The sequence below is a fragment of the Petromyzon marinus genome, chromosome 5, assembly GCF_048934315.1.
Source record: "Petromyzon marinus isolate PM22_M1 ecotype Great Lakes invasive population chromosome 5, UKy_Petmar_22M1.pri1.0, whole genome shotgun sequence".
In the NCBI taxonomy this organism is placed as follows: domain Eukaryota; kingdom Metazoa; phylum Chordata; class Hyperoartia; order Petromyzontiformes; family Petromyzontidae; genus Petromyzon; species Petromyzon marinus.
In genome coordinates this window covers 1661144-1949501 of record NC_133671.1, presented here as the reverse complement: position 1 = coordinate 1949501, position 288358 = coordinate 1661144, and the positions used below count along the sequence as shown (strand labels likewise).

The window sequence follows — 288358 nt, the reverse complement described above, 5'->3', positions numbered from 1 at the left end:
AAGGAGTTCGACTGTGAGATTCAAGGAGAGCTTCGGAAAGCTCCGCTCGAGCCTGCAACACGAACAGCGGTGCTACTTGCTCCTACATTCAATGAAAATGTTGTGCCAACAAGTCGATATATCTATTCTGTTCACGTTTACAGCAATTTCGAGCACTCTGCTTAATTTATAATAGCAAGTGCTTTGATTTTGTTGTGTACGAGAAACAGACGCATCTACTCGTTGTTCTGAAGTCCAATGTAGCAGGCCACAAACACAGCGTTATTGATGAAGAAGACTCATGGTATTGTTGATTTGTTTTCAATTGTGCTTGTGTACCACTGCCAACGCAGCAGAAGCATTAGCACCCGAATGATTCGTTGCACTTTTAAAAGTGTAAATCGATGCATGCTTTTATTATTTTAATTAATAATCATGAATATGTGCAAGCTTTCGAAGGCACCCTGAGCGACGTTAACCATGCCCATTCCGTTTCGGCGTCGGTGGGAGGAGCCTGCGCGTTCTTAAGTCGATGCAGAGGAATTGAGCGGCATAGGACGGCAATCTCATACCTCGTTCCTGTGCTGGTAGAAGAGTCACATCTCAGTGAATGCTGTTGGCTCAAGGAGTTCGACTGTGAGATTCAAGGAGACCTTCGGAAAGCTCCGCTCGAGCCTGCAACACGAACAGCGGTGCTACTTGCTCCTACATTCAATGAAAATGTTGTGCCAACAAGTCGATATATCTATTCTGTTCACGTTTACAGCAATTTCGAGCACTCTGTTTAATTTATACTAGCAAGTGCTTTGATTTTGTTGTGTACGAGAATCAGACGCATCTTCTCGTTGTTCTGAAGTCCAATGTAGCAGGCCACAAACACAGCGTTATTGATGAAGAAGACTCAAGGTATTGTTGATTTGTTTTCAATTGTGCTTGTGTACCACTGCCAACGCAGCAGAAGCATTAGCACCCGAATGATTCGTTGCACTTTTAAAAGTGTAAATCGATGCATGCTTTTATTATTTTAATTAATAATCATGAATATGTGCAAGCTTTCGAAGGTACCCTGAGCGACGTTAACCATGCCCATTCCGTTTCGGCGTCGGTGGGAGGAGCCTGCGCGTTCTTAAGTCGATGCAGAGGAATTGAGCGGCATAGGACGGGCAATCGCATACCTCGTTCATGTGCTGCTAGAAGAGTCACATCTCAGTGAATGGTGTTTGCTCAAGGGGTTCGACTGTGAGATTCAAGGAGACCTTCGGAAAGCTCCGCTCGAGCCTGCAACACGAGCATCGGCGGTTCTTGCTCCTACATTCAATGAAAATGTTGTGCCAACAAGTCGATATATCTATTCTGTTCACGTTTACAGCAATTTCGAGCACTCTGCTTCATTTATAATAGCAAGTGCTTTGATTTTGTTGTGTACGAGAAACAGACGCATCTACTCGTTGTTCTGAAGTCCAATGTAGCGGGCCACAAACACAGCGTTATTGATGAAGAAAACTCAAGGTATTGTTGATTTGTTTTCAATTGTGCTTGTGTACCACTGCCAACGCAGCAGAAGCATTAGCACCCGAATGATTCGTTGCACTTTTAAAAGTGTAAATCGATGCATGCTTTTATTATTTTAATTAATAATCATGAATATGTGCAAGCTTTCGAAGGCACCCTGAGCGACGTTAACCATGCCCATTCCGTTTCGGCGTCGGTGGGAGGAGCCTGCGCGTTCTTAAGTCGATGCAGAGGAATTGAGCGGCATAGGACGGCAATCTCATACCTCGTTCCTGTGCTGGTAGAAGAGTCACATCTCAGTGAATGCTGTTGGCTCAAGGAGTTCGACTGTGAGATTCAAGGAGACCTTCGGAAAGCTCTGCTCGAGCCTGCAACACGAACAGCGGTGCTACTTGCTCCTACATTCAATGAAAATGTTGTGCCAACAAGTCGATATATCTATTCTGTTCACGTTTACAGCAATTTCGAGCACTCTGCTTAATTTATAATAGCAAGTGCTTTGATTTTGTTGTGTACGAGAAACAGACGCATCTTCTCGTTGTTCTGAAGTCCAATGTAGCAGGCCACAAACACAGCGTTATTGATGAAGAAGACTCAAGGTATTGTTGATTTGTTTTCAATTGTGCTTGTGTACCACTGCCAACGCAGCAGAAGCATTAGCACCCGAATGATTCGTTGCACTTTTAAAAGTGTAAATCGATGCATGCTTTTATTATTTTAATTAATAATCATGTATATGTGCAAGCTTTCGAAGGCACCCTGAGCGACGTTAACCATGCCCATTCCGTTTCGGCGTCGGTGGGAGGAGCCTGCGCGTTCTTAAGTCGATGCAGAGGAATTGAGCGGCATAGGACGGCAATCTCATACCTCGTTCCTGTGCTGGTAGAAGAGTCACATCTCAGTGAATGCTGTTGGCTCAAGGAGTTCGACTGTGAGATTCAAGGAGACCTTCGGAAAGCTCCGCTCGAGCCTGCAACACGAACAGCGGTGCTACTTGCTCCTACATTCAATGAAAATGTTGTGCCAACAAGTCGATATATCTATTCTGTTCACGTTTACAGCAATTTCGAGCACTCTGCTTAATTTATAATAGCAAGTGCTTTGATTTTGTTGTGTACGAGAAACAGACGCATCTTCTCGTTGTTCTGAAGTCCAATGTAGCAGGCCACAAACACAGCGTTATTGATGAAGAAGACTCAAGGTATTGTTGATTTGTTTTCAATTGTGCTTGTGTACCACTGCCAACGCAGCAGAAGCATTAGCACCCGAATGATTCGTTGCACTTTTAAAAGTGTAAATCGATGCATGCTTTTATTATTTTAATTAATAATCATGAATATGTGCAAGCTTTCGAAGGTACCCTGAGCGACGTTAACCATGCCCATTCCGTTTCGGCGTCGGTGGGACGAGCCTGCGCGTTCTTAAGTCGATGCAGAGGAATTGAGCGGCATAGGACGGGCATTCGCATACCTCGTTCATGTGCTGCTAGAAGAGTCACATCTCAGTGAATGGTGTTGGCTCAAGGAGTTCGACTGTGAGATTCAAGGAGAGCTTCGGAAAGCTACGCTCGAGCCTGCAACACGAACAGCGGTGCTACTTGCTCCTACATTCAATGAAAATGTTGTGCCAACAAGTCGATATATCTATTCTGTTCACGTTTACAGCAATTTCGAGCACTCTGCTTAATTTATAATAGCAAGTGCTTTGATTTTGTTGTGTACGAGAAACAGACGCATCTACTCGTTGTTCTGAAGTCCAATGTAGCGGGCCACAAACACAGCGTTATTGATGAAGAAGACTCAAGGTATTGTTGATTTGTTTTCAATTGTGCTTGTGTACCACTGCCAACGCAGCAGAAGCATTAGCACCCGAATGATTCGTTGCACTTTTGAAAGTGTGAATCGATGCATGCTTTTATTATTTTAATTAATAATCATGAATATGTGCAAGCTTTCGAAGGCACCCTGAGCGACGTTAACCATGCCCATTCCGTTTCGGCGTCGGTGGGAGGAGCCTGCGCGTTCTTAAGTCGATGCAGAGCAATTGAGTGGCATAGGACGGCAATCTCATACCTCGTTCCTGTGCTGGTAGAAGAGTCACATCTCAGTGAATGCTGTTGGCTCAAGGAGTTCGACTGTGAGATTCAAGGAGACCTTCGGAAAGCTCCGCTCGAGCCTGCAACACGAACAGCGGTGCTACTTGCTCCTACATTCAATGAAAATGTTGTGCCAACAAGTCGATATATCTATTCTGTTCACGTTTACAGCAATTTCGAGCACTCTGCTTAATTTATAATAGCAAGTGCTTTGATTTTGTTGTGTACGAGAAACAGACGCATCTACTCGTTGTTCTGAAGTCCAATGTAGCGGGCCACAAACACAGCGTTATTGATGAAGAAGACTCAAGGTATTGTTGATTTGTTTTCAATTGTGCTTGTGTACCACTGCCAACGCAGCAGAAGCATTAGCACCCGAATGATTCGTTGCACTTTTAAACGTGTAAATCGATGCATGCTTTTATTATTTTAATTAATAATCATGAATATGTGCAAGCTTTCGAAGGCACCCTGAGCGACGTTAACCATGCCCATTCCGTTTCGGCGTCGGTGGGAGGAGCCTGCGCGTTCTTAAGTCGATGCAGAGGAATTGAGCGGCATAGGACGGCAATCTCATACCTCGTTCCTGTGCTGGTAGAAGAGTCACATCTCAGTGAATGCTGTTGGCTCAAGGAGTTCGACTGTGAGATTCAAGGAGACCTTCGGAAAGCTCCGCTCGAGCCTGCAACACGAACAGCGGTGCTACTTGCTCCTACATTCAATGAAAATGTTGTGCCAACAAGTCGATATATCTATTCTGTTCACGTTTACAGCAATTTCGAGCACTCTGCTTAATTTATAATAGCAAGTGCTTTGATTTTGTTGTGTACGAGAAACAGACGCATCTACTCGTTGTTCTGAAGTCCAATGTAGCGGGCCACAAACACAGCGTTATTGATGAAGAAAACTCAAGGTATTGTTGATTTGTTTTCAATTGTGCTTGTGTACCACTGCCAACGCAGCAGAAGCATTAGCACCCGAATGATTCGTTGCACTTTTAAAAGTGTAAATCGATGCATGCTTTTATTATTTTAATTAATAATCATGAATATGTGCAAGCTTTCGAAGGCACCCTGAGCGACGTTAACTATGCCCATTCCGTTTCGGCGTCGGTGGGAGGAGCCTGCGCGTTCTTAAGTCGATGCAGAGGAATTGAGCGGCATAGGACGGCAATCTCATACCTCGTTCCTGTGCTGGTAGAAGAGTCACATCTCAGTGAATGCTGTTGGCTCAAGGAGTTCGACTGTGAGATTCAAGGAGACCTTCGGAAAGCTCCGCTCGAGCCTGCAACACGAACAGCGGTGCTACTTGCTCCTACATTCAATGAAAATGTTGTGCCAACAAGTCGATATATCTATTCTGTTCACGTTTACAGCAATTTCGAGCACTCTGCTTAATTTATAATAGCAAGTGCTTTGATTTTGTTGTGTACGAGAAACAGACGCATCTTCTCGTTGTTCTGAAGTCCAATGTAGCAGGCCACAAACACAGCGTTATTGATGAAGAAGACTCAAGGTATTGTTGATTTGTTTTCAATTGTGCTTGTGTACCACTGCCAACGCAGCAGAAGCATTAGCACCCGAATGATTCGTTGCACTTTTGAAAGTGTGAATCGATGCATGCTTTTATTATTTTAATTAATAATCATGAATATGTGCAAGCTTTCGAAGGCACCCTGAGCGACGTTAACCATGCCCATTCCGTTTCGGCGTCGGTGGGAGGAGCCTGCGCGTTCTTAAGTCGATGCAGAGCAATTGAGTGGCATAGGACGGCAATCTCATACCTCGTTCCTGTGCTGGTAGAAGAGTCACATCTCAGTGAATGCTGTTGGCTCAAGGAGTTCGACTGTGAGATTCAAGGAGACCTTCGGAAAGCTCCGCTCGAGCCTGCAACACGAACAGCGGTGCTACTTGCTCCTACATTCAATGAAAATGTTGTGCCAACAAGTCGATATATCTATTCTGTTCACGTTTACAGCAATTTCGAGCACTCTGCTTAATTTATAATAGCAAGTGCTTTGATTTTGTTGTGTACGAGAAACAGACGCATCTACTCGTTGTTCTGAAGTCCAATGTAGCGGGCCACAAACACAGCGTTATTGATGAAGAAGACTCAAGGTATTGTTGATTTGTTTTCAATTGTGCTTGTGTACCACTGCCAACGCAGCAGAAGCATTAGCACCCGAATGATTCGTTGCACTTTTAAACGTGTAAATCGATGCATGCTTTTATTATTTTAATTAATAATCATGAATATGTGCAAGCTTTCGAAGGCACCCTGAGCGACGTTAACCATGCCCATTCCGTTTCGGCGTCGGTGGGAGGAGCCTGCGCGTTCTTAAGTCGATGCAGAGGAATTGAGCGGCATAGGACGGCAATCTCATACCTCGTTCCTGTGCTGGTAGAAGAGTCACATCTCAGTGAATGCTGTTGGCTCAAGGAGTTCGACTGTGAGATTCAAGGAGACCTTCGGAAAGCTCCGCTCGAGCCTGCAACACGAACAGCGGTGCTACTTGCTCCTACATTCAATGAAAATGTTGTGCCAACAAGTCGATATATCTATTCTGTTCACGTTTACAGCAATTTCGAGCACTCTGCTTAATTTATAATAGCAAGTGCTTTGATTTTGTTGTGTACGAGAAACAGACGCATCTACTCGTTGTTCTGAAGTCCAATGTAGCGGGCCACAAACACAGCGTTATTGATGAAGAAGACTCAAGGTATTGTTGATTTGTTTTCAATTGTGCTTGTGTACCACTGCCAACGCAGCAGAAGCATTAGCACCCGAATGATTCGTTGCACTTTTAAAAGTGTAAATCGATGCATGCTTTTATTATTTTAATTAATAATCATGAATATGTGCAAGCTTTCGAAGGCACCCTGAGCGACGTTAACCATGCCCATTCCGTTTCGGCGTCGGTGGGAGGAGCCTGCGCGTTCTTAAGTCGATGCAGAGGAATTGAGCGGCATAGGACGGCAATCTCATACCTCGTTCCTGTGCTGGTAGAAGAGTCACATCTCAGTGAATGCTGTTGGCTCAAGGAGTTCGACTGTGAGATTCAAGGAGACCTTCGGAAAGCTCCGCTCGAGCCTGCAACACGAACAGCGGTGCTACTTGCTCCTACATTCAATGAAAATGTTGTGCCAACAAGTCGATATATCTATTCTGTTCACGTTTACAGCAATTTCGAGCACTCTGCTTAATTTATAATAGCAAGTGCTTTGATTTTGTTGTGTACGAGAATCAGACGCATCTTCTCGTTGTTCTGAAGTCCAATGTAGCAGGCCACAAACACAGCGTTATTGATGAAGAAGACTCAAGGTATTGTTGATTTGTTTTCAATTGTGCTTGTGTACCACTGCCAACGCAGCAGAAGCATTAGCACCCGAATGATTCGTTGCACTTTTAAAAGTGTGAATCGATGCATGCTTTTATTATTTTAATTAATAATCATGAATATGTGCAAGCTTTCGAAGGCACCCTGAGCGACGTTAACCATGCCCATTCCGTTTCGGCGTCGGTGGGAGGAGCCTGCGCGTTCTTAAGTCGATGCAGAGGAATTGAGCGGCATAGGACGGCAATCTCATACCTCGTTCCTGTGCTGGTAGAAGAGTCACATCTCAGTGAATGCTGTTGGCTCAAGGAGTTCGACTGTGAGATTCAAGGAGACCTTCGGAAAGCTCCGCTCGAGCCTGCAACACGAACAGCGGTGCTACTTGCTCCTACATTCAATGAAAATGTTGTGCCAACAAGTCGATATATCTATTCTGTTCACGTTTACAGCAATTTCGAGCACTCTGCTTAATTTATAATAGCAAGTGCTTTGATTTTGTTGTGTACGAGAATCAGACGCATCTTCTCGTTGTTCTGAAGTCCAATGTAGCAGGCCACAAACACAGCGTTATTGATGAAGAAGACTCAAGGTATTGTTGATTTGTTTTCAATTGTGCTTGTGTACCACTGCCAACGCAGCAGAAGCATTAGCACCCGAATGATTCGTTGCACTTTTAAAAGTGTGAATCGATGCATGCTTTTATTATTTTAATTAATAATCATGAATATGTGCAAGCTTTCGAAGGCACCCTGAGCGACGTTAACCATGCCCATTCCGTTTCGGCGTCGGTGGGAGGAGCCTGCGCGTTCTTAAGTCGATGCAGAGGAATTGAGCGGCATAGGACGGCAATCTCATACCTCGTTCCTGTGCTGGTAGAAGAGTCACATCTCAGTGAATGCTGTTGGCTCAAGGAGTTCGACTGTGAGATTCAAGGAGACCTTCGGAAAGCTCCGCTCGAGCCTGCAACACGAACAGCGGTGCTACTTGCTCCTACATTCAATGAAAATGTTGTGCCAACAAGTCGATATATCTATTCTGTTCACGTTTACAGCAATTTCGAGCACTCTGCTTAATTTATAATAGCAAGTGCTTTGATTTTGTTGTGTACGAGAATCAGACGCATCTACTCGTTGTTCTGAAGTCCAATGTAGCGGGCCACAAACACAGCGTTATTGATGAAGAAGACTCAAGGTATTGTTGATTTGTTTTCAATTGTGCTTGTGTACCACTGCCAACGCAGCAGAAGCATTAGCACCCGAATGATTCGTTGCACTTTTAAAAGTGTGAATCGATGCATGCTTTTATTATTTTAATTAATAATCATGAATATGTGCAAGCTTTCGAAGGCACCCTGAGCGACGTTAACCATGCCCATTCCGTTTCGGCGTCGGTGGGAGGAGCCTGCGCGTTCTTAAGTCGATGCAGAGGAATTGAGCGGCATAGGACGGCAATCTCATACCTCGTTCCTGTGCTGGTAGAAGAGTCACATCTCAGTGAATGCTGTTGGCTCAAGGAGTTCGACTGTGAGATTCAAGGAGACCTTCGGAAAGCTCCGCTCGAGCCTGCAACACGAACAGCGGTGCTACTTGCTCCTACATTCAATGAAAATGTTGTGCCAACAAGTCGATATATCTATTCTGTTCACGTTTACAGCAATTTCGAGCACTCTGCTTAATTTATAATAGCAAGTGCTTTGATTTTGTTGTGTACGAGAATCAGACGCATCTTCTCGTTGTTCTGAAGTCCAATGTAGCAGGCCACAAACACAGCGTTATTGATGAAGAAGACTCAAGGTATTGTTGATTTGTTTTCAATTGTGCTTGTGTACCACTGCCAACGCAGCAGAAGCATTAGCACCCGAATGATTCGTTGCACTTTTAAAAGTGTGAATCGATGCATGCTTTTATTATTTTAATTAATAATCATGAATATGTGCAAGCTTTCGAAGGCACCCTGAGCGACGTTAACCATGCCCATTCCGTTTCGGCGTCGGTGGGAGGAGCCTGCGCGTTCTTAAGTCGATGCAGAGGAATTGAGCGGCATAGGACGGCAATCTCATACCTCGTTCCTGTGGTGGTAGAAGAGTCACATCTCAGTGAATGCTGTTGGCTCAAGGAGTTCGACTGTGAGATTCAAGGAGACCTTCGGAAAGCTCCGCTCGAGCCTGCAACACGAACAGCGGTGCTACTTGCTCCTACATTCAATGAAAATGTTGTGCCAACAAGTCGATATATCTATTCTGTTCACGTTTACAGCAATTTCGAGCACTCTGCTTAATTTATAATAGCAAGTGCTTTGATTTTGTTGTGTACGAGAATCAGACGCATCTTCTCGTTGTTCTGAAGTCCAATGTAGCAGGCCACAAACACAGCGTTATTGATGAAGAAGACTCAAGGTATTGTTGATTTGTTTTCAATTGTGCTTGTGTACCACTGCCAACGCAGCAGAAGCATTAGCACCCGAATGATTCGTTGCACTTTTAAAAGTGTGAATCGATGCATGCTTTTATTATTTTAATTAATAATCATGAATATGTGCAAGCTTTCGAAGGCACCCTGAGCGACGTTAACCATGCCCATTCCGTTTCGGCGTCGGTGGGAGGAGCCTGCGCGTTCTTAAGTCGATGCAGAGGAATTGAGCGGCATAGGACGGCAATCTCATACCTCGTTCCTGTGCTGGTAGAAGAGTCACATCTCAGTGAATGCTGTTGGCTCAAGGAGTTCGACTGTGAGATTCAAGGAGACCTTCGGAAAGCTCCGCTCGAGCCTGCAACACGAACAGCGGTGCTACTTGCTCCTACATTCAATGAAAATGTTGTGCCAACAAGTCGATATATCTATTCTGTTCACGTTTACAGCAATTTCGAGCACTCTGCTTAATTTATAATAGCAAGTGCTTTGATTTTGTTGTGTACGAGAAACAGACGCATCTACTCGTTGTTCTGAAGTCCAATGTAGCGGGCCACAAACACAGCGTTATTGATGAAGAAGACTCAAGGTATTGTTGATTTGTTTTCAATTGTGCTTGTGTACCACTGCCAACGCAGCAGAAGCATTAGCACCCGAATGATTCGTTGCACTTTTAAAAGTGTAAATCGATGCATGCTTTTATTATTTTAATTAATAATCATGAATATGTGCAAGCTTTCGAAGGCACCCTGAGCGACGTTAACCATGCCCATTCCGTTTCGGCGTCGGTGGGAGGAGCCTGCGCGTTCTTAAGTCGATGCAGAGGAATTGAGCGGCATAGGACGGCAATCTCATACCTCGTTCCTGTGCTGGTAGAAGAGTCACATCTCAGTGAATGCTGTTGGCTCAAGGAGTTCGACTGTGAGATTCAAGGAGACCTTCGGAAAGCTCCGCTCGAGCCTGCAACACGAACAGCGGTGCTACTTGCTCCTACATTCAATGAAAATGTTGTGCCAACAAGTCGATATATCTATTCTGTTCACGTTTACAGCAATTTCGAGCACTCTGCTTAATTTATAATAGCAAGTGCTTTGATTTTGTTGTGTACGAGAATCAGACGCATCTTCTCGTTGTTCTGAAGTCCAATGTAGCAGGCCACAAACACAGCGTTATTGATGAAGAAGACTCAAGGTATTGTTGATTTGTTTTCAATTGTGCTTGTGTACCACTGCCAACGCAGCAGAAGCATTAGCACCCGAATGATTCGTTGCACTTTTAAAAGTGTGAATCGATGCATGCTTTTATTATTTTAATTAATAATCATGAATATGTGCAAGCTTTCGAAGGCACCCTGAGCGACGTTAACCATGCCCATTCCGTTTCGGCGTCGGTGGGAGGAGCCTGCGCGTTCTTAAGTCGATGCAGAGGAATTGAGCGGCATAGGACGGCAATCTCATACCTCGTTCCTGTGCTGGTAGAAGAGTCACATCTCAGTGAATGCTGTTGGCTCAAGGAGTTCGACTGTGAGATTCAAGGAGACCTTCGGAAAGCTCCGCTCGAGCCTGCAACACGAACAGCGGTGCTACTTGCTCCTACATTCAATGAAAATGTTGTGCCAACAAGTCGATATATCTATTCTGTTCACGTTTACAGCAATTTCGAGCACTCTGCTTAATTTATAATAGCAAGTGCTTTGATTTTGTTGTGTACGAGAATCAGACGCATCTTCTCGTTGTTCTGAAGTCCAATGTAGCAGGCCACAAACACAGCGTTATTGATGAAGAAGACTCAAGGTATTGTTGATTTGTTTTCAATTGTGCTTGTGTACCACTGCCAACGCAGCAGAAGCATTAGCACCCGAATGATTCGTTGCACTTTTAAAAGTGTGAATCGATGCATGCTTTTATTATTTTAATTAATAATCATGAATATGTGCAAGCTTTCGAAGGCACCCTGAGCGACGTTAACCATGCCCATTCCGTTTCGGCGTCGGTGGGAGGAGCCTGCGCGTTCTTAAGTCGATGCAGAGGAATTGAGCGGCATAGGACGGCAATCTCATACCTCGTTCCTGTGCTGGTAGAAGAGTCACATCTCAGTGAATGCTGTTGGCTCAAGGAGTTCGACTGTGAGATTCAAGGAGACCTTCGGAAAGCTCCGCTCGAGCCTGCAACACGAACAGCGGTGCTACTTGCTCCTACATTCAATGAAAATGTTGTGCCAACAAGTCGATATATCTATTCTGTTCACGTTTACAGCAATTTCGAGCACTCTGCTTAATTTATAATAGCAAGTGCTTTGATTTTGTTGTGTACGAGAATCAGACGCATCTACTCGTTGTTCTGAAGTCCAATGTAGCGGGCCACAAACACAGCGTTATTGATGAAGAAGACTCAAGGTATTGTTGATTTGTTTTCAATTGTGCTTGTGTACCACTGCCAACGCAGCAGAAGCATTAGCACCCGAATGATTCGTTGCACTTTTAAAAGTGTGAATCGATGCATGCTTTTATTATTTTAATTAATAATCATGAATATGTGCAAGCTTTCGAAGGCACCCTGAGCGACGTTAACCATGCCCATTCCGTTTCGGCGTCGGTGGGAGGAGCCTGCGCGTTCTTAAGTCGATGCAGAGGAATTGAGCGGCATAGGACGGCAATCTCATACCTCGTTCCTGTGCTGGTAGAAGAGTCACATCTCAGTGAATGCTGTTGGCTCAAGGAGTTCGACTGTGAGATTCAAGGAGACCTTCGGAAAGCTCCGCTCGAGCCTGCAACACGAACAGCGGTGCTACTTGCTCCTACATTCAATGAAAATGTTGTGCCAACAAGTCGATATATCTATTCTGTTCACGTTTACAGCAATTTCGAGCACTCTGCTTAATTTATAATAGCAAGTGCTTTGATTTTGTTGTGTACGAGAAACAGACGCATCTTCTCGTTGTTCTGAAGTCCAATGTAGCAGGCCACAAACACAGCGTTATTGATGAAGAAGACTCAAGGTATTGTTGATTTGTTTTCAATTGTGCTTGTGTACCACTGCCAACGCAGCAGAAGCATTAGCACCCGAATCATTCGCTGCACTTTTAAAAGTGTAAATCGATGCATGCTTTTATTATTTTAATTAATAATCATGAATATGTGCAAGCTTTCGAAGGCACCCTGAGCGACGTTAACCATGCCCATTCCGTTTCGGCGTCGGTGGGAGGAGCCTGCGCGTTCTTAAGTCGATGCAGAGGAATTGAGCGGCATAGGACGGCAATCTCATACCTCGTTCCTGTGCTTGTAGAAGAGTCACATCTCAGTGAATGGTGTTGGCTCAAGGAGTTCGACTGTGAGATTCAAGGAGACCTTCGGAAAGCTCCGCTCGAGCCTGCAACACGAACAGCGGTGCTACTTGCTCCTACATTCAATGAAAATGTTGTGCCAACAAGTCGATATATCTATTCTGTTCACGTTTACAGCAATTTCGAGCACTCTGCTTCATTTATAATAGCAAGTGCTTTGATTTTGTTGTGTACGAGAAACAGACGCATCTACTCGTTGTTCTGAAGTCCAATGTAGCGGGCCACAAACACAGCGTTATTGATGAAGAAAACTCAAGGTATTGTTGATTTGTTTTCAATTGTGCTTAATTTATAATAGCAAGTGCTTTGATTTTGTTGTGTACGAGAAACAGACGCATCTTCTCGTTGTTCTGAAGTCCAATGTAGCGGGCCACAAACACAGCGTTATTGATGAAGAAGACTCAAGGTATTGTTGATTTGTTTTCAATTGTGCTTGTGTACCACTGCCAACGCAGCAGAAGCATTAGCACCCGAATGATTCGTTGCACTTTTAAAAGTGTAAATAGATGCATGCTTTTATTATTTTAATTAATAATCATGAATATGTGCAAGCTTTCGAAGGTACCCTGAGCGACGTTAACCATGCCCATTCCGTTTCGGTGTCGGTGGGAGGAGCCTGCGCGTTCTTAAGTCGATGCAGAGGAATTGAGCGGCATAGGACGGGCATTCGCATACCTCGTTCATGTGCTGGTAGAAGAGTCACATCTCAGTGAATGGTGTTGGCTCAAGGAGTTCGACTGTGAGATTCAAGGAGACCTTCGGAAAGCTACGCTCGAGCCTGCAACACGAACAGCGGTGCTACTTGCTCCTACATTCAATGAAAATGTTGTGCCAACAAGTCGATATATCTATTCTGTTCACGTTTACAGCAATTTCGAGCACTCTGCTTCATTTATAATAGCAAGTGCTTTGATTTTGTTGTGTACGAGAAACAGACGCATCTACTCGTTGTTCTGAAGTCCAATGTAGCAGGCCACAAACACAGCGTTATTGATGAAGAAGACTCAAGGTATTGTTGATTTGTTTTCAATTGTGCTTGTGTACCACTGCCAACGCAGCAGAAGCATTAGCACCCGAATCATTCGTTGCACTTTTAAAAGTGTAAATCGATGCATGCTTTTATTATTTTAATTAATAATCATGAATATGTGCAAGCTTTCGAAGGCACCCTGAGCGACGTTAACCATGCCCATTCCGTTTCGGCGTCGGTGGGAGGAGCCTGCGCGTTCTTAAGTCGATGCAGAGCAATTGAGCGGCATAGGACGGCAATCTCATACCTCGTTCCTGTGCTGGTAGAAGAGTCACATCTCAGTGAATGCTGTTGGCTCAAGGAGTTCGACTGTGAGATTCAAGGAGACCTTCGGAAAGCTCCGCTCGAGCCTGCAACACGAACAGCGGTGCTACTTGCTCCTACATTCAATGAAAATGTTGTGCCAACAAGTCGATATATCTATTCTGTTCACGTTTACAGCAATTTCGAGCACTCTGCTTCATTTATAATAGCAAGTGCTTTGATTTTGTCGTGTACGAGAAACAGACGCATCTACTCGTTGTTCTGAAGTCCAATGTAGCGGGCCACAAACACAGCGTTATTGATGAAGAAGACTCAAGGTATTGTTGATTTGTTTTCAATTGTGCTTGTGTACCACTGCCAACGCAGCAGAAGCATTAGCACCCGAATCATTCGTTGCACTTTTAAAAGTGTAAATCGATGCATGCTTTTATTATTTTAATTAATAATCATGAATATGTGCAAGCTTTCGAAGGTACCCTGAGCGACGTTAACCATGCCCATTCCGTTTCGGCGTCGGTGGGACGAGCCTGCGCGTTCTTAAGTCGATGCAGAGGAATTGAGCGGCATAGGACGGGCATTCGCATACCTCGTTCATGTGCTGCTAGAAGAGTCACATCTCAGTGAATGGTGTTGGCTCAAGGAGTTCGACTGTGAGATTCAAGGAGAGCTTCGGAAAGCTCCGCTCGAGCCTGCAACACGAACAGCGGTGCTACTTGCTCCTACATTCAATGAAAATGTTGTGCCAACAAGTCGATATATCTATTCTGTTCACGTTTACAGCAATTTCGAGCACTCTGCTTAATTTATAATAGCAAGTGCTTTGATTTTGTTGTGTACGAGAAACAGACGCATCTACTCGTTGTTCTGAAGTCCAATGTAGCAGGCCACAAACACAGCGTTATTGATGAAGAAGACTCATGGTATTGTTGATTTGTTTTCAATTGTGCTTGTGTACCACTGCCAACGCAGCAGAAGCATTAGCACCCGAATGATTCGTTGCACTTTTAAAAGTGTAAATCGATGCATGCTTTTATTATTTTAATTAATAATCATGAATATGTGCAAGCTTTCGAAGGCACCCTGAGCGACGTTAACCATGCCCATTCCGTTTCGGCGTCGGTGGGAGGAGCCTGCGCGTTCTTAAGTCGATGCAGAGGAATTGAGCGGCATAGGACGGCAATCTCATACCTCGTTCCTGTGCTGGTAGAAGAGTCACATCTCAGTGAATGCTGTTGGCTCAAGGAGTTCGACTGTGAGATTCAAGGAGACCTTCGGAAAGCTCCGCTCGAGCCTGCAACACAAACAGCGGTGCTACTTGCTCCTACATTCAATGAAAATGTTGTGCCAACAAGTCGATATATCTATTCTGTTCACGTTTACAGCAATTTCGAGCACTCTGCTTAATTTATAATAGCAAGTGCTTTGATTTTGTTGTGTACGAGAAACAGACGCATCTACTCGTTGTTCTGAAGTCCAATGTAGCGGGCCACAAACACAGCGTTATTGATGAAGAAGACTCAAGGTATTGTTGATTTGTTTTCAATTGTGCTTGTGTACCACTGCCAACGCAGCAGAAGCATTAGCACCCGAATGATTCGTTGCACTTTTAAAAGTGTAAATCGATGCATGCTTTTATTATTTTAATTAATAATCATGAATATGTGCAAGCTTTCGAAGGCACCCTGAGCGACGTTAACCATGCCCATTCCGTTTCGGCGTCGGTGGGAGGAGCCTGCGCGTTCTTAAGTCGATGCAGAGGAATTGAGCGGCATAGGACGGCAATCTCATACCTCGTTCCTGTGCTTGTAGAAGAGTCACATCTCAGTGAATGGTGTTGGCTCAAGGAGTTCGACTGTGAGATTCAAGGAGACCTTCGGAAAGCTCCGCTCGAGCCTGCAACACGAACAGCGGTGCTACTTGCTCCTACATTCAATGAAAATGTTGTGCCAACAAGTCGATATATCTATTCTGTTCACGTTTACAGCAATTTCGAGCACTCTGCTTCATTTAAAATAGCAAGTGCTTTGATTTTGTTGTGTACGAGAAACAGACGCATCTACTCGTTGTTCTGAAGTCCAATGTAGCGGGCCACAAACACAGCGTTATTGATGAAGAAAACTCAAGGTATTGTTGATTTGTTTTCAATTGTGCTTAATTTATAATAGCAAGTGCTTTGATTTTGTTGTGTACGAGAAACAGACGCATCTTCTCGTTGTTCTGAAGTCCAATGTAGCGGGCCACAAACACAGCGTTATTGATGAAGAAGACTCAAGGTATTGTTGATTTGTTTTCAATTGTGCTTGTGTACCACTGCCAACGCAGCAGAAGCATTAGCACCCGAATGATTCGTTGCACTTTTAAAAGTGTAAATAGATGCATGCTTTTATTATTTTAATTAATAATCATGAATATGTGCAAGCTTTCGAAGGTACCCTGAGCGACGTTAACCATGCCCATTCCGTTTCGGTGTCGGTGGGAGGAGCCTGCGCGTTCTTAAGTCGATGCAGAGGAATTGAGCGGCATAGGACGGGCATTCGCATACCTCGTTCATGTGCTGGTAGAAGAGTCACATCTCAGTGAATGGTGTTGGCTCAAGGAGTTCGACTGTGAGATTCAAGGAGACCTTCGGAAAGCTACGCTCGAGCCTGCAACACGAACAGCGGTGCTACTTGCTCCTACATTCAATGAAAATGTTGTGCCAACAAGTCGATATATCTATTCTGTTCACGTTTACAGCAATTTCGAGCACTCTGCTTCATTTATAATAGCAAGTGCTTTGATTTTGTTGTGTACGAGAAACAGACGCATCTACTCGTTGTTCTGAAGTCCAATGTAGCAGGCCACAAACACAGCGTTATTGATGAAGAAGACTCAAGGTATTGTTGATTTGTTTTCAATTGTGCTTGTGTACCACTGCCAACGCAGCAGAAGCATTAGCACCCGAATCATTCGTTGCACTTTTAAAAGTGTAAATCGATGCATGCTTTTATTATTTTTATTAATAATCATGAATATGTGCAAGCTTTCGAAGGCACCCTGAGCGACGTTAACCATGCCCATTCCGTTTCGGCGTCGGTGGGAGGAGCCTGCGCGTTCTTAAGTCGATGCAGAGCAATTGAGCGGCATAGGACGGCAATCTCATACCTCGTTCCTGTGCTGGTAGAAGAGTCACATCTCAGTGAATGCTGTTGGCTCAAGGAGTTCGACTGTGAGATTCAAGGAGACCTTCGGAAAGCTCCGCTCGAGCCTGCAACACGAACAGCGGTGCTACTTGCTCCTACATTCAATGAAAATGTTGTGCCAACAAGTCGATATATCTATTCTGTTCACGTTTACAGCAATTTCGAGCACTCTGCTTCATTTATAATAGCAAGTGCTTTGATTTTGTTGTGTACGAGAAACAGACGCATCTACTCGTTGTTCTGAAGTCCAATGTAGCAGGCCACAAACACAGCGTTATTGATGAAGAAGACTCAAGGTATTGTTGATTTGTTTTCAATTGTGCTTGTGTACCACTGCCAACGCAGCAGAAGCATTAGCACCCGAATCATTCGTTGCACTTTTAAAAGTGTAAATCGATGCATGCTTTTATTATTTTTATTAATAATCATGAATATGTGCAAGCTTTCGAAGGCACCCTGAGCGACGTTAACCATGCCCATTCCGTTTCGGCGTCGGTGGGAGGAGCCTGCGCGTTCTTAAGTCGATGCAGAGCAATTGAGCGGCATAGGACGGCAATCTCATACCTCGTTCCTGTGCTGGTAGAAGAGTCACATCTCAGTGAATGCTGTTGGCTCAAGGAGTTCGACTGTGAGATTCAAGGAGACCTTCGGAAAGCTCCGCTCGAGCCTGCAACACGAACAGCGGTGCTACTTGCTCCTACATTCAATGAAAATGTTGTGCCAACAAGTCGATATATCTATTCTGTTCACGTTTACAGCAATTTCGAGCACTCTGCTTAATTTATAATAGCAAGTGCTTTGATTTTGTTGTGTACGAGAAACAGACGCATCTACTCGTTGTTCTGAAGTCCAATGTAGCGGGCCACAAACACAGCGTTATTGATGAAGAAGACTCAAGGTATTGTTGATTTGTTTTCAATTGTGCTTGTGTACCACTGCCAACGCAGCAGAAGCATTAGCACCCGAATGATTCGTTGCACTTTTAAAAGTGTAAATCGATGCATGCTTTTATTATTTTAATTAATAATCATGAATATGTGCAAGCTTTCGAAGGTACCCTGAGCGACGTTAACCATGCCCATTCCGTTTCGGCGTCGGTGGGAGGAGCCTGCGCGTTCTTAAGTCGATGCAGAGGAATTGAGCGGCATAGGACGGCAATCTCATACCTCGTTCCTGTGCTGGTAGAAGAGTCACATCTCAGTGAATGCTGTTGGCTCAAGGAGTTCGACTGTGAGATTCAAGGAGACCTTCGGAAAGCTCCGCTCGAGCCTGCAACACGAACAGCGGTGCTACTTGCTCCTACATTCAATGAAAATGTTGTGCCAACAAGTCGATATATCTATTCTGTTCACGTTTACAGCAATTTCGAGCACTCTGCTTAATTTATAATAGCAAGTGCTTTGATTTTGTTGTGTACGAGAAACAGACGCATCTACTCGTTGTTCTGAAGTCCAATGTAGCGGGCCACAAACACAGCGTTATTGATGAAGAAGACTCAAGGTATTGTTGATTTGTTTTCAATTGTGCTTGTGTACCACTGCCAACGCAGCAGAAGCATTAGCACCCGAATGATTCGTTGCACTTTTAAAAGTGTAAATCGATGCATGCTTTTATTATTTTAATTAATAATCATGAATATGTGCAAGCTTTCGAAGGCACCCTGAGCGACGTTAACCATGCCCATTCCGTTTTGGCGTCGGTGGGAGGAGCCTGCGCGTTCTTAAGTCGATGCAGAGGAATTGAGCGGCATAGGACGGCAATCTCATACCTCGTTCCTGTGCTGGTAGAAGAGTCACATCTCAGTGAATGCTGTTGGCTCAAGGAGTTCGACTGTGAGATTCAAGGAGAGCTTCGGAAAGCTCCGCTCGAGCCTGCAACACGAACAGCGGTGCTACTTGCTCCTACATTCAATGAAAATGTTGTGCCAACAAGTCGATATATCTATTCTGTTCACGTTTACAGCAATTTCGAGCACTCTGCTTAATTTATAATAGCAAGTGCTTTGATTTTGTTGTGTACGAGAAACAGACGCATCTACTCGTTGTTCTGAAGTCCAATGTAGCGGGCCACAAACACAGCGTTATTGATGAAGAAGACTCAAGGTATTGTTGATTTGTTTTCAATTGTGCTTGTGTACCACTGCCAACGCAGCAGAAGCATTAGCACCCGAATCATTCGTTGCACTTTTAAAAGTGTACATCGATGCATGCTTTTATTATTTTAATTAATAATCATGAATATGTGCAAGCTTTCGAAGGTACCCTGAGCGACGTTAACCATGCCCATTCCGTTTCGGCGTCGGTGGGACGAGCCTGCGCGTTCTTAAGTCGATGCAGAGGAATTGAGCGGCATAGGACGGGCAATCGCATACCTCGTTCATGTGCTGCTAGAAGAGTCACATCTCAGTGAATGCTGTTGGTTCAAGGAGTTCGACTGTGAGATTCAAGGAGAGCTTCGGAAAGCTCCGCTCGAGCCTGCAACACGAGCATCGGCGGTTCTTGCTCCTACATTCAATGAAAATGTTGTGCCAACAAGTCGATATATCTATTCTGTACACGTTTACAGCAATTTCGAGCACTCTGCTTAATTTATAATAGCAAGTGCTTTGATTTTGTTGTGTACGAGAATCAGACGCATCTTCTCGTTGTTCTGAAGTCCAATGTAGCAGGCCACAAACACAGCGTTATTGATGAAGAAGACTCAAGGTATTGTTGATTTGTTTTCAATTGTGCTTGTGTACCACTGCCAACGCAGCAGAAGCATTAGCACCCGAATGATTCGTTGCACTTTTAAAAGTGTAAATCGATGCATGCTTTTATTATTTTAATTAATAATCATGAATATGTGCAAGCTTTCGAAGGCACCCTGAGCGACGTTAACCATGCCCATTCCGTTTCGGCGTCGGTGGGAGGAGCCTGCGCGTTCTTAAGTCGATGCAGAGGAATTGAGCGGCATAGGACGGCAATCTCATACCTCGTTCCTGTGCTGGTAGAAGAGTCACATCTCAGTGAATGCTGTTGGCTCAAGGAGTTCGACTGTGAGATTCAAGGAGAGCTTCGGAAAGCTCCGCTCGAGCCTGCAACACGAACAGCGGTGCTACTTGCTCCTACATTCAATGAAAATGTTGTGCCAACAAGTCGATATATCTATTCTGTTCACGTTTACAGCAATTTCGAGCACTCTGCTTAATTTATAATAGCAAGTGCTTTGATTTTGTTGTGTACGAGAAACAGACGCATCTACTCGTTGTTCTGAAGTCCAATGTAGCGGGCCACAAACACAGCGTTATTGATGAAGAAGACTCAAGGTATTGTTGATTTGTTTTCAATTGTGCTTGTGTACCACTGCCAACGCAGCAGAAGCATTAGCACCCGAATCATTCGTTGCACTTTTAAAAGTGTACATCGATGCATGCTTTTATTATTTTAATTAATAATCATGAATATGTGCAAGCTTTCGAAGGCACCCTGAGCGACGTTAACCATGCCCATTCCGTTTCGGCGTCGGTGGGAGGAGCCTGCGCGTTCTTAAGTCGATGCAGAGGAATTGAGCGGCATAGGACGGCAATCTCATACCTCGTTCCTGTGCTGGTAGAAGAGTCACATCTCAGTGAATGCTGTTGGCTCAAGGAGTTCGACTGTGAGATTCAAGGAGAGCTTCAGAAAGCTCCGCTCGAGCCTGCAACACGAACAGCGGTGCTACTTGCTCCTACATTCAATGAAAATGTTGTGCCAACAAGTCGATATATCTATTCTGTTCACATTTACAGTAATTTCGAGCACTCTGCTTAATTTATAATAGCAAGTGCTTTGATTTTGTTGTGTACGAGAATCAGACGCATCTTCTCGTTGTTCTGAAGTCCAATGTAGCAGGCCACAAACACAGCGTTATTGATGAAGAAGACTCAAGTTATTGTTGATTTGTTTTCAATTGTGCTTGTGTACCACTGCCAACGCAGCAGAAGCATTAGCACCCGAATCATTCGTTGCACTTTTAAAAGTGTAAATCGATGCATGCTTTTATTATTTTAATTATTAATCATGAATATGTGCAAGCTTTCGAAGGTACCCTGAGCGACGTTAACCATGCCCATTCCGTTTCGGCGTCGGTGGGACGAGCCTGCGCGTTCTTAAGTCGATGCAGAGGAATTGAGCGGCATAGGACGGGCATTCGCATACCTCGTTCATGTGCTGCTAGAAGAGTCACATCTCAGTGAATGGTGTTGGCTCAAGGAGTTCGACTGTGAGATTCAAGGAGAGCTTCGGAAAGCTCCGCTCGAGCCTGCAACACGAACAGCGGTGCTACTTGCTCCTACATTCAATGAAAATGTTGTGCCAACAAGTCGATATATCTATTCTGTTCACGTTTACAGCAATTTCGAGCACTCTGCTTCATTTATAATAGCAAGTGCTTTGATTTTGTTGTGTACGAGAAACAGACGCATCTACTCGTTGTTCTGAAGTCCAATGTAGCGGGCCACAAACACAGCGTTATTGATGAAGAAAACTCAAGGTATTGTTGATTTGTTTTCAATTGTGCTTGTGTACCACTGCCAACGCAGCAGAAGCATTAGCACCCGAATCATTCGTTGCACTTTTAAAAGTGTAAATCGATGCATGCTTTTATTATTTTAATTAATAATCATGAATATGTGCAAGCTTTCGAAGGTACCCTGAGCGACGTTAACCATGCCCATTCCGTTTCGGCGTCGGTGGGAGGAGCCTGCGCGTTCTTAAGTCGATGCAGAGGAATTGAGCGGCATAGGACGGCAATCTCATACCTCGTTCCTGTGCTGGTAGAAGAGTCACATCTCAGTGAATGCTGTTGGCTCAAGGAGTTCGACTGTGAGATTCAAGGAGAGCTTCGGAAAGCTCCGCTCGAGCCTGCAACACGAACAGCGGTGCTACTTGCTCCTACATTCAATGAAAATGTTGTGCCAACAAGTCGATATATCTATTCTGTTCACGTTTACAGCAATTTCGAGCACTCTGCTTCATTTATAATAGCAAGTGCTTTGATTTTGTTGTGTACGAGAAACAGACGCATCTACTCGTTGTTCTGAAGTCCAATGTAGCGGGCCACAAACACAGCGTTATTGATGAAGAAAACTCAAGGTATTGTTGATTTGTTTTCAATTGTGCTTGTGTACCACTGCCAACGCAGCAGAAGCATTAGCACCCGAATCATTCGTTGCACTTTTAAAAGTGTAAATCGATGCATGCTTTTATTATTTTAATTAATAATCATGAATATGTGCAAGCTTTCGAAGGTACCCTGAGCGACGTTAACCATGCCCATTCCGTTTCGGCGTCGGTGGGAGGAGCCTGCGCGTTCTTAAGTCGATGCAGAGGAATTGAGCGGCATAGGACGGCAATCTCATACCTCGTTCCTGTGCTGGTAGAAGAGTCACATCTCAGTGAATGCTGTTGGCTCAAGGAGTTCGACTGTGAGATTCAAGGAGACCTTCGGAAAGCTCCGCTCGAGCCTGCAACACGAACAGCGGTGCTACTTGCTCCTACATTCAATGAAAATGTTGTGCCAACAAGTCGATATATCTATTCTGTTCACGTTCACAGAAATTTCGAGCACTCTGCTTAATTTATAATAGCAAGTGCTTTGATTTTGTTGTGTACGAGAAACAGACGCATCTACTCGTTGTTCTGAAGTCCAATGTAGCGGGCCACAAACACAGCGTTATTGATGAAGAAGACTCAAGGTATTGTTGATTTGTTTTCAATTGTGCTTGTGTACCACTGCCAACGCAGCAGAAGCATTAGCACCCGAATCATTCGTTGCACTTTTAAAAGTGTACATCGATGCATGCTTTTATTATTTTAATTAATAATCATGAATATGTGCAAGCTTTCGAAGGCACCCTGAGCGACGTTAACCATGCCCATTCCGTTTCGGCGTCGGTGGGAGGAGCCTGCGCGTTCTTAAGTCGATGCAGAGGAATTGAGCGGCATAGGACGGCAATCTCATACCTCGTTCCTGTGCTGGTAGAAGAGTCACATCTCAGTGAATGCTGTTGGCTCAAGGAGTTCGACTGTGAGATTCAAGGAGAGCTTCAGAAAGCTCCGCTCGAGCCTGCAACACGAACAGCGGTGCTACTTGCTCCTACATTCAATGAAAATGTTGTGCCAACAAGTCGATATATCTATTCTGTTCACATTTACAGTAATTTCGAGCACTCTGCTTAATTTATAATAGCAAGTGCTTTGATTTTGTTGTGTACGAGAATCAGACGCATCTTCTCGTTGTTCTGAAGTCCAATGTAGCAGGCCACAAACACAGCGTTATTGATGAAGAAAACTCAAGTTATTGTTGATTTGTTTTCAATTGTGCTTGTGTACCACTGCCAACGCAGCAGAAGCATTAGCACCCGAATGATTCGTTGCACTTTTAAAAGTGTAAATCGATGCATGCTTTTATTATTTTAATTATTAATCATGAATATGTGCAAGCTTTCGAAGGTACCCTGAGCGACGTTAACCATGCCCATTCCGTTTCGGCGTCGGTGGGACGAGCCTGCGCGTTCTTAAGTCGATGCAGAGGAATTGAGCGGCATAGGACGGGCAATCTCATACCTCGTTCATGTGCTGCTAGAAGAGTCACATCTCAGTGAATGGTGTTGGCTCAAGGAGTTCGACTGTGAGATTCAAGGAGACCTTCGGAAAGCTCCGCTCGAGCCTGCAACACGAACAGCGGTGCTACTTGCTCCTACATTCAATGAAAATGTTGTGCCAACAAGTCGATATATCTATTCTGTTCACGTTCACAGCAATTTCGAGCACTCTGCTTCATTTATAATAGCAAGTGCTTTGATTTTGTTGTGTACGAGAAACAGACGCATCTACTCGTTGTTCTGAAGTCCAATGTAGCGGGCCACAAACACAGCGTTATTGATGAAGAAAACTCAAGGTATTGTTGATTTGTTTTCAATTGTGCTTGTGTACCACTGCCAACGCAGCAGAAGCATTAGCACCCGAATGATTCGTTGCACTTTTAAAAGTGTAAATCGATGCATGCTTTTATTATTTTAATTAATAATCATGAATATGTGCAAGCTTTCGAAGGCACCCTGAGCGACGTTAACCATGCCCATTCCGTTTCGGCGTCGGTGGGAGGAGCCTGCGCGTTCTTAAGTCGATGCAGAGGAATTGAGCGGCATAGGACGGGCAATCGCATACCTCGTTCATGTGCTGCTAGAAGAGTCACATCTCAGTGAATGCTGTTGGCTCAAGGAGTTCGACTGTGAGATTCAAGGAGAGCTTCGGAAAGCTCCGCTCGAGCCTGCAACACGAACAGCGGTGCTACTTGCTCCTACATTCAATGAAAATGTTGTGCCAACAAGTCGATATATCTATTCTGTTCACGTTTACAGCAATTTCGAGCACTCTGCTTAATTTATAATAGCAAGTGCTTTGATTTTGTTGTGTACGAGAAACAGACGCATCTACTCGTTGTTCTGAAGTCCAATGTAGCAGGCCACAAACACAGCGTTATTGATGAAGAAGACTCAAGGTATTGTTGATTTGTTTTCAATTGTGCTTGTGTACCACTGCCAACGCAGCAGAAGCATTAGCACCCGAATGATTCGTTGCACTTTTAAAAGTGTAAATCGATGCATGCTTTTATTATTTTAATTAATAATCATGAATATGTGCAAGCTTTCGAAGGCACCCTGAGCGACGTTAACCATGCCCATTCCGTTTCGGCGTCGGTGGGAGGAGTCTGCGCGTTCTTAAGTCGATGCAGAGGAATTGAGCGGCATAGGACGGCAATCTCATACCTCGTTCCTGTGCTGGTAGAAGAGTCACATCTCAGTGAATGCTGTTGGCTCAAGGAGTTCGACTGTGAGATTCAAGGAGAGCTTCAGAAAGCTCCGCTCGAGCCTGCAACACGAACAGCGGTGCTACTTGCTCCTACATTCAATGAAAATGTTGTGCCAACAAGTCGATATATCTATTCTGTTCACGTTTACAGCAATTTCGAGCACTCTGCTTAATTTATAATAGCAAGTGCTTTGATTTTGTTGTGTACGAGAAACAGACGCATCTACTCGTTGTTCTGTAGCAGGCCACAAACACAGCGTTATTGATGAAGAAGACTCAAGGTATTGTTGATTTGTTTTCAATTGTGCTTGTGTACCACTGCCAACGCAGCAGAAGCATTAGCACCCGAATGATTCGTTGCACTTTTAAAAGTGTAAATCGATGCATGCTTTTATTATTTTTATTAATAATCATGAATATGTGCAAGCTTTCGAAGGCACCCTGAGCGACGTTAACCATGCCCATTCCGTTTCGGCGTCGGTGGGAGGAGCCTGCGCGTTCTTAAGTCGATGCAGAGGAATTGAGCGGCATAGGACGGCAATCTCATACCTCGTTCCTGTGCTGGTAGAAGAGTCACATCTCAGTGAATGCTGTTGGCTCAAGGAGTTCGACTGTGAGATTCAAGGAGAGCTTCAGAAAGCTCCGCTCGAGCCTGCAACACGAACAGCGGTGCTACTTGCTCCTACATTCAATGAAAATGTTGTGCCAACAAGTCGATATATCTATTCTGTTCACATTTACAGTAATTTCGAGCACTCTGCTTAATTTATAATAGCAAGTGCTTTGATTTTGTTGTGTACGAGAATCAGACGCATCTTCTCGTTGTTCTGAAGAGATTCAAGGAGAGCTTCGGAAAGCTCCGCTCGAGCCTGCAACACGAGCATCGGCGGTTCTTGCTCCGACATTCAATGAAAATGTGCCAACAAGTCGATATATCTATTCTGTTCACGTTTACAGCAATTTCGAGCACTCTGCTTAATTTATAATAGCAAGTGCTTTGATTTTGTTGTGTACGAGAATCAGACGCATCTTCTCGTTGTTCTGAAGTCCAATGTAGCAGGCCACAAACACAGCGTTATTGATGAAGAAGACTCAAGGTATTGTTGATTTGTTTTCAATTGTGCTTGTGTACCACTGCCAACGCAGCAGAAGCATTAGCACCCGAATGATTCGTTGCACTTTTAAAAGTGTACATCGATGCATGCTTTTATTATTTTAATTAATAATCATGAATATGTGCAAGCTTTCGAAGGCACCCTGAGCGACGTTAACCATGCCCATTCCGTTTCGGCGTCGGTGGGAGGAGCCTGCGCGTTCTTAAGTCGATGCAGAGGAATTGAGCGGCATAGGACGGCAATCTCATACCTCGTTCCTGTGCTGGTAGAAGAGTCACATCTCAGTGAATGCTGTTGGCTCAAGGAGTTCGACTGTGAGATTCAAGGAGAGCTTCAGAAAGCTCCGCTCGAGCCTGCAACACGAACAGCGGTGCTACTTGCTCCTACATTCAATGAAAATGTTGTGCCAACAAGTCGATATATCTATTCTGTTCACGTTCACAGCAATTTCGAGCACTCTGCTTAATTTATAATAGCAAGTGCTTTGATTTTGTTGTGTACGAGAAACAGACGCATCTACTCGTTGTTCTGAAGTCCAATGTAGCGGGCCACAAACACAGCGTTATTGATGAAGAAGACTCAAGGTATTGTTGATTTGTTTTCAATTGTGCTTGTGTACCACTGCCAACGCAGCAGAAGCATTAGCACCCGAATGATTCGTTGCACTTTTAAAAGTGTAAATCGATGCATGCTTTTATTATTTTAATTAATAATCATGAATATGTGCAAGCTTTCGAAGGCACCCTGAGCGACGTTAACCATGCCCATTCCGTTTCGGCGTCGGTGGGAGGAGCCTGCGCGTTCTTAAGTCGATGCAGAGGAATTGAGCGGCATAGGACGGCAATCTCATACCACGTTCCTGTGCTGGTAGAAGAGTCACATCTCAGTGAATGCTGTTGGCTCAAGGAGTTCGACTGTGAGATTCAAGGAGAGCTTCAGAAAGCTCCGCTCGAGCCTGCAACACGAACAGCGGTGCTACTTGCTCCTACATTCAATGAAAATGTTGTGCCAACAAGTCGATATATCTATTCTGTTCACATTTACAGTAATTTCGAGCACTCTGCTTAATTTATAATAGCAAGTGCTTTGATTTTGTTGTGTACGAGAATCAGACGCATCTTCTCGTTGTTCTGAAGTCCAATGTAGCAGGCCACAAACACAGCGTTATTGATGAAGAAGACTCAAGTTATTGTTGATTTGTTTTCAATTGTGCTTGTGTACCACTGCCAACGCAGCAGAAGCATTAGCACCCGAATCATTCGTTGCACTTTTAAAAGTGTAAATCGATGCATGCTTTTATTATTTTAATTATTAATCATGAATATGTGCAAGCTTTCGAAGGTACCCTGAGCGACGTTAACCATGCCCATTCCGTTTCGGCGTCGGTGGGACGAGCCTGCGCGTTCTTAAGTCGATGCAGAGGAATTGAGCGGCATAGGACGGGCATTCGCATACCTCGTTCATGTGCTGCTAGAAGAGTCACATCTCAGTGAATGGTGTTGGCTCAAGGAGTTCGACTGTGAGATTCAAGGACAGCTTCGGAAAGCTCCGCTCGAGCCTGCAACACGAGCATCGGCGGTTCTTGCTCCTACATTCAATGAAAATGTTGTGCCAACAAGTCGATATATCTATTCTGTTCACGTTTACAGCAATTTCGAGCACTCTGCTTAATTTATAATAGCAAGTGCTTTGATTTTGTTGTGTACGAGAAACAGACGCATCTACTCGTTGTTCTGAAGTCCAATGTAGCAGGCCACAAACACAGCGTTATTGATGAAGAAGACTCAAGGTATTGTTGATTTGTTTTCAATTGTGCTTGTGTACCACTGCCAACGCAGCAGAAGCATTAGCACCCGAATGATTCGTTGCACTTTTAAAAGTGTAAATCGATGCATGCTTTTATTATTTTAATTAATAATCATGAATATGTGCAAGCTTTCGAAGGCACCCTGAGCGACGTTAACCATGCCCATTCCGTTTCGGCGTCGGTGGGAGGAGCCTGCGCGTTCTTAAGTCGATGCAGAGGAATTGAGCGGCATAGGACGGCAATCTCATACCTCGTTCCTGTGCTGGTAGAAGAGTCACATCTCAGTGAATGCTGTTGGCTCAAGGAGTTCGACTGTGAGATTCAAGGAGAGCTTCAGAAAGCTCCGCTCGAGCCTGCAACACGAACAGCGGTGCTACTTGCTCCTACATTCAATGAAAATGTTGTGCCAACAAGTCGATATATCTATTCTGTTCACGTTTACAGCAATTTCGAGCACTCTGCTTAATTTATAATAGCAAGTGCTTTGATTTTGTTGTGTACGAGAAACAGACGCATCTACTCGTTGTTCTAAAGTCCAATGTAGCAGGCCACAAACACAGCGTTATTGATGAAGAAGACTCAAGGTATTGTTGATTTGTTTTCAATTGTGCTTGTGTACCACTGCCAACGCAGCAGAAGCATTAGCACCCGAATGATTCGTTGCACTTTTAAAAGTGTAAATCGATGCATGCTTTTATTATTTTTATTAATAATCATGAATATGTGCAAGCTTTCGAAGGCACCCTGAGCGACGTTAACCATGCCCATTCCGTTTCGGCGTCGGTGGGAGGAGCCTGCGCGTTCTTAAGTCGATGCAGAGGAATTGAGCGGCATAGGACGGCAATCTCATACCTCGTTCCTGTGCTGGTAGAAGAGTCACATCTCAGTGAATGCTGTTGGCTCAAGGAGTTCGACTGTGAGATTCAAGGAGAGCTTCAGAAAGCTCCGCTCGAGCCTGCAACACGAACAGCGGTGCTACTTGCTCCTACATTCAATGAATATGTTGTGCCAACAAGTCGATATATCTATTCTGTTCACATTTACAGTAATTTCGAGCACTCTGCTTAATTTATAATAGCAAGTGCTTTGATTTTGTTGTGTACGAGAATCAGACGCATCTTCTCGTTGTTCTGAAGAGATTCAAGGAGAGCTTCGGAAAGCTCCGCTCGAGCCTGCAACACGAGCATCGGCGGTTCTTGCTCCGACATTCAATGAAAATGTGCCAACAAGTCGATATATCTATTCTGTTCACGTTTACAGCAATTTCGAGCACTCTGCTTAATTTATAATAGCAAGTGCTTTGATTTTGTTGTGTACGAGAATCAGACGCATCTTCTCGTTGTTCTGAAGTCCAATGTAGCAGGCCACAAACACAGCGTTATTGATGAAGAAGACTCAAGGTATTGTTGATTTGTTTTCAATTGTGCTTGTGTACCACTGCCAACGCAGCAGAAGCATTAGCACCCGAATGATTCGTTGCACTTTTAAAAGTGTGAATCGATGCATGCTTTTATTATTTTAATTAATAATCATGAATATGTGCAAGCTTTCGAAGGCACCCTGAGCGACGTTAACCATGCCCATTCCGTTTCGGCGTCGGTGGGAGGAGCCTGCGCGTTCTTAAGTCGATGCAGAGGAATTGAGCGGCATAGGACGGCAATCTCATACCTCGTTCCTGTGCTGGTAGAAGAGTCACATCTCAGTGAATGGTGTTGGCTCAAGGAGTTCGACTGTGAGATTCAAGGAGACCTTCGGAAAGCTCCGCTCGAGCCTGCAACACGAACAGCGGTGCTACTTGCTCCTACATTCAATGAAAATGTTGTGCCAACAAGTCGATATATCTATTCTGTTCACGTTTACAGCAATTTCGAGCACTCTGCTTAATTTATAATAGCAAGTGCTTTGATTTTGTTGTGTACGAGAATCAGACGCATCTTCTCGTTGTTCTGAAGTCCAATGTAGCAGGCCACAAACACAGCGTTATTGATGAAGAAGACTCAAGTTATTGTTGATTTGTTTTCAATTGTGCTTGTGTACCACTGCCAACGCAGCAGAAGCATTAGCACCCGAATCATTCGTTGCACTTTTAAAAGTGTAAATCGATGCATGCTTTTATTATTTTAATTATTAATCATGAATATGTGCAAGCTTTCGAAGGTACCCTGAGCGACGTTAACCATGCCCATTCCGTTTCGGCGTCGGTGGGACGAGCCTGCGCGTTCTTAAGTCGATGCAGAGGAATTGAGCGGCATAGGACGGGCATTCGCATACCTCGTTCATGTGCTGCTAGAAGAGTCACATCTCAGTGAATGGTGTTGGCTCAAGGAGTTCGACTGTGAGATTCAAGGAGAGCTTCGGAAAGCTCCGCTCGAGCCTGCAACACGAACAGCGGTGCTACTTGCTCCTACATTCAATGAAAATGTTGTGCCAACAAGTCGATATATCTATTCTGTTCACGTTTACAGCAATTTCGAGCACTCTGCTTCATTTATAATAGCAAGTGCTTTGATTTTGTTGTGTACGAGAAACAGACGCATCTACTCGTTGTTCTGAAGTCCAATGTAGCGGGCCACAAACACAGCGTTATTGATGAAGAAAACTCAAGGTATTGTTGATTTGTTTTCAATTGTGCTTGTGTACCACTGCCAACGCAGCAGAAGCATTAGCACCCGAATGATTCGTTGCACTTTTAAAAGTGTAAATCGATGCCTGCTTTTATTATTTTAATTAATAATCATGAATATGTGCAAGCTTTCGAAGGTACCCTGAGCGACGTTAACCATGCCCATTCCGTTTCGGCGTCGGTGGGAGGAGCCTGCGCGTTCTTAAGTCGATGCAGAGGAATTGAGCGGCATAGGACGGCAATCTCATACCTCGTTCCTGTGCTGGTAGAAGAGTCACATCTCAGTGAATGCTGTTGGCTCAAGGAGTTCGACTGTGAGATTCAAGGAGACCTTCGGAAAGCTCCGCTCGAGCCTGCAACACGAACAGCGGTGCTACTTGCTCCTACATTCAATGAAAATGTTGTGCCAACAAGTCGATATATCTATTCTGTTCACGTTTACAGCAATTTCGAGCACTCTGCTTAATTTAAAATAGCAAGTGCTTTGATTTTGTTGTGTACGAGAAACAGACGCATCTACTCGTTGTTCTGAAGTCCAATGTAGCGGGCCACAAACACAGCGTTATTGATGAAGAAGACTCAAGGTATTGTTGATTTGTTTTCAATTGTGCTTGTGTACCACTGCCAACGAAGCAGAAGCATTAGCACCCGAATGATTCGTTGCACTTTTAAAAGTGTAAATCGATGCATGCTTTTATTATTTTAATTAATAATCATGAATATGTGCAAGCTTTCGAAGGCACCCTGAGCGACGTTAACCATGCCCATTCCGTTTCGGCGTCGGTGGGAGGAGCCTGCGCGTTCTTAAGTCGATGCAGAGGAATTGAGCGGCATAGGACGGCAATCTCATACCTCGTTCCTGTGCTGGTAGAAGAGTCACATCTCAGTGAATGCTGTTGGCTCAAGGAGTTCGACTGTGAGATTCAAGGAGACCTTCGGAAAGCTCCGCTCGAGCCTGCAACACGAACAGCGGTGCTACTTGCTCCTACATTCAATGAAAATGTTGTGCCAACAAGTCGATATATCTATTCTGTTCACGTTTACAGCAATTTCGAGCACTCTGCTTAATTTATAATAGCAAGTGCTTTGATTTTGTTGTGTACGAGAAACAGACGCATCTACTCGTTGTTCTGAAGTCCAATGTAGCGGGCCACAAACACAGCGTTATTGATGAAGAAGACTCAAGGTATTGTTGATTTGTTTTCAATTGTGCTTGTGTACCACTGCCAACGCAGCAGAAGCATTAGCACCCGAATGATTCGTTGCACTTTTAAAAGTGTAAATCGATGCATGCTTTTATTATTTTAATTAATAATCATGAATATGTGCAAGCTTTCGAAGGCACCCTGAGCGACGTTAACCATGCCCATTCCGTTTCGGCGTCGGTGGGAGGAGCCTGCGCGTTCTTAAGTCGATGCAGAGGAATTGAGCGGCATAGGACGGCAATCTCATACCTCGTTCCTGTGCTGGTAGAAGAGTCACATCTCAGTGAATGCTGTTGGCTCAAGGAGTTCGACTGTGAGATTCAAGGAGAGCTTCGGAAAGCTCCGCTCGAGCCTGCAACACGAACAGCGGTGCTACTTGCTCCTACATTCAATGAAAATGTTGTGCCAACAAGTCGATATATCTATTTTGTTCACGTTTACAGCAATTTCGAGCACTCTGCTTAATTTATAATAGCAAGTGCTTTGATTTTGTTGTGTACGAGAAACAGACGCATCTACTCGTTGTTCTGAAGTCCAATGTAGCGGGCCACAAACACAGCGTTATTGATGAAGAAGACTCAAGGTATTGTTGATTTGTTTTCAATTGTGCTTGTGTACCACTGCCAACGCAGCAGAAGCATTAGCAACCGAATCATTCGTTGCACTTTTAAAAGTGTAAATCGATGCATGCTTTTATTATTTTAATTAATAATCATGAATATGTGCAAGCTTTCGAAGGTACCCTGAGCGACGTTAACCATGCCCATTCCGTTTCGGTGTCGGTGGGAGGAGCCTGCGCGTTCTTAAGTCGATGCAGAGGAATTGAGCGGCATAGGACGGGCAATCGCATACCTCGTTCATGTGCTGCTAGAAGAGTCACATCTCAGTGAATGCTGTTGTCTCAAGGAGTTCGACTGTGAGATTCAAGGAGAGCTTCGGAAAGCTCCGCTCGAGCCTGCAACACGAGCATCGGCGGTTCTTGCTCCTACATTCAATGAAAATGTTGTGCCAACAAGTCGATATATCTATTCTGTTCACGTTTACAACAATTTCGAGCACTCTGCTTAATTTATAATAGCAAGTGCTTTGATTTTGTTGTGTACGAGAATCAGACGCATCTTCTCGTTGTTCTGAAGTCCAATGTAGCAGGCCACAAACACAGCGTTATTGATGAAGAAGACTCAAGGTATTGTTGATTTGTTTTCAATTGTGCTTGTGTACCACTGCCAACGCAGCAGAAGCATTAGCACCCGAATGATTCGTTGCACTTTTAAAAGTGTAAATCGATGCATGCTTTTATTATTTTAATTAATAATCATGAATATGTGCAAGCTTTCGAAGGCACCCTGAGCGACGTTAACCATGCCCATTCCGTTTCGGCGTCGGTGGGAGGAGCCTGCGCGTTCTTAAGTCGATGCAGAGGAATTGAGCGGCATAGGACGGCAATCTCATACCTCGTTCCTGTGCTGGTAGAAGAGTCACATCTCAGTGAATGCTGTTGGCTCAAGGAGTTCGACTGTGAGATTCAAGGAGAGCTTCAGAAAGCTCCGCTCGAGCCTGCAACACGAACAGCGGTGCTACTTGCTCCTACATTCAATGAAAATGTTGTGCCAACAAGTCGATATATCTATTCTGTTCACATTTACAGTAATTTCGAGCACTCTGCTTAATTTATAATAGCAAGTGCTTTGATTTTGTTGTGTACGAGAATCAGACGCATCTTCTCGTTGTTCTGAAGTCCAATGTAGCAGGCCACAAACACAGCGTTATTGATGAAGAAGACTCAAGTTATTGTTGATTTGTTTTCAATTGTGCTTGTGTACCACTGCCAACGCAGCAGAAGCATTAGCACCCGAATCATTCGTTGCACTTTTAAAAGTGTAAATCGATGCATGCTTTTATTATTTTAATTAATAATCATGAATATGTGCAAGCTTTCGAAGGTACCCTGAGCGACGTTAACCATGCCCATTCCGTTTCGGCGTCGGTGGAAGGAGCCTGCGCGTTCTTAAGTCGATGCAGAGGAATTGAGCGGCATAGGACGGCAATCTCATACCTCGTTCCTGTGCTGGTAGAAGAGTCACATCTCAGTGAATGCTGTTGGCTCAAGGAGTTCGACTGTGAGATTCAAGGAGACCTTCGGAAAGCTCCGCTCGAGCCTGCAACACGAACAGCGGTGCTACTTGCTCCTACATTCAATGAAAATGTTGTGCCAACAAGTCGATATATCTATTCTGTTCACGTTTACAGCAATTTCGAGCACTCTGCTTAATTTATAATAGCAAGTGCTTTGATTTTGTTGTGTACGAGAAACAGACGCATCTACTCGTTGTTCTGAAGTCCAATGTAGCGGGCCACAAACACAGCGTTATTGATGAAGAAGACTCAAGGTATTGTTGATTTGTTTTCAATTGTGCTTGTGTACCACTGCCAACGCAGCAGAAGCATTAGCACCCGAATCATTCGTTGCACTTTTAAAAGTGTAAATCGATGCATGCTTTTATTATTTTAATTAATAATCATGAATATGTGCAAGCTTTCGAAGGTACCCTGAGCGACGTTAACCATGCCCATTCCGTTTCGGCGTCGGTGGGACGAGCCTGCGCGTTCTTAAGTCGATGCAGAGGAATTGAGCGGCATAGGACGGGCAATCGCATACCTCGTTCATGTGCTGCTAGAAGAGTCACATCTCAGTGAATGCTGTTGGCTCAAGGAGTTCGACTGTGAGATTCAAGGAGAGCTTCGGAAAGCTCCGCTCGAGCCTGCGACACGAGCATCGGCGGTTCTTGCTCCTACATTCAATGAAAATGTTGTGCCAACAAGTCGATATATCTATTCTGTTCACGTTTACAGCAATTTCGAGCACTCTGCTTAATTTATAATAGCAAGTGCTTTGATTTTGTTGTGTACGAGAAACAGACGCATCTACTCGTTGTTCTGAAGTCCAATGTAGCAGGCCACAAACACAGCGTTATTGATGAAGAAGACTCAAGGTATTGTTGATTTGTTTTCAATTGTGCTTGTGTACCACTGCCAACGCAGCAGAAGCATTAGCACCCGAATGATTCGTTGCACTTTTAAAAGTGTAAATCGATGCATGCTTTTATTATTTTAATTAATAATCATGAATATGTGCAAGCTTTCGAAGGCACCCTGAGCGACGTTAACCATGCCCATTCCGTTTCGGCGTCGGTGGGAGGAGCCTGCGCGTTCTTAAGTCGATGCAGAGGAATTGAGCGGCATAGGACGGCAATCTCATACCTCGTTCCTGTGCTGGTAGAAGAGTCACATCTCAGTGAATGCTGTTGGCTCAAGGAGTTCGACTGTGAGATTCAAGGAGAGCTTCAGAAAGCTCCGCTCGAGCCTGCAACACGAACAGCGGTGCTACTTGCTCCTACATTCAATGAAAATGTTGTGCCAACAAGTCGATATATCTATTCTGTTCACATTTACAGTAATTTCGAGCACTCTGCTTAATTTATAATAGCAAGTGCTTTGATTTTGTTGTGTACGAGAATCAGACGCATCTTCTCGTTGTTCTGAAGTCCAATGTAGCAGGCCACAAACACAGCGTTATTGATGAAGAAGACTCAAGTTATTGTTGATTTGTTTTCAATTGTGCTTGTGTACCACTGCCAACGCAGCAGAAGCATTAGCACCCGAATCATTCGTTGCACTTTTAAAAGTGTAAATCGATGCATGCTTTTATTATTTTAATTATTAATCATGAATATGTGCAAGCTTTCGAAGGTACCCTGAGCGACGTTAACCATGCCCATTCCGTTTCGGCGTCGGTGGGACGAGCCTGCGCGTTCTTAAGTCGATGCAGAGGAATTGAGCGGCATAGGACGGGCATTCGCATACCTCGTTCATGTGCTGCTAGAAGAGTCACATCTCAGTGAATGGTGTTGGCTCAAGGAGTTCGACTGTGAGATTCAAGGAGAGCTTCGGAAAGCTCCGCTCGAGCCTGCAACACGAACAGCGGTGCTACTTGCTCCTACATTCAATGAAAATGTTGTGCCAACAAGTCGATATATCTATTCTGTTCACGTTTACAGCAATTTCGAGCACTCTGCTTCATTTATAATAGCAAGTGCTTTGATTTTGTTGTGTACGAGAAACAGACGCATCTACTCGTTGTTCTGAAGTCCAATGTAGCGGGCCACAAACACAGCGTTATTGATGAAGAAAACTCAAGGTATTGTTGATTTGTTTTCAATTGTGCTTGTGTACCACTGCCAACGCAGCAGAAGCATTAGCACCCGAATGATTCGTTGCACTTTTAAAAGTGTAAATCGATGCATGCTTTTATTATTTTAATTAATAATCATGAATATGTGCAAGCTTTCGAAGGCACCCTGAGCGACGTTAACCATGCCCATTCCGTTTCGGCGTCGGTGGGAGGAGCCTGCGCGTTCTTAAGTCGATGCAGAGGAATTGAGCGGCATAGGACGGCAATCTCATACCTCGTTCCTGTGCTGGTAGAAGAGTCACATCTCAGTGAATGCTGTTGGCTCAAGGAGTTCGACTGTGAGATTCAAGGAGACCTTCGGAAAGCTCCGCTCGAGCCTGCAACACGAACAGCGGTGCTACTTGCTCCTACATTCAATGAAAATGTTGTGCCAACAAGTCGATATATCTATTCTGTTCACGTTTACAGCAATTTCGAGCACTCTGCTTAATTTATAATAGCAAGTGCTTTGATTTTGTTGTGTACGAGAAACAGACGCATCTACTCGTTGTTCTGAAGTCCAATGTAGCGGGCCACAAACACAGCGTTATTGATGAAGAAGACTCAAGGTATTGTTGATTTGTTTTCAATTGTGCTTGTGTACCACTGCCAACGCAGCAGAAGCATTAGCACCCGAATGATTCGTTGCACTTTTAAAAGTGTAAATCGATGCATGCTTTTATTATTTTAATTAATAATCATGAATATGTGCAAGCTTTCGAAGGCACCCTGAGCGACGTTAACCATGCCCATTCCGTTTTGGCGTCGGTGGGAGGAGCCTGCGCGTTCTTAAGTCGATGCAGAGGAATTGAGCGGCATAGGACGGCAATCTCATACCTCGTTCCTGTGCTGGTAGAAGAGTCACATCTCAGTGAATGCTGTTGGCTCAAGGAGTTCGACTGTGAGATTCAAGGAGAGCTTCGGAAAGCTCCGCTCGAGCCTGCAACACGAACAGCGGTGCTACTTGCTCCTACATTCAATGAAAATGTTGTGCCAACAAGTCGATATATCTATTCTGTTCACGTTTACAGCAATTTCGAGCACTCTGCTTAATTTATAATAGCAAGTGCTTTGATTTTGTTGTGTACGAGAAACAGACGCATCTACTCGTTGTTCTGAAGTCCAATGTAGCGGGCCACAAACACAGCGTTATTGATGAAGAAGACTCAAGGTATTGTTGATTTGTTTTCAATTGTGCTTGTGTACCACTGCCAACGCAGCAGAAGCATTAGCACCCGAATCATTCGTTGCACTTTTAAAAGTGTACATCGATGCATGCTTTTATTATTTTAATTAATAATCATGAATATGTGCAAGCTTTCGAAGGTACCCTGAGCGACGTTAACCATGCCCATTCCGTTTCGGCGTCGGTGGGACGAGCCTGCGCGTTCTTAAGTCGATGCAGAGGAATTGAGCGGCATAGGACGGGCAATCGCATACCTCGTTCATGTGCTGCTAGAAGAGTCACATCTCAGTGAATGCTGTTGGCTCAAGGAGTTCGACTGTGAGATTCAAGGAGAGCTTCGGAAAGCTCCGCTCGAGCCTGCAACACGAGCATCGGCGGTTCTTGCTCCTACATTCAATGAAAATGTTGTGCCAACAAGTCGATATATCTATTCTGTTCACGTTTACAGCAATTTCGAGCACTCTGCTTAATTTATAATAGCAAGTGCTTTGATTTTGTTGTGTACGAGAATCAGACGCATCTTCTCGTTGTTCTGAAGTCCAATGTAACAGGCCACAAACACAGCGTTATTGATGAAGAAGACTCAAGGTATTGTTGATTTGTTTTCAATTGTGCTTGTGTACCACTGCCAACGCAGCAGAAGCATTAGCACCCGAATGATTCGTTGCACTTTTAAAAGTGTAAATCGATGCATGCTTTTATTATTTTAATTAATAATCATGAATATGTGCAAGCTTTCGAAGGCACCCTGAGCGACGTTAACCATGCCCATTCCGTTTCGGCGTCGGTGGGAGGAGCCTGCGCGTTCTTAAGTTGATGCAGAGGAATTGAGCGGCATAGGACGGCAATCTCATACCTCGTTCCTGTGCTGGTAGAAGAGTCACATCTCAGTGAATGCTGTTGGCTCAAGGAGTTCGACTGTGAGATTCAAGGAGAGCTTCGGAAAGCTCCGCTCGAGCCTGCAACACGAACAGCGGTGCTACTTGCTCCTACATTCAATGAAAATGTTGTGCCAACAAGTCGATATATCTATTCTGTTCACGTTTACAGCAATTTCGAGCACTCTGCTTCATTTATAATAGCAAGTGCTTTGATTTTGTTGTGTACGAGAAACAGACGCATCTACTCGTTGTTCTGAAGTCCAATGTAGCGGGCCACAAACACAGCGTTATTGATGAAGAAAACTCAAGGTATTGTTGATTTGTTTTCAATTGTGCTTGTGTACCACTGCCAACGCAGCAGAAGCATTAGCACCCGAATGATTCGTTGCACTTTTAAAAGTGTAAATCGATGCATGCTTTTATTATTTTAATTAATAATCATGAATATGTGCAAGCTTTCGAAGGTACCCTGAGCGACGTTAACCATGCCCATTCCGTTTCGGCGTCGGTGGGAGGAGCCTGCGCGTTCTTAAGTCGATGCAGAGGAATTGAGCGGCATAGGACGGCAATCTCATACCTCGTTCCTGTGCTGGTAGAAGAGTCACATCTCAGTGAATGCTGTTGGCTCAAGGAGTTCGACTGTGAGATTCAAGGAGACCTTCGGAAAGCTCCGCTCGAGCCTGCAACACGAACAGCGGTGCTACTTGCTCCTACATTCAATGAAAATGTTGTGCCAACAAGTCGATATATCTATTCTGTTCACGTTTACAGCAATTTCGAGCACTCTGCTTAATTTATAATAGCAAGTGCTTTGATTTTGTTGTGTACGAGAAACAGACGCATCTACTCGTTGTTCTGAAGTCCAATGTAGCGGGCCACAAACACAGCGTTATTGATGAAGAAGACTCAAGGTATTGTTGATTTGTTTTCAATTGTGCTTGTGTACCACTGCCAACGCAGCAGAAGCATTAGCACCCGAATGATTCGTTGCACTTTTAAAAGTGTAAATCGATGCATGCTTTTATTATTTTAATTAATAATCATGAATATGTGCAAGCTTTCGAAGGCACCCTGAGCGACGTTAACCATGCCCATTCCGTTTTGGCGTCGGTGGGAGGAGCCTGCGCGTTCTTAAGTCGATGCAGAGGAATTGAGCGGCATAGGACGGCAATCTCATACCTCGTTCCTGTGCTGGTAGAAGAGTCACATCTCAGAGAATGCTGTTGGCTCAAGGAGTTCGACTGTGAGATTCAAGGAGAGCTTCGGAAAGCTCCGCTCGAGCCTGCAACACGAACAGCGGTGCTACTTGCTCCTACATTCAATGAAAATGTTGTGCCAACAAGTCGATATATCTATTCTGTTCACGTTTACAGCAATTTCGAGCACTCTGCTTAATTTATAATAGCAAGTGCTTTGATTTTGTTGTGTACGAGAAACAGACGCATCTACTCGTTGTTCTGAAGTCCAATGTAGCGGGCCACAAACACAGCGTTATTGATGAAGAAGACTCAAGGTATTGTTGATTTGTTTTCAATTGTGCTTGTGTACCACTGCCAACGCAGCAGAAGCATTAGCACCCGAATCATTCGTTGCACTTTTAAAAGTGTACATCGATGCATGCTTTTATTATTTTAATTAATAATCATGAATATGTGCAAGCTTTCGAAGGTACCCTGAGCGACGTTAACCATGCCCATTCCGTTTCGGCGTCGGTGGGACGAGCCTGCGCGTTCTTAAGTCGATGCAGAGGAATTGAGCGGCATAGGACGGGCAATCGCATACCTCGTTCATGTGCTGCTAGAAGAGTCACATCTCAGTGAATGCTGTTGGCTCAAGGAGTTCGACTGTGAGATTCAAGGAGAGCTTCGGAAAGCTCCGCTCGAGCCTGCAACACGAGCATCGGCGGTTCTTGCTCCTACATTCAATGAAAATGTTGTGCCAACAAGTCGATATATCTATTCTGTTCACGTTTACAGCAATTTCGAGCACTCTGCTTAATTTATAATAGCAAGTGCTTTGATTTTGTTGTGTACGAGAATCAGACGCATCTTCTCGTTCTGAAGTCCAATGTAGCAGGCCACAAACACAGCGTTATTGATGAAGAAGACTCAAGGTATTGTTGATTTGTTTTCAATTGTGCTTGTGTACCACTGCCAACGCAGCAGAAGCATTAGCACCCGAATGATTCGTTGCACTTTTAAAAGTGTAAATCGATGCATGCTTTTATTATTTTAATTAATAATCATGAATATGTGCAAGCTTTCGAAGGCACCCTGAGCGACGTTAACCATGCCCATTCCGTTTCGGCGTCGGTGGGAGGAGCCTGCGCGTTCTTAAGTCGATGCAGAGGAATTGAGCGGCATAGGACGGCAATCTCATACCTCGTTCCTGTGCTGGTAGAAGAGTCACATCTCAGTGAATGCTGTTGGCTCAAGGAGTTCGACTGTGAGATTCAAGGAGAGCTTCGGAAAGCTCCGCTCGAGCCTGCAACACGAACAGCGGTGCTACTTGCTCCTACATTCAATGAAAATGTTGTGCCAACAAGTCGATATATCTATTCTGTTCACGTTTACAGCAATTTCGAGCACTCTGCTTAATTTATAATAGCAAGTGCTTTGATTTTGTTGTGTACGAGAAACAGACGCATCTACTCGTTGTTCTGAAGTCCAATGTAGCGGGCTACAAACACAGCGTTATTGATGAAGAAGACTCAAGGTATTGTTGATTTGTTTTCAATTGTGCTTGTGTACCACTGCCAACGCAGCAGAAGCATTAGCACCCGAATCATTCGTTGCACTTTTAAAAGTGTACATCGATGCATGCTTTTATTATTTTAATTAATAATCATGAATATGTGCAAGCTTTCGAAGGCACCCTGAGCGACGTTAACCATGCCCATTCCGTTTCGGCGTCGGTGGGAGGAGCCTGCGCGTTCTTAAGTCGATGCAGAGGAATTGAGCGGCATAGGACGGCAATCTCATACCTCGTTCCTGTGCTGGTAGAAGAGTCACATCTCAGTGAATGCTGTTGGCTCAAGGAGTTCGACTGTGAGATTCAAGGAGAGCTTCAGAAAGCTCCGCTCGAGCCTGCAACACGAACAGCGGTGCTACTTGCTCCTACATTCAATGAAAATGTTGTGCCAACAAGTCGATATATCTATTCTGTTCACATTTACAGTAATTTCGAGCACTCTGCTTAATTTATAATAGCAAGTGCTTTGATTTTGTTGTGTACGAGAATCAGACGCATCTTCTCGTTGTTCTGAAGTCCAATGTAGCAGGCCACAAACACAGCGTTATTGATGAAGAAGACTCAAGTTATTGTTGATTTGTTTTCAATTGTGCTTGTGTACCACTGCCAACGCAGCAGAAGCATTAGCACCCGAATGATTCGTTGCACTTTTAAAAGTGTAAATCGATGCATGCTTTTATTATTTTAATTATTAATCATGAATATGTGCAAGCTTTCGAAGGTACCCTGAGCGACGTTAACCATGCCCATTCCGTTTCGGCGTCGGTGGGACGAGCCTGCGCGTTCTTAAGTCGATGCAGAGGAATTGAGCGGCATAGGACGGGCATTCGCATACCTCGTTCATGTGCTGCTAGAAGAGTCACATCTCAGTGAATGGTGTTGGCTCAAGGAGTTCGACTGTGAGATTCAAGGAGAGCTTCGGAAAGCTCCGCTCGAGCCTGCAACACGAACAGCGGTGCTACTTGCTCCTACATTCAATGAAAATGTTGTGCCAACAAGTCGATATATCTATTCTGTTCACGTTTACAGCAATTTCGAGCACTCTGCTTCATTTATAATAGCAAGTGCTTTGATTTTGTTGTGTACGAGAAACAGACGCATCTACTCGTTGTTCTGAAGTCCAATGTAGCGGGCCACAAACACAGCGTTATTGATGAAGAAAACTCAAGGTATTGTTGATTTGTTTTCAATTGTGCTTGTGTACCACTGCCAACGCAGCAGAAGCATTAGCACCCGAATCATTCGTTGCACTTTTAAAAGTGTAAATCGATGCATGCTTTTATTATTTTAATTAATAATCATGAATATGTGCAAGCTTTCGAAGGTACACTGAGCGACGTTAACCATGCCCATTCCGTTTCGGCGTCGGTGGGAGGAGCCTGCGCGTTCTTAAGTCGATGCAGAGGAATTGAGCGGCATAGGACGGCAATCTCATACCTCGTTCCTGTGCTGGTAGAAGAGTCACATCTCAGTGAATGCTGTTGGCTCAAGGAGTTCGACTGTGAGATTCAAGGAGACCTTCGGAAAGCTCCGCTCGAGCCTGCAACACGAACAGCGGTGCTACTTGCTCCTACATTCAATGAAAATGTTGTGCCAACAAGTCGATATATCTATTCTGTTCACGTTCACAGAAATTTCGAGCACTCTGCTTAATTTATAATAGCAAGTGCTTTGATTTTGTTGTGTACGAGAAACAGACGCATCTACTCGTTGTTCTGAAGTCCAATGTAGCGGGCCACAAACACAGCGTTATTGATGAAGAAGACTCAAGGTATTGTTGATTTGTTTTCAATTGTGCTTGTGTACCACTGCCAACGCAGCAGAAGCATTAGCACCCGAATCATTCGTTGCACTTTTAAAAGTGTACATCGATGCATGCTTTTATTATTTTAATTAATAATCATGAATATGTGCAAGCTTTCGAAGGCACCCTGAGCGACGTTAACCATGCCCATTCCGTTTCGGCGTCGGTGGGAGGAGCCTGCGCGTTCTTAAGTCGATGCAGAGGAATTGAGCGGCATAGGACGGCAATCTCATACCTCGTTCCTGTGCTGGTAGAAGAGTCACATCTCAGTGAATGCTGTTGGCTCAAGGAGTTCGACTGTGAGATTCAAGGAGAGCTTCAGAAAGCTCCGCTCGAGCCTGCAACACGAACAGCGGTGCTACTTGCTCCTACATTCAATGAAAATGTTGTGCCAACAAGTCGATATATCTATTCTGTTCACGTTTACAGCAATTTCGAGCACTCTGCTTAATTTATAATAGCAAGTGCTTTGATTTTGTTGTGTACGAGAATCAGACGCATCTTCTCGTTGTTCTGAAGTCCAATGTAGCGGGCTACAAACACAGCGTTATTGATGAAGAAAACTCAAGGTATTGTTGATTTGTTTTCAATTGTGCTTGTGTACCACTGCCAACGCAGCAGAAGCATTAGCACCCGAATCATTCGTTGCACTTTTAAAAGTGTACATCGATGCATGCTTTTATTATTTTAATTATTAATCATGAATATGTGCAAGCTTTCGAAGGCACCCTGAGCGACGTTAACCATGCCCATTCCGTTTCGGCGTCGGTGGGACGAGCCTGCGCGTTCTTAAGTCGATGCAGAGGAATTGAGCGGCATAGGACGGCAATCTCATACCTCGTTCATGTGCTGGTAGAAGAGTCACATCTCAGTGAATGCTGTTGGCTCAAGGAGTTCGACTGTGAGATTCAAGGAGAGCTTCAGAAAGCTCCGCTCGAGCCTGCAACACGAACAGCGGTGCTACTTGCTCCTACATTCAATGAAAATGTTGTGCCAACAAGTCGATATATCTATTCTGTTCACGTTCACAGCAATTTCGAGCACTCTGCTTAATTTATAATAGCAAGTGCTTTGATTTTGTTGTGTACGAGAATCAGACGCATCTTCTCGTTGTTCTGAAGTCCAATGTAGCAGGCCACAAACACAGCGTTATTGATGAAGAAGACTCAAGTTATTGTTGATTTGTTTTCAATTGTGCTTGTGTACCACTGCCAACGCAGCAGAAGCATTAGCACCCGAATGATTCGTTGCACTTTTAAAAGTGTAAATCGATGCATGCTTTTATTATTTTAATTAATAATCATGAATATGTGCAAGCTTTCGAAGGTACCCTGAGCGACGTTAACCATGCCCATTCCGTTTCGGCGTCGGTGGGAGGAGCCTGCGCGTTCTTAAGTCGATGCAGAGGAATTGAGCGGCATAGGACGGGCAATCGCATACCTCGTTCATGTGCTGCTAGAAGAGTCACATCTCAGTGAATGCTGTTGGCTCAAGGAGTTCGACTGTGAGATTCAAGGAGAGCTTCGGAAAGCTCCGCTCGAGCCTGCAACACGAACAGCGGTGCTACTTGCTCCTACATTCAATGAAAATGTTGTGCCAACAAGTCGATATATCTATTCTGTTCACGTTTACAGCAATTTCGAGCACTCTGCTTAATTTATAATAGCAAGTGCTTTGATTTTGTTGTGTACGAGAAACAGACGCATCTACTCGTTGTTCTGAAGTCCAATGTAGCGGGCCACAAACACAGCGTTATTGATGAAGAAGACTCAAGGTATTGTTGATTTGTTTTCAATTGTGCTTGTGTACCACTGCCAACGCAGCAGAAGCATTAGCACCCGAATCATTCGTTGCACTTTTAAAAGTGTAAATCGATGCATGCTTTTATTATTTTAATTAATAATCATGAATATGTGCAAGCTTTCGAAGGCACCCTGAGCGACGTTAACCATGCCCATTCCGTTTCGGCGTCGGTGGGAGGAGCCTGCGCGTTCTTAAGTCGATGCAGAGGAATTGAGCGGCATAGGACGGGCAATCGCATACCTCGTTCATGTGCTGCTAGAAGAGTCACATCTCAGTGAATGCTGTTGGCTCAAGGAGTTCGACTGTGAGATTCAAGGAGAGCTTCGGAAAGCTCCGCTCGAGCCTGCAACACGAACAGCGGTGCTACTTGCTCCTACATTCAATGAAAATGTTGTGCCAACAAGTCGATATATCTATTCTGTTCACGTTCACAGAAATTTCGAGCACTCTGCTTAATTTATAATAGCAAGTGCTTTGATTTTGTTGTGTACGAGAAACAGACGCATCTACTCGTTGTTCTGAAGTCCAATGTAGCGGGCCACAAACACAGCGTTATTGATGAAGAAGACTCAAGGTATTGTTGATTTGTTTTCAATTGTGCTTGTGTACCACTGCCAACGCAGCAGAAGCATTAGCACCCGAATCATTCGTTGCACTTTTAAAAGTGTACATCGATGCATGCTTTTATTATTTTAATTAATAATCATGAATATGTGCAAGCTTTCGAAGGCACCCTGAGCGACGTTAACCATGCCCATTCCGTTTCGGCGTCGGTGGGAGGAGCCTGCGCGTTCTTAAGTCGATGCAGAGGAATTGAGCGGCATAGGACGGCAATCTCATACCTCGTTCCTGTGCTGGTAGAAGAGTCACATCTCAGTGAATGCTGTTGGCTCAAGGAGTTCGACTGTGAGATTCAAGGAGAGCTTCAGAAAGCTCCGCTCGAGCCTGCAACACGAACAGCGGTGCTACTTGCTCCTACATTCAATGAAAATGTTGTGCCAACAAGTCGATATATCTATTCTGTTCACATTTACAGTAATTTCGAGCACTCTGCTTAATTTATAATAGCAAGTGCTTTGATTTTGTTGTGTACGAGAATCAGACGCATCTTCTCGTTGTTCTGAAGTCCAATGTAGCAGGCCACAAACACAGCGTTATTGATGAAGAAAACTCAAGTTATTGTTGATTTGTTTTCAATTGTGCTTGTGTACCACTGCCAACGCAGCAGAAGCATTAGCACCCGAATGATTCGTTGTACTTTTAAAAGTGTAAATCGATGCATGCTTTTATTATTTTAATTATTAATCATGAATATGTGCAAGCTTTCGAAGGTACCCTGAGCGACGTTAACCATGCCCATTCCGTTTCGGCGTCGGTGGGACGAGCCTGCGCGTTCTTAAGTCGATGCAGAGGAATTGAGCGGCATAGGACGGGCAATCTCATACCTCGTTCATGTGCTGCTAGAAGAGTCACATCTCAGTGAATGGTGTTGGCTCAAGGAGTTCGACTGTGAGATTCAAGGAGACCTTCGGAAAGCTCCGCTCGAGCCTGCAACACGAACAGCGGTGCTACTTGCTCCTACATTCAATGAAAATGTTGTGCCAACAAGTCGATATATCTATTCTGTTCACGTTCACAGCAATTTCGAGCACTCTGCTTCATTTATAATAGCAAGTGCTTTGATTTTGTTGTGTACGAGAAACAGACGCATCTACTCGTTGTTCTGAAGTCCAATGTAGCGGGCCACAAACACAGCGTTATTGATGAAGAAAACTCAAGGTATTGTTGATTTGTTTTCAATTGTGCTTGTGTACCACTGCCAACGCAGCAGAAGCATTAGCACCCGAATGATTCGTTGCACTTTTAAAAGTGTAAATCGATGCATGCTTTTATTATTTTAATTAATAATCATGAATATGTGCAAGCTTTCGAAGGTACCCTGAGCGACGTTAACAATGCCCATTCCGTTTCGGCGTCGGTGGGAGGAGCCTGCGCGTTCTTAAGTCGATGCAGAGGAATTGAGCGGCATAGGACGGGCAATCGCATACCTCGTTCATGTGCTGCTAGAAGAGTCACATCTCAGTGAATGCTGTTGGCTCAAGGAGTTCGACTGTGAGATTCAAGGAGAGCTTCGGAAAGCTCCGCTCGAGCCTGCAACACGAACAGCGGTGCTACTTGCTCCTACATTCAATGAAAATGTTGTGCCAACAAGTCGATATATCTATTCTGTTCACGTTTACAGCAATTTCGAGCACTCTGCTTAATTTATAATAGCAAGTGCTTTGATTTTGTTGTGTACGAGAAACAGACGCATCTACTCGTTGTTCTGAAGTCCAATGTAGCGGGCCACAAACACAGCGTTATTGATGAAGAAGACTCAAGGTATTGTTGATTTGTTTTCAATTGTGCTTGTGTACCACTGCCAACGCAGCAGAAGCATTAGCACCCGAATCATTCGTTGCACTTTTAAAAGTGTAAATCGATGCATGCTTTTATTATTTTAATTAATAATCATGAATATGTGCAAGCTTTCGAAGGCACCCTGAGCGACGTTAACCATGCCCATTCCGTTTCGGCGTCGGTGGGAGGAGCCTGCGCGTTCTTAAGTCGATGCAGAGGAATTGAGCGGCATAGGACGGGCAATCGCATACCTCGTTCATGTGCTGCTAGAAGAGTCACATCTCAGTGAATGCTGTTGGCTCAAGGAGTTCGACTGTGAGATTCAAGGAGAGCTTCGGAAAGCTCCGCTCGAGCCTGCAACACGAACAGCGGTGCTACTTGCTCCTACATTCAATGAAAATGTTGTGCCAACAAGTCGATATATCTATTCTGTTCACGTTTACAGCAATTTCGAGCACTCTGCTTAATTTATAATAGCAAGTGCTTTGATTTTGTTGTGTACGAGAAACAGACGCATCTACTCGTTGTTCTGAAGTCCAATGTAGCAGGCCACAAACACAGCGTTATTGATGAAGAAGACTCAAGGTATTGTTGATTTGTTTTCAATTGTGCTTGTGTACCACTGCCAACGCAGCAGAAGCATTAGCACCCGAATGATTCGTTGCACTTTTAAAAGTGTAAATCGATGCATGCTTTTATTATTTTAATTAATAATCATGAATATGTGCAAGCTTTCGAAGGCACCTTGAGCGACGTTAACCATGCCCATTCCGTTTCGGCGTCGGTGGGAGGAGCCTGCGCGTTCTTAAGTCGATGCAGAGGAATTGAGCGGCATAGGACGGCAATCTCATACCTCGTTCCTGTGCTGGTAGAAGAGTCACATCTCAGTGAATGCTGTTGGCTCAAGGAGTTCGACTGTGAGATTCAAGGAGAGCTTCAGAAAGCTCCGCTCGAGCCTGCAACACGAACAGCGGTGCTACTTGCTCCTACATTCAATGAAAATGTTGTGCCAACAAGTCGATATATCTATTCTGTTCACGTTTACAGCAATTTCGAGCACTCTGCTTAATTTATAATAGCAAGTGCTTTGATTTTGTTGTGTACGAGAAACAGACGCATCTACTCGTTGTTCTGAAGTCCAATGTAGCAGGCCACAAACACAGCGTTATTGATGAAGAAGACTCAAGGTATTGTTGATTTGTTTTCAATTGTGCTTGTGTACCACTGCCAACGCAGCAGAAGCATTAGCACCCGAATGATTCGTTGCACTTTTAAAAGTGTAAATCGATGCATGCTTTTATTATTTTTATTAATAATCATGAATATGTGCAAGCTTTCGAAGGCACCCTGAGCGACGTTAACCATGCCCATTCCGTTTCGGCGTCGGTGGGAGGAGCCTGCGCGTTCTTAAGTCGATGCAGAGGAATTGAGCGGCATAGGACGGCAATCTCATACCTCGTTCCTGTGCTGGTAGAAGAGTCACATCTCAGTGAATGCTGTTGGCTCAAGGAGTTCGACTGTGAGATTCAAGGAGAGCTTCAGAAAGCTCCGCTCGAGCCTGCAACACGAACAGCGGTGCTACTTGCTCCTACATTCAATGAAAATGTTGTGCCAACAAGTCGATATATCTATTCTGTTCACATTTACAGTAATTTCGAGCACTCTGCTTAATTTATAATAGCAAGTGCTTTGATTTTGTTGTGTACGAGAATCAGACGCATCTTCTCGTTGTTCTGAAGAGATTCAAGGAGAGCTTCGGAAAGCTCCGCTCGAGCCTGCAACACGAGCATCGGCGGTTCTTGCTCCGACATTCAATGAAAATGTGCCAACAAGTCGATATATCTATTCTGTTCACGTTTACAGCAATTTCGAGCACTCTGCTTAATTTATAATAGCAAGTGCTTTGATTTTGTTGTGTACGAGAATCAGACGCATCTTCTCGTTGTTCTGAAGTCCAATGTAGCAGGCCACAAACACAGCGTTATTGATGAAGAAGACTCAAGGTATTGTTGATTTGTTTTCAATTGTGCTTGTGTACCACTGCCAACGCAGCAGAAGCATTAGCACCCGAATGATTCGTTGCACTTTTAAAAGTGTACATCGATGCATGCTTTTATTATTTTAATTAATAATCATGAATATGTGCAAGCTTTCGAAGGCACCCTGAGCGACGTTAACCATGCCCATTCCGTTTCGGCGTCGGTGGGAGGAGCCTGCGCGTTCTTAAGTCGATGCAGAGGAATTGAGCGGCATAGGACGGCAATCTCATACCTCGTTCCTGTGCTGGTAGAAGAGTCACATCTCAGTGAATGCTGTTGGCTCAAGGAGTTCGACTGTGAGATTCAAGGAGAGCTTCAGAAAGCTCCGCTCGAGCCTGCAACACGAACAGCGGTGCTACTTGCTCCTACATTCAATGAAAATGTTGTGCCAACAAGTCGATATATCTATTCTGTTCACGTTCACAGCAATTTCGAGCACTCTGCTTAATTTATAATAGCAAGTGCTTTGATTTTGTTGTGTACGAGAAACAGACGCATCTACTCGTTGTTCTGAAGTCCAATGTAGCGGGCCACAAACACAGCGTTATTGATGAAGAAGACTCAAGGTATTGTTGATTTGTTTTCAATTGTGCTTGTGTACCACTGCCAACGCAGCAGAAGCATTAGCACCCGAATGATTCGTTGCACTTTTAAAAGTGTAAATCGATGCATGCTTTTATTATTTTAATTAATAATCATGAATATGTGCAAGCTTTCGAAGGCACCCTGAGCGACGTTAACCATGCCCATTCCGTTTCGGCGTCGGTGGGAGGAGCCTGCGCGTTCTTAAGTCGATGCAGAGGAATTGAGCGGCATAGGACGGCAATCTCATACCACGTTCCTGTGCTGGTAGAAGAGTCACATCTCAGTGAATGCTGTTGGCTCAAGGAGTTCGACTGTGAGATTCAAGGAGAGCTTCAGAAAGCTCCGCTCGAGCCTGCAACACGAACAGCGGTGCTACTTGCTCCTACATTCAATGAAAATGTTGTGCCAACAAGTCGATATATCTATTCTGTTCACATTTACAGTAATTTCGAGCACTCTGCTTAATTTATAATAGCAAGTGCTTTGATTTTGTTGTGTACGAGAATCAGACGCATCTTCTCGTTGTTCTGAAGTCCAATGTAGCAGGCCACAAACACAGCGTTATTGATGAAGAAGACTCAAGTTATTGTTGATTTGTTTTCAATTGTGCTTGTGTACCACTGCCAACGCAGCAGAAGCATTAGCACCCGAATCATTCGTTGCACTTTTAAAAGTGTAAATCGATGCATGCTTTTATTATTTTAATTATTAATCATGAATATGTGCAAGCTTTCGAAGGTACCCTGAGCGACGTTAACCATGCCCATTCCGTTTCGGCGTCGGTGGGACGAGCCTGCGCGTTCTTAAGTCGATGCAGAGGAATTGAGCGGCATAGGACGGGCATTCGCATACCTCGTTCATGTGCTGCTAGAAGAGTCACATCTCAGTGAATGGTGTTGGCTCAAGGAGTTCGACAGTGAGATTCAAGGACAGCTTCGGAAAGCTCCGCTCGAGCCTGCAACACGAGCATCGGCGGTTCTTGCTCCGACATTCAATGAAAATGTGCCAACAAGTCGATATATCTATTCTGTTCACGTTTACAGCAATTTCGAGCACTCTGCTTAATTTATAATAGCAAGTGCTTTGATTTTGTTGTGTACGAGAATCAGACGCATCTTCTCGTTGTTCTGAAGTCCAATGTAGCAGGCCACAAACACAGCGTTATTGATGAAGAAGACTCAAGGTATTGTTGATTTGTTTTCAATTGTGCTTGTGTACCACTGCCAACGCAGCAGAAGCATTAGCACCCGAATGATTCGTTGCACTTTTAAAAGTGTACATCGATGCATGCTTTTATTATTTTAATTAATAATCATGAATATGTGCAAGCTTTCGAAGGCACCCTGAGCGACGTTAACCATGCCCATTCCGTTTCGGCGTCGGTGGGAGGAGCCTGCGCGTTCTTAAGTCGATGCAGAGGAATTGAGCGGCATAGGACGGCAATCTCATACCTCGTTCCTGTGCTGGTAGAAGAGTCACATCTCAGTGAATGCTGTTGGCTCAAGGAGTTCGACTGTGAGATTCAAGGAGAGCTTCAGAAAGCTCCGCTCGAGCCTGCAACACGAACAGCGGTGCTACTTGCTCCTACATTCAATGAAAATGTTGTGCCAACAAGTCGATATATCTATTCTGTTCACGTTTACAGCAATTTCGAGCACTCTGCTTAATTTATAATAGCAAGTGCTTTGATTTTGTTGTGTACGAGAAACAGACGCATCTACTCGTTGTTCTAAAGTCCAATGTAGCAGGCCACAAACACAGCGTTATTGATGAAGAAGACTCAAGGTATTGTTGATTTGTTTTCAATTGTGCTTGTGTACCACTGCCAACGCAGCAGAAGCATTAGCACCCGAATGATTCGTTGCACTTTTAAAAGTGTAAATCGATGCATGCTTTTATTATTTTAATTAATAATCATGAATATGTGCAAGCTTTCGAAGGCACCCTGAGCGACGTTAACCATGCCCATTCCGTTTCGGCGTCGGTGGGAGGAGCCTGCGCGTTCTTAAGTCGATGCAGAGGAATTGAGCGGCATAGGACGGCAATCTCATACCTCGTTCCTGTGCTGGTAGAAGAGTCACATCTCAGTGAATGCTGTTGGCTCAAGGAGTTCGACTGTGAGATTCAAGGAGAGCTTCAGAAAGCTCCGCTCGAGCCTGCAACACGAACAGCGGTGCTACTTGCTCCTACATTCAATGAAAATGTTGTGCCAACAAGTCGATATATCTATTCTGTTCACATTTACAGTAATTTCGAGCACTCTGCTTAATTTATAATAGCAAGTGCTTTGATTTTGTTGTGTACGAGAATCAGACGCATCTTCTCGTTGTTCTGAAGAGATTCAAGGAGAGCTTCGGAAAGCTCCGCTCGAGCCTGCAACACGAGCATCGGCGGTTCTTGCTCCGACATTCAATGAAAATGTGCCAACAAGTCGATATATCTATTCTGTTCACGTTTACAGCAATTTCGAGCACTCTGCTTCATTTATAATAGCAAGTGCTTTGATTTTGTTGTGTACGAGAATCAGACGCATCTTCTCGTTGTTCTGAAGTCCAATGTAGCAGGCCACAAACACAGCGTTATTGATGAAGAAGACTCAAGGTATTGTTGATTTGTTTTCAATTGTGCTTGTGTACCACTGCCAACGCAGCAGAAGCATTAGCACCCGAATGATTCGTTGCACTTTTAAAAGTGTGAATCGATGCATGCTTTTATTATTTTAATTAATAATCATGAATATGTGCAAGCTTTCGAAGGCACCCTGAGCGACGTTAACCATGCCCATTCCGTTTCGGCGTCGGTGGGAGGAGCCTGCGCGTTCTTAAGTCGATGCAGAGGAATTGAGCGGCATAGGACGGCAATCTCATACCTCGTTCCTGTGCTGGTAGAAGAGTCACATCTCAGTGAATGGTGTTGGCTCAAGGAGTTCGACTGTGAGATTCAAGGAGACCTTCGGAAAGCTCCGCTCGAGCCTGCAACACGAACAGCGGTGCTACTTGCTCCTACATTCAATGAAAATGTTGTGCCAACAAGTCGATATATCTATTCTGTTCACGTTTACAGCAATTTCGAGCACTCTGCTTAATTTATAATAGCAAGTGCTTTGATTTTGTTGTGTACGAGAATCAGACGCATCTTCTCGTTGTTCTGAAGTCCAATGTAGCAGGCCACAAACACAGCGTTATTGATGAAGAAGACTCAAGGTATTGTTGATTTGTTTTCAATTGTGCTTGTGTACCACTGCCAACGCAGCAGAAGCATTAGCACCCGAATGATTCGTTGCACTTTTAAAAGTGTAAATCGATGCATGCTTTTATTATTTTAATTAATAATCATGAATATGTGCAAGCTTTCGAAGGCACCCTGAGCGACGTTAACCATGCCCATTCCGTTTCGGCGTCGGTGGGAGGAGCCTGCGCGTTCTTAAGTCGATGCAGAGGAATTGAGCGGCATAGGACGGCAATCTCATACCTCGTTCCTGTGCTGGTAGAAGAGTCACATCTCAGTGAATGCTGTTGGCTCAAGGAGTTCGACTGTGAGATTCAAGGAGAGCTTCAGAAAGCTCCGCTCGAGCCTGCAACACGAACAGCGGTGCTACTTGCTCCTACATTCAATGAAAATGTTGTGCCAACAAGTCGATATATCTATTCTGTTCACGTTTACAGCAATTTCGAGCACTCTGCTTAATTTATAATAGCAAGTGCTTTGATTTTGTTGTGTACGAGAAACAGACGCATCTACTCGTTGTTCTAAAGTCCAATGTAGCAGGCCACAAACACAGCGTTATTGATGAAGAAGACTCAAGGTATTGTTGATTTGTTTTCAATTGTGCTTGTGTACCACTGCCAACGCAGCAGAAGCATTAGCACCCGAATGATTCGTTGCACTTTTAAAAGTGTAAATCGATGCATGCTTTTATTATTTTTATTAATAATCATGAATATGTGCAAGCTTTCGAAGGCACCCTGAGCGACGTTAACCATGCCCATTCCGTTTCGGCGTCGGTGGGAGGAGCCTGCGCGTTCTTAAGTCGATGCAGAGGAATTGAGCGGCATAGGACGGCAATCTCATACCTCGTTCCTGTGCTGGTAGAAGAGTCACATCTCAGTGAATGCTGTTGGCTCAAGGAGTTCGACTGTGAGATTCAAGGAGAGCTTCAGAAAGCTCCGCTCGAGCCTGCAACACGAACAGCGGTGCTACTTGCTCCTACATTCAATGAAAATGTTGTGCCAACAAGTCGATATATCTATTCTGTTCACATTTACAGTAATTTCGAGCACTCTGCTTAATTTATAATAGCAAGTGCTTTGATTTTGTTGTGTACGAGAATCAGACGCATCTTCTCGTTGTTCTGAAGAGATTCAAGGAGAGCTTCGGAAAGCTCCGCTCGAGCCTGCAACACGAGCATCGGCGGTTCTTGCTCCGACATTCAATGAAAATGTGCCAACAAGTCGATATATCTATTCTGTTCACGTTTACAGCAATTTCGAGCACTCTGCTTAATTTATAATAGCAAGTGCTTTGATTTTGTTGTGTACGAGAATCAGACGCATCTTCTCGTTGTTCTGAAGTCCAATGTAGCAGGCCACAAACACAGCGTTATTGATGAAGAAGACTCAAGGTATTGTTGATTTGTTTTCAATTGTGCTTGTGTACCACTGCCAACGCAGCAGAAGCATTAGCACCCGAATGATTCGTTGCACTTTTAAAAGTGTGAATCGATGCATGCTTTTATTATTTTAATTAATAATCATGAATATGTGCAAGCTTTCGAAGGCACCCTGAGCGACGTTAACCATGCCCATTCCGTTTCGGCGTCGGTGGGAGGAGCCTGCGCGTTCTTAAGTCGATGCAGAGGAATTGAGCGGCATAGGACGGCAATCTCATACCTCGTTCCTGTGCTGGTAGAAGAGTCACATCTCAGTGAATGCTGTTGGCTCAAGGAGTTCGACTGTGAGATTCAAGGAGAGCTTCAGAAAGCTCCGCTCGAGCCTGCAACACGAACAGCGGTGCTACTTGCTCCTACATTCAATGAAAATGTTGTGCCAACAAGTCGATATATCTATTCTGTTCACGTTCACAGCAATTTCGAGCACTCTGCTTAATTTATAATAGCAAGTGCTTTGATTTTGTTGTGTACGAGAAACAGACGCATCTACTCGTGTTCTGAAGTCCAATGTAGCGGGCCACAAACACAGCGTTATTGATGAAGAAGACTCAAGGTATTGTTGATTTGTTTTCAATTGTGCTTGTGTACCACTGCCAACGCAGCAGAAGCATTAGCACCCGAATGATTCGTTGCACTTTTAAAAGTGTAAATCGATGCATGCTTTTATTATTTTTATTAATAATCATGAATATGTGCAAGCTTTCGAAGGCACCCTGAGCGACGTTAACCATGCCCATTCCGTTTCGGCGTCGGTGGGAGGAGCCTGCGCGTTCTTAAGTCGATGCAGAGGAATTGAGCGGCATAGGACGGCAATCTCATACCACGTTCCTGTGCTGGTAGAAGAGTCACATCTCAGTGAATGCTGTTGGCTCAAGGAGTTCGACTGTGAGATTCAAGGAGAGCTTCAGAAAGCTCCGCTCGAGCCTGCAACACGAACAGCGGTGCTACTTGCTCCTACATTCAATGAAAATGTTGTGCCAACAAGTCGATATATCTATTCTGTTCACATTTACAGTAATTTCGAGCACTCTGCTTAATTTATAATAGCAAGTGCTTTGATTTTGTTGTGTACGAGAATCAGACGCATCTTCTCGTTGTTCTGAAGTCCAATGTAGCAGGCCACAAACACAGCGTTATTGATGAAGAAGACTCAAGTTATTGTTGATTTGTTTTCAATTGTGCTTGTGTACCACTGCCAACGCAGCAGAAGCATTAGCACCCGAATCATTCGTTGCACTTTTAAAAGTGTAAATCGATGCATGCTTTTATTATTTTAATTATTAATCATGAATATGTGCAAGCTTTCGAAGGTACCCTGAGCGACGTTAACCATGCCCATTCCGTTTCGGCGTCGGTGGGACGAGCCTGCGCGTTCTTAAGTCGATGCAGAGGAATTGAGCGGCATAGGATGGGCATTCGCATACCTCGTTCATGTGCTGCTAGAAGAGTCACATCTCAGTGAATGGTGTTGGCTCAAGGAGTTCGACTGTGAGATTCAAGGACAGCTTCGGAAAGCTCCGCTCGAGCCTGCAACACGAGCATCGGCGGTTCTTGCTCCGACATTCAATGAAAATGTGCCAACAAGTCGATATATCTATTCTGTTCACGTTTACAGCAATTTCGAGCACTCTGCTTAATTTATAATAGCAAGTGCTTTGATTTTGTTGTGTACGAGAATCAGACGCATCTTCTCGTTGTTCTGAAGTCCAATGTAGCAGGCCACAAACACAGCGTTATTGATGAAGAAGACTCAAGGTATTGTTGATTTGTTTTCAATTGTGCTTGTGTACCACTGCCAACGCAGCAGAAGCATTAGCACCCGAATGATTCGTTGCACTTTTAAAAGTGTACATCGATGCATGCTTTTATTATTTTAATTAATAATCATGAATATGTGCAAGCTTTCGAAGGCACCCTGAGCGACGTTAACCATGCCCATTCCGTTTCGGCGTCGGTGGGAGGAGCCTGCGCGTTCTTAAGTCGATGCAGAGGAATTGAGCGGCATAGGACGGCAATCTCATACCTCGTTCCTGTGCTGGTAGAAGAGTCACATCTCAGTGAATGCTGTTGGCTCAAGGAGTTCGACTGTGAGATTCAAGGAGAGCTTCAGAAAGCTCCGCTCGAGCCTGCAACACGAACAGCGGTGCTACTTGCTCCTACATTCAATGAAAATGTTGTGCCAACAAGTCGATATATCTATTCTGTTCACGTTTACAGCAATTTCGAGCACTCTGCTTAATTTATAATAGCAAGTGCTTTGATTTTGTTGTGTACGAGAAACAGACGCATCTACTCGTTGTTCTAAAGTCCAATGTAGCAGGCCACAAACACAGCGTTATTGATGAAGAAGACTCAAGGTATTGTTGATTTGTTTTCAATTGTGCTTGTGTACCACTGCCAACGCAGCAGAAGCATTAGCACCCGAATGATTCGTTGCACTTTTAAAAGTGTAAATCGATGCATGCTTTTATTATTTTAATTAATAATCATGAATATGTGCAAGCTTTCGAAGGCACCCTGAGCGACGTTAACCATGCCCATTCCGTTTCGGCGTCGGTGGGAGGAGCCTGCGCGTTCTTAAGTCGATGCAGAGGAATTGAGCGGCATAGGACGGCAATCTCATACCTCGTTCCTGTGCTGGTAGAAGAGTCACATCTCAGTGAATGCTGTTGGCTCAAGGAGTTCGACTGTGAGATTCAAGGAGAGCTTCAGAAAGCTCCGCTCGAGCCTGCAACACGAACAGCGGTGCTACTTGCTCCTACATTCAATGAAAATGTTGTGCCAACAAGTCGATATATCTATTCTGTTCACATTTACAGTAATTTCGAGCACTCTGCTTAATTTATAATAGCAAGTGCTTTGATTTTGTTGTGTACGAGAATCAGACGCATCTTCTCGTTGTTCTGAAGAGATTCAAGGAGAGCTTCGGAAAGCTCCGCTCGAGCCTGCAACACGAGCATCGGCGGTTCTTGCTCCGACATTCAATGAAAATGTGCCAACAAGTCGATATATCTATTCTGTTCACGTTTACAGCAATTTCGAGCACTCTGCTTAATTTATAATAGCAAGTGCTTTGATTTTGTTGTGTACGAGAATCAGACGCATCTTCTCGTTGTTCTGAAGTCCAATGTAGCAGGCCACAAACACAGCGTTATTGATGAAGAAGACTCAAGGTATTGTTGATTTGTTTTCAATTGTGCTTGTGTACCACTGCCAACGCAGCAGAAGCATTAGCACCCGAATGATTCGTTGCACTTTTAAAAGTGTGAATCGATGCATGCTTTTATTATTTTAATTAATAATCATGAATATGTGCAAGCTTTCGAAGGCACCCTGAGCGACGTTAACCATGCCCATTCCGTTTCGGCGTCGGTGGGAGGAGCCTGCGCGTTCTTAAGTCGATGCAGAGGAATTGAGCGGCATAGGACGGCAATCTCATACCTCGTTCCTGTGCTGGTAGAAGAGTCACATCTCAGTGAATGGTGTTGGCTCAAGGAGTTCGACTGTGAGATTCAAGGAGACCTTCGGAAAGCTCCGCTCGAGCCTGCAACACGAACAGCGGTGCTACTTGCTCCTACATTCAATGAAAATGTTGTGCCAACAAGTCGATATATCTATTCTGTTCACGTTTACAGCAATTTCGAGCACTCTGCTTAATTTATAATAGCAAGTGCTTTGATTTTGTTGTGTACGAGAATCAGACGCATCTTCTCGTTGTTCTGAAGTCCAATGTAGCAGGCCACAAACACAGCGTTATTGATGAAGAAGACTCAAGGTATTGTTGATTTGTTTTCAATTGTGCTTGTGTACCACTGCCAACGCAGCAGAAGCATTAGCACCCGAATGATTCGTTGCACTTTTAAAAGTGTAAATCGATGCATGCTTTTATTATTTTAATTAATAATCATGAATATGTGCAAGCTTTCGAAGGCACCCTGAGCGACGTTAACCATGCCCATTCCGTTTCGGCGTCGGTGGGAGGAGCCTGCGCGTTCTTAAGTCGATGCAGAGGAATTGAGCGGCATAGGACGGCAATCTCATACCTCGTTCCTGTGCTGGTAGAAGAGTCACATCTCAGTGAATGCTGTTGGCTCAAGGAGTTCGACTGTGAGATTCAAGGAGAGCTTCAGAAAGCTCCGCTCGAGCCTGCAACACGAACAGCGGTGCTACTTGCTCCTACATTCAATGAAAATGTTGTGCCAACAAGTCGATATATCTATTCTGTTCACGTTTACAGCAATTTCGAGCACTCTGCTTAATTTATAATAGCAAGTGCTTTGATTTTGTTGTGTACGAGAAACAGACGCATCTACTCGTTGTTCTAAAGTCCAATGTAGCAGGCCACAAACACAGCGTTATTGATGAAGAAGACTCAAGGTATTGTTGATTTGTTTTCAATTGTGCTTGTGTACCACTGCCAACGCAGCAGAAGCATTAGCACCCGAATGATTCGTTGCACTTTTAAAAGTGTAAATCGATGCATGCTTTTATTATTTTTATTAATAATCATGAATATGTGCAAGCTTTCGAAGGCACCCTGAGCGACGTTAACCATGCCCATTCCGTTTCGGCGTCGGTGGGAGGAGCCTGCGCGTTCTTAAGTCGATGCAGAGGAATTGAGCGGCATAGGACGGCAATCTCATACCTCGTTCCTGTGCTGGTAGAAGAGTCACATCTCAGTGAATGCTGTTGGCTCAAGGAGTTCGACTGTGAGATTCAAGGAGAGCTTCAGAAAGCTCCGCTCGAGCCTGCAACACGAACAGCGGTGCTACTTGCTCCTACATTCAATGAAAATGTTGTGCCAACAAGTCGATATATCTATTCTGTTCACATTTACAGTAATTTCGAGCACTCTGCTTAATTTATAATAGCAAGTGCTTTGATTTTGTTGTGTACGAGAATCAGACGCATCTTCTCGTTGTTCTGAAGAGATTCAAGGAGAGCTTCGGAAAGCTCCGCTCGAGCCTGCAACACGAGCATCGGCGGTTCTTGCTCCGACATTCAATGAAAATGTGCCAACAAGTCGATATATCTATTCTGTTCACGTTTACAGCAATTTCGAGCACTCTGCTTAATTTATAATAGCAAGTGCTTTGATTTTGTTGTGTACGAGAATCAGACGCATCTTCTCGTTGTTCTGAAGTCCAATGTAGCAGGCCACAAACACAGCGTTATTGATGAAGAAGACTCAAGGTATTGTTGATTTGTTTTCAATTGTGCTTGTGTACCACTGCCAACGCAGCAGAAGCATTAGCACCCGAATGATTCGTTGCACTTTTAAAAGTGTGAATCGATGCATGCTTTTATTATTTTAATTAATAATCATGAATATGTGCAAGCTTTCGAAGGCACCCTGAGCGACGTTAACCATGCCCATTCCGTTTCGGCGTCGGTGGGAGGAGCCTGCGCGTTCTTAATTCGATGCAGAGGAATTGAGCGGCATAGGACGGCAATCTCATACCTCGTTCCTGTGCTGGTAGAAGAGTCACATCTCAGTGAATGGTGTTGGCTCAAGGAGTTCGACTGTGAGATTCAAGGAGACCTTCGGAAAGCTCCGCTCGAGCCTGCAACACGAACAGCGGTGCTACTTGCTCCTACATTCAATGAAAATGTTGTGCCAACAAGTCGATATATCTATTCTGTTCACGTTTACAGCAATTTCGAGCACTCTGCTTAATTTATAATAGCAAGTGCTTTGATTTTGTTGTGTACGAGAATCAGACGCATCTTCTCGTTGTTCTGAAGTCCAATGTAGCAGGCCACAAACACAGCGTTATTGATGAAGAAGACTCAAGTTATTGTTGATTTGTTTTCAATTGTGCTTGTGTACCACTGCCAACGCAGCAGAAGCATTAGCACCCGAATCATTCGTTGCACTTTTAAAAGTGTAAATCGATGCATGCTTTTATTATTTTAATTATTAATCATGAATATGTGCAAGCTTTCGAAGGTACCCTGAGCGACGTTAACCATGCCCATTCCGTTTCGGCGTCGGTGGGACGAGCCTGCGCGTTCTTAAGTCGATGCAGAGGAATTGAGCGGCATAGGACGGGCATTCGCATACCTCGTTCATGTGCTGCTAGAAGAGTCACATCTCAGTGAATGGTGTTGGCTCAAGGAGTTCGACTGTGAGATTCAAGGAGAGCTTCGGAAAGCTCCGCTCGAGCCTGCAACACGAACAGCGGTGCTACTTGCTCCTACATTCAATGAAAATGTTGTGCCAACAAGTCGATATATCTATTCTGTTCACGTTTACAGCAATTTCGAGCACTCTGCTTCATTTATAATAGCAAGTGCTTTGATTTTGTTGTGTACGAGAAACAGACGCATCTACTCGTTGTTCTGAAGTCCAATGTAGCGGGCCACAAACACAGCGTTATTGATGAAGAAGACTCAAGGTATTGTTGATTTGTTTTCAATTGTGCTTGTGTACCACTGCCAACGCAGCAGAAGCATTAGCACCCGAATGATTCGTTGCACTTTTAAAAGTGTAAATCGATGCATGCTTTTATTATTTTAATTAATAATCATGAATATGTGCAAGCTTTCGAAGGTACCCTGAGCGACGTTAACCATGCCCATTCCGTGTCGGCGTCGGTGGGAGTAGCCTGCGCGTTCTTAAGTCGATGCAGAGGAATTGAGCGGCATAGGACGGGCAATCGCATACCTCGTTCATGTGCTGCTAGAAGAGTCACATCTCATGTTTGCAATAACCACAACACAAGAAGTCAAAATGCAAACAAAAAAGACAACTCTGATAATGCTATGTACTGTCCTTCAATTTGGTCCACACCCGAGACGGCTTTTCGTAGCCTAGTCTCCACTGGTGTTTGACCAGATGACGCCAAAAGGGTAAAAACCTATTACAGCTTGTTACTGGCAAAGGAGGTCTCATAAAATAAACCGATGTTTAGTTCTTTCACATGTTTGACAAAACATTTATATAAATGCATGTTTTCTCAAGCTGACAATGTCAAATTTTTAAGAAAAATATTTAATGGGTTTGTGATACTAGATACGCGGATGTGAAGATTGTTATTGTTTGATTTAAGTTGGCAATAAAGGATGTTTTGTTTTCTATTTATACGTCTTAAAAGCTAATGCAGCACCTTGTTTCATTCTAAAGATGTAAATTAATTATCAATTGACTTGTTCGGCGAGGTGGCCAGGTGATAGCAGTACAGCAATGAATATATGTACCCAACTTTGAGTGTTACCACCTTATTCTTAGTTTTTTCGGTAAAGTCACGTTGAAGAGAAACAACAAAATAACAAAATATATATAAAACAATAAAAATTCTCACGACGTTTCGACCATAACTCAAACGGTCATCATCAGGTTTTGAGTTATGGTCGAAACGTCGTGAGAATTTTTATTGTTTTATATATATTTTGTTATTTTGTTGTTTCTCTTCAACGTGACTTTACCGAAAAAACTAAGAATATGAATTACTGCAGTCACGAAAGCTTTAAATCAAAAATTTGTTACCACCTTGTATACAACTTTTAGTGTTACCACCTTGTATACAACTTTGAGTGTTACCACCTTGTATACAACTTTGGAGTGTTACCACCTTGTATACAACTTTGAGTGTTACCACCTTGTATACACCTTTGAGTGTTACCACCTTGTATACAACTTTGAGTGTTACCACCTTGTATACAACTTTGAGTGTTACCACCTTGTATACAACTTTGAGTGTTACCACCTTGTATACAACTTTGAGTGTTACCACCTTGTATACAACTTTGAGTGTTACCACCTTTGAGTGTTACCACCTTGTATACAACTTTGAGTGTTACCACCTTGTATACAACTTTGAGTGTTACCACCTTGTATACAACTTTGAGTGTTACCACCTTGTATACAACTTTGAGTGTTACCACCTTGTATACAACTTTGAGTGTTACCACCTTTGAGTGTTACCACCTTGTATACAACTTTGAGTGTTACCACCTTGTATACAACTTTGAGTGTTACCACCTTGTATACAACTTTGAGTGTTACCACCTTGTATACACCTTTGAGTGTTACCACCTTGTATACAACTTTGAGTGTTACCACCTTGTATACAACTTTGAGTGGTACCACCTTGTATACAACTTTGAGTGTTACCACCTTGTATACACCTTTGAGTGTTACCACCTTGTATACACCTTTGAGTGTTACCACCTTGTATACAACTTTGAGTGTTACCACCTTGTATACAACTTTGAGTGTTACCACCTTGTATACAACTTTGAGTGTTACCACCTTGTATACAACTTTGAGTGTTATCACCTTGTATACAACTTTGAGTGTCACCACCTTGTATACAACTTTGAGTGTTACCACCTTGTATACAACTTTGAGTGTTACCACCTTGTATACAACTTTGAGTGTTACCACCTTGTATACAACTTTAAGTGTTACCACCTTGTATACAACTTTGAGTGTTACCACCTTGTATACAACTTTGAGTGTTACCACCTTGTATACAACTTTGAGTGTTCCCACCTTGTATACAACTTTGAGTGTTACCACCTTGTATACAACTTTGAGTGTTACCACCTTGTATACAACTTTGAGTGTTACCACCTTGTATACAACTTTTAGTGTTACCACCTTGTATACAACTTTGAGTGTTATCACCTTGTATACAACTTTGAGTGTTACCACCTTGTATACAACTTTGAGTGTTACCACCTTTTATACACCTTTGAGTGTTACCACCTTGTATACAACTTTGAGTGTTACCACCTTGTATACAACTTTGAGTGTTACCACCTTGTATACAACTTTGAGTGTTACCACCTTGCATACAACTTTGAGTGTTACCACCTTGTATACAACTTTGAGTGTTACCACCTTGTATACAACTTTGAGTGTTACCACCTTGTATACAACTTTGAGTGTTACCACCTTTGAGTGTTACCACCTTGTATACAACTTTGAGTGTTACCACCTTGTATACAACTTTGAGTGTTACCACCTTGTATACAACTTTGAGTGTTACCACCTTGTATACACCTTTGAGTGTTACCACCTTGTAGACAACTTTGAGTGTTACCACCTTGTATACAACTTTGAGTGTTACCACCTTGTATACAACTTTGAGTGTTACCACCTTGTATACAACTTTGAGTGTTACCACCTTGTATACACCTTTGAGTGTTACCACCTTGTATACAACTTTGAGTGTTACCACCTTGTATACAACTTTGAGTGTTACCACCTTGTATACAACTTTGAGTGTTACCACCTTGTATACAACTTTGAGTGTAACCACCTTGTATACAACTTTGAGTGTTACCACCTTGTATACAACTTTGAGTGTTATCACCTTGTATACAACTTTGAGTGTCACCACCTTGTACACAACTTTGAGTGTTACCACCTTGTACACAACTTTGAGTGTTACCACCTTGTACACAACTTTGAGTGTTACCACCTTGTACACAACTTTGAGTGTTACCACCTTGTACACAACTTTGAGTGTTACCACCTTGTACACAACTTTGAGTGCTACCACCTTGTACACAACTTTGAGTGTTACCACCTTGTATACAACTTTGAGTGTTACCACCTTGTATACAACTTTGAGTGTTACCACCTTGTATACAACTTTGAGTGGTACCACCTTGTATACAACTTTGAGTGTTACCACCTTGTATACAACTTTGAGTGTTACCACCTTGTATACAACTTTGAGTGTTACCACCTTGCATACAACTTTGAGTGTTACCACCTTGTATACAACTTTGAGTGTTACCACCTTGTATACACCTTTGAGTGTTACCACCTTGTATACAACTTTGAGTGTTACTACCTTGTATACAACTTTGAGTGTTACCACCTTGTACACAACTTTGAGTGTTACCACCTTGTACACAACTTTGAGTGTTACCACCTTGTATACAACTTTGAGTGTTACCACCTTGTATACAACTTTGAGTGTTACCACCTTGTATACAACTTTGAGTGTTACCACCTTGTATACAACTTTGAGTGTTACCACCTTGTATACAACTTTGAGTGTTACCACCTTGTATACAACTTTGAGTGTTACCACCTTGTATACAACTTTGAGTGTTACCACCTTGTATACAACTTTGAGTGTTACCACCTTGTATACACCTTTGAGTGTTACCACCTTGTATACACCTTTGAGTGTTACCACCTTGTATACAACTTTGAGTGTTACCACCTTGTATACAACTTTGAGTGTTACCACCTTGTATACAACTTTGAGTGTTACCACCTTGTATACAACTTTGAGTGTTACCACCTTGTATACAACTTTGAGTGTTACCACCTTGTATACAACTTTGAGTGTTACCACCTTGTATACAACTTTGAGTGTTACCACCTTGTATACAACTTTGAGTGTTACCACCTTGTATACAACTTTGAGTGTTACCACCTTGTATACAACTTTGAGTGTTACCACCTTGTACCCAACTTTGAGTGTTACCACCTTGTATACAACTTTGAGTGTTACCACCTTGTACCCAACTTTGAGTGTTACCACCTTGTATACAACTTTGAGTGTTACCACCTTGTATACAACTTTGAGTGTTACCACCTTGTATACAACTTTGAGTGTTACCACCTTGTACCCAACTTTGAGTGTTACCACCTTGTATACAACTTTGAGTGTTACCACCTTGTATACAACTTTGAGTGTTACCACCTTGTATACACCTTTGAGTGTTACCACCTTGTATACAACTTTGAGTGTTACCACCTTGTATACACCTTTGAGTGTTACCACCTTGTATACAACTTTGAGTGTTACCACCTTGTATACAACTTTGAGTGTTACCACCTTGTATACACCTTTGAGTGTTACCACCTTGTATACAACTTTGAGTGTTACCACCTTGTATACAACTTTGAGTGTTACCACCTTGTATACAACTTTGAGTGTTACCACCTTTTATACAACTTTGAGTGTTACCACCTTGTATACAACTTTGAGTGTTACCACCTTGTATACAACTTTGAGTGTTACCACCTTGTATACAACTTTGAGTGTTACCACCTTGTACCCAACTTTGAGTGTTACCACCTTGTATACAACTTTGAGTGTTACCACCTTGTACCCAACTTTGAGTGTTACCACCTTGTATACAACTTTGAGTGTTACCACCTTGTATACAACTTTGAGTGTTACCACCTTGTATACAACTTTGAGTGTTACCACCTTGTACCCAACTTTGAGTGTTACCACCTTGTATACAACTTTGAGTGTTACCACCTTGTATACAACTTTGAGTGTTACCACCTTGTATACACCTTTGAGTGTTACCACCTTGTATACAACTTTGAGTGTTACCACCTTGTATACACCTTTGAGTGTTACCACCTTGTATACAACTTTGAGTGTTACCACCTTGTATACAACTTTGAGTGTTACCACCTTGTACCCAACTTTGAGTGTTACCACCTTGTATACAACTTTGAGTGTTACCACCTTGTATACAACTTTGAGTGTTACCACCTTGTATACAACTTTGAGTGTTACCACCTTGTACCCAACTTTGAGTGTTACCACCTTGTATACAACTTTGAGTGTTACCACCTTGTACCCAACTTTGAGTGTTACCACCTTGTATACACCTTTGAGTGTTACCACCTTGTATACAACTTTGAGTGTTACCACTTTGTATACACCTTTGAGTGTTACCACCTTGTATACAACTTTGAGTGTTACCACCTTGTATACAACTTTGAGTGTTACCACCTTGTATACACCTTTGAGTGTTACCACCTTGTATACAACTTTGAGTGTTACCACCTTGTATACACCTTTGAGTGTTACCACCTTGTATACAACTTTGAGTGTTACCACCTTGTATACAACTTTGAGTGTTACCACCTTGTATACAACTTTGAGTGTTACCACCTTGTATACAACTTTGAGTGTTACCACCTTGTATACAACTTTGAGTGTTACCACCTTGTATACAACTTTGAGTGTTACCACCTTGCATACAACTTTGAGTGTTACCACCTTGTATACAACTTTGAGTGTTACCACCTTGTATACACCTTTGAGTGTTACCACCTTGTACACAACTTTGAGTGTTACTACCTTGTATACAACTTTGAGTGTTACCACCTTGTACACAACTTTGAGTGTTACCACCTTGTACACAACTTTGAGTGTTACCACCTTGTATACAACTTTGAGTGTTACCACCTTGTATACAACTTTGAGTGTTACCACCTTGTATACAACTTTGAGTGTTACCACCTTGTATACAACTTTGAGTGTTACCACCTTGTATACAACTTTGAGTGTTACCACCTTGTATACAACTTTGAGTGTTACCACCTTGTATACAACTTTGAGTGTTACCACCTTGTATACAACTTTGAGTGTTACCACCTTGTATACAACTTTGAGTGTTACCACCTTGTATACACCTTTGAGTGTTACCACCTTGTATACAACTTTGAGTGTTACCACCTTGTATACAACTTTGAGTGTTACCACCTTGTATACAACTTTGAGTGTTACCACCTTGTATACAACTTTGAGTGTTACCACCTTGTATACAACTTTGAGTGTTACCACCTTGTATACAACTTTGAGTGTTACCACCTTGTATACAACTTTGAGTGTTACCACCTTGTATACAACTTTGAGTGTTACCACCTTGTACCCAACTTTGAGTGTTACCACCTTGTATACAACTTTGAGTGTTACCACCTTGTATACAACTTTGAGTGTTACCACCTTGTATACAACTTTGAGTGTTACCACCTTGTACCCAACTTTGAGTGTTACCACCTTGTATACAACTTTGAGTGTTACCACCTTGTATACACCTTTGAGTGTTACCACCTTGTATACAACTTTGAGTGTTACCACCTTGTATACAACTTTGAGTGTTACCACCTTGTATACACCTTTGAGTGTTACCACCTTGTATACAACTTTGAGTGTTACCACCTTGTACACAACTTTGAGTGTTACCACCTTGTACACAACTTTGAGTGTTACCACCTTGTACACAACTTTGAGTGTTACCACCTTGTACACAACTATGAGTGTTACCACCTTGTACACAACTTTGAGTGTTACCATCTTGTACACAACTTTGAGTGTTACCACCTTGTACACAACTTTGAGTGTTACCACCTTGTACACAACTTTGAGTGCTACCACCTTGTACACAACTTTGAGTGTTACCACCTTGTATACAACTTTGAGTGTTACCACCTTGTATACAACTTTGAGTGTTACCACCTTGTATACAACTTTGAGTGTTACCACCTTGTATACAACTTTGAGTGTTACCACCTTGTATACAACTTTGAGTGTTACCACCTTGTATACAACTTTGAGTGTTACCACCTTGCATACAACTTTGAGTGTTACCACCTTGTATACAACTTTGAGTGTTACCACCTTGTATACACCTTTGAGTGTTACCACCTTGTATACACCTTTGAGTGTTACCACCTTGTATACAACTTTGAGTGTTACTACCTTGTATACAACTTTGAGTGTTACCACCTTGTACACAACTTTGAGTGTTACCACCTTGTACACAACTTTGAGTGTTACCACCTTGTATACAACTTTGAGTGTTACCACCTTGTATACAACTTTGAGTGTTACCACCTTGTATACAACTTTGAGTGTTACCACCTTGTATACAACTTTGAGTGTTACCACCTTGTATACAACTTTGAGTGTTACCACCTTGTATACAACTTTGAGTGTTACCACCTTGTATACAACTTTGAGTGTTACCACCTTGTATACAACTTTGAGTGTTACCACCTTGTATACAACTTTGAGTGTTACCACCTTGTATACAACTTTGAGTGTTACCACCTTGTATACAACTTTGAGTGTTACCACCTTGTATACAACTTTGAGTGTTACCACCTTGTATACAACTTTGAGTGTTACCACCTTGTATACAACTTTGAGTGTTACCACCTTGTACCCAACTTTGAGTGTTACCACCTTGTATACAACTTTGAGTGTTACCACCTTGTATACAACTTTGAGTGTTACCACCTTGTATACAACTTTGAGTGTTACCACCTTGTATACAACTTTGAGTGTTACCACCTTGTACCCAACTTTGAGTGTTACCACCTTGTATACAACTTTGAGTGTTACCACCTTGTACCCAACTTTGAGTGTTACCACCTTGTATACACCTTTGAGTGTTACCACCTTGTATACAACTTTGAGTGTTACCACCTTGTATACACCTTTGAGTGTTACCACCTTGTATACAACTTTGAGTGTTACCACCTTGTATACAACTTTGAGTGTTACCACCTTGTATACACCTTTGAGTGTTACCACCTTGTATACAACTTTGAGTGTTACCACCTTGTATACACCTTTGAGTGTTACCACCTTGTATACAACTTTGAGTGTTACCACCTTGTATACAACTTTGAGTGTTACCACCTTGTATACAACTTTGAGTGTTACCACCTTGTATACAACTTTGAGTGTTACCACCTTGTATACAACTTTGAGTGTTACCACCTTGTATACAACTTTGAGTGTTACCACCTTGCATACAACTTTGAGTGTTACCACCTTGTATACAACTTTGAGTGTTACCACCTTGTATACACCTTTGAGTGTTACCACCTTGTACACAACTTTGAGTGTTACTACCTTGTATACAACTTTGAGTGTTACCACCTTGTACACAACTTTGAGTGTTACCACCTTGTACACAACTTTGAGTGTTACCACCTTGTATACAACTTTGAGTGTTACCACCTTGTATACAACTTTGAGTGTTACCACCTTGTATACAACTTTGAGTGTTACCACCTTGTATACAACTTTGAGTGTTACCACCTTGTATACAACTTTGAGTGTTACCACCTTGTATACAACTTTGAGTGTTACCACCTTGTATACAACTTTGAGTGTTACCACCTTGTATACAACTTTGAGTGTTACCACCTTGTATACAACTTTGAGTGTTACCACCTTGTATACACCTTTGAGTGTTACCACCTTGTATACAACTTTGAGTGTTACCACCTTGTATACAACTTTGAGTGTTACCACCTTGTATACAACTTTGAGTGTTACCACCTTGTATACAACTTTGAGTGTTACCACCTTGTATACAACTTTGAGTGTTACCACCTTGTATACAACTTTGAGTGTTACCACCTTGTATACAACTTTGAGTGTTACCACCTTGTATACAACTTTGAGTGTTACCACCTTGTACCCAACTTTGAGTGTTACCACCTTGTATACAACTTTGAGTGTTACCACCTTGTATACAACTTTGAGTGTTACCACCTTGTATACAACTTTGAGTGTTACCACCTTGTACCCAACTTTGAGTGTTACCACCTTGTATACAACTTTGAGTGTTACCACCTTGTATACACCTTTGAGTGTTACCACCTTGTATACAACTTTGAGTGTTACCACCTTGTATACAACTTTGAGTGTTACCACCTTGTATACACCTTTGAGTGTTACCACCTTGTATACAACTTTGAGTGTTACCACCTTGTATACACCTTTGAGTGTTACCACCTTGTATACACCTTTGAGTGTTACCACCTTGTAAACAACTTTGAGTGTTACCACCTTGTAAACAACTTTGAGTGTTACCACCTTGTATACACCTTTGAGTGTTACCACCTTGTATACAACTTTGAGTGTTACCACCTTGTATACAACTTTGAGTGTTACCACCTTGTATACAACTTTTAGTGTAACCACCTTGTATACAACTTTGAGTGTTACCACCTTGTATACAACTTTGAGTGTTACCACCTTGTATACAACTTTGAGTGTCACCACCTTGTACACAACTTTGAGTGTTACCACCTTGTACACAACTATGAGTGTTACCACCTTGTACACAACTTTGAGTGTTACCATCTTGTACACAACTTTGAGTGTTACCACCTTGTACACAACTTTGAGTGTTACCACCTTGTACACAACTTTGAGTGCTACCACCTTGTACACAACTTTGAGTGTTACCACCTTGTATACAACTTTGAGTGTTACCACCTTGTATACAACTTTGAGTGTTACCACCTTGTATACAACTTTGAGTGTTACCACCTTGTATACAACTTTGAGTGTTACCACCTTGTATACAACTTTGAGTGTTACCACCTTGTATACAACTTTGAGTGTTACCACCTTGCATACAACTTTGAGTGTTACCACCTTGTATACAACTTTGAGTGTTACCACCTTGTATACACCTTTGAGTGTTACCACCTTGTATACACCTTTGAGTGTTACCACCTTGTATACAACTTTGAGTGTTACTACCTTGTATACAACTTTGAGTGTTACCACCTTGTACACAACTTTGAGTGTTACCACCTTGTACACAACTTTGAGTGTTACCACCTTGTATACAACTTTGAGTGTTACCACCTTGTATACAACTTTGAGTGTTACCACCTTGTATACAACTTTGAGTGTTACCACCTTGTATACAACTTTGAGTGTTACCACCTTGTATACAACTTTGAGTGTTACCACCTTGTATACAACTTTGAGTGTTACCACCTTGTATACAACTTTGAGTGTTACCACCTTGTATACAACTTTGAGTGTTACCACCTTGTATACAACTTTGAGTGTTACCACCTTGTATACAACTTTGAGTGTTACCACCTTGTATACAACTTTGAGTGTTACCACCTTGTATACAACTTTGAGTGTTACCACCTTGTATACAACTTTGAGTGTTACCACCTTGTATACAACTTTGAGTGTTACCACCTTGTATACAACTTTGAGTGTTACCACCTTGTATACAACTTTGAGTGTTACCACCTTGTACCCAACTTTGAGTGTTACCACCTTGTATACAACTTTGAGTGTTACCACCTTGTACCCAACTTTGAGTGTTACCACCTTGTATACAACTTTGAGTGTTACCACCTTGTATACAACTTTGAGTGTTACCACCTTGTATACAACTTTGAGTGTTATCACCTTGTACCCAACTTTGAGTGTTACCACCTTGTATACAACTTTGAGTGTTACCACCTTGTATACAACTTTGAGTGTTACCACCTTGTAAACACCTTTGAGTGTTACCACCTTGTATACAACTTTGAGTGTTACCACCTTGTATACACCTTTGAGTGTTACCTCCTTGTATACAACTTTGAGTGTTACCACCTTGTATACAACTTTGAGTGTTACCACCTCGTATACACCTTTGAGTGTTACCACCTTGTATACAACTTTTAGTGTAACCACCTTGTATACAACTTTGAGTGTTACCACCTTGTATACAACTTTGAGGGTTACCACCTTGTATACAACTTTGAGTGTCACCACCTTGTACACAACTTTGAGTGTTACCACCTTGTACACAACTTTGAGTGTTACCACCTTGTACACAACTTTGAGTGTTACCACCTTGTACACAACTTTGAGTGTTACCACCTTGTACACAACTTTGAGTGTTACCACCTTGTACACAACTTTGAGTGCTACCACCTTGTACACAACTTTGAGTGTTACCACCTTGTATACAACTTTGAGTGTTACCACCTTGTATACAACTTTGAGTGTTACCACCTTGTATACAACTTTGAGTGTTACCACCTTGTATACAACTTTGAGTGTTACCACCTTGTATACAACTTTGAGTGTTACCACCTTGTATACAACTTTGAGTGTTACCACCTTGCATACAACTTTGAGTGTTACCACCTTGTATACAACTTTGAGTGTTACCACCTTGTATACACCTTTGAGTGTTACCACCTTGTATACACCTTTGAGTGTTACCACCTTGTATACAACTTTGAGTGTTACTACCTTGTATACAACTTTGAGTGTTACCACCTTGTACACAACTTTGAGTGTTACCACCTTGTACACAACTTTGAGTGTTACCACCTTGTATACAACTTTGAGTGTTACCACCTCGTATACAACTTTGAGTGTTACCACCTTGTATACAACTTTGGGTGTTACCACCTTGTATACAACTTTGAGTGTTACCACCTTGTATACAACTTTGAGTGTTACCACCTTGTATACAACTTTGAGTGTTACCACCTTGTATACAACTTTGAGTGTTACCACCTTGTATACAACTTTGAGTGTTACCACCTTGTATACAACTTTGAGTGTTACCACCTTGTATACAACTTTGAGTGTTACCACCTTGTATACAACTTTGAGTGTTACCACCTTGTATACAACTTTGAGTGTTACCACCTTGTATACAACTTTGAGTGTTACCACCTTGTATACAACTTTGAGTGTTACCACCTTGTATACAACTTTGAGTGTTACCACCTTGTATACAACTTTGAGTGTTACCACCTTGTATACAACTTTGAGTGTTACCACCTTGTACCCAACTTTGAGTGTTACCACCTTGTATACAACTTTGAGTGTTACCACCTTGTATACAACTTTGAGTGTTACCACCTTGTATACAACTTTGAGTGTTACCACCTTGTATACAACTTTGAGTGTTATCACCTTGTACCCAACTTTGAGTGTTACCACCTTGTATACAACTTTGAGTGTTACCACCTTGTATACAACTTTGAGTGTTACCCCCTTGTATACACCTTTGAGTGTTACCACCTTGTATACAACTTTGAGTGTTACCACCTTGTATACACCTTTGAGTGTTACCTCCTTGTATACAACTTTGAGTGTTACCACCTTGTATACAACTTTGAGTGTTACCACCTCGTATACACCTTTGAGTGTTACCACCTTGTATACAACTTTGAGTGTTACCACCTTGTATACACCTTTGAGTGTTACCACCTTGTATACAACTTTGAGTGTTACCACCTTGTATACAACTTTGAGTGTTACCACCTTGTACCCAACTTTGAGTGTTACCACCTTGTATACAACTTTGAGTGTTACCACCTTGTATACAACTTTGAGTGTTACCACCTTGTATACAACTTTGAGTGTTACCACCTTGTATACAACTTTGAGTGTTACCACCTTGTATACAACTTTGAGTGTTACCACCTTGTATACAACTTTGAGTGTTACCACCTTGTACCCAACTTTGAGTGTTACTACCTTGTATACAACTTTGAGTGTTACCACCTTGTATACAACTTTGAGTGTTACCACCTTGTATACAACTTTGAGTGTTACCACCTTGTATACAACTTTGAGTGTTACCACCTTGTATACAACTTTGAGTGTTACCACCTTGTATACAACTTTGAGTGTTACCACCTTGTATACAACTTTGAGTGTTACCACCTTGTATACACCTTTGAGTGTTACCACCTTGTATACAACTTTGAGTGTTACCACCTTGTATACACCTTTGAGTGTTACCACCTTGTATACACCTTTGAGTGTTACCACCTTGTATACAACTTTGAGTGTTACCACCTTGTATACAACTTTGAGTGTTACCACCTTGTATACAACTTTGAGTGTTACCACCTTGTATACAACTTTGAGTGTTACCACCTTGTATACAACTTTGAGTGTTACCACCTTGTATACAACTTTGAGTGTTACCACCTTGTATACAACTTTGAGTGTTACCACCTTGTATACAACTTTGAGTGTTACCACCTTGTATACAACTGTGAGTGTTACCACCTTGTATACAACTTTGAGTGTTACCACCTTGTATACAACTTTGAGTGTTACCACCTTGCATACAACTTTGAGTGTTACCACCTTGTATACAACTTTGAGTGTTACCACCTTGTATACAACTTTGAGTGTTACCACCTTGTATACACCTTTGAGTGTTACCACCTTGTATACAACTTTGAGTGTTACTACCTTGTATACAACTTTGAGTGTTACCACCTTGTACACAACTTTGAGTGTTACCACCTTGTATACAACTTTGAGTGTTACCACCTTGTATACAACTTTGAGTGTTACCACCTTGTATACAACTTTGAGTGTTACCACCTTGTATACAACTTTGAGTGTTACCACCTTGTATACAACTTTGAGTGTTACCACCTTGTATACAACTTTGAGTGTTACCACCTTGTATACAACTTTGAGTGTTACCACCTTGTATACAACTTTGAGTGTTACCACCTTGTATACAACTTTGAGTGTTACCACCTTGTATACAACTTTGAGTGTTACCACCTTGTATACACCTTTGAGTGTTACCACCTTGTATACAACTTTGAGTGTTACCACCTTGTATACAACTTTGAGTGTTACCACCTTGTATACAACTTTGAGTGTTACCACCTTGTATACAACTTTGAGTGTTACCACCTTGTATACAACTTTGAGTGTTGCCACCTTGTATACAACTTTGAGTGTTACCACCTTGTATACAACTTTGAGTGTTACCACCTTGTATACAACTTTGAGTGTTACCACCTTGTATACAACTTTGAGTGTTACCACCTTGTATACAACTTTGAGTGTTACCACCTTGTATACAACTTTGAGTGTTACCACCTTGTACCCAACTTTGAGTGTTACCACCTTGTATACAACTTTGAGTGTTACCACCTTGTACCCAACTTTGAGTGTTACCACCTTGTATACAACTTTGAGTGTTACCACCTTGTATACAACTTTGAGTGTTACCACCTTGTATACAACTTTGAGTGTTACCACCTTGTACCCAACTTTGAGTGTTACCACCTTGTATACAACTTTGAGTGTTACCACCTTGTATACAACTTTGAGTGTTACCACCTTGTATACACCTTTGAGTGTTACCACCTTGTATACAACTTTGAGTGTTACTACCTTGTATACAACTTTGAGTGTTACCACCTTGTATACAACTTTGAGTGTTACCACCTTGTATACAACTTTGAGTGTTACCACCTTGTATACAACTTTGAGTGTTACCACCTTGTATACAACTTTGAGTGTTACCACCTTGTATACAACTTTGAGTGTTACCACCTTGTATACAACTTTGAGTGTTACCACCTTGTATACAACTTTGAGTGTTACCACCTTGTATACAACTTTGAGTGTTACCACCTTGTATACAACTTTGAGTGTTACCACCTTGCATACAACTTTGAGTGTTACCACCTTGTATACAACTTTGAGTGTTACCACCTTGTATACACCTTTGAGTGTTACCACCTTGTATACAACTTTGAGTGTTACCACCTTGTATACAACTTTGAGTGTTACCACCTTGTATACAACTTTGAGTGTTACCACCTTGTACACAACTTTGAGTGTTACCACCTTGTATACAACTTTGAGTGTTACCACCTTGTATACAACTTTGAGTGTTACCACCTTGTATACAACTTTGAGTGTTACCACCTTGTATACAACTTTGAGTGTTCCCACCTTGTATACAACTTTGAGTGTTACCACCTTGTATACAACTTTGAGTGTTACCACCTTGTATACAACTTTGAGTGTTACCACCTTGTATACAACTTTGAGTGTTACCACCTTGTATACACTTTTGAGTGTTACCACCTTGTATACAACTTTGAGTGTTACCACCTTGTATACAACTTTGAGTGTTACCACCTTGTATACAACTTTGAGTGTTACCACTTTGTATACAACTTTGAGTGTTACCACCTTGTATACAACTTTGAGTGTTACCACCTTGTATACAACTTTGAGTGTTACCACCTTGTATACAACTTTGAGTGTTACCACCTTGTATACAACTTTGAGTGTTACCACCTTGTATACAACTTTGAGTGTTACCACCTTGTACCCAACTTTGAGTGTTACCACCTTGTATACAACTTTGAGTGTTACCACCTTGTACCCAACTTTGAGTGTTACCACCTTGTATACAACTTTGAGTGTTACCACCTTGTATACAACTTTGAGTGTTACCACCTTGTATACAACTTTGAGTGTTACCACCTTGTATACACCTTTGAGTGTTACCACCTTGTATACAACTTTGAGTGTTACCACCTTGTATACAACTTTGAGTGTTACCACCTTGTATACAACTTTGAGTGTTACCACCTTGTATACAACTTTGAGTGTTACCAACTTGTATACAACTTTGAGTGTTACCACCTTGCATACAACTTTGAGTGTTACCACCTTGTATACACCTTTGAGTGTTACCACCTTGTATACAACTTTGAGTGTTACCACCTTGTATACAACTTTGAGTGTTACCACCTTGTATACAACTTTGAGTGTTACCACCTTGTATACAACTTTGAGTGTTACCACCTTGTATACAACTTTGAGTGTTACCACCTTGTATACAACTTTGAGTGTTACCACCTTGTATACAACTTTGAGTGTTACCACCTTGTATACAACTTTGAGTGTTACCACCTTGTATACAACTTTGAGTGTTACCACCTTGCATACAACTTTGAGTGTTACCACCTTGTATACAACTTTGAGTGTTACCACCTTGTATACACCTTTGAGTGTTACCACCTTGTATACAACTTTGAGTGTTACCACCTTGTATACAACTTTGAGTGTTACCACCTTGTATACAACTTTGAGTGTTACCACCTTGTACACAACTTTGAGTGTTACCACCTTGTATACAACTTTGAGTGTTACCACCTTGTATACAACTTTGAGTGTTACCACCTTGTATACAACTTTGAGTGTTACCACCTTGTATACAACTTTGAGTGTTCCCACCTTGTATACAACTTTGAGTGTTACCACCTTGTATACAAGTTTGAGTGTTACCACCTTGTATACAACTTTAAGTGTTACCACCTTGTATACAACTTTGAGTGTTACCACCTTGTATACAACTTTGAGTGTTACCACCTTGTATACACTTTTGAGTGTTACCACCTTGTATACAACTTTGAGTGTTACCACCTTGTATACAACTTTGAGTGTTACCACCTTGTATACAACTTTGAGTGTTACCACCTTGTATACAACTTTGAGTGTTACCACCTTGTATACAACTTTGAGTGTTACCACCTTGTACCCAACTTTGAGTGTTACCACCTTGTATACAACTTTGAGTGTTACCACCTTGTACCCAACTTTGAGTGTTACCACCTTGTATACAACTTTGAGTGTTACCACCTTGTATACAACTTTGAGTGTTACCACCTTGTATACAACTTTGAGTGTTACCACCTTGTATACACCTTTGAGTGTTACCATCTTGTATACAACTTTGAGTGTTACCACCTTGTATACAACTTTGAGTGTTACCACCTTGTATACAACTTTGAGTGTTACCACCTTGTATACAACTTTGAGTGTTACCACCTTGTATACAACTTTGAGTGTTACCACCTTGTATACAACTTTGAGTGTTACCACCTTGCATACAACTTTGAGTGTTACCACCTTGTATACAACTTTGAGTGTTACCACCTTGTATACACCTTTGAGTGTTACCACCTTGTATACAACTTTGAGTGTTACCACCTTGTATACAACTTTGAGTGTTACCACCTTGTATACAACTTTGAGTGTTACCACCTTGTACACAACTTTGAGTGTTACCACCTTGTATACAACTTTGAGTGTTACCACCTTGTATACAACTTTGAGTGTTACCACCTTGTATACAACTTTGAGTGTTACCACCTTGTACCCAACTTTGAGTGTTCCCACCTTGTATACAACTTTGAGTGTTACCACCTTGTATACAACTTTGAGTGTTACCACCTTGTATACAACTTTGAGTGTTACCACCTTGTATACAACTTTGAGTGTTACCACCTTGTATACACTTTTGAGTGTTACCACCTTGTATACAACTTTGAGTGTTACCACCTTGTATACAACTTTGAGTGTTACCACCTTGTATACAACTTTGAGTGTTACCACTTTGTATACAACTTTGAGTGTTACCACCTTGTATACAACTTTGAGTGTTACCACCTTGTATACAACTTTGAGTGTTACCACCTTGTATACAACTTTGAGTGTTACCACCTTGTATACAACTTTGAGTGTTACCACCTTGTATACAACTTTGAGTGTTACCACCTTGTACCCAACTTTGAGTGTTACCACCTTGTATACAACTTTGAGTGTTACCACCTTGTACCCAACTTTGAGTGTTACCACCTTGTATACAACTTTGAGTGTTACCACCTTGTATACAACTTTGAGTGTTACCACCTTGTATACAACTTTGAGTGTTACCACCTTGTATACACCTTTGAGTGTTACCACCTTGTATACAACTTTGAGTGTTACCACCTTGTATACAACTTTGAGTGTTACCACCTTGTATACAACTTTGAGTGTTACCACCTTGTATACAACTTTGAGTGTTACCAACTTGTATACAACTTTGAGTGTTACCACCTTGCATACAACTTTGAGTGTTACCACCTTGTATACACCTTTGAGTGTTACCACCTTGTATACAACTTTGAGTGTTACCACCTTGTATACAACTTTGAGTGTTACCACCTTGTATACAACTTTGAGTGTTACCACCTTGTATACAACTTTGAGTGTTACCACCTTGTATACAACTTTGAGTGTTACCACCTTGTATACAACTTTGAGTGTTACCACCTTGTATACAATTTTGAGTGTTACCACCTTGTATACAACTTTGAGTGTTACCACCTTGTACCCAACTTTGAGTGTTACCACCTTGTATACAACTTTGAGTGTTACCACCTTGTATACAACTTTGAGTGTTACCACCTTGTATACACCTTTGAGTGTTACCACCTTGTATACAACTTTGAGTGTTACCACCTTGTATACAACTTTGAGTGTTACCACCTTGTATACAACTTTGAGTGTTACCACCTTGTATACAACTTTGAGTGTTACCACCTTGTATACAACTTTGAGTGTTACCACCTTGTATACAACTTTGAGTGTTACCACCTTGTATACAACTTTGAGTGTTACCACCTTGTATACAACTTTGAGTGTTACCACCTTGTATACAACTTTGAGTGTTACCACCTTGTATACAACTTTGAGTGTTACCACCTTGCATACAACTTTGAGTGTTACCACCTTGTATACAACTTTGAGTGTTACCACCTTGTATACACCTTTGAGTGTTACCACCTTGTATACAACTTTGAGTGTTACCACCTTGTATACAACTTTGAGTGTTACCACCTTGTATACAACTTTGAGTGTTACCACCTTGTACACAACTTTGAGTGTTACCACCTTGTATACAACTTTGAGTGTTACCACCTTGTATACAACTTTGAGTGTTACCACCTTGTATACAACTTTGAGTGTTACCACCTTGTATACAACTTTGAGTGTTCCCACCTTGTATACAACTTTGAGTGTTACCACCTTGTATACAACTTTGAGTGTTACCACCTTGTATACAACTTTGAGTGTTACCACCTTGTATACAACTTTGAGTGTTACCACCTTGTATACAACTTTGAGTGTTACCACCTTGTATACACTTTTGAGTGTTACCACCTTGTATACAACTTTGAGTGTTACCACCTTGTATACAACTTTGAGTGTTACCACCTTGTATACAACTTTGAGTGTTACCACCTTGTATACAACTTTGAGTGTTACCACCTTGTATACAACTTTGAGTGTTACCACCTTGTACCCAACTTTGAGTGTTACCACCTTGTATACAACTTTGAGTGTTACCACCTTGTACCCAACTTTGAGTGTTACCACCTTGTATACAACTTTGAGTGTTACCACCTTGTATACAACTTTGAGTGTTACCACCTTGTATACAACTTTGAGTGTTACCACCTTGTATACACCTTTGAGTGTTACCACCTTGTATACAACTTTGAGTGTTACCACCTTGTATACAACTTTGAGTGTTACCACCTTGTATACAACTTTGAGTGTTACCACCTTGTATACAACTTTGAGTGTTACCAACTTGTATACAACTTTGAGTGTTACCACCTTGCATACAACTTTGAGTGTTACCACCTTGTATACACCTTTGAGTGTTACCACCTTGTATACAACTTTGAGTGTTACCACCTTGTATACAACTTTGAGTGTTACCACCTTGTATACAACTTTGAGTGTTACCACCTTGTATACAACTTTGAGTGTTACCACCTTGTATACAACTTTGAGTGTTACCACCTTGTATACAACTTTGAGTGTTACCACCTTGTACCCAACTTTGAGTGTTACCACCTTGTATACAACTTTGAGTGTTACCACCTTGTACCCAACTTTGAGTGTTACCACCTTGTACCCAACTTTGAGTGTTACCACCTTGTATACAACTTTGAGTGTTACCACCTTGTATACAACTTTGAGTGTTACCACCTTGTACTCAACTTTGAGTGTTACCACCTTGTATACAACTTTGAGTGTTCCCACCTTGTATACAACTTTGAGTGTTACCACCTTGTATACACCTTTGAGTGTTACCACCTTGTATACAACTTTGAGTGTTACCACCTTGTATACAACTTTGAGTGTTACCACCTTGTATACAACTTTGAGTGTTACCACCTTGTATACAACTTTGAGTGTTACCAACTTGTATACAACTTTGAGTGTTACCACCTTGCATACAACTTTGAGTGTTACCACCTTGTATACACCTTTGAGTGTTACCACCTTGTATACAACTTTGAGTGTTACCACCTTGTATACAACTTTGAGTGTTACCACCTTGTATACAACTTTGAGTGTTACCACCTTGTATACAACTTTGAGTGTTACCACCTTGTATACAACTTTGAGTGTTACCACCTGGTATACAACTTTGAGTGTTACCACCTTGTATACAACTTTGAGTGTTACCACCTTGTATACAACTTTGAGTGTTACCACCTTGTATACAACTTTGAGTGTTACCACCTTGTATACACCTTTGAGTGTTACCACCTTGTATACACCTTTGAGTGTTACCACCTTGTACACAACTTTGAGTGTTACCACCTTGTATACAACTTTGAGTGTTACCACCTTGTATACAACTTTGAGTGTTACCACCTTGTATACAACTTTGAGTGTTACCACCTTGTATACAACTTTGAGTGTTACCACCTTGTATACAACTTTGAGTGTTACCACCTTGTATACAACTTTGAGTGTTACCACCTTGTATACAACTTTGAGTGTTACCACCTTGTATACAACTTTGAGTGTTACCACCTTGTATACAACTTTGAGTGTTACCACCTGGTATACAACTTTGAGTGTTACCACCTTGTATACAACTTTGAGTGTTACCACCTTGTATACAACTTTGAGTGTTACCACCTTGTATACAACTTTGAGTGTTACCACCTTGTATACACCTTTGAGTGTTACCACCTTGTATACACCTTTGAGTGTTACCACCTTGTACACAACTTTGAGTGTTACCACCTTGTATACAACTTTGAGTGTTACCACCTTGTATACAACTTTGAGTGTTACCACCTTGTATACAACTTTGAGTGTTACCACCTTGTATACAACTTTGAGTGTTACCACCTTGTATACAACTTTGAGTGTTACCACCTTGTATACAACTTTGAGTGTTACCACCTTGTATACAACTTTGAGTGTTACCACCTTGTATACAACTTTGAGTGTTACCACCTTGTATACAACTTTGAGTGTTACCACCTTGTATACAACTTTGAGTGTTACCACCTTGTATACATATGTATACGTTGCTTCCTTTTTTGTTGAACCGTAATACATTTTATAGCACTGATGATATGAACTGTACAATTAACTATTGAGTTCTGAGATACGAACAAATCAACTTATGACTGGCCTAGGAACGTAACCCATCTTATGTCGAGGACTGCCTGTATATTCTTGGTTCTTTCGGTAAAGTCACGTAGAAGGGAAACAATAAAATAAAAATATAAAACCAAGCCTATGAATCCCTGCAGTCACGAAAGCTTTAAATCAAAATCCTGCCTGGATGTTTGATAACTGGACATATTTTATACCTCTTGATTGTCCTCAATTGTCAAACATAAATTACGTCAGATTGCAAATAATAACAAATTAATTTGATATCGTCAACAGTGAAACATACACATTACTTTAAACTGGCATTGGTTAAACATTTATACGTTATTTTAATGTTTAACAAATGTGATATTTTTCAATTCTATAAATTTTAGATTTAACATGCAATAATTTATATATTTTAAACAGTTGAGTAACGTTGATAATTGATGAATCAATAAATAAGTGATTTAAGATGTCAATAATTCCGAACATATTAAAAAGATTGATGTATGTTGTTCAAAATCAAACATGTAAAGAATCTAATATAAAAACAAATCCTGCCATAGTGAATATGCATATGTTCAACATTTGGATGTTGCTTTTCACTATGAACTTTAGCGTTCGTCATTGAGATGTTGGACACTATTCGTGTATTTTAATATATTTAAAATAATTAAAAGCGCATTTCATTTACTTCGTGAATATAAAAAAATCCAGACCACGTGGGAGAGAACCCATCCCCTTCGACGCTTCCGTTACCCCAAGAGCACTGCAAGTAATTCTTTCGGTAGTCACGTAGAAGGGAAACAATAAAAAAAAGAATATGAATCCCTGCAGTCACAAAAGCTTTAAATAAAAATTTAATACACTCATGTTTTATACATTAATTTTACAAATCAACATTTTTTTTCAAGCCCATCAGGAAATCTATTCAGCCTTCCAATTATATATATAGTCGTGATTCAGATTACATTGTGATGTAGTGTTCTTTAAACATTTTATTTTCTAAAATTTGTTTTATTATAATTTCGTTATTCAATTATTGAGTGATGTGTTACATGTAAATTAAACGTAATTTTACTGGATGTTTTTAATTGCTTGCAGTTTTTCTAGACATCCCCATCACCATTTAGGTTCTGCAATTGTTTTGGTTGCACTTGGTATATATTCATGCCTCTGACAGAAACACATTTTACAGGTGTGTCAAAATTTTCACTTTATTGAGAAAGTCACAACGTATGAAAAAAAAAAACATCTCATTTATACATTCATTCCAGTTTTAATATTGGTTAATGATTTCACATTGTTAAATGTTTCCCAGAACGTTGGTTATATTGTATTTTTGTCCTCAAGATTTATTAATGATGAAGATGTTTGAACACCATTGTCAATGCAGTGTATAGATAATCCAAATAAATAAATCCTGCCAGCTAAGGTTAAAAGTTTTGGGATCAATAATTACTGTTGGTGAAAGTTAACCGTTGTGGTTTAAAATTAAAATTTTTATAAGGTGTTACTGGTCAGAAGTCTGGGTGATTGTTACGTGCTGAAAATTAAAGGATAGTTTTAAATTAAATGTAACTGTAAATATCATAAATGATATGCAGATAGCAAGCAACATAACATTATTTCCAGTGACAACTCTCCTATAGTATCTATTACATTTGTATATATTCAGTGAATATCGTGCTTAAGGTAAAAATAATTATACAGTGAAGAAAATGAAAGATTCCATTCTATGCATTAAAACAATAGAAACCATTTACATATTTAGTTACAGTCATGCAATGCCAGGGGTTATCGCAAGGGCACATGTGCAGTGTTAATGCAGCAATCATAATTCAACCTCTGACAGATGTGGTTAATCAAATATAAAGCAGATAGAAATAAACACATTAATTTGTGTTTGGTATGCAATTACAATTATGTATGATTTTAGGGGCCATAGAACAGAGCGTAGACATTGTCTTAGTAATCTATACCAATCCTTCACGAATGCCGGTGGAATTTTAGATGATTGGGTAGATACCGATCGAGGCGATTCCACACTGGTTATCCTTGTTTCTAATCATGTAGATGTAGCCTTTCTCTCCCCAGTCTTCCCCCCAGCTGTTAAAAGAAAAAGACATGCACACATGTGCATGCAGATGTTAAACAATACACCAACCCACATGGTCACACACAACAATTGCCATTCGCCACGAAGTGGTAGTGATATTACTACAGCGCTTGTGCCATGCCAGGTGTATTTTGCCGCCATGTGAAGTGTCGAAGGCCCACTGGCAGGACGACACGGAACAGACCCAGATGCCATGGGTTGACTGAGATGACTGGCAGATGCACAAAATGTGCTCCCTACTGTGCCAACTTTTAGCATTTTAGCCACACGTTGCTTTGTTTATTGTCGTGAGCGTCACTCATCTGCCCTCGCTAGTTTCTGGAGGGCGACTGCCTCCAACTCCCCACTGGCGTCCTTCACGAACCTCCAGTGGCCAACCTTGAAACTGTTGGTACTAGTCATTGGCAAGTCCAATGAGCTCCACATCCTTCTATACGACATAAGTCCATCTCTTCTCTAGCCCATGCAGCGCACCTTTAGTTCCATATATCCAGCCAAACAGAATCTACTTGGACATGTGGTGGCTTGACACGCAGGCTACATGACTCAGCCAACGCAGCCTCGCTTGCCAGAGGAAGTCATTGATGGCACTGTATCCAGATCTTTCAAGGATCTGTGAGCTCACAAAATCCAGTCTGGATAAACCTCGGATGGATCGTAGACATACTAGCCTAAATCTTTTAAACTGGTGCAGATATTCCTGGAGAGGGCGTCACATTCCGCAAGCATAGGGAAGAAAGTGCATAACTAGGGACAAGAAGACCCAGAGCTTCATATTGAGTGATAGAGCAGGTAGCTTCCACACAGCATTATGCGGCTGATGAAAAGATATCCCTTCCCTCGAACGTCCCCTCCCCTCGTGCTCTCCCCTTTTATCCTTCTCGTGCCCCCTTTCTTCAATCTACCCTCACTGTTATTCCCCCAGCCAATCCCTGTCCTTCTCCTCTAACGGTTCCCAACCATCGCCTCTGGGTCCCACTCTGTTTCCCGCCTTTTCCCGTTAAAACATTTTCCTCTAATCACTTCAAAACCCTGCCTCCCGACCAATCACTGTGGAGGGCTCTTTCCACCAATAGGAGACCTTGGCCTACTTTTGAATCAACATTTGTCTGCACATTGTCTTGGAGTGCTTGTTAATTTCGGTCATTACAAACACATTGGGATGTGGTCCCTGTTTTGACAAAGGAAAAATTGAATAGATTGTAATTGGAGGTTGTATTTTACACTTGTGGTGTTCCTGAAACAAAAACAAAACTTAGCAAAAAGTTGACATGAACAGTTGAACGATAAATGCCCCATTCGATAGAAACATACATGCAAATGTTTATGGGACCTCCTTTGCCAGTACCAACATATGAGAATAGATTTTTCCCCTTTTTAACATTATTTCATGATAATGTTAAAATATAGGGTTTTCCCCTTTTATCTGGCAACAAAAAAACACCTTTTACAAGGAATCATGTCTGCATTAACAAGAAATACTTGTGGTCAGAAAGCAAACAAAAACACTCTGATATATCTGGTCTAACACCGTTTGAGACGAGGCTCAAAAGAAAGCTGCCTCTGGTGTGCACCAATCAGTTTCAAAGACAATACATCATATTATCAGATGTTTTTGTTTGCATTCTGACCACAAGTATTGTGGTTAATGCAGACATGATTCCTTGTAAAAGGTGTTTTTTTTGTTGCCAGATAAAAGGGGAAAACCCTATATTTTAACATTATCATGAAATAATGTTAAAATATAACTTCCATGGGACGATAACTTTTACAACCTGTTCTTGACGATCCAGAAGTCATTGCCACTCAGGGAGCCGTATCCAACCACCAACATGGCGTGGTTTGGGCTCTTGTCGCAGGATGGTTCGTTAAATAGCCCTGCACAGGACAGATTCAGTGGTGGCATATTGGTGCAAAAATATCATAAACATGTGAAAAGCGGCGAATGGGTCTGTAATTGTTCAATTCAATTTTATCACCCTTGTGAATACACGAATGACTGAAGTGTAATTCAATCACTGAAATAATCAATTTCCTGTAAACATTTCGTAAAGAGGTCTGCTAATTTTGTTCCCAAAAATCGTCCCGCTTCTCTGAAAGTGTCCAGAGTTTTGCTTTAAATCACAAGTGTTTAGTCTCATTAAAACAACTGTTAGGATTGGCCCTGTATATTTCGCTATTGTTCAAAATAACATCTAAAATTAACATGGCAGGGTCAGGCACGAAAATGTTTGGAGGCGCTTCGGAAAATTATAGTAATCACAGTGCGTGCCGATTGCCTCACAGTAGATGTTAAAGCTCACGTGACGTAATTCGCAAGAGTAGTCCATTGTGTGCAGCAGGATCATGGTCCAAATTTGAAAATTACATGGCAATTACTTATTTGTGATTACACATAGGCAGATGGCCCTCTACTGTAAAAATACTGTACTGTCTGTGAAACATGGTGCCTTCCTTCATGAAAGCCTTCTATCAGAATGGTGCAAATAACCAAATTTACTAATCTATTGTAATTAGCATTACAATGATTGCAAACCTGATTTGTAGTGCTTAAATGTGTCCAGGTCAGCATTCATTGCGATTGCAATTGGTCCCACAGATGCCACGGCTTGGCGCAAGACCTCTTCGTTACTGGACGGCTCCACAAATTGGTAGCTACTGCACTTGGTGGCCACATTCGCAGGCTTGAATCGACACTTCCCATCCTGGAGGAGAATAAAGAGTGGTTTCTTGTTATAGCAGTCCATCTGTGGATTTTCCTAACCATTCATATTCAAAATGTCCACTCTTCAAATGTTTCACATCTCAGCTTAAGGCGTAATTAATCAAAACCTAATTAATTTATCCTCGTGAGGATATATAGCAGACTATGTTTCTGGTGTAGTTGTGACACCAGTTTTTAAACGAAAAAAATTAATTGACACGTAGGTTTTCGCAGGAAATATACATCTCTCTGATCGCCGATGTCATCTCATCGCATGACATCAAGTTCCATCAAAATAGTGATGATACAAAATTGTACACTGCAGTGAAGTCAAAGTTAGATACGGAGAGCTTCAGGAATCTCGAAGATGGCACGCAAGTGGTGCACGTGTGGTTTTCACGAAACAAGATGTCGCTTAATCTAGGAAAATCGGAGGTTCTGCTGGTTGGCACTTGCGCTTAGGTGAAAAATTTATGGGAGGATCAGGTGTGGTGGTCGCAGACTCCAGGACACAGTTTTCTATTCATCCAAAGAGCCTCGGTGCCATGCTCAACCAGAATATGTTGTATGATCACCACGTGTAAAATATCGTCAGGTCCTGCAATTTTCATATCAGGGCTCTACAACACATTCGACCACTATTTAGTCGTGACATAGCCAACACGGTGCCGTGTCGCGTAGTATCAATAAGGCTCGATTATTGCAACTCGCTACTCTACAGACGGGACGTAACATTACTAAGCTGCAGTAAGTACAACATTCTTCGGCACGTGTTGTGATGGGTACTGCGAAACCATTCAACAAAGATTGTCACTGCATCGCACGTTTTCAGATGCGTTTCTGGGGCTGTCTGGAATGCTCTTCCTGACGATATTAGGAAGCCACTGGAGTTATGCACTTTAAAATCCAGATTGAAAACTCATTTCTTTAGAACTGCTTTGTGTGTTTAGATTGTTGTCCTCCCCTGCACCTCCAATTAGCGCAGTTTGCTCTGTGCGGCACGAAAGAAGTTCTACATAATATTACGATTCAATACTAAATATTTGGTAATAACAGGTGCTTTATTTGACTAAGATCCTCCACCACCCAACATCCACATTAATGCAATTGTCACGAATAAGCATTCAACGCACCAATTGTGATTGTTTCAGCTCACCGGTAACTTCCCTGGATTGTTACTCTGCCTTCCTCGATCTTGTCCTGATAATGATCGATGCAGTTTCACACAAAGAATCATATCTAATTACTAAATTCAGCTGTGAGAGTTGTTCTTCAACGTGACGTGCAGCTTACACATAGGAACATCATTCCCTACAGCATAACATCTGGTAGGACTCTCCCGAAAAAAATCAGTGAGGCTTTCCTGGGTAAAATAGCAAATATCAAAAAATGTAAACACCCAGAGTTGACTGGTGGACTGACAAGTAAAGCTTACCGCGTGCTCATATGGATACGACAACTCTGAGTCAATGCCGTTATTGTCAATTATGTACTGGAGGGCACGTTCTGATCGTCCACCATTGCAACCGTTGTTGTAGTAGCTCTTGGTGCAGTCCACCAGTTGTTGCTCGCTTAACGATGTGAGATTCCCCGTTGCGGCAAAGTGTTGTCCTTCCAGAGAGCCTGTCTGCAGAGGTCCAAGGGTGGAAGAGGTGAGGAGAGTGACGCACAAAGACACGCACATTATAGGTTCCCAATTGTGCATTACAGAGCTCAAGATTTAGGTGGAATGAAACATTCCACAATCGATTAATCACAGGTGCACAATATGAGGTAAATACGCCTCATTCGCATTGGTGTCCCTCGTTGTAAGTGCGAGGGAAGAAGCTGCAAGATAAGTGTTGTGACCTGCAGTGTGGTGGTTGAAAACAGTGTGAATAAGGTGAAACAGGAGGAATAAATGAGTGAAGTTGGCTAGAACAGTAGTAACCATGGCATAGTATCGATAAGACTCGATTATTGCAACTCACTACTCTATGGGATGTCTGGCAAAAACATTACCAAGCTGCACCGTGTACAAAATTCTCTGGCACGTGTCTTGACGGGTACTGCAAGACCCGACCATGTCCGCCGAGTGCTTGCCGAGCAGCACTGGCTTCTGGTTTTCCAAACAAATACATTATGAGGTCGCGCTCATTACTCACAAAGTGCTTGCCACAGATGAACCACAATAACTTGCTAACCTCATCAAGGTACGTAAACCGTCGTACGAACTCGGGTTATCCAAGATAAATGCATGGTAGTAGCGATAAAAGAGTGATTAGGATACGACCGACCCACTGATGAGCAAGTGACTGGAGGGATTCAGTGAGTGCTGGGTCATCAATTAACAGTTGAACTGTTAGAGGAGAGAATCGTATATGAAACGTACCGCACTAAAGGCCCAACTGGAGCCACAAAGCCCTTGTTCTTTAACGGGCGTCACGTAGCCCTTGAGTCTCCAGTCCACCTGCTCGGGGAGATTGTCCATGCTCCGGAGTGGGAATGGGGCCCCTCTCCTGCGTGTCCCATTTCTCAGATTCCAGAAACGGCCCACAACTTTCTCATGGTATTCATGCAGTTCCTGTACAAAAGACACCAATATAAATAAATACATTGCAAGTAAGTTTTATAAGTCAACAGTCAAAGTGATTTCCTGTTCAAAGTCCTGAGCCAGTGGTGGAAATTACACATTCCCATGGCAGGGGCAAATCTAGCCATATAACAGCCACTGGTGGCTTTCCCACAAGTCGGTAATAATTTTTCCAACCCTAAAGAGGCAATTGGCCGATTCAACCCCAAACCAGGATTTGAATTCGCAACTTTGCGATGGCAACAACTTTGCCTGCTCGATCACTGAGCCCCGTGGCCAGAGGAGCGATAGCAAATGAAAGGTAACTAAATATGGTAACGCTCTGCACTAATTAAGTGTAGGATATTCAGCATTCGTTTGTCAACACCAGGGAAATGTAAGACAATATCTTTGAGCATATAAATTGTTCAATTTACATAAATACAATTGAGGTGCATTTGTGTACTTATGTTGTGTGTCACATGTTCTCCAATGGCTTTCCCTTTGGTTTGTTCTACATTTGACATTTAAATACATATAAATTTAACTCATCAGTCCTGTCAGAGAATGTGTAGCCTTCCAAATCAAGTGAACGTCAGCCAACTATGTCCGCTTCATGGCAATGTTAATGGATGAGGATTATACTGTACAGTCGTGATTATAAAATTATTTAAAATTGTCAATATGTTTATTTCATTATGAGTAATATATTAAGGGAGGTAAACATGCTTGGTGTTAAACACTCGTAAATCTAATTTAACCTGAGTGATTACATTATATGGTATTTTATTATTTTAATACCAGACAATTCAAAAACCGGAAAGACTCTCCCCACATTTTTCGATTTAAAGCTTTCGTGACTGCAATGATTCATCTTCTTTGGTTCTTTCGGTAAAGTCACGTAGAATGAGAATAAAATAATAAATTGGTAAAATAAAATAACACAATAATATTCTCACGACGTTTCGGCCACAACACAAGCGGCCTTCATCAGGTGAAGGGGGCGAGACTGTCTGGTAGGACAGCGCTGGAGTGAGAGAGCCACGTTCAGATCACGGCTTTTAAGCTGTGTGAGAGGAACAAAGAGCCTTGACGAAGGAATTAGCATAAAATTTAGCATTGAAATGGCTGAATGATTAGCTTGTGACTGGTCACAGAAATAGCTATGTTAAAAGTTAAAGCATACACATCCGCAGAGGCACCCATTGTTAAAAGGAATTAGCATAGAATTTAGCATTGAAATAGCTAAGTTAAGGCATACACATCCGCAGAGGCACCCCTTGACAATGGGATTAGCATAGAATTTAGCATTGAAATGGCTGAGTGATTCGCTTGTAACTGCTACAGAAATAGTTACGTTGAAGTCAGAGCATACACATTCACCGAGGCACTTAGTACAAATCAAACAGGAGAATTCAGCATTGAAATAACTAGGTGAATTTAGCATTGAAATAACTGGGTGATTTGCTAGTGACTGGTCACAGAAATGACTACACATCTGAGCTATTCACAGTACTATATAGTGAACCAATAAAAATTAAAATATAAATTACCTTCATGTTATCAATAAACTCTATATTCTCCAATCAGCTAAGCTACCAAGCATAAGTCGTTATATATCACAATGCTATATGGCGAAAAAATGGGTGGATTCTTACCCTCAAATTTCCGTACCACGGATAGCTACGGGCCCCGTTCAGACGGACGAGTTCGTCCATGGTCGGAACAGAGGAGGGGGAGAGAGACAGCTGCGAAGCCCTAGTATACTCCATGTTGTAAACCATACCATTAACCGTGGTGTGAGAGGTATTAAGAGGCAATGCTGGCGAAAGAGCTGCGGTCTGAAGGTCATCGTAAAATTACAATTAATTAAGAACAGAAATGATTTAACACATCTTTCCAGTGGTTACTAAGCCTGAATCCATCTTCTCGGTTGAAATTGTCTCTGTGCTTGTATATGTGGATGTCTTAATTAAAAGGAGACATGATGGTTCAATGAGCCACTCTGTCTACAGGAAAGCTACCCATACAGATGCTTACTTGAAACCGGATTCCCACCACCATCCATCCCAGAAGAACTGCCTCATCAAGACTCTATACCATAGAGCCCAATGCATTTCCGACCAGGAACACATTACCAGTGAACTCAAGCACGTACACCAGGCTCTCAGGGCTAATGGCTACTCCGACTACACAATCCGCAAAGCCATCACTCCAGTCATGAAGAAGGATCCTCTTGTGGAGCCACTCAAAACCATCACCTTACCCTACATTGCAGGGGTCACTAAAAAGATCTCCAAAATCCTGAATAAACACAAGATCCAGGTCCGATTCAACACAGTACACAAAATCCGTGATTTAGTTCCATCTGTAAAAGATGCTCTTCCAGACATACAGTACCCGGGCGTTTACAAACTAAAGTGCCTCTGTGGTAGTAGCTACATTGGAGAAACCAAAAGACATATCTCGGACCGCATCCGCGAACATAAAGCAGACTTGAAACACGGTAAGACGAACTCCTCTGCCGTGGCAGATCACTGTTACAATTCAGTGGGCTCACATGACATTGACTTCTCCAAGACGGAGGTTCTTTGCAAACCAACTGGCTACCATGAGAGATTCGTTCATGAGGCCATTCACATATACAAGCACAGAGACAATTTCAACCGAGAAGATGGATTCAGGCTTAGTAACCACTGGAAAGATGTGTTAAATCATTTCTGTTCTTAATTAATTGTAATTTTACGATGACCTTCAGACCGCAGCTCTTTCGCCAGCATTGCCTCTTAATACCTCTCACACCACGGTTAATGGTATGGTTTACAACATGGAGTATACTAGGGCTTCGCAGCTGTCTCTCTCCCCCTCCTCTGTTCCGACCATGGACGAACTCGTCCGTCTGAACGGGGCCCGTAGCTATCCGTGGTACGGAAATTTGAGGGTAAGAATCCACCCATTTTTTCGCCATATAGCATTGTGATATATAACGACTTATGGTTGGTAGCTTAGCTGATTGGAGAATATAGAGTTTATTGATAACATGAAGGTAATTTATATTTTAGTTTTTATTGGTTCACTATATAGTACTGTGAATAGCTCAGATGTGTAGTCATTTCTGTGACCAGTCACTAGCAAATCACCCAGTTATTTCAATGCTAAATTCGCCTAGTTATTTCAATGCTAAATTCTCCTGTTTGATTTGTACTAAGTGCCTCGGTGAATGTGTATGCTCTGACTTCAACGTAACTATTTCTGTAGCAGTTACAAGCGAATCACTCAGCCATTTCAATGCTAAATTCTATGCTAATCCCATTGTCAAGGGGTGCCTCTGCGGATGTGTATGCCTTAACTTAGCTATTTCAATGCTAAATTCTATGCTAATTCCTTTTAACAATGGGTGCCTCTGCGGATGTGTATGCTTTAACTTTTAACATAGCTATTTCTGTGACCAGTCACAAGCTAATCATTCAGCCATTTCAATGCTAAATTTTATGCTAATTCCTTCGTCAAGGCTCTTTGTTCCTCTCACACAGCTTAAAAGCCGTGATCTGAACGTGGCTCTCTCACTCCAGCGCTGTCCTACCAGACAGTCTCGCCCCCTTCACCTGATGAAGGCCGCTTGTGTTGTGGCCGAAACGTCGTGAGAATATTATTGTGTTATTTTATTTTACCAATTTATTATTTTATTCTCATTCTACGTGACTTTACCGAAAGAACCAAAGAAGACTCTCCCCACATTTATTCGGTCTCCATGAAGTATTACTGTAGCTGGGGAACTCATTAATCTCTATCTGTTGATGTATGGGCCACACAAACCTGCGGCTCTGCCCCACCAGAACAGCTAGTCTCCCCTAGTTACAGATATTTATGTATACTGCCTGCCACGACTATTTCAAGCCCCAGACAGAACAAGGAGATGCCTCACGGTCAGCTCCCTCCACGCCTCCCATCCTCACATCCCTTAAACTCCACCTACTTGCCCAATCAGAAAACACCTAGTTTGATTTGCTTTGTTCTCCACTGCTTTACTGGTTAAGTAACATTCACTCTAAGGACGTCATAACCATCTACTGGGCCGTGTGGCCAGATTCTGCATGCTTAATGCAAAGGTACAATGTCAGTAACACACGTGCCAAAAAGAGGACATCAACATTTCCTCATATGAAGGGAAATAAGACTTCCTGCACATGGTTTCCAATTGACTGAAAATAGATTGAACATATGAGACTCCAGATGGCCAATCTGTATGTCATCATTTCACTCGTCTAATTTTTGCATATATATTCTAATATTGCTGGGAATAGACTTGGTAAGGGTCTGAAGATATTGATGCACAATGATTATCATACTGAAATGTACACCCTCAATTATTATTCCACATTAAATTAAACAAAAAGTTTACGGGCCACATACAAATCTTGCGAACTTATTATGACCTTCCAAAATATATACATCAGATTCAAAGGTAGTACATATTGTAAAAAAAAATTTGTCAATGACACTTTCTTACTTTTTTATTGAAAATAAAAGTTCTAATAAGGTGACAGGGCGGTGGCGCAGTGGTAACAGTGTGCGCCTCGCATCAACGACTCTTACTTGGCTCGGGTGCCTTTATGTCAACAGTTTCTATGCTCTCCCCGTAGTTTGCACGGATTGCCTTCACATTCTCTGGTTTCCACACATAGCCAAAACCCACATAATGTAAATGGTGTTGGCAAAAATCACAACGCTGAAAAATTACCTGCAAATTACTCGATGTGGGATTACACACAGCAGCAACATCGCCCACTGCTGCGAAAAAACTGGGCAGGACCCTCCTGAAAAAAGTCTCGAAATTCACCGAGGCTTTTTTGCGGTAAGCAAACGTAAAATAAATAAAAGAGTGAAAGTGTTGGTCTCGGTTAAGTCAGCATGGGAATCATCCCAGTGAACCACCGATACATCCCACGCATGCCTGCAATTCACATGAGTAATGTCACCGAGGCTATGTATGTACCAGGTCGGAATACTTGTTGATGCCAAGATGGAATGAGACGTTGCCCTCGTCGGCCAGTAGGTTGTGTTGCAGTACGCGCTTCAGGTTCTGCTCAAACACGTCGCGGCGGTGGGCATCCTCCTGTTCACTCCCGTAGTGCTTGCCTAGCAACATAACAATCAGAATAATAGCGATATGTTATTGAAACTATGCCCTCTTATACACAGTGGCAGCTGGTGCTTGTTGTGGCACAAGGTAACTTGGTACCTGGCCGGCAAGCGGGTATTAGTCCGCTGGCAGTAGGGGGCAATGACTGCTGCTGCTGCGTGTGTAATATAAATGAAGTAATTTGAAAAAATAAAGTTTCGTGACTGTAACATCCGGAGTTGCTGAATGCTGAAAAGAGGGATATTGGAGAAGGCCAAGATTACTAGCCTCACAGATATGGGCCAAAACTTAAGACCTATTTGTGTTCACATGCAAATTGCTATGAGTGTTTCCTGTGAAGCATTTGGTGTTGCTTACAGACGTTGCTATATAAATATAAATTGTATTCAGTATGACTGCCCCCCAATTTAACTGAATCCCAACCCTAAATCATAACCCTTCAAGCGATAACCCCTCACCAAAAATCCCAACATAAAAACCCGAACCAAAATCTCTCTACCCTAAACCTAACCCCTTCAACAAACCATAAATAATACTTTCATTTTATAAAGCATCGTTAATGTAAATAGCATCCCACAACGCTGTACATGAGGACCAAATCCCACACACAGCCACTACCAGGTAAATGAAAACCCCACGACCAACCAAAATCCAAAATTAATGAATACATAAATGTCACCAAAACAAAAGGCACAAACAACAAAAGAGTTATCACAAGTGAGAAATAAACCCTAACTTATAAAACTCCCATGATTGACAAGGGGTGAGACCTACATCCAGCAGCAGATTGACAAAGGGCTGTACATTATTCTGAATGAATTTACATGCAAAGCACCACAATAGTAAGAGCGTCAATTTATTTAGACATGTGCCGTGGTGACGTGTTATGAACGTTCGTACCGTACGTGCTCTTCCAGGTGTCCCACTGGAGCTGCTGCACGCTCAGGGCCTGCGTCAGGGTGAGCAGCGTGGCGAACAGCAGCAGTTGCATCGTGGCAGGCATCCCCTTGACAACTTCCAGAATTCAAGATAAACTCGTCACACTGAAATCACAAGCAACACACAGTACCTCGCATTGAACGTTTGCCCCAATGCAATTTTCCAAGTTATGCTGGCGAGGCCCAGGAACGCTCTATCCTTTCTAGGTTTGAAGCTTTCGTGACTGCAATGATTTATACTCTTTGGTTTTATTCGGTAAAGTCACGTAGATAAAATAAAACAAAATAAAAGAAAACAATTAAATCACGACGTTTCGGAGGCAACACAATCTTCCGTCTTCACCGAATAAAACCAAAGGGTACGCTCTATCCTGTTTCCTCAGAACTGGTATTGACCGATTGTATCCCATGCAGTCGTACTGGAATTGTAGCTGTTGTGGATTTACTCTCCAACACACTGCTGTGCTGAACTAGTAACTAATTGTCATGTTTTGTTTACGTGCTAAACCTTATTAATCGGCTGTGTCGGGTGGTGGCGGGTTGAACAACACATTTATATTTACGAGATCTAATCCAAAAACCTCGACTATGGATGATTGTTGCCGACAGGCGGACACGAGAAAATCAACCCAGTGACAACAATTGGCAGCGTGGGGAGGCATGGTGGTAACACTCACTGTGCCTTACAGCAAGGGAGTCCTGGGTTTGATTCCTGATTCGGGTGCCTTTCAGAGTATGTTCTCTCTTTGTTTTGTATGGGTTTCCTCTGGGATCTCTGGTTTGCTCAAATATTTAAAAAAACATAATTCAATGTAATTTCCATTGGCCAAAACTTCCCAATACTTACAAATTATCTGAAAATCACTCAATTTGGGATTACACACAGAAACATCACCTTATGCTGTGTTAAATAATAGTTTTACTGGAAAGAACCAAACGTGGGTTTGGAGGCACATGCCTGTAATCCAGGACTGGTGGACGTAAGGGTTTGTGGATGTCAGTTTTGTTGCTAAACTCCCTTTCCAAGGGCATCGAGGTGCCATACCCTCTGGCTTAGGGCGCCATGGTGGCGAGATGTTAACTACCTCACATGGTATACAGGAGGTCATGGGTTCGATCCCGACCCTGACGCTTGTATATTTGGAGTTTGCGTGTTCTCCCTATGGTTACATGGATTTTTTTTCTGGTTCTTACGGCTTTTCCGTCCACATTTAGAAACACGCGTTTAGAGTATTTGGCTCTAATAAATTTGCACCCACTTTGTTGAGCTATTATTTGTGGCCAAGTCGCTTCTGAAAAAGAGCTACATAGCTCAGTGGGCCTTACCTGGTGAAATAAAAAAAATATTACATGTTACCGTGCCACATTTCATAATACTGACCGTATGGCCATTTAAATACAGTACATTGTTGCGTTTTGAATTATGAACCGTTCGACTTACGAATGCTGTTCGTAAGTCGAGGACTGTTCCATCGGAAGGAAGAGCGTTCCAGATAGCTTGCATAAGCGCACCTGAAAGCGCGCGTTGCAGTGGCCGCCTTTATTTGATGGTTAGCCAAATGCCGCTGCGAGGACGACCAGAGATTGCGTGATCATTTATGCTCCTTGATGAGATCATCAAGATAGTGCGGCTCATTTGTAGCAAGCACTTCGTGTGCAATGAGTGCGACATTATAATATATTCGTTCGGCAATCGGAAGCCGTGACAACTCAGCGAGCACTGGGTGAACACGGTGGGATCTTGCAGGAACGAGGGTGGACGGATGGGGTTGAGGCGACGCACATCAGGTGGCGGTAATTCATCAGGTGACGACGCATTTTCGAAACGACGTAAAAGGGGGAGACGTAAACCCGGATATGACCGCACAACTGTGTGGGAAAGTCAACCGTGGTTGTGCGTTCGACTTAAAACTTCCGTGACTGGAGGAATTCATATTCTTTGGTTCTTTCGGTAAAGTCACGTAGATAGAAAATAAAAGTAATAAATAAATATTTATATAATTTTGAAAATAGCGTATTTTTTATTTTAATTTGATTATTTTCCATCTTACGCGACTTTACCGAAAGCACCAAAGAATACGTGGTTGTCCTACGTAGACGACTGTCCCCTGCCAGCGTGCAACTTCCACCGCTGGCTCGGAGCTCTAGACACTCGGTGAGCAAACAAACGCCGCTCATGGGAGCAGAAAGTGACCGCCACTCGTGCGACTCTTGGCAACTTGGTTTGCGAAGTGAACCTGCACTTAAGACATGTTGTTTTGTGTGCGAGGCTGGGATTCCCCCGTCTCGCGTGAACACGGAATCATCATCAATCAGCGTACGGGTAAATCGACTACATGACGCACACGACTCGCCTCCTTCCCATATCTGTCTCTCCACTTGAAAAAAAAACGATGTTTTTACGCATTCCGTCAGACTTCTCGGAGAGTGAATACATTCAACAGCATTTGTCTAACACAGGGGTCGGCAACCCTTAAGGACTGCTTAGCGACGTTAATAATTAATGGACGTCTCGTATTCACCACGGTGCATCGCCGCTCTTGTGAAACGTTTTTTTTTACACCAAATTAAAACAATGCCTCATTGTTCATTGTTATTCTGATAGCCGACCCCCCCTGGGCCCTAACACAAGCCCCCACACTCTGCACCGCTTTCGACCTTCAGTCAGCCTCGCCATGAAACCATCGCTGGCCAAAGTGCCAGACGGTACGAGATCGGCGTCTTCCAAGTTGCACACAAAACGACACTTTATATATTTAAAAAAAATGACCGCTTTAGTGCCCCAGCAAAAACTCTGAACGTTTGACTTTTAAACAGAACTCGGCAGAACTCACCGGGGAAGGTGGTGGTGGTGGGCGTGGAGGGAGCAGGAGATGTCTCAGAAGATGCTCGCTCGTGCTGCGAATGGAGACCGAATTACCGGGCGCACGAGGAATCTTGGAAATCCCCGCGCGGGCGACGTGGGGCGGGCCACGCGGCGGTGACAGCCCACGTGGGGTGGGCCACGCGGCGGTGACAGCCCACGTGGGACGGGCCACGCGGCGGTCACAGCCCACGTGGGGCGGGCCACGCGGCGGTGACAGCCCACGTGGGACGGGCCACGCGGTGGTGACAGCCCACGTGGGGCGGGCCCAGCGGTGGTGACAGCCCACGTGGGGCGGGCCACGCGGTGGTGACAGCCCACGTGGGACGGGCCACGCGGTGGTGACAGCCCACGTGGGGCGGGCCACGCAGCGGTGACAGCCCACGTGGGGCGGGCCACCCGGCGGTGACAACCCACGTGGGACGGGCCACGCGGCGGTGACAGCCCGCGGCGCGAAGTGCGGCACCAATCTCCACTCGCACCGACAACTCCACGAGTGGCAGCCGTTCAATTCAAATGGCAGAAACAACAAATCCTCCCCCACCCCCTCCCCCCCACAGTGTTGCTGAGCACAGGCCTAAAACGTGAAGCGGCCAGCAACAGACAGCACTGCAATTGTTGTCAGTCACAGTCGAGAGTGTAACGCGGCTGTTTGATTAAGAAAGGTTTTTGTTGTTGCTAGAAGGTCGTTGGTAAAAGAGACGATGGTGGGAGGGAAAAAGCAGGAAGAGAGGTGAGTGAGGGGGCGAGTGTAGCCACCTGCAGTGTGGTGAGTGAGGGGGTGAGTGTACCACCTGCAGTGTGGTGAGTGAGGGGGTGAGTGTACCACCTGCAGTGTGGTGAGGGGGTGAGTGTACCACCTGCAGTGTGGTGAGTGAGGGGGTGAGTGTTGTGACCTGCAGTGTGGTGAGTGAGGGGGTGAGTGTACCACCTGCAGTGTGGTGAGTGAGGGGGTGAGTGTACCACCTGCAGTGTGGTGAGTGAGGGGGTGAGTGTACCACCTGCAGTGTGGTGAGTGAGGGGGTGAGTGTTGTGACCTGCAGTGTGATGAGTGAGGGGGTGAGTGTACCACCTGCAGTGTGGTGAGTGAGGGGGTGAGTGTTATGACCTGCAGTGTGGTGAGTGAGGGGGTGAGTGTACCACCTGCAGTGTGGTGAGTGAGGGGTGAGTGTACCACCTGCAGTGTGGTGAGTGAGGGGGTGAGTGTTGTGACCTGCAGTGTGGTGAGTGAGGGGGTGAGTCTACCACCTGCAGTGTGGTGAGTGAGGGGGTGAGTGTACCACCTGCAGTGTGGTGAGTGAGGGGGTGAGTGTACCACCTGCAGTGTGGTGAGTGAGGGGGTGAGTGTACCACCTGCAGTGTGGTGAGTGAGGGGGTGAGTGTACCACCTGCAGTGTGGTGAGTGAGGGGGTGAGTGTAGCCACCTGCAGTGTGGTGAGTGAGGGGGTGAGTGTACCTCCTGCAGTGTGGTGAGTGAGGGGTGAGTGTACCACATGCAGTGTGGTGAGTGAGGGGGTGAGTGTTGTGACCTGCAGTGTGGTGAGGGGGTGAGTGTACCACCTGCAGTGTGGTGAGTGAGGGGTGAGTGTACCACCTGCAGTGTGGTGAGTGAGGGGGTGAGTGTTGTGACCTGCAGTGTGGTGAGTGAGGGGGTGAGTCTACCACCTGCAGTGTGGTGAGTGAGGGGGTGAGTGTACCACCTGCAGTGTGGTGAGGGGGTGAGTGTACCACCTGCAGTGTGGTGAGTGAGGGGGTGAGTGTTGTGACCTGCAGTGTGGTGAGTGAGGGGGTGAGTCTACCACCTGCAGTGTGGTGAGTGAGGGGGTGAGTCTACCACCTGCAGTGTGGTGAGTGAGGGGTGAGTGTACCACCTGCAGTGTGGTGAGTGAGGGGGTGAGTGTAGCCACCTGCAGTGTGGTGAGTGAGGGGGTGAGTGTTGTGACCTGCAGTGTGGTGAGTGAGGGGGTGAGTGTACCACCTGCAGTGTGGTGAGTGAGGGGGTGAGTGTAGCCACCTGCAGTGTGGTGAGTGAGGGGGTGAGTGTACCACCTGCAGTGTGGTGAGTGAGGGGTGAGTGTACCACCTGCAGTGTGGTGAGTGAGGGGTGAGTGTACCACCTGCAGTGTGGTGAGTGAGGGGGTGAGTGTTGTGACCTGCAGTGTGGTGAGTGAGGGGGTGAGTGTTGTGACCTGCAGTGTGGTGAGTGAGGGGATGAGTGTTGTGACCTACCGTATATTGTGAGTGGGTGGGATAGAGCAGTGTGGATGAGATTAAAATTTGCTAGGCAGGTGGACCGAGCCTCAACATGCGTGGAGTGAGTACCATGGGAACTCTCCCACGGCAGTAGCGACAGCAGAGTGACGGGATTTACTGCCACATTCCGCCAACAGTTAATATATATTCTTAGCCACGTGATCCTCATGGCCGTACCCCGGGGTACCAAATAATATAAGATGGTCGAGGCACTTAAATATTTTATTTCAGGGACACTATTTTTTTTACTCCCAGGGGTGTACTTCACTCTGCGACTGGGGTTACCAATCAATCCGAAATCAGCGCCACACTCTGCGATGTCGAAACGCAGCGAGGACGCTTGCGCCGAAACCCTGAACGCTCGCGGTACGCACCGTAGTGGTGCATCGTGTGCAGCTCGTCGAGACGAGTCGATTGCCGCATCGCCGATCATCAACAGAGACTAAAAATGACTGCATCACGGACATTATGCGAGAGCCCGGGGGACTAAGGTTCACATCAAGGTGTGGTCAGCACAGTGAGGGCACCGCTCCTCGTCCCACGCTCTCTGCTCCCCGTCGGATCCCACAGCAGCTGCCTCACAAGCAGACACGCAGCCACCTCTGACATCTGCCCTCACAGAAACCACCAACTGACCTTAGGTGGTTACCAGGGTTTACAACAATAATGTGTGTTCTGCATCACCGGTGACCGCATGGAAGATCCGGTGAAACCGGTTATGGGTTTTCACACTCAACGTTTTCAAAATTCTTCTTCGCTTGAGAGACGAATTGCCGCGGCGTTCGTGGTGAGTCCACCGACCTTGCGACGCAGAGATCGAAAGTTCGATTCGATCTCTGGGCGCGACAGCTCAATCGATGGGCAAGTCTTGCATCCGCCCCCACCTCTGCCCACCCGGTATCGTGTAAAACGACTATGCCACTGTCGATCGGGCAGGTGGGATAAATAGTGGGTGCCTCCACCTCCATTCCAACACATCTCGGCAGCATTGAAGAGGAGACCGGATGCCCTCTCGAGCTGGGCTGAACAAGAGGCACCGGCGACGAGCAATCGCAGAGCTGCACCGTCACATTGGGCTGTCTTATAGTAATAATAGGGTTTTCCCATTTTTTTCTGGCAACAAAACTGAAACCTTTTTTTACAAGGATTCATGTCTGCATTCACCACAATATCTGCAGTCAAAATGCAAACGAAAAAACATACTTTGATTATATATGCATTGTCCTTGAAATTGATTGTTCCACACCGTCACATTGGGCTGTCTCATCTTCTTTGGTTCTTTCGGTAAAGTCACGTAGAATGAGAATAAAGTAATACAATAAAACAATGAAATTCTCACGACGTTTCGGCCACAACACAAGTGGCCTTCTTCAGGTGAAAGGAACAAACCTGTCGGGACGACAGAGCTACAAAATTGTAGCTCTGTCTACAAAATTGTAGCTCTGTCTGTGTTGTGGCCGAAACGTCGTGAGAATTTCATTGTTTTATTATTTTATTCTCATTCTACGTGACTTTACCGAAAGGACCAAAGAAGATGAATCCTTGCAGTCACGAAAGCTTTAAATCGAAATTGGGCTGTCTGTCAAGGTCGCCCGGAGGGGGTGCTTCAGTGGAATAAACGACGCCGCCGCCTGTCGTGTCAATGGCCAAAGGGCAGAGCTCGGAAACCTGCGGCTCTTGAAGGACTGCTTCGTGACGTTATGCATTGAGGATCACGCCGTCTCGTATTCACCGCTTGCATTGCAGCTCTTGAAATATTTGAGGTTTTTTTTTACCGAATTCGAAAAAAAAACATTGCGATTTTTGTTGCCGACCCCTGGCCAAGGGGTTCAAAGTGGTAGAGCATTGAATGAAGTTAAGTGTAGGACGGTTAGGGGCGGATAAGGTAGAAGGGACGGGATTGTGAGGATAACCTTCAAGGAGGTGAAGGAACACGGGGAGTGAAGATGAAATGTGGAGCGTGGCGTGAGCAGGGTTCTTTTTGAAAAAAAAAACGGCTTCTGAGTGCGCGTGCGAACGGGAGGAAAGTTAACAAATTCCCATAATCAAGGGTCGCCTCGTGTGGATTCCCTTTCAAATGTAACATGCGGTGACTTAGGCCGTTTACACAGTGTACGAGGTCCTCATTTTAGGCTGAGTTGACCGAGGAGAGGGCCAGTATCGGTTCAGATACTCATGTCACGTGGTGTGTACTGCAGTGTGCTCACCATTGTACATTAGCTCTCCACCACACTACACAGTATTGTAGGATCCTCCTAAAAAGTATTGATCTTTTGGATAAACAAATCGGTTTTTTGTGTAAGCGTTATCAATATCGCCATGGTAAAGCTCATCATTGGCAATATGAGCATGTTTTTTTTAATAATTTTAACTTGTAACCAACAATTTTGATTTAAAGCTTTCGTGACTGCAGGGATTCATATTCTTGGTTCTTTCGGTAAAGTCACGTAGAAGGGAAACAATAAAATAATATTTGTAACCAACATTTGAGGCCATTTTATGAATCCAATATTCAGCCCTGTGCCAGTGGTGGAAATTCTTCACTCTTATGTCGGGGACGAGTGTTTCCACAAGTATACTTTATTTCTCCACAACTCGGTATTCATTTGTGTATGCATGTTGAACTTATTTCGCTAATCGGAGGGATTATGGGCTGGGTCAACCCCCAAAAAGGTTTCATCTCATAACCTTCAGATTGCAAGACGCTTGCTCTCCTCGGTGAGCCACAATTTTAAATCCACATATTCCAACATTTTTTGTAGATATAAATGTATCATTTAAATAAAAAAAATAACCAGAAAAACTTTATTTTCCAATAAACATTTTCAAAACATTAACATAAAAACAAACATACATTAGTACAGCCAATGGTTAAATTCAACACTTTGTAATTTCATTGTATAAACAACAATAATAATAGATTCACTTTCTCCCACGCCGTGAAACGTGTACCGTTTTTGCATATTTTCTCAACGGCAGGAAGTCTGCCTTTTCATTTTTTTTTTAAGAGCAGTGTATACTTTTATAGCACCTACACTTCATTCTGTCCCCCTGAACACGGTCGGCTGAGGAGCAATTATTACTTCTTCCAGATCCTTGGCACCCAAGTTCCTCGTGCATGAGCGTAAATTGTGAAATACGCTGAGAACAAGTGCAGATCAGATTAAGATGTAATAAAAAAAACCTTGCCTTGCATTATGACAATTTGTTCTTATGTAATGTGTCACGCCAGCCAACCTTAAAACTTATTTTCATTTCAGTTAATTTGAGGTAAACATAAAAATGTACGACTATAGATGTATACATAATTTCAAATATGTATATTCAAGTTTTGTGTGCTAGAGTGTGTTTTAAAAACATTTATTCTTTCGTGAACCATGATCTTCAATTCAAAGCAGAGCACCAATATCAAACATGCATTAGCACATTGCATATCCATTAATATATCAATACTAGTTGTTGAATGGGTGTTTCTACATTTACCTGTTTATAAGCATAATGCAACATATTGACTCCTGCCTCCCCATCAACCGGGGCTTTTGTAAAGTGTTGTTCACAGCCAATCGCCACACTGAAACGAGCACCAACTCGACTACGTGGCCGGAACGGTGCCGAGCCGAGCAGCCCGCTCAAGCTGGCAGTTCACCGCGCCACTTTGGCGGGATGGGCAGAAACACACTTCGGGCGTTCAGTTTGAAGTGACAAAACATGGGACATTTCATCTCCTGGGTAAAATGGGAAATAGAATCATCGATTCATGGAGGAAACAATGGGACTTATTCTACGTTCTACAAATCCAGTAATGATCTGTAATAATAGCGATGCATTGTCAGACATTACAAAGCGCCAAAGTAAAAATATACAAAGTATACACAGCTCTTTTAAAAAGAATTTAAATTGCAAAAACATGCCTGTAACATACTAGTGATGCGTGCTCGGACATGTCACGGAGCTGCACATAGCATTGCCATGTTAGAGCCGTCACTAATGTCCTTGTAGCCATTATCTCCGCCACGCCATCAAGTAAATATCTCTTGACAAAGGGCCAATGTCTCTTAGAGCTTGTGCATAATTTTCTTTTCAATTTGTTTTCACTTAAGACAAAAGTAGTGTCATAGCCGATTGACATGCTAATGATCTATCGCTCATAATTCACTCGCCCTTGAATATTACACTTAAATATATATAACGAGAGTGTGTGCAGTGCGTGTGTGTATGTGTGTGTGCATGAAACTTTGAACGTTAAAAAAACACTTTTTTAAAAATCCAAGAGTCTTGCAATCCACCACAGTTGTCACGGGATTTCTGTTCAGGCCTGTAGTTTTTCATTGTCATGTGTGGAGAGATGTCGCACTTAATAACCGTGAAGAATGATAACATGATATCCACAGTAGTCAGAGGGGTCTTGGACCTTTTCTGGAGGAAAGAATATATTTGTTAAATTGTATTGCCTTGGCAACCACGCATATCACATTTCAAAAGATATAACTTTATGTTGATGATAACACAACTTAATTACTTCCCTGTGCTGGCCCCGCATGGAGAAAAAAGTTACTTTTTCACAGAAAATCCATCCCATCACGATGTAGCCATTTCGTTTCCACAGCGAGTGAAGAAATTAATATGTTTAATCATACGACACACGTGTGCATGTACAATCTCACAGTGAGCGTATGTACAGGCGAGTAACAGTATCACCATCACAGCATTGCCTCGTGAAAAGGTGTTAAGAGTCACACTCGGTTGGGTGAGCGTTCATTGTTCCCAATATTAAGACTGCGATTTTAAATCTCCGCCGGGGTGCTAAATCACATCCCCCGCGCGTTGATTAAACGAGCACCACCAGGTCGGCACCACCGCTTAGTAAGCCCACGCTGATTTTCCGATACAGAGACAGCTCCTCGCCAGAGAACTATAGAATTCCCATCGTTTTGGCTCAGAATCGCCAAAGGAAATGAGCACTGCTCAATGCGTAGTTGAGCACGGGGAGACGGCGGCGTTTGACGTTGCCCCTTATAAACAAACAATGCACATTCCGTATTTCAGTTTATAACTTGCTGTGAACAAGGATGCAATAAAAACTGCCATGATGTGAATGGAGCTGCAACACAAATGCCCTTCCAATTATAAAGCAAAAACAGTAGCCAACGTTTAAATGCCGGGAGACAAACGGAACTGAAAGTTAACAGAATAATCCGACTGAAATTATATATAACATACGCTCGATAAATGATACTGCGATGAGTTATAGTGAATGCCAGCGAGTCTCATTAAGTGTGCAGGCAAGTCATGGATGCATTCCACTGTGGGTGCACTTTAGTCCGAGTGGCTGCCTAATGAGCGACTTAATTGGATCGATGGAGACACTGTACAGGTAATAGGAGGTAAACTATTTAACCATTTCAATCGTCGGTTGTTTTTGCTCCGATTTTTACATGTAGTTGTTTTTTTCTTTCTTCTAATTTTATGCAATTATTTTTGCTCTGACTTTACAGTATTGGCTTAACTGATGTACTTTGCTTGAATGGTATTGCTCTTGTCACTGGTGACTCAGGTCACTCTTGAAAATAAGGCTCTTCTATCCTGGACTCTTGGCTTCTGACCTGGTTAAACAAAAACAAACTTGAACATGAACTTGAATTGTCTTTTCTTGCTCGGAATGTGGAGTCATTGCCCAAAGTGTATATATGTCTCGGTTCATAAGACAGTGTAAATGGAGGTGATCATTATTTGTTTGCCTGTCCACTTGGAGTATACCAGTTAACATATCAACTCATGCCTGCTTAGAAGGATCACTGACAGGCCTTAAAGTTACATTGGGATCACTCGCAATTCAATTAATTTGTTGCTCAGTTTCAGTGACCATAACTTTGTGTTAAGATTGACCCTGTAGGTGAATGATATTAGTTCGTGAAATTTTGTTTCCAAAAGCAACGGGGCTAAAGATCGGATTCTAGCAACATTGGAGTGATGTATTCCAGTCAAGTGTTATCCCGTCATGCACTCATAATGAGAGTCTTGAGTGATGTGCAATGCTGGCACAAAAATGGCCGTACAAGAATCGAAAACGTTTTTTTTTGGTTTAGACATGTTTGTTTTGTTGTAGTATGTAGTTAGACTGATGGCCTTAATCTAAGTTTTCTTGTGGTTGTTGTTGTTGTTTGACTTGCATCCCACTGGGATTTTTTGCACACAGCATTGGTGTACGGTGTTTTTTTCAGGAATATTTTGCTGTTTTTTTTAATGGATTTTCTGTTTGCACAGTCACATAGTCACTTTAAGATGTTTTCTTGTTCGTGTTTTTGTTTGTTTGTTTGTTGTAGTTGCACCCGATTCAAGAGCCGAATGGCTCACAGGGCTATACCAAAATAAAAAAACTGAGTGAATAGCCATCACGAGCCCTTTACTCCAAAAGACAGTCTCTTAGTTAATAAGGCTTTTGTAAAAGTGATTCAGCAGTTAAAGATTAATTGGTTACCAATGCATTACACGTAGAGCCATGTCACATTTTAACGAACGAGTCGAGTTGTAAAATAACTTCATAAAATGTAGCGAAAGAGATTAAGAGACTGTAAGAGCTGTGCTTAAACACCATTCAATTGTCGTGCTATGCGTGCCAAACCATAACATTTAACGGACACTTCAGATGTGACCACCAGCTAAACGAATTTTGAACTTGTTACTTATAAGGTTCACTTATTGGTGAGGCGTTTCCTTTCTTAATCAAAACAGCCACTCCATAACAAATGTTGGGGCATAAACATTGAAAACATTCATTTTAACCCAGGCTCAACACAAAATATTGACGGGAACTCGCATGTTTCTGTCCCTTTGTTAACACTGTGCGTGGCACCAACATATTTATGAATCAAGGTGCTGTTTCAAAGCTAGTGCTATGTTTTACAAAGTTTTAATTAATATTTGCTATGATTGTAGGATAAAAAACTTGATTCAGCGCAAGCTAGAGTGCATCAATATTAACCTTGCGCAATATGCAGTGGGAGAGCTAATGTTTAATTGTGGAGATGGATGGAAGCCTTTAACTCATTATAGGATCTGAATGCTATTGCAAATCAAATGCGGTTCGGAAAACAATGTCAAGAAGTTAAGGGTAGTGTGGCATGCATCCCGAGCGTGGCAGTGTTCCAAGGCAGCATCTTTCTTGCCATCTACCACAATTGCAAGTCACGTGCAGCAAGTGAAAATAAATAATCTCAGAGGAGGCTCTCAATGTGTCGCGATTGCCTACTGCGTGGGTGTTGTGGATTATGAACGTTCACTGTGTCGTAGGAGACTGCAGCGTTGGTGCCGTGACATATCCGACACTGCTCCGCATGGCCACTACGTGCACAATGCGCCAATCGGGGAAGTTGCTGAAGCAACGGTGTACGATTGAGATGACGGGCTGTTCGTAGCTTATACCCTCTGGGATTCACTGGGTCGTGTATGCAAGCACATGTCTGTTTTGAGTGTCCATCTATATTGTCTGATAAACCACACATACGTTTATATACATTTGTGCACATTTAAACTAAACATATTCATCGGTACGGGTTATAAATGTAAGATTGCATGTATGCACCTGGGTGGGGAGGTGAATGTACATACATATATGATCCGTGTGGTTTAGTTGCTAGAACGTCGGTGTGCGGCACAGACATGGGCATGTTTACCGTGCCCAGGTGTTTTCTCGAATGCGAGTGTCAATGTTCATGCGTTCTTGCGTATATGCATGCCCGTGTGGTGCGTGGGTACTTTAAAACACACGCTTCTCGTTCCAAATCATGGCTCATTGGAATAAGTCTTGATCTGATTGGGTTGAGGTGGGTTGCCGCAAGGTACCTTCCAGTTATGTACACACGTGATGCAAAACCAATGTTACGTGCAGCGTGTTCGTGCACGTCGTGCGTAAATGACGACCGTGGAGATATCGTTGCTTAGCGTGTGCGCGTGACGTGACAGAAAATGTTTAATGTGTGTAGTGTCAGTATTGTCACCTTTTTTTTTTAGTTAGCCCTTAAAGCAAACCGGGCCAAGTTCAAATCCAAATCGCTGATCACTTTTCCCAAAATCTGTCACGGAGACATCCATCACTGGGAGCTGGTTCACTCTGGGGGTCGTGATGAGAAGCTCTGCACGACCGGCACCCCTTCCCTGCACACGCACACCACACATTGATCACCACGACGCAATCGCATGCCGAGTCTCAAATACTCGAAGACTCAAATGAGTCTCAAAGACTCAAATGAGTCTCAAAGACTCAAATGAGTCTCAAAGACTCAAATGAGTCTCAAAGACTCAAATGAGTCTCAAAGACTCAAATGAGTCTCAAAGACTCAAATGAGTCTCAAAGACTCAAATGGGTCTCAAAGACTCAAATGGGTCTCAAAGACTCAAATGGGTCTCAAAGACTCAAATGGGTCTCAAAGACTCAAATGGGTCTCAAAGACTCAAATGGGTCTCAAAGACTCAAATGGGTCTCAAAGACTCAAATGAGTCTCAAAGACTCAAATGAGTCTCAAAGACTCAAATGAGTCTCAAAGACTCAAATGAGTCTCAAAGACTCAAATGAGTCTCAAAGACTCAAATGAGTCTCAAAGACTCAAATGGGTCTCAAAGACTCAAATGGGTCTCAAAGACTCAAATGGGTCTCAAAGACTCAAATGGGTCTCAAAGACTCAAATGGGTCTCAAAGACTCAAATGGGTCTCAAAGACTCAAATGGGTCTCAAAGACTCAAATGGGTCTCAAAGACTCAAATGAGTCTCAAAGACTCAAATGAGTCTCAAAGACTCAAATGAGTCTCAAAGACTCAAATGAGTCTCAAAGACTCAAATGAGTCTCAAAGACTCAAATGAGTCTCAAAGGCTCAAATGAGTCTCAAAGACTCAAATGAGTCTGAGGCATTGGTGCTCTTTTCTCGTTTACAGCCCTGTAACAATGGTGGATATTCCACATTTCTATAGCAGAGGGGGGGGGGGGGGTGGGGGGAGCTCTCTATAAAACAACCACGGTTGACTTCACCACACACTGGTGCCTATATTTTATCGACCGTGGATGTCTTGAGTCAACCATGCCCAACCAGGATTTGAAATCATGCCCTTCAAATTGCGAGCCGCGTGCTCTGCCGCCGAGTCACTTAGGACGGGACTATGGTGAGGATTCACTTTCTTACCAGCTAAGGAGGACAGGCAAGTTCGCTTTGAATATTAACATCAATTATATGATTGAGTGGTGTAAATGCATATTTTATTAATCTATAGTTCATTAGTCAACCATCGTGACAGACCTAAACAGTTTCTGAGCACAGTAGGCCCAAGTGCTCAAAACGTCATGAGGATGGCAACACACAGCACGATTGATATGTAAACCCCTTTGCCAAGGTGCGTCACTTCTCTCAACCAGCTTAAAAGATGCTGCGAATCTTAACAGCGTTCATTGAAGCTCTGTCGTCCCGACAGGTTTGTTCCTTTCACCTGAAGAAGGCCACTTGTGTTGTGGCCGAAACGTCGTGAGAATTTTATTGTGTTATTTTATTATTTTATTCTCATTCTACGTGACTTTACTAAAAGAACCAAAGAATAAAAAGTTGTAAGACATAATAGTTGACACGTTTCTTGGTTACTGGGCAAAGGTTTTTATTTAAAGCTTTCGTGACTGCAGGGATTCATATTCTTGGTTCTTTCGGTAAAGTCACGTAGAAGGGAAACAAAAAAAATAAAAAATTTGTATATTGTTATATATAAAATACATTGTTTTATACTTTTATTTTATTGTTTCCCTTCTACGTGACTTTACCGAAAGAACCAAGAATATGGGCAAAGGTTGTTATAAGAGCTTGGGGAAAACGGACGACGATGGGCAGGAATTCCAAATTGGAGCAGTGCTCGGGAAGAAACAGAAAGAGAAGTGAGGTGTCCTGCAGTGTGGCGAGTGGTTGAACACAGTGTGCATGAGACAAAAACAAGTCGGCATCTTGTGGACCGAGTCCTCAACAGGGGTGGAGGAATCACCAAGCATCAAATCTAGAATCACCAAGTGTAGTTCACGGGAACAGTAACCAGAGCAGTAGCGATACAATTGGTTGTCAAGTGACATATGACACACAAAAGAAGCAGATCTCGTGCGCGAGTGTACAAGTCAACTCACCGTACAACTGTCGAACATGACGTCTGCTGCGGCTGGTGGTCCAGTCGCACCGTGAGCATCTCCAGCTGCCGTGGCTTCTGTCGCGGCGCCCGATTTCAGAATCTCGGACTCATCAGCTCCACGCAGACGAATGCTGCTCAGAGAGCTCTGGCATAAATACGTGAGTGACTGGCGAGCCTGGGCGCTGAGCAACCGGAGGAACTTCAGCTGAACCACACCGAGGGGAGAGCCTTCTGCGTCGACGTACGAAAACTATAAAGGAAAAAAAATAAAAGCAAATACTTCAGAACAACTTCAAACGTAGGAGGCTTTCGCGACAAATATTATCCGTAAGAGGTTTTTTTTGGGGTTAGATAGTGTATATATTGAGGCTGCTTGTAATTACCAGTGAAATGTCACAGTACTCGATTTGTAAATGATGTAGTGGGTTTACTACTTTCCAACACACCGGTGTGCTGAACTAGTAACGAATTGGCACGTTTTGTTTACGTGACAAACGTTGCTAATTGGCTGTGTCGGGTGGTGGCGGATTTATCAACACATTTATATTTACACGATCGAACCCAAAAAACTCCATTATGGACTTCAACTGTGGAAGAGGATAAATAATTGCTATTTAGATGGTAATAGTTGTATTATGCTTGTTAAACCAGTAAAAAATATAACTCTTTTCAGGAACCTGCTGCCAAATCTTCACAGGAGAGGGGCAGCAATTGCTATGTATGTCCCAATGCACTAATCTACAGTATAATAAAAAAAGTGAAATTGGACACCAGCATTATTCGAATGATGTCACCGGATCTTTCACATCCAGTATGCAGCAGACGGCATGTAGTATTTTATGGTTAATACACATCCACAAATGCACTGCCGCTGGGTTGCATCACTGCCATGTACAAATGCGACACTCATCAGGGCTAATCAGGCTCAACTATACTGCCTTGAATCAATACCAAAGACAAAGATCCCTTCGCATAGCCTCAGCAGAGAGTTGGGACAAGTGCTGTTAATGAGCTGATGTTTACACAATGCCCCAGCGACTCATTGAAGACTAAGTCAACATATGGGAGGACCGGAATCGGGTCAAATATTTGCAACTTATTGATCGTGAGCGAGAATCAAACTTGGGTTTTCCGGATTAGTAGCGCAGTGTGCTAACCACTGCACCACTGTTCCTCCAATACATGAACCACACAAACACACACCTCTTTTCCTCCCTTGAAGTTGCTGTACCAGCCTCCTGGTTTCTCCTTTGCCCAGGTCGACATCTTTACCTACAGAGAGAGGACAGAGCCAGAGGACCAAAGTTTAACAGCAGCCGTCCTTGTGTGCGCGCAATATGCGTACACAGTTGTAAAATCTGAGTGAAGCGATCATCGTTTAGCAAATGAGACTCATCGTCTGAAGATAATTCTCACAAGGTGGTACTTGTCCAACATTATTCCAGTGTCGATCAAATGAGCACCATTGTGTGAGAATAAATAGTTGGTTGTTTAGTGATGATTCTATCCATGCCAAAGAATCAGGGTAATCGGGCCTCTGCCTCAGGGGCACAAAGCAAGATTAGCAGCACCCGACATGTTTCAGCATCGACCCTTTGACTTGGAAGCCTGAGTGGGTATAATGCTGGCTCATGAGCAAGTGTGCACATGGACTCTGTACGTTTCCTTGAGCTTCGTGTAGATATCTTTAAAATTAACAACATTTTAAAAGTATGTTTCTGTTCAAAATGAAGCAATAAAGGTTTAAAGGTGATTTTTGTTAACCAGGTGAGAACTCAGGAGACCAGAACAGTCCCATTTGCAAAATGACAAAAAGCAATAACAGAAAAACTAAGTACAAACAATGAAGCAAATATAAATCGGAGCAAAAAACAACCAAATGTAAACCATTGCCACACGTACTTGGGATAACATTCAAAGGAGCATGTCAAGTTTATGTGCCATAGCTCAAATCTCAATGCTAAAAAAACTTTCTCAACTTCATGACCTGCGTCATCCATCTCTTCCATGTGCTCTACCCTTACTCGCCGGGATAAACTAATACAGTAAGTGTGGGCTCATCCCCATCTCTTCCAACTGTTTAGGGGGGATAGAGTGTTTCCCCCCTCCCACACACGGGATTTGGTGATCCAGTTTCCTCACACGCATAAGAAACACTCAGTAATTGGCCGAAAACGCCTGAACATATTAATATGTCAAGGACCTCAGAGCTTGCATGGTGAATGTGGCGCTGGCTCACCACGTGGCTCATGCCTTCCTGCTCCTGCAGGGAGCCACGCTACAAGTATAAATAGTTATTTTGAAGACTGGACTATAATGTTTCTCTCCCCAGCGACTGAGTAATCGGGTCTCGAATTTCAACCGTCGCCACGCCATCTACCATGGCGACAAACCCAGGGACCACAACCCATGTGATGAGTCAGTCTTACCCTCTGCACGTCTCCCAGCCTGAGAACGCTACCATTAAAGGTTGAACGCAGCTTGAATTAACGTGATAAATGGGCACATTGGCACCTTGGAGTCGCTCTCCAATGAAACGTCCAATAGAATTGCGATTTATTGTTATCATTGTCTACCTGAAAGTGTGAATATTTGTCTCAGCTATGGTGTGGTCTAATTTTATGTAGAACATGCTCGTGTGTGTATTATTACCCTTGCCGACTTGACATCTGGTTGAATACATGTCTCCCCTCCAGCCGTGAAATTACAGAACACCTGATAAAAGGTAAAACACAACACAATAAGTGCATCTTACACAGCACATGCCAAAATTACTTATTCTTATACTTTAAACATAAAAGATGTTTGGGGCACACCGGAATGTGACACTAGACTCCACTTACTTAACTCTTTAATTAAAGCTCCCGTGGCACAACGTCTCAATGTTACAGCGTTAGGGTGCATTTGACGTGAACTAGCGGAGTGCACCAAGTAACTGTTGATCTATAGCTGCGCGTCCCGCACAACTATAGTAATGGGTGCGTCGGCATGTAAGCGAAAGGGAGTGCTCTGTTCGTCATTCACAGCATGAAGGCATCGCGATGAAGCTTCTCAGCTTTGCCGTTTTTGCCACAGATGACTGTAAAAAATAGACACTGATTTTGATCCCATTGAGCATCACACAGCTGTTAAGCTCCGAATACATTTGTTGTTTTGGCTCATCTTCCAATGTAATGATTCCTAATCTATGATTTGAACTTTTTCCTTCCGTTTCCTTCAGGAACCATTGCCTGGTGGTATTTCTTCTTGGCCGGACTTCTGGAATCCTCTGACAGAGGAGGATGTTTAAGAATTATAACTTTCTAGATTTGAAGCTTTCGTGACTGCAAGGATTCATACTCTTTGGTTTTATTCAGTAAAGTCACGTAGACGGAAGTACTCTTTGGTTTTATTCGGTAAAGTCACGTAGACGGAAGCTTGTGTTGCCTCCGAAACGTCGTGATTTAATTATTTTCTTTTATTTTGTTTTATTTTATCTACGTGACTTTACCGAATAAAACCAAAGAGTAATTATAACGTTATCAACTCCACGCAACGGTGCAGGATTGATGTCACAGGAAACATATTCTGATATAGATAGTGATGTAATGTGACAGCACAATGGGCGGGTGCTCGAGTTAATCGTCACCATGCACAACCCTTGCAACGAGACGTTCCATCACAAAGGATTTTCCAGGTGATAATATTATGATGAATAAGACGTATAAACATTCATACAATCCCTGCAGGTATTGTGGTTAATGGAGACATGAATCCTCGTAAAAAGGTTTCAGTTTTGTTGCCAGAAAAAAGGGGAAAAACCCTATTATTACATTTTGGTACTGGAAAAGGAGGTCTAATGATGGCGACTAACTACTTTATTAAGCTGCGTGGCTGAGCAGCAAGGGAATTCTGAGTATATGTGCGGAATGATTTGTGCTGCCATCTCACTGTGTGTGTGTACATCGTATCTTGCAACAAATACACTTAACATTTATTTTAGGGAAATTGTTTTTGCTTAACGTGGCACTTTCCAAGAAGGTATCTACTGCATTCAACGAACAACTACTCGACTGAAATAAAGCCAATCAGACATGTTCATTTCCGCAACGATCTGAGTTGAGTCTGCCTGATAATAAAATTGCTTACCTTGAATGAATCGCGTGAGCAGCCTTGGTTAGGGTCAATGTAGTACTCTCCTAAACACAAGCACGCACATAACCACATGAGTAGTCTGATTGTCATGAGTGACACAATAAAGAAGCAGACAGTTCGCCTCCTTTGCACATCTGTCTCTCCAGATCAATAAATATCCATTTTATGATTTGCACATCCCATCCGACACATAGCCTTCTTTGCGTTCGTAATTCACCAGCAACAAAAACTCTGGACCCGTTTCAATATTCAATGTCTTATCGAGTCAGGCTCTCCTCGAACCAATGCTGGTGAACTGCCTGATGGTTATATGCAATTTTAAGTTTACTATGTCTCGTAATGATGAATATAAATTTAAAGTAAGAATATCTAGACAACTATACAATAAGAGTAAAAAAAGTATGTTTATGAAAATATGCTTCACTTGCAGATAGTCTGCGCCTCAACATTACGCTTTCTGTAACTCGTGAGTTGAGTGGATCATTAAAGACCACAGAAGTTGCATCACTGCTTGGACACCACTGTCTGATGGACACGTGGGTGGGGCAGTCTCACCGTTGGGCATGTCAGGGTGGCACATGAGCAGGTCTCGGCACGTTCGTGCGGGGTTTTCCTGCGTTCCGGATGGTTGCTTCATCTGTTCAATTTCAACCTGAAATGAATGAAGACAATGAGGTAGATTGGGTAAATTATAGAAAAGCACACATCCGCACAGAGGGAAACTCCTCTTTCCATGATTAAAGAGGCTTCTGTCAGTGTTGAACTTCTTTCGCACCGTACATAACCAACCCTGTTAATCAGAGATGCGGGGGAAGGACAACAAACTAAACACAAAAAGCAGTTCGAAAGAAGTGAGTTCATAGTTTTGATTTAAAAGTGCAGAGCTCCAGTGGCTTCCTAATATCGGATGGAAGAGCATTCCAGACGGCCGCAGAAATGCATCTGAAGGCATACGGCTCAGAAACACAATCGTAACGGAAGATCGGGAACAAAGAAGCTAAAATGTGTGTAAAGAAGCATGGGAAGAGATGCACACTTGGAGTTATGCTGAGAGAGAGAAAAAGGAACACTTGGAGTAGAGAACACATGCAGGTTACTGATATCATCCAAACTGCTAATAAAAGTGAGTAGGCTTGGGCAGGACCACGTCACGGCCAGAATGGACAATGGCCGACGGTTGCGAATAATAACGGAGTGGCAGCCAAGGTAATGGAACGCGTACCGAGAGACTACGGACACTTAGGAGATGGAGCGATGGAATCAGTTTGTGCATAAGGCACTGGACGGATTGTGGCATCGCAAGGATCGAGAGCGGCGGTGGTGGTGGCGGCGGCTTGACGAGGCGCTCATCCAACAGTGGATTTACCCTGGCTGGTGACGATGGTGATGAAGGAGAGAGCAGTGGGATGAGGTGTACCAGGGAAGGAGGTGTCACTGTTGACCGCACTCAGTGGGTGGGGGTAGTGTGTGGCCTGGCCTGAGGCTGTGGTGCTATGGCTATCCATGGAAATAAGCAGACTTGGTGCCTCCCCCACCCCCTTCCATATGCACACTCTACATAAAACAAACAGTTGTACGCATCCCATCAGCCGCAGTGCCTCCTGGGAGTGCATAATTTCAGCAGCATTTAGTTAAACGCAAGTAAACTCTGCACCCATTGTGACATTCAGTGTCTCGTCGGTAGAGTCAGACTTGCTGGAACCAATGCTGCTGATCTGCTCGATGTTAATAAGCAAGGATGCTTTTTGACACAAAACCACGAAACACAAAATAATAATTATTCACAGAATAAGCAGATGAGGCTTCTCCTTCCCATACCTGTCCCAGCAGATTTGAATGTACGCACATTGTCTGGCTTACAAAAGTCCGTGCGTTGAACGGAGGCGACACAGTCACGTCACGTCGATTTAAAGCAGATTAAGAATGCAAAGTGGTATTAACTGCTCTAAATGTCTTTAAAAAAGAAAATTCCAAACTTTCCCCCAAAACAACCGGCCTACAGTCCTTGTCAGCGCAGGTTTTTGGACGTGCACTTTGGATACGCGGTGAACGCACAATGCGCCCACCTTCAGAGAGTTGAGAGAACCGAATATCTCCTCCATCCCGTCGGTGTAATCCAAGTAGCTCTGGGGGTCCTCGTCTTGCTCCTGGGCAGCTCGCCGCGTCTTCTTGGCAGACTGCATGGGGAGTGGGTGGACCACCTCACCTGGAGGACCCTGCGACAATAACCGCGTGGCCTTCGTGAGTCTTTGGTAGTTCACTTCCATTGTCACATTGCGTCAACGTTCGAGTGACTTTCTGCTCAAATCAGGATTCAGGCATTGGTGCTCATCTCCCGTTTACAGCCCTGCAGAGTCTAAATTCCGCATTCACATAGCAGGGATAAGTGTCCATAGGACAACCACCACAGACTCCCCACCCCCCCCCCCCCCACCAAAGTGGTATTGATTTTATCAACTCCGGAGGGATGATGAGCCGAGTCAACCCCCAACCAAGATTAGAACTTGGAACGTTCCCTTTACGAGCCGCTCCCTCTACCTGCAAGCCACCTGGGCGGATTTTAATTTACACTGGAGTCTGATATCCTCTCTCGAGTTAAATCGAGCCATTCTTCACTCTACTGGCCTCCACGCAGAAGGGTCACCACAATGAAAACCAAAGACAGGATAATGGCCTCGTTTTCCCAATGTGCCAAGTTGGAAAAAGTACGACAATTTCTCAATTGGCAAACCCATAGCTGCCCGTGAAACACGGCAATGAAAATGGCACGGGCACCCAAATATCTCTAGATACTCATTGTTGTTCATTACTGTAGGGACGTGTGTGCACGTCGATGTGTGCTGTGCTTCTATACCGGGGGTCCGGGCATTCCTGTGGGGCCCATGTCTCCTCTTGTCCCGGCGGGGCCCTGCACCCAGACATTCACATCAGTGACACGGTAGAAGCAGTGATGTTATGTCCAATGCAACAGTTCAAACGGTGTGTTAAGTGCACTAGCTATGAGGAGCTTTGTATTTTGATTATTAGCACTGACACACGTGGCTGAACCGCATTGCAATGATGCAAGTAGCAGCCCCTGCAGAGCTAGTGCAGGCAGCACGGAAAAACACTCACCAACGTCCTCTCACCTCACTCTACTCCACCCCACACCCTCAACATTCTCCTCTCACCTCACTCTACTCCCCCTCCACACCCTCAACATTCCCCTCTCACCTCACCTCACTCTCCTCCACACCATCTCCTACCCCTCCCCTCTCGTCTCATTCTAGGAATCACATTGAAGCACATGTATACCACAGTGAGCCGGTGTTTATAAAGTGATAGAGATTGGCGATGGATTCTTAACGCAACTTGATTTAGCACTGATCACGGTGCCAACGATGTATGATTGACAATATTTTTTTTTACCGTTGATCCTTTATTTCCTTTTGGGCCTTGGGGTCCCTGAAAAATAACAAAAACACAAAAAAACAATCAGTGCGTATTTTTCATAGTCATGAGAATATGCATGTAATCACATGGACATGTGCGAATTAGTACCAATGAGCACTTACTCATGGCTGTGAGTGCTGTGGAGTTCACAGGAGAGTATAGTGCTAGCTAGTGGTGAAGGAATGGTAATTACAAAGTACTAGTTCAAAGAAAGGTTCATCTACATTGAGACACAATCACAGCAGTGGATTTAAACCTTGTGTATAAATCATAACACGAAACGACCCTATTGACATTAAAAGGCAGAATGGAATATGTGTAAGTTGGGGCACGCGTTTGATATCTTTCAGAACCATTAAATAAAGATCAAGATGGCATCGTGGCCAAAGCCATTGATGCCACAATCCCTCGCCAAATGCTGTCTGCGCTCCATCAGATCCAGCAGCCGCTGCACAGTACATACAGGAGGGACTTCCAAGATCTGCCCTGAAAGTCTTGACTCCACCACCACCACCACACCTGCTCTTAAGGCTTCCCCTTGGTCGTGGACAGTATTAGATCACACCCCCATATAGCCGTGAAAATGAATACAAGTGAGGGACAACACATGCAGAATATGAAGTGCGAGCCCCTTTCTCGATGACACAGATACTCACAGCGAGGCCAGGAGGCCCAGGGGGGCCCTGCGGGCCACCGGGGCCTTTGATACCCTGCGAAATAAAGAAGCAGCCCACATAATCAGCATCGTCAAGAAGCTTGCATTTCTTTGCCACGCCAAAACCATTACTCCAAACAATTACAAAGGACACATTTGGCTTTAGCTAGAATGCTGCAGTCACATGTGGGGTGAAACACCCAGTTCCTACCTCATTGCACTGGATAAAATTCAACGTAAAGCAGTCAGGGTGATTGATGATACAGCACTCACTAATTCCCTCACACACCGATGATCAGTCGCAATCTCATCACTCCTCTGTTGTGACTACTATGGTCACTGTTCCCGTGAACTCCACACGGTGATTCCTCCACTTATGTTGCATGTATGTATGTAGGTTGAACTTCTTTCGCACCATACGTAGCCAACCGCGATAATCAGAAGGGGAAGGACAACACACTAAACACAAAAAGCAGTTCTAAATAAATGAGTTTTCAATCTAGATGATTCAAAAGTGCATAGCTCCTGTGGCTACCTAATATCAGAAGAGCATTCCAGACGGCAGCAGAAGCGCATCCGAAAGCGTGCAACGGAGTGACTGTTTTTGTTAGATGGCTAGCCAAAATCCGCTGCTGCGAGGATGATCAGAGTTCGCGAATGCTTTATGCTCATTGACAAGTTCATTTGTGGAAAGCACTTTGTGTGTAAGAAGTGCGACCTCATAAAATATTAGTTCGAGCACTGGATGGACATGGTCGGATTTTGTAGTACCCGTCATGACACGTGCAAAAGAATGTTGTACTTGCTGCAGGTTGTTAATGTTTTGCCAGATGTCCCGTAGAGTAGTGAGTTGCAATAATCGAGCCTTGTCGATATACTACGCGACACGGTACCGTGTTGACTATGTCACGACTCAATAGTGGTCGAATGTGTCGTAGAGCCCTGATATGAAAATTGAAGGACCTGACTATATTTAGCACGTGGTGATCAAACGACATATTATGGTCAAGTATAGTGCCTAGGCTCTTTAGATGAGTACAAAACTAAATCCTGGAGTCTGCGACCGCCACACCTCATCCTCCCACCAATGTTTCCCCCAGAAACTAAGTGCCAACCATCAGATCCTCCGATTTTTCTGGATTAAGCAGCATTTTGTTTAATGCATACCACACGTGCACCACTCATGTACAATCTTCAAGATTAACCGAGGCTGTTCACATCTAACTTTGAGTTTACTGCAATGTACACTTGTGTATCATCAGTATATTGATGGAACTTGATGTCATGTGATGAGATGACATTGGTGATGACTGTTCGTTACTTAGCTTGACAAACTGTAATCAACCATGACTCAATCCACCCCAGTGCCAGACCCGATACACTGAACTTTGACCTCAGTCACCTGATGAGTATCTCATGATCGATGGTGTTGAAGGCGGCTGAGAGTTCGAGGCCAACCAACCCTGCGGCACACCGGTCATCCATGATCTTGCAGAGGTCATCAGTGATCTTTAGTCGAGCCGCATCAGTGCTGTGGAACTTCTGGTATGCCGAATGCAATGGGTTGATTCTGCCCATCGCAGTGATGTGGGGAAGTAACTGCTTCTAACAAACGTGCTCCATGACCTTTGAAATCTTTCCCAGGTTTGAGATTGGCCGATAGTTTGCAGGGTCACTATGGCTCAAGTCAACTTCTTCAGGAGGGGTGTTGCCTGTGCCATTTTGTACCGGTCTGGGAAACAGCCCTCACTGAACAAAAGATTTACCAGGTGGACAATCAGCGGAGCAAGTACGTTTGAGCATAATTTGAGAATCGGCGTGTAGATGTAGTGGAGCAGCGATGTCATATTTGGCAGCCGTGCAATGAACATCGACACCTCTGCCACTGAGGTTTGTACAAAGGTCTCGAGTTTTGCATTTGTTCCAGGTTGATCAAACTCAGATGGCAGACCGGGAGAATGCATTGCCTTCCATTTAGAATCTGCCATCTTGATCGTCACTATTTTATTGGCGAAGAACGTCACAAGTACTGTGCATAGACCGGGGTGACTAGTTGATGGGTGGTTGGAGTGCAGCAGACGCTTCAGGATGTGTCACAGATCACAGGGATTGCCAGCCGATTGATTGACGTGCAGAGCATAGAACGATCTGCGAGACTCAATAATGAGTTGGTTGGAAGATCTCCAGGTGGCTTTGTAACAGAGTCGGGCAGTCTTGAATTCAGTTTTCTTCCAAAGATGCTCTGGCCTCCTCTGCATATGCTTCGTAGCGATTACTGCATGCTTTTCCCATTCTCTTTGTGCTTGTTCAGATTGGCAGGCTGAATGTTTCATCCTATCCACAATGTGTTCATCCACCACACTGAAGGTCACAACAACACACTCACTCTCTTAGACACCCAATCACACACTCACCCACCAACCCACTCACCCATTCACTAACCACACTGCAGGTCACCTCACTTCTCATTCTGCTTCTTTTCTAACACTATTCCACTTTGCAATTCACTTTCATCATCTCTTTTCTAAAACATTCTTCAATTCAAGAAAGGTGCCAACTTTGATATATTACAACTTTGAAAGTGCTGTCTGTTGGTGGCATATTGACGTTTTGGGCATTTGGACCTGCGCTCAACAACATTGTAAAAAAATAAATCTACACTGCACCAATTCTGTAATTCCACCCGCGAGGTAGGAATGAAATGCACAGTTTTGATTGCCAAGCCAGATTTGCTTCATTGAAATGGGTCTCTGTCTGGCTTCGGGTGGAATCTAAGATCTTGCCGCTCGTGTTCAAGGCCTTACGAGGGCTCGTTCCGCTTTATAGTCAGCAACCAATTCAATTTCATGCCCACGCAGTGTCGTTAAAGCTCTGCCCACTGAGCCCTTCTATGCGTACCTCGATCTCGGTTGTTTCCTCGGGACGTTCGGGCGTTTACTGTGCCCCCCCACACCCCCCGGGTGTGGAACTGCCGACTGATGGAGATCAGGCTCAGTCAGGTTTTTCCTAATCATTATTGTTCCTCTTTGACTATTATTTTGCCACCCAGATTGTTTTTTTACGACTTTTACTCTTTTCAGTATGATTATTATTATTTACTGAAAATCACAAAATATGCAATGTGATGCAATCTCTGGCCACTATCATAAATAAATAGCACTTTCACCTGCTGATGTGTGACATAATGTCAAATTAAACATAAAAGCAATTATTGAATTTGGTTGTGAGGAGTGGTCAACTCACCGGTAAGCCGAAAAATTAGTAATCGATGCGTTAAATACTTGTACACCTCGTGACTTGAATATGTGTTGAGTGGTGGAGGGTTCTTAATGACACAGATTTGGTCAGATCGTTATTTGACCCAACCCAAGTATTTATTAAGAACCATAACATTGGCTGCCTGTTCAGTGAATACGAATAGGGCACAGCCCTTTCTGTCGTTAACTTCTACACAATTACCGTGTCGCCCTTGTTGCCGGGTGTTCCTTGGGTCCCGGGGAGCCCACGGTCTCCCTTCTCTCCCTGCTCTCCAGGAGGTCCGATCAACCCGATCAGCCCAGGGTGTCCCTGAGAGTAGTTACACAAAAGCATGTCGTTCATTAAGATAGTCAGATGAAAGAACGTTTAGTACATATAATGCATAAACTCCGCCTGTACATGAAGCAGCCCACCTCCATACATTCCATCCATTCCTCTCTTAAAGCCTCACCTGTTCTCGACTGCCCATGTTGTTCCTCTACCCTCCCCTCACCCCTCCACTTCTTTCCGTCCCTCCCTGTTAGTAATTCTTATGCACCCTCCGTCGCGGTCCCTCATTCCAGAGCCCTTGCACACCCCTGTCATCTGACTCACGATATATTTATATAATGTACTTATATACTTTATTTATATTTTAGTGACTTGCTTACATTTTCGCTATTTTCCACTCCTATCGTTTTTTGTATTGTTTGTTATTGTAAATTGCTGACCTGCCCCTACTGGACATCTGTGAGCTGCATAGTTCATCGGATTCCTCCAGTCTAAATAAAGATTCTGATTTTTATCATTTTAACACACCATTTCCTAAACAGTGTTAAGCGGCTTGTACCCTATAAAAAATAAGGTACAGCTGAAGAGTCAATCCCAGAAGACTGTGTGGCTGATGGGATTCATAAATAAAAAACACACTTTATTTATCATGTGGAGAGACAATCATGGCAAGGAGGCATATTTTCTGCTCATGTGTACAGGTGATGCGAGTACTGGTGCGGGGAGTGACCTTGGTCGATCTCATTATCCACGTTTATCTGAATGTGGATATCGCTACCTCCTGCAGGTTACTCCCCTTTATCTATGCCAAAAGGCACGGATACAATTGGGTGAAAGTCATCCTTCTCTGAGGCCACATCTGGGTCGGTTATGGTTGGGTGCAGTGGCGGAAAATGCTTAGGTGTCTCAAGAAGCTCAAAGGGGCACCATCTTCGGAAAATAAAACAAAAATGTCAATATGAATACAATTATTACCTTTTCTCCTTTAATTCCAAGATCCCCCTTTAGTCCAGGCAGCCCCGGTGGACCCTGAAACACAGACACACACACCGCGTGCAGCAACCCGTGTTTAATTCCCCCTCATGGCCAATGCCAGTGCCGATTATCTGAATCGGTACTGGGCCTCCCCTAGGTCGACTCATCCTCAAATGTGTACCTGGTGTGGTGTGTAAATATCACCGCAAAAGCAGTCCGGCGTGGTGCTGACAACCCACCCCCTCGTGTACCGTGCCAGCCTTCATAGCACCCGTCGGTGCAGCACAGTCACCAATGTTCACTGCTACCCTGTGGCTATGGGAAGCCCCAGTGTGGAGCGGCTGTCACCTCACACTATGGGGGCTTTGTTCGTGAGACCCCTGGAGCGGTCCAGTAAATGTGTTACCGCCACGCCTTGCCGGTGGCTCCAAGAAATGGCGCCGTTCAGGGGCCATGACTTTAGTTTGCCCCCCCGTTAGCCTCACTTGCATAAGCTGTCATTTGCAAAGCATCAATTTGACGCTTATACTGTGAGCCTTAAGAATTAATATGAATTGTTGAATCGATGCTTCGCTAAACGCTTACTCATTTGCATGTTTAACTTTTTTTTTAAACCCAGCCTTTGTCAAGATGAATGGTGTATGCATCATCATCATCGTCGCAACGCTTCATACTGGTGTGTACCATTGTTCCAGTTCGAGGCAAAGATTATCTCACAATGACTGCATGTACATTGCCTCACACGCAAGCCACCGCCATCATCTTCTAACTTTCCATCTCCGTTCGTCCCACAAACCCCCCTCCCCTCCCTCCGCTCTCTCTTTCAACGTCCCCTTGTGCATTCTTCTTCCTAATTTTCTGTCAGGAATTCAGTTTTTCTACTTTTGTCTGTCTTGAAAACGCACCTCATTAAATTGTCCTTTAACCCCTAGTTCTGGCTGCCATGTACCCTGGTTCTGCTTATTTCCTGTTCAGCATTTGGCAGTACGGCTATTTTGCTGTGGGCTCCATCATCTATTTTGTGCAGCAATCATGTTGCTTCTTTGCTCTCAGCGTCCGTGCAAAGCCCGTCCTTCCTCTCCCCATTCACCCCCTCCCTTTTCCCCACCACCCTCCCCCTCTCTGACTTATTTAACTGCCCTGACTCTGGTCTCTCTCCCACTTCAGTAACAAAAAAATTATTGCTGTGGTTGTCACACCTGATGATGATTGCTTGTGTTGCAATCGAAACGTCGTGATTATTTTTTTTTTATTTTTTTTACCTACGTGACTTTACCGAAAGAACCAAAGAAAATGAAATGTGCCCTACAAATATCAATTATTATTACTCTAGGTCTTGCTCAATTATTGTCGAACGGTCATTCAAATTCTACATTGCTTGCCATTCCTCTTCAGTGCACTCTGCATCAATTTCAGTTCCCAAAAAGATGGAAATCCTAAGCGTCATTTAAAGTTGATGATAAAATAAAAAAAGAATTGACCTTTTTTTGGCAATACAGGTGTAGCTCCGTAAATGGGCTGTGTACTTACCTGCAGTAGCAGGCAGGGCCCACCAGGGGCAGTAGCTTGGACCGGTATGAGGGTCGATACATTCCCCAGCCCCAAAGCGGGGGGGCGGGGGGGCTGTGGGGTGTTCTAGGATCCCCCGAGACCCCCCCTGGAACTCTCTGGAAGGGAGGCGTGGCCAGGGACGGACACACCTGGGGAAGTGTATAAAAGCCGGACCTCTGGACGAGTCCGGGGCTAGTCCGAAGACTGAAGCCTAAAGACCAGCTAGCATAAGACCCTGGGAACCCCCAGACCCGCTGTCCTTCTAAGGGCCGGCACTGAGTGTGCCAGTGGTGAGAACCTGGGAACCCCCGGGGCCTGATGTCCTTGTAAGGGCCGGGACCGAGAGGGTCAGTGGTCGAGACACGTACCTTGGCTGGGTTGGGTCAGTGTAGCCTCCCCTAGGTCACCGTTAGCCGGAGAAGAGAGAGCCCGTGGTCCCAGTGATAGGGTACGCTTGCCCGGAGGCCGTACCTCCCCAGGTAGCGGGTAAAGGGACCGCTACCCCTTTGTGTTAGGGACTGTTACTGTTGCTGTTACCGTTATCGTAAATAAACGTGTTGCCTCTACAAGCCGTCTCCACTCTCCTTGAACCCACTACACAGGTATTAAGATGTTCAAACACCTATTACAAGGCATTAGGCCTTAATCAACCACACATACTTGTGGTAAAACATGCAAGCAAATATGCTCTGATGCATGCATTATCTTTCAAAAAGTGATTGGCCTACACCAGAGACAGCCCCTTTTATCAATTTGTCTCACCAGTGTTAGACCAAAGAACGCAAAAAGGGTTATTATATTATATAACTGCTTAACCCAAGCTATTAATGGCTTGGTGTTTGCATTGTCCTTGTAGGGTTCACCTTTTGGAGTTCTTTGCTCTATGGCACTGGACGCTGTCTCCGGAGTAGGACTATCAGTTTTAAGGATAATGCATACATTATCAGAACATATTTGGTTGCATGTTTTACCACGTGTGGTTTATGCAGACTGTATGCCTTGTAATAGCTGTGTCTATTTGGTGCTGTATTTTTGCCAGAAAACGTAAGACCTTTATTTTTCATCATCTTCAGTGTAAAAAGGGTACCCGTAGATATCATTAAAGTGATTTTGTCTATGGCTTCTTTGATTTGAGCCCTCAGCCATTGTTTGGTCTCATTTATGATTAAACATACTCAAGGTTTTTTAAGATATATCATGTAAATATAAACGTGTCATTAACCTGCCACCACCCAACAAGGCCAATTAGTAAGGTTTGTCATGTAAACAAAACGTGCCAATTAGTTACTACTTCAGCCCACGGGTGTGTTGGAGAGTAAACTCACAACATTTACAATTTGAGTACCGTGACGTTTTGCAGGTAATTCCATCCAGCATCATCGGGTGGTCGTGAGTTAACGACATATTTATAGTTACGCCATCTAACCCAAAAAAAACCTTGATTATGAATAATACTGTTCGCGAAAGCCTTCGCGTCAAACTGACGAACCTTTACGATTAAACCTTGCACCTCTGCATCGAGGACAATTGTTCTCAAAGTTCTCTGCACTCTCTCTGGTTCAGGTTCGCTTCACGTAATCTGTCCCAAGGGCTGCAAAATTCTCCACCAGGCTCGTGTGGGACTGCTCCCCATGCGGCATCCAGTCAAAGTTAATACTTTGCACCTCTCGTTTATTTTCACGTATAACCCCACAAAAAACGTTATCATAACTGAATACAATTTCTTAAAATATATATCTCAATAAAGCAGACGACCTGGATGGATAAAAGTAATGTCCTGTTTAGCACATAAACACCACCACGACCAGAGGTGACTTACCATAGGACCTGGAGGTCCCTTCTGCCCAGATGGACCTGGGGATCCTTGATCTCCCTGTGCACACACATAAAAAGACAGACCCACACAACACCAAACACATCAGAACATCAGAGAGGTTACTAACGAGAGGAGGGACAATCAATCCAAGCTCTGTAGTCTGCCAGTAGGGGGCAGCAATGGCATGCTATGTGTTAATTTGTGATTATTTTTTTCAACGTTGGGAAATGTGGACTATGATGCTGGCATGCAATGGCCTGCTTCTGCGAAATATGTTATAGGATTCATATTCTTGGTTCTTTCGCTAAAGTCACGTAGAAGGGAAACAATAAAATAATAAAAATATAAAACAATAAAATTCTCACAGTGAGAATTCTCACAGTTCTCACAGTGAGAATTCTCACAGTGAGAATTGTATTGTTTTATATTTTTATTATTTTATAAAATTCTCACAGTGAGAATTTTATTGTTTTATATTTGTATTATTTTATTGTTTCCCTTCTATGTGACTTTACCGAAAGAACCAATAATATGAATCCCTGCAGTCACGAAAGCTGTAAATCAAAAATGTCATAGGATCTTTAACGTCCACTCTGAAGCACGTGGTGCGTGTGTTTTATGGCTGATTCACACCCCGGTGTGCATGAGGGTAGCCGCTGGAGTTGAACCACGAACGTTTGCGACAAGCGGCGAATGAACTATCGCTTGTCCACACCACCACCCCAATAACTACCACCACTTTCAATTTACATGATCATTATACATGTATATTTGTTATACTTCTTTCATAAGTAATGCGAGGAACATGTGTCCATAAGCATATTTTAATTAATATTATTATTACATGTGAAACAGTGGTATTATTATTTGTATCTTATTTGACAATACATGCACCAGACACAGACATAAACAATGAGCATTACACACTTACGCTGGGGATTTAATTGAGTTACTCGGTAGCAACGAAAGAGCATCCTAGCCCAATGCTTTCCAGCAAGACTGGACAAAAAAAGAATATACTTAATTGTTATTGCTCTTTTGTTATGCATACTATTCGTATACATATAAATGTCAATATTTTAATATTTAGATATGAAGGGGTTGATGACAATGACAAAACTATACTGTAAGATGATTAAACAGGCCCAGGTTGCATAGACTGGCAGCCTGCAGAAATATGCACACATAACTATTTTGGCAAAGTATATGTACAGAAAATAGGCAAACTATTTGAAATGGGCATACAAACAGGTACTGGTACTTAGAATCTGAAGCAAGTAATTATTACAAACATATTATTACCGCTGGGCCTGGTATTCCCCGCAGTCCTTCAGGCCCGGCCTTTCCTGGTGGGCCTTGATTCCCCACAGGTCCTGTCTTGCCTGGAGGGCCTTCCGCACCGCCCTCCCCCTAACACACACACAGAGGAGCAGCAAAATCAACATCGGGCTCTCAAACATTACTGGCAGAGAGAGAGATGTTCATATCATTGCTGTTATCAGTGGCAACACCAAATCACCATTTTCAGTCATGTCAAACATCTTCTTTGATACATTGCCATGTAAATGTCCACTTAAAATGCATCTTTGAACACGTGTCAGAATGTGTTTTCTATGCGTGTGTTAATCGACATCCTGGACATCATTGCAATCGAGATGTTCCATCTTTTCAGGTGAATATTTTGATAACAATTATTATAAATGATGTCATTGAAACAACCAAGAAAATTACCCACCTTTGCACCCTTCTCTCCTTGCTTTCCCTCGGATCCAACTGCTCCTGGTAGCCCCTTAAAACAGAACCAATTACCACAGCTGTCATTGCATTGAAATTACTACGTAACACGAGTTGTCAATAACAAGATGAAGATGTCATCATGGCCAAAGTCATGCACTCACACCTCGAAAACGATTTCTACCCTCCACCAAATATCCCGCGGCTGCTGCATGGTTGACGTGCGATCTCCATAATCAGCCCTCACAGTCTCCCACTGTCTGCCTTTAGGTCTCCTCTTTTCCTTGGTCACTAGGCTTGTAGAGACCCCTCGAATGGCAAGTCTCAGCAATGGGCCCTCCTATACTTCGCAGACACAACCTACTCAGTGCGATTATTTTTGCCTCATCACGCCTACAACACTCACCTGCCCCACGTCCCCTTTCAGACTTCTGCACTGTTGCTCCTGTCTTGCAAATACATTCCCAGCATCCGTCTCATACACCTGAGCTCAAATACCAACAACGTCTCTTGGAGCTGCTAGGTAAGGTGCAGATCTCTGATCTACACAGTATTACTGGCAACGTTCCTGTCTCAACTGCCCTTCCCTTTAGACTCAAGACTCATCTGTACGGCTAAGTCGTTTTCATAGCGCATCTATCATACAGCGAGTGGATGCTATGAGAGGGGCCAGCGGTCGAGTGTAGCACCCACCCGCTTGCCAGGAGGCCCCGGGGGACCAGCCTCTCCAGATGGACCTGGCGGACCCTGAAAGGCAGACACAAGAGTTGGGTAAGGGACACGAGACAACACGTAAAACGTCCTGAAAATACGAGTCCTTAAAATAATGCAGTGCACAAAGGATAGAATGAATGTCATTTATTTAAGTCAGTCAAGTATCCTTCATTTAACCACAATTATTGTTTGGGATAGAGCCACGCTCTTTTACGCCGGGGAGTCTCCGAGCGCTATAGACGTGATACGTGACTTACATCGCATCACATCTCAACAAATTTAAAAGGGCACCCCCAGTGGCAGTTGTCCCTCTGCGGCACAAGGCGACTCAGCACCTGTCGTGCAACTGGAAATTAGTGCCAGTAGGGGGTGATGATTTTAATACCAATTAAGTGATCTGCAGGTAATTTTTCTACGTATCAATTGTTGACTATGATGTCAACCCACAAAAGCCTACTGATAGTGAATGACGTCATGTGATCTTTAACGTCTTCAAATTGGAGTATTTCATTGTTAATAAACCCCAAGCAATAACCAGGGGTGCCTGCCCGACTCGAACTGAAAACCGCTGCAATAAGCGGCGAACGTGCTGCCATTGGACAAAGTCATCACCCCACGGTGAAATAAACCCTCGTTGAGACACGTGGAGCAACACTGCCTCTTTTGCCCAAACGACTTGGATCATATCCAGACCATTTAAGTGCACAATGCCATACTATATTGTAAAAAAAAAGTTTGACTGGCTGGCTGGCTACAGAGGGACGGACGGTCAAATCCAAGGGACATGTGGGCTACCGGTAAAAAAATAATAATGTAACACATGGATGCCAACTACAACAATAATAGTAAAAGTGTGAAAAAAAGCCAAGAAGGTGAAGTGCAAGTAAACATTTAAAATATACCATTAATATAACATAAATTCTGGAAAATAAAGTTGACTATATTGGGCAGATTAAAGGCACATGAGAAAAGCTTAACAAAATATAATAAAGTGTCAACATGTTGACTTAAGGCAGCAAGAAAATATGCTGCTTAAACAAAACATTTACAAGGGGTTTCATCACTGTCTCTTCAGCTACTGTCGGGGTTGAATTAAGATGCAGTGAGGAAGTCACATGTGATTTCAGAATCCAAGGCGCCAACCAAGACATATGCTAATCACGAGCTGACGAGCGGGACAGAAGGAATAACATAGAGGAAGCACAGAGAAGGAAGTGAATGCATGGATGACGCCTAGTGAGCCGATGTGAGAGAGGCTCATGCACTCACTGCGGCGCCTGGGTCTCCGTTGTCTCCTTTCTCTCCGGGTCCTCCGTCAATACCCTGTCAATTCACCATCACCACAGTCACCATCACCATACATTACGAATTTACCAATTATATTTGGTATTTGCGCCATTCTTATAGCATAAGGCTATCACTATGGCACTATGTTTTGCAAGCACAGTCTGCAACTCCAACGGAGTGATTTGCAGGTAATTTGTAAAATTGGAAAATGTAGACCATGATGATGGCACACTACTCTTTTCAAATTACACAATGGGAACTTTAATGTCCACTGTGAAGCAGATGGTACCTATTATTATGGTTAACACACCCGAAGTATTAACTAGGTTGGTCTGTCAGGTTCGGACCAAGAACCTCTGCAATGAGCGCCGAACACACTATTGCTGGGCCACGTCGCCACCCCAAGACAATTACCACCACTTTAATTTACATTAAACAATTACTATTTAACCACGTTCAGACTTATCGTGCTTCTTTTGTAAGTAATGTCAGCAACGTGGTCAAAACCATATTCGTTATTATTGCCTTTAAACACCAAACAGCAGAATTATTACGTGTCATATTGGGTTGATGGAAAAATAACTGTTCTTCATTGCATCAATGCAAACATTGCATTGCATAATGTCTGATGCATTGCACAATGCACGTGGCCAATCTGATATGTAGGGCAAAAGAGTGGACGGTTGAATTGTTTAATGCAAAATAAGAAGAATGAAACGATCCAACTTACAGCCACGCCAGGCTCCCCAGGGGGTCCCGGATCTCCTGGGAACCCGACCGGGCCCTGCGAAAGAAAAAAACACACCACAGTTGTGCGTGTGTTCACATGCATGCGCGTGTGTGTCATACATATGTATGTGTATCTACAGGCATTTAGGTATGTGTCTTTAAGGCTATACAGGTGATCTTCATATATTTTGATTTAAAGTTTTCGTGACTGCAGCAATTCATACTCTTTGGATCTTTCAGTCAAGTCACGTAAATAGAAAATAATAGATCACGACATTTCAATCACAACACAAGCAATTGTCTTCAGGTGAGAGAGAAAAAGCTGCTGAGACAAGGTCTTATATAGGCGTGGGCTTACACGATATTGATTTTTACAAGACGAAGGTACACTTCAAACCTACTGGCTATCATCAAATATTTGTTCATGAAGCCATCCAGATATATAAACAGACACAATTTTAACCGAGAAGATGGGTACAAATTGAGCAATCATTGGAAGGACGTGATTAACCAGGTACAATTTTAACTTGCTATGTTTCCATCCTATCTACCGATGTTAACGGACTCTCCGAGTTTCATTACTAGGTTGGATGTTTTGATTTAAAGCTTTCGTGACTGCAGGGATTCATATTCTTGGTTCTTTCGGTAAAGTCACGTAGGAGGGAAACAATACAATAATTAATAAATATAAAACAATAAAATTCTCACAACGTTTCGACTGCAACACAAGCAATCATCATCAGGTGATTATTATTTTATTGTTTCCCTTCTACGTGACTTTACCGAAAGAACCAAGAATAAAGGTTGGATGTATTTGTATTGACGGGCTGGGTGTCCACTACCCCAGCCTCTGTGGTTGGACCATCTCTAGCTCCACCCACCTACCTTGATGCACCCATCTCAGGCCTATATAAGACCTTGTCTCAGCAGCTTTCTCTCTCACTCACCTGAAGACGATTGCTTGTATTGCGATCGAAACGTCATGATCTATTATTTTCTATTTACGTGACTTGACCAAAAGACCCAAAGAGTACTTCATTCATTTGTTTTGTGTACGTATGTGCATGCACACAATTTATTATATTTTTAGTGACACTGGTGAATTTCAGTGAAAACATAAATAGGCTGTGGATGTGTTTGGTACAGTGTGGGATATTAAAATACGTGATCATTTTTTAAAGAGAAAAATTACTTTAATATTCTCGACAGCAATGCAAATATTATTTATTTTGTATTGTCTTGCATCAAACGAATGCCCATATATAACAGGGAGGGACCTTGCCTATAAAAATCTGGAAATGTTGGTTCAAGTGAGCCTCACTCTGCTTATTGGGCGTGGAAAGTCATATCCGGTCCAGAGTATCCGTGTGTTGACACAATGCTTTAAAAAAAGGTCTCCCAGAAGGCTATGTGGTTGATGAGATTTGTAAAAAAGGTGCTCTTGTTTTATTTATGTGAAGAGACCGATATGGGAAGGTGTAGCATCTGCTTATATATTTCGTTAATATTAATATTCTCCACGAGGAAGCGCATGATTATGTTGTTGTAAGTGCCATGACCATTGTTATGGTTACAATCACCAACAATCTAACTTTAGCGAAAGTTTGTCAGCATTTCCTCAACGGCCGCTCGCTCTATACTTGTGCATTTCAGGGTCTAGACGGTTGATGAGGTGAGAGGCTGTGAGGCGAGGACGCGAGCTGGAGAGGTCCCCACCAGGTTGCCCTTGGGCCCGTCATCTCCCGGAGGCCCCTTCAGGCCAGGAGGCCCAGCGACGCCCGGCGATCCGGCTTCGCCCTTTTCTCCTCGTTCGCCTTTGCCGCCCTGGAATTACAGAAATGGCTTCTCAACGGCTGCACGGGAAACAACACATGGTGAGGATGGACCGGCCGTTTCCACCACGATGAGAATTAAAATAATGCCACTCAATGTAACTAGCGCTGCAAGTCTCCCAGCGGCAGCAGTTGAAACGGTAATGCAAGTTTCTCAAAACCTACCCCGCCTCTCTCCTCCCGACAGTGTAAATGGTTTACACCGCAGTTGGTCGAACGGCAGCTCGCGCGTGGTGGGATGAAGTGTGGGTATACATCCACCCCTTCAAACACGTCTTCTCAACGCGGTAGATTCGACAGAATATCCTTCCGCCAGCGGTGGCGTGAGCAAGCAACTGCAGGACTGCCACACCTTTACTGTGACATTGCTTATCACAGTCCAGCATTATTTTCTTGAAACGGAAAAGACCTGGCGAGCACACGTACCGATCCGCCAGGCTCTCCCGGGGTTCCAGGATTACCAGCTTCCCCTGCTTCTCCCTGAGAAACGCAGAAGCAGAAACAGGAACAGGAACGTGAAGAACAAGGCAGAGAAAAACAGAGCAGGGACCCGTTGTGGTGATGAATTCGTACGGATAATGACGGAATTATCTCATCTCTTCTAGATTCTCAGAAAGTGTTAATGGAGAGCTTAAATAAAGATAGGGAGAATGTAGTTGAACATTTAGAGGAGGTGGAATTGTTTCAGGATGTTTAATCGGATATTGTCTTAGCTATGCGGTGTATGCAGTTAATATAATTGCATTTGTCTGTTCTGTATACACATAGTAGTGTACACTAAATATACACTCACCAGCATGTCTAAATGGGGACAAATAGTCCTCACGCTCCACACAGGAATATAGAGGCCCTCATCCAGCAATGTGTGTGTATGCATGTGAGCGTAAGTGGGAAGCCCTTTATCTGTGCTCAATAACAGCTCTTGCCCCACAGTCTGGTAAGGCTATATGATTACGACCGCTTACCTTCTCTCCTGTGGCTCCGTGAGTTCCCAGGCCACCAAGCGGCCCAGGGGGGCCCTAGGGAAGCAACACAATTACAAGTGAAGTTGACTGCATCCCTTCAAGAATGGAAAGCCCCACAATAAATTGGTTTATTGTCATTTCATACTGGACCACCACATTCATCATAGCACAGCAGATGAAATACATGTCTGTGAGCAGAATTAGTTTTTTTTCCCTTTAGCATCTTCGACTGATTCAGGAAGACACCATATTGCATTGAGGGTTGAATTGTGTATGGGAAGCGGGCGGCCTGACTCTGCGACTGGGAGTGTGTGTGGATCCATTGCTGCGGAGTCTGCACACAAATCAGTTGAGCCACTCCTTCAGTGCACGGTGTTCAACAAGTGCTGCTGCTGATGTTATCTGGTGGTGCCACGAGTTCAATACTGATTCTGAAAGGCAATGACTTAACAAGGGAATAAAAAACATGCTCATGTGTGGCTTGTGTAATGTTCTCCAACATGTATTTGTGTGTTTTTTTTTATAATGAATGCGTGCTGTCTGGTATTTTTGATATATGTGTAGTGGAATAACACACGCATACAGGGAGGATTGTAAAGACGCACATGTGCGGCTTGGGGAAATGGCAAAAGGGAGACGGCCCAAAAAGTTGGTATGAGATGCATGGCGGTGATTGGCCGGTTGTTGTTATCAGGGGCAAAGTGGCGCCACATTGTTCGGGAGATGGGGGTGATAACGGCAGGTGCCAGGGACACGAGACGTCGTTGGGGACGCCGCTTAATTAATTGATAGTTAATGAGGACGGGGATATATTCGGGGACGAGAGAGCGGGGTGGGGAGTTGTTGCTGGGGACTGGAACGGAGCAAGACGGAAGGAGACAGAGAATCGGCAAGGGAGAGAGAAGACATGAGAGACAGAACAGGCTAGCAGTGCAACAGGGAACAAGAAGAGAGCCAGAGACAAGGGAAGACAAGGAGAGACAGAGAGAGATGAGACAAGGCAGAGACAAGGAGAGACGGAGAGAGATAGAGAATGCAGAGACAAGGAGAGACGGAGAGAGACAAGGGAAGACAAGGAGAGACAAGGAGAGACAGAGATAGAGAGATAGAGACAAGGCAGAGACAAGGAGAGACGGAGAGAGATAGAGACAAGGCAGAGACAAGGAGAGAAGGAGAGAGATAGAGACAAGGCAGAGACAAGGAGAGACGGAGAGAGACAGAGACAAGACAGAGACAAGGCAGAGACAAGGCAGAGACAGAGACGAGATAGAGACAAGGCAGAGACAAGGAGAGACGGAGAGAGACAGAGACAAGGAAAGACAAGGAGACAGAGAGAGATAGAGACAGGGAGAGACAGGGAGAGATGGAGACGAGATAGAGACAGAGAGAGATCGTGATAGACAACGAGAGACAGCGAGCGACAGCGAGATACAGAGTGAGATGGAGATATAGAGTGAGACAGAGACGGAGTGAGGCAGAGACAGAGATACAGAGTGAGACAGAGATACGGAGTGAGACAGAGTTACAGAGTGAGACAGAGATACAGAGTGAGACAGAGATACAGAGTGAGACAGAGATACAGAGTGAGACAGATACAGAGTGAGACAGAGATACAGAGTGAGACAGAGATACAGAGTGAGACAGAGATACAGAGTGAGACAGAGATACAGAGTGAGACAGAGATACAGAGTGAGACAGAGACGGAGTGATACAGAGACGGAGTGATACAGAGACGGAGTGAGACAGAGACGGAGTGAGACAGAATTACAGAGTGAGACAGAGATACAGAGTGAGACAGAGACGGAGTGAGACAGAGACGGAGAGAGACAGCGACGGAGAGGGGAGGGACAGCGAGAGACGGGGAGAGGGAGCGCGGTGAGCGAGCGGCGGCGAGCAGAGAAGCACGCTGAAGTCACGGGTGTTGAATGTGAAGAGTTTTGTAATAAAAGTGGCATCGGAGAAAAAGAAGTCGTCCGTGTGAAGTCAACCACTGCATATGGATCGTGCACAAATGGATCATGACAAAGGTCAACACAGCAGGATTTAGGTGCATTTATCTTGGCATATACAACAATGTCGCTCAAGCAAGATAAGGAATAACATTAATGATAAGACGATCTACTCACATCAGCGCCACTGGGCCCTTGAGGTCCCCTCGGTCCTGGAGGACCAGGTGGACCCTAATGAAAGCATCGAGGCAAAGTGAGACAAAACAAATTAGAACAGAAATAATGACAAACACTCAATCGAAACATCTCAAAGAAATCTAACTTAACATCGGAGAATGTTACGAAAAAACAGTCGTGCAAAATAAACCATCAATTTGTGATGATTAAATTCGTTTCCCAGAGATCAAGAGATAACCAAAGTACGATATCCCGGGTTAGACTGCGCTTTGGGCATTTTTTGCCCTCAAGCTTTCTCCATGCACTACTTTTGGCATCTCCGATTCAACTCCTGAAGATGCCCGGCGAAACAGGCATTACAATAGTAATCACAATCACAATTGGCACCAATACTTTACATTTTTTTGGACAAAAAAATGTACGTTTAACAAAAGCAATGCTACACTTCACTTACTTGGCGGCTATTTAACTGGTCATTGCAGAATCAAAGCACACCATGAAATGTGTGCCTTACAAGTGGTAAAAAACAACAATGTGGCAAGCATGCAAACAACTATGACAAAAAAACAAAAATGGCCAAATTTGTTAACTTACCATTGGCCCGACATCTCCAGATTCGCCCTTTTCACCTGGCGGCCCTGGGAGACCCTGAGAAGAATGCATACGTGTGCACAAGCACATCATTTCATGTAAGCACGTAGAGAGCACACGTATATACACATGTTACACTCGTCAGCCCACCCTGTTGTCACACAATGTGACTTCGTGCTTAGCATTGTGTGACAACCACAAAGAAGTATGGAGTGCCTTGTGTTTCACTGACAAGACATCAAACATACACGCAAAACATGTATGAGCACACATAAGATACGCAAGCAAGACCCACACAGGTGAACGTGCACAAGACACGCAAACGCAGGCAAGACGCACAACACATGTATGGCACACAGATGATACGGACGCAAGACACATGCAAACACACGACATGTAAACACAAGTGAACATATACAAAACACACACACACATGCAACACACGCATACAAAAAACAAACACAAGACACGTGTATATAGGTATCCCTTGATTTGCGAAAGGGATGCATCCTTCAAAAACACATGCAAAACAACATTTCGTAAATCGGAATGTTTTTTTCCCATTCATTCAATTAAAAAAAATTAGGGATATGTTTCGAACAGTCATTCCAACTCTACTCTCAATGTAAAAATATACACCTACATCACTTGTCACAATACAAAAATGAAAACAAAGAACATTAATATTAAAACGATTGAATAATAATTCGTGTGAAAATAATTAACCTTTTCACGAAACTCACTAAAAGATCTGCATGTTGGCATGACGGTAAAGGTGATGCGGAGGCGTTACTGTTGTACTGCAGGGACACCGTGAGGCTGTCGTAGGTGGATAACGCAGCTTCCCGGATGCTTCTTGTTTTATGATCTCATGGTGCGTGCAGCGCAAAATGTTGTTATTGCGGAAATTCGATTTCGTTAATCAAAGTGTCCATTATTCGTCAATTGTGGAAATACAAAATTTCATAAACCAAACGTTGGTACATCGAGGGATACCTGTATGTGAACCACGTGTTTGCACCTCCCCCCTGTACCCGCTGGGAGTTGGCTGGCATTTTGTCGTGAGTCTCCCTAGGTGCGGTCCCTAATGGCCATGTTCACACATTCCCTTTTCCCCATAAGAGACACATACCCCACCCAGCGAAGCCACCTCGTCATGTCTGCAACACTTACCTGCCGTGTTCTCTTGCAGGCTCCTGCATTGCTCAAACTTTTTTTGCCAATAAATGTTTAGCAACCATCTCAGACACCTGAGCTCAAATACCAACTATTTATATTTGAGCGGCGTAGTCTGCCCAGCTCTCTGATCAACACAGCGATATAGACAGCGACTCCTGTGGCAATTTTTTTCCTTGAGACTAATTTTTATTCTCTCTCAACAAACACGCACACACACAAGCGCACACACACAAGCGCACATACGCACACCCACCTGCAAGCCCGTTGGTCCTGGGAGCCCATTGAAGCCTCGATGTCCCTCATCGCCCTTCTGGCCAAACATGCCCTGCTGTCCTCTTGGACCAGCCTCTCCATCCGCTCCCTGCATTTCCACAGACACCAACCCAACTCACTCTCAGATGCACGTACATTTACACAACTAGTAGTGGCATAACGTCCCAAGGCAAACACAAGGCAACCCCATTCACGGAACTAAGCCGAGGGGCGATGTTGCCACACCCCCTGGTAGCCTAGGTGGACCCGAGTGGCATGTTCCATTTGCGACTGTTAGGGCCATTTTAGCATTGGAACGGATGGCATGCCCAGCACCGTGCCAGCAGTTTCCTCACTGCTGACATTGACACACTGTGACGAGTATTACTGGCTGAAGTGACCCTGCAGAGGCCTAGGTAAAGTGAAATAATAATTGGCATAGGTTTATTTCTAGATTTGAAGTTTTCGTGACTGCAATGATCCATACTCTTTGGTTCTTTCGGTAAAGTCACGTAGGTAAAAATAAAATAAAACTTTAACTTTTTTTTATTTTTACCTACGTGACTTTACCGAAAGAACCAAAGAGTATAGGTTTAATAAAGTATTAAAGCTTTCGTAATTATGTGTACGGGGAAGTTACCGTTGTAATTATGTGTAAGATGTGCCCTTTTTGAGCTGCCGTTTTGTATTTACAAGAGGTGGTCATTTTTTGAGCTGCCGTTTTGTATGTGTAAGATGTGCATGTTTGAGCTGCGGCTCTCGCTCTGGCCCCTCCCCCCCTCCAAACGTATTTCCTATTTAAGCTTCTGTTCATCCCTCCGCCCCCCCCCCCCTCTCTCTTTCTGCCTCCCTGTCCGTCTTTCCTCCCTCCTTACCTCTTGGTGGACTTGTATATGTATTTCTACTGACCGTGTACCTCGTATAATTTCATTCTATCTATGCTGGTATGTGCAATCCAAAGGTTGAACACGAAATTTAACACTCTTCTGAAATTCGTGGTCTGCCAGGTAGTGTCTAACTGTGTTATTGGCCTGACTGGATGTGCTTCACATAATGTTTTTTCAGGTTTGTTGAATGCTCGTCTCTCATCTTTTTGTTGTATTTACCTCCGTGATTTGTTCTTGACACCTGATGAAGATCGCTTGCGTTGTGATCGAAATGTCGTGATTGTTTTTTTGTTTTAATATAATTTTATTGTATTTCTACATGCGTGACCTTACCGAAAAAAACAATGAGTGAGTATAGGTTTATTTACTTAGAAACCAAATCCAGGTCACCAAGATACGAGGATTCACGTATTATTCATATTAGCAATCACGGACAAATGCACTCTCTGTAGACTCTGCATATGGAAAAAAATGCGGGTGGAAATGTGCTTGTGTGTTCTAACAGGTTCGCACAGCTGGACACGGATGTACTTATACAAGTGCATCTGTGTATATCTACAAACGAGGCCATGTTAAATGTACAAGTGCAAAATAATATTACCGCTGGGCCAGGCTGTCCCACCACTCCCTGAGGACCTACAGGTCCAGGAGGGCCCTGCAAACAGAAGACCACAACAAAACAGATCAAGATCAAGTTGTCATCCTGGCTGAGGTCACTGATGTCACGACACCTCGCCAACGCTCTTCTACCCTTAGACAGAATCCGCAGCTGCTGCACGGTTAACACGTCACCTCCTAGAACTGTTCTGACAGTCTCCCAACACCATGTGCCCTTAGGTCTTCTCTTCCCTTTGGTAGCCGGGCTCGTGAGAGAACCACTACGGTTCCTGTCTCAGCAATCAGCCGTCACCCAATCCAGGACATGTGTCCCACCAAGCGCAGCTGTGTTTGTCTAATCGTAGCGACAAAACTGACCTGTTACGTTCTCTTCCAGACATCTGCATGACTTCCCAAGTCTTGCGAAGAAAATTCACAGCATGTATCTGAGCTCAATTGCCCGCCATTTATCTTTGAGATGCTTCATTAGAATCCAGCTCTCTCTGATCCACACAGCGATACAGACAGCACTCCCACCTCAAGCACGCTTTTCATTAGACTCAGACTCATCTCTCTTCTCTCCCAACGATGTTTCCACAGCCCATCCAAAACCTGCTCTGCTATGCTAACACCACAGTCAGCAATATATATTTTTCTTTTGCAGATGTAAAATGAATGCTGATTATAACATCAATCCTCATCACCACACTCATACTGTCGTAATTACAGTAAATTCAGTTCATACAAACGAAGACAATAGGTGACGTTTTAGGCCATGGCCCCATTCATTTCCTCTGAAGAATGGCCATAGCCAGAAATGTCACCTGCTATGCAAGTTTCCTTTTCAGGCAGCAGTGTTTGTCGAGTTATTTTAGTTAATTATGCTTGAGCACCACTGTCAACGCAGCAGCAGCTTCACTAAACAAGTTGCAGTGTTGAAAAGATCGACATTACTGGGTGTCAGCTTGTGTATGTCAGGGGCGGAGCCACAGGGGGGGCTGGGGGGGGGCACAGCCCCCCCTGAAATTTTGGGAAAGTCGGTAATCGGGATAACCGGATATCCGGCTGCTGCAAAGTGCTGGCTGCCACCTTGTGCTGCCCTGCAGGCTGATTGAGCGGCAGCCTTTCGAACTTATCGAACTTATTAGCCACATCAGCGGCTCCGACCTATTAATAAAGTCCGCGTTCAAATCCAATAAAAAATTTGTATAGATTTGTGGCGCCCATTGGAAAACATACACTGGATATCTCAGAATATTGAAGTCAGCCCCCCCAAAGTCAAAATCCTGGTTCCGCCCCTGGTGTATGTCATGCATGAGTGGGGAAGCTGAACAAATATTAACGTATGTAATGTATTAATTTGCAATTATGTCACAGCTATAATAAAACGTGTATATATAAAAATATTTAGCAAGGCCAAGCAGGCTTTTCCCAGCCAGGGTAATGGCTGCAGAGGGAGGCGAGTGCAATATGTCAGTGCTTGGGTTGATTGTTGTATGTGTGCAAGTCAAAGATATATTATGTTCACCTTGAGGTGCGACTGGAATGTCCTCTGGCCCAAACACGAACATCTATCTTTCTAAATCGCATAGCCCAAGTTGCTTTCCATCACCGTACCAGAGGAATTTCCATTTGGTACGGATACAATGGAAGGCTGATCGTTGCCAGAGTGATATTAAACGAATTGCCTCTGACTAATTCACACTGTTGTGCATGCCGCTTGTTCTGAGGAGTTGAATCTGGGGTGTGTCGCAAAGAGGTGAGGCTTTGCTATGCGACACAAAAAACAAAACTGTCATCTGACCAGTGGTATCTGGTAATAGCCGTGTCAAGATCGGCCTCTATTGAGGAGACTCGTGAAGGAAGCCACTGGGCAGGATCAACACTCACAATAACGAGTGGAGCGCTAGGCGGCTAAAGAGTAGCAATCTGGCACAGTGGGAAGCACAACAGGTGCATTGGTCAGTCATCTGAGTTTAATGACCTCCTGCCAGCGAGCTTTCAAAACTTCACATGGCTTTAAAGTGCACCTAGCCTGGCACAAGCTCCATGAAGATGACACCGGCACTTAGAGTGGTGAAAGCCAGTCAATGTTCTTGGAGGTAATTTGTTGTATATGTATGTTCAGCTTCTTTCGCACCATACGAAGCCAACCATGCTAATCGGAGGTGCGGGGGAAGGACGACAAACTGAACACAAAAATCAGTTCTTCAGAAATTAGTTTTCAATCTAGATGATTTAAAAGTGCACAGCTCCCGTGGCTTCCTAATATCGAAAGGAAGAGCGTTCCAGATGGCAGCAGAAGTGAATCTGTGTCTTTGTGTCTGCTCATGTGTGTCCGAGGTCATAGTATTTAAGTCTCCCAGCAGAATAACTTTGACTCCCACTATGGGTAGGGGGGGTTAAGGGGTGAATCTCACGTTCGTAAAACAAATAGACATGTGTAGTGTCGTTGGTATGAGTACCGCTGTGTAGAGACAGTACCATGTGGGTGGTGCTGTAGGGGCGGAGACTCTCCCTGGACACCGGATGGGCATACCAGGGGAAGCTGGGTAAACAGGAAGGGGCACGTGACTGGAGGTGGTGTGGACAGGGGGTGCCAGGATTGAGCAACATGTGAGGTGGGCCCTGAACCTTCACGAAAGATCGGGAAAGAGGCGTGGCCAAAGGTGGGGCCTGGCCAAGCCGTAAGGATAAAAGCCGAACCCCGGGGGGGGACCGGGGTCGATGCTGCTGGAAGAAACCTTTGTCGTCGGCGGGTTTTCGGGTCTCCGGGCGTCGCGCACGTGGACCAGGCAGTGCGTTAGTTGACCTGTTCCGGTTTGTAGTTGCCCATTCAGAATGTAAATAGCAATCTACTCTAAGTGTATATAGCCAAGTGTAGGAACGGTGGGTTGTTATTCCGTTATGTTGTTATTCCGTTAAGTGTTATGTGATGTTCGTTAATAAACCGTGTTGCCTCCAAGTTCTAGTGTGCGCCTGATTGGACCCACTACAACTGGTGCCAAAAGTGGTAAAAAAAAATCCTAGCGAAGTAGCCTTACCTTGGGTAAGGCTACTTCGCTAGGGTGAGGCTACAACTCGCCAAGACAGCTTCGGATGAAGACGAAGACGAGGGGACTTCCCCACAGACGACCCCGGGAATGGCAGACCCGGAGAGAGGGGGCGAGGCGACGCTACTTGCGGAGCAGCGGGACGACCACCGTGCCCATCGCTCCGCGGGCGTCTCACTGAGCTACTTGATGCGATGGCCTCGCTCGTCACTGAGCTCGACCAGGAGGAGCCGGTGATGGAGGGGAGAGCGCCTGGGTTGCGGGACGTAGAGGTAGTCGCCGCAGTTTCCCGCGTGCGGGAAAATTCCACCACACGGAGCGTGTACGCGGCCGCCATTTTGGCGGTTGTGCGGGAAAGGGTTCCCGCCATTTAAGACCTCCCGCCAAAATCGCTAATAGACATCCCATTATTCAAGCATCAGCTCCTGTTCGTGAAGGAATTCGCAGCATTTCAGCGGCGCTTCACTGCAAGCTATGAGTTAGCGGTCTGGACGGAGGAGGAAGCGCTGAGGGCGCTCCCCACTGTCCTGGACGATGATGCCTTAGCAGCGTTTTACGCAGTGCCGCCCGCTGAGAGGGCTACGATGAAGCTTGCCTTTGCACAGATGGCGGCGATCTATGATCCTCCGTCTAATGTTCGGCAGAAGTTCAGTGCGCGAAGGCGAGGGGAGGCCGAGACGCCTCTCGCCTTCCGCAGCGCACTTTTATCGTTAGCGTAAGCGGCTTTTCCCAAGATAGAGCAAGCTAGCTTGGTCTCATTGGTGTTGGAGCGCATGCTGGCCTTGGCGAAGGAGCTTAACGTCGCCCTGCCAGGAATGGAAGATGACGATTTATCGTCCCTTCAGATCGCCCAGTGCATTCAAACACATTTTAATTTTAAATGGCGTACACAAGTGGTGGCGTGCACCGCACCCTCTGAGGCGTGCGGTGCAACTGAAGAAGTGGAGCCCGCTCAAGCATGCGCTTCGGTCAACGACGGCGGCTGGCGGAGCGGCGCCTTGGAGCGACGGGGGGATGGCGGAGGATCTCTTCTCGCACGAGGAGCGGTTCCGTCCTCTGCTACAATTGTGGTCGGCCGGGACACATCCCGACAGGATGCCGCGCTGCTGGATGGAGATCCTCTGGGTCGTCGCTGTCATCCCAAGGACGTCCCCAGGCCCGCTTGAAACTAAGGCGAGTCGCGGCACACCTCACGCTTGGCCCTCACATCCACCTCATTCATCCCGTTCGGTTGTTGGTTCGCATTTGCGCGGGGAACTTTCTTGGTTGGTTGTGGGGCGGGACAATTCGGTTGTACGGGAAAACGGCTGGCCACACCGCCCTGGTCAGTGGTCGGAGTTGGCTCACCGTGTGGTCGCCGTAGCGGCGGGGTAGTCGGAGGTACGGGTGCTCATAGACACCGGAGCATCCGCTACCATTATTTCAGTGTTATTTTTTTACTTCTTACTCCACACAGTTCAAGACCTTCGTCCGGTTACAGCTCCGTGCTTTGCCACGAATGGTAGCTTCCTCGGAATTATTGGCCAAATAATGGCGATGGTGTGCATCGGTGACATCCAATTGACAGGACCGGTGTTAGTTTCAACTTCCCTCACTGTACCATGTTTATTGGGCACCGATTTCTCGGGGAAGATGCCCATTAAAATTTTAGTAGATCAAGGGTGCTTAGAGTTGCCGTCGGGCCGTCGCATTGCCTTTTTGGCGTCCCCCACTCGATTGCGTGCAGTTAACGCCACGGTTCGGGCACTGGCGACGAAAACGATCGCTGTTCCACCCGGTGCACGAATGCTCATCCCATTGTGGCTGCGGGACCAACTTTATAAACAGGCAACCGCCACGGGAATCCTGCTCACACCATCTATTAAAGTAGCTCGGGGTCTGACGCTAGTGGAAAGTACAAACGCTGGTGTCCAACGACTGTGTACCCTTCGTTCAGGTCCCGAAAGCGGAGCCGGACGCGTCTGTTGTGCAGAGGGGCACTGTTTTGCCCCACGCGTCCGTCGCGTATTTCGCGGGTGATTTTGTTGGTGGAAGTAGGGGCCTGCGGGGTCCAAGGACCAAGGGTCGGAGGATGATGGGAGTTGGCTCAACGCGCTCTGCTCGGAGAACCCTAATTTATCAGATGGCCAGAGATCAGAATTGCGTTCGCTCTTGGTTGAATTTGCTGACGTTTTCAGTAAAAGCGGAATAAGATATCGGCCGCACCGCCCTTTTGAATCACCACATTGACACGGGTGGCGCTGCTCCGATTCCGTCAGAACCGCCCACAAGTTAAGCTCCACAGAAAAGGACCACATGCGTCAGGCGGTTAACGAGATGTTGTCCGCCGATGTTATCTCTCCATCAACCAGTCCGTGGGGTGCCCCTATAGCCCTTGTTAAGAAGCAAGACGGAAGTCTACGGTTCTCGCTTCGACTTCCGCAAATAAAATAAAATATCTGTGGCAGACTCTTATCCTCTGCCGAGAATGGATAATTCGCTAGATGCATTGGCGGGCGCGAGATATTTCTCTACTCTTGACCTGCTTTCAGGGTTCTGGCAATTGCCCTTAGATGACCAGGTCCGGTTTGTAGTTGCCCATCCAGAATTTAAATAGCCATCTACTCCAAGTGCATATAGCCAATTGTAGGAATGGTGAGTTACCACCTTATGTTGTTATTCCGTTAAGGGTTATGTGATGTAGTTAATAAACCGTGTTGCCTCCAAGTTCTAGTGTGCGCCTGATTGGACCCACTACACATGTACCGATTCCCCTTGTAAAACAAACAGATACGTACCGATTCCCCTTGTAAAACAGACAGGTACCGATTCCCTCTTGTAAAACAAACAGATAGGTACCGATTCCCCCTTGTAAAACAAACAGATACATACCGATTCTCCCTTGAAAACAAACAGATACGTACCGATTCCCCCGTTGTAAAACAGACAGATACGTACCGATTCCCCCTTGTAAAACAAACAGATACATACCGATTCCCCCTTGTAAAACAGACAGATACGTACCGATTCCCCCTTGTAAAACAGACAGATACGTACCGATTCCCCCTTGTCTCCTTTGCTCCCTTTTTGTCCCGGTCCCCCAATCTCACCCTAAGGAAAAACAAAGCAACAAAAACACAATATCGTTGAGCATCGTCAAGATATTTATCACAGTGTCATTATCTTAATAGCAATATCTCCAAAGCTCTCTATGGTAACAAGAGAGAGAAAGACACACAGTAAGAACTTTAGATAGAGAGAAACAAGAAGACAAACTCAGAGAGGCATGGGAAGCGATGTCTTAGCGAGTGTCTCGTGGCAAGAGAGACACTTAGCAGATTGTAATGCTTGTAAATAACAATGCTACTGTGTGCTACTGTGCACCATTGTTGTTGTTATGTATTTAACTTCATGTGGGTATTGGCCAGGCTAAAAAAAAAATGGGGAACGCCATTCCCAGGTTTAAATATAGACTCTGCTGTGCATGACGCCAGGAAACAGCAGCATGTAATGGACCACGCCTGCCAATGAGAAGAGGAATCCAGCCCGGAGTTATTATCTTGTCTAATCAAATGCTGCTGGATACCTCTGGCCCATTAATCCCATTTGTCCATACATTTTAAGGTTATTGACTCTTGTAATTGCGTTTTTCTGGCATGATATACATATTTCTATTGGAACAGGACCTTGTCTCCATCCTCTCCCGGGGGTCCAGCAGGTCCCGCTGGGCCTGGTAACCCGACAGGGCCTTGGATGCCATCTCTCCCAGCAGGCCCCATGACGCCCTTCTCACCCTATTTGGACACACGCACGCACACACAATGCATATCAGATCAAGATCAAAACATCATCATGACCACAGCTGTGGATGCCACCTGTGGTGGTTGTAGGGATACCACCTGCCCAGGTAGTAACTCAGACGGTGTGCTAATTGGCGTCTGTTTTCGGCTCACAGCAATTGATTTGTACCGATAATCTGGTGTGGTACAGAGTTGACCGTTATAAGTTTTTATAGAACTAGAATGACTGACAAATATTTCCGAGATTGATCTCTGGGAAAGGTGGAAACCTTAGTGGTGGTCAGAGCAATGCATAGAGTGTAGGCAGCTCCTTTCCTGTGTTTGTGGGTGCCATCAACCTGCTTGAGGCTGATCTGAGGTTCATGGATGATATTCCAGAGGCGAACCTCAATATTGAGATATATTTCTCTGGAAAAATCGTTGCATCAATTCAAGATGAGACCACACCAAGGAAGAGTGTGAGGGTTATCTGAGATGGGGGTCTGTGGAGGAATGCTTATGTCAAGTTGGGTTTCATCAGCATGAACAGATTCAGATGAGCAGTGAGCTGCAGATGGGGATTTATGGAACTCCATAGCAGAGGGGTTTCTGAGAAGACAACAGTCCTTGTTAAATATAATATACATGTAAATGTATATTCCACACGCACAACAAACACAGACACACCCACGGCCTCGTCGTGCGATGACACTGGCAGTCCGATAACGACTTACTGGTGCTCCCTTTTCCCCAGCAGGCCCAGAAGGACCCTGAGGCCCAGGTCGTCCTGGAAGGCCAATCTGCCCGGCCACGCCTGCCGGGCCACGCTCGCCCGGGGAGCCCTAGAATGAGACATCGCACCATCATGCCCTGTCAGCGGACTAGGCCGTGATATTCTATTGGTGGTAGAATGCGTATGGTTTTGTCATGGGGGCCATTCATGCCATGGCACAGACACAAACACAAACTCTCACAGGGCACCAGAGAGGCAAAATCGTGCACTTCTGTCTGTTGGGAGATAGGACTTCATTTATGCTATAAGCACTTTACGTTCATCACAAATACATTCCACAAACACAGCACTGCCTATTTGCTCACGCTTAACGTGAATGCCAACTAATTGTATTGCACATGACCAGCTGGGATCCAGAGTCAAGCAGAGTCAGGTGCTGGTGGCCTTGTGATTTGGGGTAGTGGTGAAAGTGGATCCCTAATTTTTTATCCAGTAACCAAAGCTCAGCATCAAATAACAAGAACAATGATGTTGACATAGAATTGTTGACGAATGCATTGCTGGCTGAAGTCCTTCCCCTTGCCATCATGATCATGTGGTTTGTTTAACCATACTTCACCATGCTGGTCAGTGCAAGTTGGTGAAGGGGAGGGGTCAAGACCTGTTTACTCGCCAAATAATGTTAGCCTTGGATGGGAATCCAAGTCAGGTCACATGCAGCCAAGGTCACCCTTGCCCATGAGACTATCTTGGTCTCTGGAGTTCTCACCTGGGTTAAACTAAATAATCTAAATTACGACATGTGTGTGGCTGTAGCTGTTTAAATTTAACAATAGAGTAGATCATCGCTTATCCGGCAGCTTCGGAGGAAAGGGATGCCGAATTTTCAAATAATAATCACTATATCATTATTCAAAATAATAATCACTACATCATTATTCAAAATAGCTTATTTTGTGCACATTCTGATGTGAACACTTTTCGCTGGATTTCACTGTATATTTTCTGTTTTTAGTCTGGTAGTTATTAGTCATGAAAAATGTATATAAGTGCAGTATTTTTATTAAGTTGCCGTATGTAGTATATAATGTACTGTATATACTATTTGACACTGAAATCAAGCATAGCTACTTTTTTGTCACGCACATGGTGCCGATCACCGGACTGGTACAACCTTGGGAGCGGTTCTGCCGGTTTTGCCGGATCGGCCTGGGATCGCCAGATAATCTTGGAAGCTGGATCATAGCACGCTGGATAATCGATGATCAACTGTACAATTAAATATTTGTGCAGTACAAGAAGTCACCGTTGAAGTGAAACCATCGTGGTTACAAAAATACCGGTTTCAATTTGGGAAAGCTGCTCGATTTGCTGCAATGAGCTGCCATTGCTTAAGGCCAATGACTCGTGGAAGCCGGAGTCACGCAGCAGAAATGTCGAGACACTACATCTCCCCCACCGATATAATGAATCAATGCGCCCAGCTCGAGATGCGATAGTGGGGGGTGCAGGAATAAGAGAGGGCTAACCAGAGGTCCTGGTGCTCCCTGAGGGCCTTCATTTCCCTTCAGGCCTGCAGGGCCCTGAAAAATAAAACAACAAAATAGGTTCAATGAATACTCACAGGGAAACATCTTCTGAATCTTAGCATGTATCGCAACAGGATGAAGACAGTTAAGGAAGATTAACGATGCACAATGAGCAGCATGACACAATAATTATTGGTGCTGCTGCTGCTGCATTCCTGCAGAATAGGTGGAGAACATACAAAATGCATACACAAAGGCACCAAAGTCAGGAACTGAACACAGGACCTTCTTGCTGTGAGGCAGGGGTGTTCCCACCGTGCCACCCTGCTGCCCACCTTTTATTGAATCCGTTTGGTGTCCACTGTTTAGTGTTTTTTTTGCTGTGAAATTTTGGTTATAAATAACAATGTTGATCTATTTTGTTGCAATATGAAACACTGTAGCTTTTTTATGAGCATATAACAGAATAAATAGATGTACTCATTCGAGAATACTGACCAATTTGCATTGTAGTGTTACCTGATACACAAATGCTTGACCAGTGGCATGAAAGGCTATATATACTTGAAGTTTATTATTATAATTATTAAGATGTATATTATTAATGAGAATGAGTAACTCACAGAAGCTCCAGGGATACCCCGATCTCCAGCAAATCCTCGAATTCCAGGTGGCCCAGCCTTTCCAGCAATGCCTACCAACCCAGGGTCTCCCTGCACACGGTAACATCATCAACGTATATTTAAAATACACAATACCGTGACAAATCTCTCAGAGCACAGACACGCACAGGAGGAGATGGGAGGGCATGAGAGGGGAACGAGGCAACTCACCCACTCACCCACTTACCCACTCACTCATCCACTTACATACCCACTCACCGACTCACTCATTCACCCACTCAATTACCCACTCAATTACCGACCAACCCACTCAATCATTCATTGACTTACCCACACAACAACAGCTGGCATTTAACCCTAAGTGGCAGTGATGTCAACACAGCGCTGGTGCCAGGCTAGGTGTACTTTGAGGCCACATGATGTGTCAAAGGCTCATTGGCAGGAGGTCACAAGACAGTTACAGGTACCGTTCGCTTACCGAGAAAACGGATGCACCACCTGTGCTCCCTACTGTGCTAGATTGCTGCATTTTAGCAGCCCAGCATAGCTCCTTTGTCCACCGCTATTCTGGAAGGGAGGGCATGACTGTGTCCGGAAAGACTCAAAACTTCATGTGGAGCAGCAGACCAGATAGCTTCCACACAGTGTTAATCATCCAATTAAATTATGTCGCTTGACCTATTCGGAGGGAGACCTCTGCTGCCAAATCGGAGCCGGTCATAAGCACACTACCCAGGTACATTAACTTCTCCACTCTCTCCACAACTGCCTCATCACTAATGGAGAGTTGAGGGGGTTTTGAATCACACAAAATACCCAGGCAGGTGCTCAGTTTTGGTGAGGCTGATGATAATGCACCACCTCTTTAGTTCCATACTCCAGGTTCAGCAGCAGAACCCCCCAACTCTTTCTCAGAGTGATTAGCAATCAGCAGATCATCAGCATATATAACACTAGCTGTACTACCCGGCTTCGCCCGGGACTTGGATTCACCACACCCGGCCGCCTTTTTCTCCCCAGTGGCGATGTTCACACCACAGCAGTTACTCGTTTGAGGCTGTGTCGACCTAGGGGAGGCCCAGGACCGGTTCAAATAATCGTCACTGGTGGTGGCCGTGAGCAGGAATCGAACTCGGGTCGCCGGGTTCGTAGCGCAGCGCGCTAACCACTACTCTACAATGCGTTCCGCTTCCACATGCGCGGGTCACATGACAGATTTTACGTCACAGCTCACTTGCCGTGCAAAAAATATATGCATTAATGAGCTCCCCCCTCCAAAAAAAAAGGAAAAGTGCATTTTTATAATTTTTGCATGGTGTACAGTCTGGAAAGTACCCACATGGCAAATTTCCAGTTTGTTGCATGTCGGGAAGTACGCTAAACATTTTGAACAGACACACATTCACAACTTTGCCTTTTATATATATGGAGATGATTAATCAATAGGGAGCCATCCCTTGACAGCACCTGAGCATTGATCAGCCTCCTATTGTATCTGTACCGGATGTAAGTTCCTTTGGTACAGCCATGGGAAGCGTCTTGAACTACGTGGTTGAAAAATGTTAAATAACGTTTGAGCCAGAGGACATCCCTGTCACACCCCAAGGTGAACAGAGAATGTCTCCGACTCCCGACCACGCAGCTTTACCAGGGCTTGCCCACCATCATAATGGTCCTTAATAATTGTGAGCAAAAAGTCAAGGACCCCAAAAGCACAAATAACAACCCACAGCCCTGGCCTGTTTACGGTAGCACAAGCTTGTACCAGGTCAATAAAGCAAAGATATAGGTCACACACACACACTCACCCACCCATGTATCCACTCACTCTCCCACTCACTCACTGAAGGGAAGGCGAGAGAGGGAGCAATGCAGGTTAAAGAGGAAGTTGTTGATGAGAGACCAGAAAGCAGAGAAGAGAGGGGGACGAGGCATGTAGGCAGGCAACCAGGTGGAGTTGTCTGTGAAGGGAGTTTAAGAGGGGGGATGGGGGGGTAGTGGCTAAAAGAACACCCGCAAGTGGTGGAGCAGCAGCAGCGTGGAGCACACGTGACCCCGCACACAATCCCCGGCCTCGTCGCAGAGTAGAATCATCATGAGAAAGCAATGTCACAAAGAGGTGGCTTGGGAAGTGTTTTGACCTGCAGTGTGGTGAGTTGGTGGTGGATGAGTGGATGAGTTGCTGTGTTGTTGTGACCTGCAGTGTGGCGGTTGTTGAACACCGTGTGGAATGAGACCAAACAGTGAGTGTCTGGTAGGCCGAGCCCTCAACATGGGTGGAGTGATCAACGATTGAAGTTGACGGGAACAGTGGCCATAGTAGTAGTAGCGATATGAGTGACAAGGAGGCGACGGACCGTCAGTGAGTGAGTGACAGTAGTGACTCAGTGAGCGCCGGGGTCATCAGATGGTACACACACACCCACCTTCGCGCCCTCTTTTCCAGCCGAGCCTGGCAGGCCCTGCTCCCCCGGGGGCCCTGGTGGCCCTGGGTGGCCTCTCTCTCCATTGGGACCCGTTTCACCAGTGGAGCCCTGCACACGCGATCACGACCATGCACGATCACGCACAGACAATCACGCCACACATGATCACACACGATCACACACACACGCACGGGGCGGTAAAGCCAGCAATCATGAGAATCAAACCCTGGGGGTGGGAATCGACCACATATCTCAAGCAAGATCATAATTTTTAATCGTTGTGCAGAATATAGAAGTAAATAATCTGACAATATTCTCCACAACAACGTGAATTATTAGTTCGTGCTGTGTATTCTTTAGCTCTGCGTCAAATAAGAACCCATTGTTAATGGAGGTGGATCTTGCCTAAAACCACTGGCAGGTAACCAGCATTGGTTCAAGCGAGCCTGACTACTGATCAGACAATTAATATCGAAACTGGTCCACAGATGTATTGCTTTTAAGCAATGCCCCTTCGAAGGAGGGGTGGCTGATGGGATGTGTACAGCTTTTATATATATTTTTAAGTGGAGGGACAAATATGTACAGGTGTAGCATCTGCTTATTTATTGTACTCCGTGTCTAAACATAATTTCAGAGTATCTTCCGAAAGTGACACGCTGAAATGCACCAGCAGTCTCAACTGATTTAAATCTAAGAATTCCCTCGCACAACACTCGCGCGTTGTACACGAACCGGCACCACTCAGCCACACGTGTGTTTATTTATCGACTTGTCTTCGCGTGATGTTCACTGCATAAACACGGACTGTGTAAGTTGTAGGTTTAATCTTGTGTTGTACTACACGTGCAGTCATTATTACGCGTTTGCCGCGTGCACGAGTCAAGCCACACCTGGAATGAGACATCCCCCGCCTTAAAAAAGCGATGTTCCAGGCGGAATACTTTCACGAGCAAATAATAAAACAGAGCACAATAAAAAAAAAACTTCGTCACGCTGCGCACCTGGGGCCCGATGACTCCCGCGGGGCCCGGGGGTCCTGTCTTGCCTTGGAATCCCTGAGCAAACAAACACAGAGGATTGACTCGGATACGGGCATGAATGGGGGGGGTGGGGGCGCATTTTTCAGGTGTCACTGTGTAAGCTGTTATCGATGTGGACCGCTCTAATTGTAAACAGTGCTCATGTATAGGACGGTATACACTTTTCATAACGGCTCCTATTCCTATATCACCATGGGAGTGTGTGCAAGTCTGAGTGAGGGTGAGAGTGTGTGTGGGGAGCGGTAGTGTAGCGGTTAGCGCTACGCTGCGCTACGAACCTGGCGACCCGAGTTCGATTCCCGCTCACAGCCAACACCAGTGACGATTATCTGAACCGGTCCTGGGCCTCCCCTAGGTCGACTTGGCCTCCAATGAGTACCTGGTGCGATGTGTAAACATCGCCACGAGGGAGACAAAGGAGGCCGGGCGTGGTGTTGGCCACCCACCCCCTCGTGTGCTGTGCCGGCCTACATAAGTGCTCTCTAACAGCACTTACCCCAACAGTGTGTTAAGGCTATACGGGGGGCCTTTGACTTTGTGTGTTTGAGTGTGCGTGAGGATGTGGGAGTAGGTGGCATACAGGCGCCTCTACATGAACATATGGACCACGGATTATAAACACGTGTCATCCTATGGCACAAGTAACGCGTGATGAACTTATGTTAGTTTATGTAGTGTTGAGAAGAAACGTGTTACAGTCATCATTCCCAAAAATCACAGTTTCGTGCTATTACTCCCACGGTTCGATCAGTTATTCGTAAGAAATACATGAGAACGGTACGAGAAAACAACATCACGTTACTTTCAAAATACCAGAAAAGGATTTGCATTACAACTAAAATGTAGAGTCATCAGCAATTATACTCTGGATACATTTTATATGAAAAAAAAATAGCATTCCATTGATCATAATGATAACAAAATAATATCTGACAATGATACAAAAAACGAATTTAAAATCATTTGTCAATCCAGTGCTGGATGAGGTCCTCCCCAGGCTGCTTCGGTCATGGGAGTTGTTTGACCATAATTCGCATGCTCGGTCAGTGTTTGTTCAGGAAGCGTGGCTGGGAATCAACATCAGGTCCCCATACTTGAAGCACAGTGTGCGCCATCCACTGTGCCACCGCTCCATGCCGATATCTCACAGCGGCAATGTAAATGCCACCAATTAAAATGTTTCCATAAACGTTTCCATATATGTGCATTTAATACACATAGTTCCTTTTTGCCACTCATAAATGGGAACACAGTGGCATGGGAGCACTAGCTTAGCTCTTGAGTGGAAAACTAGAGAAAGTGCCCTCTACATGACTCTCTTGAGAACTCTCTCTCGTGGAGATCCTTCCACCAGCAGTGGCATGCGCAAAGCCATTGCAGGATCACACCTTTACCTATTGCCTAAACGTGTGCGCAGCGAGTTCCCTCCGGGTATTCTGGTTTCCTCCTACAACCAAGCAAAACGCTCCACATTCTAAATTCAGTTGGGACCAACATTCCAATCGATAAAATAAACAAATTCAGTTGGGCCCAACATTCCAATCGATAAAATAAGCAAGTGCATTGGGGAATTCACACCAATCTTTCAGCGCTATGGTGATATATTATAGGTGTTACTGAACATCTCTTTCTCGAGCCAATTACTGCAGAACTGGGTGTGAGAGACAAAGCACGAACAGTAACCATTGATGAGTTCCACGGAAATGCGCCAGATACCAGGGACATGTGCGAGTGAGCGAGTGAGCGGGTGAGCGGGTAGGTAAGTAGATGGGGCCAGGCACTGCGGAACTGTGGGGGCTGTATGTACATAATCTCAAAGTCTCAGTGCGTGGGATGACCAGGTCACCGTGCGCCGCCAGCCAGAGTCGGCGACTGGCATAGGCGGAAAGCCGCGACCTTGCTCACGCATATCGGCCAGGTCGGATGATGCAGATTGGTGTCAACACTTGTGGATCAGCATGCAGAGCTTGTGAGCGATCCTCTGCTGAACTGGCAACAAATGCAGCTCGTTCACGAATAGTCGCTGTCACGTGATCATATTTGTTCTTCTGTGTGGGGGCGTGCAGAACCAAGTGAAGGTGACAAAGGCGAACAGCAACCACATGACGAAAGACGACAGTCGTCCACGCGGCTGGTAATCAACAAGAGAACAAGTCTCTTGGTCGCTTCAGCAGTGAGTACGCAATGCCTTGAGGTGCTGCAGCCAGAGATGGTAAATTAATTCGTAAGCTAACTGCCTGATGTTTACTACAAACATCGGTTCCCCTGGTGAGGACAACTCCGAGGCACGTGACATCTATTGCCAGCTAAATATCTACGCTGCTTACGGTGATGGTCTGACAGTTAACTTTAGCCAGCTGCTATCTGTGTCATAGTCCGAAAAACTGGGTCTTGTCTGCCTTTTTCTTCAGACAGCTGGTTGATATCCACCGGTCAATGATATCGATACACAAGCGTGGAAGCCGCACGACGCATTATGCATCTCCAGCGTGAAGGTTGAACTGTGTGTTGTCAGCGTAGCAACACACAAACGAGACCATGACAATGAGCGATGCTGATGACATCGGCGGTGTCGAGGAGGAAGAGCAGCGGGCCCAGCGCCATGTCCTTGCGGCAAACCACACTGCACTGTTGACTCGGCCGCCTCCTGTCCGACAATGGCAGTTTGTGTTGGTCACTGTATGAACGGCTTGACCGACAACAGCGCGGATCCACAGATGCGGAAAGCTTGATGAAGAAAGTCGACAAGGATGTTGCGACCGATAGTAACGAGAGCAGCTGACAGATCAAGTAGAGCGAGTGGCCGACATCACCATGGTCAGATGTGAGAAGCGTGCTTGAGGCGACCTTGAGAATGGCAGTATCTGTTGAATAGTATCTTCTGAAGGCTGACTGCAGGCTTCGAATAAAGGCCATGTTGCTCCAAGTTGGTGACAGACCAGTCTGAACAATCTTTGACATGAAGGCGAGGATGGAAGCTGGTCTGTAGTCCTTCATATCAAAACGGTCGGCATTGACTCAGTGGCAGTCGGCCATGATGAAGTGATGCATTGCAAATGTCCACTCGGAATGGCAGAAGTTTCACAGATAACTCAGCGTATTTTTGGAAGCAGATCAAGTGCACAGGATTTTAACAGAGCATTTGTCATGTAATTTGTCATGATTTTTAATGACGTCATTTGCTGAAGGGTCTTGAAACTGTGATGTATCGCAGTAGTGATCTCAAAGGATGAGATAATGTTATTCCCACCCATAGACCTTCCAACTGCACTGACATTCTAAATAACCAAGGCTTTGCTGAACAAGTTGACAATTCTTTGCACCACAATTTTATCGGGTGAATATCTGGTTGGAGAGTCCAACACGTGCTCACTTTCTAGTGGTAGTTCCAGTGTCACTTTTTCTCATGCTCAACTCAAGCTTACTCATCGGTTGGTCACTTGGACCTGCGAACTCTATCACCGGTCAAGCATCCGTAAGCAGCGAATGAGTTTACAACAATCACGGTCCATCCATGGAGCAAAACGCTGACATCAAGTAGTAACCCTCCTCTCCAGAGAAAAATTCGTCTGACAGAGACTGTAGCCACTAGAGTCCAGATGGTGGTCTCTACTGCACCTCGCAGAGTTGAGGAGTGCAGGTCAGAATTTGTCTTAGTCCGGTTTTCCCTGTTCCCTGATTTCTCAATGTAACATCACTGGAGGCTTTTGTTGACAAAGTCGACACCACGTAACAAGAGATGATGTTTGGTGACATCGTGGTGACTTTGGTTAAAGTAACAGTCACCCGGCAAAAGTAATGTCATGCCAGCGTGAAAATCTCTGCACGTGTGAAGGCCAGCGTGCGGGTCACTACAAGGACTCAAGAAAATGGAGCCAATTCAAATGCATAAAATATAAAGAGCTTTAAAAATCAAGCAGTGGATAAAATACGATGATCGCACGCTGAACCTTCCACACTGTAATTCCATGAATAATTGTCAACGTAGGTCAAACGAAGATGTTTAATCCCAGGTGATGTAGAGAGTAATATAAAAATGTACTGAACAATAAATCAAGTGGTGACGATAAACATGATATATAAGACACATAAAAAAATCAGGCAGAATGAAATACAATCGATTAAAATTATGTATTACGGATACAGTAGAACATTTAAGGAAAAGAGGTGGATAAGCAGGTAAGAGGATTCTGGTATCAGTGAGTCAGTAATCAGGTAAAGCCTTGCCTAGACATGAAATCTGCATGCCTCACCTGCTCATGAATTAAAAAAGATCAAAAGTAAACATAGAGACAACAGAATGGAACTGGGTACTTACAGAGCCTCAACCTCCAGGATGACAGGGGGTTTTAGACACCCAGAAGACAAAAGGGTTAGCATTCAGATGAGAACAGTTAGCATAGTGCAGTGTATGAGTGTCGATGTATCAGGACCCTCCTGAAAAATATCATTGAGACTCGGTGAGGCTTTTCTGGGTAAATATGACAAGGTTTTTTTCTCTCCAAAACTTTCGTTTTCTAAACGCTACCGTACAGAACTGCTTAAATGTTGCATAGATTTTTGACTGTTAAGCTCTATAGGTGACAATTCACAAATTCCCGTCCTACCGTTTCTCCACGCTGGCCTGGGTGTCCTGGCAATCCATCTTTTCCAGCTGGACCCTAAGAATATTAAACGTTATCAAGTATTTAATCATCATCGTCATAATCACTTGCATATATATACACACATCGCGATCACATTTAGGGCAGTGTAAATGACCCAGCAGAAGTGCGGTCGCCGCTTGTTGCAGAGGTTCACGGTTCAATTCGGGAAAGCCATCCTGGTTATTACTGCAGCTGTATTAACCTTAACAACACGTGCCATCTGTTTCACAGGAAACGACAAAGATCCCTTGATATTATTGTATATGTGTGCATGCCTAGGTTGTCTATGGGTATTCTGGTTTCCTTTCACGTGCATAAACACTCATGGATGGAGTTGGCTAAACATCGCAATATAGGACGACAGGGCTTGGGCAATTATTGGCACCAGTTCTGGCTGCCTTACCGCCTGTCTGAGGTTTCAAAAAACCTCCATGCATAAAATTGCGCTTCACAAATTCTGCAGCATTTTGAGATGCAATTTGCACGAGTGACGCCATATCAAACAAATAAACATAATATTGCGTGTCATATTATTGAGCAGCTTGTGCTAGGCATAAACTTTGAAGACATACTGCCTTTTTTGTTTTTCAATTGAGTATAAAATGTAATATATGTCTACATGTGACGACACACAAAGAGTGATGTCATCTGAAAGTCGTGACCTCATGTCCCATGCACTACCAAGCTCTACCAACACTGTGTATGAACTCACAGGGGGGCCTTTAGGTCCAGGGGGGCCCAGAGGACCCTGAGCTCCATCAGGACCCTGAAACAACACCATAACAAGCATCGTTACTCTCCCCATTCACCAACATCAGTGCCAATGTCCAACCAAGCAGGAACGATACGTTTTTTGCTCTGATTGCATGAGTGTAAAAATAGTATTTTTTATTTGTCTCAAGCCTTAACAATCCTTACGCATTAATATTGTCACATTGACCATGATCAACAGACTCCTGGGCGTGCGATGCAAACGTATATCTAGCATTTACATATGAGTGAACTTCACGCGCTCCTTCTCCGCAGTGGTCTTTCTCTTGTGTTTTCACTCCTTTGACTGCCACTGGCCATCATCCCTTATAGAGATGTGCACTGCCCAGAGCACGTCCTCTTCTGAATAGTCAATATCATGTGTCGACCTTGTGAAAATTCTCTAATTCACGTGCTCCTCTTCCTGCCCATCAGTGTAACTCAAAGAAAGCATCAACCCACACTTCTTTGCGCAATTGTCAGATTCTGACGCATTGTGTTAATGTCCATTCATCTGATCCCTATGTCACAGCGGGAAGTAAACACGTATACACACACACTCTGATGTGAACACGTAGCCTGCTGTGTTGCGTTCCTGCTGACAAATGTATCCAATTGTTTAGCGACCTTGTTGTGTGAATGGCTGTTGTTTTATGTATATATATAATGCAATCTCAGTCGAACTGTTCAATCTCTGTACATAGTTATGATAATTTACGTAGATTTGCCTCTAAATAGATTGTGAGCACTTAATGAATGCATCGTATTATACGAAGACAAATGTCTACATTCATTAGTCATTTCTGCTATTTTATTGAGCATTGTATGTGGTCGAAGGGATATAAACCTTTGATGAATCCAGTTTTCTCAGAAGATTGATCTTAAAAATGTACATTGTTTTATTCCCAACGATCTTCGTTAACAATTTGCACGTGGGTGGTCTTCTTCCTCTTCTGTCATATGGCTGCTGATGTATATGCAGAGCAAAAACTACAATTTCACATTCAGGCGGTCAAAAGCCAGCGGAGTGTATCGCTGTGATGTCTCCTTCATATTTGTAGATCGGGCATTGTGTCATTATACGTTGTATGGTCTTGTTCTGGATGACCACAGTCACACACTGGAAAGTTTTAAATTTCCCATTTGTGCATCAGGTATCCGCATCTGTTGCCATGGTTTGTGCAGTGGATGCGGCTTATGGTGAACCATGAGCTTCGTGGAAGATCAAACCCAGGGATATTCTGTGTTGGGTTTTCACAGGATGTTTATTTGTGAATTATTTTTAAGTTAATTCAGCTCTCCAAGCTTCATTGGGGTTAAACTCGCATTGATAAAGGTTAAGCGCATAGGTCCAAAAGGGCTTGGCATGACTTCAAGCTATGTCGAGGGAGGTTATTGTGGTCCTGATGAATGGCAATAGAGTGATTGATCTGTAATTTATTTTTATTTCTTGAAGTTTCATCACCTTTTTTGAAATAAGAATGGGACATTTGGCAATCCAGGTCCTTATTTACGTGACATTTATATAAATAGTTTTACTACTTTTGTTGCAACAAATGGTCCCGGATCTTTGATGATGTTCAGTTATACCATCTGGTCCAGAAGTTTTTTTGCCAGAGCTGACTTCTTCAGAGTCTGACATTTGGAACCCACATCTTCACCTTGAACATGCTTTTATTCCCTGGTTGAAATATGTTTTTTTTTTCGTGACAGAGACCTGTGTACATGTGAATGTTCTACCCTGTCATGTACTCTGGTCCACCTTTCTCTGCAGCGGCTGTCTTTCGTGAGTTGGCAATCATCATTTGTGGCATCTTTAACAATATTCGAGGTCTCCAATTTCTGTTCTTTGTATTTTCCTCATCCATTTTTCTTAGTTTTGAGTATTCAATCATTTGGTTCGCATTGCCATCTCTATGTATGCCTCTTCTCTTTCTCAGCATGTCTCACGTAATTTATTTTCTGTTTACTTTCTTACCCCCCCCCTCACTTGTATTGTTTTTTTTATGAATCTTAACGGAACTACCATTACTTCGATAATCACCACGAACATGATCGCACAACCACCATCAAGTAGTGCGAGCACAAATAAACACAACGAAAGGTGACTCACCCGCTCTCCGAGAGGCCCGGGTGGGCCATCATTTCCGGACGATCCCTGGACACAAACATCACATGTCAAGTTTTCTTAGATTAGTTAGGCCACCGTTTATATACAGTAGTCCCTCGGTTAACGTTTTTAATCAGTTCCACAAAAACTACTGTAAACCAAAATAACTGTTAATCTAATATAGGAAATACACCGAGTCTGCAAGTAAGCTGTTTCCACTGCCAAAACAGAAAACATAATGTGAACAAAGCCAGTCGAGGTCTAAATGCTCATAAACGGGCGTCGCTGGGTGTCTCAGCTCCACCTACGAGTGTTCGGATTGGCCGAAATTGACGCCACCACGTCCATAACGTAAACGTGCTGTTAATCAACTTTTTAACGTTTGTCAAAACCATGGGGGTTCCATGGGAGGCGAAATATTAACCAAAAAAACATTAACCAATGTCACTGTTAACCGAGGGACTAGTGTACTGCAAATGCTTAGTTTATTTTGTTCTACCAGCTGAGAACTCAAGGGTGACCTGGGTCACCAAAATGACAAAAGCATTAACATAAAAACGAAGCACAACAAATGAACGGATTAGAAATCAAAGCAAACAAAACAAAACAAAATCAGGGCACAAGCAACCAAATGTAAATTACAGTAAAAAACGACTCCTGCCTTACGAACAAAAACTCATGAAAAAATGCACAAACATAAATCAACTTTACGTAAAATAATGCAATATGGCTTTGTCATATTACTTAAAAAAATATTCATCGTGAAAGTTACATAACCATTAAAATGTATTGAGGGTTATAATTGCATGAGAGTGTGATAGGACCCTTCTTTAGCTGGCTGGGCTTATAACCCTTAGTAATATGACAGCGATCTGATGAATTTAACATTTATTTTAAATTTGTCCACAATTTTAGTAAAAGTAGTTGACTTGAATGTAAAGAGTTGAATGTATAAACGACGTTACCTTGGCTCCTGGCTTGCCTGTGGGTCCTCTTTGTCCCCTCTCCCCACGTGGACCCTGTTGCACACGCGTGGATTTCAATGCGCGCTATAACACTTGAACCCGCACGCATCACGGGAAACATCGTGTATAGTAGTATCTGGTTCTCACGTTCCCATTTCAAACATTTAGCTGTATCCTTTATCTCATTGTGGCGGCGACATGGCTCAGTGGTAGCGTATTCACTGCTCATTGCGGTGGTTCGAATCCGGCAGGGCGCTCCGATTAATACTGCGGGTGTGTTAGCTATAAAAACAGGTGCCATCTGCTTTACCTAGTCGTTCGAGATGCAGTGACATCACTCAAAGCAGCATAGGCCATTGTGTGTTGGCGTCAAATTTGAAAAATTACTCACAAATTACTTAATTACCTAATTGGATAATGCCCAGCAATCGTCTCCCCATACTCGGACAACTTGCTAGGACCCTTCTTTAAAAAGAGCCTTGAGACTCAGTGAGGCTTTCCTGGCTAAACAATCTTCCTAAATAAAACTAAGTTATTTAGGTCCCGAAATATCTCCATTAAGACAAAGTTACCCTGCACGCATCTTCCATCTCACTCTCCACATATCTCCAACATCTCACACTTCACACATCTCCCACTATCTCTGTCGAGGATCTTTGCTGCCTATAAACATCTTGTAGTTCAGCAACATTGGTTCAAGAAAGCCCGGCTCTGCTGATGAGACACTAAATGTAAAAAACCGGTCTAGAGTTTGATCGTGTTGAACGAATGCTGCTGTTAAGGTGCACTTCCAGAAGGCAGTGTGGATGATCGTATGGGTGATACACTGTTAATTGTTACGTGGAGGGACACATATGTAAGGAGACGAATGATCTGATGATTTACTTTGTTGCTCATTTTCTCCACAATGATGATGATTATTATTATTTTGTGTCAGTCATAACGGTGTGCAAACAATATGAGGCAATTACTACGAGAAAATTATCCACCGCGGAATGAATGTGGACACCGTTAAAAGCAAACGTTGAAGCAAAGCAACAGATCAAGACTGAATCAATGCATTGAACGACATTAAACTCAACAACTCACAGTGGGTCCCCTTTGTCCCCTGGGTCCAGGTTTTCCATGTGAGCCCTGTGAGGTGAAGGGGGTTGTGGGTAGAGGAGGGGTAACATTTCATTTAATAACAATATTCATTTAAATATAATAACTGTAAAGTAAGGATGCTACTTTTTCCACTGTAGCATAGGTCTATCAAAACTATGCAGTCGCCTATGATGAAGTTCAGCGCAAAACCAGCAGATGTCTGTGCAAATTAATTCCTGTCACTTGAACACAGATACCAATTACTGGGCTGTCTGGCTCAAATGTAAAGAAAATTCACCAAGTAATTCATATCTCTGATAATTATTTTTTAAAATATATATATGCATAATTAAATAAGCAGTGTTACCTGGGCAGCTGCGATTTTAGTACAATTATAAACTGTCATAAGAGAAAAGTTATAAAAATTCAAAAGGGAATATGCAAATCCAAGTGAAATCGCAATGATATGGGTGTGGCAGTGGTTGCTAGGGATGACATCATCCCTCCCTCCGCCCCAATCAGTTTCCAGGAAGCCAACCCCCTTGTAGTATGGCCAGCATGATGTTACCCATGTAACATGATTACCATGGCGTTATCGCTATGTGCACTTCAGCCGGTCTGTGGCTGAGGGAAGAATGTTTATATGATGAATGTTGGTTACATTACTTATTATTGTATGAATGTATTCATTAAACAATGTAAATGATATTTTTTTTTACATTATGTTATTCATGATTATAATTGAATTGATTTACTTTGACAATCGACTTTCGAGTGGTCCTGACTACCCCTAACACGAGTATGCCACATTGCCTTTAACTCCGTTATTAACCTGGGCCTATGACAAATCATTAATCAAGCTTATGCCATTTCTAGGCTGCATGAAGTCATTCCGCGCTCAGGCCTCTGGTTCCTAGAAGGATTGGTCAGAGTCCTGTTCACAAAAGGGTGTCTAGGTTCAAGACATCTCTATTATATAAAAAAAACATGTCCCATTACTGCATCACTAAAAGCAAATGTGCAGTAGTGTGTGTGCGGGGAGGCGGTGTTTTGCGAAGGCACTCACTCGCGCACCCTTCTCGCCATTTGTTCCGGGAAAACCTGGGAAACCCGTGGAGCCCTGCAATAAATAAAAGTGTTTTAAAACAACCAAGGTAAACATTGCTGATGTGGAAAAAAAACACAAGGTGGCAATGACAACAATTGTAAGGGGAGTGATGGCATAATGTTACGAGGTCATTTTAAGTGAAAATTACACGGACAAATCACAATATTAAAATAATGGCAAAGAAGCATGCATAGAAGCACGTAATTACGCCCAAAAGAGGGGCACGTGGATGAGAGAACACACCCAGGTGAACGGTTCATGGCATCAACCAAACTGTTAATAAAGGTAAGTGGGCTTGGGCTGGGTACTTCGTGGCCAGAAGGGGTGATTGCTAATGCTCAAGAATAATAACGGAGCAGTGGCCAAGGAAGGGAACGGGTCCGAGAGGACGTTTACTGAGGAGATGGAGCGATTAAATAATTTAGCGTGCAGGTGGTGAATGGACCGTCACGTTGCAGGATCGTGAGAGGTGTCAGCGACTTGGGGAGGTCTTCATTCATCAGCAGATTGACCATGGCTGACAATGATGATGGATTTAAATTAATGGACCATATAGCATATAGCAGAGCATTGTTATTATATGCTTGTGCACCACTGTCAACGAAGTAGCAGCATAAAATAAATAACACACACATGAGCAAGTCGCGTTTCGGAAACCACATTTCTACCATTGAACACATGCACACAATCAACCAGATCATCGGAAGAGATAGATCAACGTCGAATACCATTGTTCCTGGTATGAATGGACTGAGAAGCCATTTGATTCTGTGGAAATTAATGCACTCATTTGATTCAAAACCCGCTGCTGTTTATGCTCGTTATTTTTAACAGTATTACCACGTAATCTCTTGTATTGACATAGAAGTAACATCAATTACATTACATTTATTGATGAAACCTATAGAAAAATAACGAGAGTGGCTTGTGTTGTGACGGGATGATGGTTATGATTTAATATTAATTGTGGAATGCTTTGATGTCTGCCAGCCGAGTCGGCATTGCAAATATTTTTGTAGCTCAATGGGCTATACTAATAAAATAAACTTCCCATTATAATTATCAGTCATGATAACATCGTACAGTATTAATCGTGGTGGGTGTAACAATGGTAAATTCACCTTGGGTCCTTGACGCCCTGGATACCCAGGTAGTCCTGGGACTCCCAGCTTGCCCTGGAAGCAAAATAGATTTCCATAGTGACATCGCATTTGAGGTGGCCAGTCCATAATTAGCATGATCCATCCATGGTCCCCCGATAGCGCATTCACCGCTTGTTGCAGAGGTTTGCGGTTATAATCTAGTAGGCTGTCCTGGTTAGTAATGCGGGTGCATAACCATAAAATACACGGCATCTACTGCACGGTAGACGTTAAAGATCACGTGACATCATTTGAAGAAGAGTAAATCGTTGTGTAGCGGGGATATGTGGCAAATTTGAAAAGTTACTCGCCAATTACTTAATTGGGAAACAGCAAACATCACCCTCTACTGCGGAAACCCAGCAGAACCACTGTCTAAAGACGTTCCTGGGAAAACAAGTGTAAAAAATTATAATAAACCATTAATATAGTTAGCAAGCCTCTATTCAACCACAGCAAATTAATTACTTGCAAATTACATACTTGATTGGGAAACATGGCGATAACAGGTTCACTCAACTGGAGGTTTGTTTTATCGTCGCAGACAAAACTGATCTGGAGTTTGCTTATTTTGAATCAATGCTGCTGATAGGAGAGGAATACCTTAATGTTTTTTGCCGACTCGCCTCCTTCAGAAAATACCAGTGTTTATGGTCCCATAGTGGTGACACTCGCGCCTCACAGCAAGAAGCACCTGGGATAAATTCCTGACTTAGGCACTTTTCTGCGTAGAGTTTTGATGTTCTCTTCCTGTTTAGGGTTCTCCGGTGTCATCCCATAAGCACACGATGTAACTGGTATTGGTCAAACATGTGGAAGGTTTTCTGGGTGAACAAAACTTTCTTTCACTCACAATAACCCAGTAAGCCACTGACGCAGCCAAACATTGGGTGAGTGAGTCTGGGGACGTGATTACCCGGTACAAGTTAAACACATCATCGTACCTTTTCTCCTGCCACGCCAGCTGGACCCTGGTCACCAGGAGGGCCTGCGCGCCCCTTGGGCCCCTCTGGTCCATCCTCTCCCCTTACTCCTGCAGGGCCGCCCTCGCCCTGTACATTCACAAACAAGGACAAAGATCCCCCATAGAGCATTAACACACTGTAAAGTCGAATTATGTTAGCGAGCACCTGCAAAGGCCGGCACGGGACACGCAGGGTTGGGTGGCCAACAGCGCACGTAGCCGCCTTTGTCTCCCCAGTGGCGATGTTAACACACTGCACCTGGTAATCATTTAAGGCTGAGTCTACGTAGGGGAAGCCAAGCACAAGTTCAGATATTCGTCAGTGATTATTGGTTGTTTGTCAGGAATCGAACTTCTTTCCACCAGGTTCATAATGCAATCCGCGAACTGTCACACTGTCGCTCCCCACATCACACCTGAAACACAGGTACACACATTCACATCTGAAACACAGGCACACACATTCACACCTGAAACACAGGCATACACATTCACACCTGGAACACAAGCACACACATTCACACCTGAAATGCAGGCATACACATTCACACCTGAAACACAGGCACACACATTCACACCTGAAACGCAGGCACACACATTCACACCTGAAACACAGACACACATTAACACGCATTCAAGCCAAGGTAACGTCCTGCTCAGCCCTGAGCCAGTGTGAATATTCCACATTCCTTTGGTGTGGGCATGGCTATCCATTGGACAACCACTGTTGTACAAAGTTGCATTTACTTTATCGACCATGGAAGATGATTCGCTGAGTGGCATCAGAGAGACATTATTACCTCTACCTGATCAGATCAAGTCACGGAAACATTTTACATTGAAATTTAACAATGAAATTTACAAATAATCGAACGTATACTACTGAAATCATACAAATACACGCATATTTCAAATTGTAACTTTTGACGCAATATAGCCCAATAGGATGCATGACACTGCATGACATATATATGTATGTAATTTATGTATGTTGAACTACTTTCAAAACATGCTAATCGGAGGCGCGAGGAAAGGACAACAAACTAAACACCTTCGATTTAAAGCTTTGGTGACTGCAGGGATTCATCTTCTGGGTTCTTTTGATAAAGTCACGTAGAATGGCGATAAAATAATAAAAATATTAACATAATAAAATTCTCACGACGTTTCGGCCACAACACAAGTAGCCTTCCTCAGGTGAAGAAACAGGACTGTCCGGAAGACAGCGCTTGAGTGAACCCTGACAAGCTTGGCAGCATCTTTTAAGCTGTGTGGGAGGAACAGAGTGCCTTGACAAAGGAGTTTACATATAAATTAGCATGTAACTGGGGGATTAGCATGATGTTGGTGTGAGGGATTAGCACCACGGAGAGCGACGAGCTTTGTTCAGACGGACGAGTCCATCTATGTACGGAACGGAGGAGGGGGGAGAGGAGTTTACATATCAACAGTAAATTAGCATGTAACTGGGGGATTAGCATGATGTTAGTATGAGGGATAAACACCACGGAGAGCGACGAGCTTTTTCAGACGGACGAGTCCATCTATGTTCGGAACGGAGGAGGGGGTGGGAAGAGGAGGAAACGGCCACAGTGCGCTGCTCTGTCCTGTGTTGCGTTATAACTATGCTATAAACTAGACTGCTATACATTACAATATTATACCTTCTCATCTAAACTACATTGTATAATATCGTATCCATAGACAAACCCCACCCTTGAATTATACAATGCGTTACTATACACTACCCTATACTTTAGACTATAAAATATTAGACTTGTAGTATTACACTATGTATTCTACTAACCCTGCTGTATACCACATTGCTGTATATTCACTATACAATTACGGTACTATATATTGCCTTATGAATTATGTTAAACATAACACTGTTATACTATTTATTATTATACAAAATGCTATAAACTATACTATTGACCGTCGTGTGAAAGGTACTAAGAGGCAGTGACAGCAAATGGACTGCAGTCTGAAAGTCACCGTAAAATACAATCAATCAAGAACCAAAATGGTTTATAACGTTTTTCCAATGGTTACTGAGCCGGAATCCATCTTCTTGGTTGAAATTGTCTCTGTGGTTGTATATGTGGATAGCGTCATGAATGAATCTCTCATGGTAGCCGGATGGCTTGCAGAGAACCTCCGTCTTGGAGAAGTCAATGTCATGTGAGCCCACTAAATTATAACAGTGATCTGCCACGGCTGAGGTATTCGTCCTACCTTGTTTCAGGTCTGCTTTATGTTCACGGATGCGGTCCGAGATATGTCGTTTGGTTTCTCCAATGTAGCTGCTACCACTGAGGCAACTTAGTTTGTAGATGCCCGGGTACTGTATGTCTGGAACCACATATCTTACAGACGCCACCAGATCACGGATTTTATGTACTGTGTTGAATCGGACCTGGATCTTGTGTTTATTCAAGATTTTGGAGATATTTTTTGTGACTCCCGCAATGTAGGGTAAGGTGATGGTTTTGAATGGCTCCTCAAGAGGATCCTTCTTCATGGTTGGAGTGATGGCTTTGCGGATTGTGTAGTCGGAGTAACCATTAGCCTTGAGAGCTTGGTGTACGTGCTTGAGTTCACTAGCAATGTGTTCCTGGTCGGAAATGCATTGGGCTCTATGGTATAGAGTCTCGACTATCAACTCCCCCACCTACAAACTGGCTCGTTTTCTGTCTGATATCCTGCGGCCTTTTACTGGAAAAAAAACACCTCTGCGGTACTAAACTCTACTCACCTGGTTTTGACAATCAAGGGTATTTCCCTGTCCCCAGACGACCTGCTTGTCAGTTTTGATGTGGTTTCCCTATTCACCAAAGTTCCTGTACCTGACACCATCGCAATCATTGAAGACTTGGTTAATCAAGGACTGCATACTGATGTACCCCCCCTGGTGAGACACTGCTTAACCAACACATACTTCACCTGGAATGGAACTTTCTACAAACAAACTTAGGGCACCCCAATGGGCTCCCCCCTACCGCCGGTTGTAGCCAACGTTTTCATGGAAAAATTTGAGACTGACGCCATCCAGACTGCCACTCTACGCCCGACCTTATGGAAGAGGTACGTGGATGACACTTTTGTCATCTGGCCACATGGCCGGCCTGCTCTAGACCAATTCCTCGACCACATCAATTCCATACACCCAGCCATCAGATTTACCATTGAAGTCGAAAAAGATGGCAAGCTACCCTTTTTGGATGTCCTAATTAAAAGGAGACCTGATGGTTCAAACAGCCACTCTGTCTACAGGAAAGCTACCTATTCGGATGCTTACCTAAAACCGGATTCCCACCACCATCCATCCCAGAAGATTTCCCTCATCAAGACTCTATACCATAGAGCCCAATGCATTTCCGACCAGGAACCCATTGCTAGTGAACTCAAGCACGTACACCAAGCTCTCAAGGCTAATGGTTACTCCGACTACACAATCCGCAAAGCCATCACTCCAACCATGAAGAAGGATCCTCTTGAGGAGCCATTCAAAACCATCACCTTACCCTAAATTACAGGGTTCACAAAAAATATCTCCAAAATCCTGAATAAACACAAGATCCAGGTCCGATTCAACACAGTACATAAAATCCGTGATCTGAAAGATGTGGTTCCAGACATACAGTACCCGGGTTTCTACAAACTAAGTTGCCTCTGTGGTAGCAGCTACATTGGAGAAACCAAACGACATATCTCAGACCGCATCCGTGAACATAAAGCAGACTTGAAACATGGTAGGACGAACACCTCAGCCATGGCAGATCACTGATATAATTCAGTGGGCTCACATGATATTGATGTCTCCAAGACGGAGGTTCTCTGCAAGCCATCCGGCTACCATTAGAGATCCGTTCATGAGACTATCCACATATACAAACACAGAGACAATTTCAACCGAGAAAATGGATTCCGGCTTAGTAACCATTGGAAAGACGTTATAAACCATTTCGGTTCCTGATTGATTGTATTTTACGGTGACTTTCAGACCGCAATCCATTCGCTGGAACTGCATCTTAGTACCTTTCACACGACGGTCAATAGTATAGTTTATAGCATTTTGTATAATAATAAATAGAATAAAAGTGTAATGTTTAACATAATTCATAAGGCAATATATAGTACCGTAATTGTATAGTGAATATACAGCAGTGTGGTATACAGTAGGGTTAGTAGAATAATACATAGTGTAATACTACAAGTCTAATATTTTATAGTCTAAAGCATAGGGTAGTGTATAGTAACGCATTGTATAATTTAAGGGTGGGGTTTGTCTATGGATACGATATTATACAATGTAGTTTAGATTGGAAGGTATCATATTGTAATGTATAGTAGTCTAGTTTATAGCATAGTTATAATGCAACACAGGACAGAGCGGCGCACCGTGGCCGTTTCCTCCCCTTCCCCCCCCCCTCCTCCGCTCCGAACATAGATGGACTCGTCCGTCTGAACAAAGCTCATCGCTCTCCGTGGTGTTAATCCCTCATACTAACATCATGCTAATCCCCCAGTTACATGCTAATTTACTGTTGATATGTAAACTCATCTCCCCCCTCCTCCGTTCCATACATAGATGGACTCGTCCGTCTGAACAAAGCTCGTCGCTTTCTGTGGTGCTAATCCCTCACTCCAACATCATGCTAATCCCCCAGTTACATGCTGATTTATATGCAAACTCCTCTCCCTCCTCCTCCGGTCCGAGCTCGTCGCTCTCTGTGGTGCTAATCCCTCACTCCAACATCATGCTAATCCCCCAGTTACATGCTAATTTATACGTAAACTCCTTTGTCAAGGCGCTTTGTTCCTCCCACACAGCTTAAAAGACGCTGTCAAGCTTGGCAGGGTTCACTCAAGCGCTGTCTTCCGGACAGTCCTGTTTCTTCACCTGAGGAAGGCTACTTGTGTTGTGGCCAAAACGTCGTAAGAATTTTATTCTGTTATTATTATTTTTTATTATTTTATTTCCATTCTACGTGACTTTGCCGAAATAACCCAGAAAATGAAACTAAACACCAATAAAAATGTGAGTAGTAACAACAATGATTGTGCGTTTGATATCGCCACCCTCCACAACACCGAGTGTTTCACACGCGATGAGTGACCTGCGTCGTTCAACGAGGCTTCCTGGGTAAACAAGCATATAATGAATAATCTTTACATTGTCCCTAAATTAGTTTTTTTTTAACCTGACAGTCTCACTCCAGAAGCTCACAAGGTTACGGGAAGCAGCGCTGCTGCTGCTGCTGCGTTGCCGTTTGCTTTCTCGCCATGCCGGGCGCAGTCACCGTTTATCACTGCACTCACTGCACACTTTATTTCATCTCCAAGTTTTGTGGGTAACCCTTTGATGAATGTGCCCGGCTTTCTGCGACTTAGGGCGAATCTTGACGCAATTGTCTGGCTCGACCACCTCAATGTACAATTACGGATGTCTGGTCTACGTCGACATCAGCCACATGAAGCAACACAACCTTGCACTCGCGTTTCATTCATGTTGGGTCATCTGTGCGAGTGTTAACGTGACCCCACGTTACAGAGGCGAAGTTTGTGTTTGACTCAGCATATCATGCCTCTGGGGTCGATAAAACGAGTACTGCTTTGTGGGAAGTCGACAGTGATTGTCCTACATATCTATTCGCTCACACCATGGAAATTTGGAATTTGTGCATTATGTAAATAGGTATATACATGCTGAATGCACTTAATTTACAAAACTAAAGATATAATACAACAAATTATCATAGAAATAACGCAATGCCAAGACAGTGTATCTATCAATAGACATGTGTTTGCGGGCGCCACATATTTGTAAACGTGTTTATGTAAACACGTGCACTTGTTAGGAAGTAAATGTATGTTCATGTCGTGCTTTAAAAATGGAAATGCACTTACCCGGTCACCTTTCACTCCCATATCACCTTTGAATCCTGGGAAGCCATCTTCACCCTGCACGTAAAAAAAAACCACGGAATTAATGAGCACGAGCAGAAAATAAAGTTGTGTCACGGCAAGATGACCGCCCTAACTATGCCTCCTCCCCATATATCACACTGCATGTCGAAACCGGTCCAGAGTTTTTGGTTGCGTTGAACTGGTACTGCTGAACTCACGCAGTTCACGAGGCCGTGTGGCCGATGGGATGGGTAAAGAAAATAATTGCATTGTTTATCCGAAGGGCCAGTCACGGGAAGCAGTAATGTTGTAGGCTTATTTATTTTGCTACTTGCATTCTCGATAAGGACGCCTAACGATTGTTTTGTATTGCGCAACAAAAGCTGCAAGGCCTGTTAAGGCCGCTTGCAAAGTGAAAATAACAAAGCCACTGATGTATTGGCAACCTCGCAATGTGCCCAGTCAGGGCTGTTAAACAACAATCTTCGACCGGGTTATGGTTCTAGCATTCACAGCGAGCTGACGAGCTGCTAGTTGCGTGTAGACAATGTATCTTAAACAACTGCATTAGAAAACAAAGAGTTTGTTACACTCGGATTAACTGGAACGTATAATTGCTGTACTTATTGGTACGATGAATGTTAAATAAAATCATTTGACAGGTGGCTTGCAGATGATGTTTGTTGGAAAATTACTTGGTGATGCTGTGTTGGCAGTGATGCACACTCCACTTCACCGGCCTCTCTATGCGCTGTGAAGCAGGGTCGTTGCCTAAAACGTCTGCTATTATTTTCTTATATTTTTTTAAGGCCATGGTGTTATTGATGTACGTGCCGAGTTCGTGTGCTGTTTAATTATAGGTTCTGATACCTATACCCGGCAGTATGCACATTGCTACAAATTGTCACGGCGAGTGGTGATTACTGCATACCTATACCCGGCAGTATGCACATTGCTACAAATTGTCACGGCGAGTGGTGATTACTGCATAAGTAAATGACTCACCTTTTCACCTTTATTCCCCTTAAGACCACGAACCCCTTCTGTTCCCTACAAAAGAAGATAAAAAACATCCACATATGCACAATGTTCACTGTAGTCCAAACAGCATAGGTAACATATGCAAAAGATGAAATAGCACCAGGTGAAGCGTTCACCCGTCCCCTCGCCCGGACACGCATCGCGCGTGAGTTCACATTGCAGCTCTCATCATTGCTGATCGAGCAACGAGATGGCGTCAACCAACACGTGGCCTTCAAACGGAGGGCTCAGCAAACACAGCTCATCAGCGAGCCCACCACCACCACCACACTGCCTGGCTTTCACCTTCCTCTTCGCACAGCTCATCAGTGAGACCACCACCACATCGCACGGCTTCCACCTTCCTCTATGCACAGCTCATCAGTGGGCCACCCTCTTCCATGGATACAACAGCAGCCGCACTTTACCAGATCGGCACACACCACAGAAGATGCAGATACCAGATGCACGGGTGGAGAATCGTAGAATCCATCTCCTGTGTGCGACTGCAGCTACGACTGCTAAACCGTGAAGCACGTGACTTCGCAATGCCCCAAACAAACACGTCAAGGCAGTGGTCGGTGCATCAGCAAGTCACACACTTGTAGCCAAAGCGATGGACTGGCTAAGCCACTTGCAACTGAATTTGTCATGGTTGCTTCCCGTAGGCCATAGAGAAGAAAAAGGCACTATTTGAGTGCAAGGTGCCTGCCGAGGGGAGGGGAGGGCAGGGACGGAGGCCCTGACCCCACTCCCGCTGTGCTCGTGACTGCTCTCTTGTTGTGCTGTAATCTCACATCGCAGTCATTCATCAAATTGCTGGTAGGAGATGGGGGGGGGGGGGGTGAATCAGTCTTTATTTCTGTGTAAACGCCTTTCACGAAAATATAAAGTTTTAAGTTTCAAGTTGATTTTGTTAAAGCAGGTGAGAACTCAAGAGACCAGGAACGCACGGTTCAACAGATCTTCGGCTACGAGGATTCACGATCATGTACAGACTGGTGCCAGAATCCTTCAGCCCCTCGTATTTATTGAGGTGGGAGCGACTCTCAGGACAGTAATTGTGAGACAAACATAATGTGCCAACTTTCGGTTGAAGGATAATGGAACTAAATCAATTATCAACTCATCGGTTAATATTCTACTGGTATAATTATCCATTGAGATATCGATGTAATTATCCATACATTACCTTGACGCCACGTGGTCCTGGGTAGCCCACGGGACCCTGAGCACCTGCAGGTCCCTGAAATGAACAATATAAGTTGCGGCCAATGTGAATATTAATTTGACTAAACACTCATGATTACAGCACCACAGTGGAGGAAAACCATAATCAGAATTGAGAAGTCTCACACATGGTACAACGTAATTACGGATATTCCCTAAAATACAAAATCAGTACTGCTGCCTAGCATGACACGTTTCAGCTGTAAAGTGTAACACACAACTGATGCAGCCTTCTCAGGGATTGCTAGGATTCTGTCATGACAATGTAATTGCATTGGTGCCTGGCCAGGTGGTTCAGCGGGAGAGCGAACACTTCGCAATCAAAAGGTCGCGAGTTGGGAGGATTGAGTCAGTTCATCATCCCTCTGGCGTTCGATTCAAAGAGGAAACCACTTTGTGGGAATGGCAACAGTGGTGGCCTATGAATACTCTCCCTGACATAGGAATGTGAAATTTAGACCACAGGCTCAGGGCTGTAAATACGAACTGTGTAGAGTTGTACATATGAGAACTCGTACACAAACAATTTACATCTATAACTTATACAGTTTAGCATTTATATAATGCACATCACACTCAGTCAAACACATACACATACATGAAATCCCAGCTTCCTGAGCCACAGGAAAATAATCTCGATTCATAAAAAGGAGACTGTACTGAAAAAACCGATTGCTTTAGGACCACGGGAAAGGTGAGTGTTGTTCTTAGTTTAAATGTGGATGAAAATGTGTCCTGTACCGTTTTGCCAGGTTTTTTTTGGGAAGGAATGGAAATAATGCGGATGCCACTGCACCTTGCCCATCACTTTCTATCCTGACAGCTGTTGTAGTTTTCTGAGTAAACTGACACTGCCGATCATATAAAATGTACACCGATGGCCAGGGGTAACTGAACCATATCCACCTGCTTAATTTGGTAAGTGGTCATTGATGAAACAACAACAGAATCTGCACATTCACACAATAACAGCAGACCCCATTTACTACTAAGTGGCAGTGATGTCACCACTGCACCCGTACCAGTATATGTGCATTTTGAGGCTGTGACGTGAAGTGTGGAAGGCTCACTGTTGGCAGGAGTTGATGGGACAGACCCAGGTGTCATGGGTTAGCCGAGTGAGATGACTGGCAGATGCTGCTCGCTGTGCCACCCCACTAAGTTTTGGCCCCGAGACGTTGGCACGTTGGTAGGACCTCCATATAAATTAAAAACAAAGGTTCCCCGTATAGCCTGCACAGACTGTTGGGGCAAGTTATGTTACCGAGTACCTATGAAGGCTGGCACGGCACACGAAGGGGATGGGTGGTCAACACCACACCCGACCGCCTTTGTCACCCCAGTGCCAATGTTTAGACACCGAACCAGGTATTCATTTGAGGCTGAGTCAACCCTCGGGGAGGTGCATGAACAGTTTAGATAATGGTCACTAATGTTGGCCTTGAGCAGGAATTGATCTTGGGTTGCCAGGTTCGTAAAACAGCACTTTAACCACGACACTCCTGCTCCCCACATATATATACACACATGCATACACATACACACAAACCATCCCACAAATACACAGGAGTGTAGCACCCACGTGGATATCGACTCGCATTCGACGTACCTGTGCCCCTTTCTCCCCTGGTGGGCCTTCTTTCCCAGGATGTCCCTGCAAATAATCACAAACACATTCAGTTTAATCACAATACAGGCAAGTGGAACATCAAAGGGATACCACCAGCTATAACTTATATCAGTAATGATTAACACAACCGTGTTTTAGTAGCAGAGGTAAAAATACAGCCCTGCAATTGCCAATGCTGGTGGATGAGCCTCCATTCGCGGGACCTCTAGAGAGCCACCCTCTCTATGATAGTTGGTCTACTCTTCCACATTGACCAGAAAAGGTTTAAAAAAAACAACGCAACTGGTACTGGCCAAACATCCCGATGAAAAGCAAGCCTTGCAATTACTGAATTAGGATCACAAGCGGCAGCAATATCGCCCCCCTACTGTGAAAACTTGGCAGGACCGTCCTAAAAAAAGTCCTGAGGCTCAGTGAGGCTTTCCTGGGTAAACAATAAGGGTAGTAATAACAATAAAAACAATCATGTTGGCGGAGGTGGGCATGTCCACATTATAACCTGGCGAGCGCCTGACGATCATCAGGTTAAAAACACGTGAGCTGGAATAATTATTCTGGAAAGAGCAGTGGTTGTCACCGACACACTCGGCGGCATGGAGAATCACAGATGTGGGCACAGCAGGAATGTGCTTACTAGTAGTTTCACTGTGTCACTGCCCCCGGATACCGTACGTGACACTGTCAGATAATGTGGTATTCTGTCGACTTGTTCAATATCCGTTCACAAATATGGGCAACAAACAACATTCTCACGTGGTGTTACGATATCGCTGTGTGAATGTGTATTTATAGAATGTGAACATTAGGGGCGAAGCACCGTCAGGCGTGCATTCATTTACATAGCAAGACGTTACATGCGCAATGCCACAGCTGGCCAGCAGAGTAGCATGCTTCTTAGTTCACTACCACTCTTCCTTTTTAACACTTTGACAATGTTAACAACAATATTAGTCCTGAGCATGGTCATCATCTAGTTGTGGGCGATGTGCTGTGTTCTTGTTGTTTTTGTTGCTGTGGTTGGTAAGAGGCTCTATGAATGGTGGTGACAACGGAGAGGAGTGTGTGTACATACCAGGGGTCCGTCAGATCCAGAAAGGCCCTGAATGCCAACCTTTCCTGCTGGACCCTGCAATTATTCATCATTCAGTTATAATATCACCACACACGCAGGCCTTTCACGTCACATTCGCCTTGCCACTATCACTGCCACTCACACAGCATAGCAAACCTGCCCGAGAAGAGCATTCAATCTCTGACACACGCATTGCACCACACGCTGTGGTACGTCACAGGACCAATGTGTTGTTTCCCAGGAATCAATTCCCCCAGTAATTATAGCTTTACCAACATGGCCCAAGATTAGCGCGTTCTCTTGTTGCAGAGGTTTGCGATTTTACTTGGCCAGGCCGCCCTGGTTGCTATTTGTGGGTGTATTCACTAAAAGAACACACTGTCTGCTGCACGGTGAATGTAACATCCCATGGCGTAAATGAAAAAAAGTAGGTAGGCCATTGTGTGCCAGCGACATGGTCAAAATGCCCCAAGTTTGAAAATAGTACCCGCAAATGACTCAACTGGTCAATACACAGTGACGTCGCCCCGACTGAGAAACTACTGCCGACTCAGTGAAATACAACACATCCATTCATAATAGCTTGCATATTAGAATGGCGCTAACACCAAATGTACCAATTATTTGGTTAGATTTGAAAATGAATTCATCAACATCATCAACTTTACAATCAACAGCATTCACCTCCGTAACATTACCATAATTCAGGCACATTAACACACTTCTGCAATACATGTAAACTGCAATGAGAAACAATCAGATTAACATCACACATGATCTCTTATCACCACCATCTCCACCATCATTACTGCCTGTGAAATACACGTTTCCTTGTGGAATAAAGCACTTGTTCAGCATATAAATATCATCAGTTAAACTTCAACCATCATATCCTCATCATATCATTGTCCTTACCTTTTCACCAGGTGGACCTATGGGCCCTTGAGGCCCAGGTAAACCCTGCACGTAAAAACATTGGACAGAAATGAATTGAGTCATACATTTGCAATCATAATTTACAAAACTGTTAAATAGTTGCTAGAGGAAGGCCTCCCCATACTGTGCAGTTTGTTAAAGTGGCGGCCCAGGAGTGGTTCAGATATCACCTGTCACTGATGTTAGCCGTGGCTGAGAACCAAATTGAGGTTGCCAGGTTCAATGTGCAGTGCACGAGCCAATGCACCAACACTACGCCGCTTGTGTTGATATGACATATGCTTCAATGGCAGTCTTATTCGTATGGTCTGCACAATACAGCCGATTGCATGAAGCAAGGATAGGAGAGGATAACATCAGATTAAAAGAACAAACACAAAAGGGAGAGCAAGACTGAGGATAAGGGCTGATTATTGGCAAAAGCGCAGAGAGGAAAAGGAGATCTAAACAAATAGAGAAATGATTCGAGATCGTTCTTGCTGAGGTGTTCATTGGCACTACCGCACACCTGTAATCCAGTTATTTGGGAGGCAAGGGTTGTTGGTTCACCAAAAGACAGGGGGATGGTGGTTTGGGTGCTGGTGGATCATCATAAGTTGCAGCAGTTGCATTAATATTATCATCCTTGCCATCGTCGCAACATTATTATCAGCTTTATCATCATTGATATCATCTGTATCTTCATCATCATCATTGTTTTAGGCCATGCTAAGCTAAGGATTGGGAACCTTTGCTGAGAGCAGAGGAGCATGTGAGCGTGTGAGCACGTGTGCGCATGTGAGACGAAGGGCCAGGAACTTGCGCGTGAACTTGGCAAATCACGTTTGCAGAATTTCCACCGGTCGGCGAAATTTCACTGATAGGTGGGAATTTCCGCAAAAGCACGAAATATAGTTGTGCATATGAATTGGGCCCTTGTAGCGTACGGATGATGTACGTTTGTTAACGAGGATCTCGACTGGGGAATTGCAGTGTTTAGCAGCAATAATGGCTGATCCTCGACACTGAAGTCTTTGTAATTATTACACATGCCCCACTGAGTCTCAAAACTCTTTTTTAGGAGGGTAATGCCAAGTTTTCACAATATGGGGCAATTTTTTCTGTGTGTGATCCCAAGTGAGCAGGTAATCGTTCAACATTGGAATTTGTGACCGATGCCAGTTAAATTGCGTCTTCTTTTTACCTATGGGAAGAAACTGGAGAACCCAGAGGAAACTCATGTAGAACAGAGGACAAACTCCACGCGGCAAGGCGTCCGACTTGGGAATCGTACCCAGGCCCTTCTTTCTGTGAGGCGCGAGTGTCACCACCATGCCACCACCCTGCTACCCTTAATGTGAGGATTCCAAAAATGAAGTATTGCGGCAGTGGTTAGAGATGGGTCCCAACCACCGTTGTTGGTTAGAATGTGGACATCTAAGGAAGGGGGCTTATTAAGGCTGAAACGAACAACGCAACTACAAAAGACACATCTATTGTTTGCATATAGCTGTCACTGCAGAGACTAGGAGTTTTATGGAAGCACTGTGAATGTTATCCGAAAAAGGAGGTTGTCATGGATGGGACATGTGCAGGCAGGTAATCGATACAGATACTCAAAGGTTAACAAACAATGGGAAGACCTAAAGCCAGACGGTATGGATACTGCCATAGTAGACTTTGAGGGTCTGCATGTCAACATTATGGCTAGGGGATCTCTTGGTGAGGTTTCGTGGCATCATTGCCATTGTTCATGGTGGCCACTTGTCCCTGACGTTCACCCTAAAACCATAAACGAAAACACCATGATCAGGCCAGCGCATTGCCTCAATTCAATAAAAAAATATACCATGATGCCAATTTGAAATTGGAATTTAAATACAGGCTCATTTACGCCACGTGCAAAAAGTTCGCGACTGAAAAACACAATAGAGAAAGTCTGAACCTGGAACCGCTTTTGAAGGGGAAAACTGAATAAAAGTGATGAGAAAGTTAAGGGCAGGAGTTGGAGTGCTCTTGAAAAGCTGAACTTGAAGTTGCAAAATAGCAGAGCAATGTGCAAAAGAAGAACGCTCACTCCCAGCTATGACACCTGAATTAGAAACGCAGTCATTGTCCAAGCAGAACTAAACTGAGAAGTGCGCACAGTAGCACGGACAGATGCAAGCTTGGAATTACATAGGAGACAGACAAATTAACACATGGATCAGAGAACACACTCAGGTTAAGTACATAATTGAAACTTAAAAAAAAAAGTAGATGGACTTGGGCAGGATGCGTCAAGGCCAGAAGGGATAATGATGGAGTGACAGCCGAGGAATAGAAAACATCCAGGAAGACGTCCACCGAGAAGACGGAGAAATGGAATATGCACGTGTGCAGGTGCTGCGTGGATTGGTGAATTGCAGTTTTGTGAAAGACGGAGGCGGTTTTGGAAGGCCTTCATTCAGCAGTGGATTGACCAAGGCAGAAGATGATGACTAGTGGTGGAAGACCTAGAAGTCAAATTTCCAAGGCAGAAATAACCGATACCAGGCCATCATCCAGCAGTGGACTGGTCAGTGCTGATGATGGACACATACCTGGGAACCAGGATTGCCTTGCTGGCCTGAAGGACCGGACTCTCCTTGTGGGCCCTGCAAAGCAAACGTGCTCAGTAGCAGAAAGAACATGCCAATGCAAGGACCACCATTCACTCAGCGTGTGGTTTGTTGACTAAGGTGCTGCTGTGCCAGGCTCTACGTACCACGTTGTCACAGCAGGCCCTTGGGCATTACGGACCAAAACCTTCCATAAGAAGTTGCTTAAGCAGGGAAACTCTGGTTGGTTTTGACTTCGTCAACAGATGGACTTCCTGTCTGTTCACTAATTATTCATTACCCAGAACCCTCCACCACAGTACATACTGACTTTTACAAATGTGTCTAGCAATACCATCTGTAAACACAGCGATATATATATTTAACGGGCCTGACTCTGCTTATGACACTGTTGAAAGCTAGTCCAGAGTTTGCATGAGTAACAATCCTGCAGGGGAATAATAGCTCAGAAGGCCGTAGGCCGATAGGCATCCTGTTGATTCATTATTTATTGTTGACTTAAAGCTTTCGTGACTGCACGAATTCATACCCTGGGTTTTTCGGTAAAGTAACTTAGATAGAAAAATATTTTTTTTTAAATCAAGACGTTTCGATTGCAACACAAGCTGTTTTTTTCCACCTGAGGACGATTGCTTGTGTTGCGATCGAAATGTGATTTTTTATTCTTTTTTTTCTATCTACGTGACTTTACCGAAAGACCCAAATAGTATCATTATTTATTCAGTCAGGAAAAGTCTTAAGCAACCAGTGAGGAGCTTTTTTGTTGACAATTTGATGCCTACATTGGCACATATGAAATTATATTTTTTGTAAATGTGACAATCTCGTCAGGTAGCGGAGGGTTATAGATGCAAAAAATGATATTCATTACGATCTATATCACACTGGTCAGGTCACGTAACATAACATTATTGGCAAGAGTTCTGTGATAAAGTGATTCCATTGCTGCTGCTGTTTCAACAGCTCCTTACCATGTTGCCCTTAGGTCCAGATGGTCCATCTAAACCCCTGGCACCCTGTTCCCAAGACACACACATACACCGCAAACAATATGTTAACTCAAATCTCCAATGATGAGGAAATCCATCACATTTGCCTTTTGGGCAAGCAAATGGTTCCCATTGGGTAAAGGCACAAGCCCTCTCCACATGGGAGGCTCCCAAGGCATGTGGCAGCAGAGAACACCGATGACTGTGGTATACTGATGAGTCCTAAGCAGAATAAAACCAATGTACTGGCGAGCTACACTTTCTCAGCTCTTTTGAGTTTGTGGTCTAAAATTACAAAATGACTACAAGTGCAGTTCTATTGATCTGGTCGTCTGGATAAGTCTGAGAGGTTTGTGTTGTTGTGTGTGTTGTTAGATAAATGTTACATCGTTATATGTATGTGAAACGTCAACCAGTTGTGGAAATAAAATGTACAGACGTTCATACACGATCATGTCTAACTTAAAAAATATATATCAATTCACAGTTAAATACGTGTTAACTTGACTTACAATAATATATGTGTTGGTTCAAATTCCGGTTGGGTCCTTGAATGAGCCAATCATCCCGCCAGGGTTCATATCATTTGTAACGCTCTCTGGTAAACCAACAGCAGTTGTCTTTTGGAGACAATGGTCTCTGACACAGGAATTTGAAAATCACAAAAGCTGTACTAGAGTTGCCACAGAAGCTGCCTCCTCGAGCCTTCTTCTGAAGTCATCTGCTCCTCAGTGACAGCTCAAACTCCTTCCATCCGTTCTCATCGTGAGCTTTTTTCCTCACATCTCTTAAATCCTTCTTTATTCATTCCTTCCTTCCATCAAGTAATCAAGTAGATTTTTCTCTCTGCCTCTTGGCCTTTTCACCACATCCTTCTCTCCAGAACTTTCTCACCTCTGCAAACTCGCCCAATATTTTTTGCTTTTGTGAGATCGTTCCAATCATACTCTATGCCAGGGATTCTGCAATGTAAAAGTAACCATGCCCGACAGAAAACACTGATCCAAAGACAGTTTCTCTAATCGGAAAATGTACACCTTCTGACTCTCCAAATTGACCTTAGAACAATCAGGCTCAACCACCTAAAAAGCCTGGAATATGCGTTGCCCAATTACATTTAATGTGTTCTCCTAAATGGGTTTAAAACATCAGGATGAAGAGAAAATGTGTTCATTACGTTTTGTGAAAGGATTTGTTATTGATTTTTGGATTGATCCAAGCAATACAAAAGTCAGAGCTTGATACGAAATTTCACATTATAGTTGTGGCTCCATCTGCGGGCACGATGCCACGAGGAACTACGTCGCTTACATTACTCGGCTTTGTGCTTTTCCCGCAGACTTGTCATGTGACATAAAGGGAAGTAGCTTTTGTTTGTGCAAAGTGATGTTCAATCTTTTTTCTTTATCTGCTCTCTAAATTGTTTCATTAAGTTATATTCAGAAGAAAAAAAGCAAGATTGAACCGCCTCTAAGGGGAAGGTTTCCACATAACTGTTAGATCTCTTAACAGACTGCGAGACAACAAGGTTCACTTGATCGAGTCTCTCACCATTCTGAAGAGATGCCGCGACACCAAGGTAATACTGATCGCCTTTACACTGACATCTTGAGCTGTCACTTCCCCTAACGCAAAACGGATCTTGTTCAGGGCTAGCCTAGCTTTAATCTCAGAGAGAATAAGACTGCTCCGATTTGAACTTGATAACTTAGACAATACTCTCTTACAATCACAATTAGCATTAACAGATAAAATGTCCACATCTGATTGAGACCATGCAGATAACATGACTGTTTCTTTAGCCGCTACAATGCCAGCCAAATTTAAAGTTAACCTGATTGCTAAATTCAACATCTTGTGAAAAGGCGGCAGATCCACACGTTAAAAAGTAGATGTTAACAAGACTGTTATCAATCAGAGTAAGAGCCCAATTTCCGACAGCCTAAAATCGGTACTAGCTAAAGGGTTGAATTTCGCAGTCACCCCTAAACACATCCCAGTGGATGATATCATTGCCCAAGTCGACGTAGCCCTCAAAGGTTTGGGACACATCCAGGCAGACGTGGCAATATCTGAAATCGCTGATATCCGCAAAAACGCTAAGAAACCCATTAGTAACATCAGCAAGGATGAGCGTTTTGAACTCGCTCAATTGAAAAAGAGAAATTATATTGTCACTTTCAGCAGACAAGGGGAATGCCACTGTCATCATGGATAAAACCACATACAATAACAAAATTCAGGACCTTCTTAATGATGACAGTTATACCAAAATCAACAGAGACCCTACCAACTGCCTGGAAACGAAAACCAACAATATCATCACTAATTCCACTTCTCTAATCGAACCGACCAAGCAGCTCTCTCTAAAGCCTTCGGCTGCTAGACCACCCAGATTTTATGGCCTTCCAAAAATCCATAAAGAAGGTACTCCACTACGTCCTATAGTATCCACCATTAACTCACCCACCTACAAACTGGCCCGATTTCTGTCTGAGACCCTGCAATACCCTGGTGTCTACAAACTAAGTTGTGTCTGAGGCAACAGTTACATTGGGGAAACGAAACGACATGTCTCGGACTGTGTTCGTGAACACAAGGCAGATTTGAAACACGGCAGAACCAACACCTCTGCCGTAGCTGATCACTGTTTTAATGCGGTGGGCTCACATGATATTGTTTTTTCCGAGACCAAGGTACTCTGCAAACCTTCGGGCTACCATCAAAGATTTGTCCATGAAGCCATACAGATACATAAACACAGACACAATTTCAACCGAGAAGATGAGTACAAACTGAGCAATCATTGGAAGGACGTTATGAACCAGTTTAGGTCATAACTGGCTGTGATGTTCCCTTCCTGGTGTGGACCAATCAGTTTCAAAGACAATGCATATATTTTGATTTAAAGCTTTCGTGACTGCAGGGATTCATATTCTTGGTTCTTTCGGTAAAGTCACGTAGAAGGGAAACAATAAAATAATACAAATATCAAACAATACAATTATCATGACGATTCGACTGCAACACAAGCAATCATCATCAGGTGTGAAAACCACAACAAGAAAATTTGAAAAATGTGAAAAAAAATTATAGTGGTTTTCACACCTGATGATGATTGCTTATGTTGCAGTCGGAACGTCGTGAGAATTTTATTTTTTATATTTGTATTATTTTATTGTTTCCCTTCTACGTGACTTTACCGAAAAAACCAAGAATATGAATGCATATATTTTCAGAGTATGTTTTTTTTCGCATTCTGACCACAGGCATTGTGGTTAATACAGACATGATTCCTTGTAAAAGGTTTCAGTTTGGTGTTTAAACATCTCAACACTTGTTTTGTTGCCTGAAAAAAGGGGAAAACCTATTTACATATTTTGGTACTGGCAAACGAGGGCCCATGAAGTTGACTGATGTTTTATGAAATGTAATTTGTCCGAGTCAACCTTTGTGACTGGAAATGTAGTGATTTAATTTGGAGCTATGTTTGTGCATTGTTTTTTATTTATTTTGTCATGCAGTAGTGTTTGCTCTGATTACTATTTTATTAATTGTTGTACTGAGTGTTTATGTTATTCCCTTTGTCATTTGAATGACCTTGGTCTCTTACAAATGAAACTATTGTGGTCTATTGAGTTCTCACCTGGTTAAACAAAAGACACTTGAAATTTGAATGTGCCGATCTCACAGTTTGAGGTATATGAGCATATTAAACTATTTTGAAACTATATTTTATTTACCAGGTAAGGCCCACTGAGCTTTTTCAGAAGTGACCTTGCCACAAATGACAGCTTAACGTAGTGGCTTAGCATGTGGAAACGTATGGCATCCAAATACTCTAAGTGTGGAGGGAGAAACTGGAGGGACCCAGAGAAATATCCACCACCAAGGGGAGAACATGAAAACTCTAAATATATAGGCATCAGAGTCAGGATCAAACCCACAACCTCCTCCATACCAGACGAGGTATTTAACATCTCGCCACCGTGGCGCCCCTTGCAATGCTTGTCTCAGTCATCTGCCCTCTCCCACACAGTGTGCATGTCCCACCTTTCACAACCTCCTCTCTCTAATTTACATCTGCAAAATGTTCCTGTTACGTGCCGCTGTTTTGCTGAATGTTTTTTTACAGAAATTCACATCAACCTACGCATGCGCCACAACCAAAAGGCCACAAGAATGGTGTTTGGCGTTCGTTCAAGCTCAGTATTTGTTTTTACTTCTGTAGTAACTAAGACGCAACTCTTGTCTCAAACACCTGTCTCAACAATGACCATCTGCTGTTCCAAAGTGATTTACATAGTCCATCAAAGAGCCACGCTTTCAACACATTTCGGTTCTGCACAACATCTTTCCCTGACAGTCATATCCAAGCGCCAGCTCACAGCACACACATTATCCACATGCACCATTTCTCTGAGATGTAACTGATGCATTCGGATTCTTGATTCTTGACTATGACTGTCAATGGGTGTTTTCTCAACACATTGATGGTTGAAGATGACTTTGAATGAAACTCTGATAAACACCTTGTCATTGGATCCTCAACACGAAATGTACACCTATGGATGTGTCCCACCTGTTTGCAGCCTTGCTTTGTTTAAAGTTTATTTCTTAAACCAGGCGAGAATTCACTGACACAGCGGTATGTAGGAACAGCCTTTTCTTGGTGTCTTGCTGACCTGTCTCCGACTGCATCCAGCTGTGACTATCTTGTGCAGTTCCTTTACCATCTGTCAGCCCCCCAACGTTTAACACCTTGGCTGTAACGCCACAATAGCATTCCTGCAGTCCTGGGTCCAGATTTAAAGTTGTTTTACTGCTTCAGCCACTTACAAGGTCGCTTATACCCCCAAGTCTTCAATAAAAAAAAATACACTCGGGGCATTCCTCAATTACATTTGGTCTTAAAAGGAAACAAAAATATATACAATAAGCGATGTTTATCATAAATTCTGTTGAGAAGGCCCAATGCCTAAAATGTCACCTACCCATCGATGTGTTTCATTATAAAGTCACAGAGTTATTGACGAACCTGCTGAGTTGTCGTTGTATATGATGGATTTTTATTACTTTTGTATTCAGTCAAATATTCCAATTGCTGCTGCCATTAGGCAAGCTTATCTGGCCCCATAGATATAAGTGAGGTCTTTACATATATATGTACGAGGTTCCCCGAGGCAGACTTGGCAGCAGTGAGCATTAGTGACTGTACTGTACTGATGAGTCCGAATAAGAATGAAACTGGTCTACAGTTGTATTTTTGTCTGACAGCTGGCTGTTGGTCACACTTGTTCAAGCGACTGGAGGTGCCTTAAGACCACATAACCAATGCAATTCTTCAGGAACTGGTGGTTTTGCAGAGTTCATACGCCTTTTTGTACACAGTGCACGTGTTTGCTTGCTGTTGAAAAACGTGTGCTTGTGCATCACTGTCAAAGCCATGTCCCCGAGCAACTCTTCCATTCTCTGGTTTCTGATAATAGATGCCACCGCAACTGCTCTGCGAAACGCATGGTATTGGTGTGACAGGTGACGAGGGAGCGTTTTGGCAACTTTACCGGTGCTCCTGGTAGCCCAGGAGGTCCCCGAGGGCCCAGCAACCCACGCTCACCCTGTCAGCACAACAGACACCGCACACAGTATTATTATCGCATCTTATCATTATTGTTATTGTTAATCTTGTTTACACGGGAGAGCCTCACTGAGTCTCAAGACTCTTTTTTTCAGGATGGTCCTGCCAAGTGTTTGCAGTAGAGGGCGACGTTGCTAGGTGTTATCCAAAATATGTAATTTGAAAAGTATCAGTGCGTCAGAAATGGAATATTTTTGTAAGCTATGGGAGTAACCAGAGAGCGCAGAGGAATGCTGTGCAGAGCAGAGTAATAACGGAGACACACAGAAAGGCGACGGAGTCAGGAATCGAACCCAGGAACTTCTTGCTGTGAAGCAGGGGCGTTAGCACTGCGCTGCTGCCACCACCCAGCCGCCCAGCAAGGGCTTACAACAGCTCCCGGCAAACCAATGCACGCACATGTAATTCGAGTGCAGCTGTCTTTAACGATCCCTCTGCAGATCCCACGTTGCATTTTCCCACTCGGCACGAGTCACCTTTCGAAATGTGCTCTTGGGTTAAGTAATATCTTCTTCGCTTTTCTTTTGCAGTCATGGATAACTTCATTTACTCACACTAACGTGCCAAACACGTGACGCACAAGTACTAAAACTGTTGTCCTGGCATACTAAATGGTTATCAAAAAAATAAATTGTGAATAACAGTTGTCAAATAAATGTATTGGCTGCAGTCGTTCACTTTCAAGAAAAAGTTCCATGATTACAATTATATTTAATGTGTACATAACATAATCAACTGTGCAAATTAATGACCCATAACCTGTGTTATATATAATGGCAATTGCCTCTCGCCCTGGGGCAATTACCATGATTATAACTGTCGTCATCATGCGATCGGTGAGTGGACCCCATGTCAACTCCACCCCCGTGCCTGATACTGATACTTCATGCAGATTTGTCCGTATTACCTCATGACCACAACCTGTGTATCCCTTTGCAACGAAGCCCTTTGATTTCTACATGAGCCGTGTCAAAGTTGGCGGCTCAAATTAATTGCCGGAGGATCCCAGTGACATGCAATGCGGTGGGGACAATGGGGAGAAGGAACACTGAGGTTTAGACGGTGCAAAGCGTTGTAAAGAGGGAGAGAGCATCGGTTGTTACCGGATCTCCTGCCAGTCCTCGGGGACCAATCTCGCCATCTTTCCCCTGAAAAGCAAATCAGGAGCTTTGGCAACAATACAGGCAACACATTGTAACAACGTGAAAAGCTAATAGTTACAGGATATATTACTAATCAAAGCACAGTAATCATATTACCATTAAAAATATATTAGGGATGATATGCATTCATTGTACATATATAGGCTCAGAAAACGTTATTTTACAGTAGTATAATATATATTGTTTAAACGGCAATATATTAAATGAGTAACCACTTTTTTTAATATTTCTAAGGAAGAATGCTTTCATGGATTATGTCTGTCTGTCTCTCCGTCCGTAATGCGGTCATAACACCTGTCATAACGATGAGCCGATGTGAACTCAACCTTACGGTGCAGTTGCATCGCTGTTAGGGACTCATCCTCGAAAAAAAAAATCGGCTAAATGGATCAAAGGCTGCCACTAGCTCTATCATCCCTCATCCACCCTCGCCACAGGATGAACTACGACGGAGGAATGTGTGACAGGTGCCACTGGGCACTGGTAGTGGTTGGCTTCCAGCAGAACAAAACGGAGTGAGCGAGTGGTGTGCCCACGATGAACCTGCTGTGTGGGTTACGCCACGACTGGCATCGAGAAAGTTGGCACGCAGCGTAACGTGATTTGCACAATACTGTATTTTCAGAGATGTAATTTATTCTTATTTTTTCATACAGAGCATGTTTGTTTGCATGTTTTGACACAAGTATGTGTGGTTAATACAGACTTGATGACTTGCAAAATGTATCTATGTGGCGTTTGAACATCTTATTTTTCATGATCTTTGATACTGTAAAAAATGTCCCGTATATATAACGGCTCAACTCAAACTATACGTCTTCTGATACTTGCATTGTCTTTGTATTGTTCGCCTTTTGGTGTTCTCTAGTCTAACACTGGTGAGACAAGGCAATGAAGAAGACTGTCTCTGGGTTAGGACAATCAGTTTAAAGACAATGCTTATATTATCACAGAATGTTGGTTTGCATGTTTTTGCCACAAGTATGCGTGGTTAACACAGACTTGATGCCTCCTTGCAAAGTTATCTATGTGGTGGTTGAACATCTTAACACCTCCTGCTTTATTGCCAGAAAAGGTAAAAATCTATTTTTATTTTTCATCACATCTGATCTGTTCACTTCTAAAATCAGGGTCTGCACAGTAACCTCCTTTTAGAAGATATTCAAGATCTACCAGAGGGCATAAGTGCCCACTTATTCCTGGCAAGCACACGGTGGTGAAATCACCACAAAGCGAAGAATGGCAGCTGTTGTCGTGTGCGTGTACTTGTGTATACACGGTGCCAAGATCTGGTTCTGTAGAGGAGGCTAGCGAAAGACTCTACTGGGCAGTTGGAGAGGGCCGCCCTCCCACAACAATGGAGAGCGGACGAGCGATGCACACAGCGAATTGAGCGATCCAGTGACTAAAACGCAGCAATTTCGCAGTGTCAGGCACATCTGCCAGTCATCTCAGTTAATTAACCCATAACACCACAGAGTATGTCCAATATTATTCTGTCGTATGGAATATTAACATTTTCGAGGGTAGATCGAGTTTTGATTTCCAGTTAAAAACATCATCAGATGTGGAATAAAATTAATACAAAGAGCGACTGTTCACGATACATTCTGTTGCTTGAAGCTCGTCACAGGTGTATCGCCACTCGCGCATCAGGTACGATTCACAACGGTCATGTGCATTCCTGGAGTAGTTCACGAGTGCCCACTGGCACAGGGCTAGCGTGAAGCCAGGAGGTTCATTCGTGGCATCTTCAATCGGGCTCCGATTCATGACGTCTGCGCTGCCCCCTCATTTGTGCCGGCACATTTCCTCTGGAGCGACGCTCCATTCCAGAATGGCCTCTGCTGTTTGTCCAGAACGTTCAGCGTGATTTTAGCCTCAGTGGTGGCGAGCGGTCGACATCATCGGGAGTGGGCAAGCGTCGCATTCACGAGGAGACTCGTCGTTTCATATTCTCGCAATGCAGTGTTCGTTCTCATGCCAGGTTTCTGGTGGCGGCCACGGGTCTCATCCCGTCACTTGTGCTGAGCCTTCCACGCATCATGCGCCATGGTGACCTCATGGCCACTTAGTTGCCTACGAGAGTGTATGCAAGTGTTCATCACTGACCCTCTCGCCGGTCTCCCCGGCAGCTCCGGCAGGGCCCTGGGGTCCTGGATCACCCTAAGAAAGAAAGGGAGATAGCATAAAGAGCAGTCGTGATACTGTATCTTTGTTTTTCGCTTTTTTGTGGAATTGTCGACTTCAATTACCAAAAAATACTACGTTATTTCAGGCTTGGACAATATAGTAAAATGATCCCCATTTGTGGTCGAGTGATGATCTTAGTTTAGTGCAGTTAAAAATCATACATGGAACTATGAACGTTACACTTTACCACAATCTAGCAGAGTTCAAATAAAATAATCATTTTTAACAAACATGACCTTCCCTATAACATGTCACACGTTTATGATGGAGCTATTTACGATGTTAGCTTTTTAGCGCTTAACGTAACAAATTACACCAATCTGGATCTGGATGCAGATCTGAGCCTCAAGTCATTAAATTTATTGTAATGCCACTGTAGTTAGTGGCACAGAAAATATTTGTCTCTTTCCTATTTTCAACAGAAATTGAGCAAAAATATAGTTTCAGATATCTTGGCAGGCATCTTGTCAGCTTCTGTGCATTAGCTGTGCATACCCCATCACTTCAAAGTGTGATTCTTGGAGTGGTCGAAACTTGTGTATGCATGTACCTCTCTTTGTCTCTCATTATCCGTAAAGACGACTTTATGTAGTGTTACATTGCATTACACCTTGTGTTCTCGTACCGTACTTCCAAATGCCACTGAGTGTGTTACTTACTCGGTTTCCTTTCTCACCCGACAGACCCGGCAATCCGTCAAACCCTCGGTCCCCCTAGCGGAAACAACAAGAGCATCATCACTCACCATCACTTTCACTTCCGTGTGAGCAGTGAGAGGTTGGAATTGCTCGAGATGTGGATATGGAGAAGGATGCAGAGAGTTAGCTGGGCAGGGATCACGACCGATGGCTAAATCATGAGTGGCATCAACCAAAGAAAGAATGATAACGGAAGTCACCAGAAGAAGAGGAGAGAAATGGACCAGGTGCATTCTCCAAGAGCACGGGTTGACGAATACAGACATCATGGGAGGAAGGATGGAAGAGAAAAGGACGAGAGGAATGTCGTAGGAGCTGGAGGAAGATTGGGCGTTTGTGGAAATGAAGATGGCAGTGGAGAAGTGAAGGAGGGTAGAAGATGGCAGTCAGGAGCTGCCATCTAGGCCGAGCGCTGATGCTGATGATACTCACTCACAACGAGCGCATTGCGGTGGGTACAGAAGACCTTAATACTTGGAATCTCGTGAGAAACACCAACGTCAAAATACTCAACCGGAGCAGAAAGTGGTTCAACTTTAAGTGCAATAGTGGTTATCAAATCTTACTATTATCGCTGTGTTTTCTAAGTAATCTTTCTTTTTCAAATTTTATCACCATTACTCTTCTTCTCTATTTAACATAATATATCTAAAATGGTCCTTTAGAGCAGAACTCGTACAAATTATTGTACAGAACACACGCTGAACGTATTGGTTATTTTTTTTGCTTTCCAAATAAAGTTTAAAGCGCTAACGACTGAGTTCTGTCCATTAATCTGTGCATTACAATGGGACATGATACATCTTGTAAAAACTGATCCAATATGAATCAAACTTTAGTGTTGAGGTGTGGTCATATAAAGGATCGACCCTGTTTAAAACCAGCAGACTTGATCAAAAAGTTGTTTACAAATTGGAAACTCAACCAGTGCCAAAGTACCTGCCACAGAATCACAATCCAGCAATGGCCATATTTCTGTATTATGCTTATCAGTTATATTCCTAATAGTCTTATAGCAGGAATGAAAGTACAATACCACTGCATTCAGCATACCGCGTGGGTGACATTTCATCAAATATACCGTGAGCACCACTGCTAATGAATACACAGTTTACTTGCAGAACTGGACCATAGCCAGAACAAATTGAAATATATTGATATTGTAGCATCATAAAATTCATTTATTTTTTACAAGTTAATCTCATTTCACCTTGGAGCCAAGTTCTCCTGGCAATCCTCTACCTCCATCAGCACCTGGCCGGCCCTGAAAAGACAAATGAGCTTGTAAATCCCAGGACATCAAAAGTCAGGACACACCAGAACAGGAGAACAAAATTGATGACATGGCAGCAGAGAGCAAAAGTCATAACACAGCAGAACAAGACATCAAAAATTACGACCCGGCAGAATAAGTCAACAAAAGTCACGATGCAGCAGAGCAAGAGAGCAGGATGAGTCTCATTTCCGAGAGTAACGTGAGTCACCAAATTCACAAAATCAATGGCATCAAAACTAAGTGCAACAATGAAACAAATATAAATAATGGATAAAAAAACAACCATATGTAATAAAAAATATATCACTGTCAGTTTAATACGAGTGCAATAATCACCCTAGATCGATTGTGACGTTTCCATAACTTAATTATACTACAAATTATTTATAAAGTAATTAGTTGAATTAATGCCAAAGGAAATTGTATTGATTTAATACTGATTTATGTTGCGCACTCTTTTCAATGTCTTCAATTATGCAATTTATATTTGCTGTATTGTTGTTGTTAGATTTATCATGGTTGGCTATGCCCTCTCACAAACTCAATCTCCACGTAGATGGATCAGGTGGAGAATAATTAACTTGGTGTCCTGCCATCTTCTGGAAATCCAGGGTATGGCCCCTTCACGCCCATGGGAAGGGAATTTCACGACATCTTTGTGGTTATCCACCAAGCCTCACTGCCTCCACAGTGCTGGATTACAGGCCACGTGCAGCAGAGCCACCACTGCCCGGTCAGACAATTTTACTCTTCTTTCAAACAACTTAGCTCTCGCATCTCCGATTAGCATGGTTGGCTACGTACGGTGCTGAATATGTTCAACATACATACATGAACCACAACAAAAACGGCGGAATGTACATACATAATGAAAATAATGAAGATTATGTATGTTAATTGACTGTGAATAACCACACCAATAATAGGTATCCATTGTAATTTATATAACTACATTAACCCCTCTGATTGGTTCACAGTGATGACATCACATTTACCCCCCTATTTAAGACCAAAACAGCAGGATTTCTCCACAATTCTGGATGTCGCATAATGAGGCTAGTTGTTGTAATTACTGGCGAAACGTCGTACTCGAATTGTAAATGTTGTGGGTTTACTCTCCAAAGCACATGTCTCCTGAACTAGTAAGTAATTAGCACATTTTGTTAACGTGACAACCCTTCCTAATTGGCTGTGTCGGGTGGTGGCATGTTTAACGACATTTATATTATGCAATAGAACCACAAAAACCTCGTATAGATCTACTCTACTTAACATTCTATAAATTAAACGCAGCTCTAGTTCTCCCAGACCTACACAAATCTTACCGACCTAATATTAACAGGCATTTCACATGTATCCTCGTCTGTTTATAAGTTCGTACTACAGCCACTTTTAACATGTTTAATGTTAATGTTTCTGTATATTTGTTTTGTAATTTGTTCTGGGTTCAACCTGGAAGTCATCTTCCTGACGTAATTTTCACAGCAAGGAATTATTTTTGCAATATTTTTATTTAATGAGTATTTTTGTTTTCGTGCAGACATTAATTTGTTTTGATCTTGTAATTTTTGTGGCCCATGTTACTCGCAAAATGAGACTATCCTTGTCTTGTCTCTTGAGTTCTGGTTAAGCAAAATAAACTTCATCACATGGCAGTCTGGGAAGATGTCCTATTGTGAGCTCAGCCCTCTTGGCTCCCCAGAAAGTTACCATGGGAACATGGCCTGAACTGGCAAGCCCGGGTTAAGAACCAAGCCATCATGCTTACCAGTGGTTGTGGAACATCAACATCAATCTTTATTCACCCATGCAGGCACCGAGTACAGGTCTCGGCGTCCTTTATCGGATCCCACCACAAAGCCACCAGGTTCCCAAAAAACAACTATGCTCAATAAAATTTGCGCGACCCCACGATGGTGGATCCGGTCACCAGCTTCACAAGTGTAAAATGAAAGGAAGCCTGGAATGCTACCGCAGAGACTCTGAACAACCCCTGAGAGTGCAGTGTAACCAGAGAAAGTCTAGCACTGCCAAATTAACAAATTCAATAGAAAGCAGCAGCAGCAGCAGCGGCAGTTTTATTGAGCGCCACCTGGAGTCGTCGCGATGATCTCACACTTGGACATCGATCGTAAAAGTGCCACGCGAAGCCTCGCACAAGGAGAAGAGTCATTTGAGTGTTGGTATGAGGGGCTGATTGTGCGAGAGTTACAATGGACTGCACAAGCTCGCATGCAGACATAACACTAATTGGCAAGGCTGTATGCATTTCAGCATATTTATACAACTTACCCGCTTTCCTGACTTTCCTGGAGGACCCATTGGTCCCTGAATGCCCCTTGGACCCTATGTATGTGAGAGGGGGAGAGACAAAGCCACAGAGATAATTATTTAAACAAATCATTTGCATGCAATATCATACGGTGCCATCAAATAAATTATCTGCGACTGATGTGAGGCAGTTAACTTGCATTGGTGTGTGTATATTCATTATGGTGTACAGTACTGTGTTATTTTACGAAGTCATATATTACAGAACGTGGTGCATTGTTATATTATACGAACACGATCTGTATAAGTAATTGATTTATAAATGTGTGTACACCTGTCAATGGGTGTTTGCTTTGTGTGCATCAGCTGACACCCTGAAAACCCTTGTATTGGGGTGTCTCCTGGCCCAGTTGCCCTTGAACAAGAGCTGTATCACTCAACGGGCTAGACTCAGGAGCTTCTGAAGATGTTCCACCTCAAGGGACTTCCCGGGTGAAATGTGAACATGTGTTTTCCACTCGTGCAAAATCTCGTCAGATATTACCTGAGGCCCCATATCTCCTCCGTCTCCTTTCATCCCAGAATTGCCAGGTAATCCCTAAGAAAGGGAAGACACACAAACGCACATACGCACACTTCAGCATATGTACGTTATTTTGTGCTGCTGTGTTTGCAGTGGTACGCATGCACAATTAAAATAAAAAAATATGTATAAGTGGAGACGTTTTGGGAAAATGCCCTTCTTCATAGCACATACATCCAAACCATTGCTGTGTTATGGAGGAAGAGACATCTCCCAAAATGTTACCGATTATATATTTATTTTAAATCAACAGTGTTGTTGATGAATGTGTTGAGTTTTTTTTTATTTGTAGAGGTCTGCACACTTTCATATCTATATTTCACGCCTATGCACATATTTACAAAAACAAAAAGAAAGATCCCCCGTGTAGCCTTAACATACTGTTGGAGCAAGTGCTGTTTAGGAGCACCTATGAAGGCTGGGCATGGCACACGAGGGGGTGGATGGCCAGCACCACGTCCGACCACCTTTGTTTCCCTAGTGGCGATGTTTACACACCGCACTAGGTACTCATTTTTTTAGGCTGAGTCGACCTAGGGGATGCCCAAGCCCAGTTCAGATAATCGTCACTGGTGTTGGCCGTGAGTGGGAATTGAACCCAGGTGGCTGGGTTCGTAGCGCAGCGTACTAACCACTACACCACCGCCCCCCACATATTTACACAAAGGCAACCACACACACAAACACATAAAGAGACACAAATGCAATATCAATGTTAGTACAATGGTGAAGTTATTCTTGTATTCCTGCTAACGCTACTACACTGTAAAGACGCTCGCAGCTCTACCTTTCATATGCTCTCACATCCCCGATTTAATCATTTTTTTAATTGTCCTCAAATGAGTAGATCGCTCAGAAGCTTACAGAGCAGCTCGACAATCTATTTCCGAGCTGTACTGCGTGTTATTTGGAATGATGTCGGACGTTTCACTCCACGTACTGAACTGACTTCTACAGAATTCTACATAATTCAGTTCGTTACAAAACGATGGCTTTCCACCGTCAAGCGAGTCATGGAAATGTGCATGGCTGATGAGGCCTTCCCTTCACCCAGCATGCACCCCATGTTCACTGTGTAATGAAGACACGGTGTATATATTGGGCCAGTGGTCCCCAATCTTTCTGGGCCCATGGGCCACTGTCAGAGTGCTTTAACAGCTGCCTTGTGTATACTACCAGTTCAGAACAACTGCACACGTGGCCATATTGTTGTTTACACCGTCAACTCAAAGAGTTGAGAAAATGTGGTCATCACAACAGGTTGCGGTGAAACAGACAACCGTAGACTAATTTTGTCCTCATTAGGACTCATCAGTACAACACAGTCATCAATGTTTGCTGCTGCAATATGCCTCTGGGCGCCCTGTTGATGGAGAGGTGCTGCACTCAAGTCTCTTTCGTAATGGGTTTTCTCATTGTTTACGGGCAAATTCAACCCTAAAAAAATACTATAATCTGCAGCAGTTCCACGGACCGATTCCCAAACGGCCCTGCAGTCACTCATGCCCATCCTAGATCGTACACACTTCTTCATATAGCGATTGCAGCATCAAACTGAGATCATGACTATCACTAGCTAGCAGGTACTGCCTCAGAAAGTCACATCGCTTACAATGTTTTATAATATTCAGGCCAAAATGCGAACTTGGCAACAACTAAATGTCATCTTTTAAAACACTCTTTAGATGGTGTCAAGCAATGACTTTGTGTGAAGGCTTACCACAGGACCAGGCCGTCCCGTTAATCCCAGAGGACCCGGCGGGCCCCTCATAGCGAGCTGAAACAAAAGCATCGGTCATCGCACATTCGATGCACAATGACTCACTCTGTTGGAAAGTGTATTGCCAAACGAAACAGTCTTCTCATTCTACACGGGATGTAACATTTCGAGCTGGCAGCTAACACTGCGTTGGTCTGCTCGCTCAATGAGGCTCGATGAAACCCCTTGTAAATGTTTGGATAAGACCACGTTCGTTTAAATGTTTTCTGATTATGAAGACAATTTACTACACGAATGAGCCAAGAATGTCTGTGTGTCCCGGGCGTGACGTCACTCCATGTCGGCCAGCCCCCCTCATTAATACTCATGAACAGGTGACGTCCTCAAAATAGACCCCCCCCCCTCATTAATAATCATGAGCAGGTGATGTCACTCCACATCGAACAGCCCCCCACATTAATAATCATGAAGAGGTGACGTCTTCCAAATGGATCCCCACCCATTAATATTTATTAGCGGGTGATGTCACTCCACATGGGGGGACGAGGGGCCTCCTCCCCCCCTCGGCATCAACTTACAACCCTCATGTCACGCGATATTCGTAATGCTATTGAGACGTCATGATGAACACGGGATTATAACCTTTAAATGAAATAAGCCTGTGTCATGGCGGCCTTACAAATTGCAAACGAATTGATGCAATGAATATCACGTCGCGGTCTGCTTTTCACTTTCCTCCATTACCTATACTTGCCGAATCCAAAGTTTATATCTTATTTCTTGTACTGTATATTTAAAAATGTTCAGAGTGAAATTCACCCTCCTAATTTTTTACACAGTATAAATGTGACCGTTTATAAAATAATGCGTAATTTTATAGTTTGTTTATGTAACCCAGGTCACCCTTGCTGAAGAGCTTATGCTGTATAATGTGTCTCAATGTGATTACTTCATCTTCTGGTTTAACTTACAGGACACAATTACTCTAAACGGGCCTTACATTTTGTTGCAAGCAATTTAGATTATCAATGATCATTATTAGAATTATAATGTGGATCCTCTACTCAGGACTAATCGTGGGACTGCTTCATCTTCTTAGCATATCTGAGCATTGCAGTGATATTCCTGCAGCTTGCCAGAAGCAGCCCCACTCATTCCCACTCATTCTCCAGCCAAATTGACAAAGTACAATCAGGGTCGGATTAAGGTTTTGAGGGGCCTAAGGCTAATGGGAGGGAAGGATCTAAGTCTGTTTTTCATATTGCAAAAAAACAAACTAAGCCATGTATTTACCTATGTAAAATTAACGATTTATTTGACTGAAGGTAAATTCATCAAATATAAATAACTCAATACACTAATTTGCTGTGGCAGAGTCATGAATGCTGCCATCATAATTCAAAGACAAAAAAATGTCCAATGGCCGTGCTACCATCTCTCAGCTCTTACTTCAACATGGAATGGAAGGCCTAAAGGAAGGCCATCAACAATTAAGGGCCTAAAGGCGTTATTAGCCTATGCATTAATTTGGCCCTGAATGTTATACTAGCAGGACTGGGGCCTGGCCTGATTCGACAACAAAGGAAAGTCTGTCAGACACAGGGTCACATACTCTGGCCTGCTGCAAGATGGCTTGGGCTTGAGTCTCTTGTGGTGATGAGACAGGTCCCTTCTCCTGGTCTCCTCCAAATCGGAACTACAAGACAAAACGCACCAATGTTTATATAATACAATGAACATTCTGGCAATATACAGATATGCATCGTTTTTCATATAAAATATAGTTCATTACTGAGCCTACATGGAGAACGCTTTAGCAGTTCGCCAGCATTGGTGTAAGCAAGCCTGACTGCTGATGACACAACGCATGTTGAAACTGGTCCAGATTGTTGCTTGTATTAAATAAATCGCTCCCAGTAGGCCAGGTGGCCGATGGGAAGTACTTTTATTTGTTACATGCAGAAACAGATATGGGAAGGATGTGTTTGGTCTGCTTATTTACTTTGGAAGAACGGGTCTGTGGATTTGTGAAACTGCCAAAACACCTGGTCTACAAAGTAACTAGGAGGTGACATTACAGAAATTGGTGATATGAACCCATTTACGTGGGTAGGCTCGTTCCCTCTGATTCACAAAACACATTCAAGCAAAATTGACTAAAACATCCCAATGCAGGATCCTTTTGAAACATAGTTTTGAGAATCGCTAAAGCTTTATTTATAAATAAATTAAATTCATTAATATAATGTAATTGTACCACTAAATTGCCCAGAGAGTGATGACATCAATCTAACAGCAAGTGGCAAGAAAAAAAAGGAAACGCCACAAGTGCGAAAGGGCCATTGCCCGAAACGTCATCGATGCGTTCCCTTTTAAGGCTACGGTGTTATTAACGTTCGTGTTGAATCGTTTCCGAGGATCAAATCGAAATACTGTAGCAGGTGCATCAAAATGAAAACATTCGTTGCAACACGATGTCGTAGCCATTATGAAACCGTGTCCGAATGCAAAACGTTATTTTATTATAATTTTTTTTTAATGATTAAAAAAATAAATATGATAAAATGCTTCGTTCATTTGTACTCGTGCCTTTACTATCATATCTTTATGACAAGGATGTACAAACTTAATTTCCCTATCACTTGGCAATAGACAAGCTAGATTTATAAATGGTGCTGGTAATTTCAGTATATTTGTTATGAATGCCTTGATCTGTGAGAGAAGCGGTTGTTTTAGGCCTGCCCCCCCCCCCCCCACCTCCTTCCCAAACTGTGAAGATTTTGTTTTCGTGAAATTGCTTTTTGCCTGATTTCCGGTTTTCGCTGGATTCAGCAAAAGGCGTAAATAACGTGTTCACAAATATTATCGCGATCCGGAATCGTTACAATTAATTAATTCGCAATTCAAGTATCAGACTCATGAATAGAGTTGGCCAAACATCCAAATATAGGACCACAAAGCTCGAGCAATCGTTGGCACCGGTTCTGTCTGCCTTCCTCCATACCTCTGAATCTATGGAAACAGTGCCCATTACTCTTTGTAACTTTAAGAATGATGCACGTGCTCAAGTATTTGACGTGAGAATAAGTCCATGTGAAGCAGCAGGGGTCAGGGTAGAGTGTGGGTGTGTGCCCTCGGAAGGGGAGTTCAGTTAAATCTCTAGGGAGCCAGACTAGTTGGAGAAGGGGCTTTTCTGGTTATAGGGACATCACCATCATCAGCCATGGTCTATCCACTGCTGGATGAAAGACTTGAAAAGTCACCACCACCCCTCACCAGGACATTTATGCGGGGACATTTATGTCAAGATATAAATGAGGAGACATGAGAGCCAATATGTTTGAAGAGAGCCGAGTTGTTCTGGAGCCGGCGGGGGTTGGTGTATCACACACGTGCTCCGAAACTCTCTTCCCATGGGCGCCAAGGTGATCACTAATGGAGTTCACCAAACTTTCCAAATTATGGCTAGAGAGAGCGTGACCAATTGTTAATGCCGGCTGCATGTGGTTTCCCGCGTGCCCTGTGCAAAAAACTGCGTGCATTAGAACCCCTGTGGCGTTTTGAGATTAAATTTGCTTGAATTATGCTGCTGTATAGTAACACACTTATCTTCTTATTTCTTAAAATTAAATTGCTTGGGAGGTGAATCACTACAGGCCTCCTGTGAACTGCGATGAAATGAATCTTGCACGTAGCACGCATCTCTGCAGCATTACTCCAGTTAGAAGGACAGGGTGTAGCAGGAAGTGCCTTGGCCATGAGTGATGTCCTACCGGCAACATGAGCATGGTTCCAGGCGGCCCAGGCAGGCCGTCAGCACCAGGGAGGCCCGGACGCCCTGAGGGGCCCTGGAAAAGAGAGAATATTTATACATAACACAAATGAATAATTCGTGTCGTTGTGCACAATATCGTTGATAATATAAATAAAGCAGACAATTAGCCTCCTTCACATATCTGTCTTCATATAAACTATAAAAAAAATTTTTTCACACATCCCATCACCAACACGGTTTTGTGATATAAGTAAACTCACATCTAATAGAGAGGGTTCCTTGCCTACGAACATCTGGCAGTTCACCGGCATTGGTTCACCCAAGCCTGACTGCTGATGAGACGCTGAATGTCAAAACCTGTCCAGAGTTTGTAGTATTAAGCCAATTTTTGCTGCAAATAAATAGCATCCAAAAGGCCATGTGGCTGATTGGATGTGTAAATATACTTGTTTTTTTTAGAGAGAGACATACACGGGAATTCTGGAAAATGCCTCATGATGTTGGTTGTAACTACGAGCGGAACGGCAGAATACCTAATTGTTGAATGTTGTGGATTTTCCTTCAACACGACCAGTTGTGGTGCTGAAGCAGTAATACATTGGCACGTATGTTGACGTGACAACTTTATTAATCAGCTGTGTCAGGTGGAGAAGGGTTTAGAACACACATTTGACTCACGTGATCTGACCGAAAATATATATTATTGTGTACAGCCTATAACATTATGCAAAAACCACCAGCCACTGAAGAACTGCATTGTGGACATCTTGTCTTATGTCACCATCAATAAAAAAAAATACGGTCACTGCATCGTGCACTTTCAGATGCGCTTCTCCAGTCGTTTTTAATGCTCTCCCTTCCGATATTAGGGAGCCGCTTGAGCTATTCACTTTCAAATCAAGCTTGAAAACTAATTTCTTAAAAACTGCTTTTGTGTTTAGTTTGTTGTCCTTCCCCGGCACCTCCGATTAGCACAAGTGGCTACGAATGGTGTGAAAGAAGATCTACGTACATACATACATACAATCAATTGAGAAAATGTGCCAACTCACAGTTAAAAAATAAAACGGCGACAGAATAGAATGAGATGGCAGGAATTTGCAAGGATAGATGAATGTGTAACAGCGATATAGGGCCGCTTACGGATCACAAAAGGGTAGGGGAGGTACGGGAAGGTGTGGAAGGGAAGTTGATTCCAGAGGAGAGGTGCAAGGAGGGAGAAGGACTGAAAACGAGATTGGGCACAGGGAGAAGGCGGGAGAGAGAGAGGCAGAGAGGAGATTGGGAATGAAGAGGACGAGAGGGGACATAAAAGGAGATAAGAGAGGCCATGGAGGGATTTAAAGGCAAGAGTGACAAATGTTAACAGACACTGATAGTAGACAGGGAGCAAATGTACGGTAGGTGGGGAAGGAGAGTATACGTGTGGGGAGTGTGGGGGAGGTTAAAAATTATCCCAGCTGAGGCATGTTGCATCTGTTGGAGAGGAGTGAAGGTATAGGCAGACACTGAATGTGAAAGCCGGTCGAGAGGTTTGCTTACATATAAATTTTAAAACGCAGTGGACATAAAGAGGAAGCCAGTGGCATTGAAGGAGGACAGGTGAAGTGTGATCATTAAATGGGAGAATGAAAATAACACATATGGAAGCATTTTTAATTTGCTTAAGTTAAGTGAGAGCAGAGGCCGGGAGACCAAGAAGAAGACAATTAGAGTTGTGAAGATGGATAAAGATCAGACCATGAACAAGGGGTTTGGTAGCAGAGATTTAAATGAGGGTAGATTTCCTGATGTTAGAGGATAGCTGCAGATGTGCAAAGAAGTGCCGATGTGTGCGGAACACGTGTGGGAAGAGTCAAAGGGCACACACCAAGGTTGAGGGCAGAGGAAACTGGAGTGAGACAGAAAGGAGGGAAGGAGATGGTGGGAACACGAGCAAGAGAGCAAGATGCCGAAATAAAAATGATTGGCGTTTTGGAAGGATTGAGAGAAAGTGAAACGCCATCCAGGATTGAATGGCAGGAGGAGATATGAGAGGAACACTGAGGGGTAAATGAGGGTAAGGGGAAGAACATTTTTGTGTCGTTAGCAAAGAGTACAGTTGTAATGTCCCACATTGAGAAATTGTCGGTTAGAGCATGCGCCAGCTCACCGGTAGAATGTACCATGCGAACTACCACCAATAGGGGCAGTACTGAGAATGCGAGGATGACCCGAGTCTCATCTCGATCAGCAGCTGATCTCAGTCCAACCGTTTCGTTTGATGTTTTGCCAAGCCATGGTGCTCAACTCTGATTGTCTATTAATTAACGATTTGAACGCGTTCCAGAGCGGCGGCTCAGTCAGTATGACGTCTTAGTGGTGACAGTAGCTTAGTAGTAACAATATCTTAGTAGTGACAATAGCTCTATGTTGAGGGAGAGCCCAGCTCAGCTGGAGAGTAAAATCCAGGTTACATAACCAGGGTGGAAACCCGTGTACTTGGTGGTGTTGTTTGTTAGAGGTTGTGCTGGATTTGGAATCGGCAGAGATTGTGTTAAAGTTAGCGACGTCAGTGTTTGTGTGGCTGGACAATTTCTCCTTTCAACAAGCTTTGGATTGCCTACTTAATTGTTGTTCTCATTAAATACACCCCTAATTAAACCAGTACAAACATGTAAAGCTACGTCTATTTTAATACTCTATTTAAGATTAAACAGTGGAGAGAGATCTCACCCGATCACCATTGTCTCCTGAAGGTCCTGCAGGCCCAACAGGTCCAGGAGGGCCTGGATATCCCTGAGGACACACAAATCACCGCCTCGTCAGCACGTGGACACATCATACAGGAATATTTTTATACTTCTCTAGACCGCTTGTTTGCCCACTGAGTCTCAATACTTTATCAGAAGGGTGCCACAAAGTTATCCCAGTAGGGGGCGATGCTGCTGTTGTGGGCAATCCCAATTGCGTAATTTTCAAGTAAGTGTTTAGCATTGGGTTGTTTGCCAAAAAACAGTTGCATTGTATGCGTGTGTTTTTTTTAGCTGTGGGAGAAAACCAGAGAACACAGTGGAAACTGATGCAGGGGGAGAACATAAAACTTCACGCAAAAAGGCACCAAAGTTAGGAATCGAACCGTTCTTGCTGTGAGGTTAATGTGTTACCATTGATGTGCAATTACGAACGAACACCACAATTTCTGCTTATTACCGCCACTCCCAGGACACACACGTGCATATTCATCTGTAAACACAACGTATAAACATGTCTCTGTGGGAAGCAGTGGCATAGCGGTTCGTGCACTAGGCTACGCAATCGGCCATTGGAGTTCAATTCCCGCTCGTGGCTAGAAAACGGTGAGGAATATTTGAACCGATCCGGTGCCTCCGCTTGATTGACTAAGCCTTAAATGAGTACCTGGCACGGTGTGTAAACATCAGCACTGGGGAGAAAAGAGCGGCCGGGCGTGGTGCTGACCATCCACCCCCTCCCTCGTAGTGATAACTGTCCACCCCCTCGTGTAAAGTGAATCAATGATATGGAAATTCGAATTAATCACTTACTGGGGGGCCATCAAACCCTGGTGGTCCTTCAATGAGCATCCCCTGAGGAAAGAAAAAAATGACAAAAGTACAATTGTGAAAAGCCAGGCAAATTTACATGAAATAAAAACCAAAACCATGCATTAAGTCATCATCGTCATCATCAGCCATGAGTTATCTAATGTTGGATGAATGCCTCCCCAACCCATCCTGCACCTACACACAAGATGATCTCATCGCTCCATCTCCTAGGCGTACGGGTTCTCCAATGCGAGCCTTTCCTTGACTGCCATAGTCCCTTCTGGCCTTGCCGTACGTCTGTATGCTAAACTTCTTTCGCACTGTACGTAGCCAACCGTGGTCCTGCCTAAGCCCCCTTTTATCAACAGTTTGTATGTCATAAACTGGCGTGTGCTCTCTAATCCATGTGCTCCTCTTACTCTCTCAACGTCATTCCAAGCATGCGTCTGTCCATGCAATTTTTGCGAACGTTTTAGTTTTTCTATACTTTTAATGAAAGATGTTGAATTTATAGTATTTTACTCGTTGGTTCTTTCGGTAAAGCAACGTAAGAAGAAAATAAATCAAATAATAGAATACGACGTTTCGATTGCAACACAAGCAACCGTCATCAGGTAGAACTCAATTTGAGACTTCATCGAAACAACCAAAGAGTAATTGCTGCAGTCACGAAAGCTTCAAATCAAGTTAAAGTATTTTAGTTTTGCTCAACACTTCAAGTAGTTAGATTAGCATGGTTGGCTACGTACAGTGTGCAATAAGTTCAACATACATTTACATTAGTAATAGTTAAATTACTATTGTTATGCTTGTTGACCCAGAAAATCTTCCACGAGTCTCGTCATTTTTTTTTAGGAGGGTCCTGACACTTTTCACAGTCGATGATTGCCATGTGTCATCCCAACAGTCATTTGTGGTGTAACTTTACAAACATAGGATGCTGACGCCAGCACACAACGGCGTACTCACGTGAATGACCCCTGCTAAGCAGATGGGTGAATAGTATTATTACGATGGTTAAAACAAACCCCAGCATTAATCAGGGCGGCCGCTGTATTTAAGCTGTGAACCTCCGTGACAAGTGGCGAATGTGCTACCACTGGGCCATGCCAGCCAGCACTCACGGTTGAGTGTGGGTGCGACTGACAGAACAAAAACTCCCTGCCAGTCTGCCTTTGAAGACAATGAGGCGCTTTGATTTTTACATTCCGCACAGTGTCATGCATCGTAAGAGTTTTTTAATTGAACCAGGACCCTGAATCCTACAGAGTCCTTTTGACTTATACGCATATTGCTGTTCAGCAGCAATGGTTTAAGCAAGCCTGGCTGCCGATGGGACACTGCATATTGAAACTGGTTTAGAGTTTGCTGCTATTGAACAAAATCTGCTGAAAAAAAATCACTCCCAGAAGGCCGTGTGGCCGTTTGGATGTGTAAAACAGTGCTTTTACGTCAATACAATAATATAGCAAGTGAATTGTCTGCTTATGTATTGTCCTTAAAGTGATCGGGAACTAATGGTTTACCATTCTCTCCTATTGCTGTGCCTGCATCACTACCTAGTGGTCTTGGACTGCATGTGCAGTGTATGAAAATATTAACTGGGAGATTCCATAATAAGCGCCTTCGCCATTCATCACTTGGTGGAAACTTGAGAATCGTCTCTTTGGTGATGCAACTTTAATTTGTCAAAACGACGCTCGTTTCACGTTTAAATCTGAGTTGAGTCAAGGCACGCCCAGATTCGTACAGCGCAAGGGTGGTGGAAATATGAAGGCACGGAGCTGAGGCATCTCTCAGTAGCGCGAGTTTCGGCGTGTCGTGCACAATACACATCATTAAGCAACAGTCTCCCCGAAGGGAAACTGAGGTCAACATATAAATACAGGGTACGATTTTTATTAGATGTCGTTTACCCAGTTAACGCCTTACAAAGTCTCATGATTCTACTGGGATACTAGATTAGACGAGAGTTAAGTTAAATTGGACCTTTTTTTATTTAAGCAGGCAAACTCTGGATGGGTTTTGACCTGAACCTCATCAGCAGAGTCTGGGCCTGCTAAACAAACGATGCTGAGTTGCCTGATGTAATGTACAGGCTAGGGCAATGAATAAACACTATGGCCACCATTCAGCATAGCGCAAAACTTGCCGTGTCCCAACGTGGGAAACATCAAATCTCCGCTTTCCATGCCCTATGGGACCTGTCTAGTTCAGTGTTTCCCAGAAGCATTCTTTGAAGCTGCTAAAGTCTGCTTCAATTAATGTCACGACCTTCGTGACAACATCACCCCCCTGGGCTACACCAACAATGTCACGATCTTTATGACAACATCACCCCGTCACCACGTGTCACACTTACGGGCTCCACGACTGCCGGCTCTCCCTTCTGTCCCTTCTCTCCGAAATCTCCCGATACCTGCACACTCGAAAATGTACATACATAGGCACATACACTTAAACACAGAGACATATAGATTACGCTTAAACACGGGCACTTGTATGTTATATACAGGCACGCGCACACACGTAGGCAAACTCATCGTACGCTGCACATGTGAAATATCCTATGCATCGGTGCATCGCATGCACACACACACATACGAAGGAAACACATTTCATAGACACATTGGATACCATGCTCTTTGTTTTTTTTGGTAAAGTCACGTAGGTAGAAAAAAATAATAGATCACGACGTTTCGATCGCAACACAAGCAGCCCTCATCAGGTGTGAAACAAACACAGCACGAGGACTGCTGACGTAGGAGAAAGGTTGCAGCAGCTCTTTCTCCTACGTCATCATTCCTGCTGTTTGTTTCACACCTGATGACGGTTGCTTGTGTTGCGATCGAAACGTCGTGATCTATTATTTTTTTCTACCCACGTGACTTTACTGAAAGAACCAAAAAGTATGGACTCCTGCAGTCACGAAAGCTTCAAATCAACATTGGATACCCACTAACATGCAAACGCAACGAAAAATGCACACAAGATCCAATGCAACATCCATGCACACGACCGCAGCTCCCATTACATAACTCACATAGCACTGGGGATATTTATCCACATGGGGAAGGAGCTTAGAGATGGCTGAATGAAAGCGTTTGGGGGGCAGGCGTGCTTTAATGATGTGGCAGTGGGGAAGGTGGCGCGAGGTGACAGAGTCCTCGGCCACAGCAATTGCACTGGCAACAAACGAACTAAGTGGACAATTCACCTGCTTCCATTGCCTGTCTCTCCGCATAAAATATTAACGTTGTTTTTCTCACATCCCATCAGCCACACGGCACCTCCTCCTCCTGGAAGTGAATAATTTCAGCGCTATTGGTTCAACGCCAGCAAACCCTGGACTGATTTGCACATTCCGTGTCTGCCCATGCCTTCACTCCTCCCCAACAGACACAACATGCCTCAGCCCAGATAATGTTTTACTTCCCCCATACTCCCCACACTTCCACTCTCCTTTCCCAACCACACCGTACTCCCTGCCTACCCTCGATGTCTGTGGACATCTGTCACTCTTCTGGTTTATAAATCCCTCCAAGGCCTTGCCCCACCTTATCTTGCTTCTCGAATATCTTACTACTCTGTCCCATCCTGCCCTCTATGCTCCCAGTCTCTACTGTTCCTCTGTGCCTCCCTTGCCCTGTGAGCTCTTGCTCTCTTGTTCCCTTATTGCTTCCCCATCGCTGGAACAAACTCCCACTGCACATAAAACAATCACCTTCACTATAACCGGCGTTCGGTCCTCCCTTAAAACACCCGCCATCTCTTCTCCCCTAGCCTGTTCTGCCACTGCTACTCCATGGACCCGCCCGCCATCTAGGAGCAGGCATACCCCAACCACAATAACGACTCCTGTAACTAATCGTATCCTCATCACTACCCCTGTTACTACCCCAACCCCTACCACTGCCCCATTACTCCCCCTACACCAACCCCTCCTTAACCTCTTCCACGTGTTCTCTGGTCACCATGACTCCACCCCCACTTCGAATAACTCCACTCGTCACCTCAAACACTGCCATCTTATGTAAACGTTTATAATTGCTGTAAAGTACATTGGAATAATGCGATAAATAAATCGGTATAAGATCGGCAGTCAGGCTTGCTTCAAGCAATGCTCTTATCTTATACATCACGCAGTAAAGCACGGTCACCCTCATGCCACAATGTACACAGGGTTGTGACTGTACGCGTTTAAGATACAGCAGACATCTGTGCCTGTGACCTGTATATGCCCTAATGTGGGCTTCCCATAATGTCATGCATTATACATTTGTGTTCATATTTTTCCTCATCCTACACACACGTCTAGTGTATGGGGGGTCCAAATCATCTGGGGGGAATTTTTGGCCTGGCTACCATATACTGTAATGGTATAGTTCACAGGCCACCATTCCCTATGACATAACCATGTGTTCTAGGACACAATAATAATAATAATAAAATGCTTTAATTTTATATACCAATATTCACGCTAATGTGAAACCCATATGCTAGCCTCCCTATGGAGACTCATAACAAACCTCAAGCCACTCGTATTATTCCGCTTCTTTATCCAGGAAAGCCTCACTGAGTCGAACGACTCGTTTTCAGAAGAGCCCCGCCAAGTTAGGATGCACTGTCATGTGCAATCCCTATTGAGTAGTGCGCAGGTAATTCCGCAGCATTGGGACGTTTGGCTGACACCCGCAGCAATGTGTGGTTTCATTTTTTAGCTACAGGAGGAATCCGGAGAACCCAGAACAAACCCCGTGCAGGACTGGGGGAGTACATCGAAACTTCACACAGAAAGCTACCGGAGTCGGTAATCTACCCCAGGACCTTCCTACTGCGAGGCTCCACTGTTGCCACTGCACCGCCATCCCCAAGAGGCCGTCGATAAATGACGTCACGCGATTTTTGACCCTCTCCCCCTCGTCACATGGCGTCACAAAAAGTCAGACTCCCCCTCAAATATGACGTCACAAAGCTCTGCCCCCCTCCAAACCATATTTCCATTTTGGAAATAAAACATGCTTCAAATCGCTTTAAACTAGTGTCATTGTAGTGCGCATTTAATGTGGCGCTGCACTCTGATATTGTAGGAGAAAACATTATTAAAAAGTCTATTTAATTAAATAAAACGTGTTTATATTTATTTAAAGTTGCGCATTTTGATGTGACGTCACATTTCTCAAACACCCCCCCTCTCGTCATACATCGTCACAAATGTCTGACCCCCCCCTCCCCCCCAAGGTGCGTGACGTCATTTATGGACGGCCCCTAAGGTGTAAATTGTTCATGAATTGAGGAAGCCACCCACATTGCTGCGCAATACCTCGAGCACATGGTGTGACTGCTCTGCGGATATAATCTGTTAGAGTGTTTAGGTTTCCACGTAGACACGGCATTAAATGTGATGTTAATAATGCAATTAATATCACCGCTATGAATGAGAGCCAAACAGGCATCGCAACCTTAGAATTGACAATCTATTAATGTATTATTTCGAAACATTCATATTTATCAAAATACATTTAGAGATAAAGCAGAGCCGTCACAGCATCTGGCAAAGGTGTCGCACAACATTCCAGATGACTTGCTCAACTCTCAGTGGAGTTAGATGTACACTATTGCCTGTGCAATGACCATTACACATCTACCTTCCAGGCAAAATAATACACAGATTGACACACACACACAAGCACTCACAGACTATCAACATGACATCTCCACGCAAGCAAATCACTACAAACTGCAAGGACAAAGATACCCCTATAGACTTAACAGACTGTTGGGGAAAGTCCTGTTAACGAACACGGCACACGAGAGGGTGGGTGGCCAGCACCACGCCCGACCGCCTTTGTCTCCCCAGTGGCGATGTTTACACACCGCACAAGGTACTCATTTGATGCCGAGTTGACCGAGGGCAGGCCCAGGACTGGTTCAGATAATCGTCACTGTTGTTGGCCGTGAGCGTGAATTCAACTCAGGTCGCCAGGTTCGAAGCACAGCGCGCTAACGGCTACACCACCGCTCCCCACAGACCACACACTCCACACACACAACGTATCACGGGCATCCCCACGACACATGCGGGCTGAACAGCGCAGAGAATAACAGAGAGCCCTCCTGCACTCACACGCGCCGCTGCCTCCCAGCTGTTAGCGGCCTGCGGACCTTCACTGGGGATGGCCTCGCCGAGGCCATAGTCATAGTCATATTCCTGGTTTGAAGGCGACGTCTTGTGCTTCCCATAATCGGTGCCATCGAGATCATCGTCACCGTGATCAGCCCTGCCGTTCTTCCCCGTGCCATAGTCGGCATCTCGATCGTCTTCGAGCGTCTTCTCCCAATCGGTGCCGGTGTACTCTTCGGAAAATGAGTCCTCCTCCTCAGGCTAGTCCGCGGTGAGCGTGGGGATGGAGGCACGGGGAGGCAGTAACGAAGCATGTTAGTCTCTTACGTTTATATGATCCAATGTTTTTTTTTTGCATCGTGGCAAAAAAAAACAATCAACGGATAATATGAAACGGCAAAGCTTTAGTATGTACGCAAGCTCCTTCATGAGATAATATACATATCAATATATCTATGCAACTTTATTCATGAAGGCTTCGGTAAATCTTGTGATTATACAATTAATTTCACAAAATTAGTCGCATAAACCGACAGTGTTAATACCCAGCGGGTACCAAAAAGCAACTTGTACTGAAGCACTGCATGGTTATGATCCACTTACACAATCAGAGTGGTAAATGTGTTTGTTGGTTCTTACAGATACTACTTGTTGAGACATTCGGTTCACATTTACAAACATAATGCACATTTTCACCATTATACATTATATTCTAGTTTTAAATTGTATATTGATTCACTTGGTGACAACTCCAGACCAGGATGATCTCATTTGCACGAGCGACCTGGATCATGAGTGGGGAAGTCAAATAGTGGTTGTCCCATGGATAGACTCATCGCCCACCATAGGAATGTGGAATATCCACAATTGGCCGAGGGCTACGACAGACGATGAGCAGGACATCACTTTGACTTTTACTATTACTGTAAAGTACACAGCGCTGCTTGGAACACTGCATCAAAGTGATAAAATCTATCAATGACGAGAGAAGCCCATCCACGTAACAGGAAAAGTAGTGCATTCCGGAAAACCATACCTTCCAAACAACACGGAACAACGTGTGCACAGCACTCAGCCTTTGTGCTTAATGCAAGACCCATGATCAGTCCCTGAAGTGCATTGGTGACCTAAGGTAAGAGAACCACAGTGCACTTCTTCAGGAGCTGCCGATGGTGTGAGCATAGTGCACAAAGGCTGAGTGCTTTCACGCGTTATTTGAAACGTATCCATCACAGTGTCGAACCACACGAGGGTATGGCCGTGAGGTTAAACAACTGCACCCAGCAGTGGCTACGGCGCTTAGCATGTACAGCTCGTGTATCTGGTTCACACTGTTACACATTATGATGTGCACCGCAGATTTTATATCGGTGAACTCGTGTTAATGCGAATTTTAAGGATTAAGAAACAATATTTATATGAAAGCAAGTATGTTGTAATTGATATTGGCAAGTTCATTCGCCTACATTTCCTGATCTTTGTCAATGTTTTGTTACAAATTAGTTTTCGTAGGTTTTTTTCTGTAGCTATTGTTATTTGTAAAAAGCAGCAGTGGTAGTATAGTTGGTAGTAGGAGGGATGGGGCCCTGAGTGAGGGTCACATCAAGCGGGAGACAGATACAGGTAGAGACACAAACACAAAACCCTGTACTGAAGCACAAGTGGAAACATATGCAGAGGAATGTAGACACACATAAAGATAATACTTAAAAGGCAACATGGGAATATACAATGATGTGCAGATATTCAGTGGCATAATTGCCAAGACACAAAAAGATACAGTGATGTGGAGGGGGAGATAGACTTTGAGCTTCAAACAGCACGAAAATGTGTCAAAGCACACAGCCTCTGCGCATGTGCAAACACCACGTCCTGAAGAAGTGCATTGTGGCCAGAGTTGTCGATCGCTGCATCACTGCTGCAGCTCCTGCTGCTCCCGGCACTCGGTTACATTTGCTCACATTTATTGTGACGGTGAATTTTGCACATGCATGGGGCGTGTACGCATTTTTGTGTCTTGTTTGACACTCATGATGGGTTTTTCTCATCATTTACAGATTTGATTAGAGACTGACTTGGAAACACAAAGATGCAAAGGAACATGGGAGCAGAGGGAGACAGAGAAATGCGAAGATACGCAATTACAGATAAAGACTGAGAAATACGCATGAATGTACAACGAAACAGAGGCGTGAATAGAGAGATAGATACAAAGATAGACTACATCTATCTAACAGAGATAAACAAACTGAGAAGCAGAGACAAACACCGAGTTAGAGATCGCCACAAACACAGAGAATTGAGACACAGACGGTGACGTGGATGGTGTGCCGGTCGTCTTGCTGGGGTGTCTTCTCTCCTTTGGCTGCCTGTGCTCCGGCGGCAGTCTCCGTCCATCGGCCACCATTCATTGTAGCCACATTTGTTTCCAGCCCATGCACTATTTTTTAAGTCAACGTTGTTATGTCTCCAACCTGCTTTTGCTTACTCTCCCAGCGTAGTCGCCACCACGCATCTCTCCACAATTATTTTCGCACACTTTCAAATTGTAGATCCATTTTCTCCTTTGGTGTCCGTGTTTCCAACCCGCAATGAAATAGCCAGTAGTAATAACGTGCACCGATTGGAAGCATTCTTCAGTAGACACACAGGAACGTTGCTTTCATTACAAAATTGCGTTTCCCGAAAACACCCCAACTCAGCCCTCGCTTGCCTCTTGACTTCCTCGTTTTGAGGAACGGTCCATTTCGATCTCAGCAGCGTCCCTTCAACAAATACTTGAACGTTTCGCAAACATTTTGAACAAAACTCTTGTTTAGCCTGTTTATCTTGAGCCCAACTTGCACTTTTCCGTTTCATATTGCTTCAGTAATTGCATGCAGTTCATTGTCACTGGCCGTCAGAATGACATCTTATATCTGAGTATGTGAATCATGTTTTTATTTAGTTTTACACCTATTATTTCTCCAATACAGTTTTCAGGAAACAACTCCAGTGAGAGCACGGCTCATTGCCTCTCATGGCTAAGGCAGTACAGCATTTAAAATACAGTAAGTCTAAGAAGGCCAGACTATGTGGGAGTGTTGATCTATCACACATTCGTTCCCTATATTATATGTTGAATGCTGTTAGGGTTGCTTCAGAAAGATAATCGATCGCCATGTAATGTGTACCCGAAGTTTCACAGGAAGCATTAGGTAATCTCTTGTTGTTATCACCGTAGCTTAATATGATTACATGTTACCTTCTACAACTTGGTATGCTGTCCTGGCCCGAGAAACAACAACCCCACTATGCAACAGCATGCGTCTCTACACAAAATCGAAACATATTTGAGTCCATCAGCCTGTCGGCTTTCCAGACCAATTCCATCCAGCAGCATTTGTTTAAGCAAGCAAGCTCCGGACCGGCTTCAACTTTCTGGGTTTCATCAGCAGAGGCAGGCTTGTTAAACAATTACTGCTGGGTTGCCAGATATTGCTGACAAGAGCTCTCCAGATAAAATACAAAGCCATGTTCAACGCAAAAAGCAATACCGTACACACACTCATTCCGCATGGCCACGGAGTATTATGGGTAAAGAGAAGATGCTGTATTTAAATATAAAACCCCGTTCTGTCTCCACATGCAATGCATGTATTTACATGTTTTCTTTACCCACAATGCTTCACGGCAATGCGTAATGATGTGGCTCAGCCTAGTCCCACTGACTCACCCTGGCGTCGTCTGAGTGTGTGATGTCATTGCTCTGTGGAGAGAGAAGCAGCAGCGGCAGGAGAGCAAGGGGACATGCGACCAATAACAAGGGGGGTCGGAGAGGGAGCGGAGTGGGGCAAGGACGTTCAGGATTCAGCCACACAGAGAATATCAGATTCAATCGAAATGGAGGAAAAAAAGACCAACAAAACATGACATGCATTGATAGAAACAACACGTAATACACAGCTTGAAATAAATGAATATATAATCATTGCATAGCTAAGATAATTCAAAACACAATTGAAGTAAATGATAATATATATTTTTAAGTTATGAATATGTGTGAAAAAGTTGAAACAAGGTTTGCCTTGGCAGGCTGAGTTGTTGCATGGTTGTGAGTAGACGCTAAATTGAGGTGTGCATTTCGCATCGCTTTATTATGAATAGGTAAGCACCCAGTTCCTATCTCACTGCGCTGGATAGAATATAATTCAATGTAGAGCAGTCCTTTTCAACGTTCTATCACTACTACCATGATCACTATTCTCATGAAGCTACTTGTTTATGCCTCAACCAATGTTGATGGCTCGGTCTACCCGACTGACTGCTTCGTCTCATCCACACGGAGTTCAACAACCGCCGCAACTGGAGGTCAACTCAATTCTCCTTTCTCTTCTTTCCTCACACTGCTCCACTTCGGAATTCCCTCCCATCATCTAGTTTCCCCAAGCCCTGATAATAATAATAATAACCTTGCTCAATTCAAGAACAATGTTCCACTCTTATCTGTTACAACTTTGAGAAGTACTATTTGTGCTGGCTGCTTAGGCCGTTGTGCTCAGGAAGTGTGTTTAAAACAATTATACCATTATGTGAACTTTGGTTGGAATAGGCAGAGCCTGGAATTTAACCTGAACAAACACGACTAGAAAGATATGGGCTTTTACATTGCATAAACAGTGTCTACACTGTCCTCGTTTAAATAGAAGGTGAATGCTAACACAATTCCACGAGTGATAACTTCACTTGAAGTTGCATCTGATGTGTAAGAGACAGCGAGCGTGGTGCTTACCACCAAAGGGCCAGACGAGGACTTAGTGACGCTGGAGACGCGAGGCAACTCAGGGGACCGGGCTGAGAGCCCTGACTGGTCACTCCAATAACCACTCCAGGAAACTCAGGGGATGAGTTAACAGCCTGGGAATTGGCCAGGGAATTCGAAATAATAAGAGCGGGAAATAATAGTAAAATGGAGGCGATTAGAGGTGGAGAGAAAGAGGATTGGTAAAAGAGGGAACTTGGGCAGAGGCTATGGGAGAGTCTAGAAGGTTTGGGGCGAGGCGAGTGGGCGTGTGATGTGAGCACGACGCTCTTGCGGGGACAATCATGGGGAGAGGTGCGGTGGAACGGAGTGTGGGAGAGTCTACGCGTGGGGTCAACACTGCTGTGCACCTCATTTGCGCCTGTTTACTCAATAATGCAATGCTCACTACAAGTCCATGTTGATGTTTCTCTAACTTACTTTTCCTGTGAACAGTTTTATTTTTTTATTTTTTGTCCGAGTCAACTTTCGTGGCAGGAAAATTATATAATTTTATATTGGTTTGTGTATATTGTACTCTTTTCGATCTCTCCTGTAATGCTGTTCAATTCAACACCTGAAGATGCCAGCAGCAGTCACATTGCGTAGTGTTGTGCGCATATGCGGGCTTGATACTCTTATGCGGTGACGGAAGCTCATTCATGCTTATCTCCCTCCCTAATCCCTCTCTCCCTAATCTCCCCCATTTACACAACTGACGTGCTTGCGTCCGTGGATGGAATTCCTTTCCAGCTCAGACCCTGCTTGCTTGCTCATCGCCACATCTATAACCTCTTGTTGTGACAGCTCCCTCGCTGGTTCAGCAGTTCCACTGCTGGATTATATTTTTTTCCGCCTGTGGACGACCGCTTGTGTTGCGATCGAAACGTCGTGATTTATTTTATTTTATACCTACGTGACTTTACCAAAAGAACCAAAGAGTAAGGATTCCTGCAGTCACGAAAGCTTCAAGTCAAGAGGAAACACAGGTCCATTTGTCATCGGAGGTCAAAAAAACCTCTTCATACAACCTCACCAGCTTCCACCTCGTGTATGAAACCCTTGATCCTGGCAAAGGGATACCGCGATTCTTTCATCACTAAACTGACAATGGAAACCAGCCCATTATCAAACCCCTGTTCCCTCAATCCCTTACTCAGCTCAATATCACCATTTCCACGTCAAACATTCAGAAGTTGAGATTATTTTTTCCCTTAAATCATCCCCGACGAACCCCTTCTCTATCTCTTTTCAAGGCATGCTCTCTAAGATCATTAGAATTGATTGGCCACCTCGCCAATTCACCTTTGAATTGTGGTCAATTCCCTGTAGCTCATAAAGAAGCCGATCCCTGACACTCTGGTTTTTTAATAACTACCAACCTATTACAAATATCTCCCTATCTAACATCCTTGAAAGGGTTGCTTTGGTTGGGTTAACAATTAATATTCTCCATTCTCCCAACTTATTCGCTGCAGTTTGCTTATCAACCTGCACCCTTGACTAAAACTGCCTCATTCAAAGTAATCAACAATATCCTGGCCAACATTCATTGCTGCTATGATCGCCAGTCTTGACATTTCGGCAACCATTCCGGATCTTATTCACTGGCCTCTCTAACATTGGATCTGTAAAGAAAAAACGTATTCCTGTTGAATGCATAACAATCTGAGGCCATGATCATAAACAACCAACGGATAATTTCCCATATGCCCTTTACCACTGACCTGGTAATCGTTTATTTATTTTCCCGCACCTCTGAAATGTGTGCGCACTACAGATCGTATGAATGAATCACTCAATGTGTAGCTCAACCCAGAAAACCGCACTTGGACTACAAGCAGCCGTGGGAATTCATTTCTTAAATTTCTTATTGGAAACAGTAAAACTTCCCGATAAAGAACCTCTTGGAAAAAGATTATTGAGGCTCCGTGATATTTGCTTGATTCATCAATTGCATTACTGCAATGTTAGAAAGATACTTACATCAAGTGACTGGTTGTGTGATGGCTTGGCGATGACTCTGGTAACATCAAGATCATCTTCTCCGTCAACTGAGTACGGTGCCTGGAATTGCACACGCGCATTTATACTCATGTATACAAGTATTCACACAATTACAGCAGCCACTGTTCACCACGAAGTAGTGATGTCACCATGCCCCCTGTGTCAAGCATAAATGCATGTAAACATATCTAGGTTCACATGCACATATTTAAAATGCACATCTACCACATGTACACTGAACCTATGAGTTATATTAAACATGATCAAACTTATACACACGTGCGTTCATGCATTATTTCTGTTTGAACACAATCCTCTACATCTATGTCCTATCGTGTAGAAGACGCCATCTGCGACTATGTGGGAGGTGGCTATTACAGGAAATGAAACAAGCAAATAAAACAGTTCCTTCATGGGATCTTAATATATGCATTTCAACGCATTAATCCTCTCAACCTAAATTGGAGAGCTTTATCCAGATGCAATAATATAGAACAAGGACATTTGTCCAATCGTCACATCCCTATAAAATGCGTAACAACTATAAACCAAATGCCAGCGAACTCAGAGTGCTCATGTCACCGCCACTGTTCTCTGCGAGGGACGACTCCCCCTCTGCTGTCCCTGACATCTGGAATGTAATCCCACTGGAAGTTCGCTCCACACACCGCCTGTTTCTGCTGCTGCTACTCAAGCAGAACTCCCATTCTGTCCCCCATCTCCTCTGGTCTTTCCGATGGGGCGGGGTGATGTGGCCCAGCGGCAGCGCATTGGCTGCTTGTCGCAGAGGTTCGTGGCAGGAATCCAGCAGCCACCCTGGGTAGAATTTATTGTGAAATAATACACGCCGTCTGATTCATAGTGGACGTTAAAGATATCGTGACATCATTTGGAAATAGTTGGTCAACGCGAGTCAGAGTCATTATCAGTTGCCAAATTTGAAAATTACCCACAAATTACTGAATTGGGACTACACATAGCAACATCGCCCACTACTGGCAAACTCAACTCAACTATTTATCAACTATTTTTTTTTTATTTTACCAGGTAAGGCCCACTGAGCTATATAGCTTTGTTTTCAGAAGCCACCTGGCTTTCACAAATGATAGCTCAACGAAGTGGTTTATCATGTGGACATTAATAGCGGCCAAATACTCTAAACGCATGATGGTGATTATAAATGTAAGTGGGGGGTACCGAAGGACCCGAAGAAAAATCGCGACCATGGGGAGAGAGACATGCACACTCCAAATACACAGGGGCCAGGGTCGGGATGGAACTCACAACCTCCTGTATTCCAGGCAATGAAGCTAATATCTCCTAGCCAAAGCGGCGCCCCTAACTGACTGAGGAGTACCCTCTTGCAGCACAACGACAGCTCACACTGGGGGTCCCTTCCCAATGAGAGGGGTTGAGTTCTGACATAAGGCACTTTGATTTGCCTGGCAAGCACCTTAATATTATAGGGTTATTATATGACGTATGCATAGAGGAATATTATTTGAACAGTTTAGTGCTCGCATATCTTTGAGCACTACATTTGCACTGCCTCACTTGCGGCATACCAATACCCGCCATTCGCCACGAAGTGATGGTGATGTCACCACGGCGCCTGTGCCAGGCCAAGTGCACGTTGAGGCCACGCGAAGTGTCGAAGGCTCGCTGACAGGAGGTCACGGGACAAACTCCGGTGCTATCGGTTGACTGACTGAGATGACTGGCATATGCACCAGCTGTACCCCCTACTGTGCCAACTTGCGGCATGAGCACACACACACACGTGTCCACACGTTACCTCGGGCTCCCCATCCATCTTCCCTGCTGTGTTTGTGTTGCTTGTCGAAGCTGCATCCACCTGGTTTGAAGCATCCACCTCGTCTTCTGTACCAAGTCCCCCTTCACCGTACTGGCTCTCGGTGTCTAGATCTATCTGGTCGGCGCTGTCGGTTTGAGCTGTTGTCCCTGCTGCGTCTGTAGGGGTGTCAGTCTCGGGGTTGTAGTCATAGTCTTCATAAGCGAATTCCTCTGCAGAGTACTGAAGGCATAGTGAGAGATGGGTAGTGGGAGTTAGTAAGGGGAAGAAGCCTTTTTGGAAAGGAATATGGGTGAATAAATAAATAACTTAGAGAGAGGGGTTTGCATGGAAGCAGGAGGCGGTGTTTAGTGTGTATAATGCAGAAAGGTATTTGCCTACGATCAGGGAGACTAGGTAAGAATATATTTGGTCCGAGGATGTATTTACAGGATGTGTTTGTGGTTGTGGTGTATGGTGTGGGAGTATATGCTGCATTTGCTTTAGCGAGACACTTTTAATGAGGTCTGTTCCTTTCGCTTTAAACCAATGCTGAAATAATACCAGATGTTTGTAAGCAAGGACCCTCTCTACTGGATAACGATACGCGTTATTGTGGGGAATATAAGAAGACTCAATTAATACGTAGACAAGCCTGACACTGAACGTCAAACCCGGCCCAGAATTTGCTTGTGTTGAACTAACACTGCTGAAATGTCACTCTGAGAATATATATAAAATATCTGTGGAGGAACAAATTTGGGAAGGAGGTAAATTTTATGCAGTTTTGTTTCGATATCAGACTTGAGCTGATATCAGCTTCCAATGCAGTGGCTCTATCTCAGCGTGCAGTTGCTCAGACTCGGCGGCCGAGTGTAGGTGTGGAACTACCTCCTCATGACCTCATTGTGCCGAGGCAGTGGAAGGGGGATTTGGTTCAGTGGAGAGCGTTCATGTTGACACGAATGAATGTGCTCGTTTTGACAGAGAGCTCAGTCAAGGACAGAGGCCTCGTGCCTTTGTGGGAAGATATTTGAGAATTATTCGCTATTTATTTGGAAATGCAGTCCTTTTGTTTACACTGGGGGGACTGAAACGTTTTTGTGGGTAACGAATGATGTTGGTGAGGGGAAACAACCGTTCGCAAATGCAGGAAGTTGCACTTCTTTTTTAAAAAGCCCTCTGTGCAGGATGAACGAGTGAACGTGCGTCCAAACGAAGCTGCGATCGCGTCCCTGTGGACGGATGGGGTCTGGGGATGTGAAGCGTTCAGCTTTACCCACCTTTAATTCAGCACTGCCTCAAAACGGAGTCGGCCAGAGCTGCCCTCTAAATTCCGCCGCTACCAGTATGGCCCAAGTTGTCCTTCCACAATGCCCATTGCCTCGGTCGAAACAGCTGCACCCCAGTAGCTAGGTGCCTCTAGGTGGATTTGTGGGGTACGGTAGGAAAATATTCGCTTGAGAAATTATGAGGTGAGATGGCGAGTCAACAAGGTAGCAGCATCGATAGAGTAGAAGTGTGAACAGACTGAGATGATTCACACATTTGGCCAGGTCATAATATGACATGTTCGAAATAACGTTCAGAGAAGGATAGTTGAGGGAATGAGGAGGGGGAGAGCGAGGGGATGCGGTGATATGCTTTGAACGATGACATGAGGGCACATGACCTGACTGTGGAGATGGCGAAGGATCATAGACTTTGGAGAGAGAAAGAGAGGACTCAGAGAGCAGACTCCATTGAGTGGGACAAGCGATGGGAAGAATACGATATACAGGAGTAACTGGGTTGGAACAATGTTGCAGTGGTTAGGGCACTGCACTATAAACCTGGTAAACTCGAGTTTGATTGCCCACCATCACTAAAATCAGTAACGAGTGACATCTGCGTTGGTAGTGGGTTGCCCTTCACCAACCCGCATGGCCCAGCGCTCAAATAAGTTGCATGACCATACTTAAGACGCTGGGAAGTGTGGACCCAAAATACCCATGACGGATATTTATTTACCAGGCAAGGCCCCCACTGAGCTGTGCAGTTGTTTTTTAGAAGCGACCTGGCCACAAATGATAGCTCAACAAAGTGGCTTATCATGTGAAATGTTATATCAGCCACATACTCTAGAAATGGCATGGGGAAGCCTTCAGCTGGTGCATTGACAAAGAAATGCAGACAGTGAAAGTTAACTCACATTCGCCCAGCCTAATCCTCAACACTGACCTTTAACTAGTGAGCAAAGAGAGTGAAAAAGTGGAGCATGGAGAGTCAATAGAGGGAGCATAGAGAGTGAGGCATGGAAACGTGGATATTGAGATGTGGGAGAATGAAAAGTGAGGAGAGGAAGGGTAGAGAATGAGGAGTCTAAAAATAATGAGATGGAGCATGACGAGTAAGGAGTACAGCACAGCGCGTAAGGAGCAGGAGCATTGAGAGTGAGAAAAGGCAGAATGAAGAATAGAGAAAGGAAACGTAGAGAGTGAGGAGAGGCAGCATTAAGAGTCAAAAGTGGGAGTGAAACGAGGTACTGTGGAGAGTGCGGAGTGCGAGCATGGAGAGTGAGAAGAGGGAGCTTAGAGAGTGAGGATAGGGAGCATGAAGAGTGAGGAGAGGGAGCATGGAGATTGAGGAGAGGGAGCATGGAGAGTGAAGAGAGGGAGCCTGGAGAGTGACGAGAGGGAGCATTGAAATGAGGATAGGGGACATGGAGAGTGAGGAGAGGGAGGGATATTTGCCTTCTGGGAGGGTAAAATGTAGCACAAACATACTCTAGACCGGTTTATATATTCAGCATCACATCCACAGAGTCGGGCTTGCTTCATCCAATGCTGATGATCTGCCAGAGATGTTTATAGACCGCAAAAGCCCTCTCCTTTTAGCATGTTGTTTCACCTGACCTTGCGGTTTCATACCGAGTGTCTTTCATTACAGCGGTGATGAGAGGCTTTACACTGTTAATAGAAGGGCACGGACTAATTCGTAGGAGGGGAAAGCTGTGTGCAGTGCTCGGGCAATGAAAAGTCTACGGTGCATTGCAGTGCGCTGTTGTGTTGTGGTGGGGGCGGGGGTGGGTCGTGAACGCAGCAGCGAGGAGCAGAGGCTGGGGGTAGGACATTGTGCGTGGCACACGAGCAAGTCACATCCAATTGCACGATCGGTAAACATCCACCTCACATGGAGATTGTGCCAATGACAGAGCACATAATACGGCAGCAGCAGCAGCAATCTCACATGTCAAGATATTCACATCATGGAATTAGAGCAATAGGCATGAAGCTCACACGCACGCGCGCACGCACAAAGCTGTTGGCTTGTCGGAGTGGTTTCAGCGAGCACCGATGACACGGATGTTATCATTGACATAAAACTGCGCATGTCATTACACCGATGACATTGATGTCACAATGATATCATCGACATGTGCATCACAAGGTTGTAACATCAGAGGGGTATTCTCTGGAGCATTAGTAAATGGCCCGGATGTATATCACCGTCATCTCTGAGGTCGTGTCCCTTGCACCTTCTTACAACGTCCGTCGTGCCACGTGTCCGAATATTGGACCCTTTTCATTTAAATAAACTGTCTACCTCCCTCAACAGAATGACATGTTATCTTGTCCTGAAATTATATTTGTGCGACGTCATGTCTGTTTTAACTGAACCGTGTGATAATTTCAGTCTTCACATCTTCTCTTTCTTTCGTATGTCAGGAAGAAAAATAAACAGTTTTTGAAACGTGTCATAACTTGAATCATAAGTGTTATTTCAACCAAGCCATGGGGGGCAGTGCACACGATATATATTGCAGGTCCACCGCCAGAAAGTTGCATGGATCGCACATTCGTTTGTAATGTGTTTGATGGATTGAACTTCACCATCGTCACAGTTAGGCGATGTTTTTGATCTTCCATTTGCGGAAAGGTTTACGTACATCTCCCATGTTGGAATCGAGCATGGTTTAGAGAGGTCCATGATTGTCGGAAGAGAGAGAATCCCAGTACTTCCACAGTCGGGCCCTCAATGAGGCTTTTGTTTTCAATGTCTAAAGCTGCCCACTGCTCCATCCAGCGAGTGCTTATATGTTCATTTCCTTATTTATTTATTTTCATCTGCTGAAATGGAGGCGCGTATCCAGAAAGGTTTCCTGGATGTCAGCCTATGGAGTGTGTTTTTTTTAGGTCTTTTTGGAGCAGAAGAACAATGTTATCCATAACCTTATGGTACTCCCAGGTCGTTGTGGCATCGCGTTGCATGTTGGCTGAGGTGATATTCGCCAGCACGGTAAGCCACTAGAGTAGAGTGGACTTCAGCGCACTGCTGCTGACATCAACTGCGGATGTTGATTTCGGTATTGTGTGAGAGGTGGCACTCTACACTGGGGCATAGTAGTCTGCAGTGGAGTATGAGGGCTTGAATCAATGTCGCCAACGTGCGAGAATCGCTTCCTCACGTTGTTCCTGCAAGTTTTTGAAAAATGTTCCGTCGTTTTTTGTTGTTGCTTTCCTTTTGGCTTGTTCGAGGAGGTATGTGAGCATTCGTTCGAGAGTAACTCCTGGGTACCAGAGGCCTGGTTGTTGTTCAGGTGGACGACGATGCTCTCTTCGGTGTTTTACTTCAGACGCCAATTCTCGAAGGATGCTTCCAGGGTCTTTAGACCCTTTAGACGACGTTTAGTGTCCTCTATTGTGCAGGCTTGGGTTGTTAGTGCGCTGTTCTTGTAATTGGACTTACGGGAGGATTTCACCAGATGGTTACTGGTAAAGGGATAGAACAGCACTGGGGCAAGAACAGATCCCTGTGGGAGTCTGTTGTTGTTAATTCTTTGCTGGGATGCTGGCAGCTTCACCAAGACGGATGATGAATCAGCAGTTGCTCAGAATGTATGAGATGAGTCTGATTGTCAAACAGCAAGACACAGCTACTATAAGCTTTAGCACCATACTGTATGATATTTTGAGGAGAGGTCGATGAACACTTGTTGTGGTTTTTGAGCTCACGTTCGATGACCATCTCAATGTTTAAGCAAGTACTTGATCGCAGTAATTTCGGCCCGCTTCTGAACTCGGCTAGTTCCTTTGGGACTATATCTTCAAGCATAGGCTTCAGCCATTGAATCAGCAGTCACTCCAATAGCCTGTAGCAAATGCTAAGGGAAATCGGGCAGTAGTCTTCAGCATCCGATGCGTTCTTGGCGGGTTCAAGAATGGCTATAATCTTCGACTCATTTGGTACCACACCTAAGACATGGATGTCAGTGAGGAAAGTGCCTGGCCATTTTCTTACTCATGCTGCCAAGTTGTTGACGAATTCCAGATAAATCCTATCGAAGCCTGCAGCTTTCCCGGATCTCATCTGGGCAATATGAGCATCTACTTCCTTAATTAAGAAAGGACCAGATAATACAGAAGTTTGTTGGCAACGATTGAGAGTGCAGTATAGTTTTTTTTTGTAAGCTTGCCATCTTGTAGTTTTGTTGATCGGCCCTCGTGAATTGCCGATTAGCTGTCCGGAAATGTTGTCAGGGCCGACTTGGGGAGATTTGTAGGCCAGTGTCACTGCTGCTCCTAAAAGTCTTAGGAGGTGCCAGGATATTTTGGCTGTTTTTTTTTAGTAAAGTGCCTCTACTCTTTCACGTCACCTTTGTCTTCTTTTAAGTTTGTTTCAGTGACTCGAGCAATGCTTTTGTGGTCTCCTGCTTGTGATCGACATAAGTCTCCCGATATTTTCTGGAGACCAACGAGGAGTTGAAGGCTTTTAAAACGTTGACCTTCGCAGCTGCCTTGATGAGGCCAGCAGAGCGGTGGTGATTGGCCGTGCACATGGGGGAATCATTCTAACAGGTTGCTCTGTGGCCGTGGCATACTTCGGCCATACAGCCAGGGTCAGGTTCCAACGCAGTTTTTGGTGCAATGCGAATCAGCAGAATATCAATGCCAATATTGGGCACTGCAGGCCCTTGTTAGATATTTGGAATATAGTAAAGAATGGTTCTTCTTGATGAAATAGGATTACCGCTCTTGTCTCGTGATCCAAAATAAAAATCGGGCGTGAAACATGTTACAATGTGCTGACTTGAAAATTCCGTGATCTTTGGATGGCATTCATTTTCTGCCGCTGCCCATGATGGCAGCTGGCATTGTAGCCCCACATGGTGTGGCAGCCATTGAAGTTGCGAACATGAATGGTCGGGTGGCTTGGCGTTGGTAGCACTAGACACGGCCATTTTATACATTAGAGACTTGTAGATGTTGACCGTTATGCATCCATATGCAAAGCACTCCATGTGTTAACAGCGTACCTCGTCTCGCTCTTCATGCACTCGCCTGTCATTGTAGGCAATGCCTTACATTTAAAATACCAGTCTGACAACGTTCCAGACATAGGCACTGTGATGATTTGCACACATTACTTGCACTTTATTTACATCTCTAATTAAAACTCATTCGCAAAACATCGGCAACTGTTACAGCTACAGCACATTCTACATGAACTGGTGGTGTGCACAAGTTAATTATTTGTCTTGATTCTTCCATTTGACTGTGCGTGATATGCACTGTATAAGCACGTACTATATGAGTTATAGATGTATAGGCGTATGCACGTGTCACCACGTGGTGCTGTGTATCGGTTGATGTCCTGGTCACTCTGGCAAATTAAATGTTTCATTTGGAAGATTTTCCCAGGTGAGATTTGATAACAAACAAAACTATTCTATTGTGAGCTTTCATGACCTGGCAAAGAACCAACCTCTGCCAACCATTGCCTCCTATTTCACACCTTGGTTCTGCCCTCCTTGCATTCCTTGCCTTCTTATTAAAAGATCCCAACTAAACTTTAATAGGACCATAATGCACCATGTACTTTACCCCTCATTCACACTGGGCCATGTGTGATCCTCTCCATAGCCGAAATTAATGGAGCACAGTTTGCATGGCGCAAGGAGGCGATGGTGAGACGTAGATTTCTGGCCATCGTCACGACATCACCGCGTAAAATCAACCTCCATAAGAGGCCTTCGTTAGCTGCAAACAATGGCTACTTATACGCGGATCACAAGTTCAGCAAAATTGGAATCCTGTTGACATATCAAGTTCCTATCTCACTGCACTTGATGGAATTCAATGTACAACAGTCTGGCTGCTTTATGATACAGTACTCATTAATTCGATCCAACAACAACTGCCATTCACCACTAAGTGGCGTTCACATCACCACGGCACTTTTTGCCAGGCTATGTGCACTTCAAGGCCACTTGAATTGTTGAACGGTCACGTGACAGATCCAGGTGCTATAGGTTAACTGACAGATGACTGGCAGATGCACCACTGTGCCCCCTACTGCGCCAACTTGCTGTGTTTTAGCCACCCGACGCTCCGCTAATTTTTGTGAGCATCGCTCCTCTGCCCTCCGTTGTTGCTCAAGGGCGACTGCCTCCAACTGCCCAGTAGAGTCCTTCACGAGCATCCTCCACAGAGGCCGATCTTGACACCGCTGGTACCAGTCAGTAGCTCACCAGTGCTCAGTCACCTCCTTATCACTCTTATAGCTCTACTAGCACGCTTTCTTCATTAATTGATTCTTCCTCACATGTTGAGGACTCAGTCTACCAGACGAACTGTGCTGTCTCATCCACAATGTTCAACCACCACAATGTAGGTCACAACAACACACTCACCTCACACACTCACTCATTTCACACTCACCCACCACACTCCAGGTCACATCAGTTATCTTTCTGCTTCGTCCCTTGGCATTGCTTCACTTTGCAAGTCATCTCCCATTCTCTCTTTGCCGAAGCTGCTTCATAATATTTATCTTGCAATCATGAGAAGTGAATGCTTTGTTTTTCTCGAGAATCATTTATCCTAAGTCTGATAGTGCTGTGGTTGTCACAGACTGTCACAGGTGTGCAGAGTCGGGAATTTAAGTCAGGTTCCCAGAATGCCTATGTAGTGCATTAAAGAGTACACCACAACCACCCTCGTGTGCAAACGGGTCACACACTAGCGTTACCACCATTCAGAGTTTGAGCCAGACAGTCCTGGAATTGGCATCTGTGTTTGGGTTGCAGACATTAATGTATGCCGGGATCTTGCGCCAGTCAGGTGTTTAACTATATTACTATATCCTGATTTAGTCTGTGGGAAAGGTGGAAACCCAAGTCACACACACACAAACACTTCCAAACCTGTATTTGCAAATAGCATGTCCACACAGCACATTGTCCTGTACGGTACTTGCAAACGTATCCACACGAACACATTTCAGAAACCGTTTATCCTGCAAAAGAAACCAGGAACGATTAAAACAAATGAGAGCACACGTCGCCAGTGGCACCGTGGCACACACGCACCTCTGGCTCCTGCGCCTGCAGCGAGTGTGGCTTGGAATTGGGTTGCGTCGAGGGGCACAGCGGAGAGAAGTGCGTGCATTGGTCCTTTGCGGCCATTGGGTCTGACACAATCAGCAACTGTTGAATGTCTCCCTGAACATTCAAGGCACACACACAGGCACGTAGTGGAAACGCACACGGCACACACGCACACATTTATATCGTATAGCTCTCGGCAACAAACCAACAGTACAAATCAAATTGGTTGTGGTCAGATGGACCAACACTGCTGGGCCACTAACGACAATAAACATAATAGAGCCATAACATCGCTCTGCACCAAATATCTACATAAAAGAATAGAACAATATTTTAGAGTAAACTCGTGTCATAAACAGCCAGAGTCAAACACAATTGCCACTGGATGCATATTTATGCAATATCTTTTACGTGAACACAGTAATCCATCATCAAGTGCATTCATTAGCCATGACATTTGCTGACGTTATTACATTCACTTCCATTATTGCATTCTTATTAATATATAATAACTCATATAATTAATGTTTGTAAAATTATTTCCATTATATGTGTTTCTCTACAAGAATATTTTTTGGTATTTTTTATATTCCGGATTGTGTAATCAGTGCCATGTCACGAGACGAAGAATCCATTGGCAAATCTCGAAGGCCAGTGCAATCCTTCACGTTGTTAGAGAAGGTCCCACGGAAATGGTTATCACAGAGCTACTTCTGAAATTCCATCTTTAAGTGACCTCGGGTCCACACACTATAGCAGTGAGCAGCGCTTTCCACTCACTCTGCATGTGAGAGTGATGTTCGTCACATTGCAGTAAAATCGATGTGTTTTTTTTATTCCCAGAACTGGAATTTACACAAGTGCAGAACCAAATGTAAGGTGATGATTGTTTTTGATGCTCGGGTTGAGACCACCATCAACTCTATACTTGGGGACTCGGTTGCCAGCGTTTGAACTTATGACCTCAGTGGTGCCAGCTCAGCGCTCTGACCACTTGCCTACACAGTAACTCTTACATGTATACTCGGAGTCAGTGCAGCCTCCCTCATCCCAGATGCCCATGCGTGACAACAACCCAGCCCCTGCATGGGCTTACTAAGACCACAGTGCGATTGTGCCAGCACACCCCACCTCACTATATGGGTGCCAAAAGTAATGCTTTCCTTCTGCAAGACCTGTCGCAACTTCCACTGTTCATGTAAACAGTTGCCTATGATGAGGCTTTGCACCTTCCTCTGGGTTACCGACCTGTGGTAGATGTCTTTCCGATGTCTGTCTCAGTAACCTGCCCTCCTCCATCCGTGTGCGCCTGATCCATCACAACTCTTCCGTATGATCGCATCTATAATGCGATCATGCGGAAGTTGTTGTCCTTCCCCCTGCACCTCCGATTAGCATAGTTGGCAACATATAGCGCGAAAGAAGTTCAACATGAATACATACAATTATTGCGTTCTTGCCACATGTTATTCCATACTTACAGATCTTTATCTCTCCCTGTGTTTCCATGAAACACATCAGACTTTCTTTGTAGCTGTGTTCAGAAGCAATGCTTTTTTCCAGTTGATTTACTAAAGTCCAGCTTTGACTAAAAATCGTTATTCTTGCCTTAAATACATGTCTTTCAAAAATAACGTTTCCATTCCAAGGTGTTTTGTGTCGTGCAAAGACATAACATTTCCAATTATCGTTTTTATCCTTGATTGGCCACACATGAATTGCAAAATTCGGCATGGGGCGCTTAGTCGTACGCATGTGGGATGGGTGCATAATGCATTCAAAATAAGTCTTCTACCACTACGAACATAGTTACTGTTCCCGTGAACATCGCGCATTGAGTCCTCCACCTGCGCTCACTGTTTCCTCTCATTCATGCTGCAGGTCCGAACACTCTTTCTGTTTATTCCCTCGCACGACTCCACTTTAGAATTCCCTCCCATCATCGTCTCTTTCCTAAGGCTCTTTTCATCTTGCTCAATTCCAAAAAGGCGTTATCAATTACAACATTGACAGTGCTGTTTGTTGCTGGCCACTCGATGTGTTTGTCTTTTGGGTCTGTGCCAAACAATTGTGATATTATTTACATGGGTAATATTGTGTGTGTGGGTGTTTGAACACGTGCGCATGCTCTTGCACCTCGTAAACATCATCGTCGAGTATGCGTGTTCCGAACACCATGATACCACGCGTGTCCAGTCGGGGGGAAGAGCCGCGGCCCAATCTCTGGGTTCCCACGAGTTTGCAGTCCACGTAGAGAGACACGCGTTTCCCCTCCACGGAGAATGCCACCCTGTGCCACCTGTATGGCAAACAAGGCGGCGCACCAGCGGGCAGGGTGAACACTTGGAACGGTGTGGTGGGAGCGAACATTCGAACCTGACTGCATTCCCGAAGGAATCGGGCACCAGTGTTGCCAACTTCGCGAGTTTGTCAACGTCACTATATCGATTCATTATGGGGGGGGGGGGCATAATGAATTACTGTGATGCTGATGGGGGACTGCAGTTAGATTCAACCCCATCAGTTAGATTCAACACGTGAGTTGCCACGCGACTTGAAGGTCAGAGCCTCTTGCCGATCGCCGAGGTGGCAAGAAACTTGCATGCGGAGTTGTGAGTCACGAGCAAGCAAAGTTGCGAGTCATGACCCTGTATACTTGCAAGTCATGTCCACTAGGAGTTGCAAGTCACGTGCGATCAGAGTTGTGCGGGCTATATGGGCGCGGATAAGATCGGCCTCTGTGAAGGTGACTCGTGAATGACACTACTGGGCAGTTGGAGGGAGCCACCCTCCAACAACAATAGAGAGCAGAGGAGCGACAGACACTCACAACAATGAACAGAGCGCCGGGTGGATAAGCATGGTGCAAACCATTAACTTGCCTCGTGTGCTGTGCCAGTTTAAAAAGTATGCACCCCAGGAACTCTTTTCTGAGTATCAAGACTATTTTTTTTATTGCTACGCTTAATCCCAATTCAGTAATTTGCGCGTCACTTTTCAAATTTGGTAAGTTTGGACCATGACGCCAGCACATGAAGGCCTAACCTAGCAAATGACACCCAGATGATATTTAACGTCCACTCTGTGGTAACAAATGACCGCCGCTGGGCCGTGTCACCGCCACCTAGGAGGGAGGCCTCTGTATGTACGTGCGTCTGCGTGTCATGCACGATCTATGAATGAGCACGCGTCCTAAAGTTACGTCCATAGTCACTCTAGAGAGCGCGTTGCACTTTGATGTTGCAATGTTGGTGTGCATTTTCCACAGCGATTTGACAAGGTGCATTGATGATGATAAAAGTCTGAGTGAGCTCGCGTGCGTGCATGTGCGTAACACTGCATATGCAGTAAGCATATGTACCACTGAGTGATTAACAAGGATGATATATGTTCTCAGCGAAGTGTTTACATATGTGGGAGGAAACCACAGGGCCCAGAGAGAAGCCACGCGTGTGAGACGGGGTGGGGGGGGCAGGGCAACACTATCCCACATAGATGGAACAGATGGATATTAACTCTCACACCTGTTGTACCACATTATCCTGGCAAGCCAGCCAATGCCACTTATTCGACGCCCACGGGGGGAAGTGAATTTCGCGACATTTGTGTGACCCACCAACCCCTCGCTGCCTCCCCAGTGCTGGACTACAGGCGCGCGCCACCACCGCTACTCGTCTTCCATGCAAGTTGGAATGGATGCACCATCATTGGCAGGTCACGTGTGGTGGGGTAAAGTATGGGTACTCCCACCTCTTCCAAAATTGTCTGGCTCGTGTGGAAGAGGAGGCCAAATTCCTTCAAGAGGATCTGTCCATAGTTCCTTCTCGAGGATGCCCCATCCACTACCAGTGGCGTGAGGAAGTTATTGCAGGGCTGCACCTTTTCCAGGAACGTTCCAAGCCGCACACGGAGATGATGTCATTGGGCACATGGTTTCGCGTGAAAAATGTTGTTGCGGTGAATATAAAAACATCATTATTATTGAACTGAATCGCGACCCGAATCGTGAGGAGAGGAAATCGTATGAGGCCTAATCAAATTAGGTAAAAAAATAAAATGTGAAACGCACAAAATTGTGTAACAAGTGCAGAATATTTGCATTTGCACGTAAGCTGAGTGTTTATAACACAATTATGCTTGTTGTTTGACAATAATGGTTTTCCAGGCCTGCACTATTATTCTGCTATGACATTACAATGGAAGGACCTGAAAACACGGCTTCTCTCAATGCAAGGCCCTGTTCGATATGACTTAATTCGGCGGCCCACTGGCTATTCACGTGTTCGCCGCTGCTAAAAATTTATTAACACTGTCATAGTTCTCAGAACTGTCAAACAACAACTCCCCATTTGGGTGCTTCATCTGTCTGGGAATTGGCATCTTTGATCGGGTGGCAGGAATTGATTGGATCCGAGATCTGGTAGCGGTATTGTGTTAAACCTTCTTACAGTATACCGCACAGTGTTGATATACCTGATGCTGACTGAGAAATGTGGCCGTTTTTGGTGTACAGTAGAACATGTGGGCAGCTCTCCTATCCACGCCACGTGGGGCATGTGATCATTTGACGATACCGCACGACACCTGTCAGTTTACGTTGGGGAATGGGTCGGGGGTCTGTACTGGTTCAGTTATCAATCACCACCGATGTTAGCCAAGGCCGGGAATTGAATGCAGGTCCACTGGGTTTGTAGCGCAGTGTGCTAACCAAAGTGGCACCATTCCCCCAATTGCCGTGCTTTACACTTAGAGAAATGTACTTGCACTCTATGATAGGAATGTAACAATGAGTTGACGAAAGTACATTCTGACATTTAGCATACAATTGCTGAATAATATGCAATGATTATTTTCGTGTTATGAATTTGATGGTGTTGCGTCGAACTTGGACTCATAACCAACTAAGAGGAGGGTTCTTGCCTCTAAAGATCTGAAAGTTCACCAGCATTGGTTCACGCGAGCCTGATTCACTTGAGATGCTGAATGTCAAAACTGGCCCAGAGTTTGTGTTGAACCAATGCTGCTGGAATGATGCAATCTGTGAAGGCTATGTGGCCGATGGGATAAGTAACCAAAAATACTTTCAATTGTTTTTCACGCGAAGTGATCAATTTGCAAAGGAGGGCGTCTCGTCTGGTTATTTATTCTGTTAAGTAATCATTTATCGTTTAGAACGTGTGCAAATTATACGGAAATGTTCCCACTAGGCTGATGGACCAAATTAGAGAGTTGAAATATAAAATTCAACTCAATCGTGACCCCAATCGTCACGATTCCTCAAATGGCAGCAAGCGAGATGTAGTCTCGAAACCCATACTGAGACGTTGAAGATTGTATTCAGGTTCCCATTGGAACTTCTTGAAAGGGGCTGTTATTTACACCTCTCCTCATAGCTTGTGCTGCCTACAATGGGAAGATGGTGTTATTGATGTTACAAAAAGGTGAATGACACACGCAAGTATATGACAAAGAGAGTGAGATTGAGCAGGACACGTCACTAGAAGGGATGATGGACGATGGCTACGAATAACGATGGCAAGCCAGCCAGGTGCTGGGCGGCTCATTGCATCATAGCGTCGTGGGAGGTGGTGGCTGCTTGAGGAGACCTTCATCCAGTAGTGTATTATTCGTGGTTGAGGATGATTATGTCAAGAAATATCAAAGTACAGAATAATTTCATTTGGATTCCCCTCCCGTCGCAAGAATACTCACTTTCCATCATTGATAAGGGGTCCTTCCTGGAAAGTGGGCTGATCTTCAGGAGGAGGCCTCCCAGATTGATCCTCATAGAGGAGGGCAGGAGAGGGCCCCACTTCCAGGCCCAGCTGCTGAACCGAGCTGGAGCTATACATCGCCAGCAGGAAGGCCCGCAGGCTCGGACGCGTGCGCAGCGTTGTCAAAATTGAGAAGTCACGCGGAAACTTTCCACCTGCAATGCACGGACAACATCACGGCTGGAAGTTTGTATCAGTTTTATTTTACAGTGATTAAAAATGTTCAATTCGTGAAAAGCACTCCATCCATTCTTCCTCCGGGGTTAATTAAATAAGTACCACTTTATAGGAAAGTCTGCAGTTCATTTCCTGTGGGGAGACTCACCCCTGCCATATGAATGTGGAATTTCCATCACTGGCTCAGGGCTGTAAACAGGTGATACTGTAAGCACCAATGTCCCAATGCTCTTTTGTGCAGCAAATAACTTTAACTGCTGGGATTGTTGAACTATAGCTGAATATAATATAATATTAAACTTTCAAACTACACGTTGACAACGATCGTACCTGGGTATAGTTGTGAGGTGGGCACGCTCAGCTGGGCCTCCCTGCTCACGTGGAACGCTGTTGCGTCGCCCGCGGAGCCACCACAAGCTCCCGCAGACTTGGTGACTCCAGACGGGAGGGAGGACATTCCAAGAACTTCAAGGATGTTAACGGTCTCAGCTGCAGCACAAACGACACAGACATCCCATTTTTACCCTCACCGAAGGTTAAAAGAGCAGTGCTTCGTCATCAACATTAGAGCAATCATGAGCTGTGTTAGATAGAGCGCCCATCTCAAAGCCATTTATATTCTAACACATTGAAAAGGCCGCTCCCAGTGGCAGCTGTCCCTTTGGGCACTTAAGTGACTCAGCACCTGGCCTGCAAAGAGGCTTTAGTCTGCCAATATGGAGCGAGGGTTGCTATTTGTAATCCCAATTGAGTTTACTATTGCTTCCCAGCATTGTAGTTATGGCAGTCCACAAATCAAGACAACTTCTTTGACGGGGGAACTCATGAAATATGTCCCCATTTTTTCAGCTGCCACACTAGGAGATGGAATCGAACCGGCGACTTGTAGATTAGAGGTCCAGTGTGCTAACGAGTCCAGCACTGTGGCAGCTCCCTCCGTGTCTCAGTTAAATATGTAACATGTTGAGTGTGTTGCTAGACACGTCTACGTGCGGAGAACTTGCTTTCCTCATTCAGTTATGCAAACAAAATCGATGTTAACAGCCCCAGTTGTGCGAAAATATGAACTATACTATTCGACCCTCAGACACGTAAAACGCAGCACACCACGCAGTTTGCAAGTGCCTTGCTTTTCGAGCCCAGAAAAATACTCAGGGCTACCAAAGGTCCCTGTGGGTTAGTAGAAGTAGTAATAGTTGCTAAGCCAGGTGTCAACATGATCCATCGATGAAAGCCAGGCCTCCTGGGTAGGCGTAGTCCGTATCATCGATACCAATGATCCGTGAGCAGCATCAGGTTAAGCGTGAACATTTTCGGGGGGCCGCACGCCCACTTATGTTCGAGTTCCGAATCTGATTTTGAAACTCGACTGCAGAGCAAGGCAAGCCAAAACGTGCACTAATACACCTAGAGGACTGTGTTGAGGTCCTCTATATTGAGGAGACAAGTGCGGGATGTCACGGTAACCTTTTTGTGACGAAGTCAGACCAGCGCATATGAAAATCCTCCAGGCACTTAATGTCGAATGCGAGCAGTGTGCAGGTCTCTTGAGCAAAATAGCGTAACTGATAGGAAGCAAGTGTTGTATATGCGTGCGTTTATAATGGACATTGCATGCCCACGGTGAAGCTTTTTTAAAATCCAGATTGTATTCCAAATAAACGGCAAAGGGGCGGGACTGTTCGAATAGTGGGCGGGCTGGCAACTGAGTGGGTATGGCGAAGTAAAAGTAGGTGGATCCAAAACCAAAAATATCCCCGAGGCCACCCATGGTGTTGGTGGACATCGTGGCTTAGGGGGTGGGGGCTATGTTAAAGTGGGAAGGGGCCAGTACCTGTATGGGTGGGGCAGTTTAAGAGTAGGCGGGCCAGTGGCTGAAATGGGAGGGGCTGTGCAAGATTGGGCGGAGTTACTGACTGCGTGGGTGGGGCTAGTTGCTCAGTCGGTGGGGTTATACAAGAGAAGGCAGGCCAATGGGTAGAGCTAATGGCTAAGTGGGCGGGATAGTTGAGTGGACAGGGCTAGTGGTTGAATGGGTGAGGCTATGTGAGGTTGGGCATGGCTAGTGAGTGATTGGGCGCGGCTAGTTGTTGGGTGGGTGGGGTCATGTAAGAGTGGGCCGAATGGGCGGCGACTCGTGGCGTAATGGGCGGGGCTATGCAAGGTAGGGCGGGTTAGTTGTTGAGTGGGCGGGGCTATGCAATGCACGTTGGGCGGGGAAACCTTTCGAGTCTCAATTCCACTCCACAATTTCCCTTGCCCACCAGTAGATGGCGCTGCTCCCTTACCATTCACTGCATGTGTAGCAAACCCACCGTAATTATATAACATTTGCGTCAGCGTGGTTGTGGAGAATAGCAGTGACATAATAAATACGTAGACACTTCGCCCCCATCATTTACATTGTACTGTGTCTGTCACTCCGCAGAAACAAATATACTTGAGGTTTTTTTTTTTTACACAATGCAGCAATCACACGACCTTTCTTCTGGGGGTGCATCATTTCAGCAGATTTGTTTTCAACACAAGCACACTCTGGGCCGGTTTAGAAACTCAGTGTTTTTTTTTTTATAAGCAGAATCAGGCTTTGCTTGAACCAATGCTGGTGAATTACCAGATTTTTACAGGCAGCAAGGACCCTGTGTTTAGTTTGTTGTCCTTCCCCTGCACCTCCGATTCGCATGGTTGGCTATGCATGGTGCGAAAGAAGTTTAACATGCATACAAAGTTCAACATACAGACACCCTGTCTGTTAGATATCGGTCCAAGCTCGAGGAAAAACTCTAGCTCACAAAAAATACCACTTCATTGAGCAGCCAACCCGGCATGTTACAAACAAAGCACGTACCAAGCGCTGCCAATAACACGAATAAACCAATGGCATTAATCAGAGTCAAAGTAGAACATTTAAACATAAGACTGATGAAATACACCTATGCACATGAACATATTAAACGAATGAACACGTGAGTCTACGATCTGCGCAGCAGTATCACAATGCATTTCGGATTTGTTGCTGGCCACTTGGTGTTTTGAGATGTTGGGCCTGTGCTCAGACACGGTGTTAAGAAAGAAAAAAAAACTGCTTCGTAAGATAAGAGCAATAATTGCAAAACACAGCTCGAGATACAGAGGAAATTAAAAGCACAGAGGCGATGCATGGATGAGAGATAGGATGGCTGATCAATGTTTTCTCTCGTCTACAGAAGTTACATTTTTGGTCATTGCATAGCTTTAGTTGACTGTGCACATAACTGTGCTAGTTGCAGATCCTTTTTTATCAAAATATTTTATCACTTGGAAATCCCTTGAGAAGTATCATCTCATTCGCAAGGGTGTCCAGGGCATCCCGTCAATGTCTTGAGCTTACGTGGAGTGTAATGGTTGGCACACTGAACTCGCAATCCAGAGGGCCATCTCTCGGTGCGGCAGTTGAACCAATACGCTGGCTTGGTGAGGTGGTCTGGGTGACGTCCCCTCTTCCAAGCCATCCGGACAGCGTCCAAGAGTAGGCTGAGCAGTAGAGAGCTCCAGGGGAGGCCCTTACGTCACCAGTGGCGTGAGCCACCAATTACACGGTGTGTACCTTCACCAAGTGGTTAACGCGACGTAAATAGTTCGGATTCAAAGTGATTTCCTGCTCAAATTAACATCGAGGCACTGGTGCTCAGCTCCCGTTTGGAGCCAAAATCCACATTTCTATGGCAGAGTCGAGTCTGTTGCTGAGTAGATTCACTCACACTCACCACACTGCAGATAACCTCACCTCTCTTTCTGCTTCTTCCCTCGGACTGCTCCACTTTGGAATTCCCTCCCATCGCAGCTTCCCGTGAATTTGACTTGTTGATTTTGTCGTCCCATTTTGAGGACTGGGTTTAACAGACTCGCAGTTTTTGTCTCATCTAGACTCTGTACAAACACCAAACTAAAGGTCAAACCAACATTCGCTGACCTACTCACCACACTGCAGATCACGACAACACACTTCCCACCCACTTATCTTCGAACTCCTTCAGGCACTCACCACTCACTCAACCACTCGCTCAACGATCACACTGCAGGTCACCTTAATTTATCTACTTCTGCTCCACTTTTCAATTCCCTCCCATCGCCTCTTATCCCCAAGCTCAATTCAAGAGAAGCGTTAACTCTTCTTATCGATTACAACCTTGACAGTGCTCGCTTTTGCTGACCGCTTGACGATTTGGAGCTTTGGGCCTGAGCTCAGAAACTATTTTTAAAATAAAACCTTCCTTTTGGCTCTTTCACTGTCACAGCTGTCGTCAACGTGGAACCCTCAGACGCGAGCGGTTGGCACTGACGAGCCACAGTTCTGCGGGTGTGGAAGAGGCATATCTATGCTGGCTTCCGCTGTATCATTCGCACAGCCGAGCACTTCAACATGGCCCACATTTGGTAAATGCGAAACATTACTTGCAAATTACTCCATTGGGATATGCCCCCTTACTGGCAGAATTATGACCGTTTGCAGGCCAGGTGATGAGTCGCCTAGTGCAGCACAGGGGCAGTTGCTCCTGGGGGAGCCCTTTCAAATTTTTGAAATGTGATTCAAGTCGTGCATCGCAATGTACAGCACTCCGAGACGCCCAAAGGAGGGCGCGCCATCAGAAACAAATTATTGCCGTTGTTACCGTGTGTGCAGGTCTTGGAGGCTCGGGCAAAATTCCATCTGGGGCCACCTTACTCCACCATCCCCGGGCCGGGTGTGGCACCCTCTCTCTTGTGTGAGACCCCGGAGGAAAGTTTCCCCCTTTTGCTCCCCCATTTGGACGACAATGCTTCTTTTTTATATACCGTCCCTGAGCGGCCAGCAACAAAGTTGTTATAGGTATATAAAAGTTAAGGATTTTTTCTTGAAAAGAGCAAGATTATATTGAAAGCTTCTGCAAAGAGACGACGGGAGGGAATTCCCAAGTGGAGCAGTGTGAGGGTAGGAGAAGAAAGGGACGTGTTTTGACCTGCAGTGTGGGCGAGTGGGTGAGTGTGTGGGTGAATGGGTGGGTGGGTGCGTGAGTTGGTGAGGCAACGAGTGGGTAAGTGTGTGAGTGGTTGAACACAGCTGGTGGATGAGACGAAACAGTTGGTGTCTTGTAGACTGATTCCTCGACACGGGTGGAGGAATCAACGGCTGAAGTTCACGGGAGCATTAACCGTGGCCGCAGTGATAGAACAGTGATAAGGAGGCGACTGCCCATTGGTGATAAAGCGACTCGAGTGAATCGGTGACTTCTGGATAATTAATCAAAGCGACTTCTTTAAATTGAATTACGTGTATAATTTGTCTCTGGTTACTTTATTCTGTCATAGCCATGTGTGGATAATTGCTGACTAAAACCGCATTGAATCACTATGTAAACTATATCATATCGAGTAACGTGCTATGAAACTTAACTAGTCTAAACTTTTTCCCTTCCCTTAATCTCAACGTTCTTCACCAAACCAAACTGCACGTCAACAACTTGAAATATTTGAGCTCGTTATGGAATAATACACAGACATAAACAGTACTTTTTATTTGAGTGTTTATATTATTGCTTGGAGCGGGAACCTCACTTTGTGTAATTGTCATAAATATGCCAGTTTACTATTTACATTTAACATCGTTCACTCGCTGTGCTTTTTTAGAATCAACATCGAGATGGTCAACCCTCATTGAATCAAAGAGAAACACTGTGTAGCTGTGCATCAATATATACGGTATTGCAATATTACTTTATGTACCTTTCCTGCCAAAGAGCACGTCAACCAAGGAGATGGAGCAGGTGCTGGATGGATTGCGTCATTGCAAAATCGTGGCAGCTTGGCGACGCCTTCATCCAGCAGTGGATAGCCCATGGATGATGCTGGTTATGATGTATATAAATAATAATCAGGTATTACTATATTTCACAATGTCATGCCAATTACGTTACATTTTACCATATGTTTCACCACGTGTTTCTTTTGTTTGACATGTGTTATATTCTACGATGCACATGGAATTGTGGTCGCACGGACATTTGGACATAAAAGCACAAGAACGCCAATGCATTGATATGACAGAGACACTTGAAGAGTGATGACTGGATAAGCTAGGCTCGTAGCAATGGGCTCAACAAGCTTCAAAATCAAGATTCCATCATCAAGGCCACAGTCACGGCACACTGCATTAATTATTATTGCGGTGGATCTATCCATAAAACAAAGAGTCTCATTTCTATTTGTTTTCCAGGAGGTTCCTGACAAGTTTTGGGAGTAGTGGGCAATGCTCATATGTGTAAAATCACTTGAGCTATTTGCACGCAAATGTTCAGCTACAGTGGTTGTTGTCTTCGCTATGTGGGGTGAAGCCCGAGAACCCGGAGATGTACAAACTCCACGCAGAAAGGCACCCAGGTCTGGAATCGAATCCAGGTGCTGCTTGCTCTGAGGCACAGGTGTTACTACTGCACCACAACTGTGCCACCCACCATGAAAAAAGCATTATGTGCGCTTTTGGTCATTTGTAGGTAATTAATTAACACAAACCAACCAGGGTCTACGTGACCACAAAACAATAAAAACGCATTTTAGGCCTGTAGTGCCTCTGGGCTAATTTTTCCAAACAGCATTTGTTTAAGCAGCCAAGTCTAGACCAGTGTCAACTTTATGAATTTATTCAGCAGGCTGAGGTCTCAGAATCAATTCCGGACTGCAGCGCACGCCCGAGTTGCGTCCACGTTCTCTGCTATGCACTGAATGGACCCCATTGTGTCCATACAGTGCTCTTGCCTCAGCCATTATTTGTCGACCAGGTCCGATTCTGCTGATGAGACACAGAGAAATTGAGACCACTCCAGAATTGACCTGCTTGAAAAATCTTCGTCGTGTTTTTATTATATAGTTTTATGACACACGAGGACCCCTATCTAGCAGAGAGGGTGGCTTTGTCAAAAACATGTGGCAATTGGAAGTTCACTAGCATGGTTCAAGTAAGCCGAGCTCTGCTGATGAGACACCGTATGTAAAAACTAGTCCAGAGCTGACATTGATCCAATGCTGCTGAAATTATGCACTCCCAGAAGGCAGTGTGCCTGATTGGATGTGTAAAAATCAACGACTTATAATTGTTTATGTGAATGAACAGGTATGGGTAGGCATCGAATTTTGTCGGTTTAGTTATTCTCTTGCTTATATTAACCGAGAAGCCTCTTCTGCGGATGGACTCAGATGTTACCGTATCTATCAATGGTGAGGTAAAGCATTGTCATGTTACCCACAGGCGGAGACGCCGACACACAGTACGGGGCACGTGGATGGAGGGACACAGTTACGCAGACTCGCCAGTGTCAATGCTCACGAACTCGTGGCCATACCGAATGCATGTACAGTGAGGGAAAACAGTATTTTATCCCCTGCTGATTTTGTACGTTTGCCCACTGACAAAGAAATGATCAGTCTATAATTTTAATGGTAGGTTTATTTGAACAGTGAGAGACAGAATAACAACAACAAAATCCAGAAAAACGCATGTCAAAAATGTTATAAATTGATTTGCATTTTAATGAGGGAAATAAGTATTTGACCCCTCTGCAAAACATTACTTAGTAGTTGGTGGCAAACACCTTGTTGGCAATCACAGAGGTCAGACGTTTCTTGTAGTTGGCCACCAGGTTTGTACACATCTCAGGAGGGATTTTGTCCCACTCCTCTTTGCAGATCTTCTCCAAGTCATTAAGGTTTCGAGGCTGACGTTTTGCAACTCTAACCTTCAGCTCCCTCCACAGATTTTTTATGGGATTAAGGTCTGGAGACTGGCTAGGCCACTCCAGGACCTTAATGTGCTTCTTCTTGAGCCACTCTTTTGATGCCTTGGCCGTGTGTTTTGGGTCATTGTCATGCTGGAATATCCATCCACGACCCATTTTCAATGCCCTGGCTGAGGGAAGGAGGTTCTCACCCAAAATTTGACGGTACATGGCCCCGTCCATCGTCCCTTTGATGCGGTGAAGTTGTCCTGTCCCGTTGACAGAAAAACACCCCTAAATCATAATGTTTCCACCTCCAAGTTTGATGGTGGGGATGGTGTTCTTGGGGTCATAGGCAGCATTCCTCCTCCTCCAAACACGGCGAGTTGAGTTGATGCCAAAGAGCTCCATTTTGGTCTCATCTGACCACAACACTTTCACCCAGTTGTCCTCTGAATCATTCAGATGTTCATTGGCAAACTTCAGACGGGCATGTATATGTGCTTTCTTGAGCAGGGGGACCTTGCGGGCGCTGCAGGATTTCAGTCCTTCACGGCTTAGTGTGTTACCAATTGTTTTATTGGTGACTATGGTCCCAGCTGCCTTGAGATCATTAACAAGATCCTCCCGTGTAGTTCTGGGCTGATTCCTCACCGTTCTCATGATCATTGCAACTCCACGAGGTGAGATCTTGCATGGAGCCCCAGGCCGAGGGAGATTGACAGTTCTTTTGTGTTTCTTCCTTTTGCGAATAATCACACCATTTGTTGTCACCTTCTCACCAAGCTGCTTGGCAATGGTCTTATAGCCCATTCCAGCCTTGTGTAGGTCTACAATCTTGTCCCTGACATCCTTGGAGAGCTCTTTGGTCTTGGCCATGGTGGAGCGTTTGGAATCTGATTGATTGATTGCTTCTGTGGACATGTGTCTTTTATACAGGTAACAAGCTGAGATTAGGAGCACTCCCTTTAAGAGTGTGCTCCAAATCCCAGCTCGTTACCTGTATAAAAGACACCTGGGAGCCAGAACTATTTCTGAATGAGAGGGGGTCAATACTTATTTCCCTCATTTAAATGCAAATCAATTTATAACATTTTGACATGCGTTTTCTGGATTTTCTTGTTGTTATTCTGTCTCTCACTGTTCCAATAAATCTACCATTAAAATCATAGACTGGTCATTTCTTTGTCAGTGGGCAAACGTACAAAATCAGCAGGGGATCAAATACTTTTTTCCCTCACTGTACATAGTACCATCTCGAAAAACCTCCGTCCATCTACTCTAGCATTTACTTTGGCTTGATTAGAGGACTCGTTCTTGTGCATTTCCCGCAAATTCACGAGATTCCAGGCAAGTTTCTCGACATTATTACAACCCTTTCATTACGCCTACACTTCATACACAATGTGCAAAATACACACACGCGCACGCACGCGTGTCGTATCATATAATGCGCCGCTCTGTGTGGGAACTCCAACGCCAAGTGAACGGCACAAGTTGTGACTTCTCAAAAATAAAAGTACAAGCGCGCAAAGCTACATACAAACAAAGATCCGTATAGCCTTAACAGACTTTAAGGGCAAATGCTGTTTGCGAGCACCCTTTTTAAGGCCGGTACGGTACACGAGGGTGTGGGTGGTCAGCACCACCACCACGCCCGACGTTGTTGACACACCGCACCAGGTACGATTCTCGTTTGAGGTTGAGCCTACCTAGAAGAGGCCCAGAACCTGTTCAGAAAATCGCCACTGATTTTGACCATGAGCGGGAATCGAACTCGAGTTGCTGGGTTTGTAATGCAGCGGCGCTTACCGCTGCTACACACGCCCACACACACCGGGGCGTGGAACAAACGTACACACAATGAGTGAGCACGAGCACCCGTGTATTCCCAACGCATAACGACGAACGCCCGCACGCCGGCACATTTGCATACATATGCATGTGAACGGTGGGTCCACCAGGCTTCAGGTTTTGAAAGGAGATCAGGTGCTGCGCTGTGCTGGCAACGCGAGGTCAGCGGTGGGAGGAGGGGGCCCGGGGTGGAGGAGGCAGCGGCTTCTGTGGCGCGAGTATGTGTGAGAAGGGGGGGGAGCAGGAGAAAGAGAGAAGGGGTCTTCTGTCTGTCTGCGCCTGTGTGCGCGCGTGTGCGCGTGCGTGCACGTCTGTGCGAAACTCTTCATGTAATAGGTGCTCGCCAACAGACTGCGCTGCAGATGCCGCGGCTAAGAAGGGGCATCTTTGTGAACAATATTCGAAGTTGTCTGCGTACGTTTTTATTTATTATATTTTATGATAATATAGTTTGGCTTGGAGGAGGAGGGTGGGGGTGAAAATCTAGCGGCTTATTGTCCAAAGATCCTCGCAATAAAATCCCGATGGCAACAGAGAGAATTTGCGAGAGGGGGGGGGGGACCCTCCGCTCATGCAGCCGCTTATTGCATTTTTAGAATAGTTTGCGATGGGTTCAGGGAAACACGTGGGGAGAATAAACATCACAGGTTAGGAGTCTTGAGAAGAAAGGCGAGCGTCGCGCTGCGCTGCCGCACGACAAGCCACGCGCTGCAGATGGGACGCTGATGCAAAGCAAATGTAAGGCCAAGCTTTGGGGAGGGACAGAGATTCTGCCAGCTTTGAGTCGCAATGAGTGAGCCAAACAATCAGGCGATTGTGTCTCAACCCACCAACGAGAGCGAGTCTGGTTGACTGTTAAAACTGATTATTATTTTTTTGTCTTCATATATGTGAAAAAGGAAATTATGGCTTACAATTCGAGCACACGGTTTGTGTCGATTAGATATTATCATTGTCAATCAATGGTGATGCAAGCGCTCATTAGTACGTGCTTATCGTGAATATGTACCCACTTGGTTGTGTGTGTGTGTGAGGGTGGGGGGTGTGATTGCGGCTTGTGTGTGCCAGTGAATGAGCGATCATGTGTTTTCACTCTGTGTGTGTGTGCAGCTGGGATGGGAAATATGGAGAACCAAAAAAACAATTTGTCCGAGGGAAGGTGGAGGCAACAGAGTGAGAAAACACATTGTGGGAGTCTGAGGAGCCCGAGGAGCAGGGGAAGTGGGAGAGACAGGAGGAGGCAGGGTAGAGTGAGGAATTGTATCGGGTGCGCGTGGAGGAAACCGCGCGCGCACGCAAAGAACGTCGTAAGAGAAGAAACACGCAGCCGAGATGATGGAAGGGGTCAGCAGTGTCCAGGACCAAGTCACCACGCGGATAGCGCGCCTTACTGCCCTCCGTGTAGAAAATAAATGTTCTTTTTATACATCCCATCAGCATTAAGGGCTCCTGGGAGTGTATTCCAGGAGGCAGCAATGATTCAACGCAAGCAAACTCTGGACCGGTTTCGACATTTAGTGTCTCATCAGCAGCGTCGGGTTAACTTAGACCAATAATGTTAAACTGCCAGGTGTTTAGAGGCAAGGACCCTCCTCTCTGTTCGACTCAGAGCAATGGAGCACACAACATCGAATAATAATTATTGGCATCGTTGTGTGGGAATATAAGTACAACATAAATAAACCAACAGTGTTCCTCCGTTCCACATCGCATTCATTGTGAAGGATGTTTGACGTGTTTCATGAACGCTAAAAGAACAACCGTGTATGTATGAACTTCTTTCGCACCATACGTAGCCAACGGTGTTAATCGGAGGTGCGGGGGAAGGACAACGAACTAAGTACAAAAGTAGTTCTAAAGGAAAACAATAAAATATATATTTTATTATTTTATTGTTTCCCTTCAACGTGACTTTACCGAAAGAGCTAAAATAATAACAATTTATATTTTATTATTTTATTGTTTCCCTTCATCGTGACTTTACCGAAACAGCTAAGAATATGAATTACTGCAGTCACGAAAGCTTTAAATAAAAATTTAGTTCTAAAGGATTAAGTAATGCTTTTTAACGTGCGCTTGGGAATGTGGTAATTTAGAAAATTTGCATACGTATCAAGGATAGCTACACACAGCTGTTTTGGAGGGAGAGTCCTGCATTTGATTTTTAATTTAAGAAGTGTTCAGCCGATTAATGATGTATGTTTACGCAGGTGGGAGGAAACAGGAGCACCCAGAGAAAACCCACGCGCGCGAGGGGGCAACGCTCGATCCCCCGTACAGATGGAGACACAGACGGTGTTTAGTCGACTTGCTGCATTGCCTTCTCCTGGCGAGCCAGGGTACGGCACCTCGATCCGCCAACCCCAACCTCCACAGCGCTGGATTACAGGCCATGTGCACAGCCACCACTTGTCCTATTGCTGACACTATTGATGAATACGCAATGTCTACCATAACGGAGTGGCAGCCAAGGAACTGAACGTGGGCCCGAGAAATGGAGCGATGAGATGAGCTCGTGTGCAGGAGCAAAATTGATTATTACATAACGAGACAGTGGGGGATAGCCACTCCTTTAGTTAGGCCTTTATCCAGCAGTGGATTGATCATGGATAATGACGAAAAACGTCATCTTCACGAGATGATGGTGCATGGCAAGACGTCATCCCGCGCGCGAACAATGCGTGACATCATCGGCTCACCGACTGTCGCCGGTTTGTGTTGCCAAGTTATTTGCAACTCTTTGGTAAATTGTCTATCTTTTCTCTTTGGTAAGTCCCCAATAGCAGCACGACTACATATGGGTATTTCATTACACTAGCCAGACAGAGCTGCTTCAGTGACATCTTTAACCTTCGTTGGAGCACGTTAAAAAGTGAACGCACTTTAAGAAGCTTCACTTGCGACGAATGCAGCTCAAACGCCGTGTCCCAACGGGCCTGCAGGGAAAGGCGTTTGGCAGGATGGTACGAATATCACTGTGAGCTCATGAGCACGCCAGGCCAATCTTGAGACTGGTGACAGTCCTCGGTGTTGTGCAGATAGAGACACCTTGGATAGACCCGGGTGACCCTGGGAGCAGCTGCAGCGACGAACACCACCAGCTATGATAGAAGTTTTGTTGCTGTTGCTGCTGAGCCCCCATCACGGTGAAACTCGATCTATCTCCCACGCTGCAAAATGCCAAATTATTTTTTTCCGGGATGCCCGTCAGCTGAAGTACCAGTCTGTATTTACGTTAACATTTAATTAATTTTACTGCGGCAAAACTCACCATAGAAAAATGTATGAGTGTACAGCTATATACGAACACTCAACATTGATCCGATGAGTAACAAAGTTTACTGATGTGATTGCACTTAAGCTTTGTTGGGAGCTGAAAATCAGGTCTCGGTCACACCACAGTCGATCGGACGGACTGTGGTGTCTCATCCACGCTGTATTCAACCACCAACATCTGTGAGTCATAACAACACACTCGCTCTCATCCACCCACCCACCCACTCGCCACACTGCAGGCCACCTCGCTTCTCTTTCTGTTTCTTCCCTCGCACCGCTCCACTTTGGAAATTCCCCCCGTTGTTTCTTTCATGCCAACTTTAGTTTGTATTATTATTGATGTTTTGTAATTTGACAAGGCACAAACCGTAACACGGAAGGGGGGAGGAGGTACAGAACTGTTCACGGACCGAAGCCCAAACTCGATGCTCCTGGATTCTGGGAAGCGGCTCACTGTCCCACTCACGTCGGGAATGCGAGTGGGAAGCTGTAGGGTTTAATATGTGGGAAGGGAAGGCGAGGGAAGACGAGGAACAAAAGTAAAGGGAAAATGGGGTGGGTGGGGAGACTTTCCCCAACTCTTATAATAATAACTTTGCTCAATTGCAAAAAAATGCACTAACTCTTTAGCTATTGCAACTTTGGCAGTGCTGTTTGTGGCTGGCTGCATTTTGTGTTGGGTCTTTTGGCTCGAAAGCTGTGTTCACAAAACATAAAAACCCCAACGAGCTTGAAAGTCTGCGACAATGCAAATTCCCTCCTCTAGAAATCTCCCTCACATGAAACAGTTCAGTATAGGGAACCCAACTCCAAGCCACACCTAAGCACTGATCAGGCTTCTGTAAAATTTGTACCAGATGTTGGCTGTGCTGCTACAGACCCTGTAAAGACCTTTTTCAATATTTTTTTAAAAACATATTTCAATATCAGACCCAAAAGGTAATATTACGGAGGTGCACAGGAAGTATACCGTCTCTTAGCCACGTCACGTCTGCAAGACCAAACCACGCAGACTGACGTATCCTTTCACCGTGGCAGATGAAGGCTTATCTACATTTTACGTGTTAAACAAATTAAATAAAGTATTTGTTTATCATCGAAACTTTTCTTATTGGTCATTGCACCTTTCCATATCAAGGTATCCGAGTAGAATAGGGCAGCAGAGTGGCAGTGCAAACACTGGCGCTTCACAGCCTGGGTTACATTCCCGACTCGGGTGCCTTTCTGTCGAGTGTGAATGTTGTCCCCCTGTTCTGCATGTGTGTTCACTCTGGGTTTTGCGGTTTCCTGCTATTTAAAAAAAAAATAAACACACACAATGTAACTGGTATTGGCCAGCACGGAAAATGTACCTGCAAATTACTCAATTGAGATTACACACCGCAGTAACATCGCCCGCTACCCCAAAGACTTAGCATGACCCTCGTGATAGAGAATTTTGAGACTCCGTGAGGCTTTCCTGGGTAAACCAGCGGAATTGTTATAATAAAGCCAAGTCCTTGATGAGTTTCATTTGCAGAGTGGCATTAACAGGGCATGGGCTGTTCAACTTATACTCCTGGGTTGCCTGATGTTTATGGAAAAGGACATCCGTGACATCAAATTAAAAAAATTATACATCATGGCTTGTGCCCACTGAGCTACTGCTCCTCCTTCAATTCCAATGGCTTCCCCTTCACAACTGCCGTCTCTTCCAACATCTTTCAATCTCTTCGTGACCTTGCCCCGCCTTGTCTTGTCTCTCACAACTGCATTCATGTCCCCTCCTCTCATCCTCTTCGCTCCTAAATGTATCTGTCTCTGCTTATCTCTGTGCCCAATCCCCGTGTTCGGTCCTTCTCCCTTTTTGCACCCTCCACTGGAATCGACTTCCCCTGTACATTGAGCAGCATCGCCCGTAGACACAACACTGCACTTGAAAATGAAGCATTAAGCAGCCCCCCTCCTTAACCTCCTTCCATTCCTCTCTTAAAGCCTCACCTCTTCTCTATTGTCCATTCTCTTCCTCTTTCCTCCCCTCACCCCTACCCTTTCCTGATCCCTAAGCGCCCCTCTATCGCTGTCAATACTTCCTCAATCCTTGCACGACCCTGCCCATCTAAATAATTATATTCTGCACCGTTGAGTGGGGGTGCACTCTAAATATACATGAGATTGCCTTCTGGATAATCCAATTGAAACTTCAATGTCTCGGTGGGAGCTACCACATCGCGGGTAATTACCACCCGCTCTGTGTGGCTTCACGAAATGTTACCGGCTCATGTGGACCATCAGCCTGATGGAAGCATTTTCATATATTTGCATAGGCGAACAATTGCTTATGTAACATATTAAATAATCGCATAATTCTCCTCCATTCCGTTTCTATCACTTCACATAAAGCATAAATACATATATTTTTTTGCACATTCCATACTCCACACGACCTTCTGAGAGTGATTTTTTTTCAGCAGCATGGGTTTAATTCAAGTAAACTCTGGACCGGTTTCAGCACTCAGTATTTCATCAGCAGTCAGGCCTGCGTAATAGATTACTGCTAAACAATTTGAATCGTGTTTTTGATAGCCTGCAAGTGTATTTGTTTTTGTGTGTAGCAAGATGCGAGGATTCCAAATGTGCGGGTCCCATTTTAAGCATACTGCCAACACAGAAGCCTCTGATTCTGCCAAGCAGAATCAGAGGCTTCTGTGTCACACTGACCGACTCCATCATCACACCATCATCACACTGACCGACTCCATCATCACACCATCATCACACTGACCAACTCCATCATCACCTCATCTTTACACTGACCGACTCCATCATCACACCATCATCACACTGACCGACTCCATCATCACCCCATCTTTACACTGACCGACTCCTCAGAAGTGCTGCAACAGTCCGCTCTCTCTGCGGGATTCAGCGTCACTCAGCAGATGTTGTGTTCACCTGTGAACCCTGGGCCTAGTTCGTATTGTTTCCGTGGTGTTCTGAATCATTTGTGGTGTGTCTCCGTGGTGTTCTACTGTTTGATGTTCGACTGCTATTCGCAATGTTCCTCGTGCCACGATTCAATTTGCATGAATTGTGTTATATAAAATAAAAATGTTGTTGCCAGTGGCCAAAATTTAAGTGGAGAAGTGCCGGTAGGAGACCTATTCCTAACACAGCCCATGTTCACTTCCGTTTCCTCTCTATGGAATCATCGCCGCATTTGAATCAGAATCGTTCTGGAAAGAGCCAGTGTACGCAAGTCTGGTGTTACGAAACGTGCCGTGGGTACGTCATACCGTCGTCACATACCGCCACGTGTCCCCCACCCATTACGAGACTCGTTACATTTGCGTGGCCACATCGGCCACAAACTCAGGTAGCTGTTCCTCGAATATTCACAGGAAGACTCAACATGCAGGCCGCCCTAAGCCAGCGGACCTCATGTGAGCTGCTGTCGCTTTCTGATCAGCGGTGTAGAAACGGACAACTTCACATTCATAGAGACCCTTCCCCAGACCTGCAGCGCGTAGGAGCAGCCTCCTCCTCTTGTTTATGCATTTCTTTTTACATCGATTGAGCTAAGAACCAATATTGTAAAGAGAGGGTTCTTGCTTATTACATCTGGCAGTTCACCAGCATCGGTACAGGCAAGCCTGACTCTGCTGATGAGACTGATGTTGAAATACCACTTTGTATATTGTGCCGTGAAGAAAGGCCACTGCCCGAAACGTCGCCTATTATATATTCCTGTTTTCATGGCCAATGTTATTGACGGATGTGTTGAGTTTTCTTAGGGAAATATGCACTCCAAGGAGGCCTTGTGGTTGATGGGAGGTCTAACACATGCTTTTCTTTTTTACGTGAAGGGACAGATTCGTGAATGGGGGGGGGGGGGGGTATCGTCTGCTTTTCTATTTTGTTCATGATATTCACCACAATGACGCTACTTTGTGTTGCCTGCGATTGTCCTGCAGGCAATCTGTGATTCTGAAGTCAGACCACACACCCTCATATGCGAGAGTCGCTTCTAGACGGTGTTTTTTTTCCCGTATTTGTTACAAAACACATTGATGTGGAATGTTAGGATTTTTTTTAAAAGGTTACTTTTGCGAGGAGGAAAAATAACTCCATGACAAAGCACTCGAAAATCTTCTCACGATCACTGCCCCGGTGCAGTAATGCGTGGTGTCTAGTATATCATGAATGCCACATTGTTTCATAGTCTCCTGATAGGTGTTAATAGTTGAAGCACAGTGGTCAGGCGGTTCAGTGCTAGAGCTCGCAGTTCGCAATTAAAAGGTTGCGAGTTCAAATAATGGTTTGGAGGGGTCTCCTCAGCCCATCATCCCTCTGGGGTCAATAAAACCTAGAACCACTTCGCGAGGGAGTCAACAGGGGTTGTCGTAATGTTAGATTAACCCCCGCCATAGGAACGTGGAATTTTCACCAGCGGCCCAGGAAGGATATGAACGAGAGACCCGCACCGATGGCACAGTGCTTATTTCAGCAGCAGGAAGTGGCTGTTGTCTGGGTGAAGGTTCACATCTTTGTTGGGAATGTACAGGGCACAGCGCCGTGGCTGTTACTTCCACCACTGCCGCCGAACACACGATTCAGTTTCTCCACCGATGAAAAATAAAGTACGTGCCTGCTGCCAAATAGAATTTGGACCAATGTATTTGGCAAGAAAAATAAACATTTTCAACCGAATTCGATTTTTTTCATCCAAAATTTGTGGTAACTCTACTTCCACTAAAACATGGGATGTACAGCCAGAGAGTTTAATTTCACGATATATTTGGCGAGGCGACTTTATGTAAAAGTCAAAGTGATTTCCTGCAGAAATGAGCATTGAGCCAGTGGTGCCAATTCCATATCCCTTTGGTGGGAGCGAGTCTATACGTGACTTTACCAAAAGAACCAAAGAGTATGGATTCCTGCATTCACGAAAGCTTCAAATCAAGCATCAATGTTGACTTTCTCACAAGTGGTACTCATTTTAAGCATCGCACGGGGGTGTTGGGCTGAGTTAACCCCCCAAGCAGTATTTGAAATTGTAATCTTCTGATTGCGAGCCGCTCGCTCTCCCACAGAGTCACTTCGCCAAATATTTTTTGAGAAAGTTGACCTGTTAATCATTCGCCGTCTGCTCAATGAATTCAAAGCAAGCAATGCCAGCCCAAGTTGGTGAGGTCACCACTGTCTCCAGGTGATGGGTTGCGCCCACGTCACTGGGTACCACATTCAGTCATGGGGACAGCGTGGCCAACTCGACCTCACTACCGGCACGCGAGGAGGAGGAGGAGAGTGAAGATGCGTGGTGTGGTACCAATAGCGGTTGGTACTCGGTCAAGTGTCAATATATTAACTTATAAATGATTCAGATATATTTTAATATACGCATGTGTGTAATATCATTGCCATGAAATCAAAACCCACGTTTTTTTTAACACATCCGTATTTAGTTTTTTTTAATGTATGGGCAGTTAGCATAGCGGTTAGCGCGCTGCGCTACGAACCTGGTGACACGAGTTCGATTCTCGCTCACGGCTAGCACCAGTGATGATTATCTGAACCGGTCCTGGGCCTCCATTACGTAGATTTAGCCTCAAATTAGTACGTGGTGCAGAGTTTAAACATCGTCACTCATGAAGCTAATGTGGCCATCACTCTCCCCCTCGTGTGCCGTACTGGCCTTCATAGGTGCTAATTGCTAACAGTCTGTTAAGGCTATACGGGGGATCTTTGTCTTTGTGTGCCTCCATTCCTTGTTGTGTTTTGAGAGAGGCCTGCGCTGTGGGGGAATCTATGTGGGGGTTGCATGCATGCATTTTCGATGATAGTTGCCGAAGTTGAATAGACGTACAGTACATGGGTCTGCTTTCTCTCTGTAGCAGAGACTAATTACTAAAACTAAATAAAAAAACATTTTTTTAGCAGGAAAGACCCACTGAGGTATATAGCTCTTTTTCAGAAGTGACCTCGTCACAAATGATAGCTCAACGAAGTGGCTTAACACGTGGAAATGTTGAGCAGCCAAATACTCTAAACGTATGTTTTCAAATGTGGAGGGAAAAAACGGAGAACCGAGAGGAAAATCCACACAACCACGGGGGGAAGATATACAGCAGGCGTCTGGGTCGGAACCGAACCCACGACCTCCTGTATACCAGGCGAGGGAGGTAACATCTCCTAGCCACCGTGGTGCCCTTTGTCCCCACGAAGTTCACTTTGGTTCACATCTGTAAATTACACAATAGAGAAGCAGACAATGCATCGCCTTCACAGATCTATTTCTCCGAATGAAACTTTTTTTTGTTTTTCTTAAACAATCGGGCCCCACTGCTTCCCATTAATGCATAATTTTTACAGCATTGATTCAGTCAAACAAAGCCTGTACTGGTTTCGACACGCAGCGTCTGTCCTATCGGCAGAGTCAGGCTCGCTTGAATCAATGCTGTTGAACGTCGAACTGTTACAGGCAAGAAATTACCCCCTCTTTAAGATATGGGTCCTGGTTTGACACAAAATAACACAATATATAACTCAAGATAATCACCCTCGTGATTATTTGAAATATGTAAATGAGCAGACAACTCATCACCACGTAGAAATGTGCTCATGGCGCCAGTCAGAGGTTCACGCAGTGTAAATCCTCCGAGTTGTTCAAAGAAAAACGTGGAGGAGGTTCTTGGTGGTTTTTAATTGGTGTGAATGAAGTGCGCCCGTGCTGCTGTGTGTGGACGCTACTTGAGTGAGTTTGACTTGGAGGGTGAGTGCGCGATTCTCTGTGTGTCCGCGGCTGTTTGTGTATGGGATGTGTGAGTGTATGTTTGAGAAGTCAGCATTCCACCGACTTGCGAAGAGGGGGGGGGGGGAGGTGCGCGCGCGCGCGTGTGTGTGTGTGGCTCGAAATGGGGGTAGGGACACTCACACACAGGCTTCAGTGTCCGTGGATGAGGGTTCGAGTTACACCCAGACGTGACTCCGACATACGCACACGCACACATCCCAAACCACCACCTATGTGTGCGTGCATGTACGCGCGCAGTCGCATTCGCGGGGAGCCGTAGCGTAGTGGTCTGCGCGCTGCGCTACAAATCCTGCCACCCGAGTTTGGATTCGCGCTCACGGCCTGCATTCGAGAAGAAGGACCGTGAGGGCGTGAGAGCAAAGTAACGGGGCCGGACAGCGCCGGGCACTGTGCGGATTGACGAGCGCGATGTTGCGAGTGCATGAGACCCGAGCGGACACGTCCCCTTGTTAAATACCAGCGAGTAGCACGCTTGCGCGGGTGTGTAGAGTACTCACATTCCTCACTACCACCTTGGCCTTAAACGATATATATCACAGGCAACGTTTCGGGCAATGGCCCTTCTTCAGAGCACTTAGATTGCAATGCGTGCAACGTGTGCGTGGATTTGTGGTAACGTCGACTGTAAGAAACCGTCATCACCCATGCCATATGTCCACCGCTGGATGACCGCTTGTGTATTGCAGCATGTGAGTCGAGTCGTGTTACTGCGAGTACGAAGGATGGGGCGCGCGTGGCGGTGCGGTTGAGTTGTGGAGGTGCGTGAGGAATGGCTGGAAACCCAGTTATTTATTCTCTCTCTGTCCCTGTGAAGTGCTGATGCTTGACCTGCTCGTGCTTAGGTTATTCGCATTTTGGGGCCACCCTCCTCTGCCTGCACCTTTCAGCGCCTAATATACACGTAATATACACACACGTAGGGTCGGAAAGAATTTCCCCAGAGTATGCGAATGTTTCCACCTTCTCCGCAGTGAGCCTCCTAACGTTACCCTCTATTCGCAGCAGCACGTCTCCACTGCTGCCACTCTTACCCCATCCCCCACCCCATCCCTCTCCAAACCCAGCACCCTTGCGACCCCCTTCCTTCCTGGCCGTTAATGGGTTGTGACTTGGAAATTGTGTGTAGTGTGTTCGCATACCGACATGTCTCATTCTGTCCGCGCGTTCGTGTGTCTTGATGTTGCCGTTGTGAGTCTCCTGTGCGCCTTTGTGTCTCTGTGTGTGCACTGTGGAAACTGCACAATCCTGCAGCGATGCAGCACTTTGATGTAATCACAACAGACACGACGTTAGGCTTGTGTATAACTAGCAGCACACACAACCCTGTGACACACACACAACCCTGTGACACACCCACCCGCACAACCCTGTGACACACACACAACCATGTGACACACACACACACAACTCTGTGACACACACACACATAACCCTGACACACACAACCCTGTGACACACCCACCCGCACAACCCTGTGACACACACACAACCCTGTGACACACACACACATCCCTGACACACACAACCCTGTGACACACACACAACCCTGTGACACACACACAACCCTGTGACACACACACACACACACAACCCTGTGACACACACACACACACAACCCTGTAACACACACACAACCCTGACACACACGCACACAACCCTGAACACACTGTAACGACAGCACTAACATGGGTATTTGATTTTTACAATATATATTTTTTACATTTGCTGAAAATGCACGTTTCAGCAAATTTTTACTTTCATATTATCATTCACATTTTTATGAGTATTTGTTTTTCAACTACTGCTTATAATATGTAGTAAACCGCAACTGGAAGCGGTGTACTTTATTCACCTAGAAGATATGAATTTTCGCTTCCGGTTAAATAATTTCCACCACACAGCCTCGCAGTTAGGAGATACACTTGCTGCCATGTCGAGTCGCCAGGAACGTTTTGTTTGAGAACATTGCGACTTTCATGTCACTTTTCAAAATTTGTTTTTCTTTTCAGTTATGATTCGACACAACGACAAATGTGTCCTTGATTTTGTATCATGCATAATACTGGCGCTGTGCATCGAGTGTGCCACTTCCTGGAGCAACATCACTGATCAATTCGGTGTTATTCAACTTTAACCTCGGCTTCAATATTATAAATTACTGTTTAGTACGTAGACTTTCGCGACCAATATTATCCATCAGAGGTTTTTTTGTTCGATTGAGTAAATATAAATGTGTTGCTAAACCCACCACCACCCGACACAGCCAATCATCAAGGTTTGTCACTTAATAAAACGTGACAATTAGTTACTAGTTCAGCACACCGGTTTGTTGGAGAGTAAACCGACATTTACAATTATATTAATGACCTATTTATCCGGGAAAGCGACACTGGGTTGTGATTACTTTTTCAGGAGGGTCCGATGTGACTATACATTGGGATGTTTGGTCCAACACGAATGACATTGCGTGTGTTTGGCTATGGAAGGAAACCGGAGAACGTGAAAGAAACCCACGCAGGACAGAGCCGGGACATACAAACTGTGCACAGAAAGGAACGCCAGTTAGGAGTCGAAACCCAGGGGCTTCGTACTATGAGGTGCAAGCGTTAGAGTAATACATTTTATTTGCAGTTCAAAAGAACCCACACGCAAGAAATCCATCCATTTCCTCTTCCTTGCAGGCTGTAAACATTGTTTTTTTGACTCCACATTGGGAAGAAATGGACGCGTCTCCTTCCACTTACATAATCTCTGCACATTGTAAGCCACGTACCCACAACGGGCAGACACAACGCTCACACACAAAAGGAGCAATAGCCCCACAGTATTACAGGCCGCCACAGACTCTGGAATGCATGAAAATTCCAATACGTAATTCAGGAAGCTCACTCCTCCTACCTCTCTCCTTAACTCTTCCCCACCCCCATAAAATAAATAAATAAATGCATGCCCAGTGGTACAAATAGAAATGTGCCAGCGTCGGTACGAATCCCATTCGTGCTGCAGCCTGGATGCTCACTGACGTTTTCCATGAAATATACGAGTGATTATTTTTTAGGTGAAGAAAGCGTTGTGAGATTGTGCCGGCATGGCAATCCGTCATGTGGCCCCTGGACGCATCGCAAGCAGGGCCTGATTAACCCACATGCCAACAAGGCTATGGCCTTGGGCCCTCATATTTTGCTGGTCCCCCTTTAGGCCCTCCGTTGCGTGTTGAAGGTAGGCACAGCTGAGCGACAGTATTGTGGACATCGGGATTTTTGTTTGCCTTTGAGTTGCGATGACATCATGCGTGACCTTGCCACGGCTAAAGCTTGGGAGGAATTTTTTTCTAAGATAGTGTCGTGAGTGATTTATAATTCACGAATTTACCTTGAGTAGAATACATTTGTAAATGTTAACCATAAATAAATATGTTGATGGCTACCTTTTTTTCCCCTGCAAAATGAAATTCATACTTAGGCTGTTCCTTCCTATTAGCCCGAGGCCCCTGATAACCTCAATCCAGCCCTGATTGCAAGTAGTAGCTGAGTACTGACATGAGTGCCGAGTTTCATGAAGACAGTTACGCAATAACGACGACCAATTACAGGTCCCAGGAGCCACGATCGTGAACATGCACCCCACTGGCCTGGCCAGCAGAGTTGACTTAACAAGATGGATCACACGTGGCTCATGAAACATGCATGAGCTCACATCTGCACGCTTGCCCTCCTCGCCCCTTCCCGCTGGCTGTCATCACTAGTGAATCACACGGTGATGTGTTACTCAGCATGCACAGGAGAAATTTGGTAAAATAATTGGACTCGGTGAGACATGCTACTTGTTCTCTCGAAATAAAGGGCGCGTGGCCAATAGGATGTATACAAAATACTTCGATTGTGTTTTTTTTATGTGGAGAGACAGACATGGGATGGAGTCGAATTGTCCACTAATAATGTTGACACTTGGTAAAACTTGCTTTTGACAAATGATTTTATTGGATAAAGCAAGAGTTAGCCGATCACCGAGTTAACGTTCCTTTGCAACGACAAACCCCATTGGATACAAAGCGTACGCAGGACAGCTGAATGTTACTTTGGCTGCCAGGGCAGAGGTCGGCGGGGTTACAGCCAAGAGAGGTGATGGCACCGCACATCACCCCACTGCTGCCGTCAGCGGGGGGGGGGGGGGGGTTGCCCAACCACGCCCAATTACGGAAACATGGCCGTGTTACCAATCTGACCAAGGAGGCATCGAAGAAGCTTGCCTTCCTGTTATTCCAAAGACTTCTTCTTTAACTCATAACAATTATTTCTATGGTACAAAACACAAATCCAGCCAAACCTGGAAACCTGCTCTGTCACAGCTGGAGTGAAGAACTCCCAGTTACTAACTCACTGCACTGGATAGAATAGAATGCAACGCAGAGGAGTCAGTGTGATTGAAGATCAAGCACTCAATAAATTGACTCACTCGCTCACCAATGGCCAGTCGCCTCCTCATCACTCTTATATCGCAACTACCAGGGGCACTATTCCCGTGAATTTGACTTGTAGATGTTTCCTCCCATTTTGAGGACTGTCTTTGTCTCATCCACCACGGCTCACCACATTGCACGTCACAACACCACTCACACTAACTCACCACACTCACTCACACTCACCCACTCACCACACTGCAGGTCACAACAACCGCCATTCGCCACTAAGCGGCGGTGACGTAACCACGACGCTTGTGCCAGGCTATATGCACCTTGAGTCCACGTGAAGTGTCGAACGCCCGCTGGCAGGAGGTCACAGGGCAGACCCAGGTGCCACGGGTCGACTGACTGAGATGACTGGCTGATGCACCACCTGTGCCCCCTACTGTGCCAACCTGCTGTGCTTTAGCCACCCGGCGCTCCGCTCGTTGTTGTGAGCGTCACTCCTCCGCCCTCCGTTGTTGTTGGAGGGCGACTGCCTCCAACTGCCCAGTAGCATCCTTCACGAGCCTCCTCCACAGAGGCCGATCTTGACACCGCTGGTACCAGTCATCGGCAAGTCCACTCAGCTCCACGTCCTCCTGTACCACATCACTCCATCTCTTCTCTAGCCCGTGCTGCGCCTGTTTAGCCCCCTCGATCTGGCCGAACAAAAGCTGTTTTGGCATGCGGTAGCTGGGCATGCGGGCTACATGTCCCAGCCAATGCAGCCTTGCCTGCCGAGGAGCTCACCAATGGGACCTTGCCCAGATCTTTCAAGGATGTGTGAGCTCCTCACACAATCCAGCCAGGTTAAACCCAAGATGGATCGTAGGCAGGCTAGCCTAAATGTTTCTAACCGGCAAAGATGTTCCATTAGGGGGGTCCACGTTTCACAAGCGTAGAGAAGGGAGGGAATGACCGTGGCCGAGAAGACCTGAAGCTTAGTGCGGAGCGACAGACCAGGTAGCTTCCACACAGCGTTACACAACCGATGAAAAGATATTGCCGCTCGACTGATTCGGAGTGAGACCTCTGCTGTTAAACTGGAGCCGGTCATACGCACACTGTCCAGGTATGGGAAACTCTCCACTCTCTCCACAACTGCCCCATCACCGATTGGGAATTGTGGGGGTGGAGTGTCTGATGGTGCAAAATACCCAGGCAGGTGCTTAGCTTCGGTGGGGCTGATGGTAAGGACCCATCTCTTAGTGGCACGGTCCAGTCTCAGCAGCAGCGTCTCCTCATCTGAATGAGCAGCTATTACCAAATCATCTGCATACATAACGTGGTTGAGCAATATGGAGCCATCCCTTGACCGCACCTAGGCATCAATCAGCCTCCCATTATATCTGTACCAAATGGAGATTCCCCCGGTACAGCTATTGGAGGCTTCACGAACTACGTGGTCAAAATAGATGTTAAATAATGTGGGAGCCAGAGGACATCCCTGTTGCACCCCAAGGTGTACAGGGAATGGCTCTAACTCCCGGCCATGCAGTTTTACCCGGGCTTGCTCACCATCATGAAGGTCCTTAATGATCGTGAGCAGAGGGTCAGGGACTCCAAAAGCACGAAAAACAATCCAGAGCACAAGCCTACTGATGGCATCATAGGCCTTTACCAGGTCAATAAAGCAGAGATGTAGGTCTTGCTGGAATTCCCTACACCTCTGCTGTAGCAGACGGACAGAAAATATGGCATCTGTGCAGGACCGCCCTTTCCTGAAACTGCATTGGGGCTCCGCAAGCCTCTCCTCAGCGTGCCTGACAAGGCGATGTTGAATCATCCTTGCCAGGACCTTTCCCGGCACACTGAGGAGTGAGATGCCCCTGTAGTTGTTACAATCTGTGCGGTCCCCCTTCTTAAAGAGGGGGACCACCAGGGCATCCTTCCAATCCTGCGGAACCCGTCCAGTAGTCCAGATTGTTGTTATGATGTCATATAAGGCAGTCTGTGCACAAACGCCACCCTCCCTCAGCATTTCGCTTGGGAGATCATCTCTGCCCGGTGCCTTTCCTGGTCTCAGACTCCGGATCGCCTTCAGTACTTCCTCAACAGATGGCACCTCAGCCAGCCACTCACAGGGGGTGACTTTCTCCAATATTTGAGGCGCCGCAGCCTCAGCAGGGTCATCTCCACTTTGTGCCACGATGTTTTCGTGGCTGAGGGATTTCCCCTCCCCCAGGACCTCACATAAATGCTCAGCAAATCTGCAAACCTGTTCCTGGGGGTCGGAGATTGGATCACCGTTTTTTCCCCTAATGATGGTAATAGGTGTGGCGCTGCAGGTTACTTTTTTGATGGAGTTAAATAGAGATTTGTGATCGCGGGCCACTGAGGCAGACTCCATCTTCTCAGCAACCCGCGACCACCACCCATCCTTGCAGTGTCTCACGGCTCTCCGAACCTCCGATCGAAGGCTGCGGTAAGCCTCCTCATTCTCTGACGTGGGATTCTGTAGCCGATGACAGTGGGCCTGTCGCTTTTTCTCAACTATCCTGAGCACCTCCTCTGTCAGCCAGGGTATCTGGGGAGGTCTGGACCGTGTACCCAAAGCAGCCATTGCATCTGCATGAGTCACAGTCCTAAACCTTGCCCATTTACCCTCGACATCAGGAGGAGTGGGGGACGATGATGAAATTCTCGCTTGCAACTTTCATCAGAAAACTGAGACCAGGCCACTTTAGGTTGGAATTGTGTCCTGGGTGTACACCCACCACCGGAGTGGAAGAATGGCAGGTGCATCTTACAGATGACTAGTCGATGGTCAGAGGGCAGATCAGCTCCACGGTAGGTCCTGGTGTCAAGGGCATGGGCTCGCATCCGCTGGTCTGTCACTATGTAGCCCAGCAGATGTTCTTGCTTGGACCCGGCATGCATCCTTGATGTTGTGTGGATGCGCCAATGCCGGAACAGCATGTTGGTAATTACAAGCCCATGGGCTGCACAAAAATCTATCAGCTTCCTACCGTTGTTATTGAGCTGATCTGGCCCATGGCCTCCAATCACTCCAGACCAGGTGCCAGCATCATGATCAACTCGGGCATTGAAGTCACCCAACAAGATGACTCTATCCCGAGGGGCCACTTTAGCCAGCACCTGTGACAGGAGGTCATAGAAGGCATCTGGCTCATCGGCTTTGCCTGCATCCCTCCACGGATGTTCGTCTTCGGTGGGAGCATAAGTAACCACTACCACCACTCCTCGCCTCCGGTTGATGGGAAGGCGAGCCCAAAGTAGCCTGGGGCTTACAGCTTCCCACACCTCACCGCCACGCTCCCACGTCCCCATCATTCTTTTGTTCAAAAGAAGAGCCACACCCTGTTGTTTGGCAGTCTGCTGCCCTGAGTAGAGGACTGTCCACCCCTCATGGTGGCAGGAGCCAGAACCAGTCCACCTGACCTCCTGAACGCCACAGAGATCCAGGCGGTACCGGTCCAGCTCCTGACAGAGGAGTGGCAGCCTCTCCTCCGCAGTGAGTGTTCGAACATTCCATGTGGCCACACGAAGTGTCTTTTCGTTGTTTCTGGAGGAGCCCCGAGGGTAGAGATTCAATCTCATAGACACCTGTCCCCCCGGGGCCTCCGGCCACAAGCTTATTAGTTAAAATTTGTATTCGTGGTTTCGTGGTAAAAATGTTGAAGGTGGAGGGGTTACCAGCCCCTCGCACCCGTCCAGAGCCCCGTTTAGCCACTGTGGTGGTCACAGACGCCATTAGAGGAGGGGCCAATCGTAATTGGCCATCTCCCCACAGCACTGTCCATGACAGAGTTTCCCGTCCGGCACACTCACTCACCCACTCGCCACACTGTAGGTCACAACACAACAACAACAAAATAACAACCGCCATTCGCCACAAAGTGGGGGTGACATCACCACGTGCCAGGCGATGTGCACGTTGATGACCACGTGAAGTGTCGAACACCCGCTGGCAGGAGGTCACTGGGCAGACACAGGTGCCACGGGTCGACTGAGATGACTGGCTGATGCACCACCTGTGCCCCCTACTGTGCCAACTTGCTGTGTTTTAGCAACTCGGCGCTCCGCTCGTTGTTGTGAGCGTCGCTCCTCTGCCCTCCGTTGTTGTTGGAGGGTGACTGACTCCAATAGCCCAGTAGCAGCATCCTTCACGATCCTCCTCCACAGTGGCCGATCTTGACACCCCTGCTACCCGTCATCGGCAAGTCCGCTCAACTCCACATCCTCCTGTAGCACATCACTCCATCTCTTCTCTAGCCCGTGCCACGCCCGTTTAGCCCCCTCTAACCGGACGAACAAAAGCTGCTTAGGCATGCGGTGGCCGGGCATGCGGGCTACATGACCCAGCCAACGCAGCCTTGCCTGCCGGAGGAGCTCACTGATGGGACTTTGTCCAGATCTTTCAAGGATTTGTGAGCTCACACAATCCAGCCTGGTTAAACCCAGGATGGATCGTAGGCAGGCCAGACTAAATGTTTCTAACCGGTGAAGATGTTCCATTAGGGGGGTCCATGTTTCGTAAGCATAGAGAAAGGAGGGAATGACCGTGGCCGAGAAGACCTAAAGCTTCGTGCGGAGCGACAGACCAGGTAGCTTCCACACAGTGTTGATGAAAAGATGATGCCGCTTGACTGATTCGGAGTGAGACCTCTGCTGTAAATCTGGAGCCGGTCATGAGCACACTGCCCAGGTATGGGAAACTCTCCAATCTCTCCACAACTGCCCCATCACCAATTGGGAGTTGTGGGGGTGGAGTGTCCGATGGTACAAAATACCAAGGCAGGTGCTAGGTTTTGGTGGGGCTGATGGTAAGGCCCCACCTCTTAGTGGCAAGCTCCAGGTTCAGCAGCAGCGCTTCCAACTCTTCCTCTGAGTGAACAGCAATTACCAGATCATCTTCATACATAACGTGGTTGACCAATACGGAGCCATCCCTTGACTGCACCTGGGCATCGATCAGCCTCCCATTAAATCTGTACCAGATGGAAATTCCTCCGGTACAGCCATCAAAGGCTTCACGAACTACGTGTCGAAAAATATGTTAACTAATGTGGGAGCCAGAGGACATCCCTGTCGCACCCCAAGGTGAGTACGGAAAGGCTCCGACTCCCGGCCACGTAATTTTACACGGCCCACTCACCATCATGAAGGTCCTTAATGATCGTGAGCAGATGGTCAGGGACTCCGAAAACACGAAGAATAACCCAGAGCCCAGGCCTACTGATGGTAGAATAGGCCTTGACCAGATCAATAAAGCAGAGATGTAGGTTTTGTTGGAATTCCCTATACCTTTGTAACGCCCAGAAGGCCGTGTGGCTGATGGGATGTATAACAAAATTACCAGTTAATGAGTTGCGTGAAAAAGGCGTGTTGTCTGTTGATTTTGTAACTTTTATTAATTACTCATATAGTAACCAAGCATAGTTTTACATCTCAATTTGAGCAAATCCACGTACACATGCACGCATGCACGAGGTGAGACCTCGCTTAGAAAAATGTGCCTTTTGCAACAGGAAACTTGGGGTGCAATGAATATATAAAATACATAATATAGTGACGAAAAAGTACCATACAAATCGTGAACATCAGTCAAATTAACATAAAACAATCTAAATATTGAAATTGCTGACGTAAAATGTGCAACAGCAAATGTAAACCAGCACAAGTGCGTTGGGTCGATCCTGCCACAAAGTTGATTACTGTACAAATGAACCGTTACCCTGACCACGGACCTACCGATACCTGCACTCGTGTCTCCATTACAGGCAATGGTACAATGAGACCTTACTGCTTGCCTCTGACACTTACTTGACTGTTTAAGCCATGACAAAAACAATGAATCTAAAATTACAATAATCATCATTACTTATTTACCCAGTAAATAATTGCGTGTGTTTCGCTATGAGAGGAAACCGGAGTACCTGAAGAAACCCCATGCAGAACAGGGGGAGAACATACAAACTCCACGCAGAAAGACACCCGAGTCAGGATTTGAACCCAGGTGTTCTTGCTGTGAGGCACTGTGCCATCCTGCCATACAAGAGAATACTATGTAAAATAGCGGAATGGGCAGTGTATCGTTGTCCTTGATAAATGTTGATTCAGCCAATGTTGTAGTGTTTAAACATCCACAATCTTTGACTTAAAAAAATAAGCCATTGTGAGTAGTCACTGTCCACAATGGCCTGCCAGCTGGGTGTTTGTGCACATCTGTACGGGACTCGAGACTTTAACGCCAATGCCAACCTCGCACAGCGTCTGCAAGTCTGACAGCCACCAGGGTGCATTCTACACGAACCGGTGGCGTGCACGACTTTATTAACGGGCGCCGTGGTGGCTAGGAGATGTTAACTACCTCGCCTAGTATACAGGATGTCGTGGGTTCCATCGCGGTCCTGACGCCTGTATATTTGGATTCTGCATGTTCTCCCTGTGGTCCTCCGGTTTTCCCCTCCACATTTGGAAATATGCGTTCAGAGTATTTTGCTGCTATACACTTCCACATGATAAGCCACTTCGTTGAGCTATCAGTTGTGGCCAGGTCGCTTCTGAAAAATAGCTATATAGCTCAGTGGGTCTTACTTGGTAAAATAAAAATAAAAGTTTAGCTTCTTGTTTATTTGTGCCTTTGACTGGGAGTGATAGTCACTATGAACGCGTATTGTAAAAGTTGTAGATTTTAAACGATCGTGTACACGTCCAGCCACTGCGGGTTTGCTTACGCGTGTGTCAATCCATAGTCTGGACAGTCTTGCAAACGAAATTTTCCACCTAAATGGATTTTCCAGGTTAAATATATATTTTTTTACTTTGTAAAAAATCACGTTACCTCACATAGCCAACCCCACATCTGTTGCACGCTTACTTATGAGCAGTTGTTATTGTTGAACCGAGTTGCATCCTGGAGTGTGGAACCCAACTCTGATTCCCTAGTGCTGCAGCCTCTGCTGAACGGATCGGTCTACACAGGAGCAGCAGTCCAACCTAACGCACATCGCGAGTGTACGATGATGCAACAAGAATTGTCATGGCCATGATCATTTCATGTGGTCGCGTGGTGTTAACGCTCCTTCCTCACAGCAAGACGAGGCCTGGATTCGATTCACAACTCGGGAATCTTTCGGTATGGAGTCCGTATGTTCTCCCAATGTTCTACAGTGTGTGGGAGAGTGAGGAAGTGCACCTATCCTGGCACGAGCACTGTGGTGATGTTACCGCCACTTAGTGGTGGGGTGGCGGTTGTTGTTGTGGTGAGTCAGTGGAATTTGTATATTCTTCCACTGTTCTGAATAGGGTTTCTCCGGGTTATCCTGTTTCCTCCAATAGCTAATACAATAGCTAATACAAAAAAAACATACAAATGTAACTGGTGTTGGTCAAACATAGCAATGCTGAAAAAATGGCCTGCAAATCACACAATTGGGGTTACACAGCAGCAGTAGCAGCAGCGCTCTTACTGCAAAGAGTTGGCAAGACCCTCCTGAAAAAGAGACTCTATGAGGCATTCCTGGGTAAACAAGCGTGAAGAAGAAAAATATTAATAACGCTTTCAGGAAGGCAGAGTACTGCTCAAAACACAGACTGCTACAGTAAAGTTTAATTGTTTTTATTTGACCACGTAACATCCAATAAGGCTATAATAATTTCTGCAAGAGAGACTCGTGGTTAATTCAAAAGATGCAAAATTAGGACGTTTATACCAAAACAGTATATGGTGATGCTGCTGCTGTTTTGGCAGTGGTGCAAGAGCACAAATTATAGCAAAAAAACTCAACACATTAGGCAATTGCCAGAGACATTCCTCAGTTTATGTGCTCTTAAGAAGGGCCTTCGCCTAATTTATGTATATCTTTTTAATATATTTAAGGTCGCAGTGTATATTTATTTATATTTGTTACGTTTTTTGCTATTCGTACTAATTAAGTTATATAAGTGCCTAATTTTGACCCGCTGGTACAAATTGTATTCTGCTGCAACTGGAATCCACGTGGCTTGGCAGGGCTGGATAAAGGTTAGAAAGGGCCTAAGGCGAATGGGAGGGAATGGTCCAGCACTCCATTATGAATCACATCTTGTAACAAAAAAAAAATGAAGGCATCAAACATATGTATTTATTTATCCATGTAAAATTAACACATTTATTCGACTCAATGTAAATTCATCAAACATAAATCACTCTGCACTCATTACTTAGCTTCAGCTCTGGCAAAGTCATGAATGCCGTCATTGTAATTCAAAGAAAACAAGATTTCCGATGGCCGTGCTGCTGTCGCTCAGCTGTTACTTTAATGTGGAACGGATGGCCTAAAGGAGAGCCTACAAAATATGAGGGCCTAATACACCTATGGGATAATCCGGCCCAGTGGTTTGAGAGTCCTGACCATGGCAGTTTTCATTCACAAAATATTTTTAGTTGTGACGACGCTGTTTGCAAGGCAGTGTCCGCAGTATGTGTCTTTCAAATAAAGCAAAGCACCGCTTTTAAAATGGCACCTTATATATATAAAAAGACATCACAAAGACAAAACTACTTCCGATTAAAACAGGTACAATAACTTTTCTGCCCAAATGAGCGTTCGTACATGCCGCTTGTGATGTAAAAGTGCACAGCCTCCCAACTGAACGCTAAAGACAATAATTGTTTTAACTTGGGCTAAAAACGAAGTTAGAGTGATTTCCTACTCAAATTAGTATTTTTTTTATACAAATTAGTATTTTTTATTATACATTGGTGCTTATTTCCCGTTTGCAGTCCTGAGCCAGTGGTGGAAATTCCACATTCCTATGACAGTAATTAGTCTAACCATAGGACCACTGTTGATTTCCCCAGAAAGTGGTACACATTTTAATAAGCCCGCAGGGATGATGGGCTGAGTCAACCATAAACCAGGATTGTTAGTCGCGACTTTACAAGTCGCTCGCTCTACTGCTGTGCCATCTGGCCAGTCCCTGGACGATACGGTAGCAATATAATTATTATAATGTCATTGATGATGTAATCATAATATAATAATGAAGCAAGCACACGGGACATACGTAATATGGGTATGTGCACACACACACAACAAAAAATATTCTGCTAAAATCACTGCAGAGGAAATAAACCTCTTATAGAAATGTATAGCTTTTTCTGATTGTTCAACGCGAGAGTCGTTTTATGAGCGCACGAAAACAGATGCGCGTTACGCTTTTTTTATTGGCCGATTGCAAAGCCCCTCGAATGAAAACCTCCCAGGGGTCATGGCCTTGTGACCGTCCCGCTCAGACACGAAGCTGCTTCCTTAATTAAATGTCACTCGCGCAACATCTGCAACTGTTACAGCTGGAGTGTAGTCGACACGAATCGGTGATGTGCTCCACTCGACTACCACACATGTGTTGTTAGTTATGCACTTGACTATGCGTGATGTTCACCGTATGAGCGCGTACTGTGTAAGTTATAGGCTTATAGGCATTCATTACGTGCTTGCTTTGTACGAGTCAATCCACACCTGGACGCCCTTGCAAACGAGATGTCCCATCTCAAGGGACTTTCCAGGTTAAATATTTGAATTATAAAAATTGGCGCGGTTTACTCAATGTTAGATTGAGGCACGAGATTATTCCCCTCCACTCCTGGAGCGGTGACTCTGAAATGTCACTGTGGGCACTGGCACGGGAAGTTACCACAGCACCACGGGAGACGCGAGTGCAAAGTCGAATTACTTGGTGAGGCTGCTGTGGATTGTATAACAGGCAACTTTTTTAGCAATGGCCCTTCATCATAGCACATATTTGTAAAGGCCAGAAAGATAGAGTGGAGAATATGTGGAGACTGCACTATACACCTTGGAGCCCTGAATCTTTTTTAATAAATTCTAGTCTTACATAGTCACGCATTGGAAAACGGACATATAGTGACAGTTTCATTGGAGTTACTCCCCAATTGCTATAGCCATTAAACTCTGCTCTCCACAGGGAGCAGCTGTTCATGATGCAGGAGAAGCAGATAAACTCCAGTCATGTTCGAGGCATTGCTTTGAGTAGGGGATAGTTTGGAAGGCAAATTCCCCCAGCGTATTTGTGAGAGGCTGGCTCATCTCCTAGCAGGAGCCCCCGAGAGACACCGTTGACGCTCGTCGTGTCTATCCCGGCGGGACAATCCGTCGAGTGAAGGCACACGAACGATTTGTCATTTGAACTCGACAGCACTTCCCTGTCAGATCACACTTGTAAACCGTGCCAGTCTTTGTTTCACGCAGCTATATTGAAGTCAATGTTGTAACTGCGGCTCAGCGGGAAAGCGAGCAGCTCACAATCGGAAGGTCGTGAGTTCAAATCCTGGTGTGGGGGGGGGGGTAGGCTGACTCAGCCCATAATCCCTCCGTGGTTGTAAAACAAATGATCTCTTTGTGGGGAAGTCAACGGTGGTTACCCTATGATTAGACTCACCCACACCATAGAAATGTGGAATTTTCACCATCGGCTTGGAGAAGCTGTAAACGGGAGATGCACACCAACGCCTAATGTTCATTTGAGCAGGAAATAACGCACACTTTTGACTTTTCCCCCCAACCTAACCTCATAAAAGCGTTGCTAGCTGTGCACTTATGTATTTCCATCCACCTCAATAGGGTCTGAGTCAGGATTGCCGAAGAGGTCTCTGGTCTCTTGCCCCTGGTATCGTTAATGTGGAACTAAGGCAATGGAATGTCTCGATTTTGCATCATTGGCTGCTTCTTCCAGTTTCCAGGCGCTGCCATTAACGTGCGAGAAACCCCAGCGAGGGAGGGGAGACGGAGATTCAGAGCGGGCGGGGGAGAGGGGGGCGGGCGGAACCCGGGGGGGGGGGTGATTCCCCGGGAGTGAGGAAGGCAGCGGAGCTCACGGGGGAAGAGGGATGTGGACGCACGCACGCTACGTGAGCCGTCAAAAAGTCATGAGGACAGGACATTCCAACATTAATTACGCCCAACGTACGTTGGGCAACGGATAATTCGCGGTGCGTTCCAAACGCGCGCTGGTGCACGCGCAGTCAAATTCAACCGCGGCATGAGGGCCTCCCCACGCCTTCTGGATCGTGGGGGTCAATTGACCGTACTTCACCAAATTGGTCAGAGAGCGGATTGGAGAACGTGGGGAGCAAAGATGTGGAAGCGTCGTACACTACAGCAATGGATTTTGCGGCACTGCCCCCTGCTGTGCACAGCATGTGCACTGTGATGGGGGTGTACATGTGTGGCATCTGAATAATCCTGGCGCTGTAACAATTGCAGTTGTGTAACTCATTATGGATTGTTTGCCCCCACCTTCCCCGTAAATGTGAGGGTTGTGGCAAGATATTAATTATAATTATTATCATTACGCTTGTTCACCCAGGAAAGCTTCACTGAGTCTCAAGACTCTTTTTTTCAAAGGACGCGATTATTGATTGCTGTGCAAATTCAAATCGAGCAATTCGAGGGTCATATGTTACATTTTTCTAATTTGTACCACGACGCCGGCACACGATGACACACTCTCGCGAGTAACGCCACGGGATCTTTAACATCCACTGTGACGCTGATGGCAATTTCGATTTGTATGGTGAATACACCCGCAGGTTTAAAGACACCATGCTTTCGAATTGTTGTAGATATACGGTGAATACGAGTGCGCAGAGCACGACCATGAACAGCATTTCGTAAGGCTTCGAGTTGAAAACGAAGACAAAGTTACTCCCAGTAAATGTGTGAAATTCATAAATGCTGGTTGTGATGATGTCTATTCATAGCACAACCACTGCTGACTTCCTCATAGTGGTACTCCTTTTATCAACCCCGTATGGATGGTGGGCTGAGTCAACCTCAGCAGCTTTGCAACCTTCCTCATGCAAAGCTGCTCATTCTATTGCCGAGCTACCTGGTCTCATTTATAATCAGATGGTTGATGCAATCTTATAGCCAGGGCTGGTACCAACCATCACTGTGAGCTGGTTTTCAATAACGATGGAAAAATTAACTCTTCGTAAATACATCTACATGAGCCCCTTCTTATTTCAGTAACGTGGTAGCTTTCAGAGGTGTTTAATTGATGTTTCGTTGCGCGTCCTCAAGTATAAGCAAAGTACAGGTGAGGATCGCCACCTTTTCCAGTCTAGACCAAACCCAGACATTGGTCTCAGTCAGCCTAGATCTCTAAGCATAACTGTGCAGTCTGCTGTCATAAAGGTCACCACAATAACGGTATCAGATCTCGGTCAAATGCAATATTTGCCACCCAAACACAGATGCCGATTCCTGGACTGTCCTGGTAAATTCCCGACAGTCCGGGAAAGACTTACCTCCGTCGCAGCAATGTGGAATTTCCATCACTGGCTGCCATTTGTCTGCGTTAAACCCGACCAGATGGCAACCCTAGTACAGATACCGTGCAGGTACTGTACATGGGCATGTGCTCCTGTAATTGTATAAAAATCCTCAAGTGCACGACTTGTGTTAGTGACTAAGAGAGCTTTTCAGGATTTTTTTTGCATTATTTAATTCCAAAATAATTAATTGGGCAATATTCAAAGTCACTTGAGACAAATGACAAAATAATCATTAACGTCGGTGTGAAGAATTATACCTACATAAAACATACAAAGTATATATTTTTACCCATCCCATTAGCCACACGGCCTTGTGGGAGTGAATAATTTCAGCCGCATCGGTTTAACGCAAGCAAAACCCTTCACCGGTGTTCTACATCCAGTGTCCCATCGGCCGGAGTCAAATAGAGAAAATAATGATAAAGTCAAAACAAAAGTGAAAATGTGAAAGAGTTCCCCCAATTTTGGCCACGAGCGAGCGAGCGAGGAGAGCGGGTGGAGTGGTGCTGAGCTGGCGGAGCGTGGTAATGCACGCATGCATCCTCCTCCTACCTGTCAGCACAGGCGCCGACGGGACCACGCACACCATCACCAGCAGAGCCAGGAGGGCCCTCTCTCCGCGAGCCCCCATCTCGGCCCAGCGCGCTGCTCTCTCTTCTTCTCCTTCCTCGTCTTCTCTCCGGCTTCAAGAAAAGATCCGTGTCTGAATTTAAATCTTCCAGTTTTTACCCCCCAAAAAAATACTGAAAAAGCAAGTTCGTTTATTTTACCAAATTAAATTAAAACTTACACTCAAAGAAACACGTATTATTTGTCACGACATCATATTTAAGTCTTTATGTGAACTGTAGTCTTGAAAATATATACTTTACAGTATTGACATATACTGTAGTCTATAATTATATATGCATATAGTACATGCGTTCCATACAAAAATTACAAATCCAGTTCAATGCAAAAAAAGGAGGACGTATTAACTGACTGCCACTGTGTGCTGGGGAGGGAGGATTGGGAGCGACAGAGGAGCCGGTTATATGTGAGCGTGGGGGAAGGGCGCTGGGGTGGAGGTGAGAGAAAAGGGGGGAATTTGACTTAGTGACTTTTACTGCTGAGTGCGTGTGCATGCGCGCGTGTGTGTGTGTGCGAGCGAGCGAGCCAGAGCGTAAATATACGTCTCTTTTAAAGACTAAGTCAACTTGGGTGTATGTCCGTCTGTAACGTGACCCAGAGGTCACACACACACAGAGAAATACCGTCAATTGGCAGCGTTATTCGCTTGCCACCAAACAAAGAGCGGACAATTTTTTTTTACTTGTGAGACGTGCGCGCTGTGAACTGAGCAGACGTCGGAGCTAGCTTGCAGTCTTAAACCAATGCTGCTGTAAGCGTTCATTTCCAGACGGCTGTGTGGCTGAATGGGATGTGTAAAAACAAATACTTATTTGTGGAGAGACGGGAAGGAGGCGTAGGATTGTCTGCGCATTTATCACGGTACTCATTTTCAGTGATTTGAGTTCTTGACAGCGAATAATGCCCAAGCAGAGGCTGTGTAAACCTCGGGCTTCCTCCATCTATGATCTCCGCAGTAATTATGAGTTTCCGTTGGGAAGTTTAACAGCGATGCTAATGGCTTATTAAAGTAAACACATTACTGTACGTACGGTTCAAAATGGAGTAGATGTTTCTGTAATTGTTGAGAACTGTACTCTTTGTGTACATGGACACAACGGTGAGCGTCGTTGTGAATTAAAGTAACAATAAATGAGCATACAATCCTACGCCTCCTTCACACATCACATCCCACCAGCCACTATCTATTTCAGGCATTGGTTTAAGCATACTTGACTGCAGAAGAGAACGAATGTCAAAAACTTTTCAAAGTTATATTGTACAGTATTAAACCGACGCTACTGATGCATCAATGCACTGCCAGAAGACCTTATGGCTAACAGGATGTGTACAAAATGTACCTTTGTTTTTTTTTTGTGTGGAGAGACGGATTTGAGAAGGGGGAATTGTCTGCGTGGTCACTGTGGCTGTTGGGCCAGCCCTGCTGCGTATCGCATCTGCATGTGGAAAAAAGCCGAGTCATTGGCACCTTCCTCCACTCGTGCCTAAATGCCGTCCATACATGCCCGTGTGAGGTTAAGGCAGTTTTGGTGCGTTCCATTATTTTCCGAACACTTTCGTGATATTTTCCTTCTATTCGATTGTAAATCCAGAGGCCAAACTCGTTCGATCTCCGGGTGCAGCAGAGGTTACGTTTCATAAATCCCACCCACCCCCAGACTCTACTCAACACAGACGTATCAATGGGTTCACCACAGTTAGTCGGTCGCCCGTTGTGGTGGGGCAAAGCGTGAGTAACTCTACATTCTTCCAAGACGTCAAGGTCAGCGCGGCGGAGTCGTCCACCCTCTCGAGGGGCTCTCGAGAGGTCGCTCGAGTGGAGAGGGCCTCCACCAGCCGCCACCGCTGGCGCGAGCAAGCGGTTGCAGGGCGGAAGCACCTTCAGCTTTACTTTGTTTGTTTGTTAAATTGTTCACGCACTGATCTGATGTGAGAGTTGAGTTCACTTTCGGGTCACATTACTCAGGCCTGCCCAAGTACAGTGCGTCAGACAAAGGAGTCCAGCAGTCAAGGTGGGGATGGGCAATGGTGCCGATCATTGTGCAGAGCCACAGTATTCGCCATTATAATTCTACATTTAATGACACATTTAGATTTATACGATCTATATATAAAAAAAAACTTTATTCTGAACAATCCTCTATTCTTGGTAACAAAATAAATAAGCAGACATGTCGCCTCATTCCCATATCCGTCTCTCCACGTAACATTTTTTTTACACATCCCACCAACCACAGCCTGCTAGGAATCAAGTATATTTTTAGCAGCATTTGTTTAATACAAACAATCTATGGATTGGATTCAACATTCCGTTTCTCATCAGCAGTTCTCCGTTCTTGATAATAATTTGGTTAACCGGGGTTGTGAAGACGTCTGGGTGGTTTTTCAAAATCCTGCTGATGGTCCACACAATATTCCAGTCTGCGATGGTCACGGTCATGAAACGTTGTGCTCTGGGGCAATCCTCATGGAAAATACACCGAATTGTAACCAGGCGGACTAACGCCACATCTCTTAGATCATATCCCCGCTACAGGTCATGTAGTCGTTTCAGTTCCAGTACGAGTCCTGACCCCAGCTGCATGGCCATACGTACCTATGGGTACGGTTGCCACCTGTCCAGGGTTGACCGTGTGGAAATTGCCATGTGTTTGGCTGGCAGCAATCGATTTGTCCCAATATCTGGTGTTATTGTGTTGAAATTTATCACGGTAGACTGCGCAGTTATTAGATCTAGGCTGATTGAAAATGTGTCTCGGGTGTGTGGTGAAAAGGGGGCAGTCCACTTATGGGCGAGTCATTGAGCAATTGTTTCAGCTACTGACGGTTAGCTGATGCGTTTTCCAGACAGGCTCCTTCTTGACAGACAAATTCCTTCTTGACATCACAACCTGTGTGCGTGTGCTCGTAGTATTCATCTTTTCGCATTGACACCCTCTGCGAATCTTCACTACATCACCTCTTCGTCATTAGAGCTGTAAGCATTAATGACTGGCACTAAGCAGTGGATCATTATCATTGTTGTTTTAGTTTCTGCACTGAAGCCATGAAATACGGTTAACCAATAGTGACCAGTGGAACAGTGCGCAGCCAGTGATAGCGGTGCTGTTGTTGGTTTAAAACAAAGGTCTGAGGAACTCGTATGAATAAAACATGAAGTAATTTTGCTTAATCTGTCCAAAATAATGGCAATATAATAACGCACCGCACAGTATTCGCTCACTTTTACAAAGAATGACGCAGAGGTGCGAACGAGCTTCAGACAACTATCTATAATTGCCTTGCTTTGTGGTATTGTAAGGTGGTTTCAGCCATTTAATGAGTGTTTACACGTGAACGCTGATCCATGACTAACTAAGAGATCAAGGCCATTGGGTATCCATGATCTTGTAGAGTTCATCAGTGACCTTTCAAAGAGCCGTCTCAGTGCTGTAGAACTTTTGGTATGTGGAATGTAATGGGTTCAATCTGCCTGATGCAGCGACATGGGGAAGTAACCGCTTCAAACAAAGGCACTCTATGATCTTTGAAATGATACACAGGTTTGAAATCGGGTGATGGTGTGTGGGGTAACGTATGACTTTTTTCAGGACTGGTGTTTCCTGTGCCATTTTTAACTGGTCTGGGAAACAGCCGGGTGGAGAATCAGCGGCGCAAGCATGTCCGAGCATGATTTTAGAACTGGCCTGTGGATGTAGTCGAACGGCGATGATTTATTTGGCAGCTGTGCAATAAACGACATCTCTGCCACCGACATTGGTGCCAGGGTCTCGAGTTTTGCATTGATTCCCGGTTGATCAAACTCAGATAAAAGACCAGGAAAATGCATTGCCTTAGAGTTAGAAAATGCTGTCTTGATCGTCACTTTTTTTTTTATTGCCGAAGAACGTTGCAAGTACTGTGCACAGACCTGGCTGACTAGTTGATGGGTGGTTGGAGTGCAGCAGACCCTTCACGACACGCCACAGAAAACGGGGATCGCAAGCCAACTCATTGATGTGCACAGCATATAAAAATCTGATAGACTCAATAATGAGTCAGTTGACAGATCTTCAGGTGGCTCTGTAAGCGAATTGGACGCTCTCGTCCAACCATCACTGCTCTTCTTGATGCACGAGTGCATCAAGAAGAGCAGTGATGTAATTTTCAAATTGAGCTGAAAATGAATCGACCATCGATGCAGGATTCAGACACGCCGATGATGACCAGATCCTCTGAAGAAAAGCATCGTGGTCCAACTATGTCCAGTCTCGGTATGATATCGTGATAGGTGGGCGAATAATTGGTAAGACCACTTTGCACGTCATGATACTGTGTTCTCAAATACCCACGTATTGGATAACAACGTAGGTCACAGTTTTAGTTACTCCATCGGCGGATCTGAAGATGTGATTGTGTATATATCCCGAGTGACATATTGTGCCACTAATGTTCTGGGTTAAATTGTGACCGTCGATAATGTTAGCAAGATCACTTAATTTTACAACAAGAGCTGGTTGGTCCAGTACAGTTCAGGTCACCACAGATGATGTAGCGAGAGCCGAGTGACACACAGTTGAGTAGACTGGAAATCTCGGAAAAGAAATTTGACAGCGGTGAGGACAGTGGTCGATAGACGACAGTGATCGTAATCCAACGCATGCTTTTCATTATTTTCACAAGCAGCAGCTCGAATAACTTGATTGTTGATGAGTCGCTCAGAACTTCCATTCAGATGTCTTCACGGTGAATCAGTGCAATCCCTCAACCATACAGGCTGCCAGTGCCAGACTTCCAACGACGTTGCTGATGTACAGTAGCGTATCCTTTAGGTGCAGGCACATAATTAATTACACCTGCTGAGTCATTTTTTGCCCAGGTTTCGGTAACAGCCAATATGCCGAGTCCACAATCGTTGATCAGATCCTGGATCAGCGCCATCTTGTAGACTATTGTGTGTGCGTTGACCAATCCAAAGTTGAGGAGCCCTGGTCCAGGGATTTGCTCGATACCCAACATCAGTAGCAGTATGTTGATTGAAGGTGCTCTTCCGTGATCGTGTGGATGTAAGGTGGAAGAATAACTGACTAGATCTGTAGTACAACCATCTTATATTATCTTAATGAGATTTATATAGTGCTTTTGCTGAGGTGCTTTAAAGGAATTATACAATTGTACACAGTATGACAATAATTTTAGATAAAGAATTGGGTTGTTGTATGTGGTGTAGTTTAAAAACAGCAAAGCAAGATGGATTGATAAAGAGAGGTTGGGATAGGCCTGATAATAGTTGGGGGGTAACAGAAAGCTGGGGCGGCTGAAAGGTAATCAGCCCACATTGCATTGAGAAGACAAAGGGGGATGGCGAGGGGCTGAAGCCAGGAGGGAGAAGGGGGCCACGGCGATTGAGTCCCCTGCACCGCTGACGACGTCCGCAACGTCTGTGCAGTGCAGTAGCAGAGTCCCGGCTGGGCCCGCGATGAGGAAGAAAGCGCAGCCTCGGCCCGGGTTGCTTGCCACGGACGCAAACCTTCCCTCTGTGCTGACATGCTGATATGGTGAATACTCCCTCGGCAGGAGCTCGTCCTCCCATCCTTGAGACCGCACAAAGCCCCGATGTGCAAGACATTGTAACAAGTGACGAACATGGTCAGCATTTCTACAGCAGATGGTAGCACAGTGGGTGTGGAACTCGAGTATCTTGAACCAGATATTCGATCAATCGGTACTCCCTTCTGCACAACGGATGCTGGGACGAGTTTTCTGGTGAGTCCCACCACAGCACCGGCAACGTTTGGGTGAGATGGAATTGTTTTTTTGATCTAAGGCCAACAGAAGTTCCCGGCATAGACCCACTTTCTTCAGGGAAGAAGAGAGGCATTGCTGTTCCACATTTCAGCCAGAGTCTCGCGAGAGTAGGGCCCAGCCGCGAGCAGCCGGGCAGCAGCAGCAGCAGCATAAGTCACAGCATCGCCATCACAAGGTGTTGTTGCTGCTCTTATTGCTGTCTTTTCTATGTGGGTCTTCTCTATGTGTCTTCTCTATGGGTCTTCTCTGTGGGTCTTCACTATGGGTCTTCCCAAGGAGTTCCTTCTGGAGCATCCACCATTCATTCCAGACGTGCAATACTCTGGTAGGACTGTATACTGAACTAGCCAGCATTGTGTCCTGGCCACACCGCAGTTGAAGAAGGTTGGAGCAAGTCCTTCTGACATGAAGAACTATATGCCAATTTCCAATTTGACATTTATATCAAAATAGTCAAACGACCGGTATTATCAGCTTGCGGCCTTTCTTGAGCGAAACAGCCTCATCCTCAACCTGCAGGCAAGTCTACCAGCATGGTTAGTCGACGGAAATGGCAGTCATGAAGGTCATCCATGATGTATTCATGGCAGCTGATCGTGGTGGAGTCACACTCCTCTACCTCCTGGACCTGTCTGCTGCATCCATGGTCGATCACAACACTTGAATCAATCACCTGCAGAGTTTTTATGAAATTCAAGGTACCGTGCTCTCATGGATTTTATCCTTCATTGTGTGGAGTCAGCTTTGCCAGAAGCCAATCAAACAGGTCACCGGTGACGTGCAGTGCCCTACAGGGAAGTGTACTCAAGCCAGTGCTCTTTCTGCTCTACACCACAGATGTGATCGACATTGCCTGTTGTCACGGTATTGGGGTCCACTAATATGCTGACGATCCACAACTCAACCTGCATTCAAAAGCTGATTTGTGTCGCATATTCCACTCATGATATCATGTATTTTTGACATAAACTGCTTTTTGTGTTTAGATTGTTGTCCTTCTGCCGCATCTCCGACTAACACGGTTGGCTACGTAAGGCGTGAAATAAGTTAAACATACATACAGTTGGATGAAGTTAATTGCGACAAGACTACATTCATCACACTTAAAACCCGCCATCAGCTCGGTTTATCAACAACTGTAAGTGCAATAACCTAAATGGCCGTGACATCACAGTGCCGAATTATGATTTTCAATTTATTATTTTTATTTTTCATTAAAATTTTATTTTACTTAATTTTTTTATGACCGAAAGAACCAAGAATATGAATTCCTGCAGTCACGAAAGTTTTAAGTCAAAATTTAAGGCTACCTATCACACAAATCATTGTCTACAAACTGTTCCTACACTGTCAAAAAGAGCCTGCATCAATCCGCCCCATCCTGTCTTAACGAGCAGTGTGTACCAGCCTCACAGTGATCTGCTGTACATGTGTGCTCACCTCGTGCGATATGGCCGGCACAATTTTGGGGTCTCTGACCAGAAGACCTGGAATCAGTTACCAGCAAGGCTCTAACCATTAAGTCTGTGCCAGTTTTGCAACTGTCTTAAACGGTGTTATTCCAAAGATAAGCGCGCATTCATGATGGTCTGGACTCATAACAGTACACGAAAAAAATGTTCAGACGTACAAATAAAGAATGTGACCTCTATACCGACTCACTGCGCTACAGCCAAAATCTCGCTACATAGTAGAACCTCCTTCCATCTGCCGCAAACTATTTCTGTTGAGATCTAACTCCCGCAGGAAAACTTATTTGCTGCCTGTAATTAAAAAAATTCGATGGAAAATGCGGTTATAGTATTGTTGTTGCTGTTTGTAACTAAATATTTGTAATTAAACCTGTGGGTTTTGATCAGAAGAGAGGGGGGGGGGGGGGGCTGTGGCATGGATACAGTATAGGAGAAAGTATTAATAAAGGGCTCATCGTTTTGTAGAATAATGTGTCACTACATCCTTCATTCAATCAAGGAGTTAATCAGAGGGACATCCAAATACGGGTATTTATGTGTGCTCGCAGTGCCACTGTTGCTTCACGGAATGTCATTTATAGACTTTATGCTAATTCCCTCAGCAGCTGCCACCGTTAAGGTTTAACGGCGGTGGTTTGCTTTGTGCCATGAGTGGAGTTGGGGTGGGTCCCGGGGAGCCGAAGTCTTAATTGGGGTTGGGGGAGCAGTTCCAAAACTCTTGAGAACCACTGCATTCGATGTTGCAAAGCTTACTCACGAAGAGCCAAGCAGCATGCTGCCCAATTTTATTGCATGCATGCTTTAGATGTGTGGTGGGGAATATGTACCTCCAGTCAGGGCCCAACAGGGGGCAATAGCGGGTCTGGTCTGTACTAAGTAGGACTCGTGGATCAGGAAATCTTGGGGGCGGTTAGGAACCAGAGGCGGACACCCCAGGGCCTCTGTGGGGGCTGGGGGATTGCGCAACAATCTCGGTCCCTCCAGAAGGTTCCAGAGAGTGGGCATGGCCAGGGGCGGAGTGACCCTGGGAGCCCCATAAAAGCCAGACCCCAGAGCAGCTTGGGTAGTCAGTGTCAAGCCAAAGCCCCAAGAGCTCGCCTGAAGATAGGACCCTGGACCCCAAGCTCCGGCGTCCTTCTAAGGGCCGGAGCTCAGTGAGGCCAGTGGGCAGAAGGCTAGGACCCTGAGGATCCCCGGACCCGACGTCCTTCTCAGGACCGGGTCTGAGTGGGCCAGTGGGTCGGGACCCGAGGACCTTGACTCCCTTAGGTCTCGTTAGCCGGAGGGCTAAGAGTGGGTGGTCCCAGTGGCTAGGGCACGTTAGCCTGGAGGCTGTACCTCCTTAGGTTATTGGGTAGAAGGGGCCATTACCCCTTTGTGTTAGGGACCTTCTGTGTTATTGTTAAATGAATACGTGTTGCCTCCTAAGAAGACTCGGTCTCCATACAACCCACTACAACTGGTGTCAGAAGTGGCCAAATAATTCGCCAGTATGGAGACCAGAAGAAAAACACTTACCAGGGCTTCGGACAAGGATGACAATGAAGAAACAGCTCTAGAGGTCACGGCACCACCCGAAAAAGACAAATCCTTCCCGGCCGACCTACAGCCTCCTTGGACAACCAGGGCCTCGCCGACCTCCTGCATGCCGCAGCTTCCATCCTCGATGAAATAAAACGGGATGGACCGACGGTGGAGGGAGTGGGGCCGGACCTGTGGACGGCGGTTGTTCCTGCCATCGCCTCGGCAGTTCCCACCCAAAATTTTGAAATTCTGCCCGGAAGTGACGTCACTGCAGCGGAAAGTGACGACACTACCTCCAGAAGTGATTTCACTCTCGCCGGAGGTAATGTCGCTCCAACCGGAAGCCAAGTGCATCCTGGGCTTCACGTCAGTTCCGCCCAGGGCAGTTGCCAATCAGACACTGCCGTGTCATCAGCAACGCGACCAGCACAGGTGGCAGACATTTCCGCGGTCAGTGCTCCAGCGGCCACCGCGAAAGTGGCTGAGACGAAGCTCGTGACGGGCCGGGTGCCTTCCCTCCAACAGCGCCTGCCAGTCCTGCAAGCATTCTCTGTGGCAGGTGGTGAATGGGTGGTTTTTCAGCGGCGGTACATCTCCAACACCGAGATGGCGGGGTGGACGGAGGTGGAAGCACTTCGGGCTCTTCCATCCACCCTTGATGACGACGCCCTGGCCGCCTTCATTATGATTCCGCGGGGAGATCGCTCGACGCTACATCAAGCCATTAGTCAGATGGCTATGATCTATAGGCCCCCGTCGGAAACAAGGCATCGCTTTGCTGCTTGGAGGAGTGGTGGGCGCACTACCCTGCTAAGTCATCACATTGATACGGGCCATGCGGCCCCCATTCGGCAGAATCCGTTTCGCTTGAGCCCGGCTAAGGAGCATATCCGGTTGGCCGTCAACAACATGTTGGCCGCAGACATCATATCCCCATCCACCAGCCCATGGGGGGCCCCAATCGTACTTGTCAAAAAGCATGATGGCAGCTTACGATTTTGTGTAGACTTTCGGAAACTAAACAAAATTTCGCTAGCAGACGCATATCCACTTCCTTGAATGGACGAGTCACTGGGTGCCTTGGTGGGTGTGTGTTATTTTTACACCTTGGACCTTTTGTCCGGATTTTGGTAACTGCCCTTGGACGAGGCTTCTAAACCTAAGACAGCGTTCCGCACACCACAGGGCCTCTTTGAGTTTAATCAGCTGCCCATGGGTCTACATTCGGCCCCAGCGACGTTCCAGGGACTCATGGAGCTGGTCCTCGCTGGGCTCCAGTGGGACTCATGCCTCATTTATCTTGATGATGTGATTGTATTAAGTCGTACATTCGAGGAACACCTGGATAGGTTAAGGGCTGTGTTTGTCAAAATACGTGCTGAGAATCTGAAATTTAAACCTCATAAGTGTCACCTCTTGTGGGAATCGGTACATTATCTCGGACACATTGTCAGCTGGATGGGCATTGCCACTGACTCAGAAAAAACGAATTGCGTGCAGACATGGCCAACGCCTACAACAGTGGGAGAAGTCCGCAGCTTTACTTGGTTCGCGTCCTATTACCACCGTTTCGTTGTGGGCTTCGCATCAATAGCCAAACCCCTTCATGTTTTGATGGCCAAGGGTACGAAGTTCCAGTGGGGAGAGGTCGAGGACGCTGCATTCAGGTCTCTTCGTGATGTCCTCCTGAACGCTCCTCCACTGTGCTACCCTGACTTCACTTTATCGTTGATTTTGGATACTGATGTCAGCAACACTGGAATTGGCGGGGTACTATCACAGGTCATTAACGGCGTCGAGTGGGTAGTCGCTTATGGCAGCAGGGTGCTGTCTCCGGCGGAGCAACGCTATTGCGTTACCCGCCGTGAGCTGCTGGCCATTGTTTTTTTTGTACAACAGTACCGGCCGTACCTGTACGGTAGACACTTTACCGTTGACTCCGACCATGCGGCGTTACAATATGCACTAAGGGTTGACCAGCTATCCGGCCAATTGTCGCGCTGGCTCGAGGTCCTACAGGACTATGCGTTCACGGTGATTTACCGCAAAGGCACGCAGTATTTGAATTCCGATGCCTTGTCACGCCTTCTCACAGGTGAAAAGTGCGCGTGCTTTTCGGGTTCGGGGCGGTACAAGCTACCCGCTGTCACCGTATCCCCATCACCCTTTGCTGCAGCAGCTGCGGTGAACGGCCTGAGGAATGTCTCCCCTGACGGGCTGCACGGGTCGACCACCCGTGATTTATTGCTCAATCTGTGCCTTGCTGAATGAGGACGCCTCCAAATTGAGGACCCCTCCCTTCTAAGATTGCGCCGCTGTGCCGTACGAGGCGGGAACTCGAAGTGCCGTGGAGGGGTCGCGGCAGTAATTTTGCGCAATGGCCTTCTCATGACTTCGGACGACAGCTCCCGCCGCTATAAAATTGTTGTCCCTACCGCCCTGCGGGGTACGGCCATTTGGGCCGCACACGAGCGGCTCTTGTACTTGGGCATTCATAAAACGCTCACTGCTCTGCAACTGGATTTCTTTTGGCCTGGTATGGCCAAGGATGTTGCGGAGTTGTTGAAAAGCTGCACCCAGTCCGCGAGACAGCAGCCCCCCCGATAGGCCAGGCTGCCTGTCGTTACAGTCGATTCAGGTGTTCCGCGTCAACGAACTAGTGGCGCTGGACATCCTCGGGCCCTCTCCGACCATGGCCCGCGTTAATAAGTACCTACTGGTTGGGGTTGAATATTTCACCTGCTGGCCCATGGCTTGGCCACTCCCCAACCAGTCGGTGGCGGCCGTTGCGGAAGCCTTTCCTCAGGGCTATGTCCTGGATAAGGGGGCCCCGTAACGGCTGCTGACCGACCAGGGAAAAAAAACTTCTCATCTACCCTTCTGAGAGAAGTCTGCGACCTCCTCGGTACTCAAAAGGTGCGTGCTTCACCGTACCACCCACAAACCGATGGGATGGTCGAGCACCTCCATCGGACAATCACCTCTATGTTGTGCCACCAAGTTGATGATGCCCAACTTGACTGGGACCTCCGTATCCCAGGGGTCTTGGCCGCATACCAGTTGGCACCTCACACGGCCACTGGGTACTCGCCCTTCTACTTGATATATGGCAGGCACAACGACCCCTCCCCCCCCCCCCCCCCAAGGACATATAGTTGCGCGTGAAACCGCCCGCATCAAGGTCGAGATTGTCCGACCACATTCGCTTTAACATACAAAAATGTATCGAAGCGCGGGAAGCCGCAAGAGAATTCCGGGGCGAGGTAACGAGCAAATGAACGTCTGCAAGGCCGCCGCGTGTCCATGCACACGTGGACTGTGGGGGACAAAGCGTGGATCCATTGTCCCCAGGTGCCCTTGGCGACATTGCCCAAACTTCTCAATCCCTGGCAGTGTCCAGTGGACAATGTTCAGGTTGTTTGGCCCCAGTGTGTTAAAATTGGTATGCCCACCCATCACGCCTAAAGCCCTACGTTGCGGCACGCACTGTCACCTCACCTTAATTTCACAGGGGCCATTCGCGTGATGTGTCCGATGAGCCGGGGTGTGTTCCTCCTGAATCCGTCTGTGAGCCGGTCCATCTTACCATTCCCCCAGATGCCACAGGAGTGAGTTTGCCACGTGCATCAATGCCGGCCTGTCGCGATACTGTGCAACCGTCCATCCACCAGGATGGTGCTCCGACAGAGCCGGCGTCCACCACCCAACAGATGCTGGGTGTTCGTCATCCGGCCTCTCCAGATCCAGGACCAAAGCCCCCTGACTCTTACGATGGACCCGCGACGTGGACTTGCTCTAAAATTTCCTGGTTCTCCTAGGTTTCCCTGTTCCCACGCACCCACACTTCCCACTTGTCCCCTCTGTCGAATCGTTCGGTCGGTGTCTTGCCTTACCTTCTCATTCTGGCTGTTGCACCCATTGCCGTTGGTCAATCTTTTTGCGTGTGTGCTATCAGGCGTGGGAGGGGTCGGACGTGCTACCTCACATTCAATGTATATTTGTTCATAGTGTATATTAGTATAGGTGGGCTGGGGTATCTATATGGGTCTCTTTATTGTTGCGTTCGTCTGTTGATTCACATGTACTTGCGTTAATGTTGATGTTCTTATGGGGGGGCTGGCAGCTGGGACAGCTGTGTGCTACGAGGGGGAGGGGGGGTAATGGTAGAATATGTACCTCCAGTCAGGGCCCAACAGGGGGCAATAGCGGGTCTGGTCTGTACTAAGTAGGACTCGTGGGTCAGGCAATCTTGGGGGCAGTTAGGAACCAGAGGGGGACACCCCAGGCCCCCAGTGGGGGCTGAGGGATTGCGCAACAATCTAGGTCCCTCCAGAACGTTCCAGAGAGTGGGCGTGGCCAGGGGCGGAGTGACCCTGGGAGCCCCATAAAAGCCAGATCCCAGAGCAGCTCGGGCAGTCAGCGTCAAGCCGAAGACCCAAGAGCTTGCCTGAAAATAGGACACTGGACCCCAAGTTCTGCCGTCCTTCTAAAGGCCGGAGCTCAGTGAGGCCAGTGGTCAGAAGGCTAGGACCCTGAGGATCCCCAGACCCGACGTCCTTCTCAGGGCTGGGTCTTAGTGGGCCAGTGGTCGGGACCCGAGGACCTTGGCTGATGCAGGTCAACCTCCCCTAGATCACCATTAGCCGGAGGGCTAAGAGTGGGTGGTCCCAGTGGCTAGAGCACGTTAGCCCGGAGGCCGACCTCCTGAGGTTATTGGGTAGAAGGGGCCACTACCCCTTCGTGTTAGGGACCTTCTGTGTTATTGTTAAATAAATACGTGTTGTCTCCTAAGAAGACTCCATCTCCATACAACCCACTACATATGTGCAATTTGCTTGAATGATGCTACTAAATACAAAGTTTTCAGTTCACATGGTCTCCATCGCTATCTTCATCATTTTTCAGCACAGTATTCATCATCATTGTCTTTAAGCTGGGCAGCAGTTGCTAATCAGGACAGTACGTTTAAGTGTATTTTATTTGTTAAAAGGATGATACCGTTTAGCCAGTTTTTTTGGCTATTTTCCTGGGGAGATCTGCTGTGCGTGAGTACAGCAACATCAAAACGAAGACAAAATAATGACTATTGCAGAGAACGAGTCCAGGGTCCTTAAGGAATATAGCACAACTCACAAACGAGGTATTTAATGGTTGTAAACGAAGCACACGCAATAAAAAACTGCAAATATAATGTGAGAGCAAGAGGCCCCAGAAAAAGTTAGTCATATGTGCAAGTAAGCTCTGTGCTTTGGTTTAATAGGGAATTAAAGAGGGGGGAGTGACGGGAGGGAACCAAGCTGTATATGAGCGGCGAGGTTTTTCCAGAAACTTTGGAGCTGAAACATAGAAATACTTTTTACCAAAAAAAGTTTTAGCAATTGAATTTTTATGGTGGAATAATGAGGGTCCTTCTAAGGCTATGAGAGGGAGTTAGAGGAATTATGTGGTCCTTTGGTTAATTTGAATATTTTGTTTCAGTGGATGAAGACAGCCCACGATGGTCTCTCCAGATATTCAGGGGAGACAAGTGTGAGTTAATGTGCAGGTTGCAATGGCAAGTTATATATGGAGTATCAAGGACAAAATGTAGAATAGAGTGGTATAACGAAATTCAGGTTTTAAGATAGATTCAGAAGCAAGCTGTCACTATGATAAAATATGGACAGTAACTGGCATTAACTCTATTCAGATGGAGTTGAGGTGTAAAACACGAATCCAATCAATGTTTTATCTTGTTGGCCATGTGGTCAATGTGAATCTTAAAATACAGTTTTGACAATAGCGTAACTTTGGTCTTTGCCGTTTTGACGACCAATTTCATGGCATTAATTTGGAGTTGAAAATGTGAAATACTGTTGTAGATGCTGCTGTAACTCCTCTATGACCTTCCTGGACGCCATCGGGGCTATGTCGTCAGCAAAATGGTTAATGTTGGAGTGCAGATTGCAGATGCTGACGTTCAGACAAAACAAGGGCCAAGAACAGAACACCTTAGTAATGGGGGGGGGGGGGGCGGGGGTCTTGTCAGCTAATATATTGAAGGAGAAATTGAAATTGGTCAGATTAGTAGTTTCAAATCTAGTTATTAACACGATCTGAAAATAAGTAATTTTAGCCTTTGCAACAATTTAGCATGTTCTGCATTGTCAAATGTTTCAGATATCACAATGACGACGATAATAAAGACTGTTGGTAAGGTCAAGAGTTTCGAGTACTGCAGAGGCTATGTTACAGCCAGGGCTTTTATAACAATTCGGGGATCGCCAAAGCTGCAAAGTCATTTGGGTTGCCTGATGTGTCAGGTACCCTAATAATAACTCCAGGTGTATGTTTTTCCTGAAATCGCATGCATGTTGACACCATCTCCCTGAATTGAGGGTTTTTTTTCCTAAACGGCCTGAAGCATTTCCGACAGCTTACTTCTTACGTGCTTTTCTATTTTTACATGATAATTATTACTATGGAAGTTAAAGAATGAACAGGAAGAGATACTGACACAAATAACATCAGCCTTCCAGTTTAAACTTGACTATGCAATGTCTTATGTTTCATTGTTGTATTATTACCTATGCCATCTCTTCTCTTTAATTATTTCCCCCTCTGCACATCCCACTTCTCGCATCTCACTCTCACAACTCTTCCCCCCTCGCATCTTCAGTGTACACACACACACACACTCAACTCACGCTAACGTGCAGAATCTCACACTGGGATCATTCAGTGCGTGTGTGTGTGCGTCCCTGTGCTTTAATTTTTGCGACCTAGGTTTGATTCCTAGCTATGCACATTATCAGTGGAATTCGGTTTCTAAACCTGCTCATTGCCACCCCTACACAAACGCTGAAATGAATAATACATTGAGGGGCATGATCAACATTAAACACTGGGGAACACACGCCATTGTGCTTGCCATAATGGGTGCTCACTAAACACTTTGTCCCAACAGTTCACAAGACTAAATGGGCATCTCATTACTTCAGTGTGTGGTGGATATGCACAGAGTGATGATTTGTGAACGCATTTTTATTTTGTCAGGTCAGCAAGGTGATGTTGTTGTGGTAACACTTGTGCCTCACAACAAGGACCTGGATTTGATCCTGACTTTGGATTCCTTCTGTATGGAATTCGTGCACATTCATGATGGACTGGACTCATGAGATTGGTCAAACTTATGTATGGTCTCCCCCTATTCTATAAGGAGTCCTGCGGGTTCTCCAGTTTGTCTCCCATAGCTAAAAACCACACACACCGCAAATGGTGTTTTCCAAACATACCAATTTAGAAGACCCTCCTGAAAAATAATCTTCAGACTCACTATAGATTTCTAGTGTAAATACATCATTATTACTATGCTTATTATTGTTTCATGGATTAAAGGATGTCGTACATCCCGCCTTGTAAAACGTACCTTCACAGATTCAAACATCAGCTGACTAATCCTCCTGCAGTGTTAAGTCGTTAACAATATTTGGAATGTACAGGATTAATATAACTCTTCTCTTTAAAAGGTATGTGCCCGACCCCTACTGCTTGTGTAAATGGATTTATAGGGTTGATTGTGAACATACAAACACTGCAATATTCTTAAGTTCGTTTTTTTGGTTCACCGCAACATGATGCTCGGGCCTTCGATGTTCTCAATGGATCTGCTCTCACTGATTTATTACCACACTAGCTGCACTACCTGGCGTCGCCCGGAACTTGGATCCACCACGCGCGGCCGCCTTTGTCTCCCCAGTGGCAATGTTCACACACCACAGCAGTTAGTCGTTTGAGGCTGAGTCGACCTAGGGGAGGCCCAGGAGCGGTTGAAATAATCGTCACCGGTGGTGGCCGTGAGCGGTAATCGAACTTGGGTCGCCGGGTTCGTAGCGCAGCGCGCTAACCACTACTCTACAATGCGTTCCGCTTCCACATGCGTGCGTCACATGACAGATTTTACGTCACAGCTCACTTGCAGTGCAAAAAAAAACGTGTATTTTTATAATTTTTGCATGGTGTACAGTCTGGAAAGTACCCACATGGCAAATTTCAAGTTTGTTGCATGTCGGGAAGTACGCTAAAAATTTTGAACAGACACATTCACAACTTTGCCTTTTACATATATGGAGATAGCATCCTGATGCTGCTGTCTGTATCGCGTCATTAAACAAAGCGTTCATTATGATCTCTCGCACAGTGGTGTGACCCTTCGCATTAGAGAACGACCAATGGACGTTGGTATCATAGATCTGGCTCTGTGATACCCCTTTAAGTGACCTCTGATCCACACATTTAGAGGGCCGCATATTTCCACTCGCCTGTAACATTTTTAAGTCCGAGTCGGAATTCAGCCAAATTAAGTGCAGAACCAAAATTTAACACGATAAAGGTTCATTTGTTGCAAGCATTGGTGACTGGGCTGAGACCATCGACTCCTGAGACCTGAAGACCCAGCTTAATCACAGGTGAGGGCCCCCATCTGAAACCAGGATCTCAGCGGCGCCGGTTCAGCACTGACCTCTCAACCATCTGGACACCTCGAGATATACTCAAGGAGTATGCCAGATGGTTCAAATGCCAAAGTACTGAGCTGGCACTGCCGAAAACGTGGATTCAGGTGTTGGCGATTGAGCCGTGTTCTCAATTGCAGAGATATGATCAAAGCCAATGCCTGCACACAAAAAAAAAACAGTTTAAATTTGTTTTTGCGCTTGATTTGGCAAAAATTCCACCTCTAAGAACTAAAATATATCAGTTTGACATTCATGCAACATTTTCATAGTAGAGCTTGTGAGGAAGTGAGTTTATGGAACGGATTAATCATCTCATTACACAATGCCAATAGCACACATGGAATAATTTAGGAACAGGAAATAAATGTATACATTTTTTACATTAAATTTGAAATAGTATCAAGTGTTTAACATGCAGGGAAAGTTACTTCAAGCATATGGACAATATGAAAATGCTGCCTGGCTTATCTAGAACGATTTTAAAATGTTCTAGACATTACATTAAAAAAACGTACTGCGTGTGAACTTACTGTACTGCACGCTTCTGCATGTTGATAGATCAGGGCGGTGGAATTCTAAACAAGGAGTGGATCACAGTGGTCTGATTTGAGGTGTCTGCTACTCTATATGAGAGTAAATACAGGTAGAAATAGAAACACCAGGGCTGCACTCTAATGCAGTGTAGTGTATGCACAGCAAGCACGGCAAGCCTATGCAATATTTATTTTCCATGGTCTATGGTATTTCTTACTGTTGTCACTGGATCAGCCTACGTACTTTCTGCCAGCAGACTTAAATCACGTAGGAGTTTCAAGTGCATTTAGATTAACCCGTTGAGAAGTCAAGAAATCAGGATATATTCAATTAAACGTGTAATATTGGGCATTTGTCTGCCATAAGGAGGTGATGATTGATTTGTATAATCCCAATTGAGTGGTTTCCTGGTAATTCATGAAATTGTCAAATCTGGACCATCATGCATCACTAAATGGCCTACTGTTGCGAATTACATTATGGGATCTGTAATGTCCACTGTGAAGCTGATGGAGCATATTATAGTTATTACACCCGCAGTATCAGGGTGCCAGGTAGATTCGAACCATGAACAACTGCAACAAGCAGAGCATGCACAACCGCGAAGCCATGTCACCACCCCAATAATCAGAGATGATAATACAATTATCGCCACGGAACCTGCCAGCTCATCTCCAGAGTGCACGCAGCTCAAACTGTAGGATGCTATAGCTGTCTGGAGCTCTGTTTGAGTTTTTGGATCTGCGTGTGAGTCTATAGGTCTTTCTGTGAGTCTATGGGTCTCTGTGAGCCTTTCACTCTATATCAGCTTCTGTGGAACACAAGAGCAAGTAACAGCAGTAGCTGTTAAGATAATACTACAAGCAGTGGAGACTGTTTAAGCAGGGTGAAGGGAACTGTGGGTAAATTATGGTGATACCTGAACCACCTCAATACAGGTTTCGGCTGCTGAAG

The 288358-nt window shown here is 44.5% G+C and overlaps 2 protein-coding genes across 10 annotated transcripts; both read right to left on the bottom strand.

Annotated features, from left to right (window-relative positions):
* Positions 1–82868: 82868 nt before the first annotated feature.
* On the bottom strand, positions 82869–98094 carry LOC116938938 (digestive cysteine proteinase 2). Of its 2 annotated transcripts, XM_076060905.1 has the most exons (9): positions 97957–98061; positions 95800–95897; positions 95085–95227; positions 94038–94180; positions 88862–89053; positions 87926–88117; positions 86323–86491; positions 85562–85664; positions 83168–83776 (listed from the first exon to the last, which is right to left on the bottom strand). In XM_076060905.1, exons 3-9 carry the CDS (start codon positions 95185–95187, stop codon positions 83677–83679), a joined length of 1002 nt encoding a protein of 333 aa, XP_075917020.1. In that variant the 5' UTR covers positions 95188–95227; positions 95800–95897; positions 97957–98061; the 3' UTR covers positions 83168–83676. The 2 variants fall into 2 exon arrangements, with proteins under 2 accessions (XP_075917012.1, XP_075917020.1); XM_076060897.1 differs by lacking the exon at positions 95800–95897 and having other exon boundaries at positions 82869–83776; positions 97957–98094.
* Positions 98095–103028: 4934 nt separating this feature from the next.
* LOC116938937 (uncharacterized) lies at positions 103029–269988 on the bottom strand. 8 transcript variants are annotated; one of them, XM_032946681.2, is made up of 70 exons: positions 269515–269987; positions 232892–233050; positions 232323–232539; positions 228747–228909; positions 226593–226724; positions 218246–218485; positions 216430–216510; positions 213379–213411; positions 209667–209924; positions 205902–205958; positions 203540–203581; positions 202710–202772; positions 199993–200067; positions 197832–197915; positions 196220–196276; positions 194461–194514; positions 193938–193991; positions 191580–191633; positions 190331–190384; positions 189591–189644; positions 187419–187463; positions 186242–186295; positions 180660–180704; positions 179671–179724; positions 177089–177133; positions 176174–176227; positions 175081–175125; positions 173434–173487; positions 172227–172271; positions 171222–171275; positions 165289–165396; positions 164324–164377; positions 163161–163214; positions 162098–162142; positions 161009–161062; positions 160047–160091; positions 157896–157949; positions 157145–157198; positions 152499–152552; positions 151495–151602; positions 149069–149158; positions 148446–148499; positions 146918–147025; positions 146091–146198; positions 145462–145515; positions 139377–139430; positions 137890–137997; positions 136461–136514; positions 135867–135920; positions 133741–133794; positions 133202–133255; positions 132660–132767; positions 130945–130998; positions 130197–130250; positions 128907–128960; positions 128215–128268; positions 127782–127889; positions 126483–126536; positions 123113–123166; positions 122069–122176; positions 118611–118664; positions 117931–117966; positions 117377–117430; positions 116589–116738; positions 115078–115174; positions 114517–114566; positions 113041–113103; positions 111592–111660; positions 110387–110638; positions 103029–108392 (listed from the first exon to the last, which is right to left on the bottom strand). In XM_032946681.2, the coding sequence occupies exons 1-70, from the start codon at positions 269591–269593 to the stop codon at positions 108249–108251; spliced, it is 5544 nt and encodes a 1847-aa protein (XP_032802572.2). In that variant the 5' UTR covers positions 269594–269987; the 3' UTR covers positions 103029–108248. The 8 variants fall into 8 exon arrangements, with proteins under 8 accessions (XP_032802572.2, XP_032802575.2, XP_032802574.2 ...); XM_032946684.2 differs by lacking the exon at positions 209667–209924 and having other exon boundaries at positions 269515–269988; XM_032946683.2 differs by lacking the exon at positions 218246–218485 and having other exon boundaries at positions 269515–269988.
* Between the last annotated feature and the right edge of the window lie 18370 nt (positions 269989–288358).

Coding starts and splice junctions, on each gene's coding strand:
- LOC116938937 (XM_032946681.2), bottom strand. CDS start 269,593: ATGGGGGCTCGCGGAGAGAGGGCCCTCCTGGCTCTGCTGGTGATGGTG. Junction 193,992..194,460: donor GAGGAGATATGGGGCCTCAG/GTAATATCTGAC, acceptor TCACATACATAG/GGTCCAAGGGGCATTCAGGG. Junction 164,378..165,288: donor CTGGCGTGGCAGGAGAAAAG/GTACGATGATGT, acceptor TTTTGCTTCCAG/GGCAAGCTGGGAGTCCCAGG.
- LOC116938938 (XM_076060897.1), bottom strand. CDS start 95,187: ATGCCTGCCACGATGCAACTGCTGCTGTTCGCCACGCTGCTCACCCTG. Junction 88,118..88,861: donor CCAGTTGGGCCTTTAGTGCG/GTACGTTTCATA, acceptor GGACCTCTGCAG/ACAGGCTCTCTGGAAGGACA. Junction 86,492..87,925: donor CGTATCCATATGAGCACGCG/GTAAGCTTTACT, acceptor ATTCTCCTCCAG/GATGGGAAGTGTCGATTCAA.